Source organism: Spermophilus citellus (assembly GCF_964194105.1).
Source record: "Spermophilus citellus genome assembly, chromosome: 15".
NCBI classification, from domain to species: domain Eukaryota; kingdom Metazoa; phylum Chordata; class Mammalia; order Rodentia; family Sciuridae; genus Spermophilus; species Spermophilus citellus.
Genome location: NC_138195.1, coordinates 36,796,472 through 37,084,829, shown reverse-complemented (window position 1 = coordinate 37,084,829; position 288,358 = coordinate 36,796,472). Strand labels below are relative to the sequence as shown.

The 288,358-nt window shown below is 38.2% G+C and overlaps 1 protein-coding gene across 3 annotated transcripts; it reads right to left on the bottom strand.

Moving 5' to 3' along the window:
• Positions 1–64,546: 64,546 nt before the first annotated feature.
• Positions 64,547–244,165, bottom strand: ARID5B (AT-rich interaction domain 5B). 3 transcript variants are annotated; one of them, XM_081268668.1, is made up of 10 exons: positions 244,130–244,165; positions 243,428–243,682; positions 209,193–209,418; positions 154,517–154,747; positions 107,772–107,884; positions 101,546–101,750; positions 99,499–99,551; positions 89,660–89,757; positions 74,142–74,340; positions 64,547–70,692 (listed from the first exon to the last, which is right to left on the bottom strand). In XM_081268668.1, the coding sequence occupies exons 1-10, from the start codon at positions 244,148–244,150 to the stop codon at positions 68,506–68,508; spliced, it is 3,588 nt and encodes a 1,195-aa protein (XP_081124794.1). In that variant the 5' UTR covers positions 244,151–244,165; the 3' UTR covers positions 64,547–68,505. The 3 variants fall into 3 exon arrangements, with proteins under 3 accessions (XP_081124794.1, XP_081124795.1, XP_081124796.1); XM_081268669.1 differs by lacking the exons at positions 243,428–243,682; positions 244,130–244,165 and adding an exon at positions 242,172–242,415; XM_081268670.1 differs by lacking the exons at positions 154,517–154,747; positions 209,193–209,418; positions 243,428–243,682; positions 244,130–244,165 and adding an exon at positions 109,427–109,672.
• Between the last annotated feature and the right edge of the window lie 44,193 nt (positions 244,166–288,358).

The window sequence follows — 288,358 nt, the reverse complement described above, 5'->3', positions numbered from 1 at the left end:
CCCAAAATAGTATTTAAAATAATAATAATTCAGAGACTTCTAGAACTGATAAACAAATTCAAGAAAATAGTAGGATACAAAAGCAACATGCAAAAAATCAATTGCTTCTCTATATCCCAATAATGAATCTACTAGAAAGAAATCAAGAAAAAAATTTCATTTACAATAGCCTCAAAAGAAAAGGGGTGGGGTTTAATCTAACCAAAGAGGTGTGAAAGGCCTCTACAATAAAAAATATTGAATATTGAAGAAGACCTTAGAAAATGGAAGGACCTCCCATGTTCTAGGACAGGCAGAATTGATATCATCAAATGACCACATTACCTCAAGTGATATACAGATTCCATGTGATGTCCATCAAAATACAAATGACATTTTTGAATGACAGATACAAACTTTAATCTTGAAAATAAACTAATGGCATTCTTAACATTGTTATAGGTCTTTTATCCTTCCATATGAATAATTCCAAAATTCATATGGGAGAATAAAAGACCTACAACAGCCAAATTAATACTGAATCATACTGGCAGCATCACAATATCTGATCTCAAATTATACTGCAGAGCCATGGTTACAAAAACAGCATAGTATTGCCACAAAAACAGACATGAAGACCAATGGCAAAGAATAGAAGACAGAGATAAATTAACATTGATAGAGTCATCTGATCCTTGGCAAACCTTGTCAAAAACATCAGAGAAAAAAATAGCATTTTTAACAAATGTGATGGAGAAGCTAGATATCCATATGTAGAACAATGAAACTATATTCCTCTTGCCCTGCACAAAAATCAACTCAGTGAATCAAAGACCTAAGAATTAGACCAGAAAAACTGCAACTGCTAGAAGAAAACAGGGTCAACACTCCAATGCACTGGCACAGGCACCGACTTCTTTACTATGACTTCTAAAACTCAAGAAATAAAATCAAGAATCAATAAGCAAATGGCTTCAAGTTTAAAAGCTTCTGCAGAGTAAACAAAACTTAAGAGAGTGGATAGAATGGGCGAAAACCTTTGTCAGCTACTTTTCCAACAGGAAATTAAAACTAGAATATATATAAAGAGCTCAAACAATCTTACACCAAAAACAAGACCAAAATATATAAAACAAATAACCCAATTAATAAATGGGCAAATGAACTCCACAGACATTTCTCAAGAGAAGAAATGTAAACAGCCAATAAATATTTTTTAAAAATTTAACATCCTTAACCATCAGGAAAATGCAAATCAAAACTATACTGAACCTCACTCTAATTAGAGTGGCAATCATCAAAACATACAAATAAAAATAAATGCTGTAAAGATGTTGGAGGGAAATGGTATATTCAACATGGTTGGTAGGACTGCAAATTAGTACAACCACTTTAGAAAGAAGTATGATGATTCCTCAAAAGATTAGGAATGGAACTACCATATGGCCCAGCTATCCCACTCCTTGGTATTTATCCAAAAGAAATACAATCAGCACACTATATTGATAATTGCATACCAATGTTTGTAGCAGCACAATTCAAAATAACCAAGTTCTGGAACCATCCCAGGTGCACATCAACAGATGAATGCTTAAAGAAAATGTGTTATATGTATAATGGAGTTTTGCTTAGCCATAAAGAAGAATGAAATTATGGTATTTGGTGGCAAATGGATGAAACTGGAGAATACCATGCTAAGTGAAATAACCAATTGTCTTATTTGTGGAGGCTGGAGAGAAATAAGGAAATTTAAAAGGTGGGGTGTCTCATGAAAATAGAAGGGAAAACAACAGAATAGATGAAGGGCAGGGCAGAGTGTTGGGAAAAGGGTGGGAACAGTGGAATGGAATTAACTATGTTAGGTACATGTATGAACATATCACAACAAATTCCACTTTTATGTTTAACTATAATTAATACACCCAAGTTAAAAGAAAAGAAAGTAAGGCTATTGGAATCACTCAGAAGATTAAAGAATGCCTAGGAAGGGTTGTACAGGATAACTGGTTGGTCCAGCAACATAAAGAATAAAGTCTGTTCTTCACTTAGCTTGTTAGAAGAATCTTTAGGGTAGTGACTTGGGGATACAAAATTAGTCACAGAACTTAATTGTCTAGAGCTGTATAACTCAATCAGGAGTAATTTTTGCCCACACAGAACATTTGACAATCTCTGAAGAGATTTTTCATCGTAACTGAGGGTGGGAAATACTGCTTGCAACTGATGGGAAGAGACCAGGGACGGTGCTTAAGATCTTACAGTGTACAGGACAGGCCACCACAACAAAGAATTATCTAGACCAAAATGTAGTTCCAATGCTGACAAACCCTGGCTTGGAATACATGAATACTTATCCTTTAAGATTAAAGAGCAGTAAGTATAGTAAACCCAAAATAAAATAAAATGTAGAAATACAATGGGCATACAAAGAAAAGAAAGCTCTTCAGAGGCATTGAGAAGGCTTTTTGGAGGAAGTAACAGTTAAACTGGGTCTTGAAAGTTATGTGGAATTGGGCTCTGCTAATAAGGGAAGTGACCTGCTGAGCAGAAAGAATAGAATGAGCAAAGAGGTGGGAGCATTATGATGGTTTAAAATATTTCCACAAGAATTTTGATACTCTTCCTTCAAAGATGGAATCTGATTCCTTTACCCTTGAGCATGCACTGGACCATAGTAATTCTCATAGAATATAGTAAAGGTGATTCCATGTGACTTGTTAGGCTAGATTATAAAAAAAAAAAAAAAAAAAAAGACACCTTATACCTGTCTCCCTTGGATCATTCTCTGGGGGAAATGATTGCTATCTCCAAACAGACCCACGTGGAGAAGAACTGAGACCTCCTACCGGTCACCAGCATCAACTTTCTGGTTAGTCACCTCAGAAGTAGATGCTCAAGTCCGGACTTGACTGTGACCTCCTGAAGAATTCCAAGCCAGACCACATAGATAAGCTACTCCTAAATTCTTTTTGCACAGTAACTGTAGGATAATAATGTTTATTGTTTTAATCACAAGGTTTTAAAGCAATATATTTTCACACTAATAAATAACTTTAAAGACTTGAAAATATATATAGTGTATATCCAAGCGCTTAAGATGGCTTACTTGTTTATGGCTTTTACTTAGGGGAAATAAGGTTAAGGTTGACTAGGCAGGTGGGGTCAGCTCCTGGAAAGCCTTGAATTGTAAACTAAATAAAGTACATGGGTTTATTTAGAAAGCTGAAGAAATCTGCCACGTGGGCCTTCGTCTTTCCAGATCACATCTTTGACCGATTCTTTTTTAACGTAGTAAGGGCAAAGATGGCTACAAATAGTATTGGGAGCATTTTTATTCTTAAATTGTCTCTCATAGGAGAACATAGCTTTTAAATATCATCAGTACATGGTAAGTTCATGGAGGACTGGGCCATTTCTAAGGCATGCTTTGTCATTATGAAGATGCAGAGAGGACCTAGCAGCCTGTGACTTTATAAAGAGGAAACTTTTCGCATCTATCCAGATCACTAATGTTGCACTATTGATTTGATTTTTCTTACCTACCAGCATTTTTTTTTAACAAGGAGAGGATGACACATTAAATTGCATCCATCTGCAACATCTTAGCATGACTGAGTCTTATCAAATTCTCTTCTTTGTAGCAAGAGGGAAGGAGAGGCCTGAAGGGTTGTGAAGGGTGACCCAGAAAAGTGAACAGATTGAAAGGAGGAAACTCAGGGCCCTAGGGCAAACCTCAGTAATTGTGTCCAAGGGCTTTGAATGGAGTCCATGATTCCTACTGAGGGATACTCAACTTTGTTTTTTTCTTTGATCTTTTTTTTTTTTTTTTTTTTTTTTTTTTTGTAATTTGTGATGCCCAAAGTGTTGAAGTAGTTAGTTATGAGAACAAAGCTATCATCAGTCCCCAAGTCAGCCACTCCAGGTTTCTTTGGGAAATTACAATAGTGTGACTGGCATATACTTCAAAAGCCTTGCTGTGTTATGTGGTAATGTAGTCTAAGCAATTCAATAAAAGTTTGGAGATACAATTCAATTTTAGACCAATATCAACCAGTACAATAAAATGCTTGGAGGACTCAGAAAATGTAAGACTAAATGTACCACGAGTCTTAACCAACACCAGTGAAAATAATCTGTTTTTCCCCCCTGCCATGAACTGCCTGGGAAGAAATTTATAATGTGTACTATTAATTACATATTTGGAGGGAAAATGTTCTCAGCCAACACTTTCCTAGTCCCCATACAGGACTGTGGTGGCTTCCTGGGCCTAGTCTCTGTTCTCACAGAGACTGTACATTAGTTGGATTGATTCATGTGGTACAGTTCCAGTGTCAGTAAAATAATAATTTTATAGTGTTTGTTTGTTTGCCACAAAACTGCATTTCCAACCATCTTATATAGATCTTGACTACATAAGACAGATGTGGAACTACTCTGGAGAGGGAAGAGGTGAAGAGCACAAGCCATGCTTCTCTATCCACTCTCCAATGCTGTCAGAACCTTCTCCATAGGAACCTGACATTTCCCAGAATAGTATGAAAACTGTGGTTTTAATGAAACACTACTACTTGTCATTTGGTTTAGAAACTGATAAGCTTTAGATCAACTCTATTTGCTCTTTGTTGCAGTGAATTGGCCTTCTAGAACCTTACATTTTAACTGCTCAATACTGGGTTACTCAGTAGACAAAACTAACCAATGCTCAATTAAATAAAATACACCACACATACATGAGAGAGACCAGATTTTTTAATAGGAAAAAAGTATCTTCATTTCAACATGTGTATGATTTATATTTTATGAGTTGGTACTGTACTGTTTTTAATTATATGGGATGGAGGGAGGAGGGCATCAAATCTTCAATGCCTAGTCTCCCAAAGGCCTAATTCCTTACTATCCAGCCCTCAACTGATTCCTGGGACCATGAATCGTGGAGAGAACATATCTCCTTTGGCCTTACACCTCCTTCTCTTGTAGGGGCTAATAGCTCCTATCCCTGTAGCCCCAATCTCCTTCCCTGTTGACTGACGGAAGGCAAAGATGTTCAATGGGCTGTCTTCCTTGGTTGCACAGTCCACACTATTCTTCAAATCAAGGTTTTTTCATCAGTCCCATTTCTATAGAGGAACTTTTTTTAAAAAAAATTTCTCATTGTTTGAATACACTAAGTAGAAAATTTGGCTGAATTACAGAAAAATTCTGTAATATAAAAAAAAACAATCTGAAAAGGTGAGTGGAGGAACTTTGGGTGGGGAAATGGGGACAAGAAAGATGGTGGGATGAGGTGTTCATCATTATGATTGCACGAAAGGTGTGACCCTACTTTGGGTACAACCAGAGAAGTAAAAAATTCTGCTCCATTTGTGTACATTCTGCTGTCATATATAACTAATTAGAATAAATAAATAAATCAGTAGATGAGAGTCAGATCCCCATGGCAGGGAGTCAGACATGGGGAAGGGAGAGATGACTCAGGTCTGGCAACACAGCTCTTTACTGTTGTCAGCCCTACCTTACAGGATCCAGCTATTTTGCACAGAAAGCATCCACTTTGGGTTTTAGTCCCACTGTGCTATTTCACTGACTGACCTTCAGCCACTCAATGAAAGTCTTGTTAAAGCTCAGAGCCTATAAAATGGCAACAATAGGACCTTCCTCGGCAGGTCATTGCAAGGATTTATTGATTTGACTGTGCAAAAAACTATCTGGAAATTTCCAAGAAGTGCTTAATAAATGTTAGGTACTGTAGCTATTGATATTGTTCAGACATTGTTCTAGGTCTAAGAAACAGTAGATGTACTGTTTAGTAAGCTAATTTAGGATTGTTGCAAAATGAGGACTTAGGAGTCACATGTAACTGTACCATGAATTCGGATGATTACCCTATTCTCTCCTGAAAGAAACCAAACTAAGAACTTCTCTGAAGTCTCAACCCACTTTGAAAGTGAGTTTTAATGCTTCGCCAGAAACTTTCTTTGAATCAGAGCCAGAGAAACTGAAGCAACCAAATGCTCATTAATGTAGGCCTAACTCATTGTCCCAATCCAGTCAACTTGGAGGAGCTGTCAGTCAAAAATGTAAGGATTTTTGATTGTTGAGTGCTTGATTTTTATAAATCATAGAAATGAGGGAATAAAAATGAGATAAGAGTCATCTTAACTTTGCCAGTGGCAAATTAGATCAGGAAGGCAAAAGCAATTATTTCTGGGGAGTTAAGGATGGATATGGTGGCATCCACTATGGTAAGTAGAATGACAACTTACCAATTTAGTTACCTTTTTTTTGGTACTGGTGATTGAACCCAGGGACGCTTAACTACCGAGCCATATCTCCAGCCTGTTTTTATATTTTATTTTGAGACAAGGTCTCACTAATTTTCTTAGGGCAACACTAAGTTGTTGAGGCTGGCTTTGAACTTGTAATCCTCCTGCCTCAGCCTCCTGAACTTCTGGGATTACAGGTGTATGTCGCTGCACCTGACAGTGTCAATATTAAATTGGACAGACACTAAACCAGTGAATTGTAAGATTTCTAATTGAGCTTCAGGCAAAAGAGTATCTTGTACAAGATATTCTTTTTTTTTCTGTTCAATAATTAATAAGAACTGTTTGTTTTCTTTACTCATCTCTTGTTTGAGATCATTGTTAAATAATTATAAAATATAAATAGAACATTAGCATCTTGGGTGTATTTTGTTGTTGAGAAATCTCTCTCTAGAGAAAATACAATTTCGTAATTGCAGTGCTTATCATAAGCTCCTTAGATGAGAAAGGAACCTCAAAGGTAATCTACTTCAACTCTCCCACAGGCAGAGGCCATTCCTTCAACCCATAATATCCAGCAGTATGTAGCCTCTATTTATCACAATTGTTTTTAAGATTGTTTTTAGAAAGTTCAGCCCAATTTCTGGTAAGTTTCAGTTCTAAGAAAGTTTTTCTTATAATCGAGACAACTCATTTTTCCTGAAACTTGTAACCTTTTCCACTGACACCCATTTGTGATTCTGATCAATGGTGATTTTCTGGTTTTCTCCTCACTTTCGTGGGTCTACAGGTGATTTTTTCAAAACAATACTAATCCAATACATAATCTCCAGGAACCAATATTGCCAGCAATCTCCAAATTCCCCTTCACATAGTATCTTAGATGCCTCATTGAAGAGCCGATGCACCGTTTAAAATACAATGTGGCTTTGTTCTGGCAGAACCTAAGCTGCATGAGGGGAAAAACTTGTGTTTTCTTCCTTTATTCCTAGCCCCCAGTATAGTACCTGACACATTATAGTGGCTGTACAAGAATATTCAAAAGGCACCAAATGAGCATCTGTAGAACTGTCATTTGTTTTCCATTCAGTGTTTACAAATAACTTTCTTTTAAAGTTGTCTGCTATTCGGACAGTCACTTTATTGTTCATTAGTACGTGACTCTGGTAAGTATATTTCCTGTGGAGAGAAATATTGTAACAAACTATTATGAAATTCAACACTGATATTGCAGTTACTCAACTAATCCACCCCCTGATAGAGTGAACTTTGAATTAAATGCTTTGAAGACTAAAGTCAAGTAAATCTTGATAAAAATCAAAGGCTGCGGAAATCTTGTTTGACAGAAAGCATGAACAAAAATGCTAAAATTAATACTGTTTGGGGGGAAACACTCATTCCACAGCAGACTAAATGAAGAGCAATCGTTCAAGAGTATCAAAATGCCTATGTGATCAAAAGGCAGAAACAGCTTCTTTTTATGACAGCTTTTAATATTCCAGGACTCATCTTCTGCCTACACGAGCACCTGTCTTTGGGGTGACTAAGATCATTTGATCACCTTATCTCATCCAACCTCAAACTTCCTGTGAGGTAGGTAGGCGCTGAGATCTCTCGGTTCTGTTTTCAAGATGGGGCAAGTGAACTAGAGAGTCTGTTGACACACTCCACATTTCACAGAAGCCTGTGGAGGAAGTTGGGGTAAGAATTGACAGTTAACTCCTCGGCAAATCAGTGGCTGAACTTGAAAGGACATTGTAAGCCCCTAGACCATCATGGCTTTCATAGGATAACTTATTTGTGGTCACATGATTTCATCACCCACACAAATTTTAATCACAATAGTAATAAATACATGTATAAATGGTACAGAAGAATATTACACTTAAAAACAAATGTAAACATATATAATTATACCCTCTTCTCATCATGCCGTTGCCACTTTTCAGATTCCTATTGCTTAGAGTTATCCACTGTTTAGTGTATATTTCCAAAGTATTTTTGCAGTTATATCTTCCAGCTCCTTCTAAGTAACTACATATGCAAGTCTATTAGATTTCAAACTTTTCATGACTTTTTATTATCTTCCAATTTTGATATTCTCACAATTCTTAATCTAGTAGGTAGAAACTCCATCCTTCCAGTTGCTCAGATCAAAAACATTGAAGTCAGCCTGGTGCAATGGCACACGCCTGTAATCCCAGTGATCAGGAGGTTGAAGCAAGAGGATCCTGAGTTCAAAGCCAGCCTCAGCAACAGCTAAGCAACTCAGTGAGATCCTGTCTCTAAATATAAAATAGGGCTGGGGATGTTGCTCAGTGGTTGAGTGCCCTTAAGTTCAATTTCTGGTAGCCCCCAAAAAACTTAAAAGTTATCATCTTTGGCTCCTCTCTTCCCTTAATATCCTGTGTACAATTCATCAGCAAAATATAGTGGTTATCTGTTCAAACTGTATCCAAACTGCAAACATTTTATCTCCATCTATATTGCTTCCACCCTAATACAAGCTGACATCATCTCTTGCCTGAATTATTTGAATCGTCTTCTCATTGGTCTGCCTACCTTTACTAAGCTTGTTGCTATCTATGTTCGGGATGGCACCCATAGGAATCCTGTGAAAACTCAAATCAGATTGTATACCTCCCATACTCAAAATTCATCCAAAGGCTCCCCATTTAATTCATGATGCAAGCCCTAGTCCTTATAGTGACCTATCAGATTCCACATGATCTGCTGACCTCTTTACCTCTACAACTTAATAAATTGAATTTTGTTCCTGTTATTATATTTTGCAAGTCCTTTGACAGATACATGGTTTGTGAGTATTTTGTCCAAGACTGACTTCTCTGAACAGTGCTTTTAATTTTGGTAAAGGTAAGTTCATCTCTCTCTCTCTCTCTTATTTTTTTCTATTTCATGGATTAATGTTTTCAGTGTCATTGAAAAAAATTTTGTCAAGGTCATTAAGATTTCTCCTGAATCTTCTAAAATTTTCATAGTTTTTAGGTTTCATATTTCTTGGCCCATTTATTGATTGGGTTATTTGTTGTTGTTGTTGTTGTTGTTTTTGGTTTTTTGTTTTTGGGGGGTTTTTTTGGTGCTTAGCTTTTTGAGTTCTTTATATACCCTAGAGATTAGTGCTCTACCTGATGTGTGAGGGGTAAAGATTTGCTCCCAAGGTGTAGGCTCCCTATTAACCTCACAGATTGTTTCTTTTGCTGAGAAGAAACTTTTTAGTTTGAGTCCATCCCATTTATTGATTCTTGATTTTAATTCTTTTGCCAAAGGAATCTTATTAAGGAAGTTGGGGCCTAATCCCACATGATGGAGATTAAGACCTACTTTTTCTTCTGTTAGATGCAGGGTCTCTGGCTTTATTCCTAGGACCTTGATCCATTTTGAGTTGAGTTTTGTGCATGGTGAGAGATAGGGATTTAATTTCAATTTGTTGCATGTGGATTTCCAGTTTTCCCAGCACCATTTGTTGAAGAGGCTATCTTTTCTCCAATGCATGTTTTTGGCGCCTTTGTCTTGTATAAGATAATTGTAATTTTGTGGGTTAGTCTCTGTGTCCTCTATTCTGTACCATTGGTCTACCAGTCTGTTTTGGTGCCAATACCATGCTGTTTGGGTTACTATTGCTCTGTAGTATAGTTTAAGGTCTGGAATAATGATGTCACCTGCTTCACTTTTCTTGCTAAGGATTGCTTTAGCTCTTCTAGTTCTCTTATTTTTCCAGGTGAATTTTATGACTGCCTTTTCTATTTCTATGAGGAATGTTACTGGGATTTTGACCAGAATTGCATTAAATTTGTATAGTGATTTAATGCAATTTAAATCACTTTAGTCAGAATGGCAACTATTATGAATACAAACAAGTGTTGGCAAAGATGTGAGGAAAAAGGTACACTCATACACTGCTGGTGGGACTGCAAATTGGTGCAGCCAACATGGAAAGCAATATGGAGATTTGAAATTGATTTGTTTAAATTGTGCAGATTATCCTGATTCAATTTAGGCAAATTATATGACTCTAGTGATTTTGGTAGTATGGTCATTTTGATAATATTAATTCTGCCTATCCAAGAGCAAGGTAGATCTTTTCATCTTCTAAGGTCTCCTTTGATTTCTTTCTTTAGGGTTCTGTAATTTTCATTATATAGATCTTTCACCTCTTTCATTAAGCTGATTCCCAAATATTTTTTTTAGGCTATTGTAAATTGGGATAGTTTTCCTCATTTCCCTTTCTGAGGATTTGTCACTGATATACAGAAATGCCTTTGATTTATGGGTGTTGATTTTATATCCTGCTACTTTGCTGAATTCATTTACTAGGTCTAGAAGTTTTCTAGTGGAACTTTTAGGGTCTTCTAGGTATAGAATCACATCATCAGCAAATAGTGCCAATTTGAGTTCTTCTTTTTCCCTTTAATTTCTTTCATCTGTCTAATTGCTCTGGCCAGTGTTTCAAGAACTATATTAAATAGAAGTGGTGAAAGAGGGCATCCCTGTCTTGTTCCAGTTTTTAGAGGGAATGCCTTCAATTTTTCTCCATTTAGAATGATATTTGCCTGGGGCTTAGCATAGATAGCTTTTACAATGTTGAGATATGTTCCTGTTATCCCTAATTTTTCTAGTGTTTTGAACATGAAGGGGTGCTGTATTTTGTCAAATGCTTTTTCTGCATTTATTGAATTTATCATATGATTCTTATCTTTAAGTCTATTGATGTGATGAATTACATTTATTTAATTCCATATGTTGAACCAACCTTGCATCCTGGGATGTATCCCACTTGATCATGGTGCACGATCTTTTTTATATGTTTTTGTATTTGATTTGCCAGAATTTTATTGAGAATTTTTGCATCTATGTTCATTAGAGTTATTGGTCTGAAGTTTTTGTTGTTGTTGTTGTTGTTGTTGTTTGTTTGTTTGTTTATGTGTCTTTGCCTGGTTTTGGAATCAGGGTGACATTGGCCTCACAGAATGAGTTTGGAAGTGCTGCCTCTTTTTCTATTTCCTGAAATAAATTGAGAAGTATTGATATTAGTTCTTCTTTAAAGGTCTTGTAGAACTTGGCTGTGTATCCATCTGTTCCTGGGCTTTTCTTGTTTGGTAGACTTCTGATGGCATATTCTATTTCATTGCTTGAAATTGATTTGTTTAAATTGTGTATATCATCCTGATTCACTCTAAGCAAATTATATGACTCTAGAAATTTGTTGATGCTTTTGATATTTTCTATTTTATTGGAGTTCAAGTTTTCAAAATAATTTCTAATTATCTTCTGTATTTCTGTAGTGTCTGTTGTGATATTTCCTTTTTCATCACATATGTTAGTAATTTGAGTTTTCTCTCTCCATCTCTTTGTTAGCATGGCTAAGGTTCTGTCAAAGAACCAACTTTTTGTTCTGTCAATTTTTTAAATTCTTTCTTTTGTTTCAATTTCATTTATTTCAGCTCTGATTTTAATTATTTTTGCCTTGTATTGCTTTTGGTGTTGATTTGTTCTTCTTCTTCTAGGGCTTTGAGATGTAATGTTAAGTCATTTATTTGTTAACTTCTTCTTCTTTTAAGGAATGAACTCCATGCAATGAACTTTTCTCTTAGAACTGCTTTCATAGTATCCCAGAGATTTCAATATGTTGTGTCTGTGTTCTCATTAACCTCTAAAAATTTTTTAATCTCCTCCTTGATGTCTTCTGCAACCCATTTTTCATTCAGAAGCATATTATTTAGTCTCCAGGTGTTGGAGTAGCTTTTATTTCTTATTTTATCATTGATTTCTAATTTCATTCCATTATGATCTGATAGAATGCAAGGTAGTATTTCTACTTTTTTATATTTTCTAAGAGTTGCTCTATGGCATAAGATGTGGTCTATTTTAGAGAAGGATCCATGTGCTGCTGAGAAGAAAGTGTATTCTCTGGTTGAAGGATGAAATATTCTATATATGTCAGTTAAGTCTAAGTTATTGATTGTATTATTGAGTTCTACAGGGTTTTTTTTTTTTGTTCAGCTTTTGTTTGGAAGATTTATCTAGTAATGAAAGATGTGTGTTAAAGTCACCCAAAATTATTGTGTTGTGATCTATTTGACTCTTGAACTTGAGAAGAGTTTGTTTGATGAATGCAAATGCTCCATTGTTTGGGGCATATATATTTATAATTGTTAAGTCTTGTTGTTGTATGGTTCCCTTGAGCAGAATGTATTGTCATTCTTTCTTCTTTTTGATTGAGTTTAGCTTGAAGTCTAATTTATTTGATATGAGGTTGGAAACCCCTGCTTGCTTCCGCAGTCCATGTGAGCATGTGAGTGGTATGATTTTTCCCAGCCCTTCACCTTCAGTCTGTGGATGTCTTTTCCTATGAGATGAGTCTATTGGAGGCTGCATATTGTTGAGCTTTTGGTTTTTTTGATCCAATCTGCTAGTTTATGTCTTTTGATTGGTGAGTTTAGGCCATTAACATTCACGGTTATTATTGAGACATGATTTGTATTCCCAGTCATTTTTGTTTACTTTTGGTATTTAATGTGACTTGGTTTCTCCTCTGATTAGATTTTCCTTTAGTATAATACCTTCCTCTTCGGATTTTCATTGTTTTTTTATTTCCTCTTTGTGGTTTGCTGAGGATGTTCTGTAGTGCAGGCTTACTAGTTGTAAATTCTTTTAACTTTTGTTTATCATGGAAGGTTTTTATTTCATCATCAAATCTAAAGCTTAGTTTTGCTGGGTATAAGATTCTTGGTTGGCATTTTACTTTCAGAGCTTGGTATATGTTGTTCCATGATCTCCTGGCTTTGTGGGTCTGGGTTGAAAAATCTGCTGAGATACTAATTGGTCTCCCCCTATATGAGATCTGATTCCTCTCTCTTGTGCCTTTTAAGATTCTATCATTATTCTGTATGCTAAGCATTTTCATTATAATGTGCCTTTTTGTAGATCTGTTGTAATTTTGTACATTTGGTGTCCTGTTAGCCTCTTGTATTTGGTTTTTCAATTTGTTCTTTATGCTTGGGAAATTTTCTGATATTATCTCATTGAAGAGATTGTGCATTCCTTTGGTTTGAAACTCTGTGTCTTCCTCTATCCCAGTAACTCTTAGATTTGGTCTTTTGATGGTGTCCCAGAATTCTTGGATGTTCTGTTCATGGTTTGTTACTGTCTTCACTGTGTAATCAACTTTATTTTCCAGATTGTATACTTTGTCTTCATTATCTGACATTCTCTTCCAAGTGATCTAGTCTATTGGTTATGCTTTCTATTGAGTTTTTTATTTTGTTTATTGTATCCTTCATTTCAAGGATTTCTGACTAGTTTTTTTTTCAAAGTCTCTCTTTCTTGAATTAATTTTTTGCTACCTGTATTTGCTCTCTTATCTCTTTGTTGGAGTGATCAATTTTTGCCTGTATTTTCTCATTTAGATCATTCTTTAATTCACAGATCATTTTAATTATTAACCTTCTGAACTCATTTTCTGACATTTCATCAACTTTCCTATTCATGGGTTCTCTTATTGTATTATCCTGGTTTATTTGGAGCACTTTCCTCCCTTGTTTTTTCATATTATCTATGTGTCTTCCTTTCTTGCAGTGTGGATTTGAGATATTACAGTTTCTACCCTATATTTTTGTAGTACCTATGCAGATTGTCTGTACCTTACCTTGATGTTGGGCTTCCAGGCCCTGCTGGTGTCCCTCAATGTATGCTACTGCATCTTAGGGTGGTGGTGGCAATAGCCAAAGTAACTCAAGATACAGTTGAGGGGCCCTAAGATGGAAGCAATGTCTGACAGAGATGGGGCTGAAAGGGTGGGCCTCACATTCTCTTTGGGATGCCTGCTCTGAGATGCAGCTGCTTCTAGGCCCTGTCTATTGTCAGAAAGTTAGGGGCTATTGTATGGGGAAGGCTAGGGTGATGACTGCAGGGTCCCAAGATGGAATGGGTTAGGCTTAGGCTCCCAGGGCTCCCAGGTTGTAAAGTTGGGTACAGGGGGCAGGGCTCAGACCTTCCCTGAACCTGAGTCCTGTGCAAGTTGGTGTGGGTGGATCTGGGCCGGGCCTGGGCTCCCAGCGATAGTCTGCTGGTTGGAGGAGGAGGTCTTGTGCCAGAGGCTGGGCTCTGGCAGGTATCTGCTGGTGGAGGGGTCTAATTCTTGGATTTTGACAGAGTTAATTATGTTGTCTTTTGAATAAAGACAATTTTACTTGTTTCCTTCACAATCTTGATTTCTTTTATTTGTTTTCCTTACCTTATTGCACTGGCTGGAACCTCCAGTGCAGTGTTGAACAGAAGTGGTTGAGTGCAGGTGCCTTGCATTATTTCTGATCTTAAAGAGAAGAAATCCAAAAAAAAGGGGAAGACTTCATCATTAGTTATCTATACATCTTTCATAGATGCTTTTTATTTGATTAAGGAAGTTCTCTTACATGCCTATTTTGCAGTTTTTATCTGAAATGTTTTTGGATTTTATCAAAGACTTTTTCTGCATCTGTTGAGATAATATATGGGTTTTTTTGTCATGCTAATATGACAAATTACATTTGTGGTTACATGTGGTGATTTTCAAAATGTTAAACCAAATACATTCCTAGAATAAATGACCACTTGATTGTTGTCCTTTCAACATGTTGGTAGAATTGATTTGGTAAAATTTTGTTCAGGATTTTTGCATAGGCATTCTTTCCTTGTACATCTTCATCAGATTTTAGTATCAGACTAATGCTGGTCTCAAAGGATACTTGGGTAGTATTTCATCCTCCAGTTTTCTGTAACAGCTTGTGTAAAACTGGTGTTAGTCCTTCTTAAATATTTGGTAGAACTTACCAGTAAAAGCCCTCTGTGCCCAGATTTATCTTTTTTTTTTTTAAGTTTTAATTTCTTTAATAGGTAGAAGGCCATTCAGGTTATCTATTTCTTCTTGAGAGATCTGATAGTTTGTGCCTTTGATAAAATTTATATATTTCATCTAGGTTTTCAAATTTATTGGTTTAACCTTGGTTACCATTTCTTTATTTTTTATAATGTTTAATATAGATACTATATTATTTCTTTCATTTCTGATATTGTAAAATTTTCTCATATTTTTTCCTGATCTTATATTTTTCTAATAAACCAGAAGTTTATTGATTTTATTGATCTAGGAAACTTTTACTTTATTCCTTCTTTTTTTCAAGTTCACTGATTTCTACGTGGTCTCTGTTATTTCCCTTCTGCTTACTTTGAGTTTCATTTGTTCATTTCCTAGTTTGTTTGTTTCTCTCCCTCTCTCTACCTCTCCCCCACTTCTCTCTCTCTCTCTCTCTCTCTCTCTCTCTCTCTCTCTCTCTCTCTCGCCTTCTCTCTCTCTCTCTCTCTCAGTACTAAGGACCAAACCCAGGAACCCAAGGCCTTGAGAATGCCTGGCAAGCACTCTTGGCTGAGCTACATCTCCAGCCTGTATTTTCTTGTTTTTTAGAGGGGAAGCTGAAGTTGCTGATTTGACACTACTCTTCTTATCTTAGGCATTTATTGCATCAATTCCCCTCCAAATACAACTTTAGCAGCATCTTACAAAATTTTGGTATGTGTGTTTTCATTTTTATTCAGCTTAAAACACTTTCTTGTGATTAGTGTATGGTTTTATTAGTATGGTTTACCTCTTTTGATTGTTTCACATTTAACCCCATTGTTCTTTATATTTAAAGCAACTTTATTGCAGGCATTCTAGAATTAAGGTCTTGCTTTTTAATCCAATTTTAAACCTCTGCCTTTTATTCTATTTCTGCCATCTTTTAGATTAATTGAGTTTTAAAAATTATTCCATTAATCTCCTTTGTTGAATTTTTAAGCTATAGTTTTATTCTAATGGTTTATTTAAGGTATATAATAAGGCCAATTTATTAGATAAGCAACCAGATTTCTCTATACTATAGCCTCCTAAAACTTTTATAGCAATAAAACTTTTTAAATATCTACTATGTGTCAGGTACTTTTCAATACTTTAAATATATTGGCTCATGTAATATAATAGTACTGTCATATATGGATTATTACTCCCGTTTTGCATATGTGAAAACTGAGGCCTAATTAAGATTATACAGCTGATGCATGATTAAGTCTGGATTAAATCTTTCTTTCTATAGTCATGGCTCTGTGGGTCAGTAAATTCACAGTGGAGATCTTGAATCAATATTATATTGTAACTTCCTCCTTTGAAATTTTAGTTTTGTGTTATTTTTATTGTTCTTGTTTTAACTTACAAACCTATTTGTGGTAGTTTAAGCATTTAGGATTTCCTTGCATTTTTAATTTTATGTGATTTGGAAAATTGCCATACCACATGGCTCATTGCATGGCCTTCTCAGTTCCTGCAAGGTAATCCATCAAACAAAAACCACAGCATTTATTATTCTAAATACTCTTCCACTGGATGCTATGTTTAACCTTAACCAAGGTTCTTTTACAACTTTACCAGCCTGGGTTTTATTTGTTTGTTTGTTGGTTGGTACTAGGAATTGAACCCAGACACACTTAGCCACTGAGCCATATCTCAGTTTATGAGCCATATCTCATATTTTTCACTTTTTATTTTGAGACAGAGTCTTGCTGAGTTGCTTAGGGCCTTAGTAAGTTGCAGAGGGTGGCTTTGAACTTGGGATCTTCCTGCCTCAGCTTCCCCAGTCACTCAGATTATAGGCATGTGCCACTATGCCTAGTATCAGTCTGAGTTTTTAAATTCCCCCTAGAATTGATTATTAAAAAGTTATAATTTGCTTATGCTTTTATTTAATGTAGCACTTTCCTATTTAATATGGATGTACAATTTAATTGCTCAGTGGTTTCAGCTTATACAAATCTGTGTTTAGCAGGCTGATATATATCAGATCCCTGGCAGAGGCGGTGGTAGGTTCTCTTTGATACCACTTGATAGTATGAAAAGGCAAAACCATTATCATAATAACACTAAAATGATGTTTGCCTTCTTTACTACGTTGACTTTACCCTGATGGTAAAAAAGCTGATGGGTAAATCCAAAAGCAGCTTCAACAGCAACATCAGGCCCTGCTAATAGTGGTTGGTCATTGTATTCTTTGTGACAGTGCATGAAATAGGAGTGGGGGAGTTTCCTATAGCATATTTAATGGAACAGTTAATTATTATTATCATTAAACACTGATCCTTGATGATATGTTATTTTAATGTTTCATGTGATAACAAGTACCAGAATATGAGGATTGTCTCAAGGAAAAGCTCTTGAGTGGGCACTTCAGTTGTAAGCTTATCTAGCCTTCTTCTTCTTCTTCTTCTTCTTCTTCTTCTTCTTCTTCTTTTTTTTTTTTTTTTTTTTTTTGAAATAACAACTGCTTACAAATAATGGTTACTTAGGCTTGTGTATTTTTCAGGCATTTTATCAAAAGTAAACCAGGTCACTGTGTCTAAAAGATACAGAAATAACAACACTCTAAAATTTAAGCTTTCTAGAGAAAATTAGAACTTTGTGACGGCTTCTTACCACTTAAAAACTCCTGATGAATTAATTGGTGATAATAGTAGAAAATGTAGTTTTTATATTGCATAAGGAAATATCTCAACATTTGGAAAACATGTATAATTCAGTCAGTATTTTTCAAATGACTATTGTTTGATGTTACAAAATTGTGCATGAGTAAAAGTACTAGATGACCTGATAAAACTGTAACTGAGTACAAGATGTGCATTGATAAAGTTTCCTATTCTACATTGCAATTATCATTTGTCAGATTTTGATGGAGTACCAGAAAACAATATTTATGACTATATTAAGAGGCTACTAAAGTCTCCTTCTTTTCCCAGATACATATCTGTGGAAGGTGAATTTTCTGCATATACTTCAGCCCAGTAATATATCATAACAGATTAAGTGCAAAAAGAGATAATGAGAATCCAGCTACCTTTTATCAAGCCAGAGCTTTGCAAAAATGTAAAACAAGGCTACTTTTCTCGCTACTTTTCTTTTTATTTTGGAAAACACTGTCATTTTAATTAAAAATGTTATCAATATTAACATACAGTGGATTTGTTTTTTAATGAATTAAACATTAAATCATTTTAAATTTCTCAATTTTAGATTCTAATATAGTAAATTAAAAAAAAAAATTTAGTTGTAGATGGATGCAATACCTTTATTTTATTTTTATGTGATGCTAAGGATTGAACCCAGTACCTCCCATGTGCAAGGTGAGTGCTCTTCTACTGAACTACATCAGCCCCCATCTAATATGGTAAATTTTGATAGCTATAAACCATGTAAACAAATATTACTTGAGATCCTCAGTAATTTTTGAGACTATAAAGGGATTCTGAATCTAAAAAGTTTGAGAACTGAGTATAAATCTTCTAGCTGACACTGAGCCAGTTCTCTTCTTGGATAAATTCCCCTCCCTCTATCCATGATGGTTGTTGATTTTTCTGGGTTATGATCCTTCCTCTTTTCCCTGGATCAGCTGAAGGATAGAGGGGGGTCAATGGGTTGTAGGGGCTGTTCTTTGACTCCAACAAAACCTTTCCTATCCTTCCCTTACTGTTCAAGTAGGCTAAAAGAGCTTTGTCTTTCTCCAGCACCTGACCCCACAAGACAATATGTCTGTTACCATAAAGGGTCCAACTCTCCACCTACTGGAGAGAACAGGGAAAGAAATTGGTTTGCAGACTGAGAAAAGAATAAAGCAGATAATGTAAAACATGTAACACAAAAGACAGAAAGCAGCATAAAATTTCCCAGCGTTCCCACAGATCTCCCATCCTTGGTTCCAGTGTGTGCCTGAGCATGGGCTTGTATACTCTGAGAGAGCCCAGTACTAAATATTATCTTGTCCTTTTATCTGCTTGAGTGGACTTTTTTTTTTCCTTTAACTTGGCAACCACATTGAATCATTTATAGCTAATGAAGTAGGACACATGTGATCCATTATCAAACTTAACTTAAGTTTATGATGTGCTATATATTTTAAGGTCTGATTAGACTAGAAATACAAAGCCAAAGTTTCCTGGAAATGCAAAGATACTATTTCTATATTGAACTTAAAAAGAAGAATCACCATAGGGTACACATGGATTAATTACTATCTTCAAAGAATTAGAACTCTATTCTTACCACAAAATTATGCTGAACAAAATTTAATCTTTTATGCTGAACAAAATTTAATCTTTTCTCTGACTGTTCAAAGAATTTAGCATCTTGTAATGCTCCAGGGACATTATCATTTTGTAAATTGCACAAAAAATTCTCATTATTTCATCTTTCTGGTAGTTTGGATTTAGAATAAATGGGAATTTACTGTAATACTCTGAATTATTAAGTTCTGGGGAGCTCAAAGTGCTTCAAATATACATGCATTACATCACTTATCTTTCTCATGAAGTTGACAAATGGAAATAGTTAGTAATGGGTGGATTTAGGATACAAAGTCATGTTTCTTGATGTTTTAATGAATAATTCTTCCATTTGGCTATTCCAAACTGATGCTGGCTTACTTTTCTATTTAAAAATATTTCATATGTATAATATATAAATATATGCCATTATATATATATATATATATATATATATATATATATATATATACACACACACATACATACATATATATACACACAAACACACACACAAAGACTCCAACTATAGCTAAGACTAGAAGCAAAGAATTTGGGTCATAATTTTATTATAATATTAAGTATATAGTGATTAGATTATAGGTTTCAGCTCATAAATTTTAGATGAACTTAAATTGAAAAACTCAATGGTAAAAAATCAAATATATTTATGTATACTCATGAATTTCAACAAACTAAAAAATAGTGTTTAAAATCAACTAAATTGTATTAGATATATGGTTGCTGATTATGTTATTTATTCTTTTACTTTTTCTTAGGATTTTAGGGCCCTGAAGTCCCCAGTATAAATACAGACTATCAGTAAGAAAATAAATAAATAAATAAATAAATAAATAAATAAATAAATAAATAAATAAATAAAATGTACAGGGAAATAGTTGACATTAATTTTTGTCCCTTTAACCTTCCCTTTTGGACTTAGTATAGTAAAATTTGGCTTTCTACTCATGGACTATCTATGACCAAATTTATTTACTTTATAAATGACCATCTTGCCACCCAAGCTCCTTTCTAAATATCTCTTTCCCTTAAAATGTAATTAGTTTCTTTCTGCTACTAAAAAATTTAATGCTCTCAGAAGCCAATGCTTATTTCTGCATCTCCTGCTGTTTTAGAGTATCTGTACCTTTCCTCCTGCCAGTTAGCATGGATAATCAAAAGTGAACTGTAAGAAGAAATCTTCCATTTAGGAAACATCAATTTGTACTAAGTCTAATCTAAAAGATTAATATGGAGCATGTGGTACATTCAATAGGAAAATGGCATTTAAATATTAATACTAGATAAATACACTCTTGCTGCCGTCTTTGATAATTTATAAGTCATACACTTCTAGAAGGAAGTAAATCACTCGTTTTTATAGTGTTGCTCAGTAACATTATACAGCAACATGTAAAAACAAGGCGCCATTTTCCTAGTCAGTTCTGACAAGGGGAAATGAAAAATTTGGGCCCAATTTCAACTTCATTACCTTACAGCCTCAATTCGTGTCCTACCTGGTCCTTGATCCTAACTGGTGTTTTCCCAATTAAATGTATATTTTTCAAACCAATATCTTAAGTGGTAATGTTCCAACAGTCCAAATGTCGATTACCAAAACAAACATTTGTTTCTCTAGCAAGTGTTTTCACACAAAAGCATTTGATTCGCGCACTGCAGCAAACAAACATTTGCTTTAGGCAGTTAAGGCAGCCAAAAGTTCTTGCAGAAACATTTCACAGGCTGGCTGGCATCCCTCCCTGGAGCAGGGCTTGCTGATGTCCGAGAATGTCTGGGAAGCCATTTGCTGACCAAGAGAATCCTTTGCAAGACATTGGGGCCATTAAGATGCTGAAGTTTTTCAAAACATGTCTTTTAAGAAAATGTGCTTTTAGTTATGTTTCCATTAGAAAATGCCTCCATGTCTTCACAGTACTTCATTTACTAATATAAATTCAGCCTTTGATGTAATCACAGAACTAAATTCTTAGGAAAGTTCACAAAACCAGTTTTCACATAAAAACATTCACACAATTCAAAAGTCATTATTTATGCAGCAGCCCATGAGAGCTCATTGCATAAATAGTCCTATTACTACATTAAAGTCTATTTTCTGTCTTGAACAAGAGGTAGATTGTCTGTGTAAATATATTTTTCTTAAGTGTACATCTACTTCACTGTCAAGATACAGCTTCCACACAAAAATCCTCTTGATTATTTAAATTCTTTTGGAATGAATTGATATTTCTGAGGAAGTGATTTACTTAAATACATGTTCTTTAAGGAATGGGGGAAATTGATTCTTAACTTCTGCTCCAGAGACATAGTATCCTAGCAACTGGGTCAAGATTGATTCTTTGGCTAGTTCTAAACTGAGAATAGTTACTAGCCCACTTAAAAGCAAACAAAGAGGAACTCCTCTTAGAGGAATGAATGAATGAATGAATGAATGAAAACACTCAGATGCACATGCACACACTAAATTTCATGTGATAGAACACATGATAGTTTTGTCATCTACCTAATCTACTTGCAAAAAAAATTTGATTCCACAGGTTTGATTCTCTTTTGGCATTGATGGGGATTTGGGCAAGCATGAAAAGAGAGAGCAGATAAGTGGCTGGAATCATTCTGCTAACAGTAGATGTAGCATGTATATGGGCCAGTGCCTGCCAGTAAAATAACTTGAAACAGAAGATGGTAGATCAAGCCTTACCCTAGGTCTGATGTTAAGACTCTGTAAACTGTAGTGCTTTGACATGGAGTCACCTGAGAGAGTAGATATTGAAGTGCCAATAATATTAAAGTAACAAAAACTTGTGTTTATTGAGCCCTTACTTGTGTCAGGGACTATTAGAAACCTGGTATGATGGAGGAGATGGAAAATGGCTTTGGGCCTTGAAGCAGGTAGGGAATCAAGGAGGTTGTGTCCTTCATAAGATGCAACTGCATGAGCAGAAGCATAAGGAGGTGGGGAGGTGCTCTTTTTTGTGACCTGGCAGGCTTGGGGTGATGAGTTGCTGGGGTGTGGCACTGAATATGTAGGGGGTCCCCAGATTATGGAGGATTTTGCACTCCATGCTGAGATGCACAATTGATCCAGGAGGAAAATGTGAACCCACTCTAAGGTTCTTGAGCATTGGCAACATGATAATCCCCCTCTGTAATTTCTAGGACAAAGGGAATATGAATATTCTATTGAAATAGCTACAGCCAGTGTTCTCCAAAAAGTTTCAACATTTACAGTATCACCAATATGCCAACAGTGTCTTAAGAGTTTTCTTATCTGCTGCACTTGCAAACATTTTAATTTTTGCTAACTTTTTCTTTAAGTATGATATCCTCTGTTTTTTGATTTGCACAGTTTTGACTTTTGATATGATTATGTATATATTTATACATTCATTGTTCATTTGCATTTATTTTTCTATGAATCGCATGTTTTCCTCCCTTATTTTAATTGGCAGTTTGGCTTTTTTGTTAATTTATAGACTTAGATTCTGCCCCTTTATCATATCTTTTCAGTTTTTTTCAGAATATTGTCTTACAATTGGATTAAAGTGTTTTTTTTCCATATAGAAAATTTTTATACTTATGTAGCTAAAGGTACAAATCTTTTTTTTTTAAATTCCAGGCTTCATCTTCCTAGAAGAAAATGCCAAACTTATAAAAATATTCCAATATTTTCTCCTAGTACTTAAAATTTTTGATACATTTACATATACATACATTTGATCCATCTGGAATTTAATTTGAGTTAGGTGTGAAGTAGAAATTTATTTTCATTTTTGCTACTGATTTGAAATGCCTAATTATCATATGTTAATTTTCTATGTACGGGTCTATTTTCAGTCTCTATTCTGTTTCCTTAGCGTATGATAAAAAGGCACAAGGTTGTTGTAATCACTAACTTGTTATTTCAAAAAGTCCTGTTGTAGCATAGTTCTGTGGTTAAGAACATAGATGCAGTATAGTAAATAAGAGCATTAGACTTGGGAGCCAGGTGACACTTTACCACTTTCCAGCACTGAGATATGTTACTCAATCACTCTGCACCTTGGTTTTCCTGTCTTTAGAATGGGAATGATAATAGAGTGATTGTAAGAATTCAATAGATTTCTATATGCAGAACAGTTAAAAAAAGTACCTAGCACATAGTAAGCATTTATAAAGGTGTCAGCTATCATTGTCATAATTCCCCACCCCCCACATTTTCATGCTTTGCTCACTCATTCTCTGGGTGAATTTTATGAAAAGTCCCTAAGAGAGCTTATCAAGGGATTCCCCAATATAGTTCCCTTCTTGTGAAGATTTCTGATGTCAACAGTTAAGAGAGTTCATTTTTTTTTCCACCTGGCACAGAGTAAGCACTTGATAAATGGGAGTCAGTCTTACAGTTTTAATTATTATTTCAGAAGGAACAACAATCATGCAGCTAATAGTCCTCCTCAGATCTATCATTTTCCACTACTAAGGGAACCCCTTGGAGAAGGGAAGAAAGCTGGGGATAGAGCATGGAGGAGGATGGGGAAGGAACACCCTCTTAAATACCTTTGGGGGAATTTGTGACTCAGTCTCTTTCTTGCCCCTCAGAGCATTCTGCTCTGGTCCTTGCCTGTAAAGAGCTGTTGTGGGAATTAAAGGAAAGCCACCCATCTCTGTATTTCAGCCATGGCATTCAGAGATCTGGAGAAGATAATGCTTCCAAGAAATGCAACTCAAGATTGATGGAGGTATTCAGCTGTTTAGTGAAAGCCTAAAAGGGCCAGTAGACAAACACATCAGTGGTCATTGAACATTTTTGCTCATGAGCATCCTTAAATTTTTTTTTATAAACTATGTACCTCTTACCAAATTTTTAGGTTAACTCTTAAAGGTAATTAGAATTGCACATTAAATGGTAACATTTAAAAATAAAAGTTTACATCATTTAACAAAATGTAAACCCCATAGTAATTTGAAAGCACCATCAACCATTAAAAAAAAAAGAAAGCACAACTTTTTATTTGATACACAAAATTTTACTCTTTTACTCTGTGAATTAATATCTTAATTTATACCACAAAATTTTATTCTAATATTTGTTTTCATGTATTTTCTCATTGCCTTAACAGACTTCATACTGACATAAATAAAAATACAAATTGAAATTTTATTTCTTGTGACCAGAAGGTCATACAAGTGTTCACAAAATGTATCTTCTGGAAAAATTGATCAAAACAACCTACATATACTTTTAACATTTTTATGAATAATAGATAAACATAAAATTAGAATTTTACCTAAAAATGAATGCCTGTAGACGATGGATGGGGTTTTATTTTTTCCAGTTGGTTCATATATGGATGGATGAATCTTAATACTAGAATCAACAAGGTTAGCAACATCTCCATTTCTGTTTTTGGCATTTATAGATGTAAAGGCTAAAAAAACTGGTTTGCAAAAAAGAGTAAAGAGGGTTGGAATTGTGGCTCAACAGTAGAGCACTCGCCTGGCATGTGTGAGGCTCTGGGTTTGATCCTCAGCACCACATAAAAGTAAATAAAATAAAACATAAATAAAATAAAACATAAATATTAAAAAAAGAGTAAAGGAACCATTTTGTTACATCAACTTCAATATTCTGAATATCCTCAGTGTCAACAAAAAGTTGTAACCCCATATTAAGATGGCACCATAGTATGATTTGAGTTGGGCGAAGGGTGTCCATCTCCTTTGCATTGAGGGCTGGGTTTTTGGGAAGCAGAATGTAGGGAAAAATGTTTATTAGGCATCAAAATTAGAAAGAAAGAGGGGAGGTAGCAGGCCTGAGTAGAAAAGATATTGTTGTAGACTTAGCCAGCCCAGAGGCAAAGTTCTGGTGACAGGCTGTACTCCTACACTGTACCTCATACACCCAGCCAACAGGCTTCAGGCTGTCCTGGGAAGGGTGTGGCCTCAGATAGGGCTGGAAGCAACTGACCTTTGGTTTTCTGTCTACTGATCATTCCTGTGTTGGGCTTCATAGAGCTGTCACAACCAATTACTACATATTTGTAGCTTAAATTAACAGAAATTTATGCTGTCATGGTTCTGGATGCTAGAAGTCCAGTAATCAAGATGTGGACAGAGTTGGTTCCTTCTGACAGCACTGAGAGGGAATATATTTCATGCCTTTCTCAGATTCAGGTGGATCCTGGAAACCCTTGGCTTTTGGTGTGTAGATGCATTACTCCCATCCCTGCCTCTGTCTCCATATCTGTTCTCTTCTTTTCAATCTCTTATAAGGATATAACTGCATTTAGAATCCACTGTAATCCAGGATGATCTCATCTCAAGATCCTGACCTTAATTACAAAGACCCTTAATCCATTGAGATAACATTCTAAGATTCCAGGTGAACATATCTGTGCAGGATGGGCTCAGAATTTGACTCGGACAGACAGCAAGTCCTTTGTTGAAGGGGTAGCTGAGCCACAGATCTCTCTATCTACTATATCTAATAAAGTGGGAAAAGAGGGATTGTAAAGGCAAGCTGAGGGAAAAACAGGGCAGCTATGAGGCTCAGAAACCAGAAAGCAAGCTGGTTGCCAAGAAGATCAACTTTAGAAATGAGAACATATGGAAATTGAGTGTCTGGAAATTGCTATTCTTTGGAAAGCCATAGAGTACCCTAGGGTAACAGGTAAACCCAGTTTGAGGATATGGTTCGAGCTGATTATTTCCTTGTAGGAATACAGACCCTCCAGCTTGTTAGATCTCCAGTAATCTAAGAGGATTCGAAATTCAAACTTTAAATTATATCTTCTTGTTTTTAAATGTTGAAAACAAACTATACAGTTCTAAGAAATAAATATTTTGGAGCTGATTATAGCCACTGAAGTCAACTGTGTTTTATGTTTCTATGCTTACTCTTACCTGTTATCAAGTAGAAGATATGCATCTTCCTTTGATTGCCATAGTTTTACCGTCTTACCTGGAGAGCTGTCTGTCAGGGTTTTCCAGAGAAAAAGAAGCAACAACATGAATATGTACATAAGAAGATTTGTCTTAAGGAACTGGTTCACACAGTTGCGGGGATTGACAGGTCCCAAATCTGTAGGGTGGGCTAGCAAGCCAGAAACTGGCAGGAATAATTCTACAACCTTGAGGAAGAATTTTTCTTTTCTCCTGGAAACTCTAGTTTATGCTATTAAGAACTTTCAACTGATTAAGCAAGGTCTGCCCTCATTTTTTAGAGTGATTCATCTTATTTACTTGAAGTCAGCTGATTGTAGACATTAACTGCATCTGCAAAATAACCTTCACAACACCTAAATTAGTGTTTAATTAAATAACTGGGTACTGTAGCTAGCCACATTGATATGTTGTTGAAGAAATTGTGAAGTGGAAGGGACCATCCAGGCTACCTGGCTCAAGAGCCCCTCATAGTTCAGCAGAGGAAAGTGCAGTCCAGTGAGGTAAAGGCCACACAGTGGGAAAGAAAGAAAACTTGAAGCAATGTTCTCCCAGTGCAGAACTATTCACACTATCTTACCATCATGCAACTCAATGTCTCAAGAATAAAATCATAGCACTTGAGAGCACAGAAAGTCTCTCAAAGGTTAAATGGACCACCCCCATCATTTTACAATGAGCTTTGGAGAATTTAAGCCAGGAAAATTGTAACTTCCGGGAAAGAACATTTTCCATCACATGCATTGCCTTTCACACAAGATTGTGTGCAAAGTGGGTTATGTTCATTTTTCTTTTTCTTTTGAGACATCTTCTCTCAGGAGAATCATTGACTTCCCATGAGTGTGTAACAGTCAACAAAACAAAACCAATGTGATTAATTAAAAGTTGAATTAGTTGGGTGTTAAATCAATATCTTTCCTAAAATTTTTGTGGATATTTACCAATTATATTTCTAGAACAGCAAGACCAAGAATTGAACAGTTCCCTGATGGGAGAACTTTTAAACTCCCTCCATTCTGCTATGCTGGTTGTTTTCTCAGAAGACCATGGGAGTGGCCTCACTTTAGTAGATTTAACAAAGTGAATCCAACTCAAATCAGTTCTATGTCATATCACATCCATTCCTCAGGCTTATTCAGATGGCCTAAGTCAAATTTCCAAATCACCTTTTCCCATCATATGCCTCAAACTCAGTCCACACCATCCATAGATCAGAAGAAATGGCCCCTATAATTATATTTCTTCATTTTCCAAGTTTGGCTATAATTCAGCACAACTTGCATGTTTACAACCCCCAAATGATTAATGACAGGGGCATATTAGATGATAAAGGTATACCAGTATAAGGCTGGTGACGAGGGAAGGGCCAGAGTAGTTTTTGATTCTTATGGTCTACAAAAGGAGGGAACAGTTGTCTCAGTGTGTCCCTGAGAGGTATACAGATGAGCAAGATTTTGCTTTTCCTAAGAGCGCATCTGTGATGACGCTCTGACTTTCATTTCCAACAGGGTCTTGATATTTCTTATATGTTTTGCTTATTATTTGAGGAGAGTTTAAAATTAAACATTTTTCTGTTGGCAAGAATGTCAATTTTTATATATATATGCATATTTAATGAATAAATACTAAAATGTATATACATATATATATTCACAGGGCATAGATGAAGGAAATAAACATTTCTCAAGTTATATAATATCTTCTCCCTGGTTCTTTGCCACCCTTAATTAAAATTAACCCAACAAAAGGAGAGGGGATAAATATAATTTCACAGTAGCATGGAGTTCACTGTTTCTCTAGGCAGAAAGGGGAAAATCAAGTCCCTGGGTACCACATGTCCTCTGAAATAGCAGTGAAGGAAAAATAATTTAGCAAATTCTATTTATTTATTTTCACAACCAAAGTCATGATTCTCTTCCCACAGAATCAAGGCTTAAAATCCTGATATCAAATTTAACAATACCAAAATTCTTTATTTTCCAGGATAAATAGGTTTGGGAAATGGCCAGTGGAATTTTCCACTTCAGTTAGCCACAGTGGGGAGTTTACATTGTTACACAATTGCAATGAAGTTTAGTAATGAGCATCACAATGGAAAATTAATAAAAGCTCAGTGTAGCCCGGCTCATTCAAGTAATTGTCAATTAAGGCTACAATCAATACCGAGGTAATAGCTCATGAACAAGGATACTTGGGTACTTACTTCATTAACGTTGCAAATCGATGTCGACCATTTGGGAGTAAGTACAAAGAAATGAGCTCATATATTGGAGGTAATCATACTTGGGGAACTTGCAGGCTGAAAGGAAACATAGGAATCAGAGTCTGCATATAAACAAATGTCAGAGAATAGCTCAACCTGGTTCATAGAAGAATTTGGTTACTAGTAGGAAAAACTTTCTTTGTTCCAATGTTTGGTGCTGAAATCCTTTGAAAGTACTTTGGTTTCTTTTTTTAAATATGGAATATTGATCAATTGCATTTATTTACTCTTCCTGTTTGCTTTTAGTCCCCCTTAGATATTTGCATTTTTTTCTGTCATTGAAAAATGGCTATAAATATTTCTTCCATATTCCTCTGTAGCACCAGATAACCCTTCCTAAGCTGTGTCTGTTTATTCAGCAGATGGGCCTTCCAAAGGCATTTGCTCAGAGAATAGTCTATTGACTATTGATAGACAGAATGTCTTACTCCTTCTTTTCCCTTTATTCCCATTCTCCTTCTCCTCTCCCCAAAATAGCACCTAAATCAAATATGTGCATCATATGAAGTTGAAACCTGAATATAATTTTAACATTGTATACCTAATGGAAGGAACATGATCATATAGATTAAGCGGTATGTGTTGTTGACTTTCCTGTCAAAGCTGAAATCAGTGCAAACCTGGCACTATAATGGTAGTCATAAATTCCACCACTATCTTATTACCATTCAAAGAATTAATTTATTTGATTTTATTGTCTAACAATTTATAAACTTCTTTCTTGCCTCATATCCTTCACCAGAGTGTGCAACCTGTGGTTTGCTCATCGACTTCCATCCTCTTGCTATTCTTGTGGTTGCTCATGGCTTCATCCTATTTGATATTTCTCCTCATCCTTCAGTTCAGATATGAGCTTTTACAAAACGCTGTTATTGTTGGTAATGCTACTTGGAAAAGAGAGACATGGTAACAGATCTGAGGCCACAGAGTCAAAGACAAGGCTGAGTCTTAAGGCAAAGAGGGAATTCTAATGCCAGTCTTGCAAATCTTTCATTATCCTGGGTGGTTTCTGATATGCTGAATGAAGAGCATATGTTTAGAGCATTTTTAGTTAGGACTCATGGAAAGGCAGATACTGGGAAACGTAGAAGTAGAGGGTCAGACTATGGAAACAACTGCATCTTTATTCCCCAATCTAAGAGTATCCCATTAGTAGCAAAATGGAAAAGATAAAGCTAAGAGGTGTTGGATGTCAATGTCTTGGCTCCTGCTGGTCTAAGGCAACATCATCTCATGTAAAGGGCAATCAAGTAGGGGTTAAGAAATTGGGGATTCAGGAGCAAACGTGTGTGGTCTTGGAGTGAAGTCACTGAACTTTCAATGGGCTTCCATTTCCCAATCTACAAGCAATGTCAGGATCCAAAAAGACAATGCACTTGGCAAGAAATACAGCTCTCTCATCTAAAGTATTCAACATCATTAAAGCCTAGCACAGGCTATGTCCACAAACACAGATCTGGGTAGAAAATTCAAGGAATTTAAGCATTGCTCAAAATTATTCAATAATAACAATAATGAAAAAGAGATGTTACTTTTTTGTATTGAATTCATCATGATTTTCTTTTCCAAACCAAGTGTTCTCCATAAAGAAGCCATTGGGAGTCCATAATTATGCAATAGCAGTAGAGTCATCTGCCCTTGCGATTTCCAGAGGAGCTGTAAATTGGGACACACGCATGCAGCCAAAGGAAACCATTTCCTTGCCTGTCACCTCATATGTCAGCCATCAGTCAGGAGCAGGTTTTCATGTCGCTGCTGTAGAGCCAGGAAATGGGGCACCCCGATGGAGCCGCAGACAAGCACTGGATGACCCCACCACTAACTGCACACATTTTGTAAGCTTGCCTGCCAGGAGATGCTTTCTTCACAGATGTAAAATATGAAGTGTTTACTCTAGCACTTCATGAGGATTCCCCCTGCCTTTCTTCTTTCATGAAGAAATCCCTCCTCTGTTGAGGCCTCCAGCTCCCCTCACTGTGCTCCAGTAGGGCCTAAAGTTGGTCCATGCAGGGTGTGAGGAGAGGGTGCCTCCTGTGTTCTAAGTCACTTTTTTCCAAGGTGGGTGCAATGCATATATGCACCTGCCTCTACCACATTCAGAGAGCACTGGGCCCCTATCAACTCCATCCATACCAACATTCATCTCAGTCCTGCTATTCTATGTTGTGATCATCAGCAGACTGTTGGTCAGAGTTGTCACTCTACTTCCTCCTCCACGGCCCAGCCACCTTGAAGGAATTATGCTCAGATGTGCCTAGATAATGTTCCCATGGGGGTGTTTCAAGAAATAGCCATTTGAAACCCATAACTATATCTGTCTTAGGGATGTTGTTATATATACTGTCTCACAGAAAAATCCCTTTATGAGGACCATAAAAAACTTCTTTGATCCAGTACTGGAAAGAACTAGGCTTTTCCTGAGCCAATGACTTCTAGTTTTTTTGTTTGTTTGTTTGTTTGTTTTTTGTTTTTCCTATGAGTCTACCAAGGGACCTTTGCTCTCTTTTCAGTGGCTGCAGGAAATTCACCTCAACTCAAAAAACTATTAAGTATTTTCAACTACTAACTTTAATTCTGGATTTTATGGATTTTATTTATTTCCTTATCTTTTCATTCCCTTGATCTGATTTATCATTGTGTGTGTGTGTGTGTGTGCATGCATGTGTGCATTTTAATAATGTGTACAGCTCTGTGCACAATTTCAAAAATGTTTTGGAACTGGTTGGAGCATAAGTACCTAAAAATTCAATCACCTTTCCAACATTTGTTGAGCACATACTGTATGCAGAAGGCTGCGCTGGGGTGTCCACAGCCTGTACTTGTTTTATGTCCTGGGAGCCCTAAGATGAGAGCACCACTAGGCAAACCACACTTAGATGAAGCCCTGAAGACGTGGAAGCCAGAACAGTGACAGGGAAGGGCAGTTGGGCTGGCTGTGTGACTTCTAGGTTATTCATCCTTTCCTTCCCACACTTCCTGTGATACATGGGGATTGGCTTCTCCTTCTGCAGGCTGGCTTGTTTGTGTCTTTCCTATGCTAAATCTCCAGCCACAGTTCAACACACACATGCCGGGTAAGAGAGGGTTCTCAATTAATGTTTCTTGATTGGATGAATGGACGAAGGCCTATCACTTCCCTGCTTAAATCTTCCAGTTGTTAAAAATCATACTTAGCATAAAATCCAAATTCCTTATGTTGGGCTGTGGCATTCACCTACTCCTCATCTCTCTGACTTCCTTTTCTTTGCTTCCAAACTTCCTTCTTTTGTTAGTCCCAGTGCCTGGAAATCTTTGCTCCCAGGATATGGAAAGGGCTAAAGCTGAGGCTTTGGGTCTTTATTCAGATCTCAGCTCTCATTTTTGAGAAGCTTCCACCCAATCAGTAATACTACCACTGCCAGCCCCACCACCATCACTGTGGGATCCAGCAACCCTGCTTTCACTTCCTAGCACTCATATTGACTGCTAAATCCCACATAAGACTACTGAAATAACACTGATTGTACAAAGTCATGTTTGTTGCTTGGTGTGATAAGTGGTAACTACTTTGATGGAGTCCTAGAGGCCTATGGTGGGATGCTGGGGTTGCACTTGTAGCTCAGCGGTAGCACACCTGCCTAGCATGTGTATGGCACTGGGTTCAATCCTCAGCACCACATAAAAATAAATAGATAAACTAAAGGTATTGTGTCCATCTAAAACTAAAAAATAAATAAAATATAAAAGATTGGGATATTGATAAGGTTTTGAGAGTCTATGTTAAAGTGGGTCTTTCAATGTGAAGACAGATGGGAATTGCAAAGTCTGCATCAAATTACAAATTTGTGAGATAATAGTTTAGAACGGATGAAAACAGTGAGATGAGGGTTCCCAGGGGGCATTGAAGAATGTGTAGACCAGTTGGATTGTTCTGAGAAACAGCTGACTACCTGTTAAAGAGTCTGTTTTTCAGAAAAAATGGATTTTCAGAAAGTTCCTGAGACAAACATTATTTGCAACTTGGTCATTTTAGGGCTAGAATTTTGTGGAGTAGTGTAATCATGTTAGCATAGACAGTAGGCTGTGTGTCTGTAATGGCTTCAGTTCTTATTCATCACTGTATGAAATTATGATGTTTATTTATTTACTCCTTTATTATCTGCCATTACCTATTGTTATCTGTTATTACCACCAGCCCACACAAATGTAGTTTCTTATGTCTGTAATTCCTCAGTTCCTCTATCCTGTTCATTTCTATGTCCAGAGTGCCCACAATAGGGCCTGGTACCAGACAGATGCTGAATATTTATGAAATTTGAAGTGAAATAAGGGCTCTGCCTTTGTTCAACATCGGAGGCCAGAATGCTGTGTTATCAACTTCTTGCTTAAATTCAAACAGGAACTCTTCCATCCAACAGGAACCTATGTGATGGAAAATGGGCATTGTGTTTGGGCTCAGGGGCTCCCAGGTCCAGTAGGGTTTATTCTTTCATTTATTCACTTAATCAACAAGTCTTTCATAAATTCCTCCTCTGGGTCTGGCATGGTGCTAGGTATTTGCCATATCAGGAATCTGATAGTTAATCACCATCTGCCAAAATGGAGGTGTCTGTAGAGATCTGTCCTCTCACTACCCAGCATGCCTGAGATGGAGTACGTGAGTATTTTCAGCCATTAAAAGACCTTCTCATGGGCTGGGGTTGTGGCTCAGTGGTAGAACGCTTGCTTAGCACATGTGAGGCACTGGGTTCGATCCTCAGCACCACATAAAACATAAATAAACTAAAGGCATTGTGTCCATCTACAACTTAAATTTTTTTTTTAAAAAAAGAACTGCTCATGAAGGATATTAAAGATGTAAGAAAATATATAGCATTAAACATATATAAGGATAAGTAAAATAAAGATTAATATTATATGTTTAATGTTACATATTTCCTAAAATATAAAAATGTTTTCATATATATATGTGTAATACTATACAGAATAATATAAAACTACGTATTTTATATAATTATAATTTTATAAATAAACATGATTCACAGTAAATCAACCCCCATACACATACACACACGGACTGACAAGAATAGACCAAAATGTTAACAGTGGTTAACAACTCTGGGTGGCAAATTATGACTGGTTTTAATTTTTATTTTTCATACTTCTCTAAATTTTTGACAGTAAGTGTATTTTTTTAGAATGATATTTTAAAATGTCACTTTCCTGTTTGAGGGTGGGGACGGTAGAAGAGTTGCCAGATAAAATACACGGTGGCTGTTAAATTTGAATTGCAGATAAATAACATGTTTTTGAGTATAAGCATGCCCCAAGTATCACCTAGGACATACTTTGGCTAAAGAGTGTTCATTGTTATTTGAAATTCATTTTTAACTAAGGTATTGTGGTTTTATTGTTTTTTGGTTTTTGTGAAATCCAGCAACCCTAGAAGATGGGGATCAGCTCATGAGATACATTGGGGAGTTTTTGAAACATATCCTTCCTGCCCCCAATCAGACTCAGATATGTCTACCCACCTCCCTGCCAACATTCAGACTTTGAAATCTCCCAAAGTTATCCCAGACACCTAGGGCTGAGGATGGCATTGCAATGGAGTAGCACAGTGTGCTGGGGTCTGTCAGGAGTCCAAGGGAGCTTCCTTCCTGCGTGTCCCCCTGTTCTCCCTGGTGGAACTCACTGCACTTGACGTTGTGAGCTCAGTTCTCTAGGAGGTGGCTAGACTCTTCTGTGTTCTGATTAGCCTGTTTTCATAATTTTTGTTCCCAAGGGGCACTGGTGGACCCTCCCACACGTGTAAGTACAAGCAGAAACTGGCAACTTAGATGGAGTAGAGGCTTCTGGACTGGAAGATCCAACTCAGGATTTCTGACAGACCCTGGGCCTGAGACAGAGGGAAATCTGTCTTTAAAGAGTGTGGGAGTTCCCTGCCTCTGAGAGAGTACTCCAACCTCAAAAGAATGCAGTTCTGCCAGAGGACACAGGTGTCTAGAGGGCATGGCCTTCTCTCAGGAAGAAGGGATCTAGAACCCATGGCCAGTTCCAAGCACCAGTGTGGCACCTTTGGGGAGCTTGAGGAATTCACTGCATTGTTCTTTTGAAAGAACACTGTAAAAGATCTGAAATAACCCCATGTGGCAACACCAAATATATATTACTAGCGGTACAAATAATTAAACATCAGCCAGAATGTGTAAACATGGACTTCAAAAAAGAAGATAATAAATGAGATATAGGACAAGGAGCAATAAAGGAGAAACATCAGGCTTTGAACAAGGCCCCTTAATGTTCTAGATCTTCGTTTCATCATCTGCAAAATGGGTGGGCTGAACAAGGTTGTATGAAAAGTGCCTTGTAATTGTAATATTCTAGAATGTTAATTTGGGGAGTTAATTGAGTGGGGACTCAGTCTTCTGAACCAGAGAAGTAGATTGATGACTCACATAAACCCAGCATCATTTACCAAAACTTAGAGTATGGGGGAGAAGAAGGGATTCATATGCCTCAGGTACTACTTGGTGCCAGTAATTATACATGTCTAATCTCATTTCTCTGCTTTACCACTGCTCTTAGAGGTCAATATTATTATCTTCATTTTATATCCAGGGAAATGGAGCCACAGAGAGGTTAACTGTTTTTCTTAGGGAGACACAGCTAGCAAATGTAGAATTTGAACTAAGAATATCTTATGCTGAACTTGATGCCTTGACCACCATATTGTGTAGACCTCCCTTGGTCATCTCTGTGGTGAGCTCTCACCAGCACTAGGTGAGGTACAGAGATAGAGAGAGAGGGGGAGTTCCACCATGCGACCAGCACACTGGTTTCATTAAAGAGGTTCGTGGCATAAAAGTTAACTAGTGAGATCAAAATAAAACACACAGACTCAATTACCTTTTTCTATGACCAGGTCCGAGATGGCTCTCACCTCTCTGGCTCACACCTCAAACCACCCGGTAGGGCAGCAAGGCTTACTCAGGGCTAGCAGGAGAGAGAGAGAGAGAGCACGCCAGGGAGTGGCCTTTTATTGGGGAACAAGAAATTCAGGGGAAAATTCCATCCAATGAAGGTCGAGGGGGGCAGCACTCCAAGGTCAGGGTCAGTGATTGGCCTCAGGGTCAGTGGTCAGTCACACCCCCACACGGACAGGCTTTCGCACCAGGAGAGGGTGGGGAAAGCTCCGACTCAGTTTAGCCAGAGCGCCTCACACCCAATCTGGGAGGTGCCCAGTCACGTGCAAGAATGGCTTCCCACAAGGGAGGTCTATGCCCCTTTCACTATGATTAATCTGCAAGTTGTAAGAAAGAAGAAGCTACAACCAACTTCCATTTACCAGGGACAAATGCTAGAAGATGTCTTCAAGGGTCTGTGAGATCCAGAATTTTCCTCATACCTCCAATTATGGTCCCTGAAATACCTTGAGCAATACCCAAAGCATTTCATTATGTACCCCTGTCTTCCCTTCCCCATCTCTTATTGAGAAGAAACAGAAAATATATGTCAGCCACTTAATGGTTTAATAAATTTTTATGAATAGACTTTGTGCAAGAGGAGAGAGAGAATTATGTGCATCATTTTTGCCTGACAAGTCACTTGGGTATAAAAAGAGAGAAGTGAAAGGAGGGGAAGGCAGGGGATGTGGGGATAAGAAAAATAGTAGAATGAAACAGATATTATTACTGTATTATGTATGTGACTGTATGACCAATGTGATACTACAATATGTATACTCAGAAAACTGAGAAATTATATCCCATCTATGTATGATACATCAAAGTATATAAGTGCATTCTACTGTCATGTATAACTAATTAAAACAAATTTAAAAAATAAGAAGAGGGGCTGAGAAAGAGGAGTCAGAAAGTCTTGACAGTAAATTTTCAAGTAAATTTCCTTAAATTGCCAATCAGATGACTTATTTATTTGGCTACTATAAGTCATAGCCACTTTCAGGCTTCTGAGGGATAGTCATAAGAAAAGTGTTAAGTGAAAATATTGCAAATAATCACAGCACAGAATTTTGTTGGAGAGAAATTGAAATTTTACTTATTTGTATGAGCATCTGCCATTTAAATGGTGCTGGTCACTCCACTTGGAGGAATCAAATCTCTTTGGAGTAGACTGAGTTGTCTATGAAAATGGAAGACCAGAGGGCAACCACCACCTTGCCCCTTTTGGAAGGTGTCTTGAGTTGAGTTCTGCAGGAGCAGACTCTGAAATGAGGATCAGGAGGAAGCGATTGGTTAAGAAGTGCTCCCATGAAAGATGGGTAAGGGACTGGAGAAAGCAGAACAAGCAAAGAAATAGCAAGAATATGAGGTTGCTTCACCTGGTCCCACAGGAAATTTGGAGGGTTATTTGCATCCTATAGTTGTCTACCACAAGGCAAAGGAACTGGGTTTTCTGCATTGAGAAAGGGCCATTTTTGTTGTAGGGTGCTGTATGTAAATTAACAAATCACTTCTAGCTCTGTTTAAATGTAAGCAAAGTGGCTCCAGCCATAGGGCAGTTCTTTGAAGATCCATAGGCATCTTAACAGTGTTGCTTCTTTATAGTCTTTGGAACACAGAACTAGTTTCTGGACAGCAAGTGGGTAACTTCTGTATAACTAGCCTTAGTGATGTCCCCCCATTTTGAAGATCTGATGACCTGAGGTGACCCGGAGTGAAGCCTGCTTGCAGGAAGCCCAACTGAGAGAGAATTCACCTAAAAGATGGAAGAATTTGAGTTTGTAGATAGCCCTATTAACTTATCAATCTGGCCTGGTGCGTTCACTTTGGGACATGGACTGAATGTGTGAGGGGGCAGTTATAACCTCCTCAGGAGCCTGAGGAGTACACGTAGATGAGGTGACGCTGAGGTAATAGCATCCTCCTCATAAACTGACTGTCTGAACAGGGAGTGGTGTTATGGCAGCAGTGGGCAAAGATGGATCAGGCTGATAGCACCACAGCTTTCCATGGTAACAGAGTCTAATGTAGTCATTGTGGTAATGGAAGCAGCAAGGGATGAAAAGGAAGATCTGTTAGTGGACTCAGCGGATTCTGTAGTCCCTCACAGTAGGATATTTAAAAGTTTAACTGACTAGATTGAGTACGTTGTTGGGTTCTAGGATAATTCAGCCAGGGATTCCAAGATGGAGACATAATACTTCCTGCTTTTATGGACAAATGATGGCTCAGTGTGTGTGTGTGTGTGTGTGTGTGTGTCTATCTGTCTGTCTGTCTGATATGTCTTGTTGCTCAAGCTAACACCAAACTCATGGGCTGGGGTGATCCTCCTGCCCCAGCCTTCCTGGTAGCTGGGACCGCAGGGGCACACCATCACACCAGATATAAAACCTATGTTTTAATGTACAATCAATAAGCTAAGATGAGAGAAAATGTAATGATATAAAATGCTGAATTAAAAACAGAGAAAGCAGAAAAAGAGTGGAAAACAAATAAATGAAATAATGGCAATGCAGAAAACAGACACAAATATAGTAGATATTAATCCAACTGTATCATAATTGCCTTAAATGCCATTAGTCTAAATACAAAATTAAAAGTGAAAGATTCTCAGAGTGGATAAAAATTAAGACCCAACTAACTATAAATTGTCAATAAGAACCCCAGTTGTCATTTAAAAACATGGATAGATAAAATACTACTACTACTACTACTACTACTACTACTACTACTAATAATAATAATAATAATAAGAAGAAGAAGAAGAAGAAGAAGAAGAAGAAGAAGATTGGAGAAAGATATACTATGCTAACACTAATCACAGAAAAGCTAGAGTAGCTATATTCATTCCAGAGAAACCAGGCTTCAAAATAAGAAAAATTGTTGGGGGCAAAGGGACTAATTCTCAAGGAAAACCTTATAATCCTTCATGTGTGTTCTTGCAGTGTATTTCTGATGCTAACTGCCCAGAATTAACTAAGATTTCACAGGCTCTCCTTGTCAGACAACAACCTCCAATATTCTTAGGCTGCTCATACTTCTGACCAACTGACTACAAATTCAGGGGTTCCCTTAGGTACTATATTTCACTGGAATGACTTTGACATTTACTCTCTCTCTTTCATATTTTGCATATAAAGAAATGAATCTTAGTTGAATAGTTTGGCCGGAATAGTGAAGCTAAAACTCTAATCCATGTCTTTAACAGGTATCAGCTGTCAAGGTTCTACTCCTGTCTCTTCCGGTCTTTCCATTTTAATGCAAGCCTGCCCCACCTCACCAGCATTTTCCTCTCTTTGCTTGAGAGCTTCCTCTTACTACTGGAGGAGCTAACTCTCAACTAAGGAGACTAGTTTTGTAGTATAAATATCCCATTTTCTGGTCCCTGGGGTGAGGGTAACTCTGAAGTGTGTTTTCCCCTGGCTCACACAGAGTTCCCCAATGGATCAAGCTCCATTGCTCTCAAAGGTCACTTGCTTGGTAATACACACTTCATTGGCTGCCTTCCCTGCCCTGACTCACTTTCCTGCTCCATGCTGGTATTTCCTATACTCCCAAATAGTCTCCATTTGTACTGAAATGCTTGTCCTAGAGTCTGTTTCTGAGGGAACTCTAAGACAATTGAGTTCCATGGAAACAATGTTTCTTGAATTTCCTAGCACTCATAGCCATTGCTGGTTTAGTCACTGGGTGTGATCTTAATATTCGTTTTCTCTTGTCCACAAGGCATAATTAAAAAAGAAAAGAAACACTAGACAAATTTCTACTTTTTTCATTTTCTTTGATATTGAGTAGGAATTATTTTTATAACTGTCCTTTTTTTATTGAGGCATAATTCTCATATTGCAAACCTCATTATTTTAACTTATATAATAGTGGTCTTTTTCTCAGAGTTGGGCAACCTTTTCCACTATATAATTCTCAGATATTTTCATCACATTAAAAGAAAACTCATGCCACTTATCAGTTGCTCCCCTTTCCTCCTGTCTCCAGCCCCTGGCAACTACGAATCTAGTTTTTGTCTATATGGATTTGCCTACTCTACACATCTTGTTTAAATGAAATAAAATATGTGGATCTTTTGTGTCAGGCTTCTTTCACTTAGTGTAATGTTTTCAATTCTTAAAGGCTGTTAGCATGTTATCAGTACTTTATTACTCAATATTGCTAAATAATAGACCATGATATCTGTGTACTACATTATATATATCATTCTTCAGTTGATACACATTGGGCTACTTCTACCTTTAGGCTACTTGAATAATGTGAATATCATGAATAATGCTATAAATATGTACACATTTTTGTTTAAACATCTGTTTTCCTGGAGCATATATACCTAGGAGTGGAATTGTTGGGTCATTACAATAATAATAACTCTGATTAACTTTTTGAGGAACTAAGAGACTCTTTCTAAAATTGGCTACATACTTAGTCATTCCCACTGGCAATGTATGAGAGTTCCAAGTTTTTCATATCCTTACCAATGATTATATTATATTTATTTTTTTTAGAATTATAGCCTTTCTAGTGTATATGAAGTGGTATCTTGTGAACTTTATTTACATTTACCTAATGACTGATGATGTTAAGCATTTTTCAAGTGCTTATTGTTCATTTATCTTCTTTGAAGAATCTATTCCACTCCTCTGCTCACTTTAAAATTGATTTATTTGTCTGTTAATAAATCTGGTATCCTGGTCAAAATGAGTTATTTATAGATAGATATGAGTTTATTTCTTAATTCCCAATTCTATTCCATTGATTGATATGACTAACTTTATACCTGTACCACACTTTTGAATCTATAGCTTTGTGGTAAGTTTTGAAATTGGGAAGTGTGAGTTATCGAACTGTGTTCTTTTTTTTTTTCAAGATAGTTTCAGCCATTCTGAGTCCCTTGCCTGTCTCCCACAGCTGGGGTTTTCCTTAATTCCTACTGAAGGAGACTGGCATCTACTGTCCTAGCTGAGGAAGCCTGAAGCCATGCATCTTCTAGGAAAAAGTCTTCTAATTAGGGAAGAGTTGCATGGCCTCAGATACCTGCTCACTGCCAGAAACTTCTTTATTGTACTTTTGTGTCTTTAACTCAGAGAATTTTGAAGGATCTCATGAGTCAATCAGGCCAAGGCCTAGAGGGAATCCAGGCAAGAATCCTGTGAAGGAATAAGAGGCCAACTTGTTAGGGACACAGGCTTTGGAGGCCAACACACCTTCACCACATGCTTGCTGTGTGATGTGGTTAGATAATTAACTTCTTTGAGGTTATGTTTCTTCATTTGTATAATAGGGATAACAATATCTACCTGATAGCATTAGTAAGGTGATGAATAGGATCATGTATTTAAAGTACTTAGCAGGGGAGGACGGAGACTTTGAATTGTTTTTTAGACCCACTCACTCCCCTGTTCTAAGCCTGATAGGCTCAGGGATAAGAAGTGGGACCTGTGGGTGATCTAGGAGTCAAGGGCTACACAGATCTACTTAAGCTTACTTCTACACAGGACTGTTTATCCTGAGAGGCTTTCCCATTAAGTATGAAAGCCAGGGAGACTGCAGAACCAGAGATAGAGTTTGGCAAAGGGAAAAGGAGAGAGCTTCTTTCTAGAAGGGTCAGAGTTGGGAGAGAGGCAGTGAAGGGGCAAAGGGGTGTGGATTGTAGAAACAGATTGAATTTAGTAGCAATGAAGATGGAAGTCCCACAAGGCGACTTCCACCTTCTAAGTACTAACTCAAGAAAGATGTTAGCAAAGAAGACTCACATGATACACAGGAACTTTCTGGTTTTGTTTTTCTTTTACAAGTCCTGCAGTATATAATCTTATGCAAACTGCAGGGAGAAATTGGTTCATGTTGATTTTTATTTGCATCTTCATTTATTCATTGGCACTTACCTGGTACCTGAAACTCATTTGAAAATCTGACTCGAGGCTAAGCCTGGTTTTGTATTTTTGTAATGCTACACACCATCATTTACTCACAAAACACATGGGGTCAGGACTCACCCTTCTCCCTTCTGTAGGCCATAGCTCCTGATAGCAAAGCTGACCTGGGGTTTGCATGTGGTGCTGGCTGCTTGCAATCACAGAGAAATGTCCTTTACCCTTGGTGATGGCAAATTGTGTTTCAATTTTTGCAAATACACTTATGTACGATTACAGAGATGTGTCAAGAAAGATTCTGTGTCTGCATCTGGTCTCCATGGGGAAAATTTCTGATTGATGAGCAGTGTCTGCTTTGGTAATGGTAGTAAGGAGATATCAGTATAAGTCATGATTGGTCATCCCTGATAGGACTATGAAAGAAAAAAGCATATGTAAACATTTTGTCTCTTTCAGAATATGAGGATCACAGGTTTAAAAGATATTCTATCTTTGGGTTCCAAAACATGTGATGTGCCCATATAGACCCAACCAATGCCTGGGGTGAAAATTCCTCTCATCTTCTCTTTCATTTCTTTAAAACTTCATTGAGCCAGGTATAATGGCAAGTGCCTACAGTTCTAGCTGCTCAGGGGTCTGAGGTGGGAAGATAGCTTGAACCTGTAAGTATGAGGCAAACTGGCCCAACACAGCAAGACCCTGTCTCTAAAAAAAATAATTAAAATTTTAAAAACTTTAAAAATATTCATTGAAAGGCTGAATGTTCTCTCTGATAAGTGGATGCTGATCCACAATGGGGGAGGAGGTGAATAGGAAAAATGGAGGAGCTTTGATTGGACAAAGGGAGGGAGGAATAGGGATGGGGGAATGGGGACAGGAAAGATAGTGTAAATGAGATGGACATCATTACCCTATGTATATGTATGACTGCCTATGTGGTGTGAAGCTACATCATATACAACCAGAGAATTGAAAAGTTGTACTGTAATTGTGCACAATGAATCAAAATGCATTCTGCTGTGATATATACCTATTTAAAAATAAATAAATTAATTAATTTTAAATAGTCAGTAAAAAAAAGCCATTTCTCTGCAAATTCACTTTCTCTTTATTTGGTCTTTTTTTTTGTATGTGGCAAAATATATGTAACATAAAACTTATCACTTTGATCATTTTAAGTACAGTGCAGTGACATTTTCTGAACCATCACCACCATCCATTTCCAAAACTTTTTCACCTTCCATTACCATAATCCATTTGTAAAAAGTTGAACTTGAGCCTCCAATAAAATCACAAATCCACTTTAAAATGAACAAATGCTATACACGAAAGGTACACAGCATAATGGTTAACAGAAGTGACTTTATGGTTTTAGACTGTACTTCTGGATCTCTGCCACTCACAAACTGAAAAATCACTTGTGGGCGCATGTCTCTGTTCCTCCATCTTTAAAAGGGGATATGCATAATGTCAACATGTCATGAAAATCAAGTACTATTAAGTATTCACTATTATTGTTATCCCAACAACATATCATATCACATTTCTTATGAAGAATACCTCCCCCTAAAAAGTGAAAAAAAGTGAGATTTTAGAAAAATAGACAAGAGGTGTATTGTTTTCTCCATGCCTTTTTGGATTGGCTTACATGGCCCCTCAGTTTCTAAATACTCTCGTTTGGCCACTGCTAAGCTTGCGTATATACCTGCCTTGATGGTTCCGATGAGCCAGGAAGGTTCACAGGGTGGTACCATTAGAATGTCGCTATGAACTTTATCAGGATCCAAGAGAATATGTTGGCAGTGAGGGTGAGTCTAAATACCCAGTCAAAGGATCACACAGGATCCCTGCAGGAAGAGAGTGGCTGGCTTCTCTTTCAGGCCAAGCATAATGGTTCATCTCACTGGAGCTCTCCCCTGCTCCCTCACCTCAGACACACTCTATTTCTTACCTAGTTGGATTTTCTTCTTTACAACTCCTCTCATTTTCTAAAATTATCAATTCATTTTCTCATTCATTATCCATCTCCCTCATCATTTATGATATTTCATTTATGATATTTCCAGTGGTTAAACCCATGCCTAGTGTAGGGTAGGTGATCCACAGATATTTATGAACATTTCCTCCATGCCTTAGGGACTGCAAGAATCTAACTGAGGAAAAGGAACTCAAGAGCTTATTCTAGTAAATATTCCCTTGCATCCCACTTCCTCCCACACATTCCCATTTTATAGATGAGAAAATTAAAATTCAGAGAGATAGGAGACTATCAAGAGAACCAATAGGGCAAGAAATATGGCTTCTGAATTTCTGAACCCTCTTTTGGATTTACACTGATATTTTCTCCCTTTGGAAGGGAAAGGGAGAATGCAGAAATTTTCTTTGTGTGTTCAGTACATAAGAAGCTTGAAAAACCAGGTGCTATCAATCACCCACTATGAATTAGAACAAATTATATCTGCCTTACATGGGGTTTTTAAAATATATTTTAAAAATTCTTATTTTATTATAAACAAATTTTATTTGCATTTCTCATGAGAAAAACAGTAATTACCATCTAAGAAAAAACTTGTTGCACTGATTTTCAGAGTGAATAAATAAAAGGATTAACCAAGCTCATACAAATTCTATTGTAATAATAAATACTGATAACAGTTTGATAAGCAAACTGTTTTTCTGTTTAGTGCATTGTAGTTATACCTAATAGTGGGGTTCATTTTGACATATTTGGAAATGCATATAACATAGTTTTTCCCATATCTATCCCTAGGATCCCCTTCCCTCCCTTCCTCCTTTCCCTGATACCCTTCCTCTACTCAATTGGTCTTTCTTCTTTTTATTTATTTGTTTAATAAGTGTATTATACCTATATATAAAATTGGAATGCATTGTGATATATGCACATACTATAATTTGGTCAATGTTATTCCCCAGTTCTCCTTTACCTCCTACTCAGTCCCCTGCTTCAACTTTACTGCCTTCCCTTCTATTTTCCCAAGATCCTCTTTTTTAATTCCTTTTTTCTTACTAGCTTCTGCAAGTGAGAGAAAACATTTGACCTTTCACTTTTTGAGTCAGGCTTGTTTCACTTAGCATGATGTTCTCTGGTTCTTTCATTTACCAGGCATAATTTTATTTTTCTTTCTTTTTTTTTTTCCTGAAGGACCTTTGCATTTTATTTATTTTATTTTATTTTTTTATTGATTGTTCAAAACATTACAGAGCTCATGATATATCATCTTTCATACATTAGACTCAATTGGGTTTTTCTTTATGACTGAGAAGAACTCCGTTGTTTCTACACACCACATTTTTTTAATCTATTGATGGGCTCCTAGACTGCTTCCTTGTGCTGCTATAAATATTATTATGCATTTATCACTATAGGATGCTAATTTTAGTTCTTTTGAATAAATATCAAAGAGTGAGATAGTTGAGACATGGTGGTTCCATTTCTAGTCTTTTTGAGAAATCTCTATGCTGCTTTCCAGAGTGGATGTACTAATTCTCAGTCCCGCCAGCAATGTATAAGCATACCTTTCCCCCCATGTGCTTGCCAGCAATTATTATTATTTGTTTTCTTGATGATTGCCATTCTGACTGGTAAGATGAAATCTCGGTGTAGTTTTGATTTGAGTCTCCCTGAGTGCTAAGGATGTTGAATATTTTTTCATATATTTGTTGGTATTTGTATATCTTCTTTTGAGAAATGTTCCTTTAGATCTTTAGTCCATTTATTGACTCGGTGATTAGTTTTTTGATGTTGACTTTTTTTTTTTTGAGTTCTTTATATTCAGGTTATTAATCCCTGCTGGAAGAGTAGCCAATTAGAGATTTTCTCACATCCTGTCAGTTCTCTCTTCATACTCTTAAGTTTCCTATGCTGTGCATAAGCTTTTTAATTTGAAGCCATCCCACTTATTGATTCTTGATTTTATTTCTCAAGCTTTAGGAGTCTTTTTAAGAAATTTGGTGCCCACACCAGTTTGGAGTGTTGCCCTGTTTTCTTCTAGCAGATGCAGTGTTTCTGGTCTCATTCCTAAGTCTTTGATGTACTTTGAGTTGACTTTTTGTGCAGGGTGAGAGGTAGGGATCTAGTTTCATTCCTCTACACATGGATATCTAGTTTTCCCAGTATTATTTATTAAAGAGACTATCTTTTCTCCTACTTATGCTTTTGGTACCTTTGTCAAGAATCAGATGACTGTTTTTATCTAGGGATTAGCTCAGTGGCACAGCGGTTGCCTAGTATGTGTGAGGCTCTGAGTTGAATCTCTCTAGCACCATAAACAAAAGCCCTCAAACAGCAAAATGCAGGAACCAACACACTCCCTTCTCATGAGTCCCTACCTTTCCAGGTGCCCTCAGAAAGGCCGAAGGAAGTACCTGTGAAACTTCCAGGCTATCTTAGTGCCTGACAATAATGTCGAAAAAAAAAAAAAGTAGATTTGTTTCTGGGTCTTTTATTCTATTCCACTGGTCTTCACGTCTTTTTTTTTTTTTTTTAATGCCAATAACATGCTGTTTTTGTGACTATAGCTCTGTAGTATAATTTGAGGTCAGATAATGTGATTGATTCCCTTGTCTCACTTTTGTGGCTCAGGATTGCTTTGGGTATTCTGCGTCTTTTATTCTTACATATAAATTTTAACACTGTGTTTTCTAGTTCTATGAAGAATGTCATTGGTATTTTAATGGGGATGACATTGCCTTGAATTTGTAGATTGCTTTTTGACATTAATGGCCATTTTGATGATATTAATTTTATCTATTTATGAACACGGTAGATCTTTCTTATCTTCTAAGTCTTATTCAATTTCTTTCTTCAGTGTTTTATAATTTTCATTATAGAGGTCTTTCACCTCCTTAGTTAGATTTATTTCCCAAGTTTTGTTTTGTCTGTGAGGTTACTGTAAATTGAATAGTTTCTTGATATTTTCTCAATGGATTCATTATCAGAATACAGGAGAACTATTGATTTCTATGTATTCATATTGTATCCTGCAAATTCACTGAATTTGTTTATCAACTCTAGAAGTCTTCTGGAGGAGTTTTCAGGTTTTCTAAGCATAGGATCATGTCATAAGCAAAAAGAGGTAGTTTGATTTCTTCTTTTCTTGTTTATATCCCTTTAATTCCCTTTTCCTGCCTCATTGCTCTGTCTAGAATTTCAATAACTATATTGAATAGAAGAGTTGAGAGTAGACAATCTTGTTCCTTAGAAAAACTAAACAGATGATTTTAGATTTTATAGGAAATGCTTTTAGCTTTTCTCCATTAAGTTTAATGTTGGCTTTAGGTTTGTCATATATAGCTTTTATTTTATTCAGGTACTTATGTACCCAGTTTCTTCAAGTGTTTCGAACATGAATGGATGCAGAATTTTGTCAAAGGTTTTTCTGTATCTATTGAGATGATCATGTGATTTTTGTCCTTGCTTCTATTTATGTGATGAATTATATTTATTGATTTACATACATTGAATTAGCCTTGCATCTCTGGAATGAATCCAACTTGAACATATTGTAGAATCTTCTTAATATTTTTTGAATGTGGATTACTAATATTAAGGATTTTTGATAAGCAACCTTTTTCTTTTTAGTGCACTGTAAATGTTTATCATAGATAGTGATCTGTAATTTTCTTGATGTGTTATTATCTATTTTGGGTATCAAAATGATGCTGGCTTCATAGAATGAGTTTGAGAGCATTCTCTCACTTTCTGTTTCATAGAATAATTGGAGAAGGATTGGAATTAATTATTTTTAAAGGTCTGGTAGAACTCATCTGGTCCTGGACTTTTCTTTGTTAGAAGGCTTTTTATTACTACTTCAATCTTATTGTTTGATATTCATCTGTTTAGTTTTTATATATCATCTTTTTACAATTTGGATAAGTCTTAAGTGTTTAGAAATTTGTCATTATCTTTTAGGTTTTCCAACTTATTGGAATACAAGTTTTTAAAACAGTCCTTTATGATCTTTTGGATTTTAGCAATGGCTGTAGCGATACCTTTTTATCTCTAATTTTGTTGATTTGAATCTTCTCATTCTTTCTTTGGTTAGTTTAGCTAAGAATTTGTCAATCCTGTTTATCCTTTCAAAGAACAAACTCTTTGTTGCATTGATCCTTTGCATTTTTATTCTCATATTTTATTTATTTTGGCTCTAATCTTAATGTTTCCTGAATTGGTTTGTTCTTGTTTTTATAGGGCCTTGGAATGTAGCATTAGATTGTTTATTTGATATTTTTCTGATTTTTGTTTTTGGTTTTTGTTAATATAGGCACTTAGAATTGCCTTCATAGTGTCCCAGAGATTTGATATGTTGTATCACTATTCTCATTTGACTATAGGAATTTTTAAATTTCTCTTCTTAGTTATTCTCTGGTACATTCCTCTCTTAAAAGCATGTTATTCAATCTCCATGTTTAATGTGGTTTATATAATTTTTCTTTCTACTTATTTCTAATTTAATTCCATTATGATCTGATAGGATGCATGGAACTATATCTATTTTTTTTATTCAAAAGACTTACTTTGTGACCTAGAATCTGGGCTATTTGGGAAACAGTTCTATGAGCTGCTGGGAAGAAAATGAATTCTGCTGTTTTTGGATAAAATATCTATAGACATCTGTTAATCTCATTGGATTTATAGTATTTTTTAAGTCACAAAAGTCCTAATTAATTTATGTCTGGATGATATGTCTGTTGGTGAGGGGTTTTTTGAAATCACTCAGTACTATTGTATTGGGGTCTATCTAGGATTTAATGTCAAGAAATGTTTGTTTTATGAATTAGATGCACTGAAATTTGGAACATAATTTCAATCACTATATATTTTTGTTGGATCATTCCTTTTATGAATATGTTGTGATTTTTCTTTGTCTCTTACTAATTTTTACTTGATATCTGCTTTGTAAGATATGAGAATAGCTATCCCTGCTTGATCTTGGACTCCTTTTGCATGGAATATCTTTTCCCATCCTTTTACTTCCAGCCTGTGGATGTCTTTGCCTATGAGATGAATCTTTTGCAAGCAGAATGTAGTTGGATCTTGTTTTTTAACCTATTCTTCCAGTCTATGTCTTTTAATTGGAGAGTTGAGACTATTTACATTAAATTATTATTGATAGATGTTTGTTATTTCTTGCCATTTTGGTTTGTTTCCTATAATTTGGTCTTAAATTGGATTTACTTAATCACTCTTAAAAAGCTTCATCCATTTGAAGGCTCTGGAGTTTGTTGTTAAATTCTTCTGTGTGCAGCAGGTCTTTATATATTTCTTGTAGTGCTGGCTTAGTTGTCATGAATTCTTTTAATTTGTCTATATTACTTGAATTCTGAAAGAAGTTTTGCTGAATATAGCAATCTTGGCTGGAAATTATTTTGTTTTCTAATAGAGTTTGTAATACTCATAGGTGGTGTCTTTTAGCCTCATTATATCATTCAAAGCTCTACAAGCTTGATTTTAGAGTCTGAATTGAGAAGTCATAAGTAAGCCGTATTTGTTTACCTTATATTTTTCTCTGGTGGATTTTAATATTCTTTATTCTCTGTTAGTCATTTTTATTATGATATATTTTGGAGAGCTTCTTCTCTGATATTGTCTATTTGGGTTCCTATATGCCTCCTATATGTGAAGGTACATCTCATTTCTAAGGTTTGAACATTTTTTCTGTTATTATTTTACTAAAAAGTTTCTTAATGCCAGTATCCTGCATCTTCATGCTCACTTCTATCCCAGTGATGCTTAAGTTTGATCTCTTGATGTTGTTCCAAAGTTCTTGTATATTTTGATCATAGCCTTTTAGGGTTTTTTTTCCCTTTATTGTATACTGAGTTTCAAGTTCACATTCCCTGTCTTCAAGGCTTTAAGTTCTGTCTTTGAGACAAGAAGCTCTATTTTATATGTAATCTAATCTGTTGGTGATACTTTCAAGTGAATTTTTTATTTGACTCAATATGTCTTTCATTTCCAGGAGTTCTGATGGATTTTTTTTCAGAATCTCTGTCTCTTGGAATATCTTTTATTTATATTGAAATAATCTTTTATTTGATCTCTTAATTTGTTCCTTAGATCATCTTTTAGCTCATTGAACATTTGCACAATCAATTTCATATAGTCTTTCTCTGAATTTCATCCACTTCCATACCTGTGTGGTCCTTTTGTTGGGGACTGTGAATTTGACAAGGGAGACTTGTTACCTCATGTTTTCAGAGGTCTTGGACTTGTGTATATGTTGAGATGTATTCCTCCTTCTCTTTTATGTGTGTGTCCTTTATTGTGTAGTTATCTTTTTTTGTAGTGAACCCTATATTTTAGGTATATTTCAGCTGTAACACATAAGCTCAGCATAATCTGAGTATTAATTTCAACCACCAATGCTTCTCAGTTTACTGTTGTAGAACTGCTGATTTAATTCATTCTTGGTGAGCTGTTACAATACTTTGGATTCCTCTGAGCTCTCATCTTGAGACTTCTTTCTGCTTTCATTGTGGATAGATAGTATGTCCAGAAATGAGACCTCAAGTTCCTGTCTAGCTGATACTAGTTGGGGCCTAATCCTCAGTTGGTTTTTTTTGTCTCCTTTATTCTATCTGCTAAAGAATTGTTGGAGCTTGAGTAGGACTAGCTCATGCATGGAGTGAGGTTCATTGTCACTTGGCTGAGTTGTGGGATGTAGCTCAGCAGTATATTCTCTACCCTGTGAAAATATATTATTCTGATCATTTCTCAGTCCCTCTTAGAATGTGGGGGAGCAATAGAAATAATAGTAGCAATCAACATAAAGTCTTTTTTTTAAGAGAGAGTGAGAGAGAGAGAGAGAGAGAGAATTTTTAATATTTTATTTTATTTTTTTTTAGTTCTCGGCGGACACAACATCTTTGTGGGTATGTGGTGCTGAGGATCGAACCCGGGCCGCACGCATGCCAGGCAAGCGCGCTACCGCTTGAGCCACATCCCCAGCCCCCAACATAAAGTCTTAAAATAAATGTCCAGTGCCTACTATCACATATATAACACTAATTTCCAAACAAAGAGGAGAGATAGGGTCAGCTTTTAACATCAGTCTAAAAGCAAACAGCCACAAAGTAGATCTAGCATTAAATAGCAGGTATCAGCTACACCATATACAACATCATGAATGGTGGGGGGCAAGAATTATATAAATCAAGTAGTTCTAAAAGATAGTAAAATTACAGTTCTTTAAGTGGAAAGAAAATGAGATAGAATGGGAAGAGAATGTTTAATATATTTAAAAAGTGAACAGAGAGGAAGCAAGGAGGAGTAAAAAGATTACTAAAAGTAATAAAGAGAAAGGAAGAGGGAACAAAAGAATTTGGCTATTAGAGGAAACAAGAGAATTTGGCTATTAGAGGGAGAAGAATGGGAAGAAGGAGTAATAACAGGAACAAAAACAAAGATAAGAATTTTTAAAAATTAAACTAAAACAAACTCACGAAAATCCCTATCCCTCCAAAGTCAAAACAAGACTGAAAGCAAATGATAAAAATTAAAGAAAAATTACATATGTAATTATATAAAACTATATATATATATATTTTTCTTAGATCAAATAGCACAGCAAGAACACATACACACAAAAAAATGAAAAAAAAAAAACAGGAAAAAATTCTTCATGAAAAACAAAGGGCTTCTTGCCACTGAAGTGATCTAAACTGTCGATAAGGATGGATATTTACTGCCTATGCTGTTGTGCCCTTCTTTTCATTTCTTCTTGGGATATGAACCCCTTAGATCATGAGCTAAGGTTATCAAATCTGATCTCTTTGTGTTTCTCTCCAAGTTGCTGGTTGATGTGGCCTGGAATGGAAACTGGTCATAATAGCTGTCAGCTTCTCTTCACAGTATAAGGTAGGACAGACTAGGGAGTCCTGATATTTGGAGTTTTGTCTGGGCAAACTAGGTCAATGAACTCCCAGAGAAGAGATGATGCAGAGTTCTGAATGGGAAGTTCCAGTGGTCGGGGCTTAGCTCTGACCATCCTTTGGAAGTTTTTCAAGTAGTATTTACTCCAGAGGAAAAAAAAAAATGCCCTATTGCTAGGAAGATGTTCTTTGCTGGATATCTGTGTCTTAGGGACCTCCTGAAAATCCCTATGGTGGCATGGTGAGGTCCAGAGATCTCACATATTCCACTGTTGTGAATGTGAATTTCCCAATATCAGACCTGGAGAGCAGATGTGCCTCTCTGACTGGTTTCTGGACTCTTCCCAGTTGCTTGCATGGGCCGACAGCAACCATTAGAACCCAATCCTTTCTCCCCTTGGTATCCCAAGCCTCATACTCTGGATTCCATGGCAGGCATTTGCTGGGACAGATTGGCAATGCCCTTTATGAACTCCCAAGCTCCCACAACTGAAAGCTGGTGCATAGCCATCTGTAAATGGGCCCCTTCTCAACTCTCTGCTCACCAGCTGAAAGATTTGGAGCACTTTTCAATCTTCAGCTTGCCATCCTATGTGTACATCAGATGGATCTGCCTCCTTCTCTGTTCTACAGGTTCTCCTATGCCAACTGTATTTACAGTGATTTTATGTATTTTTGCCTGTTTTATCCCTCCACTCTGCAGTGAACCGGCAGTACTAACACCATGACTGCTTCTGGCAGCAAAGCTGGTGTGTCTCTATTATTTCTTGCTCTGTGTTCAAAGCTCCTGAATTTCTGTATCTCTATGATTATTTTACTTTCTACTGTTGAATGTCAGTGCATTCCCTTGCTCACCCATCTCACTGAGAAGCTGTCTCCTGATGCTGGACTCTCAAGCCTAGGAGCAATTGGAAACCGCAACTTTCCTCTAATCTTCCATCTTTGACCTGCCTGCCCTACAGAATTTTGAAGGAGTTTTATTCTTTGGAAGGAAAAGAATCAGGGAAAGTAAAAAAATAAAAAGACAAGAGAGGAGGAAAATGTTAACAAAGATTTTAATTCCTTCTTGGTGCTGGGACTTCTCTGGAAAGTCTTCGGTTCTGAGCTAAGGGATACCTTCTTCCAAGATTCTCTGAGACCTACATTCCAATTACCCTGAGCTTTCCCTGGAAGGCTAGATTTCAGGTCTATGTCAAGAGGCAAGAGGATTTGTTTATTGACCCCTTTCGTTGGCATTTCTTGGTTTTCCCATATGTACTTCTGGATTACATCCCACCTCTTGCTCTGTTTGTGTTCCAGTTAAGCCTCACTTACTTCATCAATGTCCTTCCACATTCTCAACAGGAAATTCATCAAATATTTATTGAGCTGAGACTTATTATGTACAGTTACTTTCACTTCCTATTTTTAGGGAGACCTTAAACATGTATGTGAGTAGCTTTTTTTTTTACCTCGTTTTTTACTTTTGTCAACAGAGAACCAGAAATGGTAAGTATAATTTATCATGGCAGATAAGCCACACGACTAGGATTTAAACCCCAAACTTTTGATTCCAAGGTCGTTGCCCTTTTCACTGTGTCAGAGCTACGTCCTCTTAAGACCAGGTGAATCGGTTAATAATGGATTTGGCTGCAACTAACCAAACACCCAATTCCTAACAACTTAAACAAATGGGAGGCTCGTTTTTCTCACATAATGAAAAATCTGGACATGTCTATCAGGGCTGGTGCAGTGGCCCAAACCTTTCAGTGGAGGTTCTTGCCATGTTTTTCACCCTGCCTGCCTCAGTGGGTTGACTTTGTTTTTATATATGTTGTAGAATGTGAGTTATGAGATGGCTACTTCACTCACAGTCTCTCAGTCATATCCCCAAAAGAAGAAAAAGGGAAAAGAGACAAAAATCTGAAGGAACATTCCAACTATATCTGTCCTTTAAAGCAAATCTTTCCTAGAAGCCTCACCTAGAGATTTCTCCTTTTATCTCTTTGCCTGAACCATGTTCCAGGGATGCTCCTTGCTGTATGAATGAAGAGAAAGTTTGTTGGAAGTTAGGTTAGCTAACTGATTGATATCTGTCCAGTCTCCATCTTTTGCACCCCACATGGTACACAGAGTGACCAGTATGGAATAAGTGAACAAAATTGCCTTTGTATGATGGACACGGAGGAGCAAGAGTCTCAGAAGCAGGTGGCAGAGGGGTGAAGACCCAGGCAGGATCTCAGGACATATTCCCTGCATCCTGGTCTCCAGCCAGAAGGCTGATGCGTGGTAGCACCACTGGAGCATACAGGGCCCATAAGAACACCAGATGGGTGTAAGCCATCTTAGTCTGCCCAGCTAAGGAGAGGGGAAAGAAAGGCAGGAGGTGAGCCTGTATCTGTTTTTGTCATCTCAATTTTATCTGCAGAGAGGAAATGCTTGCACAAATCATAACGACATTCTTTTAAGAATTTGATTTCCTTTCATTTATTTTAACTCTTTTGATGCTGAAGCCAGATGCCCTGCTGGTTATGTATAGGGCAAACACCCTTATGGGAGGCAAGTGGGGAAATCTCTGAGATGTTGGACCCTAGCCATGTTCTATGGGTTACTGTTTGAATTTTATTCTTGTTGGTCAAAACCTTCTTGGCATCTTTGTTACTCCCACTTTTAAAAAATATATAGACACTAAAGAAAGAAAAGTCCATCATTCTACCATCTATGTAATCCCTTTCCATGTTTTAATAAATAAAAGTAATTTATCTATATACTTAAAAACTTCCAATAGTAAGGCGCAGTATAAAATGAGATGTAAAAGCCTTCCTTCCCCAGCTCTGTGCCTCTGCTAAGAGATATAAGAGATATAAGTATATATCTTAGCTATGCATTTGGTTTGTTGTTTGGGCTTTTGGTTTGGGGTTTTGCTTTTGTTTTGGTACCTGGGATTGAACTCAGGAGTTCTTAACCAATGAGACATATCCCTGGCTCATTTTTAAGGCTGTTTTTATTTTTTTTATTTTGAGATAGTATCTCCTTAAGTTGCTTAGGGCCTCAGTAAGTTGCGTAGGCTAGCTTTGAACTTGTGATTCTCCTGCTTCAGCCTCCCAAGCTTCTGATGTTACAGGCATGTACCACCATGCCCCTGGCTAAGATATTTTAATTTGTCTTCAAAAAATTTATCTATGAGTATACCTGTGCAAATGTCTGTCTACTTATTTTTGTAAAATCCACACAAAAATGATGATTCTGTACTCATAGACATCTACCTGTTTTTTATTTACTTCATTCTTTCTTAAAAATTTCCCAATAATCTTTCAGATAAGAGCACCACACTTTATCAAGGTTCTTGGCAGGTTTCTTCTCCTTTTTTTCTTTTTTTTTGTTTTGTTTTTGTTGATTTCTGCTATTATAAACAGTGCCATAGGAACACACTCTTATATACCTGTTGACCAACATCTGTAGGTATAGTTATAATGGAAAATTCCTGGTAGGGTCATTACCACATAAAATTATATATACACCTTTAAAATTTGACAGTTTTTGCAAAGTTTCCTTACAACAGAGACATGGCCCACCACCCCCTGATTCTGCTCAGTGTCTTAATACCAATTGCTTCTCCATAGCCTTCTCAGAATTAGGCCTCATCGCTGCAGTTTCTCACAGTCTGAGTTAAAAAGAAAACAGTTTCTACCTGCTTTGTAATTTACATTTTTTTCCTTCTGAGTAACATTGAGCCTATTTTTATATTACTGAATTTTTATTTTCACTTTTTAGTAATTGACTACCCATATTGTTTGTCCTTTTTTTTTTTTTTTGCCTATAGGACTGTTCATCATTTCTGTTTTATTTGCATAAGTATTTGGAAAATGAAACAAATTATTTCTGCCTTATGAGTTATAAATAATTTCCCTACTTGTCACTTCCCTTTTCTCTTGGTTAATGGTATATATTTTTTTACCTCCCTCCTACAGCCCCAATCACAAGTTTTATATGGTCAAATGTATCAATCTTTTCCTTTGTGGCTTCTGTACTTTGGGTCCTTCTCAGGCCTTCCCTATGCCAGGAGCATAAACTCATCCACTTATTTCCCTAGAACTTTTATAGTTCCTAGTTTACATTAAATCTTTGACTTACCTGGAATTGATGTTAGTGTAGTAAGTGAAGTAAGTATTCAGCTTTATTTTTTCCCCTCCAATCAGCTATTTTTCTAACACCATTGCTTGACTGATCATCTCTTCCTCACTAGAAGTATCTCTGTTTCACCCATAATAAATTCAACCCACTTGATTCTAATGTATGAAATATGATTTGTCAAGAGCTTTGTAATGTTGTGAACATCCAATAAAAAAAAAAAGAAATGAGTAATGCTAAAATATGAAAAAAAAATAAATTCACACATGAATCTGGTTTCATTTTTAGACTCTCCATTTTTATTTATTGATCTGTTTTTTTCTAATGCCAAACGATTTTAATTATTGTAGCTTTAAAGTAGTTTTTGTAGCTGGTTGTGGTGGCATATCCCTGTAATCCCAGATATTTGGGAGGCCAAGGCAGGAGGGCCATAAATTTAAGGTCAGCCTTAAACACTTTGCTAAATCCTGTCTCAAAAAAAAAAAAAAGTAAAGGGGCTGTGGATGTAGTAGTGCAAAAACAAATAAATAAAAATTAAAACAAAATAGTTTTAGTATCAGAGTGGACTAGTTCTTACTGTTTCTCAATTCCAAGAGTTTTTCTGATTAATCTTCGTAATTAGTTTTATAAATGAACTTTAATATTCCCTTAGCTTATACTAATATGTTAAAATTCCTATTTCAATTGGGATTTTATTCAATTTATAAATTAATTTAGGAGGAAATGATATTTTCCCATCAAAGACCAGTTTGTATTTCAATTTAAGACATTTTGGGGTCTGTTCATAGATGATTAAAGTGTTTTTAATAAAGGCCATGCAAATTATTTGTTATATTTTTCCCTTGGATTCTTTTGGTTGCTACTTTTTTCTTTTTTTCCTGAGGCCCGAGGGATTGAACCCAGGTCCACTCTACCAGTAAACTCATCTCCAGCTCTTTTTTTTTTTTTTTTTTTTTTTAGTTTTGAGAATGGGTCTTGGTAAGTTGCTCAGCTGGCCTCCAACTCATCATCTTCTGGCCCCTACCTCCCAAGTTTCAGGTTCTCTGGGCTTGGCAATCTCTTTTAGAATGCAAATTAACAGCCAGTAATATCTGTCAAGTCATTTATTCAGCCAATATTGGCCGAGTGCTGTTTTGTGTGTGGCTGTGGTCCAGTACTAAGTCAGCCCAGTAAGTGAGTGATGTTCATACTTTCCCAACTCAGGTACTTCCCCCCAAAGTCCTATTTCCCCATCTCAACCACAACCCCTCTGCTCTCTCTCAGTTCCTAGAACACCCCGTGTGCTCTCTTGTTTGTTAAGTTTCATGTGTCTTATTTCTCTATTTATCACTTCCCAGATCTTTGCTTAAAATAACTTCCTTCAAAAGCCCTCCCTGAACCCCAGTTGCCGTTACTGCTCCTCCCTCTGTGCGCATGGTCTTGTCTTTTGTAGCACTCACACACTTAGAAAGACTGCTCTCTTCCTCAACCAGGGCTCCAGGAGAAACAGGACTGCTGCTCTCCTCAGTGCTGTAGCCAGAGCTTCACCCTACCCAGAACACAGGCAGTGACCAATGCATATTTGTCAATTTGCAGCTGTCACAAATAGAACGTTTTTTTGAAGTCTGTGATTTTATCTTAAAACACAGGGGAATTTTGTCTTCTATTACCTGTTATTTTTGTTATTTTTAATATAAAAATAATGTTTTTTCCCCCTTTTTGATGGTGGAGTAAATGAGGACAACAGTAGGTGGTCATGGTTTTTCTATGCCTCTGTGAACTGCTACAGATTTAAGCTCTCTGTCTTTAACTTAAAAGATTAATATTGGGTTGTGGCTCAGAGGTAAAGCACTTGCCTAGCATATGTGAGGCACTGGATTTGATCCTCAGCACCACATAAACAAACAAACAAAAATAAATAAATAAATAAAGAGATGTATTGTGTCCATCTACAGCTAAAAAAATTAAAAATAAAATAAAAATATAGAAAGATTAATGTTGACTTAATTTCTCATTGAAATTATATTATTGTTATGGACCAAATGTTTGTGTTCCCCTGAAATTTATGTGTTAAAATCTAATCTCCTAAATGGTATTTAGAGGGGCTCTTTGGGACATAATTAGACTATGGATATAAAAGCCTCATGAATGGGTTAATACCCTTATAAGAAGTGAGATAAGCTGTCTCTCTCCACTACATGAGGATACAACAAGAAAATGGTGAACCAGGAAGCGGGTGCTTACCAGACAGTGGATCAGATCATCTTGATCTTGGACTTCCCGGCCTCCAGAACTGTGAGAAATGTTTGCTATTTACATCATCCAGTCCATGGTATTTTTGTTATAGTATCTCAAATTAATGAAGATGATTTATGAATAAACATCTTTTTTTAAAAAAAAAAATGCTATGGGCTCCTCCCACTTTGCCAAGTTTGGAGGAACCTTGTCATTCACACTTTTCTGTGGATTCCAGGAATCTCTGGGTGGGTTACCGACTGGCAATATGACAAAAATGTTTGAGAGTGAGAAAAGAACTTCCCAAAGATGAACCTCCCAAAGTTTAGATAATAGATCCAGAGAAGCTGAGAAAGAACAGAGACCAAGAGGGATGGAGAAAGTCCAAGGGCATTGTGGCAAGGCTCACTCTCACTCATACCTAGAGTCTGGTAGGAAAGGTACAATTCCAAGGAGAGAATTTTTTGTTTCAGTTCAGGGTAGAAACAATGCAAGAATGCTGGAGCCTGATGTTCTATGTTTATAGTCAAAGCTGACATTGTTTAGGTGACTATGGGCAAGTTGCTCTAGCCCTAGTTTCCTTGTCTATTAGGAAAACATGAAGTACTGGGTATGAACAGTCCCTTACTTGCATTGCAATAAAGAATCAACAACTATTATTATTACAGTTCACTAAAGCAGAACATCCAAAACAGTCTGTTTTTTTTTTTTTCCACAGACATTGAATGTAGATGGCAGCTGGTTACTGATTTAAGAGGATACCCCATCTGTTGCAGACCATTGCCCACAAGCATAATTTGCCCTTTGATTTACTTCCTGAATACAACTTAGTCTACACACAGGAATGGAGCACCTTCCAAAAATTAGACATTATGTTAAAAGTGTGTGTGTATTGGGGGTGGGGGATCCCATTGATTAAGGATCAAAGGAGTCAACAGGACTTTTTTTTTTTATACAGCAAATCATCTTTCCTATTGGGGACTCTGTGAAATACAGATGATGAATTAAAACATGCCCTTAAAGGTAGAAATTCTGGACTTGAATTTCAACTTTGTCATAAATGCTTCAGATGACATTTTGCAAGTTATCTCTAGCTTCTCTAAACTCCAGTCTCCACATTTGTAAAGAAGAAATAAGATTAACCTCAAGAGTGTTGTTATAAGAACACTTAGCACAGTACCTGTGTGTGTGTGTGTGTGTATATATATATATGTATACACAAACACATGCACCTGCACACATCTTGATTTGAAGAAGGAACTGTAAGTGAACCCTCATGGCCCAAGGAAACCAGTCCCATTACTTTGCAGCCCCAGATCTAAAGCCCCTCACTTCCCCATCCTGATTCTCTCCTCTAGATAAGTCAGTGTCCCTCACAACCATGCAAGCAGCATCCTGCCCACACAGATATTAGAAGCCAATCTTGGAAATTGTTTCTGATATGTTCTTGAATTATGTAAAAATGTTACCACCAAAAAAAAAAAAAAACCAGAAACATACTCCTCTTCAATCTATGACACAGCTATAATAACTGCCTTCTATCCGCACCTGTTTTGAGAAAAGGGCCAGCCTGTGAAGACCATGAGCTGTGAGAGGTGGCAGATAGAGCAAAGATGGAAATAATGTGCTCTCTGAGGGATCTGTGCCCTTCTCATTGAATTCCAGGAACTGGATCTTGGGCCTCTCTGCATTAGGCAACCAGGAACAAGTTCCACCAGCGTTGAAGGTAGGTAGGAGGTAAGTAAGAAGAAGACATGAGGTGGGGAGAGTCCTGAAAACGCAGATCAGTGTTTGGAAGCATCTCAAGGTGCCTGGGCTGGGGAATAGCCATCTAGAGTTCAGGAGTGGAGGTTTTAGAATGAGATGCACCTGTGTCTAACTTTAAGCCTTCTGCTTACTTCCCCAGGACCTTGGGTCATGCACTTCCTACTGTATCTGTACCCAATGAGCTGTGAAGTGGGGATAATAATAGTGCAATACTTATCTGTTGAGGTTGTTGTAAGGATGGCATGGCTAAAGCATTTGAGGATCTCAGCAGGGCACTGATACATGGAAAGAATGTGAATGGTGTCTCCTGGAGCTGCACACTGCAGTGTCCCTCAACATCAGCATGAATACTGAGCTTAGCTGTATTGGACTTCACTGCTTATCACACATTTTTCTGCCAGCAACACTGAGAAGAGACCACATAGGGGTTATTTGTCCCCAATTTCCATTGAGTCAACTGGGGCTTGGAGGGTGTCAACTCATGTCTTTACCCCTTTTGCAGCATTATATGTCCGTTAGTTGGTTTTATACAGCAGGAGTGATTTCATGTATATGAAAATATGTCATAATGTGTCACCGTATTCTTCCCACTCAAATTCAGTAAATATTAACATTTTGCTTTTTTGCTCTAGACAATAAAAGAGATAAACTACTATAAAGGTCACCTTCTCCTCCATCAGCTCCTCCTTCCTTGATTATGACCTATTTATATTATTATATATTTGTTAAATATATCCATAAACAGTATTACCTTGTTTATGTTTTTGATTCTTACACTGTGTTGATAATGTGCAATGTGTTTTTTCACTGAACACTGTTTTTGATACTTATTTACATGGATACTTAGATATTTTAAATATTTTAACTATTGCATATTATTTTCGTATACAATAGTTATTTACCTATTCTTTTTAAATTTGCTTTTAGTGGTAGATGGATACGATACCTTTCTTTTGTTTATTTTTTGTGTGGTGCTGAGGATCGAACCCAGTGCCTCACACATGTTGACAGGTGCTCAACCACTGAGCTATAGCTCCAGCCCTACCCATTTTTCATTGACAAACTTTTATGTTGTTTTGTTTCTGTGTGTTTTCTGTGTGTGATGCAGAACCAATGTGGCAATGAACACCCCATACATACTCCTAACTTGAGTTTGCTCGGTGTTAACCCACAGTGTTCTTACTGAGTTTATAATAAGCAGTAAGCACATCTGCAGTTTAACTGAATTTTGCCAAATTGCTTTCCAACTTATTTTGTTAAATTCAATTCATAGGTGCATTTTCATTTTATTGCTATTGTGAATGGAAAAAATTTTTAAGTATCATTTCAGTTGTTTCTACAAAATAAAAATGTTAAAGACTTTGGCATTTTAATCTTATATTGAGCAAATGTGGAGAGCTCTCTCATTCATTATAATAACATACTTGTGGATTTTTGGGGGGAGTTCCTTGATGAATAATTATATTGTTTATGAAAAACATTAATTTTGTTTCTTCCTTTCCAAACTTTATACCTTTTAATACCTGGTACAGTCATATTATAACACTGCAAGAAATCTGCAGCACATTGTTAAATAAAAGCAATAATATGATAGTAAAATATCTTGTGTTCCCAGTTTTTAAAAGAATATTTAAAACAAGGAAGACAAACCTCTGATGATAGAAATCAAAACAGCAATTGTCTTCTTCTGGGTCAGAGTGGACTAATCATAGTGTCATGAGGAAACATTCTGCCAAAATGGAAGTGTACTAAAATTTGTTCTTGCTTATGAAGACAGTTGGCCCTCCATACTTGCAGGTTTTTCAATTGAAGGTTCAATCAACCATGTATTGACAATATTTAAAAAAAATCAGTTGCATCTGTACTGAATATATTTTTCGTTGTCATTACCACTTATGTAATACAGCATAACAATCATTTATAGAGCGTTTCATTGTATGAGGTGATCCAGAGATAATTTAAAGTATATAGGAGAATGTGTGTAGGTTCTACGCAAATACTGTGCCATTAATATGAGACTTGAGCATCTGGGAGCAAATGAATTAATAGCAAAAAATCATTTAAAACAGCACATATGGAGCTGTCAGTCAATATCATTAGTTATTATCATTAGGATTAAAAGAGAAATAGAGAAATAGAACCAGGCTTGAAAATGTAGAACCAGAGCACAACAAATTAATTTATCATAAATTCACCCACACTGGGTCCTCCTCTCTCCACTTGGTCCTGACCCTCACACTGAATGCCCATAGCTGACTGTTGAATTGCCCCACAATGAAGCCGTGTAGCTTGAATACGGCCATGTCTAATATTTCCCAGATTTTCTGAAAGTTGCCTTCAAGCCTCACACAGATTTAACACAAAAGGCAGGGCAAGATTACAAGATGTCATAATTGTAGACTTCTCTTCACACTTGTTCAATGACTTATTTGCTCATTTAGGAAGTATTTAAACACCTGTGATGTTTAAATCTTGAATGAAAAATAATATTGTATCCATTGTCACCCCTAATTAACAAAATTTTGGCAATAAGAGGCATGATGTCATCTGCTTTAGTGTTTATGTTAGATTTTATATGCAGATATTGGCCATGTGCGATCAAGTCTATCCATATGTGCATATTGGACAACCTTCAAAATCTGTTGTCTTATTCAGAAACCATTAGCTACATGTGGCTATTTAAGTTTAAATGACCAAACATTAAATAGAATTTTTAAAGACTCAGTTCCTCTGTCTACCTAGGCACATTTCAAAGGCCTGATAGCCACATTGGCTATGAGCTGCAACATTGGAAAACTGAATTCTGGAACATTTCCACCACACCAGGAAGGAAGACCGTGGTATAGAGAGAATTTTTACAATAATTAGAGTAGTGGTAGGGTCTGAGGGTATAGCTCAGAGATAGGGTGCTTGTCTAGTGTGCATGAAGCTTGGGTTCCCTCCCCAGCACTGCAAAAATAAAAACCAAAAACTCCTGTCAAGTAATTGCTGCTCTTCTATTGGTGGCTCAAGGAACAGACTACTTTGTTTGTCCCAGACTGGCTGAAGTCCCATGATTATGGCTAGCATGATTTAAAAGAGTTTATTCTATGAAGCAGGTTAATCAAATGCTTTCTCTATCTCGGGAATTTTCCTGGAGATTCCAAAATTCAGGAGTTCTGAATTGGTGAGACCCATTTGGGGCCTCATAATGTGATCCTTGTCCCTCCTGCTGTCTATTCAAATCATAATGTGATTTACTCTATGCTCTAGGTCCATCTTGAAAGCTATACTTTCTTTTACATAATTCCTGACCAGAGGTCACCTCCAACTCTATTCCTATCTTCTGCCTCTCGCATACTTGTTGATGTAAACCGTTGCCTATTTCCTGGTCACTATCAGCCCTAAAACATTTGTCCTCTTTGGCCTCTTTCCTGGAATATATGTTTGGGCATTTTCATTGCTTTTGCCCTATGAGTGACACCTTTAGCTAAGAGCACTGTGTCTGCCCAACAATATTTGCCAGCTAAGCCTGATAAAAATAGATAACTTATCATGATGCTTCCTGTTGGGTATGAATCAAGTATCAGGTCTACAAATGCTGAATGTGTCAGAGATAGAAGGACATTATTTTGATGTGCTCCGAGCAATTCACATGATAATGATGAAATACACATGAATCAGAGTGAGGGCCAGGAAACCGTGGGGCTGGGGACTCCTGCTGTGCTTGTTGGATTCTGGATTAGCAAAGGGATGCCAACCAGCAAGAAGAGGGTAAGGCTTCTTGTGTCTCTCTGCAGCTCCTGCTGACCTGACTTGAGAGGGCTGGGCAGGGGTCCTTTAGGGAGTTAACCACGATGAGAAAAGGATCCTGTGCCTTTTATCAAAATGTGTTTTTCTCCTCCTCCCAGAGTTGTGCTGACACACTTAATAACACTTTATTTTCTTTTGTCTGTTCCAAGCCATCCTGACCATGTGTGCTATGGTCTTAAGCCAAGGCTCTCACCAAAGCCCTCTTCCCATCCCTGTCCCCCATCTCTGGGGACCATTAGGAGGGAGCATCCAGCATGTGACTTTGTTAATGCCTATTCAAACAATATTAAGGTGAGAAAAGCCAGGGGGAAGCTGGGAGGCAGAGGATCAAAGGGAAGATTAGAAATCTTTGTCCATCATCACCAGGTGTATGAATAACAGATACAGACATTAAAATATAGAGTATTTTCTTAGATTTTCAATTCTGCCTGGTATACTGCCATCAATTGTCCCATTTAGTCCACCACCAAGTTTGTTCATCTTCCTTCTGTACCTGTGGAAGGGTCTGCTTTCCTATTCTACCACTCCAATTGAAAAGACCTGGGTCTTAATGTTACGCTGCTCTCAATCTGCCTGCACATAGTGGCTCTCTAGAGTGATGTTGGAAAAAAACAAATCTGAACCAGTCATTTCTTTGCTTAAACCTCTGTTCTGCTTAGGATAGACCTGGTCCCAGCTCTTCTCTACCCTCACCCAACCTCATTTTCTCAACATTATATATGTGGTGCAGAGGCTCCCCCCGCATCCCCCAATTCCTATCACAAGCCTCAGGGCCTTTGCATGTATGGTTCCCCCAGCCTGGTTCTCAATCCTCTCTTCTCCCAATTCCTCTTGCTCATCCTTACTGGGTTAGCTCATCCCCAATCATCCCTTAGTCATCACACTCCTCTCCCATAGAACTAGGTCAAGATTTGCATTTATAAGGCAACTCTTTGACTATTTCTCATAAGATTTATGAGTTACAGAAACAGTATTTATCTTTTACTTACCATCATATTACCAGCCGGCAATATAATGGTAACAGTATATCTGGCAATTGAGGCCTGAGTCAACCTCCATTGACTGAATAAACAGTAACTTTTATGATCTTCAAGGAAATGAGTGTACGGATTTAAGAATCCTGGGTTCAATTCTTAACTCTGCCACTTGTCAGTCATGTTATCTTGGGAAATTCAATGCACTGGGCTAAGCTTCAGTTTTCTCATGAGTAAACCATATCCACATGATTATGAAGATAAGAGATAACATATACTAATTGAACATCCAGTAGGCTCTCAACAAGAGCAGATATCACCATCATCACTATCTAACTTAGGGCCCAGGTGCAAGGTCCTCTAATGAAGCCACATGGCTTCTCAGAAAGAAGTGACAGACACCCAAAAAGGAAACAGATAGTAACATTTTTTATTAAATATTACAGTGGATCAAAAAGTACAAAATATCTCTTGCCTGCTATGTGATTGGGAAACTATTGGCACGTAATACAGTATCAAAAGCAGTAATAAGTACAATTTGGAAAACATACAAAATTGAGTGTTTATAGTTGGCTCAGCATTCTTCTGGTAGTGTTTAAACTAATGCAAAGGTTACTCAATAACCTCTCCATTGGGAAACTATATAATATCACTGGGCCACGTTGCTATATACAAATAATCACCTTACAGAGCATAGAGGTTACATAGCTGGAATCACCAAAAGTATACAATATTTACAACACAGGAAAGTTTAAAAAAGTATAAACAGCCAAGAGATTATGCTGCTATTCTTCAGACATATTTCAACCATGGGGAGACAAGCAGAATACCAAATACGTCAACAGCCCACACTGGACTTGAAGTGCTCAAGGTAATCACGGCAAGGGTGTGGGTCTCACCAGGGCGAAATCGTTCCCATTTCTCTTTAAAATCGGGACAAGAGTAAAACTAGACCAAATGGGACTTGGCTGACCACCACCAAATGTGACTTTGTGGGACAACAAGTGAAGAGAAATAAATGGTTCTCTTTGAAGGCACACTACATAAAATATTTTTGTGGGACCACCTTGAAATTTCCATCAGACACACCAACACAGTGAAATACAGTACTTGAGAATTCATGCACCAGGTCAGAAAGTTGTAAAGTCAGTATTGAGTTTTAACAAACCCTCCTGTATATGCCCTGATAAACAAGTGAACTTAAGAGCTTCTAGCTAGTAAATAAATAAGTCAGTCCTGTGGCAAATATTACAAGTGTGAATCACTTATTAGGAGAATACTTAGTTCTGAAACTCAGTTAGACTGGGCTTTTTTGTTGTTGTTGTTGTTTTTTTCTTTTCTTTTTTTTTTTTTTTTTAATGTTGAGTTGCCAAAAGTTAGACTAGAAGTTACATGGAAAGGTTTTTTAAAAAATATTATTTGGAATCTCCAAATCTCCAATAAATCACAGGCTTAGTGCATTTTGAATTGCAACATTTCTTGGAAGCCACACTCAGTAAATAGATTTATAACTCCATTACCAATTAGATTCCACAGTTTCCTTTACAGAACTACCAATAACAATGGTTTGATTGCACAAAGAAAGACTTGTGCAATTCCATTCAATAATAAGGCCCCTTGAACTCAAACAATGCAAACAAAGCCCTATTTAAGACTTTTTAAAATGTAGTTCTCAGCCAATGAAGAATTCAATGGTCTTCCTGAAAGATTTCCAAGATCTCTGTTTGGAGTTTTAAAACAAATAACACTCAGCTTCTGTTGGGAATGTATACCCCCATCTCTATATTTGTCCTGATGTTTTGCCGAGGGTATGAGCTTCCTCAGACAGAAACAGTGAGTCTCCTCTCGGAAGAGATGAGAAAAACAAAAGCTGGACTATGTTAACATTGTTTGAAAATGGTGTGATCAAATTCCAACAGGATGAAACCAGACTGAAATCATCATCGCAGTGGGGAAAACAAATGCCCCATATTCCAAATGGACAGGTGAGCTCTACTGGGGACAGATGGCCCCCATTTTCTTTGAGAAACAAACTCACAGAAACCATGTACAGTCTAGCCCACGTCTGCTGCAGAATCATCAGAGTTTCATTTTCTTCCATGTCCTTGATTCTGTGACCCATTCAATCTAGTGCAACTTTCTTATATGTGTCCTGGCCAGCATCTTGCCAGCTGAAATTAAGATTCTTTCCCCCTTATTCTTGTGCAATAGCAGGATAATCTGCACTCACACATTTATAATCTAAATTCTACTAGTCTACCTATGGTTCTATTAAATATATATATATATATATATATTATTCCACAGGAAGGTAAATAATTAATTGAAGCAAATGGAACTCTTAACACTGGATCTCTACATTCTTTTGTTTCCACCTTTGGATATTAAGTATGTTACATGGAATATTTGGCTTCATATCATGGAGACATTTCAATACAGATGCATGGCATGCATGGCTTTGTGTAAGAGCCGTAGTTTCATTGTTATCAGTTTTGATTATTTTGCAGTCGAGTTACCTATTTAGAAGTCAAAAATTGTCATCAATTTTCATAGACTTAAAATATCTCAGAGGTAAAAGACTTGGTTAACTATGGTCCTAAAGTCTACCGGTAGTGTTGGGGGCAGGGGAAGGGGGCTGGGGGTTCATCAAAACAGTCTGCAACAGGGCTGGATGGGAATGGGAAAGAAGATCCACTCTCTACCGATCAACTCTTCACACACTGCGAAAATGCATCCACCTTGATGTTGTATCTCAGGAGCCAATGGAACAAAGTGGCCAGAATGACAAGAGGCATTCTCCACACCTTTTGACTGCTTGAACAGCTCAACCACTAATTTCCAACAATAAAAGAAATGATCAAGTGGACTGGTATTGCCAGGCAGTTAAAAACATGGCACAGAGCATGTTAAGTGTGCACAAGCACACAAAACTCACATCCCATCCATCCAAAGAGCATGACTTTCTTTTGAAACAGGTAATCCAGCATGGCAAATATCCTCAAAGATAGACCCTGGGAGAATCTTCTTGGGGATGACAAGAAACCAACTGATGTAAAGCAGTGTGAGTTACTACCACTCCAGGGGCCAAGGCCAGGAGAAGCCATGTGGCGGCCGGCCAGGCCTTCCGCTGCTCCTCTGCTGAAGGCTCATGCTCCACCCTCTCCCCAACCCCCTTTCCCAGACCCTTTAAAGGGAGCAGTGCCAACACCGATATAAGTCATTCTGGCTTCTGTTTTAATTTTTGAAATTCCTAAAATATCTGTGCAGCCCACAAATATGTCCTCTAGATTCTGTTGTTATTCAGCAGCTTGCTGCCAGTGAGGTTTTTGTTTTTTATGATTCCTCTGGTATGTAGGACAGTTTCACAGCCTAGATAAGGTAAGTACAATGCTCAATATTTTCACATCACCCAATACTTCAAAGCAAAGCATTTGGCCAGGCAAGCAGTGTATAAGCTCTTTCAACTATGCCATTTATGAGGAACAAACTCCGTAAGTTGTGGATCTGCAAAGGAACGTTCTCTGCACTGTGGTGTGCTCGACTGGGTCTTTTTTCATTTGTTCCACTAGAATCAGTTGCTTCAATATGTAAACAATAACTTTACCACCCAAAGCTGCTCAAAATGATAAGATGTGGAAAAATTACAAACACACATCAACAACAAGGACAGTCAGTCAGCCTTAAAACAAAAACAAAAAAACAAAAGACCTGCAAACAAAAGCAAAACTGTTTAATTAAAAAATATATATATATATATAGGGACAAGAAGGAACTGGGAGAAAATGGAACTACCTGTATATAAATTAGGTGAGCAAACAGTGATACGGGTAGTTTTAAGAAGCAAATATATACAGTCAATTTAACAGTGTTTACTTCTCTGGATTGTTTAATAGTGTCAAAATGAAAGATCTACTGAAGTTTCACTATACATTGCATTGATTGAACGTTGGAGAGTTGTTTTGAAAAAAGGGGCATTCCTTGGCTATGTGTGCCAGTCTCTCTTGCCCCTTTCTTTGAAAAGCCTGCCCCCATTTTTGCCCAGATTGTTTCCCAACCATCCAAACTCAGATGGGGTCCTCTAAGTTCTTCCTGGATATACATCAATCCCTTCACAAGACCCATCAGCAAAGTGAATGATCTGGAGGCAACGGGGGCATGCTCATTGCAAGGGGATCAAGACCGACCAGCCAAGGCTGGAGTTGTCCCAGAAAAATCAGGCCTGTTCACCTCCCTCTCTCGGCCTCTATGGCTGGGACAAATCGTACCCCCATATTAGAAGGAATACTGACTTCTAACTCTATAAGCCATCACCCCTGGGTAGGGAGTGAACCTGATAGCCACGCCATTTGGGGATGCTAGGCAGAGCCGGGCTTACAGTTTTGTACTGGGGTGTACGGACGACAGCTGGGAAGATGGAAAGGCAGCTTGAGGATTTATAGCAGCTAAAGGGTAAATGCTGTTGTGCAAAAGGTCCCCGTACGAACTTCCTACAGGTGTGGCCGCAGCCAAGTGTCTGTACAGCTGCTGAGAATTTGTCGGTGATGTAAAAATTCCCCTCTGCATCACCAGCGAGTGGAAAGCCAAGGGCTGCATGAGTGGAGAAAGCACAGTTTGGTTTTTCAAGTACTGCAGAGAATGAGAATACCCAGCTGGGAGCCTGGAGTTGAGGCCCGAGTTACACAGGCTCCCCGAATACAAACCTGGGAAGATAGGGGAGGAGAGGGGAAGCTTGTGGCCCTCAGATCCGCCCCCGGAATGCCCACCACCACCATAGGCTGCCTTGCCTCCTTCACTCTCCTGCTCAGAGGCCTTCTCTTTCCCAGAGACCTCCTTGGACGGGTCCAGAGGAGACACTGCCCGGGCCTTTTTCCCAGCAATCACAAGGTCCAAATCCTCCAGGCTGCGCTTGATGGGACGTGCTGCACCAATGTTCTGGGGGCTCATTTTCCGGTGCAGGATAGGATGGACCATGCCTTCCATCTTTCTGAAATTCTCCAGTCTCACGTGGTGAGGTTTCCCCGATCTCGAAAGTGACTCTGGGTACTTTTTAGGGGCCGACATGGTCATGGGCGATACCCGACAGGCTTTGGGATGGCAGTCTCGACTCTGGCTGCTGACGACCTGGAACTGGGAGATTCCTTTGTTCTCCTGCGGCCCTGTGGCTGAGTGGGCCAGGCCCAGGACCTTGCCGGTTGGTTTATGTGGGTTCTTGGGAAGGCTCAGATCCGTTGGTTGATCATCCGTAGGGGCTTCTGCGGCAGCCAACTTTTCTGAGGCCAACTTTTTGTCTTGCAGATGCAAAGATGCGAGATAATTTACATGGAGCTTTTCTTGATGTTTGTGGGAAGGGAAAGAACTGTTTTCCGATTCCCTGTACATGTCTCTAGAAAGATACTTGGGTGTCTGTTCATTATGAAGATGGTGTTCGGTGTGTCGATAGAGACTATGGAGATGTGGGGACGAGTAGAAATCTGCCAGGAAGCTGGGCATGTGGGAATGGGGGAGTGCCCTCTTATCTAAGAGTTTATCCTTGCCCTCCTGAATTTCTTGCTTCAGGACATAGGAGTCAGCCAAGGAGTTCAGGTGATGCTTGGAGAAGCTGCAGCGGTGGGCATCTGATCGACTCAGCTTGTCATGCTTAAAAATGTCATTGATGCTCTTTCTGTCCTCCGAGGGTTTGCTTTTGAAACTCTGGACGTGCTGAATCACCGATGGCCGGCTGACCGCCATGTGGTCAGTGCTCTGACTGTGGTGGGCCTGGGACAAACCAGAACACAAATCATCCCTGGCTATCAATTTCTTTTTGCTGATCAAAGGGGGTGGGGAGCCATAGGGGTAGCTGCTGGAGAGGCTGGCCCCACTCACTTGGGACAAAAGCTTTTTCTTGGCCAGTGGGGACATGATGCCCGGGTTGCCCCTAGAGTAGAGCAGGGGTGTGTAATTAAGTCCATGGTTCTCATTCATGGGTCCAGTCAGGTCTTTGTCCTTGAACATGTCAAATGACTGGACCACAAGGACCTTGGGGGTCTGCTTTAGTGCATTGTGGATGTCGTCACTGCCCAGCTGGTCCACCTTCACAGTGCAGTTGGCGATGTAATCAGCCATGGCGGGTAGTTTGTCATCCTCGATGTCATTCTGGTTTGCCAGTGGTGGCTGAGTAGAGGGGAAGCTGGCAAAAGATGCTTCTTGGAGGTCACTGTCAGGGCTCTCTGTAAAACAGCAGGGTTTGGATTCTTGCTTGGAGTCCACCAGGACATTAGGAGAGGTGAGGGACTGCTTGCCAGCCCCAGGGATTGGGACTGGATCCCTTTCAGGAGCCACGGGTGTGCTCGGGAGCGGAGCTGCCGGTCCCTTCTCTCCCACCTCCTCCGCCTCTTTCTCACTGTTGGAACCCTGGTCCATTTCATTGTCGTTTTCTGGGTCTGTTCTGGATGCCAGGGACCTTGCTGTAAAATCCTGGTACCCTTCCGCTTTTTTCTTCAAGTCAGCTGCCGGGAGAGGCTCTGTGACGCTTTTCTGGTTTAAAGTCTCTTGTTCTTTCTCTTGCTCTGATGAAACCTGATAAAATATTTCAAAAGACAAGTCAGAAGAAAACCAAATACACTTGACACGTTTTGCTACGAAATAAAATGTTACACACAGCAGTTTTTCTTGAAAACAGGCTTGTCAATCAGCTCACCGCGTTTCGGTAAGGTTTTATTACTCCCCAATCATGGCTCTAAACAAAGAAATCTAAATTACAGAAACATTAGGGGAAATATGCATATTCACTTCATTCCCTCATGAGACACCTATCAAAATAGCAAAGTGTTATGTACTGATGGTATACAATCACATCACTCCTTGATTCTAATATATAGTTTAATTCTAAGGTTGTCTTCTTGTCAAATCAGTCAATTATCCAAATGGGTTTTAAATTACATGTTGTGTTTTATGACACTTCTGAGAAAAGATTTTTTAAGCATCTCTCTTTCAAATATCCAACCAACTCCACGTCAACAACAACAAACAGTACTCTTCGCCTTTCTTTGGAGAGCAAATCTCTTCCTAATGTGTTCACTATGATGCATTGGAAATTAGTGGGGCTCGAGTGTCCATGATTTCCACTCTGTGACATGTGGCAGGCAGACAATGCTAAAATATTGAAGAAGTATGCAGACACCAAGGTAGTCTGTCCACCTGAGGGACAGAGAATGTTCTAAGTCCTTCTGGGCTTGAGCAAACGATATTTCTATCACAGCCAAAAATGAAATTGCGGGAATTTATGCGCTGAGTGCCACCATACATATAGCTCTTTTGTTCACTACAATAAATTAAAGTCAATCCGATGGATGTTTTTTAATGTGTCTCTATTCACAGAAGTTGTGGGCACCGTTTAACCCATTTATTGTATTATATAGCTATGTAAGCTTTGACCTTAAAAGATCATTTTAACTTTTCATCAGTGGTCCAGCTGACTGACAAATCTTTTCAAAATCGCTGTCATTCTGCCCTTCCATGTCTTAATGAAGGAGTCACAAAACAGTGGTGTTGGTTGGTTCCCCCCTTCCCCTGCCCCAATCTCATCCCTAGAACTTTGCCCTTTCTTAAGGGAAGAAATGCCAACCACATTAGCATCTTTGAGTTAAGACTGAAAATTCCGGTACAGGGATACACAGGAACAAAAATTTTGAGGGATCACACCCATTTCATAGACATTTCTCCTCAAATCCACCAAAAAATATTTCTGCTTTCTAGGGTTGTGTTATATAACTAAGTGCCTTTGCTTATCCCCTCCCTTTCTTTCACTAATAGCTGCTTTTTTTTCAGTACAAATATCATTACTTGTTCTACATTAATAATCAGCATTGGTCTCTTGAGCTTATGCATTGCATGAAAATACAGAAAAATGAGTAAAGGCAAATGCAAAAGGCAAATTGCATTTAATTGTTACTTTCTGATGGGACTATAGTTTGAAGTGGGGCTCTGGGGGATACTCAGTCACACTGATTCTATAACCTAGGCAGGCCTTCAGTTCTATTGGAATCTCATCCCTCTGGCTAGAAAGGAGGTTTAGAGTGTGTGAAAGCTAGGCTGAAAAAAGCAGAAGGCCCTTTTCCTAAGATTTTATGATCTGCTTTAGTATGTTGAAGGCTAAATGATACCTTCCCTGAAGTAGCTTGCAATTCAATTACCTGAAGATAGGGGATCTCACTAGAAGAGGTTTATCACCCCTCCCATCTCCAAAGAATGTAGTGCTTTACACAAAAGAAAAAGAAAAAAAAACCCAAAATGTAAAAAAACAAACAAAACAAAACAAATAATTGAATCCAATTGAATTCAATGAGAAGAAATATAATTCAATAATGTGGGTTTATGTTAGAGGTGGGGAGTGATTCTGACTATAAGCCCAGTTTTGAAGAGGGTGGAAAATTCGGTGTTGTTCAGAGAACCTCACAGGACAACCCTGTGACACTCTAGACACAGATAAGTCCTGAAGAGCACAGGTGGGGCCTGTAGGAAACAAGGAGCCTAACAGCTTTCAGGGTTTCTTTGGACTCTAGGGAGAAGGCTGCGCTCTTGGGAATGATCATCTGCCCGGCTGACAGGCTCAGTGCAGCGGGGCTGAGGATCCTCCCACAACTCGCAAACCAACCGTTTCAAACTTCACCCCCAAAATGGAGCCATTCAAAGGTCAGCAGGCCCCTTGGTCCTCAGTTTGTCCCCTGGTGCTCTGGCAGCACTGTACATATGGTATCTAATAGAATTCACTGATCCGAAACCCTATAATAAATCACCAGGCCAACAGGATAAAGGAAGAATGGAATGTAAGCCTTAACTTGGAATTTCCTTGCTTTTGGCCATTTGTGTTGCAAATTTGCAGATGTTTAAAAGTCTGCATCATCTTTTTTTCCCCCTTCCTTTTAAAATTACTAGAGCTTAAGATAATTATGAAACTTAAAAAATAAGAACAAAACCAAAATTTCTCCTCTTGGTATTAATAGTTTCTTCATACAGAGGAATCAGTTGGATAAGTTAATATCATTATGAGGTTGAGAGAGAGAGAGAGAGAGAGAGAGAGAGAGCAAGCGAGCATGTTTTAAACTGGAGTTTAATTAGGGAGTCTCTTATGTGTTCATTATAAACCTGATTTTTAGAGGGTGTTTAATATCAGCATCAAAATTCCCTCAGGGGTTGAATTCTAGAACATGCTGTCTCCAAATGTGGCTGCTAAGTTTTGTTTTTTAATGGGCAGTGGATTTTTTTGTTATTATTATTATTCATGTTGAAACGGAGGCCAGACCAGCCTCCATGGCTGGCTGTATGCTGACAGTAATGGTTTCTACCAAAGAGCAACAGTTGGGGTCTGTGGGTAGCCAGGACTTGTTTTAAAAGGTTAAGAAACTACCTGTTAATATGAGAGATAATAATAGTTTCAGAGGAACCATTTCAAAAATTCCCCTATAAATAATAGGTACTTAAGATATTGCTAAATCGGTCCCCACCCAGGGCTGTTGCATAGAGGTCCATTACAATGGAGACTCACAGCTTCTAGAGTTTCAGCAGAGTCCTGTTGAGTCAGAGCAGTCATTTCACTGCCATCCTCCTTAGACTGACCCCCCCCCCAAAACAAAGCTGTACCCACCACCCAGATTAACTCTCTGTGAGATGGGGGAAGCACTGTTTCACTATGGAATCCCTGGGTTTCAGAAAGAGCTGCAGCCCTGACTCCTTCCATCTCAAAGTCTGAGCATTTGTTCCGTTTTCTACAGGATGTTCTCATCTTTCTAGATTCTCGACTTAGCATATCTCATTCCATACTGTGCACTGCATCTCATCTCCCCAACAAACAAAAGAGTCTTTAAGAACTGGACAACTATGGTGGGCAGGGAGGGGGACTGTGAAGCTCAGGTGTGAGATTTCTCAGTCCAGCTATGAACTCTGCAGGAACACAGCTATGGATTCAGGGTTCCAGAAGATGTCGGGTCAGGACATTGTCTTCACTCCTGTGGAGCACAGCAACTCACCTCCGCTGCATCCTGGGGCTTTGGGGCATTCTCTTTTTCTTTTTTGCTCTTAGGTATTTCATGTTTGATGCGCTTGGCTCCTGATACTTTTGTTTTATTTTCATTTTCCTGTGCACTGTTCTCCTGTTTTCGAGGTTTGATTGGAGGCAAGGGCTTATCTTCCTCTCCTTTAATAAACCTTTCATATGGCAGGATTAATCTACAAGAAGAGCAGAAGAGATGATAAATCAGCTGACCAACTCCAGCAGTCTCTATGCTGTGGGGGTTTGCTTTCTTTTCTCAGTACGGTAGTCCCTTTGCACAGGACTTGGTCTAAACCCCCACAGAAGCAAACCAACCTAATTTATGAACTAGGTACAGTAAGCAATTACCCATCATAACTAATAATACAATAGGACAATTATTATAATGATTACTGTAATAAAAGTTATATGAATATGGTCCCTCTCTCTTGAATGAGTCAAGACAAATATTATTTTTGGACTGTGGTTGACCTTGGGCAACTGAAACTACAGAAAGCAAAAGCACCACGGATAAGAGAGGACTACTGTACAAACAACTTGTTAAATTATTGCCAGCAACCCAAATGCGTTCTAGAAACTTCCAGAGCTGAGTGGTGAAAGTCTCTACCTGGATATTTAAATATTCCTCTGCAAGACAGACATCCTCCTTGGATTTTGTGAGTCTAGATATCAAAGATGCCAAACAGATACATTCAAGGTTGACAACATCCTCATTATAGCCCATGGCACTTGGCTACATGCCAATAACACCACAACAGTAATGATAGTTTCTGTTAATTTTTCAGTCCATCACTGTTCGTTGAGCACCTATTATGCCAGGCAGTGCTCTAGATGCTGAGATACAGCAGTGACTCAAATATCCAAAGCCTCTGACCTCATGAAGGGACTAGTATGTGCCAAGTACGTTATACAGATCATTTCACATACTCTTCCCCACATCCCTATTCTTCTTTTAAGCAAATGAGACAACTGAGATCCAAAATGGCTAAATAATTTGCATAAGACACTTGTTAGAGCTAGAATTTGAATCTGGCCATACCTATCTCCAAAGCTCTTATTTTTATCCACCTTAAAATGCAGACCTGACACCTAGGATGAAAAGGTCAAGGGCAAACAGGCTCAGTGTGGCTGAGATGCAGCCTTTTCCTGCAGCTCTGGGGAGGCAGGTGATGCCAACCTGAAGTGGTCTGTTTTAGGGTGCCAAGTCCAAGAGGGCCCCAGAGAGAAGTAACCAGACCAACCACTCGAGCCACAAAAATCAGAGGGCTGAAAAATTCAAGCATTTTAATTATATAACTTTTTAAACAAAGTGCATAAAATTGCTCTAAAAAGAGAAACATCAAACAGCTCTGGTTTTAATCTGTTTTCCCTTTGCGACGCAGCTCTTGATCTGAACGGGAAAAGAGCTGATGTAATTAAAAGGCACGGATTGCATTACAATCTCAGTTTCAACTTCAGTGATTAAAGTTTTTATAATGCATTTGGTATGATTAATGACTCACTGTGGGATTAATACAAGACCCAGCCTTAAAAATATGAACTTTAATACAGCAAACATAATTTGTTTTAAATAAGACAAGTTGACTCAATGAAGAAAATGTACTTGGCTTATAAACAACCAAAATCTGTTCAAATATTGGGAATCCTAATTATTTTTACACTAAGACACCCAGGCAAAAACTTCTTTGCTTTGGATATTTGTTTGCTATTCTAAAATTGCTTTCTAACTACATAATTTAGATCTCAGCTACTTAAACATACACAACTGTTCAGGTTTGAAATTAACAGGGCTGGTGGGGGGGTACATTTGGGAACATAATATATCATTCTTTAAAAGCAAACCAAGTAAATGGTGGGAAAATCAAATCCCAATTTATAATATATCTGAAACCAAATTCATTTACTGAGCATGCTCGGACAAGGTATGTGCAAGAAGGCGTGAATAATACCTCCGAGCCCTCCATCTGGCAGTGGGCCAGCCATGAAGATCAACACAGCCCATGGGGAATAGTTATCTTCAGATCCCATTACAAACTGAGTTTAAACATGTTACAGCTGCTAAAACTGGAAACTGCTCCCTCTATGTGGACTTACTAAAATAATATATGGCTGCCAAATACCTGCTTCCCACTGTAATATTACAGTTAATGTTTATATAATAAAAAGCATAACTAAGCAGACACGAGAAAAAAAGCAATCTTGTTCATACTTGAATTTATTCTGTCTCATCTGTGAAGTCCTCAACATCCCCCCCCCCCCCAATTCCTTTTATCTGAGTAATTCTGCCAGGGACTTTATCCCTTTCAGTATCAGCAGGTTAGGGATTGTCCGGGAACAAGATGAATTGAATATTTTAAATTGGAAAAATATTTTAAATTAATTTTAATAAAAACATATTTTATTGTGGGGACAGATAGGTTTGTTTTACTTTTGTTTTGTTGCCATGGGAACGCAAGGAGCTTGGAAGCCTGGGTATTCCATTTGCTGGTACTTCCCTTCCCCCAGCTTCATTCTCTAATTGAGATGGTGACACCATGAGGGACCCTCTTTCCTGAGAAGAATTACAGCATTACCTCTGAGTGTGGGGAGGGGGTTGAGGGATAGCAGAGACCTGGGGTGGGGGAGACACCCAGTGGGTCCCAAAGGACCCCTTGCCCTGAGTTCTGACAGTCTTGGGCCAACTCAGCTCTCTAGATGGGTGCTAAGGAGACTTTAATTTCCTTTTACAATTTTGCAAGTTCATGAAGCAGGGCAACATTTTCATTTCATTTCTTTTTTCTTTTTTTTTTCCTGTCTTCTTTTTTTTTTCCCCCTCTCCCCTTCACTCAACTCAGCAGCTGGCGGTTCGACAGCAGTAAAAAATACATTTCACTTTGCTGGTCAAAGGCCTAAAGCCAGAAGCAGGAAATCTGGAATTAAATGTTTCTTGTATCTGGAAAGAGGCATGACTAAGGTAAAACTGAATCCAAACACAAGCTCTGCCTGTTCAAGGCTTCCAAAGGAAAGTGTGTGTGTGTGTGTGTGTGTGTGTGTGTGTGTGTGTACACACAAAGGTCAATTGAATTTTTTTTCCCCTTCTAAATCACTGAAAGATAATTATAGTGGTGGGGAGGTGGGGGGTAAAAAGGCTCCCAGAATAAAACAAGAAAGGCAGCAGTTAAAAGGAAACAAGTAAAAATATGACTAGCTAAGCTCTGAAGAGCAGGGCATGTTCTCCCATAGCACAGAAACAATCGCTGCTTCATAGAGTGATTTCCGTTTGGTACGATTTTCACTGAATGTTTTTTCAGTTATCCTGTCATGGTACAACACAATTACCCCACAGGATATGATCTTATCATTTGATTATTAGAAGTTTTTACAGTACAAGAGGACGAAAGCTATTATAGGTTTCTGAACATTTAAACGTTCAACGTACATGGGGTAGTATTAAAAACAGGTTTGCCAATATAAGGTCAACATTGCCCAATGCAGGAAGCTGCGTAGGTTTGTATTATATAAAGAATTCAGCATAATGCAACCTGCCTGTGCCTTGAAGATTATTATTCCTCAAATATTTGTAGTACAACAAAGATTTAATCAGTTTCTAAACTGTGCAGATAAAAGCAAAAATGCACCCAGTCCCCAAGAATTCATTATACAGGAGAAATATTTTCAATGGGCTGCATCTCTTAAAAACGGGGGCTGGATTTTAGGTGGGTGTCAGTAATGGGGAAGAGAAGTAATATACTCATTAGTAAATCAGAAACACCCCCCTCCATCTAGTCTGGGGATTGAAAGCTGGGCACATAAATGGGTCTTTATTTTTATCCAGATTTCACATTTCAGATTAGTAAAATGCTTATTTATGATGCCATTAATGGATCTGAAATAGGTAAGCCATCATGTATTAAAAAATAACATCTTTTCATAGGCATAAGATTTGTAGCAGCATGAGATTTTATTTTTCCCTAGGAATAATACAAGAATAACATTTTCTACCCCAAAGCAGAAACAGTAGGGGAGCCTTTTGCTATCACAGAGATTCTTATTAAATTCAGTCACTGTGAAAAGCAAGATTTTTTTTTCTCCTTCTCATTCTTTCTCCTCCTCTTCTTTTTTATTTTAAATAAAGAAGACTTAAAATCAACCCAAGTTAAAATTAACAAATCAATGGCATTATAACCTTGATTTATTAGTGTCTGAGCCAGTAAATTATCATCATACAAGAAATTGCTGGTTTGAAAAGATTTCAGCTTTGCTAAATCTCAAGTTAAATAATGGTGCTCGGTATACTAGGGTTTTAGATTTGCCTCATCTGATATTATAAAAAATTCAATACATTTCTCTACAGCAGAAGTCAGGGGTCAGCAAATCTATTACTGTAATGTAAGTAATCTGGCAACCTGCCAACTCCTTCTCCCTTTTATTATTTTTTTAAACACCAAGGCAGATAATTTTATATTTACAAAGTCTAAAATCCTCCAGGGCCTTGCCTCTCTTTCTCAACAAAAAGTAGCAGCCTGACATTAGAGAAATGTATATCACACATGTCCTCATCATTTGCATTTCATACAAAAGAAGAAAAGACCCTTCATCTTTATTAGGCAACATTCCTCTCCCCTCCCCACAAACAGAGGAAAAATAATGTCAAATCTCATCTGAACGAGTAACCACTAATGTCTCCCGTATTGATTAATGCTTGCATGGAATGACTGAACTTTTGGGCCAAAACATTTAGCAAACAGTGCTTAAGAGAAGAAATGAGAATCCATCTATTTATAGAGCTCTGAAAAATGATATTATAATAATGTCTGGAACTGATTCAATTCAGAGAGTGGGGGAAAAGAAGTAGGAAATCTTGAGGGTTGTATTTGAATCTCAACTCACCCATTACTTCATAGGCACTTTCATGATATTAAATCAATGAAAAATTCTAGGTCTAGATATTTGCTAGTATTCTTGGAGCAGAATATTTAAGAGGTAGAAGGAAATGTAGTTGGTGTGCATGTCAGGTCAAAAATGTTACTACTATTCTTATATTATTAGGTGTTTTTTTTGTGTGTGTGGCAGTAGAAAAGAAATGACATATTGGTTCCACTGGGGCTTCGGACCTGATCTGATCCCAAATGGACTCATTACACCTCTGAGTTGATTTCAGGGTTGATAAATTCTAAGTCTTGGCCAGACGTTTCCCTTCGCAGCCAGAAATTGAAAATATAACTTCACAGTGAACTGAGGGAAGCAATTTTTCACCAAATATGGAGCCAATAGAAGGTATATTTTTCCTTTCTGAAGATGAAGTACATGCACTTGTTAAGGTTCCAAAGAGCATAGCTATCACCTCTCAAGGTGCTAGACCATGACTATAAAAATGGCAGAACATTTGGGGAGTAGGGAGCCCAACATACATAAATGAGCTACGTAGATATCCACAGGAATAAGAATGTTTTCTCAGCGGGCACAACACTAATGGAGGGGAACACAATAGCAATTGTGCCACTTTGTTCCTGTTTTTGATAAGGTAAGCTCCATTGAAGAAAGGTGGGGGCTCCTGATAAAGATCTCTATTTTATGGTGTGAATTTTGGTGGAGAAGATAAAAATTATGTGTGGTGTGTAAGGAATGCAATATCAGAAATCAAGAGAGCTATGAAAGAGGCCTCCAGTTGCACCTTTCGATAGACAAGAATGTGAACTGAAAGCTTTGCACATCAAACCATGGAATGAGAAGCCATCTTGACAGGCAGGATGCCAAGAATGAGCCTATGTCAGGACGCACCTGAGCCAAGAAAATGGTGGGAGAATGTAACATGGATTCTGTGGGAAGGACTTAGCTTGCCCAAAAGCTACCAAGAGCAAATCTTACTGTGCTTTTTAAAAATGAAGTAAGTATAAATGGTATCATTTGTATTCTATGCTAAGACACCAAAAAGGTATGGGGTCCATTATCACTAAGAATAAAACATGGCCACTTGTCAGAAAAACTCTCTTCCCTGGGAAAATAATCTGTTCACCAGGGGCTTCATTACCTACTCTATGGCAGAAATTGAACAAGAAAACTTTTGGAAGGTTTTAATACTCTCCACTTTCCCCTGGAAGTGATGAGTTTTTTCTTAAGCTCACTGTTAAAAATTTTGACACTCTCTTTATGGTCTTAGAGTGACTATGACCCTAAGTGAAGAGAAGAGTGAAAGGTACATGATGCTAGGACCCAGAAATATTGTGGCTTGCCTCCTATCAAGGTGTGTCAGCGTGGGAGAGAGAGCTCAAGGCTGAGCATTCTCCTGAACTGGAATTATGAACTGGAATGACTTTAGGGGAGTAGGTTAGAGGCAAGGTGGAAGGGTAGAGAGAGAAACCTCAGGTTATTCTTCTATACTAATTGGCATTATACTATTAATAGCACTCACCATATATTAAGTTCCTATTAATACCAGGCACTTTGTGTGTCTTTAATATTAATGCTTACAAAAAGAGATAACCTCAGGTATGTTATCTTCATTGTATGGGTGACAAAACTGAGGTTCAGAAACTAAATGGTGAAGTGCAGAGACAATGGCACACAGCCCTTAAGTCTCCAAGATTTTTCCAAGCACAGATCTGCCTGCCTCTGTTAGTGCATTCATCTCAGCAGTGGAGATGTGCATGTTCATACATTGCCTGAGAAGTTTCAACATAACATACAGGAGGTACTAAATGATCCATGCACAAGTTAAATGAATCCCAAGTTCCTAAAGATTGCCTAAGAAAGCAAGCAATTCCTTTTTCTCAGAGGCAAGAGACCTACAGAATACATGTGTAGCCATTCCACAAAAGGCCAACCTACTACATCAGAAGTAGCACATGGCTAGAGCACTGGGCACACTATGTCTCTAATAATGTATCACAATAACTCCTAAAGAGATACTACCTAGTTGGATCAGGTCCATATTTAATACTGAGTAAGAGAAACTCAAGAATCATATGCTCCACGAATTCTGGCCTCTAGGACTCAATCTTACCATGTCTGAGTTTCCCAAGATCTCCCCAGTAGAGCTCTTCAGGAGATTTGTTTCACTGAGGCCTCCTTTGCCACTTCTAAGGGTACCTAGATGCATGTTATCTCTGCCCCTCTGCCTTTCAAATGAAGGCCACATTGAAGAAAGCTGGGGTGGGCTTAAAGAAGCTGACTTTATGGCCCAGAGATTAAAATTCATGATTACAACAGAGAACATGGACCATAAACAGCACGCAGCCCTCCACGGTGCCAGCTAGCCAAGATGGCAGCAATTACTCTTCTCAATGAGAAAACAATGACTAATGCAGAACGGAGTTGCATGGATCCTTTCCAAGGGCAGATGAACAGTATTTTAAGAATAATAAATAAACATAACTATCATATTTTCAATGTCAAGCGTATCCCACAAATAAAGGCAGGCAGTGTCCATGTGTAAAAATAGGCAATCGATGACTACATTTAAGTCCCAAGGCATGTCAGAAACCACTGGTTCCAGAGCTTCTGAAATGTTCACCAATTCCCCACAACACTTAGGATTTTGGCCAAACTTTGTAATAACTTGTACAAAAACAAAATGTTCCAAGAGGTTTTCAGTGGATGAGTTAAAGATATATTTTAATGGTAAACAATTACATTCTTCTGTCATCTGATACTCCCCCCCCCCTTTTTTTTTTTTGGAAACATGCTTTCTGAATTTTCAATAGTTCCTTTGTGAAGGCATCTGTTACTCACATAATTGAAAAGATGTTTGTGCAGTGGCATGCTTGAGAGTACAGTTATTTAATCTTAATGATAAAGCCCCGAGGACAGAAAATCATAAGTAGAAACCTCTTGTTATTTATCAAAAAGAAAAGGGGCTAAGACACCTAATCTATTCTCAAATTTAAATTCATGCTTGATGAAAACTATCAATAAAACATAGGACCTGAAAAGTTTCTTAAGTACTATAGTTAGGTCCAAAGGCAGCAGGGAGGTAGGTTGAAAACAAAAATGAGACAATAAAGGAGCCTGACAAAGAAAAAACTGCTGTTTGGCAAGATTTTTTTTTTTTTTTAGGTCAAACAAAGAAACTTGCTGCAGTTTTACAGCATGACATACACACTTGATTAGTTTGTGCCTGAGGGTGTTTTTACACTCAACAGTGTAAACTCCAACTTCTATTAATTACAACTCGCATTTAGAGGCGAATTTTAAGAATTTTTAAATAGAGAATTTTTTTTTTTTTTCCAAAGGCTGTTGTTTATTTTTTTTTTAAACAGAAACCAGTTTTTCTACTCCAGGGTCTGGCTGGGGTTTTTTCTTTTTCAAAGTTTCTTGAAATATCCAGGCATTGGAAAGTTATCAGAGCATTTTAGGCATGCTGAGTGATATGGAGTGTGAGGCTCTTCTGTATGAAATTACCTGACTATCCTTTGGGGAGAAATTCTTTACAGATGATAAGAAAATGCTACTCAGTGGAGGGTATGTTGATCTGGTTCAGGTCCCCTGTGAGAAGCAGCTTGTTGGGGTATAGACAACAGCTGCACAGCCTGGGGCCACCTAACTCTGAGCCACTTCAATCTGACTTCCTGGGAGGCTGTCTATTGATAAGGGCCAGCAGGTTTTCTACTGGTTCAAGGAAAAGGAACGGAGCACCTGATGGTGTTGCAGAAGAGGAACAAGAGAGAGGCCACTGGCTAGGACTTCCCTCAACAAGACAGTTGGGAAGGAGGTATACAAGGCCATAGACAAGAGAGTTAACAACATCAAGAAGATAACCACACTGCCTGCCTTTAGAAGTTCAAGACTTAGAAATCTCCTGAGTGCCCCTCCCACTACCACATTTCCTACCTATTTACAAATATTTTCTAGTGGGAACCTCCCTTTTGGTTTAGATTTAATTTAGTTCATTCAGTCCCTCTCTCCTGATGTGTTTGTTCATGATGCTTCACTGGGTGCATTAGAGAAATTTCAAGGAAGGCCCTTCCCAGCTGCTTCTTTATGGTCCTTGAAATCTGCAACTGAGTTATTTTAGGCAACCTGTGATGATCTATCCTATTTTCTCATTCTATCTTTTTAAGATCCAGTTCAGATTATAGATCCTCCAGGAAGACTTTTCTTATTTCAGTTGTAAATTCTTTCTTCCTTCCTGGATCTCTATTGAACCTGTTATTTGTATCCATTATGTAACTGGTTTTTTAGACCTTAAATATTTAACTCTTGGATGCATATATGGTCTATAAGTCAGATCTTGTGATAAGTTAGAAAAATCAGGAGTCACAGTAACTTCGAATTCTAATGATCTGGCAGTGGGGATAGCTGGGAGTGCCATATTGAGGATGCTAAGGCTGAACCTGGGCTTATGGGAAGCAACATCATGTTCCCTTACCAATCTCTGCCATGAGTGCGGTAGCATGGGCATCTCCTCATTGTTTGCCAGTTCCATTCTCAACTCTCTGGTTCTTATATTCTCATTATCCCTGACTCTGCTTTTCATATGGTTGATGTTCAAAAAACACCAATTGGCTCTTGAGGACAGTAGCAAAGGAAAAAAAATGGCAGTTAAACAAATGGAAAAATCCATCCTACTCAAGAAAAAGAAAGAGGAGGCCAAAAGGAGAGGCTTCTTAACCAATTTCAAATCCAATCTTAGGCTTTGCTGATACACTGATACAGCTCCCATCCCAAGAAGTATTACGTCACATCTGGAGTAGCTTGGGGTATTCTGAGTGACACAAATTGGAGCCATCTATATGAGAGCAAGCCAAGCTGGGGAAGTACCATAAATTGTGCTCTGAGACTTGACTGAATGGAATAAGAACACTTGGAATGAGAAGAGGGCTTTGCCAAGCGTCTGGAAGCCCATCACTGAGAAAAGGGAGCACACAACAGATTGGCCCCAAAAGGCAAGGCAGGGTCAATGGGAAGCCACAGCAGGCTCCGTGTGTGGAAGAGTGGAAACAAAGCACCTTCCACTGTGCCACTTCCTCCTCAGTCTCCCACTGCAGGTGCTTAGCAGAGTCTGCAGAGCCTAGGGCCAAGCACAGTTCATTCCTATGCAGCTTAGCAAACTGTGGACTATATTCTGCCCAAGGGAATGGTTGGTTTATTTTATATAAAAAAAAAAAATTCAGGAATACTGGAGCCAATATTTGTAAAGTCACATGATTTCACCTACAAATGATCTTGAAAAGATGGACGGTCAGGAAGCACAGAGATTACATCTGACTATGGCAATGGTGTTGGCTTCTCCCACTGGGCCTCTCTGGCCCAGGCTGTGAAGGTGCTTTTCTTTCAAATAATCTTCTGCTATTCTACCTTGCCTCTGCTCACATCTATGTCCTTTGCCCTGGTAAGCATCTGAGTTTGTGACCATGGCGTGGAACAGTGCTTCTCCAATGATCAGAGAAGAATGATCTTCTAGATTTCCCATCTGATATTTTAAAAAATACCATAAAAATGAGTTACTAGAAGAATGAAATTTAAAATGAGACACTCGAGGCTCGGGAGGCTGAGACAGGAGGATCACAAGTTCAAAGCCAGCCTCAGCAAAAGTGAGGCACTAAGCAATTCAGTGAGACCATGTCTCTAAATAAAATACAAAGTAGGGCTTGGGGATGTAGCTCAGTGTCTGAGTGCCCCCAAGTTCAATCCCCAATAGCCATCGCTCCCAAAATAAAGCCACACAAAACACAAGCCCCGGTTTTTAATTACTTTCAACAGACATAAAATTATTCTGGCAAATTTCAGGAAAAGTGTTATCAAAGCTTATTTGCAGTTGTGCTTACTATTTTCTTTATGGACTAGTAGCAAGCAATTCATGGATGGGCTAGAAAACCTCATTTTAGTAGCAGTGGTCTTAGCAGGGTGGGTACTAAGGGAACTTTCAAATGTAAAATTCTGAGGTCCTGACTGGGACTTTCTCAATTGTGTATTTATTAGCTTCAAGGATGTCAAAATGAGCAAGAACTCATGAAATTGTGTCTTGAACATGAACGGAACTGTAACTCACCTTGACTTCCTTTGGCCTGCTGCCATGACATGATTAGCTGAGTTCCTTAGAAACTGACAGATTTTTGGTCTTTATTCTAAAGCACATGCTCATCTTACTCAGAGCATGAAGCCTCCCCTACCCTGCCTACCACCTTTAGCAAAAACAAGGCAGACCCTCCAGCTGTCTGTCACTTGGTTTCTGCCCAAGTGCATCTGGCTATGGCACAACTCACCCCAAGACACTAAGAAGGAAGCTGCGTCAGCCATGCAGAGTGACAGTCTTGTCCAAGAAATGCTTATGGGAAAAGCAGAAGGTTAGAATTTGAAATTGGGCATTACGTATGCAAGAAGATGAAGCGTAATTGCTCATTTCCCTCACAAACAAATACATTTGTTTATGATTTTGATTTTCTAAATACTCAGAAAAGCACATCACAGAGTACTTTTGCCTTAATGCTCCTTTTAAAATCCCTAATAACTACTTCATGTGCTGTACAGAAACAGACCATGTAATTTATTCAGGAAAATTAAAACCAGTAATCTGGTATTCTGTGTAAAGATTTTTTCCCCCTGCTTGTGCTTCAAAAACATTTAAAAGAAAAAGAGAGAGGGAGAGAAAGAAAGAAATCTGCATGTGAAAACAAAGCCTTTAAAGTGCATTACCATTCCAGAAAAATCAAGCTAAAATTCCATAAATGTAGCCATTTTCCTTTTGGTTTCCTTTACTGATAAAATGATTCGGGACGTCTTAGGTAAAGAGTTGGACAAAAAGAAAATGTTCCACTTAGAAGGGATCTGTGCGCCTAGGAGGATGTGGGCATTTTTCTTTGCGCTATAATCTATAGTAACTTTATCTATAAATCCTGAGCAAGAAATGTCCAGAATAACCACATTTCATAAGCTTTGCTGAGTTTGAGACATCTACATAGCAACAGCCTTTCGATGGGAACACATTAATGCTTTTTATATTGGTAATCATCTGTAACATGAGCAATTAAGTACAGTACTAATGGACTATGGCCAGGAGCCTGGTACTAATATTAAAAACTGACAGAGATGAATAGGTTTGGAAGCAAAACCAGGCTGACAAAGACATTTTTATGAAGTGCTTGGACCTATTTGATTTAAACCAATCAGAGGCAAGTTTGGACGAGTCGGACCTTCAGCGACAATGATGCATTCACAGGCATTGTACCATTTCTGCTGTGCCTTAAATAAAAACACCCATTGATTCTTTTCAACAGCCCGCACTTTCATTATTACACTCATTAATAAACCAAAAGTGCCCAACTAATATACAAGTAACATTTACTGAGGAACTGGCTACTTTTTTCTTGTAGTAAAATGAAAACATTTACTGGAATCATGAACCACACTGCATGAAAAATACATCAGTGGATAACGCATAGTAGATCACTCGCCCCTTTCTCATCTTCTAGGAAAGCAAAGCTGGTGGGAGGGGACTAGGTAAAGGAGCAAGTCTCCATAATAGGAAGGAAAAGAAGGAGAAACCAGCAGGTAGGGATTCCAATCATTCTGAAATGGTTTTGGAAGGCTGTAAGAATTTCAAAGGGCATCTCCAGATTAGACATGTGCCTGCAAAGTCCCGACCCTTCTCAAGGAGCCTTCATAAAAACAGTGGCCCTTCACCAATCTAGTCATCCCTGTTTCATCTGTGTTTGTGCAGCCTGTGACTAGCAAGAATGATGAAATCCACCCTCATCATGCAGCGTTTGCCATGAGTATAGTCACTTCTTGGATCTGTCTCTGCACAGATCTGAGTCTCCTCTGCCTTTCTCTGGTAGAATAAAATAAATAGAAGATGCCCCAGCTTCTTAGCCCCACCACAACATGTAGGATTATGGGTGATTGCTTAAAGATGGTGATTGGTTCAAGAATGAGCATGGTACTGCAAACGCAGTCTGAATTTTTGAAAAATAAACCAATGATCTTCAAATATTGGCGGTTGGCTATTATTAATTAGTAATTATTTATGGCACCCCTTGCATCTGATTACAAGATCACAAAAGAAACGTAGAAAAAAACACTAAGAGCTTGCTAATTGCCTGATGAGCTGTGCAGAGCTGTCCCTGTTGAGGTTTCAACTTGACAACTGGATTATTGTCTCTCAACTATAAGTTCACCGTGCTGTACGCTACTAGGTTATATTTGCCATCTCCCTTTTGTCAGCTGTCTTCCTGTGATAGTTCTGCAAATAGGGGGCTCTGGGATACATGAGGAAGGGATAAGGGACCCCTTTCTTTCTTTTTTGCTTGCTTTTCATATTAGCACCATACCAACAGTGTTTCACATCAACACCAGCTTAAGAAATTCCATATGGTAAGTTCTCCTTATTGAAAGTCTAGAGTGGTTTCCATTTTTCTTCCTGCACCCTGACTGATACACTGATCACACAAATTCTAGATTTGGAAAAATAACGTGGCTCTTCAAAAACTTTAATCCAGAGGGAAACAAACCTTTATGAATTATCCAGTCTGACCCCAAGAATAATGAAAAGAACTTTTTTTTAAACCCTGATAATGTTTGGTAAGGGTTGGAGTTTGTGGTATGTCTACTAGAATTTTCCAATTTGACTGATTGAAGGTTTTGGGAAATCTGCTACTTCAAGAAGAGGTAAATCATGAATCAAAGTGCATCACCTTCAAAAGAAAATATCTTGGCATTTCATTTAAGACTGGTGTTATTTTTAGACATAATTTCTCAAGTGAATTACACACACACACACACACATACACACACACACACCACTATTGGATTCAATCCTTCTCTCTATCCCAAACATTATGTACTTATTTTCCGACCATGTGATGTTTTGTAATTCATTGGATTAGTGTGTGCACTCTTCAACTACACTGAGCTAGCTCACAGCTTTTTCTAATTTCATTTGTTATTTGGTCCTTTAAGTTTAATGGTTCAGGTGTTAGGGACATTTGCACATGAAGGAAAGGGACATTCACTCTCAGAAGTGAAGCTATTTGAAAGCAGAGACAATATTTCTAACAAAAATGATATAATTAAAACCTTGATTCACAAGTCAAAAACCAAGTAGACTATGGTATCCTTGGATGTTATTTATAGAACAGACACCTGAGGAGATATGGTGCATTAGAGGTGTACCTTTTATGTACAATGAGGATGTGCAGGGCTTTTGTATTAAATACTGAGAAAAATAATATATTTTTTAAATCGATGCATTATATTGAAAAACAACACTATGAAGAGCAGCCATTTGAAAGTCTACTGTCAATTTTTAAAAATTCTTCTGGAGTCTAACATTGCCAAGGCAAGCTCTTGGAAATACTTTGTGGAAAATTTTCATGAGGTACTAAACCCAACTCAATTTACTTTGATTATTCCTACAAAAGCATTCTAACTTTTGTTGAATGGCCATACTAAAAGAGGCTCTAGGATAAATTCAGTACAGATGAAAGTACAACTGAACTTAAAGGAAACATGACTAAGAACTGGTGTGTTAAATGGCCATCACCTGAGAATGCCCATATATAATCCAAAAGTGAATATCACTGATATTCTATTCAAACTGGACTGAAGCGGGAATTGTAACCAACTCTAAGAAGAACATCCAGTAAATTTAGTAGCTGCTTTATCTTTCAAAATAGCAAGTGAACTGGTCTGTTTATTCAGATTAAGATTGCACGCATAGCCACTATTAAAACACACACACACACACACACACACACACACACACACACACACATCTACTTGATCTCCCAAGGTCTAAATTTGAAAGCAGGTTGTTCACTCCATCAATGCACTTCTTCTGGGAAGTGCCAATTTTAAGAAAGTTGGTACAAAATAAATCAATGGAGCTTGAAGCACAGAACAGGATAATGCACAAATTTGCAAACCCGCCATCAACATTGTAGGTAACCCAGTTCTAACACAAAGGGGAAAGACTCTTGCAGACACAACCTACAGGAGGCTACTAACTCCTGCATTGCTTCCTGGTTGCATTATCACCACCCTTCTGAAACAGGCAGAAATTGTTAGAAAACTAAGTTGCATGGAGTTTGGCAAGAAGATTTCTTGGGATAAAGACAAAGCCATAGAAGAAAAAAAAAATACTAAGATGGGAAAAAACAACAGACTTTCTCTGAGACCAGTGCAGTTATCCTAAGAACACTTACTTTTTAATGTTAATTTAGTTACATAGCAACATCATTGTAACATTGCAGATTTTTTTTTTCCCCAGAAGTGCAAATATTTCATGATAAATGACCCCACGGAAACATCTTGAGTAATCTATGCTTATAAAGAAAGAAGAAGGCATTGCCAGACAGGTAGTCACAGGACAAAACCAAACTAAAAGAATATCTAATTTTAACTCCAGAGAAAGCCATGTTCTCTAAAAATCACAGGGCAAGATGCAAAGAAAAGGCCATAGGGATATTTACGGTTTCCTAAAAGGTCCTTTAGACTTCCTCCGTCTTATCTTTGACCAGAGCTTCTTCCAATGAACACACTTTTAATTTCGCAAAGACTTTCCAAGAAATGGCTCCTTACCTTTCATAATGTCTGCGGGTGCAAGTGGCGGCGCTGGTACTCCCAGGATTACCACCTAATTCATCATAAATATGTTTCCACTGACGGCGGGCTGTTATCTGAAAAAATGGCAATGAGAGATTCAATCTAGCACCATCGGCGAGTCACAGTGCCAGGCTTCAATACATATGTAACAGTCAGAATAGAACAGACTGTTCTGGAAACCCAGAAACAGAGAAGTCCAAGTGAATATATGGGGAGACTTGTGGTTTTATAGCAAGATCTTACTTTACAATAAAAATGGCTCTATATTTCTGTCACCCACGTGCGTTTTCATCTAAGACATCTCCCTGGCTATGCATGTAGTTGCTTGTTCCCCTCCTGTGACAAATCATCAAAATAAAGTCACATTTCCACTAAACTTTATCTTAGTTCATCAGCCTAAATGAATCAAAATTAATACTGGTTGCCTAAGGCTGGTGAAGGCGGGTGGCCAGGTTCACAGGTTAAAAAAAGAAAGGATTTTTTTACTAAACATGCTTTTGTATCTTCTGATTTTTGAACCATGTGATATGCTACCTACTTTAAAATATAAATAAAATGACTACATAGATTAAATAAAATGATCAATATGGTTGAGGAATTTACAGTCATCTCAGGCTATATTTTTATGCCAGCTCTTCTAACCAACAAAACAAAACCAAAATCTGAAACTGTATATGTCACAAGCTGTTTATTTTTATTCACTTAGGTCAGGAGTATGGGATATTGATCAAATCCTATGTAAACTAACATATTCCAAAGTTAGAATGCTCACTATGTGTATTATTGAGTTGGGTGAATAAAACAGCTTGAAATATACTGATATACTGAACTACACACTGTGGTCTTGTGTTTTTTTTTTTTTTTTTGAATTTTACTTTTGTACATAAATTAAGATTTTAACAAAATAACAGATGCAAGATCTGGCAAATGATTATTTTGGGGAAACCATGTCACTTACTACATCCAAGCAAGTCTAGTGTTTCCTTGAAACTAGGAAGACAGGGCAAGTTTTTAGGTCCTAGTGAACATTTCAAAACAGGGTTACAGGAAAACTGTGCTACTGGAATATGCAGGGGACAGATGCAAAGGTGCCAGTGGCATTTAGTACAATCAGGGCAGGAGTTTTTTTTTTTTTTTTTTTTAAATACCCAAGGAGTTCTCAGCACCAGCAGAGTTCACCAAGGGGCAAAAGGCAGCAGTGGGGCTGGGGGGATCTCAATTTGCAACTGGGACTCTGTAATTGCAGTTGAAGGAGAAGAGTGGGGGAGATGTTACAGGGTAAATAGTACCTTTTCCATTTCAAATAAAAAAGAACCCTTTCATTTCCATAATCTCTTCTCAACAGATCCAAGCAGGATCTCAAAGACAAGGTTAGTTTTTCATTCTTCAATTTCCCAGAAAGCATTCTCAAACCAATGTGTTCCAACTGTTCTCATTAAACAGAACCATATCTTACATCTATTAGCACAGACAACTAAAAATAAAATCCTCCATATTATGGTTTAGTTAATTGTTTTCAAAACCCTCTTTAAAACACCTAATATATATATTTTGAAAATCATTATATACTGAATTATAATCTCCCTCCAATCTTTCAATGATACAATCTTGGGCTGATCTATTCTAGAGCCATCTATCAAGGAAGAAGATGATCTCCTCCCAGGTGTTTACACTATCCCTCAAAGCCCTTATAATACTGGGATCCCTTGAAATACACCTCCAGCATCTCATCCCTCACAAGAGGTACGAGGGCCAGGAAAGCACAGCAGGGCCAGAGAGCAACCTAGGTGTGTCTGTGTCCCTGCAATCACCTGAGAAGAAACCTTCACTTCATTCTTATATTTCTTATGTACAGCATTTTATATGGTGTAAAAGATTCTTGCTTTCTATCATTTAATCTTCTCTTAGCCTATGAGATAGGTTGTTGGAATCTCCTTCACAGATAAAGAAGATGAGACTCAGGGCTTGCATAACTTGCCCAAGGACACACAGCAGCATAGTGGCAAAATCTAGACTCATATGGTTGGTTGTCTCATAGTCCCTAGAGAAGACTCAAATTTATTTCTAAAACATCAAAGAAGCCTCACCAGAATGACCTGATGAACAGCCCACTCTTGTGGTAATGTGGTAACGCAGGACTCTGGGGCCTTTTCCATAAAATGCAGCAGATGACTAAGGAAAACACAACTTTTACTATCGGTTCTCAACATTTAGAGCTTTTGGTTTTCCTCTGTGGGGAAATACCGCTAACAGGTCAGCATGAGTCAAAAGGTGCACTGTCAACTATGAAGACAAACTATGGTTCCTTCTACTGTGACTAATTATGTCTCCAGTTAGGATAAGAGGGTCTGTATTATGATCACTGAGACCCAGAGAAGTTCCAATGATATGAGAATCTTTCCACTTGCCCATTCATTCATTCACCAACAATTTACCAAATATCTTCCATTTTTTAGGTCTTATGTTAGTAGTTGGGTGCAATAATGAAAAACAGACCCGACACTGGAGGTGACTACATTCTAGTTGGGGATACCAAAACACAAACTAAGGAATATACAAACAAAATAACACAGGTCGTGAAAAAGATGACAAACAAGAGAACCAACCCACTGCTAATAGGGACATTGAATGCATGCACACTGGCCTTGTCTCCCTCCCACAATATACCATTTAGACAAGGAATTACCCTACCAGACTCTTGCTATCATGAAAATGACAAGCCTGCTTTAAGAACATATAAAGAATTATCGAAAGGGAGAGAAGGAGACCTCACGCTAGGTTTGAAAACATGGCAGCTTGAAGCGGCACTGTGTGTTAATAAGCCATGTTCAGCCAGCTCGGGGTCTATGTTAGCCCCCTGGCTAACAGGTTCTGGTGTTTCGATACAGTTTTTAGGAGGGAGGCTTCATCTGGAGTGAAGACAGGGCTAAATCTTGGAGAAAGTGGTCTTTCTGCTCACTGAATTCCAGTGGACAGCCTGCGTGAATCAGACCATTTTGAGATATTTCCTTTCCACAGCAAAGTCATAAAATGTGCCCTTCCCAACAGCTAAATGCTTTTTAAGCACACAGTTCTCTTGAGCACACCGATCTTTTTTTTTTTTTTTTTTTTCCTTTTTGTGTCTCCCAGTGTACTCTCTATTCAAGCAATGACCATGGTCTCTAAAGTAAGAAATGTCTAAACTCCTTCCACTGTCCGAACCCACCAGGAATTTAAAAAAACAATAAGGAGAGGGGAAAGGGCAGGAGACTCTCCCGACCCATCCCTTAACCTCCCATAAATCTGCCATCGACCCTAATTATGAATTTGCTTGGGGTTTTTATTCTGTTGTCCAATGTCTTCTCTGGGGGTGCATTAGCTTTAAAAACCCGCCTGGGGTAAAACCAATGTCTGTCTCTTGCTATCTAGCCCCCAACCCCAGCCAGCTGGGAAATCTGATCGAGGCTAGTTTGATCAATTCTCTCACCAAACTTCAGGCCTCCTGGTTATTTTATGTTTCAATCTGATCTTTTATTATATTAAGTTCTTAAGAGAATGTCTAGCTTTTGATTTCCAAAAGAAAATGGCCAAATTCATCCAACCAGTTATTTCTCTTGGATTATGCTCCCCCCATCCCTCTTTCAAGGTCTTCACTTGGATGACAGGGATTCATGACATCACCATCTACTATTGCTTACGATTTTAGGGGACCCTGTTGGGTTACAGAGAGGTTACAAAGAGGTGTGGAGGAGGATGGAAGGTAGAGGGTGAGGATACCATGGAAAAAAGGGATGTTTCACTAGGTCCAGTGGCACACACATATAATCCCAGAGGCTTGGAGAGCTGAAGCAGGATTGCAAGTTCAAAGCCAGCCTCAGCAACTCAGCAAGGCCCTAAGGAACTAAGTGAGACCCTGTCTCTAAATAAAATATTAAAAAGGGCTGGGGATGTGGGTCAGTGGTTAAGTGCTTCTGGATTCAATCCCTGCTACCAAAAAAAAAAAAAAAAAAAAAGAATGTTACTGCTTTCAAGGGTTCATAATTTAGCAAGAAGCATAATTCCACACAATTAACCACAAGCAGGATGAAAAACTGAGCAGACCACGCCCAGGTAAAATAAACCAATCTGGGTTCACGTGACTCTAATCTCACTTTGAAGACACTTGAAAGTTACTTCTTTCCCTAGTGTAGGCAGGATCTAGGGAACTCTATGAAAAGCACTCCATGACTATTATGTTCATAAAATTTTCACTGCTTATAAATGTAGTGGTTTTCATACTGGTCTTTAGAACACAGGTGGTATTTTAAAGGTGGCCTGAAACTAACTCTCCACACTGCTGATCCTGGTCAAGAGCAGGTCTAATGAATGGGAAGAAGTTATGCCTTCCACAATTTTATTTGATGAAAATATTCTGTCACTTAAAAAAAAATTGTAGACAACTACTATGTTAACCCAAGACTCTTGGAGCCTTGATTTCTCTCTTTGAAGATTTGTGAAGGAAATAATGCTGATATTTTTGTGGCCCGGTGAGGAAACAGCAATCAGAAATCATTTGGACTCCAGCTCTTCTAATGGCTTGAGAATGCATAGGAAATATGAAGTCAAAGGAGCTTGCACACAGTGTTGCCCAGGCTGCTCTGAGAAACAGTCTCTTTCTCAGGACACCTTGAGAGCAAACTGAATTCAAGGAAGATGACTTTTTTTTCCTGGTAGTACTCCAGGAACTGGAGCCTTTCAAAACTACATGACATCATCTTTGGCCTCGAGAACTCTGAATTAAGCCAGAGGCTTTGTCTGTCCAGAAAACTAAGGTTAGATTCAGAGGATGTCTTGAAAATGATGTCAAAGCCAGAATTTGATGTCAAAGCCTAATCCTTCCAGCAAGAAGACAAGTGACTTCTTCCAGATGAAAAATCATGGTCCTGTCTCACTGGTGGGAAGCAAAGAGGCTGTTCACCAACACTCTAAGAAGGTACCACCAAGTGTCACCCCCCGCCTCCAGGGTAAGATTTCTTCAATACCCATTTCCCTACTCTATCTTCGCTCCAAATATTGTGTCTGGCTTGCCATCAAATGGTTAGCAAAATGGAAATTGCTTTAGCAAACCACTCTCCATATGCTGCATCCTGGTAATATCCCAAGCTACTCTTCCAGCATTAACTGCTTCCCCAGACACTGAGGTGAAGGTTTCTATAGCTCGCCAGTTCTGCCTCTTCAATTGTAGGTGATTCATTCTCTAATGTTTGGGAGGAAAAGGTGGATAGATGACTGCAGAGGAAGAATCCTCACTGCCAACCAATCAAATTGCCAGAATATTGTTTTTTAGAAAATCAAATCTGTTCAATGCATTTCTGATCTCTAAACCTAAAAATGAAGTGACACTTTATACATTTCCAGCAAAAGCAGAGGAGGCTAGGGGGTTGTATATAGTCATTAGTCAAATGCCATAAAGGCTTAAAATAAAACTTCTGCTCCTCTTTTTTTTTTTAATTCAATTTGTGAAGGACTGAAATGAAATAATCCATAATCCACAATTCAAACCAGAAGGTTTGGAATAGTTTATAACCACAAACAAAAACAAGCCAATTAAGATGGCCTCTTTTTATAACCAGAAGGAATTCCAGAAAGATGTCTTTATCCAATCACAAGTTAACAGCAGAAGTAATACATCTACAAATTTTAAACTTGCACTTTGTGATTATTACTGAATATTTACATTATCAAGATTTCTTGACCCATCTCCTAAATTCATATGCTTTCCCCAAGAATCAGACAAAAAAAAAATCTCAGCTAGTAACTCATCCATCTGGTAAAGCTCAAGTTTGAATGGACTGAAAGATGGTGTTAACAAAAGCAAGTTATTAGACCCTCTTTCCAAGACATGGCCCCAAACATGTAGAAAACATTTTAGATACATAAGGAATTGCTAGGAATGGAAGGCACAAGGAATGGTCATTTATGAATGTCTTTCCTCTCAGTGATGCTATGGAGGTTGTGACCATTGTGCTCAAAATTCTCAGCAAGTCAGAGACTGAAGAATGACACGATGACACCATGCAATTCATTTCATCTTCCTGTGCCCCAGTGTCGTCATTTATAAAATGAGGATATGAACTAGAACAGAGCAAGAAGCCTTTTTTGCACAATTGTCAGTTCAAGAAAGATACATAACATGAGAGTGCTACACCTTCCCTTATTCAGAGTGCAATGGCTCCAAGTTGAACTTTGACCACCACTTTACAGAATGGAAAAATACTCATCTGAAACTTGGTGCTGCTCCTGAGCGTGGAAATGTTAGTATTGTAGCATGTTTACATGTATAAAGTCAAATGTCTGATCTTTGATATTTAGCTTAGATTGGGGTCCCATTTTGAAGCTAGGTGCTGTGGAAGATTCTCAGACTCTGCATATTATTGTATATTTCCTAGACTGACTTCAAAATTAAGTTTTCTCAGATTTTTACTAGTCAAAACATGCCAATAGGTTGGGGTTGTGGCTCAGTGGTACAGTTCTTGCCTAGCATGTGTGAGGCACTGGGTTTGATCCCCAGCACCACATAAAAAAACTAAGTAAACAAAATAAAGTTATTGTGTCCACATACAACATAAAATATTAAAAAAATATATGCCAAGATGTCTGTAATCCGGGGCTGGGGATGTGGCTCAAGCGGTAGCGCGCAAGCGGTAGCGCGCTCGCCTGGCATGCGTGCAGCCCGGGTTCGATCCTCAGCACCACATACAAAGATGTTGTGTCCGCCGATAACTAAAAAATAAATATTAAAATTCTCTCTCTCTCTCTCCCTCTCTCTTAAAAAAAAAAAAAACCTAAAAAAAAAAAAAGATGTCTGTAATCCTGGTGGGTTGGGAGGCTGAGGCAGGAGGATCTCAAGTTCAAAGACAGCAAGGCCTTAAGCAACTTAGAGAGACCCTGGTCAAAAAATAAATAAATAAATAAATAAAATAAAAATGAAAAAGAAAGTAAAAAGGGCAGCAGATGTGGCTCAGTGGTTAAGCACTTCTGGGTTCAATCTGCAATAACAAAACAAATAAACAAAACAAAAGCCAACCAACCAAACAAAAAATGCCAAGAGAAAACTATATTCTATACATAGAAGTTATGGAAGTTTAGATGTAGGATGGCAGTGTTGAATTTACATGCCTATAGGGCTAACAGGTAGCATGAAGCATCAATGAAGGAAGGAAACTGGAAAGGAAATAGGGAGGAATTTCTTTAAAAATTTTGTTCATTGCTGGGCATGGCAGTGCTTGCCTGTAATCCCAGTGGCTCAGGAGGCTGAGGCAGGAGGATCACAGGTTCGAAGACAGCCCCAGCAATTTAGTGAGAACCTGAGCAACTTATTGAGACCCTGTCTCAAGATATAAAATTAAAAAGGGGCTGTGGATGTGGCTCAGTACCAAACAAACAAAACTGTTCATAACCAGCTAGAGGGAAGATACCAATCTGTAATCTGGACTTCTATCTTCTCCCACCTCAATCAAGGGGATCAGACTATGTCATCTCCCAATATGCAAATTGGCATAAGGATCATCTAAGATGAAGGCAACTGAGAATCAACAGATGCAAGAAGACCTCTCTGCCCTTCCTTTATCAGCCTAAAAGCAGCATAAATTTCCACTTGTGAAAGTGAGCTCCCCACCCCCCTGCTGCCCACAGAGAGAAGAGCTACTCTTATCACAAGAGATGGGAGGTGGCAACCTTCTATGCTCCCCACTTTCCACAGTCCACTGAGTAACTCTAGGGGTTGCCATTGCCACTATCATTTAATTCATTCTCACTTTTCTGGAAAGCCATGACTGTTTATCTCTAAATCTCTTTCATCCCCCCTCCACCACCACCAATCTGCTCAAATGTCATCAGAGCCATCAAGCCTTCCTTCTCCAGCCCCACAGGGGAACTGCTTTACCTCTACAGAGCACTGATCTTTTTCCGCCTCTTCTTTTATTTACTGTTTCTTATGAATGGTAACTTAAGGACGAGAACCATAGGCCTAGATATTTTGCTTTTCCCACAGTGTCTAATACAAGCCTTGTACACACCAAGTATTCTGTAAATATGTGATCAAGTGATCTGCTGATCCTACAGTCATTCATTCATTCAATGAAAGAATAAATATTATTTGTTGAAAAATTCCACAAATGCCCTGAAACTTATCAGAAGTTTCTTCTGTACATTCTACACCAACTTGCTGTCTCATGGGGAAAAAAAAATATATCTTTGTAAAGATACAGAAGATACAAAAGCAGGAAAAATTGATTCTGTGAAATGTGCTGGCACTCTTCCTATCAGTGAATAACAAAAAGTTCCTGAGTTTTCTTTTTAAAGACATTTCATAATGTTGTGCAATATCATGTAACTATGTGCAATCATGGTTCATAAAAATGTGTTCTCTTATTCTTAATATTTAGATTTAGACTTAAAAGTCTAGGCTGTGAGGTTGACTACTAAGTTATCATCATTTCCACATGGATGAAAGCTATAATTAAGATTTTGGAAAACTATGAGCTACAGTGACAAGGAATCTATATTCTGGTCCTATCAATAAACTCAATCAAGTGAAAATTATTGTATTTATTTTTATACAGGGTACTTGGTAAAACAAATATTTCAAGTAAATTCAAGTGTATGAAATCCACATTTTATATACAGTTCATGTGAGTATTGTATTTCCTTATAAACCACACATATACCCCATATATCAAATAAATATTTTATACATACATATAATCATATCAAAGAATTTCTAGTCAGGGTTCATAGCAGATATCTCTATAGTAAATACCAGGTTATCTGTATCACATAATGTTTGCCATCTTTTCCCATCCCAAGCCTCCAACATCAAAACATGATATTAGTTTATGGAACAATATGCTTTATCTGGCAAGAAACACTGGTTGTTGTGTTTGGGCTAAAATAAATTTCATTTTCTTGACTCTGTCTCTTACTGTCATTTTACTATGGTACAGAGATATTCCAGATTACTTCTTAAGGAAAGAAAAAATAATTTCTTACTCAATTGCAGAAGAAACGGCACAACTTAATCTAATCATTGTGTGGAGGAGAAAATATTTCCAGTGACGACATCTTCCTATGTCAACTGATTTTATTACAGATGTCATCTCTGTGTGCTATATTAATGCAGCTCTTTTTTCTTATTTCAAGATCTTAATCTTAGTTTGTTGCTCTAACATTTTATTGGTTCAGAATACATGCTGTAAAAATCCGTGGCCATCAAATTTTCCCGTGGGCTAAAAATAACCCATTCCTGTCAGTTGGAATTAGCTGATAAAGAGTGTCAGAGCCTGTTCTGAATAAGTTTGATAACTTCCTGTTTATGCAGCACTGACCCTTGTCTAATAAAGCTTCTTTGCCCTAGAACGAAAGGAGATTCTGCTGCATTCTATTCCTTAATGGCCAATCCTGATTACTTTTGAAAGCCTTTAATACATTTCCCATATTAGACATGAACAGATGTCAGGTATGTTGCCAAGGGAAATTTCTTTTATGCAATCTTGGCTTGTTGTACAATAATAGCCCTTTCTCAACATGGGAAAAAATTACAGACCCAACTAATTTCCCTGACAGGGGAGAGTTACATATGTTTTCCACTTGTAGTTTTTACGACAAGTTTACAATTTTGCCAAACCTGGAACTAATTGGGACTGTTTCCAAAAGCAGCCCAATAAACCCCCAAAAGTGTAGAGCCATTTGAAAAGGCAGTCAATGATGGTTTGCTTTTGCATTTTCTCCATTTTGGCCAAAGAGAGGGGGAAAGTTAGATTGCAAAATTATTTCATTTAAGTTGCTTAAACACTTACTGTTTCATATCCTCCCAGTTTTTGAGCAGCTTGAAACATAGTCCAAAGGTTAACTGTTAGAGGGACAATAAGTATTTAGATAAGCATTGCATTAACATAATTCCAAGAAATGTCAATTAAAACATTTTGTTTTGTTTTTCAATGAGAAAGAGAAAAAAAAAAAGAAATACTAAGGTACCCCAGAGAGCTAAATTCTTAGGAAATATTTTGCCAAAGGGCATTCAACAACAGAATCTATTATACCACTTAAAATATTTCTTAAGAAACAGTCAAAAAACTACAGAGAGGTTCTGGTTTCAGGATAAAGAACAACACAATTTTAGTTCTGATGCCATCAGTAGAGAAAAAAAAAAAAAGCTGAATTAGAGTGACCTTGGGAAAATGTGCCAGGATTTCAAAATTGGGGTTGGTCTTGCTTAGCCTTTAGAAAGAAGCCATTGACTAAACAGTAATAAGTAATGCTTCCCTCAGATAAGACCTTTCTGGGATCAATAAATTACAGCCACTTTAATATATGATTACCTTTCTAATATTAAGACTGTCTGATGGCAACACTATATTAAAGGCTCAGACCACATGTATTTCATAAGTATGTGGTCCCTTGCAATAAATGACAAAGAAAACCAGTAATTCATGTGGGAGGCAACCACCTTACCATAGGTCAAAGGGAAGGAAGATGTTCATTCACAGAACAACTGAGTCATGAGCTTACTTAATCCCCTAATTTGCCTGTGTGATGTTGCTAATATGTTTTTTTTTCCAGATTCTCTTTGTAGGATTTGTATACATTTATACTGTTAAACAATTATGCCCAACTGCCAGCAACCTTGTTTCACTTGTAGCAAATACCATGGAATGTGACTGCTACAGATTTGATTCTTTTATTTATAAGAGGGGAAAATTTGAACTTCTAGTTATTCTGTGGTAAGGGAAATGAATAAAATGAAAATTAAAAAAAAAAAAGGCTCTTTGACACAACGTGTTCGCAAAGCCTCATTGAACCTTGCACTATTTCAAAGCTATCAAGAGCCCTGCCTCGGCCTTGATTTAATCTGAACCAATGCATAATGCAACAAAGCTGTTCATAGTACATTAATTTTACTTCTATTTCAAGCAACCAGTTTTCAGACAAACATTGTAATCATTGGTAGTTATATAAGTTTATAATGGCTGTGAGTGTTCTCTTGCAATCAGTGCCAATTGCTATTAGGTATGTAAATTGTTATGTAAAACATACAGGTTTGACATTCTTCATCAAAATGACACATGGTTTTAATCTAGGAAGATGCGTTTAGAGAAAATACTATTTCAAGCCAGAGGCTCATTGCTTTGTGCACCACTAAATCCAGACAGAGGCAAAATATATATTCAGTGGTGAACTCAGGGCAACACCAGGATTTCTTCTCTTTTGATATGGAATTTTGCTAGGCTCTGAGTTCCCTGGTCTACTTGTACACAACAATGCTTAGATGTACATCTCGAAGTTATTCAAAACTGGGACCTCTGTTCAAATCTATATATTTCTTGTCTCCCCTGAAGTCCTGTTTTTATTATCTTTTAACAAACTGGGGGGCATAGGAAATGTGTTTTCTCTTTGTGGTTGTTTTGTCCATCTTTAAATGTCTTCCTTTCAAATGCTGTCTTTTTCACAGGCAACATCTGGCCTGATAAGGCTACGTCATATTATTATCTCACAAGAAAGGCGTTACAGGCACTCAAGATTGACAAAACAGAAAATGAGAAAACTTTCAACATGTCTATTTCCAGTCATAATCAGTGAATTCAAACCTATAAATATCTCACTGCAACTGTCCCAGAAGGGAACAATGTAGCGGAAAGAGGCAGGGAAAAAAATTCTTGGCTGGGACAATTTGGAGATTTAGTATAAACAGAGAACACCATCCCCAGATTTGGATTTCAACATAATTCCAAGTAAAGAAGAAAAAAAAAAATACCCCAAAAACAAAAAAAACAGAACTTCTTTTTCCCCCATTTCAAAGAATTTGAGCAATTTCGATGTTTCAGAAATGAAAACCAGTATACTTACTCTGTTTAAAACCTAAATAGGGTATTCGTTCTATTGGTGTTTTCCTTTCTTTCATGTACTTATAAAGTGCCACCAAGAAGGCCTGTTCATCTGCCCTGCACTCTTCACCAATGGCCAGCTTTGGTTTTTCTTCATTGGAGACTTTTTTACAATTATTATGGTTATTCTTCGGCTTGGTCAAGGCTGATCTGGCCTCACATTTCACCTGGAAAACAGAAAATACACCATATCAAATCAGGCACAGCACTTGAGGGTTTACAAAGACATGGCTGGTGACACTACCCTGAGTGGGAAGGACGAACCAGTAAATTACTCTTGCCCTGAAATGGCTTTTCAGAAGTATCATCACATGTGAACTATCCGAGAATCAGGGGATGGTCAATTTGTAAAGGGCCACATGTTAAATATCCTAGAGTTTGGGGCCCTGTGGTCTCTGTTGGAATGACTCTGTTCTAGGCTAAGAGCAACATGTAGATGAACGGGTGTGGCTATGTTCCAATAAAACTTAACTGACAGAAACAGGTGGCCAGTGGCCTGTAGTCTGCTTAACTACACCAGTTTCTTTTAGACTCTTTACAAGTATGCTGAAGCCAGAAATAGTGTTTGTATGAACCTTTTTGTCTGCTTCTTGACACATCTTTTTTCCCCCCTAAGGGATATTATCAGTGTCCTTGAACAAACTTTGCTTTTTAAATAAATTGTCCCAGTTTGTTACACTTTGTATCAAAATGAATGACAAGTTTGGTAAACTTATCTTGTTGCTATTCCTGCCAGCAACCTGGAAAAACAAGCCAATGCCAGCCCATACTGGTAACAAGAAAGCCAGCCAGGTCTCTTCTTTCTGTCACCTAAGGGTGACGCCTGAATACACCCTCAGTAGGAAACAAAAGACCCCACTCTTTAATGAGGACTTCTTGCTTTTCAGTCGGCTCTGAGACTATAATAGAAGATGTTCACTGGCCACAAAAGACAGAGTCGAGGTCAGCTAAAAACTCAAGAAGAGTGAGTGAAAAGCTCCATGATTAAGAAATAAATGGCGGTAAGCGCTCCAGATGTTCTTGCTTCCACACTACAGGCGGATATAGAGCTCGGCATGTGGAGCTGCTAACCTAATGTTCCCTCCTAGCTGCCATGTTCTACAAGAGGCCTTTGATGGTTGTTAAATATAACGCTAAGTTGCTGAGCTATTTTAATTGTAAAAGGGGGAAGTACAAAGGGTCAGACTTGGAGTTCAAGTGCGCCCATGGGGAATGTGTACATTCCAATATTCTTTACATCTCCATATCTAACATCGGGCAGGAAGAGGGCAAGTGCTGAGGAAATGTTATGAATAAAAATGCCCCACAGATTCTACAGTGTTCTCCATTTCAGATTTCTGAACCCTTTTTCTTTCCCTGCAGATTCTCCTTCCAAGCACTAAGAACATAAAAGACCAAGCTTATGTATTAAAGGGGAGCATCTTCTGCGAGGGTTTTCTTTATTGCTTATTCTCTCAAGTGAACACATTAGTTTGATGTTGTTAGACTGGTCCTGGAAAAATAAAACTTCATGCGCAACTCTTTCAGCGGGGCCTCTAGATAAGGTTTTAATTTTTAAGGGGCTGTGGAAATGAGATTAAAACAGTTTTTTTTTTTCCCCATGTAGAAGTTTTACTTATAATCTTCTCATACTTTGGTACTGTGTGGTATTATTTGAAGGCAAACACCCTGTGAAACTTTATGCCGTCATCATCTTTCACTGCCAAATTCTAGGTTGTTGGGTCCAAAGTTCTGATGAAATTTATTATTTGATGGCTCATAAAATCACTCTAGTTTTAATCTATATTGCCTTTCAGCCCTTTTGGAGTGTTTATTAGGTGGCCAGGGTCTATCATAAGAGGTGTTTAGATGTTAATTATTTCATTTCATGCTCACAGCCTCTGGTGAGGTAGGTTCTTATTCTCAAATTACGAAAGTGGAAACTGAGGTACAGATAGAATGAGTAACATGTACAAGTTTATATGAATATGCACAAATTCACAAGTGGTAAGTTTGGAACTGAACTCTGCCTTTAGGGTCGAACTCTAGGTTTTGTGGTTTTAATACACTATGCTTTACTGACACTCTTAACAAAAATGTTAAAATCTGCAGTCAAAATGAACTTTTTAACTAAAAAAGTAAATCTTATTACTAGGCATTACAAAACTTACCACTTAGAAATGCGATTTTTCAAGTGAGACATAAAATACAAGACTAGGTGGTTTTCAAATCATAAAAGAGCTTCATTCCTTCTATTGTACATAAAGCCAAGAGAAGGAAACCCTACATCAACTGAGCACCCACGATGAGCTAGATACAAGGCTATGGCTTCAGAGAGCCTACCCTTATGTCCATAAGAATTGAAAAAAAGAGATATCCAGCTCCATTTTACAGTGGAGAAAACTGAGACTAAGAGTGGTCATGGGTCTTGTCAAATGGCTGGTGCGGGGCAGATGAGTGGGCTTAGAGCTCTGGTATAGAGAGAGCTCCAAACTCGAGTCTGGTATAGTAAGAGTAGAACTAAGGACTGTGGGTAAAACAGGCTGAGGCTTAAATCTGCAGGGGTAACGAACAGATTATCTCTATTATTAGGTCAGAAGCACCACTGCTTAGGGACTATGAAGTTTGCTCTTCAATGTCTAGAGAGCTGTTTAACGTTGTGCCTCACCTGTGTAAAAACACCCAGAAACAGAAGGAAAACCCACCAGGGTGCAGTAACCAGGTCCAAAATAATTCCCACCCCTTGCTTCACAGCACAGGCTCCCAGTGAAGTCAGGGTGCTGCCTGGTGAACTGCATCCTGATCTCAGTGGGTGCCCCAGCATGCTGCACCCAAGGAGACCAGCTATCAGCAAGAAGCAAATAAGCAAACAGTGGCTTCCCGGCTGCCACTGGCTCGATACTTTTTATTTTTATTTATTTATTTTTAGTTTATATAAGTTTAAGGTATTATTCTGTTTCTGGGTAGGACCAAGTTCTTTTCTATACTTTTTTTTTCTACAATTATCCAACACATTCTCAGTATTTTAATCTACTGAATTATTGCAGTGCAGGTGGAATGGAAACATGAGCTAGTCTTCATTTTGACCTTGAGAAAGCCCAGCCTTTTGATAGTGACAGTTAATTACTAGATTTGTTTTTCCTGACCTGAACACTGTACACCTGTTGCGTTCACTAAGCGCTCTGGGGTTTCCAAAGTGATTGAGGAAGTACTAATTAGAGAATCAACATTTAATGTTTTCAATGAACCACCACCTATTTGATATTAACCACATCCTTCCACGGGATTGAGTTATAACTAATCTAGTCTTTAACTGGGGCAGCAAGATATGCTGAACTAGTAGTAAACAAGCTAGAGTTCTAATCTTGGTTTGGCCACTGATTTGCCGGGTGACTCTCAGTTTATTCCTTGGTGAAGCAAGGATAATCCCTGGGGATAGTTCTGAGATGCAAATGACTTGAAAAGTACTGAAAATAACGGAAGTATTGCATGTGTGAAATATCAGAGTATGTTTGTGATTGAAATAAAAGTAAATATTGCACACCATCGTGTCCTTCTCTGTGTTCCCTTTTGAATGTAAACCACCTGTTACACAGTTCTGGTCTTTGGAAAATGCTTGAAAGGTATAGGGAAATATTTGCCTTCTATCAATATAGATCTTTCATTAGCAACTTAGGCCAAGTTTTATCTAGAGCAGATTGCTCTAAGAACAAGACAGGGCTGCAGATCTGCTGCTTTAAAATGATCCCAGAAAAAAGGATTTAAACCGGATGTCTTCAGAGAACTGGTAGCTCTCTCCCCATGTGACTTTTGCTGTCTTTGAGAAGTCATAAAATTCTCTCTCCCTGGGAAAACAGGGTCTTGCAAAGCTGCCATCATGTACTCCTTGAAGAGACTGCAACCTTTTGATAGTGACAGGCAAATTACCAGACATGAACACAAACCCAGAGGGTCCCACTCTAGGAGCTTTGCTGTGTGGAGCTGCAGGAAGCTGGTACTTATCCATAGTTAGGAAAGGTCTGTTTGAGGCACTTTTTTAAAAAAAATAAAAATAAAGAAGAGTCACACAGCCCTTAAAGTCAAACAGCTCATGGTTGCCTAACATATTCCTTCCAGTTCAGCAAATGAAGAGATGGTCACAGCTTATACTCTCTACTATAGCATTTCATGGGAAAAGACCACTTTAAGAAACAACTGCCATTTTAATAGCTGTCCTGGTCCCAGATGTGGCTTGTTCACTCTGTAGGGTTTTTTAGACAGGTACTAACAGGCGAGCTCACCACACTTCACACCTATCAATCTTCCTCAGCAAGTTGAAGTGGTTTTGCAGACCCACTGGAAATGACCAAGGCAGGACTCTAATCCAAGACACCAAAAGGAGCCAAGCCATTTGACCAGTCCCCAGGAGCTGACTGCTGCATGACATTCACCCAGCACATGAACAACAGATGGGTTATGTGTCCCTTGTAAAAATTCTGAATGGCAGCACTGGTACAAGGTGGGGAGAAGGGGTCACTTAGAAAACTCAGGCTTGACTTCCATCCCTCCTAATGAGAATAAGTCAGTGGACATCTAATAGGACCCATCCTTAGAGCAGGCTCCTGTCTTCCTCAGTTTTGTGAGCCTGCGTGTGAGTCCAAGCTGCCTTCTGTAGAGAGAAACTTTGGAAGCAGTGTTCTTTCAGATCAATTGTATGAGTTTTAGAAAATCCCTAGAGGCATACTTGATAGTAACTCCAAAGCACTAGGGAAGTAGCTTCATCCTGTTGGATTCAGGCACAATATATGCTGGAGTAAACACATGATGTCACTCTTCAGGCGTGGACCAGCACCAACACGAGGCATGGGCAGTACCCACTCTGCTGAATGTGACAGATCTAAACCCTTCTTGTTCCACTATGCAGAATCTGCAGGAACTTGCAAACTATATCATGTTCATATCACAAGGATAAACTATTCCGGCTGATATCCTTCAAGACCATGAGAACTAAAGCCCTAGGTAGGGAGCTCTAGGGCCTTGACCAGCTCACAAGAAAATGCCCTTTGTGGTATCCTTGTGCACTCACTAACAGGTCAATTGGAAAAGGCACATTTCTACTTACTGGGCTCTTTTTAACCCTTTAGAATCATAAAAGCATGAAGAAATCCTACCCAAGAAGTCTTCAGAACTTCTTGATGAAACAATCATATGCGAAGATAAGATTTATGGAATGTGAATGTCTAGGACTTACTTCATTACACCCAGAAAGGGGTGGAGTACATGAGAGATAAATAGTAGAATGTCAACACAGAATTCATTTTTTTTTCCTACAGCAAAATCTTCCAAATTCACCAATAATCCAAATGCTCCCATTTTTAAAAGTTTAGTTCTTGCATCTGGAAATGTGCTGTCAGTTCAAATCTGGTATTCAATTCAGGTCGCAAATGGATTATTGCTGTCTTTGGCTCAGAAACAACACCCACACACAAACCAATGACTGGAACATGGAAATCTGACCCAATCCCACAAAAGTCAAAAAGATAAGCCTAAAAATATGACATGACTTTTTACCTTTCATGGTGCTAAATACTATGGGTGCACACTATAAAAATTCTAATTAATGCTTACACAAAATGGTCTGGGCCGCAGGGGCCTGGAATTGAGACTTTCTTCATTAACAGAGATTTTTAAAAACGTAAAAGTAGTTATATATGAGAATATGTATACATATAAATATTTTACTGTGTATCTTTAATTTTATTCTAATGTGAATTAGAGGTGACTTTGAAAAGTACATAACTAAAAAGATTAATTCTAGCCATTTCTAATTTCATCCTCTGCTAATCTCTGAAACATATTTAGATGAACACTTTCAGAGAAGAGGATGGTTCAGCTGGTCTATTTTTGATTCGAGCAGAGTAAACTATGTCATTGTGTCACCTACTATGAAATCTCAGCCTCAGTGACGTGGGTGCTTAATCATCTGTCCTTTATCCAATAGGCCAAACTGGGAGGTGGGAAGCCTTTCTGTTGACAAATCAAAATGCCTGCCTCCCACCACCCTCAGACACCAGGGAAGGGAGGTGGCAGGAACAGACATGCATAGTGCTTTCAAAAGCTCTGAATACCAAAGTCCGATTCTGAATTGAAAACTGCCACCAAGGCACAAGAGCAGAAAGATGAAGAGAAAAATGAAAAAATGCATCAAAGTGAATACCACGGCAACATACCTTGGCAACAGCTTTACCATCGGAATTATTGTTGGAATCCTTAGCTCCACTGAATGAATCTCTTCTTTGTGGGCACGGTTTCTTTTTGCGTGGTCTGCCTTTAAGATTTGGCGCTGAAAACAAATGGAGAATAATTGATATACATTTTCATTGGCATGGCTTTCCTCAGTAAAGACAATCTCATAGCAGTGATATCCTCTAATTGTTCAGAGAAATGTACATATCTGTGGCAGCCAACTCTCATTAGATACTTCTCTCTCTGGAGGGCTGCAGTTGGGTAGACTATCCCCCTCTGTACATTTCCCAAAGCTAAGTGATTATACTTGACGATGTCTAATTAATATAAATAAAATGAAGACTAAATGATGAGGATAAGCAAAATGCCCTTCCCCACGGTTAGAAAAGAAGCATTTGAGGCTGAAAGATAACCCTGAACTTGGCTTCAAGATCATTTTGTGTATTTGGTTTTGTGTCTTGTTTTCCGAAACCTAAGTGATAATGCCAGCACATTATGTATCATAGTAATCTAACACTTGAAAACATCTCTCTTCGAAAGTGTTTGGAGACATGAACATTTTCTCAAATTATCATACAGAGTAAGGAGAGAGAGAGAGAGAGAGAGAGAGAGAGAGAGAGAGAGAGAGAGAGAGAGAGAGAGAGAGAAGGAGAGAGCACAAGCTATGGAGTCTTTTACAATAACAAACTGGAAAGTATTTTTATGTGTATTAACTAATAATATCATGACCAGCATGTTTCAAATCTCAATAAATCTGGGAGATACATTTAAATCAGCATGTTCTCTTTTCTTTCTCAATATATATTTTTTTCATGAAGACCCAGAGAGTTATTTAAAATAAATCCCAAAGATTATGCTGGGGTTAACTTGATTCCACTGGGGTTACACTATTTAAAAGCCATAGACAAGATATAAATCAGTTCTATTTCATCCTTGATGTTGAGCTTGGTCCCTTTTAAGATCTGTACAAAAAGTAGTGGGGCGGGGGAGGCTGCTGTTTATGGAGTGCTACCACTGTCCGGCAGCAGCTTTCACATTTGATTTCATCAGTCACTCAAGTCCAGCAAAATTAAAACCAACCAACTAACCAAACTGCCCTTGAACAATTCCAAACTCATGAATTCAATCCCGGACACTTTTTTCAGACCTTTCAAGGTACCCGACACTTTCTGTTACTTCCAGAGATGATTATGACAATGTCCAATCTGAACAACGCGAAACCCTCTTCACTGTTGTTAAATCTCACTTAGGACAAGCAGTTTAACCCGTGGTTTTAGGATATTTTACATTGTACTCATTTTACAGACACGATTCATCCCTTTAATTTCATTTTTCTGCCGCGGTTATCAGTTTTTGCTGTGAAGCTCAGCAAGGCGAGAGAGAGAGAGAGAGAGAGAGAGAGAGAGAGAGAGAGAGAGAGAGAGAGAGAGAGAGAGCTAGCTGCCTTGTCAATCAAGAGAGAAAAACAAAACAAAAAGTTCCAAAAGTGGTTTCGGGGCTCAGGTCCCCTTTCCCAGTCCCTCTTGCATCTCATTCCTCCAAACATTGGTCTGAAAGTCCATCCCAGAAAGCCAGCCCGGAATTATCAAAGGTAAACAAGCTCCCAAACAAAATCAAGCAAAGAGAAAGTAGAGATTACCCATTCCAGTCGACAAACATCTGCCTGATTGATGTCTGTGTTCATGAAAGCTACAGCATGTGACTGCTCCCCGGCCACATCCCTGAAGTCTCTACTCCGTGTGTGTCAGCCTCCCTGTGAATGCTCCCCGAGAGGCTCGGTCTCTGCTTACAACTCCCCTCCCCCGGCAGCTCCATTACTCATGTAAACACTCTGCAGTGACTAGCACCGAGTGTGTGGGATGAGCTCTGAGCACTTTGCTGGAGCTGCCAGACTGGCAGGGAGGGCTCTGCTCTCTCCACCTCCCCGCTCTCGGGGCTGGTGATTTCATCCGGCCTGTTTTGTGGATCCTGACCTCTTGTTCCTCTGACTAGAGCATGATGCCACGTTCCATGAATCTGACACGGTCCACAGCCTGGAGCCAGGGTGGGGGCTATTTTGTTTAGAAGACTTTTGTGTAGCACAGAAGTGTTTCCACAAGTGACCCAAGTGTTAAGACTTTAATGACCCCCAGGAAAGGATGTACTTTCATGTCCCTTATCAAAATAATAGCCCAGCAGAAAAACTTGACAGAAACAAACAGAACTGGAAAGGAGGGGGGGGGGGTCGGCTGGGGGGAGCAGGTCTGAGACATTTCATCAGAAGTCCCAGAACAATATTGCCTCTGTTCTAAGACTTGTTACTATCATCTTCCCCTCCCAACATTTTGGTGAAAAGCACTTAAAACCTAAAAGGCATTTATTTCCAGAAAAGCTTTCAAATCCCAAAGGCCTTTTTGAAAAAGATAACTTGCATTGAACATGCCATTTTAAATACCAAAGGCAAAGGTTTCAGGAACCCACAAGAAGTCATCCCCTAACTGAGTCTATTTTCTCCATTCTTTGAGCTGTTTTCAGAACCCAGAGAAGCACCAAGTCCTTCCCCAGCAGATTCTGAGAATTACAAATTTAGAACAGACTAGCACCAAATATTCTGGTCACATAAACTGAAACTCTAAATGGAATTTGATCAAGAGCAAAAACCTTTGGTTCCTAATAGGACAAGTACTTGTGTATCTCAGGTACTATTAAGCAATTCTCACTAGTATCTCAAGGCTCGAACTCAACTCTGTCTTTAAGCCTCCCCTCTCTTTTGCTATCCTTCTCTTATGGAACATATCACTAAATTTCATGTGCTCGAGCTGTGCTTTTTGGCTTATAATTATAGTGGACTGGCCTTAAGGGCAGGATCGTGTCCATTCAGCTCTCATCTGCCCCAGCACAACACTCAGGGGGTGGCATTACGTAACAAATTTATGGAATGAACAAGTGACTAATGAAAATAAAGATGGCCACATATTCTTTGCAACCTCATGAACTGGGCTGGCCAACCTGACCATGTGGTATACTTGGGATTCTGGACACTGGTCAAACTGCATTCACCTTTATGACTTATGCTGATGCTCACAGAACATAAGCCAATGACTTGAGGTTGCACTGTGAATTGGGATAGGAGGCCTCAGGTCTGTGGCTCCTGATAACTGTTGAGCCATTGTGTTTGGCATCTTGGTAAGGTCATAACCTTGTCCTACATGCAATGAACAAATGAAGACCACAAATGTTCAATGTCCTAGGAGCAGAGGAGCAGTAAATATTAGGCAAGAATCCCCAAAATACAAAAGAAGACTTTTGGGATTCAAAAGACCCCAGCTGAAACTTTGGGATTGAGGGGCTGGCTTTTGAGGATAGAGGAATTTCTGGTTTCCAGACTTCATCTTTTTCTCTTTGGGAGCAGTAAAACAAATCATTTGCTAGGCCAGTGGTTCAAAGTCAATACACCATGATGTGATGGTGGCCAGGGGCAGGGTGGGCTCTGAATTTTTATTTATTTACTTAAGAAACAGCTCCACTCCTTCCAATCACCCTGGATGGACCCATATCTACCCTCTTCTTGAAAGCCAAGGACTATATACATATGAGAGAGCCAAGAGTCTAAGAGTCCAGAATTGTCGCAGATTTGGTGCTTTAGGTTGGACTAATCTCTATTCACAAAGTTCTGCAGAGCCAGTGGTACACTCCCTGGTACACACTTGGTTCCTGCCAGTTCTTTAAACAATTAACAGTGCAAAGCTATAAATGCACAGCTACTTGTGCTTCTGTGCATAAATAATCCCCTGCCCTGCCCTATCATAGAGTTCAGTAAGTGCTTTTTGTATGAATATTTTCAATATTACATACCCATAACCAAAGTAGCTAATACTTCATACTTGCTGTGTGCTTGTTACTGTTCAGGATGCTTTATGTGCAATAACTTATTCAAAATTTACAACAAACCAATGATGGAGGTGCAAATTCTTATCCCTGTGTTACAGATCAAGAAACTGAGGCAGAGATGAAATTACTTGTCTCAGGTCACCCAAATGGTTATTGATAGTGGAATTCCAACCCAGGCAACTGGACTTTATCCAGAGCCTCTGCTTTAAGCAGATTCTAATAGACACACATACTCACTCTGTCTCATAATGAGGTATTCATATTAACTTGAGGTGGCTGTCACCAGTAAGCTAAAAATACTCTCAAATACTGCACAATGCCCATCCCAGCAAGCACTCTGCATCCCATTGACTTGACAGAGAACAGGGTCCCCTCAGTCTAGTCTAGACTTAGCAGTGGGTGACAGGACTTCAGGAAAGCCACTAAAACTTTGCCAGAGTCCCATGCACACTACCCCTTTACAGTGGGCCTGTGACTCTTCTGCTTAATCAGTGAAAAGATCTCTGTGGTTTAAAAAGAATTATTTTCTCCAATTGCTCATCTCTTCCTCTTACTCAGAGATAAGAAATTCACAAGTATTCACCTTTGCGAAGTCAGGGGTGTTAATCCCCAGAGAACCAAACCACCTCCAGCCATCCAGACTACTCTGACATCTAATTCATTTTTTGTGCTGTTTTCTTTCTTCTTATTTATTTTTATTTTCAATATTTTCAAATATTAATGAATTATAGTTATTTTCTCAACGACAGAGCAAAACAAGTTCAGACAAGTTGTGTGTTCGGGCAGTGCAGGTGTGGGAAACTTTCATCTCACCCTCAACTCTTGTAACAATAATAATAATAAAACAAAGGAAATGTAACCAGTTACTGGCAAAGTAAATTGCTTTTGGCTTAAATGTTCCTGTTTTTTTCTGCTGTGTTCTTCCTGTCGTGGCCATCTCTCTCTTTCTCCCCCCACCCCTTCTCTTTTTATAGCATTTATGCTCTTGGAAATACCATGAAGATAAACTGCTATAAAAACTGGATTGACTCATCAGTTAGCAACTCTCTCTTCCCATTTTGCAGAGAGGATTTTTGTTGCCAATGCAGCTACATATTCTCTCGAGAAATTCTTTGTGAGACTGCGGGTTGGCCGGGACTGGGAACTGGGAATGGAAAACCAGGGGTAATTTTCCTAAGAGTTTGACCCCCAGGGTCAATGTCTACAGGAAGCTGACAGAGCGTTAACTCATTTAATTTGCAAGTTGTGCGTGTGTGCTTGCGCATGTGCACCTATGTGTATATTTTATACACAAGTCAAAAGAAAAAAAAAAACTCTACTGATTGAAGTATTAGATTCTGACAAACATTGGTCTATGTATAGTCTGTGTTTCTGATAATACTTTGCATTTCTGTAATGCCTTTCTGTTGAGGATCATAATTCTCTGGTAGATTTTCTTTATAGACAATAATCTTAAAATACTCTGGCAAGTTCCAGCATGGAGCATTGCCCTTTCTGGAAGAAGGAAAAAAAAAAAAAAAAACCTAATTTAGTTACCATTTACTTTGTTCTATTTTCAATGTTTCCCTTTTGACTATTTAGAAACTTCCTCTTTCACTACAACAAAAATAGGATGAATGTTTTTAAAGTTATTAACGTATGAGTAAAAGATTTAGAAACCAAGAATGGCAGAATGCTTGATCAAAGCCACTCCTAAAATTTATGGGTGTAATAAAAGAAAGGCATTTCACAGATAATCTCTTACAGAATTTCAGTTTTCAAATACTTGGGGGAAAAAAACAGAAACCAAAAACTCTCAGTCTTCATTTTGGCTTTTACTAAAGCCAATACTTTAACTTAAGAATTCATAAATGATATCTGAAAATTTTATTTCAAATTCACAGTTTTATTCTGTGGAGTGCCTGTCAGTACTCAATGTCCATTTAATTGGTTAAATCTTTCTGCAAATTCATAAAATACAAGTTTTACTTTTATTCAGTTTTCTTATAAACACTCTTCCACACCCAACAGAAATACTTAAGAAGCAGTTGTATTGTTTGAGATACAAACACACAGGGCCATTAACAAGAACAACTTGATCTTGTAGGACAACCAAACTTTAAATAATGAATTTCAAGCAATGGACATAGCAAAACAAGGCAGTCAGAGTGGTTATTTGGTAATTGTTCTGACAGTTTCCTTTATTCCTCCCCCCATCCCCAAATAAAGGCTTTGAAAAGATGTGTCTGGAGCTGTGAGCCAAGATGCTAGAGACAGATTTAAATGCCCTCACTTCCAAATGCCACCAAGACCACACAGCCCAGAACAACTACCAACCACTGATGGATGTTCTCCAGTTTATCAGGTAGATCACACTGGATGTCATGAGCTCTATGAAAATCTGGGCTTTGAGTTTCCAAGTTTGCTTTAGCCCAAACCATTACCCCACATTGCTTGAGTCGCTAACTACAATTTAGCATTTCCAATGAACTATGCTGTCACAGATTCTAGGTCCCAGTTTTACCTCCCCAAAGGGTGAACACTTAGGTTGTTAGAAAGAGGGTGGTGGTGGGGACTTTTATATAAAGTCCAGTCATTTTGGCTCTTGGTCAAAATCATTGAGATCCCCAAGAGCCACTAATAAGAGTGGAATGTATTACCACATTTGTCATACCTGGACTGCTTGGGCAGTTTAAGTCCAAAACAGCCATGGACTTCATTGACTGCTCAACAAACCATGTAAGTAAACACTCTTGTAATCTCTTCCAAAACATGCCCAGTCTTACTCACTCCTGTTTCATACTTGTGAATGCTGGAGCATTGTTAATGCCCCTGATCAAAGTTTTAGTAATTTCATTGGCATGTGATTTGCATAGCTATTTCCTGATCCGCCCTCTCTTTCTCTGCCCTGGAGGTCTTCATTTCTCAGAAACACTTAAAAACACGGATTATTTGACTTCTACCCTTCCCCCACCCCATAAATGGCACAGGACTTGCTAGCTCATCTGTATTGCTAATTGGTTTGAAAACAGGAGCTTTCTGCATGAGCTTCTGCATTAAAAGACAAGCAAAGCTCTTTTGTAGTCAGTTTTTATCAGCAGAGATAGGCAGATTTCTAACCTTGTTTCTCTCTGGGTCTTGAGGAAGGAGAGAAATTATCAAATATTATCTAGACATTATTTCAAAATCATAGAGTGGGTTCCAACATATTACAAAATGTTATGGAAGTCTAGGAGAGAGGTTTACAAGGACACTGGCCAAGAAGAAAGGGATTCTAGCAGTTTTTCATGACTACTTGAAGTAGGCCAGGTACTCCAGAGCCTGTGGTGGTGTGAAGAGAGATGATGGGTTTTCACAGGGTTGATGCTAAAGGGAGAATCCTGGAGAGAGGAAGGAGACTGATATCTGTTCCAGACCTCACAAATAGTCACCTTCTGGCCACCCACAGAATCCACCAGCGGAAACCATGGGGGGCGGGGTCCCCTTTATCACTTGTAAAGGGGTGGAGATGGTGACTCCTGGCTGTTTTGGAAAAAAAAAAATGCTTTCATCTTTGTGATAATAGGGTCCACATACCACAGCATGGATGGGAACATGGCCTTGGTTACCTGAGAGTCACAGCCTATGGGCAAACTCCTCTCTGCCTTAGAATGCCATCTACTCTGTTCAGAGACATTAGGGCAGGAAAGACACCTTCAGATTTAGTTGGGTCCTTATGGGTACAGTGGCAGCATTATCCGGTGTTTATTCATACTGCACACCTGCACACCAAGGCGCTGATTCCTACATCCTCATCTTATCACCCAGCCCCTCATTGCAAGGTCTTCTAATGAAGTCACAAACCAGAAAATACCAATGTGGTTCCTTTTTAGCCACAATGACTCAAACCTCCACTTTCCCCCTGGCAACTCATCTCGCCTCCTGTCCATCTCTCCGGATGCCAGGTATCCAAGAGTCACTTCCAGGTCTCAGCACTGGGCCTAGAGGCTCCTCTTTCAGTGGAGAAAGTCAAGTAGGCAACTTATTGTAATTAATGTGTCATTTCAATGCTACACTATATGCTTTTTCTAAGGGATTCGGAAACATTCCTGCTCCCATCTGTGGAAAACCAGGCCATGAATACAGATTTAGTTTTAATATGCTACTATGTAATCAGAATAGAATATTAACTTAATATAACTGTCTGTTTTTAAAGAATGTTTAAAGATCCACTCTGGAAATGCTTTTGTAGGACATTTTAGTCTCTACAATTCCTGAAGGTTATAAAGATAGGACCTCTTAAGTACAGAGAATTTTTTTGCCTCTTATCTTTCTCTCTTCCTTTTTCTTTTTGTTACAATCAATAAATGCTCTCATTCCAGTCTATGATTGATATGTTCTGTGTGTCACTATTGAACATGACAGCACAGAACTGAAAGCTACATTTTTTTTTTCAAATAGCCTTGTAAGAACAGTAAATATCAGAACAGCTCTTAAACTCATATATAAACAGAACATTCTTGTTCAGCTATTTTTCTAGGTTTGGAAATGAGATATTCCATTTTCAACATTGAGGATAATTGATTTGCTACATCTCTAAAGAAAACATTCCCCACTTGGAAATAAGTGAGAGTTTTTTTTTTTTTTTTTTTTTTGGTATGTGTGAATGTGGATTAACATGGAGATATTTAACTTATTACCGACTTGCAAGAATATATTATGAAAGACATTATAGTTTTTAAAACACATACATGTAAGAAAAAGTAAAAGGTCATCAAATAAATATAGGCTCCTAATTTATTTTTAAAAATCCAAATGTAACCAGTACTGAAAAGATATTTTTTTCACCCTCTTTCTGCTTTTCTGCCTTACAAGAAAAAATAATGTAAGAAGCAGGGACATGTTTTACTTAAAAGGAAAAAGATGACAATGTTTGTGTGTCTCAGATTCTGAGGCATTTTTCTTTGTTCAGGTCAATCCTCTCCCCTTCCTGAAAAATACCAGCACAGCCTCTGAGAGAGCACCTTCCTGGGCTCTGAGCTTCATCCATTCATGGAGGTACAGAAGCTACCACCCTGGAAAATGATTTTAAATCTCTTCTGTGGCACCATGGGACTCACAGACCATGTGGAAGAGTTTTGAACTGGAGCAGGGTAGAGTGAGGGTCCAAAATCAGAAGAGAAAGGAACCTGGTTGCAGGGGTTGGAGTGGAGAGCCAGCAACAAGTTCCATGACACCTGGTGGTATATTGACTATGGACAGATGATTATAACTCCACCCTGCAAGCTGGGGTGTTCCATTAATGGAATCAAGAGTTTGTTACATTGTAGAGGAACAACAGGCAGATACTATCAGCAACCCTAATGTAAATCTCACCAGGAACACAGGGGTTAGAACTTTTTGGCCTTCTTCTCTGCAAAATATAAACCATTTCTCCCACTATTTAAATTTTGTCCAATAGAGTTCCCACCAGCCACAGGTGTCCACTGAGCACTTGAAATATGTCAAGTCCAAATTGAGACATACTGCAAGTGTAAAATACACACTGGATTTCCAAAACTTGGTACAAAAAAAAGTCAAATAGCTCATTAATAACATTTTATATGGATTACATATTGAAATGATAATATTTTGGATATAGTGGATTAAATAAAATATATTATTGAAATTAATTCCACATGTTTCTTTTTACCTTTTAAAATGTGGTTTCTAGAATATTTTAAATTACATGTGGTTTGCATTATCTTTCTCTTGGGTGATGCTGGTTTAGTCAACAATTCAATGTTATGATTATAGATACGTCCTTGGAAATACGTGTTTAAGAGCAGACAGAACAAGATTAACATCTGAAGCTAGAAGAACCAGCAAAAAATCATGATTCAAAGTTTTGATACAATTTAGCATTTTATTCTGTGTTATATGGAGGACGGTTCTGTAGAAATGTTAGTATCTGAGAATTTTATCAAACTTGAGCTATCTCCTTTGTGAGATTCAAATCTGGTCATTGCTGACTCAAGGCTACGACATGGCCCTGAGGAGAATGTGATTTCATGACTTCCTTGACTAAGATGTCAAACCAAATGTTAAGCCTTAACAACAGACTGGGGGAGAGACAGAGATAAATGATAAAAAGAGACAGAGAGAAAGGCCAATTATTTATTTCACAACTTATTCTCTTCTGTTGCCAACATAAGTTGGGTATTATAATGTGACCCATTTTCATTCAGTGCAAACCGAATAAATGGAACTTGAACTTGAGCTGTTCTGGCTAGTCCTAAGCAGAGAATTCTTAACCACAAATTGTTGAATAAGTTCACAGTCTTTCTGTGTTGCCTTTTGGAGATTTTATTTGAAAGTAAGCAGAGAGGTCAGATACAGTCAGGCCCAGAGACAAGGGAATAGCCTAGTTGGCTTGGCCAAGCTGCCTTAGGTTCCATGGTTATATAGGATAGAAAGTGAGATTAGGCATTGAAGACAGGCAATCCAATGAGTCCAGAAAAAATTAGCAAAACAAATGGTTTGAGCTCTGGGGACAGAGAAGACATATCCACCTCTTGCCCCTTTTATTCCTAGCACTAGAAACACCATAAGCATCACCCTGAGAAGATGGCTACTGAATGCCCAGCTGACCCCATGTTCCATCCTCCCAAATAACTGGTCACAGGAGTTGAAATCAGATCCAATCAGATCCCATTTTTCCCGCCCCCTTCACCTTTAGATACCTGTGGCAGCAGCAACGCAGAAACATAACTAGACATTAACAGCCCTCCAAACACAATATGCAAATCAAAGTCCTACACAATCTCCTGGGTTGTCTCATGGACCCCCCCCCCCCCGTTTACTTCCCTTAAAATGTGTCTGATTGTAAAAATAAAAGAATAGCAATGTGGCACTGGAAATAAGCTTAGGAAATATTTTCTTTTCTTAGAAGGCAAAAGTTGCTGTAGCATTTAAGGCAGTAGCATGCAGAGAGATTAAGACAGAGACCTCTGCAACATCAACAAAAAGTGCAATGAATATTATGCATTCTACTGTTTAAAGTTTATAAGGTAATAATTTTTATGAAATTATTTGGTGGATTCAACCTACATCCCGTGAAGCAGTATGCACACCTCTGGTATGTTTCTGATATCTAACTATAGAAGTATTTGTCTTTGTCCTCCAGACTCTTTTATAGCACATGGTATGCATATTTCAGCATCCAACATTATTAACTCATGACCAACTGTCAGTTGATGGTTATCTAACACATGGGGTCTCCACAAAAGGGAACCTTATTTGGGCAAAAGCTCTTGTCTGCACCCGGCTGTCTATATTTTCCCTCAGAAGAACTTTATTTGGATTATTATTCGCTGTTAGTGGAAACTCAGAGGCTGCATGTGTGGCAATTGAAAGGCGGAGAAATAAATCCTTAGCAAGCTAAAACACTTAGCTGATATTAAAACCATTTCTAGCTTTGTTAGCTGTAAGCAAACTCTCCATCGCCCTCTGGTGGCAAATCTATGAAATATGGTGGGATGACCATAAAAACCCAGAAACCAACAAGAGTTTAATCAAATACAGGTAAGAACATTCATCTTGGATAGAAATAGCTGCAAATCACAACCGTATGCTGTTTTATATGTTTTAGAATTTACATTGAACAGCCCTCCTATGTGGTGATGGATGTTGTCGGGGGGGTGAGGGTGGGTGGGGCTTGTAATATGGAAATTAGAACTTTGTCTTTCTAGAATACAATGATTTCACTATATGTACAATCAGAGCTGTTATGTATGTGAAAAACTGATTTTTACGAGATTGAGAACCTTAAAAAATCATGCCCACATTTTTAAAGTTCCTTCATAACCAAAAATAGACTGATGTTCCAACTGGTTTGGAATTATAGGAACCAAGTAAAGAAGTCTGAATAATTTCCTAATATGGAAGAAAAGCCATTATTATTTTTTAAATTAGAACAGTTTATTTGTTTCTGACAATAGGCAACATATGGAAACTTGGAATTTATGAAACCAACTATAGGTATCACAACTTATCTTTCCATATCTTCTAAAAATAAAAACTATGAAATTCTGAACTCAAAATTTAATAATCAGTTACTCAATTGGCATTTAATTCTATTTTTTAGGAACACTATTTAAAATTTCTGCTGTATGCCTTTTGACAATTTCCTGCCTGACAGGCCCATCCCCAGAAAGCAAACAAACTTTGTATTAAAACAAACTGAGCAGCTTGAGAAGAAGCTGGGGGAGAATTTGCAGCAAAGTACACAAGAACATAAACTATTTTTCATGTTATTACCAGTAAATGTACCAGTTCTGTCTTTTATGTGTCTTCCCTTTAAAGAAAAGCCACTCCCCTACCCAGCCCAAACAAAACTGCTCTGTATTTTCAATATGATTTTTTGGGGCAGAGTCATCTGAGCTTCACTTTTCCACTTACACGTGGAAGTTCAGTTTTGCAACAATAGTTGTTTGGTTTGTCTTTGAATTAGCAAAGTTCTTAGAGTAATTTTACTATAAAATCAAACAGCTGTGAGTTCTTTAGCAAAACATGACGGATCTTGTTCTTCTTTGTACTATTGTGCAAGCTAAAATGCCCTTTCTTTCATGTCTTTTTATTCCAAAATGAATTCCCTAGTTAGTCTTGTTTAGCTTAAGAGGAAAAAAAAATAATAAAGAAGGGGGTGGTATTTGCTGACCTCTGAAATTCATCTGCCTTTAAGCACAGGCGTTTACACAAGGTACGTACTCAAAGGGCTTTTGTTTAATTCCTATTATGGAATGTAAAATGATATTCTGCCCTAATAAAATGCCAGTCCTGTGTAGAATAAAGCCGTCTGTATTTCTGTGAAGCGTGCTATCTTATGCCTATTTTGCAGATGGGAAAACTGAAACATGGCTAAATGGTGAGGAAGTACAGAACTAAGACGTTCATAGAGGCTTGAATTAAATTTAGAATTTGACTCCTAGCCCAGGACTCTAACCACGTGAGGGCCGGGACTCTTTGGAATCAACAGAAGAGCAATTTTAAAACATTCTTTTGACATGATTAACCACAGCCTCAGGGCTCAGGGAAGTGCGGGTGGGGGGCGGGGCCAGGAAACATAATACAGAGCTGTTGGGTGATAGCCTCTTGCAACACTGCTAATAATATGGATTATTTGATCCACGCTGCCATATATTCTAGGAACATTCAGAGGCTGAATGAGTCCCCTTGTATCTCAAAAAAATCAGAATCTAAAGTTGAGAGCTATTGTAGATGGTTTTCTAAAATATAGAGCCAGAGAGTCAAGACATGACATGAATTGCAGGAAGTGGCTCCTGACTGTTCAGATGGGCTAGAACCCAAGACCATTGTTAGGAACTGGTGAATCCAAGTTGGGATGACAGCAGGATTCTTCCTTTGAGTAACTGATAGAATGGTGGTAATCTACAGCTTAAAGGGAACCTCAGGCACAATCTAGTTCAAACTCTCATTGGACACATCAAGAAAAGGCAGGTCCAGAGAGTTTTTGACTGCTCCATAGTCACACAGCTTGCAGCAGAGTTGTGATAAGATTCCAGTTTCTGCTGGCTGCTTGGGACCAGCATCAGTGCCCTGGCAGCAGATGGCTTTTCCATGGGTCCCAAATACCTCCACTCGGGTATCTGCAGGGCCAGCTCCCTCATCCCAAGACCACGATACCGAAACACACTTTCCAAGGAACTGCGATTAATAAAGTCAACTGGGAGCTGACAAGGACATTCCCACTGTGTTCACATGCCAAAACATACAACTGAGAAAGCTCACTTGGAGCGTAAGGACCATGGGTCCTTCTGGCAGGACTTCTGCGCACCACACTCCCAGCTGTTCACTCAGCCCCAAGTGGGCGGGACTAAAAAGAAAAACCGCTTGCAAAGACATCAGGACAGTACTGGGGTATTTGGCTTCAATGTCTGCTGCCACCTGCTTGCTTTTGTTAGGCTGGAAAAAATGAAGTTCCTCCTGGGGTTGAAGAAAGGCTTTGAGAAATCAGGATCTCTGAGTGTAAGGATAACAGGCCCACAGCCTACCTGACATGGAGCACCTCCTGTGGCTTCCCCCTTGTGTACCTTTGTTCCCCAGATTCCTGTGGAAACTTTTTCAGATTTATTCCCTCTTGTCCCAACTCCTGCTTGTTCTAGACTGGCATTGGGCATACATCTCCTGAGAAGCTTCCTTACTGTCCCTCATCTCCAGTGGACACTTCGGTCTGTAGCTTCTGTGTCCTGTTTGCTTCTATCCTAGCACCTATTACTCTACATGCAAATAATGTCTCCCTGTGTCAGCAGATACTAAAGAGATTACATCTGCCTTGGTCCGAGTAGCATGTTCATAGTAGGTGCTCAGGAAACAGTGACTGAACAAATGACTGTATCACGTTTGGAAATAAGTATCTGGCACTTAATAAGAGTACAGCAAATATTTGTTAAACTACACTGACTGCTGTTCTCACAGAGACCTCTGAAGAGGGCAAGGTGATTTGGCGTGGTTCACCTTTACCTATAGCACCTTCCCTTGGTTGTGGTTACCATTAATAAGGGGAAGATGTGTACAACCACATGTTAATTTTCACCACATAACTCTGAGACCCAGCTATTGCCAACCACTTACTTAACTGAAATCTGTCTTGTCTGTGGACATACAGATCTGACCTGTTTTTTTAAGACCTTTTAAACCCACAGGAATGTGGGCTGCCCTAGAGCCCCTATACCAAAAAAAAAAAAAAAAAAAAAAAAAAAAAAAAAAAAAAGTCGGCAACATCTAAGAGAAAAAAGTTCCCTGGGGAGGATGACACCCTGCCTGCTGAGAATCGTTTTTAAGGAACCCACCTCTGCAAAGCTGCCTGAAAAATGTGCACATGAAAGTGGGAGAATCTATAATGTACAGATGAAATTTGAATTCCAAATAAAGATTTTTTTTTAAACAAGAATCAATAAAATAGAAGATTGATCTGCAGTTAAAAGTTCCCAGTAATGGGATAGTCTAGAAATTTCATAAATAATGCTTTTATCTTGATTGCAAAATAATCCCCTGCCACAAAAACAAGGCAAATCAAGGTAGGAAATTGTTCAGCGGGAATTAAAATGTCACACTTTACACAGAATAAAGCATTGCAATCACCAGGGAAACACACATTGCAAATGTGTTAACACAAAATTACATACATCACTTAATTATATAAGCACATAGCTCCTGAGCAACCCATTAGCTAAACATATTGGGCTGCGGTTGAATATATACATGCAATATTTTTAGCTCAGAGGGGATGTAACTATGTCAGGCCTGGCACCATAAAGACTGAGATGGCAAATGCTATTAAACTGAGATGCAATCATGTTGAAAAGGAAACAGTAACAAAACAGCAGACAATTGAGAAGAAAATACAGTGAGCTTGTGTTCTCCTACATGTGCTTCCAAAACCTTATATAACTACTCATTGTCTACTTCATCTGGCTCACATCCCAGGTTTGTCCTATGCTATACTAATTTTATAATAATAAACTGCTACACCAGTTTTATGAAATCACGCACATAGAGAGTTGCAGACGACATTACATCTGATTATTTTCACCAGCAAAGGACACTGTCCTGAAATTAAATATAGCCTCATGCAAAACCATCCACTTCATTTAAAATGGCCCCTGGAGTTTGCTTCTGAAAAAAGACATCTTTTCTTTCATCTCTGCAACACTGGTGAAATTGGTGAAACTGCTGCTGGCTACCTCAGTTCCACATGGGAGCAGAGAGCAGGTGACTCTGAACACATTTTATGTAGATCAGGCAACTATAGGATCCTGGGGAAGTCATCCTGTCTCTGGGGCTGAATTTACCCATTTATCCACAGGGGATTATGATGCTTTCTATAAAGATCATAATGTAGAAAGAATGCAAACAAGGTGACAGGCCTGGCACACTGTTCACACTGAAGACACTAATAAATAGTGGATGCAACAATGACCATTACTATATGCACAGACACGTGGAAGTAGTACATCACTTCAAGCATTTCAAGAAGCCAACAGTTGCCTGGTGGGAGAGTTATTGACACCCTGGAAACAGCTGAGCCCTTGACACACAGGTAAGTACCTTGGAGAATCTAGGAAGAAAGAATAGGTGCACAAAAACTATAGTATCGTTTGACACAAGCATCTGGCATGCCTTCCTATGGACCAAAATGGGGTCTACATTGGCATATCTTCTGATGCAGAGCACTTATGGGCTGGTAAAAGGGGAGAATGTGTTTTGGTGATAATGGATTCCATGTTTGGGACAACTTTAAATCACAAGATAAAAAGTGAAGAAAGGCAATGATCACACAGTAAAGTGTTGTCTAAATAAGACAGAAGGATATTGAGGTAGGGGTAGGGTGGGGGTGGGGAGGGGGTGTTGGGATGTCAAGAATCCTTATTGAAATAACTCATTGAATACTTCTGAAATATATTTGGAAAAATCACACTCAACGTGCAAACCCCCAATTTTATTTGAATTCCCTTGTGTCTAGGAATCACCATACTGAGGACTTACACTGTGGGTACTCACTAAATAGACAACAAATTTAATGGAATGGAATATGGAAGGCCAAGAAGAAAGGCAATCTGTTGGTTATAGAGTCTCCGGGATAGACAAAGTGTCCTTTCAGGAAGGTTGAGCTCCAATTAGGATTCAAGGCTCTTCTAAGATTTTCACTAGAACATTCCTATTAATCAAATCATACTTTACATAAGCCCCTACCTGGCAAAGAGAAGAGCAAATTCAACCTCTATAGAAGTTAGGGCAGTTCATGTGGGAGAAAAGAGAAAAAGGGAATAATTTACGAGGAAGCATTTATGGTCCTTATTTCTATTGGCTAAATCAAACCTTGATTTTGCCTCTAATTTCCACTATTCATTGATTCAGATAAATATTTATTGAATTGCCACGATATGTCTGACTCTGTGCTACTCCAGCTGGTGATAAAATAAAGAAACCAATAACATGGTTCCCAAAATTAAGGAGTTGGCATTTTTGTTGATTTAGAATAAGTATTCTTACTCACTGGGCCTCAGTTCCCTCATCTGTAAAATTAGGAGTTTATTAGACCAGAAAGGAGGTCATGAGCTGGCAGTCATTGGATCAATCTTGTGGAATAGTTTATTCAGCTTGCACAATTTTTTAAAGTTGTCATCAATGGGAAATCATGAGATTGTTTTTTAAAAAAGGGATGTCTGTCTTTTCTTAAACAGTTGAGAGATCTGACAATATTCAGCTTATATTCCTATAGCACAAGAATGGAGTGGGAAAAAAACTCTACCCCTTTAACAGTATGGGGGCTTCTCACTTCCTGATTTCTTTTCTTTTCTTCTTTCCTGTTAGAATTATTCCTTTAAATTTTTTTTTAATTTGCTCTTTTTAGCTATACATGAAAGTAGAGCATATTTTGACATATTATACATACATGGAGTATAATTTATCCTAATTAGGATCCATTCTTGTGGTTGTACAAGATATACTTCACAGAGGAAGAAATACAAATGGTCAACAAATATATTTTAAAAAGTTCAACATCTCTATCAATTAGAGAAATGCAAGTTAAAACTATACTGAAATTCCATCTCACCCCAGTCAGATTGGCAATTATCAAGAACACAAGTAACAATAAATGTTGATGAGGATGTAGTGGAAAAGGTACACTCATGTATTGCTGGTGGGACTGCAAATTGGTGCAACCACTCTGGAAAGCAGTATGGAGATTCCTCAGAAAACTTGGAATGGAACGACCATTTGCTCCTTGATTTCTTGTAGGATTTCTTACAGTCTCCATCTGCCCTTTCCCCTCAAGATTCTCTGCTGACATGTCTGGACAAACCTGAGCTTGTTACCTTTGCTCTGAAAGGTCTCTTAGATTCTTTTCATTTCAAAAAAGATATGCCTATGGGAGTCAACCAATATAAAGCAGTTACCTACAGGGATGATACTAAGTCTTTGATTAATCCACGTTTACCCAGTTGGCTAAGTATCTCAAGTGTGCAAGATCCTAAACTGGATTACCAGAGGAGGTGTGATAATCCTGCTTCTTAAGAGTTTACCAAAACTCCATTTCCTATACATCCATTTGGGATTTACAGGAAGCAATCCTGCTCCAAGGTGGAAAAGTGAACCAAGCTACATGGAGAGATCTATCTTACAGCTTCCATTTTCTCTATTTGCAAATGTCAAAGATGAACAGAACATTTCAGATTGTCTCCACTGAAGTCAGACCAGATTTCTTGAAGTTGCATGGCCCCTGCCTCGTTCCTGGGGGATATGTTTTGAAACTCATATCAGAAACTCGGTCATTTGAGCTGCAGCACGAACTCTATTTGCTCTTCATTCATTTTTAGACCCTTTGCACTTCAAAAATGCTTCCTGATGGGTTGCTAGGCAACTATTGTTGAATACATGCAAGAGGCATTAATTGTGTGAACACTTTCAAAAACAGGGGATAAATTGTTTAAAATCGAGGACCTTGATGTACTTAAAATATTTCCTCAGGCTGCTGTTCAGCATAGGGCCACTACAGCTTCTGTATGTCGCAAGGTAAGGTGATTCACCACAAATTATTCATCTATACTTCTTTGTCTTCTGTCTTCCTTCTTCAACACCCAACTCAAATATGTAAGTAGCCTCATTGTATAGCAAAACCTCACACACAGGGCACAGGGTAACTGAGACTCATCACATTAAGTCGTTTCTGTTTTTCCTGTAGTATGGTCCCTCACTACCCACATTTTCCCTGACATGTGTATTTCATACTTGCATATCCTCGGGGCAGGACAGCTTGTGGCTCGTCAATTATTACATCGAGCTTCAGAACCCACTAAACTTATCACAGAGAGATCATCTCTTTCTCTGACCCAAATGGAAACAACAAGAACTTTTCTATTTTCCACATCAAAGACTAAGCTTTCTGCTGATGCCAAATACTTTGTGCTTCTTACCAGTAAATGTACATTTCATTTTATAGTGTGTTTTCCCGGCACTTTTTTTTTTTTTTGACATTCCAATGTCATGATCAGCTACAAAGACAAAGGCTTTTATAAATTGAGTCAAACATCTAAACTAAGCAAGGGCACAATTTGTTGCAAGGTGATCTCCCTCTTTTGTTGAATATTAAGTGGAGAAAAATAAATTTCCACAAGGCTGAAGTCTTAACAAACCAGGCTAATCTTATATTCTTTCCACTATCTGGTTTACATCAGCAAAACCAGTTTCTTCATCTGTAAACTGGAGGAAGTGATTCAGGACTCAGATTAGTGCCAGGCATGTAGTAAATAGTATAAAGCACTGGTCATCATCATTATTATTACCATCACTATTATTATTACTTCTGGGCCTCAGATCCTAAATTTGTCTTCCCATTATTTCCTGGCTATCCAGTCTCAATTTTTTTAATACCTTTATTTATTTATTTATTTTTAATTTTTAATTTATTTTTAATTTATTTTTTATAAGTAGTTGGACATAATACCTTTATTCTATTTTTTAATTTTTATGTGGTGCTGAGGATTGAACCCAACGACTTGCACGTTCAAGGCAAATGCTCCACCGCTGAGCCACAACCCCAGCCTCTATCTAGTCTCATTTTGAGTTAATTCGAATCAAAGAATATATATGAAATAGAGTCCTGGTGAAGGCCATCTTCCTGGTTAATAGTAGTGACCTTCTCACTGTGTCCTCACTTGGTGGAGAGAGAGAGTGACCTTTGGTATTGATTCTTCCTCTTTTTATAAGGGCATAAACCCCCCTTGATGGTCATGACCTCCTCTCAACCTGATAGAAAAAAGATAATATGTATGAAATACATATTGAAGACATATTGAATATGTAGGTACAAAGAATATGTACCTATGAAATTAAGTTGAAAAAATACTGGGAATAACTGAAAGTGCCACAAAAAAGGGGTTAAAAAAAAAAAGGTTGCTAACAGAGATGAAAATACATTAAATAAATACAATTTCCAACTTCCAAGCTTATTTTCCTTTTGGAGATTGAGATCAAAGAGGGCATGGCATGCCTGGACCTGAGTACAGTCTGTGGGATGTGTCTGAGAGGTAGGGTGGCAGAGGGGAGGAGGAGAGTTAAAATGGAGGTGAGAACATCATGGCTCTGGAATCTTCTCTTTGGATAAATCCTAGACACACCTCCCCTGCCCCAGCCTACTGCCACCCCAAATGGTCCCACAAACAGTTCTGGAGAATGGTTGGAGACTAGCAAATCTCTTGGTCTGACTTAGTTGTGGTATATATTTTAAATCTCTTACAATGTTTTTTTGGCCAAGCACTGTCCTTATATAAAATCCCCCTGAGATGGGTAGCATCATTGTCACCAACCTACAAATGAGGAAACCGACACAGAGAAGTTGAATAATTGCCCGGAACACGCAGGTAGTGAGTAACAGTGATTGGACCCAGAGAGTAGGCCCACGTGTCTTCAGGGTTCATTTTCTTGGCTCTGTGCTTTCTACCTCTTCAGAGCAGCCTGCCTCACTCTATACCATATCAGCAAATAGGCTTTGTTGCCCGAGAGGAGGGGGCCAGAGAGAGAGGCTGCAAAGCAGGATGCATGACTGGCATGCACTTCACATAGGATTGCTCACTCAACACCATAAACTAGTATTTTAGTACCTTAGATCACTCCTTCAAACGAAGAACAAAACAAGCCCAAGCTCGTTCGTTTTTCTCCCTGTCCCCCACATCATTAAAGGAAACCCGTCTCAATTCCTGGCTAAGGTAAATGTAATAGCAGAGTTAGGTACTGTTTTCAGTGGTAGAGCTCCTGCCTAGCATGCTCAGACCCTGGGTTCAGTCCTCTGTTCTGAAAAAAAATATTTTTTTAAAAATTCTTGGGCATCAATTGGCCTTGTGACTAAAGGCCAATTTCTTGGGTCACCAAAGAAACATGAGATAGGGTTCCCACTTTTTAGGGATGTGGAGTTTGTCTGATAGGGGTCAGAGTTGACATAGCGTTTTTTAACATGTTACCTACAATGAGCAGGCTGCGCTGTTTTCCAAGGTCTCAAAGCTGAGGGTCTGGCGTGTGGCAAAGAGAGACAGTAGATGTGATAAAAGGGCAAGTGTAGGAGCTCTGGAAGCACCACAGGGATGTCATGGGAACCTCAGGGAAGATGTCTCTGAGGAAGTGCTGTTTAAGCGGAGATCTGCAGGAGGGAGTAAGTGGGCCAGGCTGAGGGGTAATAAAAGGATGAGAGGCTTTCTTCTCCAGGAAAGACATAGACAAAGTTTATGTTCAAAGGAGAGAAAAACGAGTTTAAAAACTAAAGTCTTCTAACTATAGTCCTTGGCTGTGCAGAACCCAAGGTAGGAACTATTATCCTCTTAGGGGATACTGTATGGTGAAGACCCTCCCAGAGACAGACTCCAGGGGGCTGGCACAGGACTTGGAGCAAGATGGCACTTGATGGATACATAAGACTAGAAAAGATGGAGGGAGAAAGAGAAGAAGTGCAGATTCTGTTTCCTTTCCTGTTTTCTTTCTGCATTATAGAGGGTGAAACTCACCCTGCTGCCCAGCCTGCCAAGAGCCTCCTTACCCCAGCACCTTGTCACCATGACATGACTCTTCATTTGTATGTGTCATCCTTGGTGATGAAAGGCTCACAATTACTCCTTCCATTCCCACTAGCCCCGGTTCAGCTCCTTTGCAGGCCGAAGTTGCCTATTTTAATATATGATTCTTCATTTTTTCATTTTCAGCCAGCAAACAATTTTTAATTAGCCTGCTCTTTATTAAGAACACAGAGCAGGTTATTAACTAGGTGTATCTTTGGGTCTTTTAAAAGAGTGCAAAAGACAGTGAGTCTGCATGTGACGTTTACGGGTTTAATTTGTATTAGTCAACACATTTAGAGCAAATCTCATCAAGCTCCATTTTTGAGCCCTGACTCAAACTGACAATCCCACAAGGCAGAAGGGTCGAGTGGCATTCATATATTACTCACTTACAAAATTTGCAGTTCCTCAATTACATTAGTTCTCACAAAATGTTCTAGGGAATAACCAAACTTTAAATACATCTGTGTGTATGTACATATGTATGTATATATATATATCTTCTCTCTGTCTACTAAACATGACATGAAGGATTCATTTAGCCTTATCAGATATTTATTTAACTGTTACAGTTGTTTAATTCAAAGCTTTCTGTGTCCTGAAAGGCTGGCACTGGGTTGTATTCCCTATTGTACTAGTCTTACTTCCTTATGTGAAGTTAGTCACCATTGTGTGGTTGGGTAATCAATAAAAGTCAGTTGGACACACAAATAAATGAACAAACTTATTGTCCCCACCACATATATCTCCTACTAGTAACACAGAAAACTGAGGGATCAAAAGAACCATACAAGCTATCTATGAAATTATGGAGAAGGTCTTCTGGTCACTCTGTTGGGTAATTCTTCCCTGGTCAGTTGTTCCAAAAGGTATCACTGGTGGTTGGATGTAGGTGATGAGCATGATTCTAATGCCATGCTTGGAACAGCCACTTGGAATGTGACCCTAGGTGAAGTGGTCAAGAGGTAAATGAGTGGTGTTACCACCTTATTAGAAAGCCAGTTCTTAGGAGTTACTCAGCTATTTTCTTATTATCCACTCCCAAATACATGTGAGAATGTACAAGGCAGGGTCTTTGGTGCATCTTTACCAGATACAAATACCTCGTGGATTTCCATTCAGTGAAAGCCATTGTGGGGGTATATTTATCAAAATATTTTAGAAATCCTTCTAATTTTACCAAAATTAAAAATGCAAATGAGCTTACAATTTGCTTCAGCTCCACTGGCCCTGGGTCAGACTGCATGGAATGGCTTACTTGATGATGCACATAAAACTTGAAGGACTTATATAAACAGAGCCACAATATGGTCACAAGTTATACCTGTACTTCTCAATGTGCAGTGACTTGATTAAGAATGATTTCTATCTGTGTTTTTCTAATTACACCTCTGTTGTAACACCCAGCAGCAAACACAGGTTTGCTGGAAATACACAAGCAAACACAGGTCATCTGGCTAATTTTGAGGCACTAGATGCCAACTATAGATGTAGGAGTAAGACTGTAACTTAAATTTAAGTGACCAGACTTGTTATAGGAAAGTTTACAGCCCCTCACACCGCCAAAAAAGGCAAACAGACAAATCCAAATCACTTTTTCAAAGAGCCATTAGACATGACCCAAATCTCCCCCCTCTCCAAACTCTCTTTGAAGATACCCATGTGAATCTGCTCAAAATAATGTCACTGAATTCTATTGCTCAGATAAAGAGGTTCCTTTATTGTGAGATTTGTTACAGTAAAAACAAGGCAGAAATGAATCACAAAGATGTGAGATAAGAACTGTGTGTGGAAAACACTGTGATAGATGACACATCTCATTAAATATAATTTTATGTGATCGGTAACTGTATTGCCCGTTTAATTGATTGATATACACTTTAGGAAGCTTTTTACTGTTCAGAATGTAATTAAATACTTTATAATTGAGTACATAGTTGATTAATTACAATGTTTATGGTCATTTCAATTGAAAGCTGAATACTGGGTCCTTGGATAGAAACCTACCCTCCCTACCTTTAAAACCTTGCTTCTACAAATAATGTTCTATGAATACAAATTATACTTAACCTATAAGACTTTCACTTACAGCAATTTCCAGTAAGGTATTTATATGTAGTAATCAAGTGGATGTCTCTTCTTAGATAATTGTCTATTCCTAAGTATCTTGGTACAGGGTCATTTTCAATATTTTGAAAGTTCTTTCTAAACAATCTTAGAACAGGGAAAGAATATCAATACAGAAGATAATTTGTATCCAGTGGGAATGTAGGCATTGTCCACCCATGAAAACTTTTCTGGATTTTCTTCAACTAAATAGTTTGGTAGTTTTTATACTTTTTAATAAGAACAATGGGAAGTTAATCTCCCTCTGAAAGAAAAAAAAGAATCAGAAAACATAATTTTGTCAAATCTCCTTCAAAGGAATTTCTCTCTTAGCTTCTTATCTGTTCAAAGCTGCTTAAGATATGGTAGTCAATATCAATCAGGAAACATTTGACCCAAAGAGATAAAAGTCCGGAGGTATGAGCGTTTGATGAATGCTTTGCCCTTATCAGCTTGTAATTGCTATTATAAACCCAACAGAAAGGTTCCCTTCCACTCTTTCTGAAATAAACTCCAAGGAGAAAGGAGTAGGACTATTACCATTAAACTTGTGGCACTGAGCATGTGCCATAGCCACTGGGTGCCACAAAGCCACAGGTGTTGCTTTAGTCAAAAATGGAGACCTTCTCATATATACGTATCTATATACATATTTACTTGCTTACTAGTCGCATCCCTAGTTTCTAGAATTCATGAAAGCAGGGCATTTATCTCTGATCATTGGGGCCTAATATAGTGCCTGGCATATAATTAGTTCTTCTTAAATACATGTTGCATTGATGAATAATGACCTGGGCAGAAAGAAGAATAGATGAATGGATAAATGAAGAAGATACTCTGTACAAGGATATTATCATCCCCATTTTAGAGCTAAGGCAATAGAGACTTATGCAGTCAGAGTTGGCGCTTAAATTGGTGTCTTCCATGTCTTTGTGCAGATGTTGCTGAAGATGCTAAGAAGCCTCTTTATCACTCAAAAGGGTAGAAGCAGGAGAAGGGACACTACCAGTTTCATCTGTGTGACTCTGATAATTAACTCCTACTTCTATTATTTCAAAACTACTCCATTGGGGACACAGTGCAAAACATTTCCCATACATAATCTCAACCAATCCTTACAATTACCATTGGTAACGAGGTTTTAGTATTCTTGTACATAAAGTGAGAAGACTCAGAAAAGTAAACTAACTTCTACAGTAACAGCAATGGAATGAGCAAGAAAGGGGACCAAGCATTAGGAAAACATACGATAAATTAAATACCTACTATCTCGTTCTAAAGGTGAGAAGACAACAACCATGGTAAAATGATGGCTTCATTTCTAAGGGCCACAGGAAGGCCCTAGCTCAGCATCCCATCCCTAGAACAAGGAGAGTGGCAGGATTCAAACAAGGGCTGGTTTATTCTAGACTCTTCCATTGATATATTTTATTTGATGAGTTCCAACAACAATTTTTGCATCTGTGCTAATGGGCTCTTATTATTTCCCTCTGGTCACTCAAAAGACTCTTGGAGGAACAAGGAGGACTTCATTTGCCAGCTAAATGCTACTGTGGTGATTTGAAAGGGAAGTGGAGCATTCGTGTGAAAAATTACCCATAAGGCCCTCATAATCTCCAACCAAAGGTTTCACCTCAGCAGATTAGTGGCTTTGTGTTCTGCAGACCGTTTCACCCACAGCTCCATTAATCCCAGCAGCCTCTACAGATCAACGGCACTGACAGCCCTCCCTGAGAGGTTCAGTGACCCCTCAAGTCTCATCGGGTTCAAAGCTACTGACAAAAAAGTGTGCCCAACAGTGTGGACACACCTCCGCTTTCTATATCATACTCAAAGTTAAAGATCCTCCAGAAACACCAGAATTATCTTTATTCATCTGCCTATAATCTTCATCACACAGCTATCTCCTTAGTCTTTTAGTCAAAATTTGTTTTTTGAATCATTTCAAATAGATTTACTTAAATCTCCCAAACAGGCTTCATTCTCTAATGTTTAGGGCATAGCAGAATAGTCACAATTCATTAAATATGTGGTTTGACTGGAATATGAGAAATAGCTTTCTTAATTTTTTCTGAAAAGTATCATTCTTATTAATTTTATAAGTAAGGCCTCCCTTTACTGAATTAATATTCCACATCACTATTTGTCTTCCTATTCAAGGCCACGGCTATCTAGCCTTCATTTTCTTTCTGTATCTGACCCAGTAGTAAGTTGTTTCTGATTTAACAACCTGCTCTAAATCCCTAGTCTGTTCCCCTTTACAAATCTACCTTAAACTCAACAATACTTTCAGCTTTGTGGTACTCTATTCCTCTGGTCTAAGAATGTGACTTAAAGTGTGGCAATGACCTGCCATGTATGAATAAACATGCCATCTGGTCAAGTTGGTGTTAGGAGACTGGAAAGGGCTCTGTGTCATATTTACATGCATGCACAGAACTCTGAAAGCAATGCTACTTCTTTCAGGGTTGGTCAATTATGTATGAAGAATGATGGCTGAAGGAAGCAATATAGGGAAAGCTCCCTAACCTAAATTCAAGGAGCAAACCTGTGGAAAGTCTGCATTGAAGGTTCTATTCAACATTTGGTTACTTTCCAAACATTTCACTATCCTCTAACAAAGCATGTCCAAAAAGAAGGGTTACTTTAGTGAACAGGTATGAACTGTCCATAGCAAGGGGTATGAGGCAGTTTTCTCTGACTGATCTTGCCCACTAGGTGGTTCTGCCATGTCTAGTAGGTGCTGGGAAAGGGGCAGGAGACTTGCCCCAGTGTGTGGAAAGTCTAGGCAGGGGTCCAGAGCAAAAGTCACAACTGAGTGATCAAGGAGCTCTGAGGCAAAATTAAAGGGGTGAGGTTTTCAAAGAACACCATGGCCCTAGTGAGTTTACATAGAACCGGACTGCCCCTAACACGAAACCCATGTGTCCCTTAGAGAGCCCCATCTATAGCAAGAGTTTTCGCATTTTATCAAAGCAGTGTCTAAAAGAGCTTAGAGTTCATTTAGTACAGACTGCTGGGTTACAGGCAAATTCAATTGTATAAACTCTGTCCATATTGCAAAGAACAAATTGTATTACAGTGTGTGTGTGTTGTGGGGTGGTAGTGGGGTGACTCTGGGGCGTAAAGCTACTAAAATGGCTACAAAACGTAAAATTTAGAAGAATCCAAAAGAGTTATGTGATGTCAGGTCTAATTTCTTCTCCCCCTACCCAAAAGAACATTTGCAAATCATTAATAACTCTCCTCCTCTGATTCCTCTATGTGTTGTGTCATCTCTTGCTGTGTTTGTGCTGATGGTGCCCGTTCCTTACAGGCCGAGCTATAAAATATATGGACTAATTGTTGAACAGAACCAGGGAGCTATTAACACCGCAGTGGTGTGGCCCTTCTGGTCACACTCGATTATATCTATGCAATCGGGTTTGTACAACTCCAACTAATGCCTTGAAATGCTGAAATAAATTAACTCCTTTATTTAGACATAAACATCACAGCACCCAGAAGGGGCCAGAATGGACTCTTCTGGCTCAGACATTTGTTCCAGGGCAAAGAGAGATACTTTTCAGTAAATATCATCACAAACCATAATCTGGATTCTCTAATTTCAGAAACCCATTCCTCTAACAGAGTAATATTTATAGAAAATGAAATTCGGGCTTTCAATTATGCCAACTTTCTCTTTCATATTAAAATGCTACATATATTCCAGAACATGTTTATAGAATTTTCCCATATTTCTAAATAAATACACCAAAGAAGTTCTGAAATATACACATTTTAAAGATGCCTTTGCGCGCACCAAGTCATTCCCAGATGTTTTACATTCCAAATTTCTCAATAAATGAATAACATGCTAGGAAAGCAAACACGAGCTGACAGTATTTAGTCTAAGTTTTTTAAATGGTATAACATGTGCTGCTAAAAACAATGTTCAATAACTGCATTTCACTATCAGCCATTATTAAAGAATCCAGAACGCGCGTCTATGGGATTTGGCACAGAGCTCTAGATAAATGTGGTCCTTAGTATGATAGCTTTGTGTTCCTTACGACCAGGCTGTAGCAGCAACTCTTGCCTTCCATCTTCTGATACATATATATCTCCATGTGACAAACCCATGATCCCCGTGCACTGCCACAAGCGCTCATTAACAACCATCGCAGTCCCGCAGTCAGTTCTGTGAGCTTTGAACCAGTTCCAGAACGAGGGCTACAGCAAATGGCAACTTGGCCTTTTCACTTCTTCTATTTTTTACACTTAAAAAAAAATGTAGAAAACTCACAATAACTGCTCCTTTCACACCTTTTATCTCCTTTATAAATTCATAATATTCACTCATTAAATCTCAAACTTTGCTGTGTTCTTATGTAATGCTTAATTCTCTTCTTCTCTGGTGTTGGCTTGTGAAATGTCTTTAATTAAAAAAGCTAAAAGCACTCTAAATCTGGATGGCAGACTCATTTCCAGGGCATTCAGGCATGTTGTCTAATTTTAAAACTCTGACAGGATACATGTAAATTTATGCAAGTTTCATAAAAGTCACAATTTCCTCCTTGAATTCAAGCTAAAGAAAATGCCCCTGAGCTCTTTTCAGAGCTGTTTGTTTTACTGGAGAGCTCGCTGTGCCCATTGTGTCCAAGGTGATTATTCTGAAGAATATCTCATGTCAGTGTCCCATCAATCCACTAAGAAGGAAGGAGTTAAATTTCTCGATTATTGATCAAACAGGCTCTTTGATCCCCATTATCCGGCTTCTAAACACAGATGGGAGAGGGCAGGGGGAAATATTATCATGCAAATTATTTTGGTTGACAGTAATTAAGAAATTATAGGTTAAGAAAATCAGTAATTGTTCACATGAGTCATTAATGTGTTTTCATTCTTTGTAAAACTTTCTGGCACGCCCTTCCTTTCTTGCTTTAAATAAGCAAGGACTGGAAAATATGCATAGTATTTGGAACCCAGGGGAGTGACATATTAATTCAAAGTTTGCTTGGAAGGGTAGCTTTGTGGAAACTCAAACATGTTCCCATCCTTTTTGCTTCTGCCACCCTTCGCCCAAGACCTTCTCTCCAGAAAGTTGGGGTAGCCTCGGAATAGATGAGGTAGGGTCTTCTGCGGGCTGGAACTGTCCTCCCTTCAGAGGGTCATAACTAGAGCACCCTCTATTTAGGAAATCTATAAGAAAAGCCACAGAATGGGGGAATCAAAACAGCCGGGCTGTGGGCAATTAACCAGTCAATGCTAATTCTGTGGCTCCCTAGAAGCAAATCTTCACTCTGAATTAAACCTTTGCCAAAGTTTGTTTTGGAAAGGTCTTAAATCCACAGGAAAGAGACTAAAAGTGTGTGACGGAAGACCGAGACAGGCTCCCAAACAGCTGGGACACCTTAGAATGAACTCAGGTTAGCTTACAAATCATCAATCCCTAAAAGAGCACAAACTAAAATTACATTTGTTTTTATTGAAAGACAGCCTCAAGTGCTGACATGTAGTGTGTGACATGTGATACATAATAATACTCTTAAACCAGTTCTGACATAATATCTCCGGCAGCCTAATAACCACAAATGATTGCTTTAGTTAAGAACTAGCCAGAAGCAAAATAGATCCATGTAAAAGTAGCTTGAACCATAAATACCTCAACAATATTTTATGTCACTTTGTAAAAGTTAAAGGAGTCCTATAATAATTAACAACAAAAACGCCATGTTCTTTACTATTGTATGGTGGTTGTGAAAGGTTATTTCATAGTCCCGGGGCTGCCAGTGCTGTAAATTATGCAGGCACCAAGAAACATTAAGGAGAAATAATAGCAATTTAAACGAAGGCTGACGTAATTCATGATAAACAGTCATTGGAAAATATTACAATGTTGTCTTTTTCGAGTGGGTTTAATCAGAAGAATGTGACCATATTCTAACATAAACCACTTCTCTTTTCCATTGTGCTCACACTTGGAATGTTGGCACTCACCCTAGCTGCAAGGTTCTTATTCACAATAATTGCTGAATCCAGAGCTCCAACACCTCCAGGGACCCTAACAATGTAAATTTGGTATTCTGATTGATGGAAGGAGCTTCCAAGACAAAGCTCCAAAGCTCTGAGTTGCATGGTGGTCCAAAAGGGGGACCGAAATTTGAGACTCATGTAGCCAGGATGCCTTAAAGAATACATATCAAAAAGATGGCTCAGTAACATAAACATTCAAGAGTTACTTTATTGTCATGTCTAAGAGAATCTAGAGATGGGGTATAAATCAAGCAGCTGTCCTGATGAAAGCAAACCTTTGTCACAGATTGTTCTGGGTGAACTGTAAATATAGCAACGCATTAAGAACCCCATATGACGAGGAAGACCAAACCTGCCAACTCTCATTAATGCAAAATATCACCAGGTCAGGATCATAACATAGGATCACATGATATGGTGGTCAAGCAGATGTTTATATCTGAATGCACATAAAAATGGTTACCTTCTGTGCTTAACTGCTGATTGGGGGAAGATGTGTATGTGGGGGAGTTCAGAAACACATCTCACGCTAACATTGAGACCAGGCAATATTTACTTCTCCAGCATCTACCCAGTCTTTGGGAATGTAAAGAGAATAAATGATATTGCTATTATAATGGCAAAGCTTTCTGATGCGGAGTTCATTTAAAACTCTTTAAGCCAGCTATTGATTATCTGTGCCGACGAAGGAAGGCCAGGAGAAAAGAAACACACACACACAAAAAAATCCGATAGCTTATTTTTCCCACTGGTTTCTATTTCATTCATGATCCATTCTTTCCAAGGGCCATTAAGAGCAGCAGAAGTGATTTCATTTTTTCTTTCTCTCCTTTTCTCTGCCAACCTTCGGGTGGAGGTGCTAATGAGCTGGAATAAACTCAAATGAAGGGAGAAGAGGCCTGCCCAGCAAGTCAGGGACTTGAATAATCTACATAGTGGGGCCTCTGTATCTGATAATCAAAAATTAATTGCCATCTTCCAAAGATCACTTAAAATATCCATTAAATAGCAAAGCAACCTATTTTTGACACTGGATCCTTTCTTCCAACTGAATCTATTTAAATCATTTCAGAGGTCAAAAATCTGGCCACTCCTTCAAAAAATATTCTTTCAAAATAAGACAAATGATTTTCTCTGGCATTTATACTAATAAAAATGTAATTTATCTCCTCTTACCACACAAAACTTACTTTCTCTAAATAGCCCACTGTGAACAGTATCAGTGAATTTTGCTCAGTGTACAAATATTTTACGTATTACAATGAGTCGCAGAACACAAAACTTGCAAATATTTATTTTTAGACATATGGGAAAAAAAGCAATTAGAGCTAAAAATGTGAAGAATGAAGAGCTCACTTAGAAGCAATTACATTGGACATGCAAACTGTTCTGCCATCAAACTTTTATTCAGATGCTGTAGAGCATATTAAGAAATATCACTTGCACACACAAAAAAGAAAATATTATTTCACAACTGAAAATATCCAATCACTATAAACAACATCTGGGGGTCATTAATAACTTACTCTGCAGCTGAATTAGGCAAGTAATATGTGGCCTGACTCAGAACTCCTAAATGTCTATTTTTGAAGAAGAAAAAAGAATGAGAGAACAAAACAAACTGTCACTCCATGACTTATTTTTGCAAATATGGATGCTCTCTGGGCAGTTTATGAGCATTTGGAAAATATGTGTACACAAAATGGACAATTTGTATACACTTAGGAGGCACATACTGTTTATGCATTAATCATGACTTCCCCTTACCATAGTGTCCTGTTTTTGTTTTCAGGAAGTTTAAAATTATAATATTGAGTTCACTCTTTCTGCTCAGAGACTTGTATATAATTAGCATATTTTTCAGACTGGTGAGAATCTGACCATAAGCAACATCTGAGAAGCTTCCCATTCCAATCTACTACAAAGCCTTTTGTATGCAGTCTTATAATGCATTTTAAGAACAGGCAGAGAGTTCAAATATTCCAGCACTAAGATAAAAGAACTAACAATTTTACTGCCACACAACCCACTGTATTGAAACACCCTAAATATTTATACTAACAGGAGTTGAAAATAGTATCAGAAGACAATGCCAAAATATTTCTTCCACACATTATTAGCAACAGGCTTTGGGAAGACAGATGCCAAAAAGTTAGCACTTTTCTAATTTATTGGGTCCCATCACGTGACCTGTTGTTATAGGTTTCATGGTGAGTCAACAGACCGGTGGCCCAGCTGGATAAAACTGTCTTTAAGACAATCTATATTTTACATTTTTTTTAATGCCTCTAAACCATCACCCTGAAAAAAATTTTTCAATTGTAAGACACGCCCCCAACACACACATTTCAGTGCCTCTAGAATCCCATGGTCTCCCAATTCATGGCTCTTTGTAAATCTAAATTACAGTGCTTTCCATTTGTCTTAGAAATCATGCTTCAGATTTGATGAGCTATAGTGACTAATTGGTCTATATGAGGGTCAAGAAATAACATTTTAATTTATTATTTTTGATGGTGCTGGGGATTAAGTCCAGGGCCTCAATGTGTAGGGCAAGTGTGCTAGCAATGAACCACATCCTCAGCCTAAGGAAAAAAAATTAAATATCAGAGAGTAAGTATTTTCAGCTCTGTGGACCACATTCATGTCTACCATCATAGCACAAAGGCAGCCACAGATAAGACTTGAGCCCACAAGTGGGCAGTGTTCCAGTAAATCTCCATAGCAGACAGTAGCTGCATGTGACCTGTAGTTTGCCCTGCGTAAGCCAGATCGCAGACAGCTAACTGACCTATAAGAACAGACCCAGCAATGCACAATGACTGAATCTCAGTCCTGCCATTGAACCCCTTAAAAGCAGAAACCTGTTCCACCTTCGCAGCTTTCTCGCACTTAACAACCTACCCACAGCAGGTGCTCCATGAGGTGAGGTGAGTGATCACTTTTACACTCACACTGTTCAGGGTTGGAGAAGCAAAGCCTATCCAGGTGAATTTGAGGAATGTATTTGGCTTCCCCTGCAGACGCTTTGCTTTATATTTTGAGTACAAATTAGGTTCTTGTAATCATTATTTAAATGAATAAGAATAGTTAACTGGCTACTAAAAAGAGCAGCACAGCACAATCTCTAAGAGCATTATCTGGAGGTTTACAGGGCAGAGCTTAAACTCCAGGTTCCCCCACTTAATGAGTCATGTTGGGTGACTTTCTCCAACAGCTCTGAGCTTTGATTTTCTCACCTGCAAAGCAGGGATAATGACATCTCCCTCAAACTATGATTGGGAGGATCAATGGGGATAATGTATATAGTAGGTGTTCAATAAATGTTAGATGAAGTTGGCTTTTTGAAGCCTTTCACCAAAGTGATTAATCATATTAAACATGCACAATTCAAAACAGATTTCACTTAGAGATGAAAACTGTCTTTATGCACCTAAGATAGCATCGGGAGCGCATGGTAAACACTCAGTAAAAGGTATGAGCTACTGTCATTATTGTTATACTTTAATTAACCAAAATCCTCAGGAAATGAGCCATCCTAGTTAATGAAGTGTGAAGTGCATGGTCAATTGTTAGAAATGCCTTTTTGTGTTTCACTGATAGCCTGCAAGTGTGTGAGAACAGAAAAGGATATTAAAGATCACCCGGTCAGGGGTTCTTAACCTAAGGTCTCATATACTCTGTAACTCCTGAAAAATATATGCAGAATACTCTATATTTGCTTGATATGCTAATTTTGCTAACAACATTGTTCAAAGGCATTTTTATAATAATTGTATTTGCATACACAGTTTTATGAGTAGATTCCCAGTTTTCATCAGTTTCTCAAAGGAACCAAAGATCCCAAAATGCTAAAAAATGTGGTCCAATGTTTCATATTGCATATAAAACACAGAAATTCAGAAAGATTAACTGAGTTGCTGAAGCTTCTTCTTTGGTATGAAGGTCGTATTCAGAACCCAGTTCTCCTGATATCCAGACAAGTGTCCTTTTTAATACATTGTACCTTTTCCTAATTTTTTGGTAACTAATACTATTGAGTATATCCCTCCAAAATCATGGCTATGCACTTTCATTTTGCAAAGTCTTTTACCTGAGCCTGTAATTGCCCAAGGAACTGACTCTTGACTTTCTGTGGCTACTTCTTACCACACTAACTGATGTCCACCTCCATTGCAGCTCAATAGTTCATCTGTATACATGAGCAGAAGCCAATAAAGAATGGGGGCTGGTGGTAGTACTTACCTTGTTAACTTCCACTCTTCATTACCCTTGCAATGGACGTCAACTCTAGGTGTTCCTACAACACTCTCAATCTTACATGCGCATAGAGTGGGATGAAAATATTGGTAACAAGGGAATGCAAATTTGTACAGACATTATGGAAAATAGTATGCAGTTTCCTAGAGAAATTATAAATAGAACTACCCTATGATCCAGCAATCCCACTACAAGGTATAAATCAAAAGATGTTGAAATCAGTACATTGAAGAGATACTGATTCTCCCAGGTTCATTCCTGCATTATTTATAAGATCCAAGATAGGGAAGCAACCTGTGTCCATCAACTGAGGAATGGATAAAGCATTGGTGGTTTATACACCACATACTATTCAGCTTTAAAAAAAGAAAGAAATCCTGTCATTTGCAACAATAAAGGATGAACCTGATGGATACTGTGTTAAGTGAAATAAACTTGATGCAGAAAGACAAGTACCACTTTATATCCCTTACAGGTGGAATCTGAAAAAAATTGTAATTTATAGAAATAGAAAGTAGAATAATGGTTACCAAGGATAAATACAGGAAGCAGTTGGGAGAGGTAGGTCAAAGTGTACAAAATTTTAGTCAGAAGGAATAAATTCCAAGAGATCTACTATACCCATGGTATAGTTTACAGACTATAGTTTATAATGGTATAGTTTATAGACTATAGTTTACAATGTATTATCATTTTGAAAATTACCAAGAGAGCAGATTTTATGTTATTATTGTGAAAAAATATGTATGTGAAGCAATGCATGTTAGTTTCAGTTAGTTATTCCACAATGTCCATGTATTTCCAAACAATATGTGTGTGTGTTTGTCTACTAAAATATTGGTAATTAAACACTACATATTCAAACTCTAGAAGAATCCAATCTGCAGTGAGATCTTCCAGATACTGACGCAAATAGGATAATCTCTGCTTAGTGGCAAGCTTACTTTCTTGCCAAAGCCCAGTCTTTGCCCCCAAAAAGCTATTTTCCTATTGGGCTTCAGAGCCATGGAGATCACAGATGTTCATTCTGAGTGCAGGTTCTCACTGTCCTCAACCATAGCTGTAGAAGGTTCAGTAGATACCTAAATCCATAGCAAGCTCTTATTATCTGATACCTCTGCTATTGCTTAGAAGAAAAAATAACTGGCAAAAAGAGATTCCTAGAATCTCTCCTAATTAAATCATTAAAGTGCTGATGCTTTTAATGTATGCAGATGTTCATAACAATGTTGACTAGTCATTATTTACAATAGCAACAAAACAAAACCATGAAGGTAAAGTTCTAACCTTCTAATAGAAAGGGATTATGTAAATTTTGATAAGGTCATTTTACACAATATTAGGCAACCAATAAAATGGTGTTCATAAAATGCTTATAATAATATGGGGAAGTGTATCTTTTATAGTAACTAATAATTTAAGGTATAAAATGGCAATCAAAAATGCTCTCAAGTAAATAAAAATGCCTTGGAAAAAGACTGGATAGAAATAGATAACATTGATGGGATTACTGCTCCTACTTAGTGAGGCAATATCAGAGTAGATAAGCATACCAACTTTGAAGCCGGACAGACCTGAACTAGGATCCAGTTTGACTACTTACCCCTGGTATGACTTTGGGCCTATTTAACCTTTCTCTGTGAAATGATGGTTAATGTGAGCTTCCTGATAGTGATGCTGTAAGGATTAAACAAGCAAATGTATGCAAAGAGCTTAGTGCAAAGAGCTTAGTACAAAGAGCATGGTACATGCTCAAAGAAGACTGGCAATTATTATCGTTATTCTACTTAGACTTTCCATAATGGAAATATTTTCATAATGAGAAAAATATTTTGAAAAATATTTTTTGAGCTATTTTTTTACTGTGCATTTTTTCTCCTCCTCAGAACATTTACCAAGCGGATGGGGGCCATATTTGGTTCATGGAAGATTCTGGTTAAATGGGGTTTGCAGGTGAGCAGCCATCTCCTTCAACACTGGCCACATTCAGGGGGATGGCAGTAAAAGGACAAGTTAAGAAGCTGGTGCCAGTGTCCCATTGTGGTCTGGGCACATCTGCACTACTTTCTAACCACTGAATCACCTGATTTGCCAACTGCCCGATGGGCTCAATGATACTTGCACTTCCAGTAACAGAGTTGTATAGAGACAAGACTGAGTGAAAGCCCTGTGCACAGTCTGAGGAGCCTCTTACACCCACAAGACCTTCCTCTCATAAATGATGAATGGCTGGGCTGAGGATGAGGTGAGCAGTTTCCAACCTCTGTGCCTCTTCCAGGCCATCTCCTCAGCTCCTTCAACTGAGGGACAAGATTTAACTTAATTGTGTGTGTGTGTGTGGGGTGGGGGATTTCCACCACAGTCTATTAGTTTGCTCTGGTCCTGAAGAATTTCAGCCATGGTACCTGCCATCTTGAGACCAGTCTCAAAAGAACCAACTGGTCCAATGTCTTCTCTCTTTCTAAAGGGGTGCGTTCTGAGAATGAGACATAAACCAACTACCTGATATAATGTTGTTTATGGTACTCTGGGTGTGTGGTGTGTGGTGTGTGTGTGTGTGTGTGTGTGTGTGTGAGAGAGAGAGAGAGAGAGAGAGAGAGAGAGAGAGAGAGGAGAGAGACCCCTTTGGTAACATATTTAATCTCTAATTTCAAAGACATAATGTTCATGCCTGGGACTGAGTGGAGAAAATGTGAACTGCTAAACCTCATATGCTTTGTGGATATATCTCAACCAGAATCTTCTACAGAACTCTCCTATGAGACAGAAGGTCTCATCCTTACCTATAAATAACATGGAGTGAGCCAGTGATTCAGAAAGTGTCTTTGGGGTCTCAGTGCCATCCACCAAGTGGACAAGAAACATTATACCAGCCAAGCCTTTCCTTTCTTAATACTTTTTGATACTATTCCAACATGTATTGACATCTATTATGTTTCTGACCCATAGAGCCCACACTTCAATTAGAACCTGAAAATTCCCTGATGCTAACAGATCAGCCACTGTTACTTGATTTTCAGAGTGAATTCTGATTATATGTGTGGTAGAGGCAGGTAAGGTCAGTGTGGTGACCTCTAGATACAGGTTACCATTAGTCCTAACTTAAGAATACCCCTCAACTTCCTTAGAAAGAACACCCTTCTATGTTGTGCAGATCATAAGGTTTTTAAAGCATCAGAACAAATGAACAAACTTTAACAAAAGACATTGATCAATTCATGAAGAATGCTCCTGGGGTTTGAAAAGCTATATAAACGCTGAGAAAAACCTGATCCCTTTGAGGTAGACACTTCCCTTTGAGAATTAAATTCACAATGAACTACAGCTGAAAGATTGAGGTCAAGAAATACTTGACTTATCTAAGAAAGGACATAAAGTGATGGAGGTTTGAAGCCCTCTGGAATCTAGCAAAGTTTTTATATCATTTCAACAAACATATATCATCACTAACATGGGTGAATCATGATTTACCTCCTCAAGGAGCTAGAAATAAGGGAAGAAAAGTTCAAGTGAAGCTGTTAATTTTAATACAAGGCAGAAGGTGAAAATATAAAACAAAACAAAACAAAACCCCTCAACTTGGAAAAGTACTGGGTAACAGAAAGGAGACAGAACAAAATGTTGAAGATGATCATTCTAAACCCATTTCTCCACTAGAATCTTCCCATTAAAGAAACCAAGGAAGCCCCTCACTCTTTACTTCCCACTGCCATGATGGTGCATCCTTTTTTTCTTTCTTAACAGCCCAAGGGAAAGATCCAATGTAATAGAAGACAAGTTGATTTTTTTTTCTTCCAAGAGGTTTCCCTTGGGTCCCAACCATAATGGGGTCTATGACAGAAGGACCCAGGAGCACATGCTCTCTCAGGGGAATTTAACATCTTCTAAGAAGGAAACGAGTTTTGCTTTGTGGAGGCTGCTTGTCGTCTATACTTCAAGCTAAAAATGACAGAGAAAACAACCTCTTATTTTAAGCTTCAAAGTCTAGAAAAGTTTCCACCTCCTCACCTGAAACAACTTCCTCTTCTTGAGTCCTTCAAGGTCCACCTGGAGATCCACTTCCTCTAAGAGGGTTCCCTTGACACTGGGGCCATCTTTCATGCACCTTTTAACTTCAATGTGCCCTCCTCTTCAGTGGACCCTCCCTTGGAAGGGCCATTATATGATAAAGCTGGTTTTCCTTGACAAAACTTTGAGAGATGCTATCTCCTTTCAACCTCAGCATTAATGGACTCAGCTCCATGCTCTTCTCATTTTGTGGGGTGAGCATACCTGAGTGTGTGTGTGTGGGGGGATGTGGAGGCAGGGGTAGGGCAGTCAACAAAGCTATTTCACCAGCATGCTAGGTCTGTCTGTGATCCAGTGAAAACTGCTTAACCTGAGGTCACCAATGGGTAAAATGCAGGACCATTAAGAGAACAACAAAAAATATTCACCGTGGACCATTGTTCCTTGTCTTATCTCAGACAATTCGATATTTAAGTGTTTCAAGAACAGAGACAAGGATCCCAACCATGCCTGGAGTTCTGTCTGAAACAGTCAGTGCTCAAAACAGTGAATGAACAAACACCCAAGGAGCATTAGAATGCACTAGATCTTTTCTGCCCAAATCCAGTGTGTTCTTTACTCCGCCAAGATGGCCTCTAGAGAGTCAAAAAGGACATTGAAAGAAGGGATTGTTAGTGAGAGAATTCCTAGGCAACTTCCAAAGGGAGAATGAACCCCAGATGATGGAATCAAGGCCCACGCCAGCCGGCAATGAGAAGACTTCCTGATCAGGCAGCAAGAGCTTGGCTACTCTGCCTCCTTTGAAAACCCATTACCAAATCATGGCAAGTGAAATTTAATTTTAAAAAGGGAAATGATTTATGTGCTACAGGAATAAAGAAGTGACAGAAGCAGGAAAGCTTGCATACATTTCATTTTTTGAAATTAGGCCTATAATTTTTTTTCATTAAAGAAGGATGCCAAGTTGGGAAAGCCAACGTGTTCTAAGCAGAAAATTATAGAGAGGTGTATAATGAAAGTCCTGTCCGCACTGAAGCTCTATGTCTTACAGAGTCCATGAGAACGCAGGCTGTTTACTATCTACCCCCTCCAACTTCTCACTAGTTCCAGGTCTTAAAGAGCCCGTTCCCCATGTCTGTTTCTTTGATGAGAGGAGAGCACAGGAGATCTGAGTAGGGATGGGATTACTCTGGCTGGGGTGGGGTGGGGTTGAAAAGAGATCCAGGATAGAGGGCCGGAGCAGAATGAGTGGGATAATAGAGATGAGACAGAGTTTCCATCATGCCAGCACCAAGGTTTCCTGAATCCAACCTGGTGGTTTTCACATAATAATCTTTAGAATTATTTCTTTCCCACATAAACCAATCTGTCCATTTAATGGCTACAGAACCTACTAAGCTATGCATTGTCTTGGAAAGCTGATCAGTTACCAGTTTCTAGTTAACCTGGTATCAGGCAGCCCAATTGCTCTTTCTGAGCAGGTATGAGCTACAGGCCTTCTGGGAAAGAGGGGTGGGGGTGGAAATCATGGGTGATAAGGTGAGCTTCCTTGATTAACACCCCAATTTGACAACTTGCTAGCTGTGTCACATTACTGAGTTGCAATGTCTTTATCCATAACACAGGAGACAGCAATGATCCTGAGCCACAGTACAAATGTATCCACTTGTTCACTTAACCAGTATTTATTACACACCTATTATGTGCCAAGTACAGTTCTGGTCCCAGGGCACATGATTGTGAACAAGACAGAAAAGTCACCGCTCACATTACCAAGAGCTTACAATGTAGAATGTGGGCAGACAGACTATAAACATATAAACAATTATGGGAGTTAATTTCAGATAATGATGAGTTAAAGGAAGATAATAACACACCGAGTGAAGGGATAGGGCTGGACTTGTGGAGGAGGGATGGTCCAAGATTTCTCTGCGGAGATGTTGGGTTGAGGCCTGAATAATGAAAAAGAGTTGGATCCATGGTATCTGGGGAAACACAGTCCATGCTGAGGGACAAACAAACAAGAATGTCTGGGCTGAACAGATGCATTATAAGTTTCAGTATCAACAAACCTCTCTTCTTCAGCGGTCAATGTAGGTATGAAACAATTTTGTAGGTGTGATTTTTTTGATGAATGGGTCCATATGTGATCCATGTTGTGTTGGGTGAGGTCAGAGGTACAGGAAGATGCAGTTAACAATGAGACTTCCACAGTACACACAAGGTACCATCTCAGCGCTTTTACCCTTTTCATCTTCACAACAATCTTGCAAGGTCTACTCCTGTGGTGTGTGGTCCACGGTGATCTTACATGTTGTCACTCTCCTTTCTAGATACTATCATGTAACTGCTTTAACAGAGAGGAAATTTCTATCTTGTTCACATCTGTTGTACACAGGGACCAGAATACCACTTGGCAAAAAAATAACAGGTGCCAAATAAGATACTGATTAGATCAACAAATGAATAAATAAATGAATGAATGAAGGTGTACTGTGTATCAGCCACTGTACTAGGCTTAAAGCTTCCCAGTCAACCTCACCTACAGTCCAAGGAACTTGAATTAGTCTAGTTCCCTTGACAAGATAGAATGAAGGGGATTAGAGAGCATTATCATTTATCAAGAGAATTTTAAACATTGAGCAAATATAGACTTATTCTGAACCTCATTCTGATATTCCTGACCCTAGACTAGCACATTTGTCTGTGATTTTTCAATGACCTGGTTCTTTCCTCTACAGTATATATGTTTTTAAATTGACAAAAATGTCTGTTTCGCCCTAGAGAGGAATATGTTGATCTTGCTAATATACCAGGATATAACTTTCTTGCTTTTATAAATGAAATGCTAAGTGGAATATTGGCCAACAGACACAAATCCTTTCTTCTGGGATGAATAAGAGTTTATTGTACCTGTGAGTCCAAATAGTGTTCAATAACCCATCCAGTCCACGAAGCTACAAAAGGAGTCCAGAGCTATTTTTAAATCTCCTTTCAAGTTCCCAAAATAGAAAAGGAATCTACTAATCTCACCTATTTCATATATCATGACTATAAATTAATTTATGGTTGCAACATAAAATTCTTTTCATTAATCTCCAAGAGAGGTGATCTCCCCACTTTCAACGCCTCTGTCCAAGGAGGTCTGCTCTCAAGCTTTCCCTGAGTCTTACTGTCTTGGAGCTGAGTCCATATGTTGATCATGATATGATCCCTGGAGCACAATCTGACACACCTCTACCAGCAGATTTATTTGGATTTGACTCATTATGCTGTTTGACCACCTCAACCTTCTCTTTGTCCCTACTTTGTCAGCAGAGGCAACAAGAAGCACAGAGGGTGACTTGCATAGATGTTTCTCCAGTGATAAAACCTCTAAAAACATCTAGGACAGAGCAGTGAGATCTCTGAAGGTTAAGGTCTTCTGCATCTACAGCAGTGTACTTTCCCACTGGCTTTCAATTACAGAAAAACGTCTGCTGTGATATCATTTGGGAGATCGGTGGGCACCGCAGGCAGGCAGTGCAAGCCTGAATATGGACAGGGGCCAGGAACAAAGCCATTTGATCATCGAAATCCACTGTGACCATGAAACCTACTTTGGCAAGGAAAAAAAAATGTTTACTCACTTACAAATTCCCAGGATCCTTAACAAAACAACTGTATTTCCTCTCATTTCCAGCAAAACATGTGATGTTTAGAAGGAAGAGGCAGAGTCCAGCTCATCCTTTATGCTTCAAAATAATTTTATATGTCCTGAGTTTTCTTTCATAAAATTTCAGGGTTTTGTCCCCTCATCTGTTTTGCTTTCTAACCTTTGCTTTTTCTTCTTTTGTCTAAAATATCATTATTTCAACCAACAGGAAAAACAGCAAGGGAAAGTTCAATGCAGAGTCAGAAAACCTTTGAAACATACTATAAAAAGTACAAAACTTTTCTTTTCCATTAAGATTCTAGTAAGACCCCAGGAGCCTCAGGGGATTGGGCTCCTTTATTATTCAAAGAACAATACCATTTCTGATGAATACAAGTTGTCTAAGACCTAAGACTCGAATAGAAACAGTAGAGAAGTTTCACTTATACAAAGATTTTTTTTTAATTACATTAACACAGACTTAACTCTAAGCTCAGCAAGTTGACTGTGATTACCTGATTTTACACAGGAGGCAAGTTAGGGACTTCATGTCACCTGCCCAGACACAGAAAGAATCAGATGTTTGAGCCCTGATTTAAACCTGGGCCATTTGCCCATGAGCTTAGAACTCTTTTCTCTAATCTGCTGTCCTCTGCCCTGACCCCACAGCAACATACATGTCTTAATAATGATATAGCTAACTTCTCCCTGAAGATCAGAGCTCACGGTATCTACACATGGGTCAAACACTTAACAACGATTCATCTCTTTTCTTTCCAGGCGAGAGACCACAGCCATCTTATGACCCCCAAACACTCACTGATGTCAAAGAACTTAGAAGCACAACTTTGACTTCTTACGTTTCTTTGCAATTCAAAACCCAGACCAAAACAGACTATTTCTTTAAGTCAATCATACCTTAAGCCATTTAGTCCCACTCACCTCTAAGAACTGACTTCATCTCACTTATGTCTATTGGGTTGCCTTACATCTCCCTGATGGGAGCCAGCATCTTAAACTTATCCATTTATCTACTATACTGCATGTGCCTCTGTTTGGATTTAGCTGTCAACACTTCACACATGTGAAATTAATCTGTGTGATATTAATGTAAACACTGTGCATTACAAAGTGGTGGACATTTTATTGTTCTAACAGCAAAAATAGACAAAATGTTTGCCTGTGTGAGTTTTCTCTATAGTATAGACAATAATACAATATAAATGACAGGATGCATTTTACAAGAGAGGAATCATCACCAAAAAGGAGGTAAAAGGAAGGTAGGGGGCTGGTGGGGAATGCATTATGTCAGGAGATTCTAATAGGACCGAGGGGACAGAATTATGCATAGTGTGAAGATTTTCATGAAGAAAAAAATTACCATTCATGTCACTTTCCCCTCATTGTTATTATAATCTCATTTCCTAATTGCATGTGCAATACAATGAGTTTTCATAACGTCTTAATGGGCAGTCCGGTTGCTTTAGTTTTAAAAATAGTCAAGTCTCTCATGCACATTGCCTGTAGAACAGCGTAACTGACAAGATGGAAGAATGCGGACAGGATGTTGAGGCTGAAGCGTTTCAATCACCTACCATTAATATGATTCAATTTATGCTTATGTCATAGGTTTAGACATTGCACAGTGCTGTAAGCAAGGAAGGGACTTGAATAAAATACAGTGAAGAAAGCAGATGGTATGCTATCAAAACCCTTCAAGCCTAAAATAACCTTTCCCAAGTAAGGAGGATAGTTAATTAAAACCAGGATATATTTACTCTTTTCTGAATATCTCAATGTAAATAAAAATCAAAATGACACTACTGTAATGTTGGATTAAATGATGAAATTTCATCTATTCTATTTTTCTTTAATAGTTTCTAATCAAACTTTTCATTAAACAGCTTCATAAAATTCCATGGAGAATTTATTTACAGGGACTCATTGCAGATTTAAAAGCTTTACTTTTATTGTTCAATTAAACTTGTTATTCAGTGGACAATATTAAAGAAGCAGGGAGGAGGTGCTGTCTTAGGCAGTTGAGCAAGGGTATCTCTTTTCAGAGATGAATACAGAGAATGCAGGTAAGCCATCTAGAGAGCACCCAGAGAAAATGTGGGGACATCTGTATCCAAGAAAAAAAAAAAGCTGTTCCAGTTCCAGAGATGTTCTGGGATCTTTCAGGGCTCATATTCATGTGCCCTGGTAAAGAGGGCATCAGGCCACTCTTACAACCCACCCAAAGATCAGGGGCTCAGAACAGAACTAACCTGAGAAAGACCAACATCAGACCCAGGTCAAGGGCAGCCTGTTTCTAAATATGGAGAGTCAAGGACATGAATTTTAAGCAATGGACACTTGCTAGCAGTTTTAGAATAACCTGATTCCTCTCTCTTAAAACCACATCAAATCCTACCTTTTCCATAAGGCCTTCCCTGACCCCCTCACCCTGACTGCCATATACAGCTGCCCCCGACCACTGCCAAATTCCTTCTGCACTTGTTTTCTGTGACACCCGAGAAATACTTAATCATTGACTTTCTCATAACATTAGTTAACCTTTTGGGCACGGTAATCCTGTCTTTTCCAATTAGATTTTAAATCCTCAAAACAAGCAAGGACCGTGTTTTATTTATTTTTTGGTCAAGCCCCTCCCACTCCCATTCCATAACCCCACTTAATAGAAGAAAGCAAAAAGTTTATTAGTTAATAAAATAAACATTATCCAATCATAGGAAAGCAGACACTGTCCTTTTGAGAAGGACTTTGGAGGCATTTTAGGGCAATTTATGAATTTCATGTGTCAAAGGTGTAGCTGGTAAATGCTATTAACTCTTTGCCATCAGCTCTACCATTCATCCACCTGGTGATATGGCTAATAAAATTTGATTTTTACAGCCTAGGCATACTGTTACCTAAATTACATTTGACCAATTACTGAAGTCACCAAACGTGTGGTACAGAATATATACTGTGTAGAAAATTCATCTGTGGGCCCCTTGGCACTCTCAGTAATCTGACAGAAGTGTTTCAGTCATCTGGCAGTGTTTAATATTAGGAACATTTGTTTAATGCTAGTCACTAATTAAATTTATGTTCTTCCACCAACTGTTAGCTGGTTGGAGAAACCTAACGCCATGTTTTAACAAACACGTTAGCCCATGCCGATTTAAAATACAACCAGTTGGGAGGTTTAAAAGGGTGTTCTCTGGAAATTAAGATTTGTGACGGAAAGGAGGAGGTGGGGGAGACATGTTAGTTAAGGTGTTCAAATTGGGTCAAAACAACCTTTTTTTGTTGACTTGTTCACACAAACTACTTTCAAAAGTAGAAACTATTTGAAGTACAAGCTTAAGTAAAAAAAAAAAAATTTAATACTCCAATTATTAAGAGAACCATCTAGAAGCTCTTTAAAGATACCTTTATTCCAAAAGAAAACTTCCCCTTTAAGAGGCTAAAGAAGAAAAACAGCATTGACATTAGCTATACCAGAAGAAAGTTCAGGAAAACATTCAAAAGTCAGATGCTTGTGTTTGTGAGAACATTTAAAACTAATTTAGGAACTCTTAACAGCCATTGTGATCGCTGTTGAATTGGAACTTCTTTCTATTACCAATTCTAGATGTAACAGCTTTGAAAGGCAATGACTAATAACTCTTAAATTAGCCAAAAAGGTTAAAACATTTTTTTTCATTATATTACATTGTGAAACTCTAATTTTGAATCATCTCAAATGAGAGAAAGCACTCTTACAGTTTCAGTGGGTGCCAGGAATTTAGAGACCACTTGAGTAACAAGTAGGATACAGGGTTTTGGAGCAGGGGATATGGAAGAAAAGTTCACCAATACTGAAAAGGGGAGGTCTGTACATGCTAATCTGATGATCAGATGGATGAAAAGAGGATATTGAAAAAAATGCACATTTATCTCCTTAAATAAGATTTTTTGAATATTAAAAATATGACAATAAATCCTTCTTTAAAGAAAGAAAATAGAACTCGTACAAACACTATTACACTCTCATAGATTGAGTCATCTTATAAGCCAGAGTTGTAAAAGACATCTGAGAAAACAATTTATAAGGAAAAAAAAAAGTAATGGCCTTTAGACTCCAATGAAGTTAGATCTTTCTATTCTCTTTTTTTCTCTTGTCCCTTCCTTCTTGAGTCATCCATCATTCCCATCCCCTCGCCCCCACATCTGCTTTACAAAATCCCTCTAAGCAGGAGCAACAGGGCTGCTGGAGTCACAAAGAATCCATTTTGAAAGGACTCCCCAGCCATGCTGAGGTCTGTAATGGTTAAGCAGGATAACCTGAAATTGAATAATCTGTAAACCAGGATTCTTTGGGGGGGGGGGACATAAACCAACAGCATCAGGGAATGTTCCAGATCAAAGGGATGCTATGCTCTTTCTAGATCAGGGGGTCTCAACTTCTTTTCCACCGAGGGACCCACGAGGGATTCAGCAGGGCTTCATCATCCCATCTACGGGGGTGATTCCCAGAGAAGGTGGAGGGTGGGGGTAGAGGGTGAGGGTGGAGGTGGTCATGCCTCTGTAAGTATAGGAATTCTGTCTGCAGAGAACCTCTAATGTGATCCAATCTGTTTGACAAACAGATGAGAGAGTGAAGATGTGAGACAACAACTGTCTGCATCCTCCAGTCTCTACACCATTCAAGACTTCCCAAACTGAAGATGTGGTGTCTTTTCCCCCAAATCCCTATTCCTACAGAGACTCGTGGACACTTAGCTACGCAGAGAAGCAGACAAATGGATGTGTACATGCCCATCTTGGGTGGACACTGTGTATGTGTGTGTATGAAGAAAAAATTTGGGAACATGGAATCTACTCTATATATCCATCCATCCATCTACCTATTCACTTTATAGTACTGAAGTACCTATAATTTGTGCATTTTACAGTACCTTACAAAAGGGAATGATTAACCAAATCTAAAAAGACAGTATTTGAATAGCCAAAGCCTTTTAAGAAAGAGCATGAAAGCTTCCTGTCCTGAAGTCCAATTTCAAGGTCAACCAACCAACTTCACTCTATATTGAACAACAAATATTAAATAATAATCTTTAAACGGTGGTAAACGAAGGCTGCCAAGAAGGGAATGACACTGTGGGGAATGGGAGGAGTGGGATGGCACACAGGCCTGTTCTCCCTCACCACCCCTCACAAGAACAACTATCGACACATGTTGAATTTCAGATAGAAAAACAAAAAAACAAAAACAAAAAACAAAAAAACAAAGACTCACCAAATTCATCACATATACTCTCATTTTCTATGAGAGTGGGGTGGTCAAAGGTGTCCCGGCAGTATAGGATCTGAGGGTTCCTGCTGACCACTGCGATGCCACCCAGGGCTAGCGCGAACTGGTCGGTTAGAATGGAAGATGGCTTATCCTGAATGCGTTTCAGCATGGAGCGGTAGCGGCAGTACTGAGGGTAGCTGAGAACGATCACATTGGTTTCTTCCTCGTCCTCCCCTAGACAAATGAGAAAATATTTGCATTACCTCCCTTTTTTTCCCCCAACAACGAAAATAAAACAAAAAACTTTCGTGGCTATGGCATAACTTCAATAATCACGTCTGGTTTTCTGTAAAGATGTCATCTTCAGCAAGGCTCTCAAACCAGTTCTCCTCATCTAGGGTGACAGTGCCAGAATCTTCTGGCTCCTCCTCATAATCCAGCCCTCCACCCCCCACCCCCATCTCAGGCTCCCTATGGAGTGTAACCTCTTGCAAAGAAAAGAGGAGCGGGGTGGCTCTGAGGACATATTAAACAATGTTGGTGTCACCAGTGAGCAGGAGAACCCAAAAACTCTTTTGAGAGTATTTGACATTTTAATCATCAAAGTCATCATGGAAATAAAAAAGCAGAAATATGTTGAGCTTCTTTATACACTGACTCCCACAGTTTAATATTGCTTTTATACTGGAGATATATATATATATTTTTTTTTTTAATGTTTGTGGCCTCCAAAAAGGTCATCTGGCATGGGAGAAATGTTCATGGGTCCAAATAGCATTGTTACCTTCTCTGGGAGTCATTATTGCTATACAGCCAATATTTCCTGTTCTCTTTATGGGCCTGAGGAAAGGCTGTGCTTTCTACCCTCTAGGGAGTCCAGTGGCCCTGTGACTTGTTTTGGCCAATGATATATGACAGAAGTGGTGGCTGTGCTAAGAGCCAGTGTGCACCGACCAGAGTCTCCCCGTGTCTTTGTTCTGGCCATCTGTAATGCTTCAGATAGCAGCTACTCTGCCAGTCTGGGTCTTGGAGTAAAAATAACATGGAGCAGAGCCCCTGGTTGATTCAAAATAGATGCATAACATAAGCAGAAAATAAACCCTTGTTCTTTTGAGCTACTATGATTTGGAGTCATTTGTTATTGCAGCATGATCTATCCCAACTTGACTGATATATCCTTCTTCTCCACCTTGCCTACACATACCCCCTATCTTGTAATGTTCCTCAAATCCATCTGGTAACTTGGCATATTTCAGAGAATCATGCTGAGAGGTCTCCCCAAGCATTCTTATGAGAGAGTTCCATCAGAACCAACTCAAGTCAGGAGAACATTTCAGCACATTTAATGAATCTTCCTCTTACAATGATCCTAATGCTTGCTTATTTACATGCCTGTGCTCATTTACAGAAACCAGATTTGGCATGGATGAATCCTTCCTTCATTTTATGCTTGAGATGTGGCAAACATCCCCCTTTGGTGACCTGTCACCTGAACAACCTCAAGTGGAATTTAGGTTCCATGACCCATTTTGCCATCACTCTCCACAACCACACCATTGGGGCAGTTGTAAGCAATTCCAAGACTTGTCATTTGCTTATCCAGAGGGAAAACACTCAATATTTTGAGCCCTTGCCATGCTGCAGGGAATTTCACAAGACAGTTGTTAAGGATTCTGACATTATCATGGCCATCTGGTAACCAGTAGGAGACGAGTGAGTAAGGACAGCACATAATGATGGAACGTAACCAGTACCAACGGAAGGTGTGCATATGACCTTTCAGATAGGAGGCCAATACCCAGATGTATTTCTAATTATGTTCACTTAGTTCCTCAGGCTGGAGGCTTCTCCATGAATAGAGATGTTCAGCTGCTTGCAAGATGACATCTTTTAATGGCTTACATTCCTTAGACTCCTGCCTGGATTCTCTGGGCAGCCACTTTATCAGCTGGCACACTTAATTAAGAGGAAATATGTTTACATTGAAGGCAAGCCCATAAAGGAAAATTAGTTTTGAAATGCTGATATATGTCCCTTGATATGCTAATCTGAGATTCTTTTAGCAGACCTAGACACTAGGTTCAAACTTTAGGATCAAATCTGGGCCCAACAACTTTTCACGGAACCACTCACCAAACACGACCAGAAGTCCAGTATCTAAGTGCTATTCAAGAAGTAGCCCTCAAATGTGTCATGATATCAGTATACCCTCTGTATATGACTATACTCTATTGGTCCAGCACATTGTGAATATGAGAGGAAGACAACCAGGAACTTCCCATAATTTACTCCTCTTAGCATCCTCAGTATCTAATACAAATGTTTGTATGTAGCAAATATTGTGCAAACACCTAATGATCCAAAATTCTGTTTTGGTCATGCCATTGGCTTTCTGTGAAGGAGAAAGTTGCATCAGTTTCTTTAGGTGCTCTTGAAATAAAATGGAGAAAGTTGCACTTTTCAAGTTGAATGACAGAGAAAGAACAGTCGCTTCAGAATTAGTTTCATGGAAGATGGCATTACCTGGACACTACGATCCTCATGACTTCCTTCCTATCATTTTGTTCTGCTTTTCTCTAGCCATTTTTTCATGATGAAGCCATCTCTAATCTCTCCCTTATTCTCTGTTCTATACAGAATCACCTCCCTGGAAATATTCTGTGCCTAGGCATGGCTGCTGCTTCTTTTGTTCTTTCTACCTCATCCTAGCCAAAATATGTCTTCTCCTTTCCTTCATGCAGTTGATAACTCACTAGCCAAGTCATGAATCCTTCCTTTCAGTTGGATGAGAAATAGCAACTTCCCTCCACTCCCAACTCATGGAAATGAATCTCACAACCATCTATTCATTCTGAAGTCAATGTTTCTAGGAGAGGTCCTGGGACTGCTTATCTCAGAAGTACACAGGATGCCTGCAAAAGAGCAGACTCTGTGTGCCATCAAGGATGACTGATTCAGAATCTCTAAGGTTGGGGCCCAAGACCTCACATTTTTAACAGACATCTCACATAACTCTTGCACACTCGACTTTGAAATCCATAATTCTGAATCTGAGTGTAGTTTTTTTTTTTTGCATAGAATTATAGTAACTTATTTAGCTTGGGTTTACACACACACACACACACACACACTTCAGATAAATCTGTCATGTATATGTATATGCATATGTATATCTATCTATACACATGCATACATACATAGTTGCCAGATACACACACACACACACACACACACACACACACACACATATATATATATATACACACACACACATTATATGCACACACACATATTTTGATTTCTCTTCTAAGTCTTCTAATACTTAGAACAAAATATAGGAAAAAAGTTCCCTTCTCCCTGCCACATTTTTTTCAGGATTATTGCAGATATCACGAAAGATAGCAAATGAAAAAAAAAGTCTTCTTAACTAAATATATGAGGTCCTGAGGGACTATTTTCCTGTTTAGAAAGCAGAGCAAATATTAATGCTATTTCCGGTACTGATAATAAAACACTAAAATTTGCAAAGGTCCTTCACATAACGTATTTCTTTTGTTTCTCACAGCAGCCTATGCACAGCATTATTACCTGTTAATATTACCCAATTTAGAGGTGAGAGAAGAGGTTAAGACATCTATGTGACTAGTCCAGAATCTAAAAGAGCTAGAAAATGAAGGAGGTGAGTGTATAACCCAGTCTTCTCACTCCAAGGGTGATGAACTTTTTATTATGACAAAATGCCTCAGATAATAATAGCAGTAGGAATAATAATAGCGATTGAACTAATTTACAATATTAGGAATGAGGATAGTGACCTATGATCAAGTAAAATAGGAGATTTCTGTTTCATGGAGAGTTTAGCTAGTTATAAGTCAGAATCATTTTACTTTGGCTAAATTAGCTTATTATTATTTCAGAGCATTGCAATTCTTACTGTAGTGATTTAATGTTATTGACAAACTCTTCATGGACACCAGCTCTCTCTTCAGGTGATAGGAAATCGCACCAACCCTATGTTTTGCAAGCCTATTGCCCCTGTGCCTCATTAAACTCTCTCCACACAAAGAGCCTAGAGGTACAGCTGGGATCTGGCCTAGTGTGGCAAAGCTTGATTGATGCCAAAACAAAAATTATGATAACTTTGTTGCTTATGAACAGAACCACCCATTCGGACCAGAATTCTGGTATTGTTTGGACAGAGGCAAATTTCCAACCTCATAATTAGACATCCCCAGGGAACTGACTTTCATATTTACAAAACCAGAGAAAGCCCATGAGACCCTCAGAACTCTATGGATGCTAACAAAGCACACTAAGGTGAGACGAAAGAGAAGATGCAGAGGTGAAGTGAGACCTGGAAGAATGAATCAGCTGGGTCAAGTTTTCACTAAGCAAAGATACCACAAGACCCCTCTTTGTAGTTTAGGAAGACATGTTTATTTTACTGGAGAGACATTTTTTTTTCTTCCTAGAGACAAAGTGTGGTCAGTTTAATAATATATTTTTTAAAAGGGTGTATAACAGAGTATAAAAGTATGAGTTTGAGAGAGCTTTCCAGATCTAAAATTCTATGATCCTATAACGGCCTCCTAAGCCTCTGCATTAAATTAACTTCCTCCTGATACAGCTACAAAAATATTAAATTGTTCAATGGCTGGCATGTTTTATTTTGCCCTAGTACACTGTGAAACAAAGTCAAAAGACCCTTTCAAGAATGCTTATTTAAATTCTTCAGATTCTCCTTTCCTCCTTATGCATTTCATACACACATAAACAAATACTCCTATGCAAAGTTACCCATGAAATAGGGCTGCCAATAAATGCTATGTAAGACAGTTCTCCCTTTCTAATTCATAAGAGGCAGAGTAGATAAAACTAAGAATGAATAAAGAATGGATACATTACACATTTGTTTGGCAAAAGACAAAGTATTCCTGGAACAAAGATTTTCTTTCAACCACACCCACATAGGAAAAAAAAATCAAAGTACTACCCTAAGGAGTAAGGAGTATCCTTCTAACACTCTAGTTGGTTGTATTTAGTTGGATTTTATATATATATATATATATATATATATATATATATATATATACACACACACACACACACACACACATATGTAATATATACACACACACACACACACACACACATATATATATATATATATATATATATATATATGTATATTACTTGATTCCAGTCAATAGAAAATGATCAGCAATAAATTGCTGGTAGCCAAGACTGAAATTAAAAACCACAATTATCATATTCTATTAAAATATCATCCTATTCCTCAATTCCCCCTCCCCACCCCCCTAAAAAATGTGAACATGCCCATTTTAAAATGAAGTATTCAAAGGGAATAAGAGACTCAAAATTACTAAACCTCATTTCAACTTCAATAAAAAGAACTTTGCCTATTAAAAAGTTAATACCTAAAGTACACTGCTTGTAATGCTCATCCAAAATTACTCTAATCCTGTGCTTATATCATAATTACACGTTTTGTTAACCTCTCTCAATGTCAATTTTTCACTTATTTATATATTTTCAAAGTCCAAAACAGAATTCCACAGAGAAACTGTAATTATAACAGACTCCACCCAGGCTTTTCAAACAGTAACTGTATACCATTGCTTTAATCCTCAAAGTGGGGCTGGGGGTGGGGAAGAGGTAGGGGGAGAGGGTAAGAGCAGGCATTCATTCTGAATAGCACGTTGCTCAAGTTGTCTTTGTACAAAAAGAGATGCATGAAATGGCAAACACAATGAATTAATGGAGCATTGACTTTCAAATATCCATAATGCTATTTTTTAAAAATAGTTAATGGTGGCCAAATGCACAGACGGCTGAAAACATAAATTCCGGAGGAGAAATTTGCTTTTATCTCTTACACAATTTAGAAATGTAACTTTCTTTTTGATTCTGCGGGGAGGAAGGGAGACTTGTTTCGGAAACATCACACTATTATGCTTACTGAAAACCACTATAATCTACTTCTAACATCAGTAAGCTTTTAAAAAAAAAATCTTAAAAAAAAAATCCCTACACACCAGGATTTTATAGAGCCTGGTGGAAAAAATATGCATGTTCCTTCCTGCACCTAATTACCTCAACTGAAAAATCTGCCAAGTATTTTGCCCTTTAGTTCCCTTAATCGTATTAGGGCAAATGCATTTGGATGCCAACAGAAACAAACATTTAAAGATTTTCACTTAAAAGATTCCAAATATGTATGAAGGCTAAGTTTGAAACACAATGTCCCTCGTGCTTCTGAGACAACAGTTTTCTTTTTCTTTTTTTTTTTCCCTCAAGCAAATATGAATTTTCTCATGTTATAAAACTTGATGTCTAGTTTTGAAACAATTTAAGTAAAATAATGTCAATACGAGAGGCTCTCACAATGATTTATGCTTCCTTCTGTTACTTTATTACATTAGACATTCCTTTCTCAAAGCTTTATACTTTTCTCTGTGCTCCTAGCAACCAACCAAAGGCAAAGCATCAACTTTATATACCTGGCACTGTTCCAATACTTACTGCTATTGACAATTATATTGAAGTTTCTATTTAATTGCTGCTCTGTTGTGACACTGCATATTCGTCATAATTAGGCATTTCCTATTTTCTGTCCATTTCTCTTTGATTATTACTGAAAATGATTTTTTTTAAATTTCAGAAAACCTGAGCATGAAAATTCTACAGATAAGAGTAGCTACAGCTGTTACTATCATTACCAACATTGTAACATTCAGAAAAAAAAAAGAATATAATTTCTCGGAAGGTAATTTTCCTTTCAGTCTAAGTGCTCTTATTCATCTTACAGTTACTCAATGATTTCCTGTTCTAATTACAGGACATTATACAGAGAGACATTTGTAAAAGGAAAATGCAGCAGGGTATATGACTAAATAGCTTGAATTGGTTGAAAGTGTTTAAAATTCCAAAGTTGTACATCAACTTTATCAGTTCGTGGTAACAGTTCTGTGTAAATGTGTAATGGGCCCCCACTGTATTTCCGAATCTCTCTTAAGACAGTCAACTTTGTACTCAAAGTTAGTACACATCAAAGGGGAAAATACATTTGCAGTTAAACTGATGTTAGAGAGTCGGGTGAGAGAAGATCAGTTGGTTTTTGTGTGTGTGTGTGTGTGTGTGTGTGTGTGTGTATGTGTGTGTGTGTGTGTGTGTGTCCCCCCATCAAAGCTGTTAAATTGGAGACATGCCAAGACATGGAGTGGAAAATATTAATAATAAAAATAAATTAAATGCCTGATTAAAAGGGAGAGAGAACAAGATTCCATCCGGAATAGAAATGAAAATGCCACAAACTATTTCATAAAAACATACTGTGACGTAAATGACACATCAGTATTGCACTGTTGTGGTTATTTTGAGAAATGGCTTGTACTGTAAGTCAGCTGGTGCTGCCCCACCCTTAATAATTTTGTAATTCTCTACACAGTAAGCAAGTGAGGCAGCCCTGAGATTGCTAAGACAGAAAACAGACCTAGCCAGACAGAACTGGCAATAAAAAGATAATGTACTTTTAACATAACAGAACAAGGAGATTGGCTTTATTAACTAAAAAAAAACCCCTCCTTTAAATGGTCCCTAGCTTGCCATTTGTTTTGATAAATGGAAACACAGATCTTCCCAGGACAGGCAACAAAAACATCACAGGAGAACTTAAAAAACAAACAAACAAACAAAATGTTGGAAAATATATCAGTGCATGGTTACAAATGGAACAAAGAATATTTCAAATACAAAACCAGGGGTTTTTAGTCAACCGTGTCCAAAAGCCAGGCACTTAAAAAAAAGAGGGACACACAAATATAAAATATGTATGAACATGTTAACATTGGCGTTTGCCCTTACTGTTGCTTCATCGCTCAAAAGAGAAAACATAAAACCAAACACTGCTATCACTCTGAGTAACCAATGAACCCACTGGGAAGGCAGCCAGAGCCACCTCCACCATTCTCCCCGATGGCCTCTGAATTACCAGCCACATTCAGAAGCCGCTCTGGATTTCAACTTGAGAATTTTGCATCTTATTTCCATATGGCTCATCTCAGCCAAAATTTAAATGTCACACAAGACAGGGATTATGCAATAAAAACACCTACTGGTGATACCTCATGATCTGACTGATGTATTTGTAGGTAGAGCTGTGACCACACACGAGGTATAATTGTAGGGTCCTGAACTACCTTAGCTTCCTCCTCTTTACAAGATTTAACCTTTAAGCTATAACCAGTCATTCATTTTTAGTATAAATGAATTTGAGTATCCGAAGAAGAAAATATAAGAAATCCATGGGACATCAGGGAGCCAGGGCCTAGACAAAATTTTTTCATGCTCCAAAGTCAAATGAAAAGTTTTCTCAGAGATTAATTTATGTATTATATAAATATTCTACCGGATTTTTGGATTTGAATTCCATTAAACTCAACCCTGTCCTGGCTTACTAGGAAATGCCACTAAGACTCCATCAGCCCCTATGGTTACCATGACTAAGTTGTTAAAAGAGGAATAAACTGAACCATCATTAGCAGAATGGGCCTTAAAAATTAAAACAACTTCTGGAATCTTTCCCCAGGGATTATCTACATGGCTTTTTATTTTTCAAGTTGTATTTTACATCTGCCGTCATTGTAAAGAATCGCAATTCTGTTAGTGCAGCAGCTGCACAAACCCTTGACATTTGAGATACTCTCCTGAACCCCAACTCATGAATAAACCTAATTAAGGTGCAGTACTGGACAGATCAATAGCTAAATGATTAACTTCCACACATCAGTCTCTCAGCATGTGAGATACAAATTTGTGCATTAACAAAATGACAAATCACTATTTGTCATGACTTTCATGGACACGATCATTTCACAAATAGTCAACACTAATTAGGCTAAATCTAATAATTGCCAACATAATTTATATCAGGAAAAAAAAACTGCATAGAGAGAACCAAATACCCATGTAGGAGTGACTAATATTGATGATCTAATGCCTAGCACTTCAAAGGCATTTCATACATAGATATGTATACACATACACCTGTGTCCATATGTGTGTGTGTGTGTGTGTTTGTTTGTGTGTATATATAATGATATTCTACTGGTATTAAAATTGTATAGCCATGAAAAATAATTAAGCTAAATAACATTTCAGATCCTGCAAAGAAGTTTCTGTTATATTAAGATTTTTTTTTTTTTTTAAAGAGAAGGTATGGGCTGGGGTTGTGGCTCAGCAATACAGCGCTCACCTAGCACATGCGAGGTCCTGGGTTGGATCCTCAGCACCACATAAAAATAAATAAAATAAAGGTATCAAAAAGGGGAAAGGTATGAAATAAGCCCAGACTTGTGTGTTTTGTTAATTGTTTTACTGAAGATACAATTCATTCATTTTAAGTGTACAAGATTTTAGCTTATTTGTGTTGTGCATCCCTCAAAACAATCAAATTTAGAATATTTTCATTACCCAAAAAGAAATCCTGAACTCTCTTGCTCTCACCAATCTTAAATAACCAGCAATTTTCTTTCAATCTCTATAGATTTCCTATTCTGGACATATATTGTAAATGAAATTGTACATTTATATCATATTTTGTGGCTGGCTTCATTCACTTGACATCATGTTTTCAAGGTCCATCCATGTTGTAGCACACATCAAAACTCCATTATTTTTTATGGCTGAATAATATTCCATTGTATGCATAAATCATATTTTATTTATCTTGTTTTGAATAGTACTGCTATCACCATTTGTTCAAATATTTTTGCGTGGATATTTGTCTTTACTCTTGTGTATACACTTAAGAGTAGAACTGTTGGGTGGTATGGTAATTCTAGTTTTACCTTTTTGAGGAACTGTCATACTACTATTTTCCGAGGTGACTACACCATTTTACATTTCCACTGTTAGTGTATGAGAGTTCCAATACCTCCACATCCTCACCAGCACTTCTGATTATTTGTCTTTTTTTGGTGGAGAAGGTACTAGGGATTGAACTCAGGGGCACTTGACCACTGAGCCACATCCCCAGCCTTATTCTGTATTTTATTTAGACACAGGGTCTCACCGAGTTGCTTAGTGTCTCATTTTTGCTGAGGCTGGCTTTGAACTCACTATCCTCCTGCCTCAGCCTCCCAAGCTGCTGAGATTAGAGGCATGGCCACCGTGCCTGGCTTATTTGTGTTTTTGATAGCTATATTACTGGGTGTGAAGTGGTATCCCATATTGTCTTGTTTAATATTTAGAAATAAGACAGTGGCTGACTCTAGGGTGTGATATTACCTATAATTCTATTTCTTCCTTTGGTTTTCTGCATTTTCAAATGTAGTTTTTAAAAAGAAGGGAACATCTGCCAAATCAATATGCATTTTTGAGGGGCCACTGAAAACAATCTTGAATAAAGAAAAACACTGGAGGACTTGCAATTCTGGATTTCAAAACTTCCTATGAAGTTACAGTATCAAGAGGTTATGGGGTTGGCATCTGGATCGACGCATATACTAATGGGAAAGAAGAGTCCAGAAATAAACCCTAACAGCTACAGTCAATGATCTGGGTGCCCAGATCATTCAATGAGGAAAGGGCAGTTTTTTCAATAAGTGGTAGTAAGAAGATTAAATATCCTCAGGCAAGAGAATACTATTAGACCCTTCTCTCAAATCATACATAGAAATCAACTAAAACTTGATCAAAAACCCAAATTTAAGAGCTAAAACTAAAATTCTTGGAAGAAACTCTTGGTAAACATTTTTGTGACCTTGGATTTCCCAATGACAATAAAAATGCAGGTAACAAGAAAAATAGATAATTGGGCTTCATAAAAATTAATTTTTTTTGCACCAAAGAATACTATCAAGAAAGTAGACAGACAGACACAAAATGGGAGAAAATCTGCAAATCATATACCTGATAAGGGATTCATATACAGAATCTATAATGAGGACCTACAACTCAGTAACAGATAAATGATCCATTTAAAAATGATGGAGGATTTAAACAGGTATTTCTCTAAATAATATGTACAAGTGGCATGTTAAAAATGGACAACATGATTAATCATTAGAAAAATGTGAATCAAAACTACAATGAGAAACCACTTCATACCCTCTTAGATAGCTATTATGAAACAAAAACAAAAATACCAAGTGCTGGTGAGGATGTGGAGAAATTGGGATCCTCTCTCACTGCTGGTTCAAATGTGAAATGGTGCAGCCATAGCAAAAAAGTCTGTCAGTCCCTTAAAAAGTTAAATTTAGAATTACTATATAAACCAGTAATACCATTCCTAGATATAAACCCAAAGGATCTGAGAACAAATACTTATATACTTCCACACCAATGTTGATAGGAGCATTATCACAATTGTCAAAAAGTGGAAAAAAACCTAAGTGTCCATCAATAGATGAACAGATAAATGTGGTATATCCATACAATGGAATACTATTCAGCCACTAAAAAGAATAAAGCTTTGATATATGATACAATATAGATGAACCTTAAAAGTATCATGGTAAATGAAATATGGCAAAGACAAAAGGGCAAATATTGTATGAACCTACTTCTATGAGGTATTTAAAACAGGCTGACTCATGGAGATTGAAAGAAGACTAGAGGTTGCCAGGTGTTGGTTGGGTAGAGGGGTACTGGAAGGAATAGAGAATTCTTGCTTAATGGGTTCAGAGTTTCTGTTTGGTGTGATGAAAAGTTCTGTAAACAGATAAGAGTGACAGTTACACAATATTGGGAATGCACTTAATGCCACTGAATTATATACTTAAAAATGTTATGTATACATTATACAACCAAAGAAGAGGGGTACAACTGGCAAGGGTTATATGCTAGAATATAAACTCCTGGAGGACACGGAATCAGTGTTCTAATTTCTTGGTATCTTTCCTAGACCTTTGAGAGTGTTAGCAAATGTAACTGCCTACAGACAGTGTCACAACAAACATCTGACCCTTTCATCACGATTTCCCCCCAGCCTCTGGATCAACCGCTCTTCCTACAAGACAGAATGACTCTGGAGAAAGATATCTGCCCAACAGCCCCGGAGGCATCGGTTGGCAAACCTTCTTAGATGAAGGGTCAGGAACTTAGGCAGTCCTTCCATTTTATGAAATCTCTCTCTCTATCACTGGAGATTCTGAATTTTACCCCCAAGCTCTGAGCCCTGTCCACAAAGCTGAACCAACTTCTGGAAGCTCATGCCCTAAGGCAACAAGAGAGTTGGAGGATTGCTTTGCTTTCTTGCATCTTATCATAGGGATCCTGGAGTGACTCAGCATAGAAGGAAGGGCAAAGGCTTTTTATTCTGTCAGTGTCTCATCTTTTTAAAAAAAATTTAGTTTTAATCAGGCTTTTATTTTTATTTTTTTTTTCTGGTTGTATAGAAAGTATATTCACACCAATTCGTGTCTTCATACATGTACTCTGGATAATGATGTCCATCACATTCCACCATCTTTTCTAACCCCCTGCCCCCTCCCTTCCCCTCCCACCCCTCTGCCCTATCTAGTGTTCATCTAATCCTCCCAGGCTTCCCCTCCCTACCCCACTAGGAATCAGCCTCCTTATATCAGAGAAAACATTTGGCCTTTGTATTTTGGGGATTGATTAACTTCACTTGGCATTATCTTCTCTAATTCCACCCATTTACCTGCAAATGCCATGATTTTACTCTCTTTTATTGCTGAGTAAAATTCCATTGTGTATTTATGCCACATTTTTTTTATCCATTCATCCACTGAAGGGCATCTAGGTTGGCTCCACAGTTTAGCTATTGTGAATTGTGCTGCTGTAAACATTGATGTGGCTGTGTCCTTGTAGTATGCTGTTTTTAAGTCCTTTGGGCCTCATCTTAAATCTGTATTTGAATTGGAGAATCCCTACTGAGTGCTCAGGAGGCTTTCTGAGAGGAAACTACATACAGATGGGGTAGATCCTCAACTTCTATCTCACACCTCCATTCATTTACCCAAGAAGGAGCCAGCATCCAGTACAGTCAACACCTTTACCCACCACCCATCCCTAGTCTTATTATGACCCATAAGGAGTCAAATCAAAATACTGGTTTTGGAGAAGCTTCCTTTATGTATATATCAAGACACCTCAAACCATATATTCTTGATTTTTCCCTTCTTGCCTATATTTCAGTTAAAACAAAGGCTTGGCCTGGCATGGTGATGCATACCTGTAATCCCAGTGGCTTGGGAGGCTAAGCCAGGAGGATCATGAGTTCAAAGTCAGCCTCAGCAATTTAGTGAGGCTCTAAGCAACTTAGTGAGGCCCTGTCCTAACATTTAAAAAATAAAATAAAAAGGGCTGGGAATGTAGCTCAGTTGTTAAGTGCCCCTGGGTTCTATCCCTGTTACACAAAACAAACAAACAACAACAACAACAAAAACCCTCAAAGGCTTTTCTACCTTGAATTCTGAAAAGCCAAGTAGTAAAGTTAATGATGCTGATCCCTCAAAATGTAGCTATAATGATTTGCAAGGCAACCAGATTTTTTGACACAAATTGGATAAACCCAAGGATAACAATTTTACATGATTTATTTTGAACTGCTATGCTTTATTAACTACAAATTTTAACATGTAAAATCTTATCAAATCATATATAAAGCTTCTTCTAATTATAGTTAATCACCATCTTATTTTATTCTCTAGCATGTTTAACATTTTATACTATTTAACAAAAACTTACTCAAAGTCATAGTTAAAAAAATTTTAGATGTCTACTTAAAATTTGGCAAAGGAATATATAGTTTTTTCCCCAAAATCTTTTAGAGCAGCACTATTCAATAAAATGTAATGTGAGTCAAGTATGTAATTAATATTAAAAAGGTAAAAAGAAAACCGGTGAAATGAGTATTATTATCTATTTTATTTGGCCTCAAATATCTAAAATATTATTCCTTTTGTTTTTTTCAGTACTGGGGATTGATCAAAATATCATTTCAACATGTGACCACCAAAAAGAATTGTTAATGATATTATTTTTACATACTATTTTAAAAATCTGGCATTTTACATTGATAGCATCTGTTGATTTTGGCAAGCCACACTGCAAGCACTTACCCACCATGTGACTGGTGGGTACCATATTGGACAGAGAAGCTTAAGAAGAGTCCACCAGAAAAGAAATTTGAGAACAACCTAGGATAAATGGGGCTGTTCTGGACACAGAGCATGGTCCCCAAGGGGCCTTTCCGTTTTAGATTCTAATAAAAAAAAAAATCAGAAGCACAATAGGAGAAGAAACAGAATCTGGAGAAGAAACCGAAACAGGAGGAAAAGAGACGCGAGTGGAATTTGATACCTAAGACTCCAACAAAGGCCAAGAGATGGAGAAAGTGTGTTACTATTTTAGTAGAGATCCTGCTTGGTACCTTTTGTTTTTGATGAATGATATAACAAAAAACAAAGCCAAAAAGCTTCCCACTATAAAAGCTGGCTGGAGTTCTCTCTTCTGGGTTATACCTTTTCTTCTGTGCTAACTAGCTGCAAGTTCACCTGGTGCCATTTCCACAAACCATCTGCTCTGTTTTCTGTCATGATGCCAGGAGAACATCAGTCTTTCAGAAGGGGTATTTTCTTTCTTTCTTTTTTTTTTTTTTCTGGTGTGTGCAATACTAAAATTAGTTTAACATCTGAAGGAGATACTTATAAAACCTACTGGAAACCGAAACCACTCTTCAATCTCACGGCTATGCAGTCATATAAAAACTCCAGCACCTTCTAATGTGCTCTCACAGGGCACCGTGGAAGAACATCATTGAAAGCGGACGATATGGATATGCTCTGTTTTACTTCCTTTTTGTACAGTGTCAGTACTGAATAAGCTGATGTAAGACAGGAGGAGGATGAGTCTATTTATTCACATTTCCCATCATCCTCTGAAAATGAGTTCCACTACAAATGTCCTCCTTGACTCAATCTCTATTATCCATATCTACTCACTTCTCTTTTCTCATAAAAGACACAATAAACAAATTGCTGGTGACTAATATATTAATTCCAGTCATAATTTTGTGATTTTATACCATGAGTTCCCTGGGTGTTGTTTATATTTCTGGGAGAAGGTTTACACTCACAAGGTTTGCAAACTATGAGCCAACTCTGGCCTGTTGCTGGTTTCTATCAATAAAGTTTTATTGCAAAATAGCCATGCTCATTCATTTACATATTATCAATGACTACTTTTGTACTCCGACCACACAGTTGTGTAGCTGTGACAGATACATCATGACCCACAAATCTAAAATGTTTACTCTCTGATTTGGCTGGTTCTTGCTCTAGAGATTATATTTTTGCTTCCAGAAAGCTGCTATTTGGATCATTGGCATCAGCTTAATTCCTAAGATACAGCTACTCTGCTAACACCCGACTGTACTTATTTATTCATGTTGGACTTTTCTTTGTAGGCGATGGGTTCTTTGAAGGGCAGGAGGTAGATCTTTAGAGGGTCTGAATCCCTAATGCTCTACAAACAACTGAAGCATGTGATACACTTTCAATTTATGTCGTTCTCTTTTTCTGATATTCACTCTTTGGTGTTCTCCTTTCCTCATAGTATCCCCTGATCTATTATCTATTTTCTTTACCTTGCTCTGTGACCTCTGAAGTTTAAGTCATTGGGCTCCTTCACAGCCTGGCTTCTGCTTAGTTCAGCCAACAAAATACCCAGCAGGAGATCAGATGTGGGAAGAAAGAAGTTGTGTTACAGTTATCTCTTTCCAACTTGCTTACAGCTCCCCAGGTCATGGCCACACCCAAGGGCAGTTCCTCCAGGATGCCAGTCTTCACCAGGTAGCACCATCTCCTCCACCTGCTTCCTGACCTCATGAGTCCCCTCTTGCCTCAGCTGCTGTCCTTAGTTCTTTTCGCCCTAACCCTCTAAGTCTTCGCTTTGTCAATGTCCTATCGGTTGAATGCTCCAAGAGGATATCTCTTTCATGCCTCCATCTTGACTAATACTCCTCTATGGTTCCCATCTAGCAAGTGGTAACTCAGTGGATGTCCCCACCTCAGAGGCTCAACAAAAACCGAGAGAGGACTTGTGTTCTGTGTACCATTAGCATCAGAATCACAGAGGGGCCTGTTTTAAATAGAGAATCCTGGGTCCCCATCCTGCTGTGAATAAGGATGTCTGATCTGGGTCTCTGGATACTTCATGACAAAAACCCCCCAGTTGTTTCCAATGCACCTAATCAGAACAGATGGTGAATTTCAGTTTGGGGAAGCAAGGTGAAATGAGAAACCAAAAACCAGTTTGAAGCAATTGCAGTGTCTTTAAGATCCTATAGTAAGATGTGTTAATCATGAATTTAATGAAAAAGGAGGCCAGAACTACCTGGAAGAGGGCCACAGGAAGTGCTGAAGCTAAAATCAGAAATTACCCATTTTTCTTGGTCATAGGGTGAAATCCGTTAAAGTAGGCTGTACGTTTAAAAATCACACAGTCCACAACATTGCCTTCCGTGGTCTAGCTACACATAAGTACCAGTATAATGATGAGCACGAAAATCAATTGCATTGACAGATGGAATGGCATGAGTCACACAGCCCAGGCATGTGCAGAAGGTAGCACATGTGAATGACAGAGGGCCAGGGCCTAGTGTTGGCCAACTACCAACTGTGTAATATGGGGAAAGACCATCTTAGAGAGTCTTGGATTTCCAATCTGTAAAATGACCAAAAAGATGACTTCCTAAGAAGATACCTGAGTTAAAAAATGAAAACTAGTTAGGTGTGGCATACTAACCACTCAGGAGGTATCCTGTGTTATAATTACTTTGCAGGCTCTTCCCCCAAATGTGTCAAGAACACTTAAAGCTCCTGGTGGGAGTGGGGAGCATGTTTCCAAGCATCATGTGGAAGAAGGGTGTCATAGTAGGGAAAGCAGAGTTTCACAAAAGGTCACACCGATGGAATTCTTGGAAACTTTAACATGCTAATAGACATTTTAATCTATAGGAGATGAATTGCTGCCCTTTCTGAACTTGACCATGAAATCCTCTCCTTCCCCTCCCTGATCCTGACCCCCTACCCTTTATCATTCATGCCTTACCTCCACTAGCTAGTATTTCTCTCATCACATTTTGGGGACAAAATACGTACCAACTATGTTGACTGCATCAACTGCCCGACTCCTTCCACACCCTTCCCTCAATACACACTCTACTTAATCAGCATTCTGGCTGATTCACCATATTCCCGGTTAACTCATACAGACCTTCCAACAGACATGGCTTTGAGAATCCTTGTGATTTTACTAATGATATGCAAACTTCTAGTTTCAGGAACCCTTTCAGTCTCATATTTAAAACAATCCCCTAAGGAAAACTTGTTTTGCCTTCTGTGGATCAATAATTTCAAATAGAGATGACCATTGCATAAAGACCCTTCGCTAGCAGAACTGTGTACCTTTGACCTCTTTGGTAGCACTTTTCAGGTTTAGTGAAGCCTGTGGTATTATTTCTATTGTTTTCGCTTTGGGTCCTGGGATGAACGCCCACCAACCACTTCTTATCCCATACACCGAGCTCAGAAAACTGCAACCTGTGTATCATCAAACAAACAGCACTCAAGGTCAAAATGGCCCACCATCCAGTGACTACTCAGACCACACAGTAAGACCCAAGACCTAAGACCCACCCCTTCAAAGATGTATAGCCTAGCAGAGAGGATGGGCATATGAACAAATAGACAAATAAGTGTCCTGAAAAAAGTCAAACAAAAGTGGCAGAATCTTGGTCCTTTCTCTTCATTGTGAAGATAAACTCAAGCTAAATTTTGAAAGACACATAAAAACTCCCAAGGCAAAGGAAAATACCAGCATTCACTAGATACCCAATATCTGTCAGGATGAGAGAGAAGGAGGACCATGCTCTAGGAGGTTACTACCACTAGCACCATTTTTCAGATAGAAAAACTGATGCCAAAAAGAGATTAATGACTTCCCAACAGTCACTCAGAAGAGATCTGAGCCAAGAACCTGTGTCTGTTGGCTGCTGCTGTCTCAAAGTAGAGCAGAGCGCCTCCAGACCCCAATATTGTAAGTGGCGGGGTCCAATGAGAAGGCTGGAATTAAAATGCTGTGGCTGCAGTACATGGCACTCCCTGAGGCAACAGGGGACCTTAGGGGCCATGCCATTGGGTAGGGTTTCCATTACATCCTGAAGGCACAGAGTGGAGGACAGAGGAGAGCTGGATCCTGACCCGGGTCTTCATGGTCTTCCTTCTGTCTAGTTGACAGAGGTCCTCCTGCCTCCCCCAACAGCATGAGATCATGGTCACTGTCCTGATCAGGTCTCTTCCAAGAGAATGAGGCCATTTCAGCCAGCATTTGAAGTCAGGATCCCAGGAAGGCAATGCAAATCTAATTAACTAGACATACAAGAATAATGTCTTATTCTTCACATGTTCATATAACACACTTCGTTCCCACTTAGGGCAGCACACTGCGTTCAGCTGTGGGTCCACACTGGTAAACGTAGCAGGGCCTGCCTTCAAGAAGCTCTGGCTTATAGACCATTGAGAGAGAAGAGAGTAAAGTAGTTTCCAGGTGATGGGAACATTGGTGGCTCTAAAGGGAATGACAGGGCCCATAGGATGATGAATTAAAATGCCACACATACCACAGAGCTCAGTGCTTTATGCGTAGCTTTGAAAAAAAAAAGTGCTTCAAAAAAATTCATCTTTGAGTTTGAAATTTTGAAAACTGTGGTACTGCAATAGTTAGAACAAAAGGGATTTTTTAAAAAACTGCCATCTGACTATGACCAGGTTCATGCAGAACGAGGCTGGATCCATCAATTGTGTCGCCTACAATTTAAATGCATCCTTTTTCATTCTTATTTCTGGCACTTGGCTTGCTACATCTTCAGAGGGGCAAGCACTTCATATCCAGTGCATGTAAGCAGCTCAGGTCTCTTTTAATGATGAAGGATATTACTAATATATTTTGCCTCAACTGAAATTCAAACCCAATTTGATTTTCTCCCTCAGGTGAGATGTGGACAGAGAACATGTAGATAATAGGTGTGATCATTCACAAGGCTGAGGCTGAACTGATACTTTGTAGCTAAATGTAATTCGTAAAGCACAATTTAACAGCTCCATTTAGCGACTCTTCACAATCAAGATGATTTCAACAGTCTCTGAACACCAGCCAAGATACCTCCAAAGTGTACTTAAATACCAGCAAATATTACATGTTATAAAAATTCCATGTTTATCTCTTTCTCTGACTTAAGAAAATCAGCCTTCTCTCTCATCCTTGTAAGGCAAAGCCATTGCAATTCTTCTTTTCTTAAATGGAGAAGGAAAGAAAGGGCTGGGACCAAGAGACTGAGCTCTGAGCTTTCCAAAAATTAGCATTCATTTTCCCCACCTTTCTTTTTATTGACTGTTAAGCTTTCAGGTCCTTATTTCAAGCCAAGTGGGACACCCAAACACCATTTCTTCCTCCAGTCACAAATCTTGAAACTCAGAGGACTTTCAACAGGAGTTATTCCAGGGATTCAGTCAGAGACACGCATGGGCAGTGTAGGAAGGAGCCTCAATACATGGTCTTAGGCAGCCAGGAAAGAAGCTCTGAGATCTACCATGTCCCCCCACCTTCCAATCAGTCTCCTTATTCATTGTCATCTACATATTGTTTATTTGGTTGGTTTTGGTGCTGTGGATTGAACCCGGGGCCTCACCCATGCTAGGCAAGGGTTCTACCACTGAGCCACATCCTCAGCCCAACAGTCCGACTATTTAAAGTTACCTTTGCTCTTTCTGTCTAAAGGGCCAGCTTCTAACTTAATAAGCAATATAATTTGCCACCTTGGGTGGTTCTTTCTTGTTATAACTGTGTTCATGTTTGAGATCTGGAAATAAAATCTTATCCTCTCGTGTGCAATTGGAGAACAAAAGCAGGAGCCTCTGAGCTGTCCTTTCTGGAGGTCACAGAACCTCTCACACTCCTCTAGTGGAGCGGAACTTCCGAGCTGAGACAAATGTTCTCACACGCAGGTCACTAGAAGAGACTTTTCCAATAAAACTCCCCCCTATGTGGTATCTTGGGTTAAAATGCTCTTTGTAAGTATCCCTGTTACTCGTACTCTGTGAGTAACCATGAAGAGGCCATGTTTCTTCTGCTAGAAGACATGAGATAGATTCCTCTATCTTTGCTCACATATTTTTTAAACCCATATTTTAGAAAAAACAATTCAGAACTAATTTGTAAATACACCCCTGTTGTAAAGGATAAAATGATGATGACCTATGACCCTTCATAATTTAAGGGAGACTTACATTTCCATCTCAACAGGAGCCTTCTTCACAACTCAAGAACAGTCTTTCTTGACAGGAGACTGAGAATAGTTGCTCTCAAAGGGACAGAATCAGTCCCTTGGTCTGAGGTTTCTGCTCCTTTCAAAAATCACCTTGAAATAACACTCTTCTTAACTCTTCTAAGTATAATTTACCTAGTGCAGACACAAAAACATGCCACATACACGGTACACTGTGACAAGTTGGAGGACACAGCCAGGATGCACGTTTGTGTGAAAATAACCAGCCAATGTAACCCCAACTCTCCAACCGTGATACTGCTTCTTCCAACACATGGAGAAGTGAGAATGATTACATTTTGTTCAAAGCGTCTCATTACATTGATTTAAATAAGATTTCTAAACCTGCAAAAAGAAAAGCAGTTTAAAATGCCACTTGTTTTGAACAAGACTCTATAAAAAGACAGGTAGTGAAACCCTTCATAAATTCAGGCGGGTGAGGACCAAAGTCTCTTCTGCTGTGGACATCCGACAGAAGGATAATGAAATTTAGTAACACCCAGGTCAGGTGTTTCTGTTCTGCTTAATGCCTCCTCGTATGCCCACCATAATGTAACAGACAGGTGTTAAGAGACCTGTATTGAGGGATACACATTACAGGTTTTGAGATCTTAAACTTGATGAACTTGCTTCATCTCTGACAACACTGCAGTCCAAGTCACATGGAAACAGATCTCACAGGACAGGTAAGATGTGGACCAGTTTGCAAAACGTCAAACATACTTCCTGATGTTTATTAACACTGCAGGCATCACAATGCTTAATGCCAAACTCACAACAACAACAAATGGAATTTCTCAGGCTGCTAGTCAGTATTCAGTTATTGAACACTGCCAGAATACAGTATCTGTTACAGAACGTACTGTAGATCAGCAAGCACTAAGCCTTTGATGTGTATTTAAGCACCACAGCAATCCAATGAGGGATACTTTTACTACTTCCATTTCATAGGTGAGAAAACTGAGGCTTAGGGCTGGGGATGTGGCTCAAGCGGTAGCGCGCTCGCCTGGTATGCATGCGGCCCGGGTTCGATCCTCAGCACCACATACCAACAAAGATGTTGTGTCCGCCGAGAACTAAAAAATAAATATTAAAAATTCTCTCTCTCTCTCTCTCTCTCTCTCTCTCTCTCTCTCTCTCTTCTCTCACTCTCTCTTAAAAAAAAAAAACAAAAACTGAGGCTTAGAGAGATGACACACCAGCTCAAGGTCACTCCGGAACCCAGCTGTGTGTCAGTCCAAAGACCATGATTCAGGGTCACTGCTTACAAGTTCTTAGAGAAGCGTACACCAAGACAGACTAATGACAGAAAGGTGAATTCACTGATGCAGGCTAAGAGTGGAGCTGCATGCTGAGCCGAGATCCCCAGATGAGCAACCTGTTAGCTGAGTGATGACACTGGGGGTCCAGGCATCATATGCAATGGGGATCCAGAGTCACTGTCCTGGGAAGCCATGTGCCTTTTTGTCCAGGATCAGCACAAAACTTTTGACCTGGGAGGAAGCAGGAGAGAGGCCATTCTAGTTTTGCAATTTTAATTCCCTCTCTGCTCTCTAAGTGAAGGCAGGTATCTTCTGAGCCCAGGAACACTTTATTATTTTAAGAGAGGCCTTTGGAACCAGGAAGCTCCATGAATTTATGAGATCAGCAGCTATTTTTCCAAGATGGTTATAATACAATTCATTTCATTTGCAGCTGGTTTAACCTGAAACATTGTTTAAGAGAGACAAATAAACAACAATTTACATTCTCTGGGCTTCTCTCCTCTCCACCCCTCCCAGTTCTTCCACAGGAAATTTTGTATTGATTAAAGTACAATTACATTATGGTTGGGAAAAATTGGCCCTGGAATAAATCGTTTTAAGAAGAAATTGTGGTGACATCCTACGAAGCAGCAGCCAACGAAAAGGAACTCTGAGTAGCACTGGGTTTGTGTCTGTGGGTTTCAGTCTCCTGATCTGTAAAGTGATTGATGGGGGGCCCTGCCTTCTAGGGAAGGTGGGATCAGGTAAATATGGTCATATTGTGACTTGCATGAGCCTCTAAGCACCTCTGCCACCTCCTGGGCCCCTTCTTCCATAGAAAGATATTGAAAATTACTTTTTAGGGTTGCCTTCGTAGAAAGTCAAATAAATACACCGAGTCAGGTATTTCATGGGGGACCTTTAGCAGAGGTGCTGGGAAATCCATGGAGGGCACAGGGCTCTTCTTTTCCCATCTGCCATCCCTTATGCACAGCTGCACCAAAATGCATATTTTTATGTAAACTTTCAGCGGGAGGACCACTACTCTGTAGGTTGAATCCTCAGATACAACAGAAAATGCCAAGGCCAAGATCCAGAAAATGAAGGAATTCTTCCTGATCAGCAAAGATTGGAACACAGATGCATTTTGACAACAACATTCAAAAGGAGCCCATGCTTCACCTTATATTGAGACCCCTATGGTGGTGTAAAGAAAAGGGAGAATTACACCATCCTAGAAAGAATAAGCATAAGAGAAAGGAGATCATGCTGGCTGTCGCCATGCAGTGTAAGGAGGATGAGAATGTCAAAATTGGTGGCTTCTCCTGTGAATGCCCTTCTGATGAATGTGGTACTGGAGTTTTTATGACCAGCCACTTCGACAGACATTATTGTGGCAAGTTGTCTTGACTTCCTACTTCAATAAATCAGAGGACAAGTAGTAGTGTAGGAGTTAATGAAAGACACAAACTAGCAACAATAAGCAAATATATAAATAGTATATAGTATAATATTTTCTTTGAAAAATCATTGTACTTTCTTCTGATTTTAATATACATAAAAGTCTTTTTGTGGGTCCCTAAAGTATTGTGGGCCCTAGGAATTATGCCTACATGGCTCCTGGATAAAGGGAGGGCCCTTTGTTTGCTGGGGGCCTGGGTCTGGAAAAGCAAGTTTGGAGGCGCTGAGCCCCCCAGCTCTGCAAAAGAAGAACTTTATGAGGGAGAAGACTACAGGGGAGACCTCCACTAGGGAGTCAGTTGAAGAGATGGGGAAGGAGAGAAGTGATAACATTCATCTAGGTATGGAGAATAGGATGTAAATCAACCTTCCCTCCATCTCTCCTGTCTACTCTTGAGAAATTCTCTCTGTAAGATCTACATTGCTCATCAGGAATGTGGAATTTAAAAAATAAAAACAAAATAAGGAGGCTGGATCCCAAGATGTCTAAAGTCCCTCTCTTCCCACTCTAATATTAGACTTTTCACCACAAGTATTTAAATAACTGTTCCATAATGCCAAAAGCTGCTTCCTCTCCCAGAGGAAACTCACTAATGTAGGAAGTAAGAAAGGCCTTTGAGGAACCCGATGGCTTACAGAGACGCATCACTGCCAAGTGCTGCAGATCTCTGGATATAGCATCTCCTGATGGTCTGTATGTCCAAGTCTTGGTTAGCTGTACTTCACACCTTGTACATTTGGAAGTCTCTGTCCCATCATTACAATTGAATTCAGATAACTTAAAATGAAAATGTGACGTGCTATCTAATTTACGATCCTATGAGACAAGAAGTTATTTAATCTGTAGTTCAATCTTTATCCTGCAAGTATATCAACTGGGCACTGATGCCCCCAAATCACTTCCCACTCACCAAATGAAAATACTCCAGATTGCTTGGTTGGGCCTTCCTCCCAGTCTGCCATGCTGTTTTATCAGGGCACCATCTTGCCTACTCACCAGGATTCAGGCATTGTTTAAGTGTTTTATTCATTGTCCCTATCAGTGTGTGCCAGTTCTGTTTCAACAACATACACACTAAAAAGCAACCCATTCTTCTTTCCACCATTGACCTTCTTCACACTAATTTTTTGAGTTTTGGCATTGTGCTACATTAAGGAGAACAGAGACATGGGTAATTTAGTTTCCATGTGTTCACGAAATACTCAGCTTCACCTTCCAATCTAGCAATTGTGGTAGCAAATCTTTACTCTGGAGTTGATGGCCAAAACAATAACTGTTAGCTGCATGTGGCTATTTAAAGTTATATTAATTAAAAGAAAACAAAAATCTAAACATATAAAAATTCAGTTTCTCAGTCATACTAGCTATATTTCAGTGGTCAATAGCCACATATAGTTGTGCCTTGCTGGAAAACACAAATACAGACATTTCCATAATTGAGAAAACTAAAGTCTTGGACATTTGCAAAACAAGGGCTACATACCTTTCACCACTATATTCCTGGTGACTAACATGTAGTAAAAGCTCCAATAAATGCTTAAGGAACTGAAAATTTCCATCTCTAAATATGGAAACAAAATATGATCCCCTAGAAATGTTGAGTTAGACAAGGAAGAGTAACAACTACAAAGAAGGGGCTATGTTGGGCAAATTGTTTCCATTAAGCAAACTAGAATTCTAGTGTTAGTACACAAAAATTATTTCTAGATGGCTCTCTATGAAAACAAAGAATTACTGAAGGAGACAGTTGCCTAAAATATGCATCCATGAGCCGTTCACAAAACCAATAGCTCAGCAAAGTTACCAAAGCCAGTATTATAACACAAGATCCACAGTAATAATGATGAGGTTAATGATGAAGGGGATATGTATGAAATATGGAGCATTTTATACTTAGAAAACCCTTCCACATCTTGTTTCACAATCTCAAAACAATTTTATGAAGTTGGAATTCTTATACCCATTTTATTGATGGGGAAAAAAGAGGTTTAGAGATTCAGTGCCCTGCCTAGGATGAATCAGCTGATAAGTCAAAGGCAGAGACTTCTGGCCTCGGGTTTTTCAATTCCAAGTCTTTCTGCTCTATCATAGCTGCTACATTTTGCCCAGAAACTTCCCATTGTGCTATTCCTACCTATCTGAGCCCTTCAGTGAAATTGACATCCTTTAGCAAAAGCGCAACTATACTTGCAATGCCTTGGAAGGCCAACTAATCAGTTGTCCTTTTTAATAATAATTTTTGGTTTCTGCAATACTGCGAGGCTAATCTTTGGTAACCGTAGGCTCCAGAAACATTATTAATTTATCACTGAAGAAACCATTTGTCCTGTGGATTACCCATCTCAAACGGTGGTTGTGAAGCCCAAGCGTGATATACTGTGCTCTGGGTTGCACAGCTGCTTTGCATTTTGAATTCTTTATTTATAGAACAAGTCAAATTAATAACTCAAAAATGTTGTTTCAGGCAAAGTAATGGACACACAATAAAACTATTCATTTCCTAAAAGGTCACTCCAGGAGATGCATACATTGTTTAAAAGCCTACCAACAATGCTATTATTCCTTCGAAAACTGAAAATGTATAATAAGCAGTTAGAGCACATATCTGCCCCTGAGACCCCAGGCTAATTTAAAGTACAATCACAAGGCAATCAATCATACTCCAAAATTACTTCATTTTCCAAACTGTTTACACTTTTTAAGTTACAAATCCACTTTCTGCTATTTCAACTCACGATTTACAACTACAGATTTAGACCTCTTGGCAAGCAGCCAAGCACTAGTCATGAGGGAACTAATGATATGAACAGATCAGTGTTTTATAAAGGAGAAAGGCGCATGTAAATTTCCAGTGTGTCTGCAAGTAATCAAGGCACTGCTGACTATAAATGAGACCGTCTCAAATTTATTTTAGGAGAAATATCTTAAAGCTGCACTTTTTATCCAGGCCAAAAAAAGCCTTTAAGAGGAACTCTGAGATTACTCAAATTATTGTAAATAAACGGTTATGTGAACAATATGGAAAGAATAGTGAAATACACGACTTATTTCAAAAGCGACTCATTTCAACATTTCTGTCCCACATGTCCTTATCGTGATTTCTGGAATGCTGGAGTTAATGGAAATGGAGGAAAAGATTTGCTATTCACACCCCCCCCTCCCTCCCTTCCTCCCTTCCTCCCTCCCTCCCTCCCTCTCTCCTTCCCTCCCTCTCTCCCTTTCTCTCTCTCTCTCTCTCTCTCTCTCTCTCTCTGTCTCCTTTAAAATGCTGTTGTTAACTGTAGCAGCAAATCAAGTTTGTTTTAGTAGCCAAAAATGCTCTGAATAAAAGGAAGACCCTGGGGATACTGTTTTAAATTAAATATGATCTTTATTGTTTCATTACAATAGCACAGCCAAATAATCACTTTGTGCTATTTGTACAAATAATGTAGGATGCTCATTTTCTTGCGGAAATAATTACTCTAGTCTATCATATCCTGCTCGTCATCAAAACCTCCCTTTTTGCTGTCACCAAGCATGTGCATTAGACTCAGGAGGCTAAATTTAGCCAAAGTTTCATGTGTTCTTACATGCTAAGGGGGAAAGCCAAGTAAGCATATTCAGATGTAAGGGTGCCTGGAAGAGAGAAGCTCGAAATAACCTCACAGTATATACATCGCAAAAGTCTATTTACCATGATTGATATTTTAGTTAGAGAATCATTACATGACTAAACTCAATTTTATAATTGGATAAGGCCAGATACAATAAACCGGCACTGCTCTGTTAAAGCATCCTACATCTTAAGACTATCTGTGATCATAAATCAACCTAATTATTTGAAATACTGTCATGAAGTGGAAAAGAAAAGAAATTAAAATAAACTAGCTGTCTGAATATCTCATTTTATTTTCTAAAGACCAACCAAAGCTTTTTATTGGACTTAAAGCCCAGCCCCACAATGGCTGATAAACCACACTTTTTAGATAAAACCATATACACAGAAAATCAATGGCAAAGATTAAAAGTATCCCCTTGCCCCCTGCATTTTTCACACTGGCATCTGGAGTGTGCGTGTACATGTGTGTGTGTCTGTGTGTTAATTTAACTGTGACTAAAAATAATGATATTCAGGAATCTAGAGCAAAAAAAAAATATAGCCCTGTTTTTATTAAAACTTCATTTTCCTAACCTTGCCTTTGTTACACTCAGAAAAGCCACTAAGATGGAATGAAAGCTTCCAGTTCTGAGTGATTTTTTCAGGAAGACCCAGGAGCCTTAGAAGTCATCATTGTGACGTCACTGAGATCCATGCTCATTGGCTGCAACAGCCTTTCTGGTTAACACATTCAGAGATGTCCTAACCTATTACTTTGCTGGCTCTCCAATGTGAGAGCCCTACATTTACCTGTGAATGCACAAAACACCCAGTCCCTACACATACACATAAAATTCTATAGAGCAGGGATGACCTCTTCTTCTGGAAGTCTTCATACAAATATAGGCCCTCTGAAGCACACTGTGGAAGGTTCTGGAAGGTGGAGAAGGGAAGGCCTAGGAGCTCTCCTGAAGGTGGGCTGTCCTTCCTCATAGTTTGAGGACTGGAGACAAAATTCTGGGTATCTGAGTATCTTTGTGTTCTCCACACATAGTACAAGGCTGCTCAAGATAGGCTATATCTAAGCTTGCTCAACTCCTTTCGAAACTCAATGACAAATTCACCCATTTTACATTGGCTTTAGCAATGCCGATCACCGAGGGAATTTCAGAATACACCATATGCTAATTGTACTGAAAATGTTCTTTACAATCTGACCAACAACTAACAAAGACCTCAGAATTCTGCTTTGACCTTTGACTTCAAAAGTTCCACTTCTAGGAATTTATCCTAAGGAAATAATCAAGAACACAAGCAATGATATAACTTCAAAGATGTTTCTGAGGTTTATATAATCAAAAGCTGGGAAAAAACCCAAAGCTCAACAATAAGGGAAAACTTAAATTATTTCACTTCTACATAATGGAATACAGTGAAGTTCATCTATAAAGGTAAAACCACAGACTAATATCTACTGTGTAAAAGAGCACATTTTTTAAGCATGATATAAAAGTGTATAATAAATAAAATATAACTCATATAGAATCAGGGAAAAAACAGGAATAATAGGGAATAATATCAACACTAGTTATTTCAGATTGATGGCATTATGGGAAAATTAAACTTTTTTGTGTCTTTGTATGTGTCTTACAGTGATAAGCACACATTACTTTTATTATAACACATAAGCACAATGAAAAAAGATTAAGGAAAAAATGTGGAAAGAAAGATAGAAAACAACTCCACATAACCTCCTCAGTGTTAGATGGGTCAAATATCTTTACCTATCTGCAGTAACATACCCATTTCTTTGTGTCTTTGTTATTGATTAAATCCCTCAACACACCTCCCTAGGGGATGACAACCCAATAAATATTTTCAATTAATAATATTGATAAAATAGTTGCATCAAGTTAAGGAGGAAAACTGGATTTAGGTTTACATGCCACTGACTTTGTGGGGGAGCGGGGGTGCTGGTATCTTTTTCAAAACATTTTAAAAAATAACCTCTTATTTTCATGTGGTACATTTGTTATAACTGGTAAAATAATATGCTACGTTACCCAGGGTTTTCATTAGAGCCCACGTACTAGGTTGTACAGTTTTATGGGTTTTACCAAATGCACAATGTCACATATTCATCATGACAGTATTATATAGAATACTTTCACTGCTTACCAATTTTTTTATACTGAAATTGAAAATTTCTTTCTAATAACACATACTGATTTTCCGCTATTAGAATAGTCACACATATAACAACCACCCTTAGTACAGTTCAAGGTACAAAAACAGCTACAAAGTTTCAGCAAAATTAAACAATCACTATATTTTTGGTGCCAGTTCAAAGGGTGGTTGTGAAAAGAGATAAAACTTTGAGATCAGCTAGTCCTTTTCTCTGAAACATAAGGAGGAGGAGGAGGACAGACTCAAATTTCCTTCTTCTCCATTCTAAATCCAGAATTACTATTCAATTACAAGACAGAATGTCAAGATATAATAAACTGAACTGAAAAAGGGAAAAGAAAACATGCTTTTTTTTTTTCCTACAAATGAAGTTCAGAGCTTTTGCCCATTAAAGTAAACCAAATATGTTTCTCTCTCCAAAATTCCAGCCAAAAGGCAGGATGCCAAACACACTTAACAGATAAATCACTGTTCCAGGGTCTCTATTTTACTTTTTCCTCTTTTCTTTCTTTTGTTTTACTTACACACATAAACACACACACACACACACACACACACACACACACGCACTTTAAAAGTAAAGCAACATTCCTCCCCCCCTTCTCAATCTCCTTGCAGAAAAATAAACCAAAGGAAACAATTACTTTTGTTGAAGAATCCATTGTTTAGGGGAAAAGTCACATAAAAATAAGTTCTACCTTCTTCATCAGAGATTAGCATTTCATATCTTGGGATCAAGCCATTGTCCTGAACACTATGTATAACTTATTGCAGTTAATTTATCACTAAGGTCATTGTAAACTAGGAGGGAGTTTGTAAACAAAAATGAATCACAGGTTTCATTTTTGTATCCTTTTCAAACTGGAAGACCTAACAGTTTCCTGTTCCAACATACAAAATAGTATTGCTTCTATCAACCTCCTCAGTGCTCTTGCCAGCAGTTTCCATTTAATTAAACTGACAGCAAAACAGGGCCTTTGCTAATGGGATCCAGACCATATTTCCTTCAATGTAAATTCTCAGGCATGAAATTACATCTGAAACAGACACAATAATCCTTCTCTATCTTCGACATACATTTAATCTATAATAACAATTCCTTTGTCTGTCTAAGAGCGTGTTTTAGATTGCAGTCAACTTTGTTTTCACTGGAATTCTCAAGTGTTATCCAATTTGAATTCACCTTAGCATCCCTCTGGGGCCTTGACTCTATCTAGCCATAGATTACCGTTAAAGACCAGATGCCAACGGCCAATGTCCACAGTAGGGAGGAACAATTATAAAATGAATGAATTATGTTTCTTTTTGCATCCTTGTTCTCAAAATCAATTTGTTTAAGTAAGAGCTTTTTCATCTATTGTGGATTCTAAATAAAAGATATTGGCATTTATAAGCATGTCTGAATTTCACATTATAAGTCCGTGTTTCAAGTATTTCGATAAGGCTAATCAAGGCAGAATATATTGATTAAATGCATCTTGCAGACCTGATCATATGAACATAATTAATGGACTGACTAAACTATCTTTCTCTGTTTTGATGTTGGTCACTTTCCTGGTAGCTTTAATATGCTTAAAAACTTGATTCTTTCCTGTGCTTTAAAGTGTAAGTATGAAAACAAAAATCTCTTTATTGAATTTATTGGTTAAAGAGAGAATCTTGTCAGGTTATTTAACATGGCAGTCAAGACCTCTAGGGGAAAAAATAAAATTCCTAAATAAATAAATAAATAAATCCATTCCTAAACAAAATTAAAGTATCTAGCAAACTGAGTGGGGGAAATACTAATTTATTCTGATCACTCTTGAGTGCAAATTAGTTTGGTCAAGTGTCCTTTAAAAAGAACAGTTCAGGGTACAACTCAGGGGTAAAGCACTTGACTAGAATGTGCAAGGCTCTGGGTTTGATCCCCAGTATTGAAAAAACAACCACAGTAAAAACTGAGCCTCTTTCCTACTCATGGCAGGTCTAGAGATCGGCAATGCAGGTGTATGAGAATATAAATAATTTGGAAATGCTAAGGCCAAGGTCAAGAAAGGCTGATTGGTAAACTCAACTCAGTCCTCCCTCAACACTGACGAAATGGCAGGTCCCTTGATATGGTCTGCCTAGCTGTCAAAAAGAACTATTTCAACAAAGAAAAGGAGTTTTGTTGCAGACACTCATGACCCTAAAGAAATATATTGGTGTGCATATTTTAGGTTCAATTCTTTCTCCATATTCAGAGAGCTACTGTCCTGCTTGGTCTTCCCACAAAACTGGCAACTCTTGTTAGAAAGTGAATCAAAAAAGATATTCCTGCAAGCAACTTCATGAAACAAAGAAACTGTGGGCAAATAAGCATTTTAAGACTTGCTGAAAATCATATCTTCCAATATAAGAACTAATGCCATTGTTCTCTTGGAAAATACAAAGCAAAGCATTTTATTTTTAAAGGGTTGGTGGGGGGGGGGACTGCAGAGCATTGAAGGAGCTGTCTTCAGAAAATCCTGACAGTCTCTTTGAAAATGAAAGATTTCATTTATACAGCAGAAGACAGTGGTGGCAAGATTAGAAATCATTTCGAATCTCCTAGGCAATCAAAATACAGTCTTTCCATGCGATGGAAGGTCTCCTGTTTTACAGAAAATGCTAAATAAACAATTCTATGGGCAGAAATGTGAAAGCAATTTATTATTGTTCTATTCACTTTGGTTAAAACTTTAGAAACCACATGAAGCCTATAAATAGAAGCTTTTCTTTGTCTTTGGGGTGTTGAAAGCAGTTTCTCTTAAGGTCCAGGACGAAGAGGCAGGAAATTATTGCTCTTTCTCCACTGAGGAGTAAAATACTGATTCAGACAATGCCTGAAGGATGGATTCCTTAAAAACATCGTGAGAACAGCGGCAAATCTGTCTATATATTTTGAAAAATCAAGAGCACTATCTTATAAATGGATTTGTGTTATAGGGTTTTCCTTCTATTTTAGACATTGGCAATTTAATTATATATGACAATATTTTACATTAGATTACCAAAAAGAGCATGGAACAGCACCAGTTATGGTGCTTTAGAAATAGGATACCTACAAAGGGTTCACTTTTAGATTTTGGAAAAGAAATGCAAATCCTACAGGGGTTGTTGAAGGGTTGGGAGAATCTAAGTGAAATTAGCCAAATTCAGATCTATAAACACTTAGTTAAGTTTGGAAACAGTGTGTGTAACCAGAAAGAAGGCATCATGAAAAATGATTACTTCTAGATCAGTGTTTTCCAAACTGAAGTTGGCAGCCCATTAGTAGGATTATAAAACCAATTAGGTGAGTTGCAACTAGAATTTTTTTTTTAAAGAAAAAGAATAGAAAATGTCAGGGTGCATTAACTGTAATGGATAAGTACTATTTGGATATAGATATACACACACGTATTCATATGCAAACATATATCCACTAATAGGTATGTGTGCGTGCATGTGCGCGCCCTGACTTACCATGTTAAATATATTATCTTCTGTGGAACATTATATTAGGTATATTTATGTACTTACAAATTCTTACCCAGGTAATTTTCACAAAATGAGCCATCCTCAATACCGCCATACAATAAAAATGTGAGCATTTTAAAGAATCTTTCTAAAAAGCTAGACTAGTGGAGCCTGGACTATAATAGGTCCTTAAGTTTTTACTGAATAAACCAATGAACAAATAAATAAAGATAAGGTACAGATGGGCTATGTGAATGCACCAAGCATATCCAAACACAAAGTTTACATGAACTACCATGGGCCTGGGCAACCCACCTTTATAACATCCAGCTACACTACCAACATTCCATTGGAATAAAATGCCAGCACTATTTTTTCTGTTGTAAATAGCACACACATTAACAAAGGCATTAACATTCTCAGGCCAGAAATGTATGTGTTAAGGCTGTGTCTATATTATAGCAAAACATCTGCTTGGAAAAGGAAAAATTGAGCTAAATGTTTGGGTAGTTTGGCTACACAGTATAAATCATCTAGCTTGAAAGATGAGCATTTATCCATCAACCAGCTCTGCTTGTCTTTCTGTAACAAAACACATGGATGCAAGAAAAGGACTTTTTTTGCTTTAAGGTTCACTGTGCATTTACAATTCCTCTTTGGGCATTTACAAAGAAATTGTGGCGATGGCAAAAGGTAAGGTAGATACATGATTCACTAATGGCCAATGGATCAATTAAAAATTTACTCTCAACTCAGGGCTCAGAATAATATAAATATTGACTGGTAAGATAAGCTTCTTCCCATAAGACATTGGAATCAAGTCAGGAGACATACCCTAAAAAGAAATTTGAATGGTAATATGGTAACATCCAAATGAGAAGAGTAGTTTGTGTTTCTTTGGTGGTTACTTGCTTTCATCAAGTTTACTTGAGTAAAGATACAGGACACTTCTCCATCTTGAAAACAACACAGAAGATAAACCCAAATGTAGGTGAGTCAAGAGCAAAAAGCTCTTAAAAGGCTGAAAGGCTGAAAAATGGCCCAAAGCTAATAATATCTAATAAGGGGAAATGGAGTCCTACATTTATTTTTTTGGGGGGAAAAAAGGCCTTATTCTTAACTAATCATAATTTCTATAAGAGCCAATAGAAAGTACTGCTAGCAAGTAACAATAAAATGTAGGCAGAATTTGTGGAAATACAGGTCCTAGATAAAGAATGTGACAGCTCTTATCATTTGCCACATTGGTTAGACAACATATGTTGTCTGCAGACAGAATTTTAAAGTGGGTATTAATTAACTGAAACACTGACAGAAAGGAAGTATAAGGAGTATTACACTTGAAAGCATCAGGAACATTTAACCTAGAAATCAGAAGTCATCAGAAGAACCAGAAAGATTTCCAGAACTCTGGAAAGCAACAGAGAACTGCCTTTAAAATATCTGAAAGACTTTCATGTGGAAAAAGAAGTTTATACCCAGGTGCCATAAGGAAATTGGTACCAGTGGGAAGATGTGGCAAAGTCACAATACAAAAAAAAAAAATTCTAAAATTCAGAGCATGTGGGGAAAAAAAATCACTAGTTGCATAAGGTAAGGAAGCTCAATGATACTAGAACAATGGAAAGATACTGATATGGATATAAGATGGAATCAGGTTGAATTGTTACATTTCCTTACCATCCCAAGAGTCAGATTAGGGAATGTGGGTACCCAGGAAGAACTATGCTCTCTGAGGAAGGAAGGCCAGAGGTGGCCTTTTAAAACAGGTGCCAAGGGCTGAAGATGTGACTCAATGGTAGAGCACTTGCCTGGCACATGCACCACCCTGGGTTCAACTTTCTACACCAATAAATAAAATAGATTTTAAAATGCACTCCCTGCCCCTTTTATAACTTTTTAATTATCTGAAATCAGTATCTTAAAATTATCCATATTATTAGAATGGAATAGTTTCCTGTACTTCAAAAGCTATTGTGAAATCAATGATGTCTCTTTACAACCACAGACACATGGGTATAAAAACAAAACAAAACAAAAAATAAGTTGGAATGAAATTGTTATTATTGGTAGCCCCTGGGAAGTGGGACTATTAATTATTTTTATTTCTTCTTCTTGTATATCTTTCCTTTCCACAATAAAAAAAATTATATTCGTAATGGAGAAAAACATTTTAAAAGGATGATTTAGAATGCGATTATATCTTTATCTAGAAAATCCCCACTGGTGAAAAATGAAAGTGATGTTCAAATTAAGACATTTCAATGTTTCCCAGAGAGGTCACATAACCTTAGTTCCGCCAAAGCATTTACTTCCATGGATGGTGGAAAACAACTCATAGCTTACCTCTTTGAGATGTTGGCTTCAAATCTAATTTTAACATCATTGCCTGAAAAGTTATCTTTATATTTCTGCTCCTCAAATACACCCATATGTTCACATTTTAGTGACCAATGATCCACTGACATTCTTTTATTAACTTAAGTAGTTAGTCTAAATTGTAAAACTAGAGCCCTTAGGGACCCTCCCCCCAATTTTTTGTTTTAAATACAAAAAAGGTGTTTTTGTGTGTGGTGGGGGGGTTGTTGTTGTTGGTGTGGTTTTTGTGAACTGCCAGCATGCACAAAAGCCATTCACTTCAGAGAGGGATATACCTTGACTAAGATGTGTAACAGTAATGTAATAAACACCAACCCACCTACCTGACAGTAATCCTGCTTCCCTAACATTTACTAATTTTCAGGATGATTGGAGCTGGAGGTTAAAGGTGTATTATTATATCCCACTTTGAGGATTTGCAAATTGGATTTTTTAAAGAAAAAATTCTGCGCCTCTTCTTTAATATAGTGTTAAAACCGGTATACATTTAAAAGTTTTCCTCTTCAATATAAAAAGGAACATGGAGAATATTTCCTATTATCTTTAAAGAACTGTGTTCAAAGGAGGTATAGGTTTGAAATATATAACTCTGAATATACAAGGCTCCTTCAATAAAGGCTGGGCAAGGGTCATAAAACTGTAAAAAAAAAAAAATACCCTGCCCCTTTGGACTGTAACAGCTAATCATTAGCCATCCATTCGTAATGTTTACCTTTTAGTGTGTTATTTTCACATTTTTCTTCATGGGGACTAACCATTAGTACCCCCCTAAGACTAACAAAAGTACATTCATTGCCTGCTGGCAAATGATTTCCGGCCCCAAAGCATTCGCTGGTAGAAAAAGTTAAAGTATATCTAGGCTTATATTTCTATTATTGTTGGGCATTAGCAGCAGCATAAATTTTTCGGCCCAAGAACTTAATTCTAACTGACTTCACATAAGACGGCACTCCAAATCCACTCGCACTGAGAGTTACATGTTTGTGAATCAAATTTAGGAAAATACAGCATTTTAAACAGTGGATGTCTTGGAAATACTTTACTAAATGGACAGATTTTAAATTCATTCTCTACTCAACTTCCCTTCTCCCACCCCCACCCAAAGACTACCCCAAAGCACTATTAACTCCCAAATCAATAGTCTTCTGCATTTTATAAAGGGAACTTGTTTGTATTTAAACATGGCTATGTAAACAAGGTGTTTGACTGGGGGAGATTTTCATCTCATAGTATTCCAGAGCTGGAGTGAAGCTATTTAAAGAATGGAGTATTCAATTCCTTAGGCCAGATGCTAGTGTAAATATGAAACTATGTTCACGCTGCTGATGAAACTATTTTTAGTGGTTGCGTTTTGAAGAGGACTATTCAGTTAAGTATTGTAGGGTGGGACTTCAGTAAGCTTCAAGCAGAATCCAGGGAACCAACCCCTGCGTTAACACACTGATACCAGGCCTGCAGGGAGCGCTGCAGGGAGCAGGGCCACACAACTAAGGCTTCACCAGGTATTTACCTTCTGTGTAGGAAAGTGAATAGCCATGGCCCCCATCCCCTCTGCCCAGTGCTCTCTCCCTGTCTCTTCCTAGATCTCCCTAGATCTTTCCTTGCGAGCCCAGGAGCATCTCACAGTCTAGGCACTGAAGGGTTAACTCCTGGAGTACACCAGGGGTCCCTAGTTGCTGTTCTAGCCCAGAGGTCTGTGTCCATTCTGACCTGTACCTGGCTGTAACCGCCAATTACTAATGTGCTGATTCCACACACATACTCCCATCTGATTATTCAGTAAGTTGGACTATGTATTTGACTCCAGATTTTAAAATCAGGAAAGGTGCAAATCTAAAAGGGATTTGAGGACCACAGAAGTGTGCAAAAATAAAATTACTCTCAGGCAGATGCTGGCAATGTTTTTCAAACCAGACACATGGCTCCCTGTGTGTAAGTTCCTTTAAGTGACTGTTGCTAATGCCGCCAAGACTATAGGTATGCTTGCCGCATGGGTGCTTTCTTTCCTATGCTAGGTACAATACAGTAAGTGCACACAGAAGGGGCCTATGAAATGCCAATAGTCGAAGGTGATGGAAGTCTCCATGCGCAAAAATCAAAAGAGTGAAGCAAAGATATAGCAAGTAGTTCCCAACATTCCTCCAATACTTGTCTTGGATCATTTTCTACAGGAATAATTAGCCTTACAAAGAATGATCTTGCTCCTAACTCAAACATATGATGTTCTACCAATCTGGTCCTGCAGGGACACTGGCCTGGAGATCAGCTGTCTGTCTGGTCTTCATCAGAGACAGGGCTGTGATGTCCTGAGACTGTGTTCTGGGCCTTGTCTTGCTCTTGCTGCCTCTCTGATTGGCTGCCCTTCCTGTGACTAAATCAAGCCGCCGGCCAGAGTGGGGTGGTACCCCTTTGTGTCTCCTCCATGAGCCCACCAGCAGGTAACAGGAGGGGAAACACAGTGCCAGCCTACAATCTTTAATGCTTTTATTTTAAGAATCAGAAACAGGAGACAAACCAGGAAAACTAAGGGTAAAAACCCGAGAGGCCCAGGCCATTCCATGTTGTTTTTTTCCAACTACAGAAAATTCATTCAAGGGAAAGAAACCAGAATAAGGAAATTAAGAGTGAGACAGGAAGAAATACTTTATTTGCTTAAGTGTGTTTTCTATTTGTTCTAAGAGTCATGCATTATACAAACTGAGGACCTGGTCTCAGAATGCTTCTGTTGGCCCCAATGGAAAAAAAATTGCACTTTTTTTTTTTTTTGATAAAACATCAGTCACACACCACCCCCACCCCCATCCAAAAACCAACTGTGGTTCTACAAACATGGTTTTAAATATTTCTTAAGGTTCTACCAACATTAGAAACCACTCAGCTTCTCTCGTGGTTTATTATGGTATCACCAAGCAAATCCCTTTCATGTATTTATAGCCTTGTAAGTCATAATTACCAATCATTTACTCTTAAGACCATAAATCATTTTTGTCCACTTAAATGGACAACTAATACTATTAGTCAATGAATTCAGGTACTGCTTGTGAATGGGAAAAATTACTCTAGTACAAACTTCAGGAGTTCATTTGACCAGTATGTTATGTTACCATTCTTTTTAATGATTCAGTTATCTTTATGATATTTGTATTCAGGACTATGGTGTTTCTAGCCAACAGTGGAATGTTTGGTTGAATTAATTTTTTCTTTCACAGTGTGACAGAGTAGAGCACAGTCAAATTGAAGATGGCCTTCAGAACACCGTTGGAATCAGATCATCAGGCAAATGCATCCAGACCCATTTCTAGAACCACATGCAATATTCTGACTACCAGTGTGCCCATCAAGTCATTAACAAGCATCCTAAAACATGTAATACCTATTGAAATGATGAGGAGAGTAGTATGGATGGTGAGGCTGCTTCAAGTGGGGCTTCAGCTTCTGTCAATTATGCAACACAACACAGATGCAAGCCTTCACCATTGTTTTTCGTGTGCAACTAAAGTACACTCTCTGACAGCAGTATTTATTTCCTTTTGCTCACCTTAAGCCCAGTGCATAAGCAAATGAGTTGTTCCAATCTAGCCAGTCTGAAAGATTCAAACTCAGCAAGTCACCTTTACCTAGGCAAGTTTCTAAAGAAACTAGTTTTATCCAGGACTCAGTTTTGCAAGATTATACAATTATCATTCCAAGTAGTCATAACAATTTTCTTTTCCTCACCCTAAGGAGACCCGTATTCATAAACTTCCCAGAATTAAAATTCTTAGAGTTCTCCAACCCCAATTAGGAGCTGAGTATTTAATCATCCATGAGTCCAGGCATGGTGAAAGTAAGGTTCATGTTTTTATTCTACTGTTTCTACAGCATGAAACCTACTGGTGCTCCATGAACAGTGACTGGCCCACAAAGGGGAGGTGCATGGGGGTATTATTTTCAGAATTCACAACTGTGTGGCAGTTATACTTCTGAGCCTACAGATCCATTCAGTGCAGCTGGGTCCAGCTTAGCCTGTTGCTGACAGAGGCTTGCATGGCCTGAGAAGGTCTCACTGCTGGCAATAATCTGGTTTGGGCTTTTGCCCAAGATAAAAACCTCAAAGGAAATGACTTAAGTGTGGTATATACTGGTGGCACCCACGTCAATGTTAGGTGGTGCGTGGATAAACATTTTTTCTTATTTTAAGAATTATGTACTTACCTTTACCATTATTTATTACAAATCATATAGGTTTTCCATTTACAGAAGTGCTATGAAATTTCCTCTTTAAAATAAAGATATTTAAGCAAAAACAGCCGTTAATTTAAGAAAAAATTGAGAAAATAATAAAATTGTCAGTTATCAACATGGTAAAAATTGCAAAGTTGGTTTATAAATGACTGAAGTCTAGGATATCCTAACTTAAGTCCTCAGACTTTAATAATGTTATCATTTATCCAATGCTGTATTTTATCTGACATTGTCCTAAGTACCTGGAATTCAATACGTTATAAATCCTACAATATTCTTGTGAAGTAGCAATTATTATACCCATTTTATAGTTGATAAAACAGACTCTGCAACTTACCCAAGGTTATAAAACTAGAAATCGGGGTTCCACATTTTATGTCCAGGTCTATCAGACTTCCGGGCCATTACCATTACATTATATTGCCCCACGTATAAGATTTAAGGTCTACTCATCCATCATACATCCAGCACACACAGTGAGAACCTACGCGTGCCAGACAATGACTTGGATTAAAAGATTCCCTTCCCCTCGAGTCCTTTAATCTAGTATGGGTCCTGATCAGGGAAAAAAAGGAAAAGGTTCTCATGTCAGGCTTCAAATCATGTTCCCAGGGAATAGGCCAAATTTAGGTCTAAAACAACAGGCAGAGCTCCCCACCCCACATAAAGACAACACGCCTTGTTTTATAAATATTTAGAATATTGAGTGTGAGATTGATTCACATAATAAACATATTGCTGTTAGAAGAGACAAAAGGCTTTCAAAGAATTCTTAAGCAGGCCTCATTTCGTGAAACCTGATATATAAAAATTAAGCTGTAGAAAATTTACTTCCATTATTTGCGCATTCCAGAGAGGAAGTAACTAAGGAAGATCTAACATCTACACAGCATCTTCACACCAGCCAGACAGTTCAGAACAAGTATTACCCATTGCCCATCCTTCTGTTAAATTTTATAATTTGAAAACAGAAAAGAAAAATATTCAAGATGAGACAGGCATGCCTTCCTTCCCTCCCATGTATGGGGGACCAGAAGTTCTCCTATCTGAAAGTGGACTCCCACCAGCCTTGTGAGTGGACATTACGTGATCCTTGTTGTTCTTCATAGCCTGATGGTTTCGTACAATCAACTCGTAGTCCTCAACCAAGAGTACATGGACCAATTACAGAAGGGTGCTCATGAACGTCCCCAAATGTCATTTAAATTTTGTGGGTGTAAGTGTTTTCTGGGTATAGAGTTTATAGGGTTTTCTAGCTCCTCAAAGCCTCCATATCACCCTCTAAAGGTGAACTCCTGCCAGGATAGGAAATCCAGCTGTCTGTCCTCCCGCCCACATGTGCCTGGACAAAGTTATACATTTTTGGGAGGTGCAGGAAAGATGACAACAATCAGTATGCCACCTGCCAAACCTTGACCTCACTATCTACGCTACAGATTATATACCATCCCTACCTTCAGTCCCAGAACAGAGATGTGACAGAAATTTTATTCAGCCAGAAAGTTCTGCCCAGGGTGAATTCTATGATTTGATGAGATCCTACCACTAACACTGCCTTGGGGAGAAATTGTTTTATATGAATTGATTTGATTAACCACACTAGTCCTATTTGCAACCATGAATAATGTAACTAGGCAGAAAGTTGACATTTTCATGGAAAAGTTCTATCATTTGTGATCTAAAATTGCTAACTTTTTTTCTTAGTAAGTTATACCCTTTGAATATGATATAAAAATGTCGCTGTGATGAATCAAGGACACACAATGAGAAGATAAAATACTTAATGTTTTGAGATTCAACTGATAGCCTTTCATTGCCAGAGTGCATATTGGCTGGCATGAAGAGTCTTCATTGTTTTGAGACATATGAAACTCAATACGCCCAGATAAATCAAGAAAGAACCTGAAGCTTCATTATCATCCCTTCAACATCTCAAAATACTTTCTGGATAGAAGTGCTAAAGCTTTGGTAGAATAATAGGAATTTCAACAAGGCATACACAATGTATGTTTTCTTCTGATGGACTGATAGCCTTGATATGAACTACTACATATTTATCAGAGGCAATGAAAGGTCAGTATTGAACACTGAACACAGCATTTCTAGCTAAAACGTCAAGTGTGAGTTAAGTTCAAGTACCTGGTGGAATGAATAGATCTAAGAGAGAGATGAGCGTGAGATGCTCCCTTTATTCAACAATCATGTATAAGACAACTGCCAAAGAAATGGGTCACAATTCCTGCTCTTCAAACAGTTCTGAGTTTGTTCACAGGCATGACAAGTTCTCCAGAACCTTCCTCCATGTTCCAGTACACATTGTTTATACCTTAATCCATGTACTGACAGAATTCTGCCTTATAACACAAGTAATGATATGGTAATTGCCCTACCATATCATGACCTCTTGAAGACAAGGACTGGACTCATCCCACAGCAAACATAATGACCTAGCCTCATTAAGTATCAGTGCATAACACAGTGATTCCACTTTAACATAAAAGATTGGGCTAAACATCATACCCATGTGAATTTCTATATATGATCAGCATTGTCCAATAAAGTGGGCTACCTATATAATTTGAAGTTTTATCATAACCATGAAAAAAATTTTAAAAGGAAAGGTCACACTAATTATGATAATATATTTTATTTGATCCAATATGTGAAAAATATTATTCCAACATGTGATCAATATAAAATTAGTAGTGAGATATAGATTTTTTTTAATGTTGTGTTTTTGACAGTAGGGTTAAATTTTGTACTGGCCATTGATCCAATTTGCATACTAAATATTCAATAGTTAAAGTGATATAGTCCTACCAAGATAAAAGTTTTAATAAAAATTTTTTACAGTGCTTCATTTTTAAATTTAAATTAGAATTAATTAAAATTAAATAAATTTAAAACTCAGACTCTCGGTCACAGTAACTACATTTCAAGTGCTCAACAGCTATTTGTGGCTAGTGGCTACTATCCTGGATAGGAGAGTGGTAGGCTACTGTTAAACACTGATAAAAGCAAGCTGCAAAATATGCACATAGTTGGGTACTGATGTCTTAGCAAAATAATTTATACACAAACACATACACACCCATAGACACACATTCAGATAAATGGAGAAATAATCACCAATTGTTAACAAGGTGTTTACTTCTGAGAGGAACCATTGAACTGACTTCCTGGAAGGAGGTAAAGAAGGATTTTTACTTCTATATGGCTTAAATTTTTACATGTACTAATAAAAAGTAAAATCAAGAGGAAAAAAACTTAAGTATCACATTTTCTTTAAATAGAGGCAAATATAGTTACATTTTAAGGGTGATAGGGTCAACTTAGGTTTTTTTGGTTTAGGGGCACCCAGAAGGTAAAGGAAATAGAAATCACTTTATATAAGGAATATGGCATCAGGCCATTGGTGTTTGCCCCAGAGATGGGAAAACTGGAAATGGAAACAAGTCCTCATGGAGTAAAAAGCCCTCGTGAATATTATCAAAAACAAGAAAAATTTGATTTGGCCTATATTGTTTTAAGAATAGAACTAGGAAAAATAATAGATAGTGAAAACATTGTTCATACTATAAACCATGCATTCAGATTTAATTTATCCAAAGTAAGAATTTTTAAGAACCCAACATATCAAAGATAGAATGGGGCTCTCATAAAGTACTCCCAGTCATTGAAAAATATTAAAAAGTAGACTGAGATTTCTGCACAGGGCATTTAAGATGTAGTAGATGCAGGAAAGAATGTCACAACTGTAATCTTGTAACTAGATGATCTGTAGTTCATTTTAACTCTGAGACTTTATGACCCTATGATATTCACCAGTATCCTGAATGCATTATGAAATACTATATATATATATATATATATATATATATTCAATTCCTCTCTCCTTCAAAAAATGCAGTAGAATTATATGTCCCAAACTCCTTGAAGTAAAACAAAGCCATGAAATTAGTAAACTAATAACTGAATAGTGTAAGTAGAAATGATACATGTTACCATGTGCTATTAATGAGTGTAAATATTTAATTGCTAGTCCTCAACCCTTCACTTGTTTTTTTCTTCCTATATGAGCATAGAAGCATGTTGACATAGAGGTCCAATGCAGTTACCATGGAGGAAAAACTCTGGACAGAGTTCTTTATAGCAGAGTTAACTGTATCTAAACAAGAAATAAGCCTTTGTGGTATTAAGCCATTAAGATTTTGAAGATTTTTTTACTGTAGCATAACATAAGCTATGCTAACCATACATTGAGCATTCTTGCTCATAACCTCCAAGAGAAAACAACACATAAAACCATGGCCATAACGGTGTGTTTTGGTTTCTTTTGGAATAATTAAGCACCTTTAGGACAAAAGAGATTTCCAGTTTGGATCATTCCACAAACACACAAGCATATTCATACACTTACCCATAAATGTTCGATAAACTGCAAGAACAGCAAGTTCACTGTCAGAGAAGCATCGGAGGAGACCAGTAATACACATGTTTTATGTGGGACCCTCCAAAGTACAATTCTGAATTCCTGGCATCAGAATTACTAACCAACTAGGATCAGCTATTAATTGCGCTCTATGAGTGATCAAAGGAAGTAAAAACAGATGGTTTGCAGAACAATACATATTTAGGTAGATTTCAGCATAGAAAATTTAAAATCACACTTAAAACTCATCAAAATAACCCCTAGGACCCCTAGGGGACTGAGATCATGGCTTATTTAACCCTGAATCCATTTCAATGCCTTACAGTAGATAACTCGAATGTTTGTGAAGCAAATTGAATGAGATCACATGCTACTGTTATCTATATCTTGGTATTCTTTTTATGTTTCTTGGGGGAAGAAAACAGCATTTCAGAAGGTTTGCTTTTCTAAGGGGAAGACAGAAGAAAACTGATGCTGTTGACTCAGTGCCCCCACTGTGCCTGGTGCCCCCTACACATGATTTAATCACATCTCCCCAGTTCTGTGAGACAAGTATTGTTAACCCTGTTTTCCAGATAAGTGATCAAAGCATAGATAAAACTTGAAGATCATACAGCTTATGGAGCAAGGATCTGATCCAGATCTGTTTTGTTTTAAAGTCCATGGACTTTCTACTACCGTATAATGACTACTACGACTTAGTGCCATTGTGAAACAGAAGCTACCCTAAAATGGTGGCTTCCATGGTTGCTCATTCTTCTAAATCTTTGATTGAAAACATTCATGCAAAACAATGGAAACTAAATGAACATTCAAAAGAAAGAAAGAAAGAAGACAGACAAGAAAAGAAACCCACACAGAAGCTGCACATGTGAAAGCCTATATTTATACACACAGCCGTCACGTGATGGGTAATTAGCCAGGTAACTATAGGTTTTTCTCTGGTAGAAAAGTATACGTTTCATCATGCTTTGAACTCTGCCTTATTATCAGCACTGCTATGAAAACAATGTTTTATTTCTTATTGAGAGAATAGGCCAGGCACGAAGTTTTGTTTTTGCAGGGCCTAACAGAATACTTTCTTTGTAAACCAAAGGAGTCAAATGGGTAGTTGGAAGGTGGAGAAAATCTTCTACCATGATTAGCAAGGCACCATTTTTAAGGGAGGTGAGGATTACAACAGGGCAATTGCCTAGAAAAAAAAAGAAGCATTAGATGTCGAGCTAAAACCATCTCCTTAATAACCTGCCACCTAAAAAAAAGACAGATTACAAACAAGAGATAATAAAAAAGATACGGCGGAACAAGTCCAGTCTGGATTTGTTTACTTCCCTGCACATTTTTGTCTCTGCTATAATCCTAAAACATGAAAAAAGATTCCCTTGAGGAAGGGAGACATTAATATGTGCCAGTATTAATATGTAAAATGTACAAACACATACCCCCATACCACCACCCCCAATCCTCAGACTGGCAGGCTAGATTCAAGCACATTCAAAAATCTCTTCCATAAAGATTTTTAGAATGAATGACAGATGCTTTTATACTAATTAGACCAAGAATAGTTAGCAACCAAATGCCCCAAGTATGTTGCTTCCTCTACCAGGTACTAATAAGACATCCCCTTCCAACTAGAGGGTGTCCTAGAAAGTATTGTAAAAGCAGTCAGATCAACCTTCAAATACACGTAAGTGTCTCCAGTAGACTAAGAACAGAGAATGTGAGAGATTCCAGAGAAGGCTGATCATAAAAGCCCTGTGTTTACTTAACTTACTGGAATAGCTTTGAAGTTAGACAGCCTACACCATAGAGCTAAGACTGTTACTGGGAAGATAAGACAAACACATGAACAAAAAAGGTACGGCATTATATTGGTAGTTATAGAGTAAGGTGCTCAATAAGGTGGTAGAAACACTGAATGTGATAAGATAAGAGCTCAATACAGCCGGACAAATCCCATGAGCAGGATAGCTAAGAATGGTTCAGCAGCCTAAACTGAGTCTTAAAGGAAAGGGAGAATTCCCAAAGGTTAAGAGTCCTGGAAGAGATAACCAAGTGCAGAAAGGCATGAGCCACTTAGAGTATATCAGAGAGTTTGGACGGCAGGGGAGCAGATACATGTGGTTACAGAGGAAGAAGACCAGGTGAGTAAACTAATAAGACTAAGACAGAAGATTCACAGGACAGACAGGAGGTAAGGAGGAAGGATGGACGGATGGTTTTAAAATTCTAAGCACATTAAGAGTTAGCAATGTCTCCCCTGCTTGGATATGTGAAGAAACAGTCATGGATATGTGCATAGCAGCAAGGGTTTCACAGTATGTGGGAATCAGAAGCAACTGAAAAGTCCAGCAATAATTAGTCAAAGTATGAAACATCTCAGTAATGAAACACTCTGGAGCCAGAAAAAGTGTTTCACAATAGAGAGGCACAGTCATCAGAATATATGTGTATGCAAAATACGTATGAAGGGCAGGTTCCCAAACAGTAGATTTTATTTTTATGGGGAAAAAAGTGTGTATATGAATTCTTGCCTATATACCAGTCATACACATTGGCACATATGTAAATGCCAATAGCACTTACATCTGTGTGGGAGGAAAAAACTTATATTCTTTTGCTTTGTGTTTATCTATATTGCCAGCACTTTCCAAAGTGAACATGAATGATATTGGTAGAAAAAAAAAGTAACCACAAGTATCTGGGAATGGTGGTGCATGCTTGAATCCCAGCGTCTTTGAAGCAGGAGGACTGCAAGTTCAAAGTCAGCCTCAGCAAGTTAGCAAGGCCCTAAGCAACTTAGCAAGACCCTGTCTCAAAATGAAAAATAAAAGGGGTTGGGGATGTGGCTCAGTGGCTCAGTGCCCCTGGATTCAATCCCCAGTAACCAAACACACACACACATACACACACACACACACACACTAACCATAATGAAAATTATTAATAAGGAATTTAAGACTGAGGAAACTGCTCACTAGATGTTTGCCTGTTTGTGTTTTATTCAGTAAACACAGAATTATTGAAAAAAGAAGCAGGGCACCCTAAGCTGAAAGCTAATATTTAGAGTAGGTCAGAAATATAAAAAAGTGTAGAAATGATTAAAAATTTTAAAAGCAATTGAGGAAGTCCAAAGGGAGAATGTTCTAGGCAAGGCACAGCTCTGGGATTTTAGGGAAGAAATAAGCAACATACCTTCGTCCCAGCGCACTAAAGCAAAACATACTGAGTTAGGCAACCAGGAAAACCCCAAATCAGTAGCACTATTTGCTCAGCCCCTATTGTGCATGAAGCACTTTGTAAAGCCTTTGAAAACCCACTATTATTCCAGTCTGTCCTAAATAAATATATTTACTAAAATGGGCTAAAAGTCCAAACCTCACCTTTCCTCTGCAGTGACCTGTACAAACTACAGACTTAAACACATAATGTTAGAGGAAAGCAGGGGAGTGAATCTTTGACATTTAGGGAAATTAATGTTTTGCAATAAAACCTCACATTTAAAGCACTCTAAAAGATAAATGAGCTGTTCAAAAGAATTGGTGTCAATACTAAAGAGTATTAAGACTAAATGCCCAAATCAAATACCTGTTCCTGAAACCCTCTGGAAAAGCTATATAAATTCACATGCAGGATGTATGTGCTTTGTATTCCAAGGTAATGTTATCACGACAATGGGCACAATAATGATCTATGGTCAGTCATCATGCAGGTAGGAGGTGAACAAAAACATTTTAGAGTTATAATAAAATGGAAAAGCTTCATGTACTCCAACCTCAAGGGGAACTCATTTTAAATGCACATCAGAAAAATAGTCAATGTTGCCCTTTTCAAGAAATAGTTAACAGACCATGGTGAGCCAACTGGATTTGTTCTTCACAATAGACCCATTCTTCCTACCTAGGGCAAATAGAATCATTGCTCCAATTCTGGCAATGAATGTAGGAAGCCCAGGTGTTTTTTACAGGAGACCCAAGGGACATAGCAAGAGACTATCACCCATGGGAGAAGAACTCCACCACAGCTGAATTCATCCTTTCTTCTCTGATTATCTTCCCATCACACAGTGATCATGACCATGATCATTGTGAAATTAACATTTATCACTAATGAAGCTAAAATAAAAGCATGAGTTGGGTGCCTTCTCCAACAGTCTTATCACAGAAACGGCCTTAAAGGACCTGATGAAGGACAAAGCACCAGGAAAAAAACCAAACCAAACCAGATCCCCAAAACCAAAACAACAACCATCAAAGAAAACAAACAGAAAAACAAATACAAGAACAGATGAAGTTCAGGAGGAGGGTCTGAATTAAACTACAACATTTGCTAGGGTAGGGAATTATTTGTCAATCTTCATCTTGTTTGGCTGAAGCACCTTGAAGAAATTGAACACCAAGCTGGTCTTCTACTCTGGATCTTAATTGGGGCAAAACCCATTTGGGTAAGTCATACCTTCAATGCGACAGTATACAACTAAAGGAACTACAGGAGTTTAAAAGGAACCAAGAGCCCTTATTGAGTCACAGTGGCTGCCATATTAACAATGATACTCATTAGAGAATATCTGTACTTAATAATACTGTCACTAAACTTCAGAGGGTTTAAAGGTGAAATAGCTTGATGGTCTAGTAAAGGTAAGGCCATACAGCTGTAAGGAAGAACCTAGTAGTTTTGCTAGTGTCAGGACATATCTGGAGGGTGTGTCAAGTCAGTTCCTTAGAGCTCTACTGGCCGTGAATGATGGATGTACCATGGCGTTTATTTCCCTATAAGCCTCCTACTATGTATGGTTCTAGGATTCTTAGCAAAACTGAACACCTACAATATAAATGAATAAACCAGTATTAAAAAAAATCCCCAAATGTATCCTGAGACGAGTAGCTAGAATAGTGAGAAATTTTGAAAAAATGTCCTGGGGAAGAATTGAAAACACTGGGGTAGTTTAGCCAGGTAACAAGGGGACTGAAGACTCTTTAGAGAAAAACATGGAGAAAACTGGACCCATGTCCCTGGTGGTCCCTTCCAGACTGATAATAGTATGAAGAGCTCCCCCAAAGCCTGAATTTCTTACTTTTTCATGCATTGTATTCTATAGGTGAATACTGGTAACCTAGATACCGAACGTAGCACTAGAAGTTCTAATCCCCCACCCCACCCCGCGCCAACATTTGCCCTGACATTTCCAAGTCTAAAAATAAGAATAAATTCCTAAATTCTACAAAATGCTCTTCAGTTGATTGTCAATCTGTAGTCCATCATCAAATGGAGAAATGAACCTGGAATTCTAAAAGCATTATGATTAGATTAGGTGGTCAAGCTGAATTTTAACTTTCAAATGAAGTGAGTCATCTTATTCCTTAAGTAACACGATTATCGGTTCCCAGGTTCTTAGAAAATGTCCTGCTACTAAACAGTTCTAAAACTTTGAATATTTTGTCAGGAAGCTGAAGCAGGAGGACCGTAAGTTTAAGGCCAGGCTGGTCTACATAGCAAGACTCTGTCTCAAAATAAAAAATAAAAAGGGTTGGGGATGTAGCTGAGGAGTAAGAGAACCCTTAGGTTCCATCCTCAGTACCAAAACAAAACAAAACAACATCAAAAGAAAATAAACTATTTTGAATGTTTTGGATGCAGATTCCTGGAAAAGTGAACTTACTCCTTTTACCCGTCCTCACTTTATAATAGCATAAAGCAATCTCTTGAAGGAAGAGCCATGGTGGTATGGGGACAGCATGCCTCACTCAGGATAACTGTGCTAGGGGTAGATTCTTTAAAGAATCATGGTAAACACAATATTATCAGAGGACCTTGTGAAAAGATCCTTTGGAAAGTATCTTTCTAAATTATTGATGAGTCCTACATGTAATTGATTTCTATTTTGAACTTAAGGATATTATAAAGGAGAAATTTGTTTTAGTGAGGAGTCTGTTCTTCAGGTCTTTCTTAAAATATTCATGAATAGAATAATAAAAATGTAAATCATCTAAGAAACATCTCAAATTTCAGTGTTAAAGAAAATGGGTTTACCTGGCCCAGCAATTGAAAGTGAAACATAAACAACAATACTTCAAAAGACTCTTTAACACACACACAAAATTTCCATTGACCAAGGAAGGAAGGATTGTTCTGGTATGAAGGATATTTCCAATCCTAATAAATTCAGATATCTCAGATTAAAAAAAAAACCCTTATTATAACAAATTGTCACCATCTTAACATACTTCTTATAAGAAACATTTATTTCTTCCAGGAAGAGTAAGAATCCTTCCCATGGCTACATCCAAGGAAGCCTCTTGATGTATCAAACTCAGAAGGAATCTGAAACTATCATTTGAAACACAAGGTCTCAAGAACTTCTAAGCAAAGACTATATTCAATTTTTTTTAAAAAGAGTACTTGAGAAGCCACTTAAACAACAGACCACTTACAATTCAGCTTATTTTGACAGAATTTTCAGAAGATGTAAAGTTTTAGAATATACATATATACTTACCTGTATAAATATATAAAACATTATGTATTATATAAGGTATATAAATATAACACTTTAAAATATATAAGTGGCCTATTTATTATATTTAGTACATACAGTTAAATAATTTCTAGAACATTATAAAATATATAAATAAATAAGTATATTATATATCTATATAACTGTATATCTACAGCTATATATAGTTTATATATATATATTTTATATATAGTTTATAAACTATATAGGTATCGTTTATAGATAAACTATAGATAAAAATACAGATATATATGTATATAACAACCTGAAGGACTTCCACTGAGGCAGACAGTATTGAGTAAATCAGGGTTTACTCTAGAATGGGTGTATGATTAGAGACCTTCAGCATGAACAAACAAGCTATCATTGTACCACACAGCTCTCTATCATATAATTTCCCTCTAAAAATAATATAATGAAAATACTACCTTTGGCTTCAGTATCACAAAAACTCTCATAGATACTAATTAATTTGTTCTCAGCTAATCTCCTCCAAATCCAATGAGATAAAACTAGGTACATATTATCACCCATTTCACACACAAAGGACCCAAAGTTATAAACATACAGTGCCTTTTTTCCAGGGAGTGACAAGCTTCTCCTGACATCCTGTCCACTGCCCTTTCAACACCACCATGCACAAGTACAGGGGAAGTCCCAGCCACAGAAGGGAGAGGGAAGCTAATCTTTCTCAATTTGATGGGACTTTAGAAACAGAAATTGGGCCGAGGGAACCTCCATCATTAAATTCATGCAAACACACACACACATACACACACACACATACACACACACACACACACATATACACACACACACACATACACACACACACACACACAGGGTCTCTTTTCTCAATTTCAGTTCTTATATTTCTTTTTCTAAAGGCACATTTGGAGATGAAACCATTCATAACTGCCCATCCACAGACAGTTTGTGGCAGCATAATTGACAATGAGTCTGCTGCAAAAAAAAAATGAAAATGCTGTTTTAATAACCTCGGCCTAAAATACATTTTGTTGTATGCCTCAAAGGGTTTCAATAAAAAGTCAACCTGTAGAGACATATTTTCTTGGCTTAAACAACAATCCAAAGCATATAAATGTAGTCCAACTATAATGACATATTTATAGGCCAATAAAGCTTACACTGCAGCTTTCATACTTCACTTAAAGGAACTCTGTAAGAAGCAGTGTTATATAAAATAATTTGATTTTTTTTCAAACTATAGCCCAAGAAATAAAAAAATGCAAGTTTGCTATGTTTAACTGATAGTATTTATATTCCTCAGTTGCTAAAAATTTTGTAAAATGAAGCAATTCTTCATTTGACTACTTCCAACTGCCATACCAAATATGGGTATCAAGTCCACTTTATTACAAAAGCTAAGTACTGTAATTCTAAAGACAAAAATAAATAACTAGAGGCTTGTGTAGTGAATGATTTAATCAACCCGATTCTTCTGGAAAAACAGGTTCTTGTGTTCGTTATGCTTATGAATAATACATTCCTTAACCCTTCTATTTTAACATAGTTATTTTTCTTCATTTTTAAAAATAAACTTCAGCATGAAATAGACTGAAAGAAGGTAAAACATCTTACCCAGTAAAGTCACAATTTGCACTGGTTTCATATGGAATTTTCTTTGAAAAGGACAAAGAAAAGGGAAGACGTGAAGCCACTTTACCATATTTCACAAGTGTTTTTTAAAGATGACTAGTTTTTCCACTACACTTCTCTGTAATTTTAGTCAACAGTCATTTAGAGTCTTAAATGAAAACTCCAGAGATTTTAAAGAAACAAATGGGTCATCCTCAAATATTGTCCAAATGTGCCCCTTCAAGAAGGAAGGGGTATAAAAAATGAAAGACTTGTGATTTGAATCACAGCAATTATTGGAAGCTGCCGTTTGAGGCAGAGTTTCTCTTTGTGGAGTATTAATTTGTTGGCAGACGCGCATTTGTGAGAACATTCTTGGTTTTTTTTACTATTCAGAGACAGGAAGTGACACAAACTGGGATTAAAGGGAACTTATTCTACCTTATTCTACCTAAACAGAGCAAGAAGAGTTCTTTAATTACCCTGGATATTTTAAAGTCCCTTCTTTAAAAATCAACCTAATTTCTTTCTTTATTATTAATTTTGTAACAGGATGAAATCACTCAGTTAAAAAAAATAACATGTTAAGAATTTTACTTTATTTATAGAAAGGTGAGATCTTTGCATTCTTTGTTTACTTTCACCAGGAAAAAAAAAAAAGAGGAGGGTCTTAGGTAATCTCAAAGTTCATCTTTCTTTGGTAAGAACAATGAGAAGTTGGAAGGGTTCTACAGAAGGAAAAACCTAATAAGTGTGTGAACTTCGATTAACAATGTGGTATTGGAGATGGTTTCAGTGTGGCCAAGAGAAAAAGAGATAAGAAAACCACTGTGTAGAAAGAAAAGTACAGACAACAAATATTTTGATGCTGCACACAGAGAAAGGAAGAGGCTAAAGAGAGAGTTGGTGGGACAGGATTGTGTACAGCAAACGACACCCCCTCTCTCCCCAGTATAATTCCTGACAATGTCGACTTACAAACCTTAGATCAGGCAGATAACGGAAACTCATTACATTAAGGAAAGTTTTTGTTTCTCTTTCCACATTATTACAACACAGTGTGCATTCCAATTACAAAAGCTATTTGTCTCAAATTCCCCACAGTTCATACCGACTGAGTAGAATTTCAAGGCCCTAAATTCTATCCTTAAAGGGGTAGTTTACATTAAAAAAAGAAAAGGTACATGGTGTTTCTTGCCCACCAAATCTCCTGTTGATTATTTTCCTGTCCTCAGCACTAATCTTGGAGATGTCTCTCAAGACTAGGGAAAAAAAAATTCTGAATCACCTAGCAAGACTTTTATCAGCACACATTCTTGGGCCTTGCCTCAGTCCAACCTGAAAGAATCTGAGGAAGCTGAACCCAGTAAACAGTATTGCTTTTTAAATTCCCCTAGTGAATCTGAAGAGTAACTAGATTTAAAAACCACTGATCTAGATTTTCCAGGCCAAACCACCTGCAAGTATTTTTAATATTGTCTATAAACCCACTTCTTCTGGAATCAATTTGTAAAAAAAGGTAGATTATGGATATTTTTTAGAATCCAAGAGATCAAAGTCTCTAAATCTTTTTGATGGAATTAAGAAATTGGTTTTCGTTTCATGCTCATTAATAAACTATCCACTTGAAACACAAAACAACCCTGCTATAAATACTCTTGTTTATATGTGTGACATCAAGCTTAACCATCTACACATCCTTTTGTCCCCCGTGGGTTTCCTGTTTAATTTTTTTTTATTAGTAACAGTATATTCCACAACTAAAAAAAAAAAATCAAACAAAGAAAGGTTTTAATGTTAAGGAAAACATAAGACAATGGCAATACATCTTAGATCCTACATTAGGAAAGCAACAGAACGGATATATTATTCAGCATTTTCACACGTCATGAGGGTAGTCATTGTGCGTTCACAAAATTGGGGCATGTGACAGTATATATAAGAAGACTATTAAAAAATTCTTTGGCTTTAGGAAAAAAAACCCTGGCTTCATACTTTTCTTTAATTGTGCACATGACAATCAGGCTGCCATGTCCCAAATATTACCCTCTGACATCAGTAAACTGTTGACTAGCAAACTGTAAGTCAATATTAATGCTGTTCCCAAAACACAGCACAGCTCGTCACAAACCAGAATCACATGAAAGACCCAGTCAGTTACTGGTGTTATTCAGTTTCTTTATGCCAGTTAAAATAAATCATCAAGGTTTCTTGTAATAGTTAAGTTCTAGGTTTAAAAAAAAAAAAACAGGAAGTAGGGCTGCGAAAATCAGCATTGTGTTAGAATGAAAGAAAAAGATCCCTTAATATGTTAAAAGTGAAGTTCCTCTTTGCCTAAAGAGGAAATAACTAGGCTAAATCAGAGGTCAACAACTTTTTGGTCTTGAGCAATGCTAAGAGAATAAGTCAGTGAAGGCAACAGAAGGATATAAACAAAAGGAAAAGAACAAAGAAAGAAATCATGGAGGGAGAAGAAAGTGTTACAGCAACAGAATCAATTATGCAGTCCCTTGTGTCTGTCATCACCAGGCTGGACTCTTTACACCTCTCTTCTCACAATGACGCTATTTTACACAAGGGGAAACTGAGGCTTTGGGGTTAAATTATTTGCCTAAAGCCACACAGCTAAGTAGGTGTCAGAATTAGTGTTCAAGCACTAGTCACACTCCAAAGCTCCTTTTCTCCTTTAAACTTATAGTAGAAGAGGGAAAGGAAAAAAAGAAAAGAACACAGTTGAATGCTTAGAGCTCAAGGAAATCCATACATAAACTGCCAAATCCATGGATCCCCTGCCTCCGGTAGTTCTCTCACTTCACATTAAGTAACTCATCTCTTTTCTTCACTTTGCCCTCTACCCATTGTAAAACACAAAATTCTGACATGGCATCAATAGATGGTGGCACTATCTACTTAACAGCAACTCTTCATCAATTCAATTTTAGGTGCCTGAATTTAAGTCTCATGTCTTGATGGTGCCCTATGAGTTGTTTAAGGACATCATTCAGCACAGGGCTCTGTGATCCCACAGGGAACACCCGTTCAACCATTCCTCACCCACCCCACTATCATCTCTCCATCCGTATTCTCAGTCCCTTTTGAGCATAAAGTGTGAATACACACAAATGGAGACACACTTCACTAGAAAAAAAAAAATCTACAACAAAAAAGGTAGGTTACGATCTATGCCCATGTATTGGATTTAGAAGCAAAAATCATATTTACCAAGGTCGGCCTTTTCCTTGAGAACATCTTTGAAATTGAGTCCGCTGTTGAGGGTTGACTGCCTATACTTCAGCAGAGCCTCTCGCTGTCCATTTCTTCCCAATGCCTCTGCTTTCACTGGCCCAGCTCGTAGGCCACATCTCCACTTGGAAAAATCAGAATGGACCCACTTGACCAGGTCTTCAAGCTTCACGATCACCTTTTCGGAAACAGCAATGACTTCATCCTACAAGACGTGAGATGGGCAAAAAATATTATTTATTGGTTAAAAATAAATGATACACCCTCCCACACAGCCCACCTGATATGCCATGTGAATGTTTAACTTTAGGCAAGCAGGCAGTGTGTTTTTCAATATCAGAGGATCTCCAATAACTCACTGGAGATTTATTGTTTTTTTCACTGCTAGTTATTTAAACAATAATTTAAATGATATATTTGTTACACAATTAGAAAGTATCCAAAAAAAAAAATAGGGCAGTAATCCTAATAGCCATTTTGAATGCTATTTGCAAAGCTCACTCTACCTTAATCTCACCACTTGGGCAAAAGCTGATTTTTAGGTGCAATTAATTGCAAATGTAAAAAGCAAGGGCTAGATGACTAATCGTTAGCCTGTCTCCATATAAATGGCCTAAGTAAATCTAGGATTCTTGGAACTCTGACTCACCCCAAAATTCCTATGTTTATGGTACATTTTCCCTTGGCTTATATACAAATATTGAATTTAACTTTTGTCCTAAAAATTAAATAAAACTGTGATGTAATCCCAAAAGAAATACTTCATAAATGTTATGTGCTTCCCACTGAAAGAAACTTACACATTCTCATGTTTCTTGAAAACTTTGTAAGTTGAGAAATGAACTGATTTTTTCTTTTAATACATATGGGGTAGGGGGTGAGAGGGTGGAGTGAGGAGAAAGTCTTTGAATCTAAGAGTAGAAGTTGAAACTTAAGTTCCTCCTATGGATCATAAATTTGAATTTTAAGCATCTCTAATTGCTTCCAGGAAACAACCAACTTTTCTGCTTCAGAATTAATCCAGCAAGATATTTAATAGATATCCATACATGGAACAAAGGGAAGGCTCCCTTGCCCAACAATTCTTTGAAAAAGGCTTATAAAGATTGTCTCACTGGGTTTTAAGTTAAATTATTTGAAGCATTTGACATTTCAACTTGCACTGACTCCTTTTATTTCTTTTACTTCACATTTCTGAAGAGGGCTTAGCTGTGAAAACCCCTAAGCTTACAAAACCTTCGAAATATTTTAGACAAAACAACAACAGGAAGATGTCTCTAAGCTATTAAAGACAAGGAATTCACAACTGATTTTGGCTAATTTTACTGTTAAACATAACTCTTTCCTCCTTCCCCCACCTACACATATGCACACACCCCCATACCCCCAACACACACACACACACACACACACACACACACACACACACCACTGCAAACACCACTTCAATTCAAACCAAAAGGGGTTTATTAAGATAAGCTTCACATAATAAGAAGCCCTGATTTGTTTCTAAAAAGTCTTAAGGTAGGATCTAAAATTTCACTTTTCCTCACCCAGTCCCAAGTTGCTCTTGAGAAGAAAGTTTACTAGGCATCAGAAAGTAACAAATACTCTATCAAAAATGAAAAGTAAAACTTTGGTAATGGAATCTTTTCCCTTATCATGATCAAATATGAACTTCCACTAAAGGAGAAACTAAGTGGAAAATGTGTTTTCATCTTCTGCTCAAGAAAAAAAATTTCAATACTTTATCAACAATGGGGCACATTACAAAGTACCATTTCAACGGGTGATTTCATCCAGACTCACCACACTATCCTCTTGAAATAAAAGATCTGTAGTTGTCATGCATTTTATAGCTATTACATGGTGATTATTAAATGTCAGAATAAAAACTCAGACTGGGTATTATTTCAAAGCATATGGGAATAGCTTCTGGACAGGACATACCAGCAATCAAATCTAGAATGTACTGGAAAATAATTAAGTTGCATGATATATCAGTCTCAACGTTAGTAAAAATGGAATTTGGCAACATTCTGACCAAATAAGGTTTCCTAGAATAGACAAGTTTGGAGATGAGTGTTATTTTCAAATAGCTCTGACTATGATCAAATGATTATCATTTCAATTACCAGTTGCTTCAGATCTTTTCCAAGAAATGGCATGACTAGCTCTGGCAGGCTTACAACACCCGCCAAACAAATAGTTTATTAACCAAGAGAAAATACAATCCTTCTGATGTCACTGATGAATCAACTCATCTTTCAAGATTCAGTCTATAGATTCTGTGCTTGTTCCTTTTCTCTAACACACACATAAAAAAAAAAACAAATGCAGGAATTCACATAAACATGCAAACCATAAACCCCAGTTTGTATTAATTGTGAAACAACCAGTATGTTTTACTGTGGATTCACAGAGAAACTGGCCCTGCAACATTGTTAAATGCCAGAATTTAAAAGGAAATCTGATAAGTGGAGGAGGGCGAAACAGCAAACCAATCTCCAAAAAACAAAACAGTCAACACACAAGTAGAAAATGTCTCAGGAAACATTGCTTTGAACACACAGTGGCATAAATCACATGCTCATATTTACTATTCTGAGCAAGTGCTGACTAAAGTTCCTAATATGTACCATTCTTGGGCAAGTCTCTATGTCTAAGAAAAGAATTTCAATAAGCTCATCTCATGATTACATTAGCTCTCTGCAAACTGAGAATTAGCACTGGATAAATATTGCTGATTTGCTCTAATACAACACAAAAGGAACACAAAGAAATACACTTTGTTATTCTATTAATGTACCTTGACTTTTCAATTAACCCAGCTCTTAATCAATATTTATGTAGGCTGTGTTAAGACACTTTTTAAGTCCTTATCCCCTTTCATCGTTGTTTAAAATTATTTCTGTAATTCGGATTTTGTTTCTACCACTGTACAAAAGCAGCCCATTTAATCATGAATCCTCTAAGTCAGAGGAGATAATCTAGTCAAGAAATCACAGACCAGCCAGCCGGTGTGTATGCCTGGTCCCACCAACTGTTTAAAGAATTGGAAATTTTACACAAAAATGTCCAGACTTCAACCTTCTCTTATAAAATAAAACAAAGAAAAAGAAAAAAAAAAAAAAAAAACCAAAACCAACAACAAAAAAACCACTTGAAACTAAGCTGCAGCAGATGCCTTCTTTAGACAAGACGTAAAATCCCCACCACTCATTATCACATTATATTTAGTCCACTCTTCCCTAACCTGCCTGGTACCATCAAAGGTACATTTTCACTTATACCCACAGATTCAGTCCATCTCATGTTATTGATGAGGACAATGAGCTTCAGTGGCATGTCCTGGTGTCAACTTATGGCAAGATTTAGATGAGGACCTGGGTTTCTTTTCCACCAACACAGTACCTTAGACTGCAGCCAGAATGCCTGGGTTCAAATCTCAGCCCTGGAATTTACTTCCAATGAAATATAGGGCAATTTCTTTACATTCCCTGTGTTTCATGTTTTTTTTTTTTTCATTGATGAAAAGAAAAAAAAAGGATTACACTGTCTACCTCTTATATTAATTGCCTGGATTCAATGGGTTGGCACAAATGAAGTAATGCCAGATTTAGCTATGTGTCATTACTTCTCTACATTGATGTTTTCCAAAGTGTAGCATGCCTAGATGAATTCAGGTCTTTCACAGGGAAACTTTACATAAAGTTATTCGTTGTTTATTTATTTTTGTGGTTTCTCTATTTATGGAAAAGTGGTACTGGTTTTCTACTTATAGGAGATACAGAAAGTTTCCTCTTTAAATAAATTTAAGCCAATAAGTGGATCACTTTTTACAAAGCCATTACAGAAATAATGGGGATATGTGGATATGGGGAGGGCAAGTTTTTGAAAAAATGAGTGAAATTTCGGATGACATGTCTTATTAGTGGTTCTTAAAGTAAAGTCCAGGAAGCCTTGGAAATCCCTGAGACCCTTTCAGGTGGTCCAGTGGGTGAAAACAGCAATTCTAATCATATCAAGACATAGGCTTTTTTTCTCACTCTCATTCTCTTTCAAGTGTGCAGTGGGGTTTTCCAGACCTGTGACATGTGATATCACAACTGTCTGAATGCAGAAACGCATACGTGAATCCAGCTCTCTATTAAGCCAGACAGTAAAGAGATTTACAAAAAACATAAAACCATGCCACTGTTGCCACTGATCTTTTTGTTTTTGAGAATATAGTTAATTTTCATTAAAATGTGTTACTTTTCCATAGTGGGTTTATATTGGTATTTTAATTTATTATTGTAATTAATTTAGAGTAAATTTTCCTTTTTTTGGTATACAGTGCTGTGAATTTTAACACAAGGACAGAATCATAAAACCAGTATCACCACAATCACTAGATATAGACCAGTCCATCACCCTCAAAAGCCCTTTGTATTATGTTGTATTTGTTACATTCCCCCCACTCCACACCAACTTTTGGCAACCACTGATCAGCTCTTGCTTTGGTTTTCTTTCTTAAAATGTCATGTAAATTGAATCATATGGTATAAAAACCTTTTAGATTGCTTCTTTCACTCAGCACAATACTTTTGGGATCCACCCATGTTGCTGCATGAGTCAACAGCTTATTACCTTGTATTGCTGAACAGAATTTGATGGTGTGGATGGCCACCAAACTTTGTTTATCCATTCACTGACTGAGGGACATCTGGGCAGGTTCAATTTTGGTGATTACAAACACAACTACTATAAACTTGCATGCACAGGTTTCTGTGTGAACACACATTTTCAATTCACTAGAGTAAACACCTAAGAGAGGGATTGCTACGCAATGTTTGAGAAACTGCCCAACCATTTTCTGGAGAGGCTGCGCCATTTTGCATTCTCACCAGCACCATATGAAAGTTCCAGTTGTCACTCATGCTTGCCAGCACTTGATACTGACCCTATAAATTAATTACTGCCATCCTAATATGTACATAGTAATTTCTCATCATCTTTTTAGTTTTCCTTTCCCTAATGACTAATGATATCATACATCTTTTCAGGTGCTAATTTGCTACCTGTATATCTTTTTTCAAAGAAGTTGATGTTAAATCTTTTGCCCACTTAAAAAATTGTGATGTTTGCTTTCTTACTATTGAGTTTTGAGAGTTCTTGAAACTTCTAGATTCAAGTCTTTTGACAAATATGTGGCTTGAAAATATGTTCTCCCTCTTTGTCGCATTCTTCTAACAGTTTCTTTAATAAAACAAAAGTTTTAAATCTGATTAAGTTCCATTGGTCAGCTTTTTGTTTTATGGATTGTGGTTTTGCTTTTTATATCTATGAACTGTTTGCCTAATCTGAGGTCACAAAGAATTTCTATGTTTTCATCCAAAAGTTTTTTACTTTGATGGGCTGAGAAAGTATCTCAGTGGTAGAGCATTTGCCCACCATGCTTGAGGACCTGGGTTCAATTCCCAGCACCATGCAAAACAACAACAAAAGCATCAAAAAATTTATACTTTAATGGTTTACATTTAGGATTTTGACCAATTTTGACTTAATTTGGTGTAAGCTATACAGTTCAGCTTGACATTTTTTTTTCATGTGAATGTCATATTATTATTTTTAAGTCAATTTAGCATTTTAAATTATTTCTCAGTTTTAATTTCCAAAACCATAAATACTGATATGTATCACTCACATACACAAAACTTATTGGGGTCCTCAGTAATTTGTGTGTAAAAATTCCTGAACCCCAAAAAGTTTGAGAACCATTGTATTAGTCACTAACTCAAGGCATTTTCTTTTTTTTTTTAACCTGAAAATTATTTTTTTTATTGGCTGTTCACAACATTACAAAGCTCTTGACATATCATATTTCATACATTAGATTGAAGTGGGTTATGAACTCCCAATTTTACCCCAAATGCAGATTGCAGAATCACGTCGGTTACACATCCACAATTTTACATAATGCCCTATTAGTAATTGTTGTATTCTGCTACCTTTCCTATCCCCTATTATCCCCCCTCCCCTTCCCTCACATCTTCTCTCTCTACCCCATCTACTGTCATTCATTTCTCTCCTTGTTTATTTTCCCATTCCCCTCACAACCTCTTATATGTAATGTTGTATAGCAATGAGGGTCTCCCTTCATTTCCATGCAATTTCCCTTTTCTCTCCCTTTCCCTCCCATCTCATGTCTCTGTTTAAAGTTAATCTTTTCTTCCTGCTCTTCCTCCCTACTCTGTTCATAGTTGCTCTCATTATATCAAAGAAGACATTTGGTATTTGTTTTTTAGGGATTGGCTAGCTTCACTAAGCATAATCTGCTCTAGTGCCATCCATTTCCCTGCAAATTCCATGATTTTGTCATTTTTTCGTGCTGCATAATATTCCATGGTGTATAGGCATTTTCTTATTCTTAATTTTCCTTGACCCCTTTGTATCATTTGATAATAAACAATGCTACTTCTGACTTGAACTTTTCCTCGTGTTAAGAACTGAGAAGGGTCTGTGATTTTACTATATAATATGAATTTTTCTCTTCCATTTCATTCCACTGGCCTTCATGTCTATTTTTATACCAATACCATGCTGTTTCTGTGGCCAAATTTTACTCAAATTTGCCTCCCACAGTTTCATGGATGCAGACAGTGCCTAAGAGACTCCTGGACACAAAGGATGGTTTATTGCTCATGGTGCTAGCAGTAATCAATGTCCCAGCATTTGTGTGGGCCTTATAATATCCAATTCCCCAAAAAAAGACACAAGGAGCGATAGATGAAAGGTGCTCACACATTGGGATGAGTCTTGAGTTTAGTGAATCTAAATCTTCACTTGTTTATATACTTCTATTAGTGCATTATATTATACGTAATAGTGGACTTCATTTTGACATAGTCATAGATGCAGATAACATAATTTGCTCAATTTCAATCCTCAGCAGTGACCTCTTCCCTCTCCTCCTCCCTCCCTCTGACCTTCTTCAGGACTTTATTCAATTTGTGTATGTTTTTAATGGGTTTATTATTGTTATACATGAAAGTGGAATTCATTGTGATATATTCATGTATGCACACAGCATAATTTGGTCAGTTCCATTCTGCAGTTCCTCCCCTTTCCCATTCCTCCTCTGTACTCCTTGATCCTCTTCCTGGACTCTACTGTTCTTTCTATTTTCATGACATTTACATTTTTTAAAAAGTCTTCATTTCTCTCCAGCTTCTGCAGACAAGAGAAAACATTTGACCTTTGACTTTCTGATTCTGGCTTATTTAGAATGATGTTCTCCAGTTCTGTCCATTTACTGGCAAACATTCTAATTTTATTTTTCTCTATGGCTGAATAAAATTCCACTGTGTATGCCACATTTTCTTTATTCATTCATCTAATGATGGACACGTAGGCTCCTTCCATAGCTTGGATATTGTGAATTGCACTGCTATAAAATTGATATGCATTAGTACTATAATGAGCTAAAGTTCTTTTGGAGAGATACCTAGGAGTAAGATATGTTGGTTCCATTCCCAGCATTTTGAGAAATCTCCATACTGCTTTTCAAATTGGTTGTACTAATTTTCAGTTCCACCAACAATGTATGAGTGTACCTTTCCCCGAACATCCTCACCAGCAATTATTGTTATTTGTATTCTTGGTGATTGCTATTTTAACTGGAGTTAGATGAAATCTCGGTATAGTTTTGAGTAGCATTTCTTTGATTGCTAATAATGATGAAAATTTTGTCATATATTTGATGGATGTCTGTATTTATTCTTTTGAGATATGTCTGTTTAGATCATTTGCCCATGTATTCACCGGTGGGTGTGTGTATGTGTGTGTGTGTGTGTGTGTGTGTGTGTGTGTGTGTGTGTTGAGTTCTTTATATATATTTCAGATATTAATTTTCTAAGAGTTGCTGGCAAAGACATTTTTCCCAGTGTTCAGGCTCTCCTTTCACACTTTTAATTGTTTTCTTTGCTGTGCAGAAGTTTTTAAAGCATCCTACTTGATTCTTGATTTTATTTTTTTATGAGTCTTATTAAGGAAGTTGGTGCCTGTACCAATATGTTGGGATGTTAACCCTGTTTTCTTCTAGCAGTTGCAGTGTTCCTGGTCTAACTCCTACCTCTTTGATCTGCTTTGAGTTGGGTTTTTGTGTAGAGTGAGATAGGGATCTAGTTTCCTTCTTCTACATATGGACATGTAGTTTTCCCAGCATCTTTTGTTTAAAAGGCTATTTTTCCTCCAATGTGTGCTTCTGGCACTTTGTTAAGGATCAAATGACTATACAATATGAATTTATTTCTTCTATTTCATTCCATTGGCCTTTGTGTCTATTTTTACACCAATACCATGCTGTTTTTGTGACCATAGCTCAGCAGCATAATTTGAGGTCTGGATACCTCTGACCTTACTCTTATTGCTTAGTATTATTGACTGCTTTGAGTCTATTATTCTTCCAATGGAAATTTAGGACATTTTTCCTCCTAGTTCTAGGAAGACTGTCACTGGTATTTTGGTGGGGGTCACACTGAATTTGTGATCACTTTTAGTAATATGGCCATTTTGCCAATATTAACACTGCCTACCCAAGAATATGGGAGGGCTTCCCATTTCCTGATATATATATATATATTTAATATTTATTATTATTTTTTAGTTGTAGTTAGACACAATACCTCTATTTTATTTACTTATTTATTTTTATGTGGTGCTGAGGATTGAACCAGGGCCTAGCACATGCTAGGCGAGCACTCTACCACTGAGCCACAACCCCAGCTCTCCTGATATCTTTTTCAATTTCTTTCTTCAGTGAATTTTTATTTGAGGCTATTGTGAATTCAATTGTTTGCCTGATATTGTTCCCAGAAAATTCATTATCAGAGTATAGGAAAGGTATTGATTTTTGTATGCTGACCTTGTATTTTGCAACTTTGCTCAATTTTTTATAAGTCTAGAATCTGCTGGTGGAAATTTTGGGGGTGTTCTAAGAATAGGATAATGTCATCAGTAAACAGAGATAGTTTGACTTCTTCCTTTCCTATTTCCTTTAATTTCTTTCTCTTGCCTAGTTTCTTCAGTGTTTTTAACATGAAAGGGTGCTGGATTTTCTCAAAGGCTGTTTTCTGCATCTATTGAGATGATTGTGTGATATTTTTTATCCTTAATTCTATCTATGTGATGAATACATTTATTGATTTGAGCATGCTGAAACAATCTTGCATCTGTGGGATGAAACCAATTTGATCACAGTGAATAATCTTCTCAATGTGCTTTTGAATAAAGATTGCTAATGTTTTATTAAGAATTTTTGCATCTATGTTCACCAGGGATATTGGCAGGTAGTTTTCTTTCCTTGATATGTCCTTATCTGATTTTGGTGTCAGGGTGATACTGCTTTCAAAGAATGGATTTGGGAGTGTTCTCTCTCATAGAATAATTTTAAGATTGGCATTAGTTCTCTTTAAAGGTCTGGTAGAACTCAACTAAGAATTCATCAGATCTAGGGCTTTTCTCTGTTGATATTGGTTAATTGATATTGGTCTATTTAGGTTTTCTATATCCTCATAGTTCAATTTGGGTAGGTAATATGTGTTTAGAAATCCCTAGATTTTCCAGTTTATTATTAGAGTATACATTTTCATAACAGTTTCTAATGATTCTCTGCATTTCCAAAATCTGTGGTGATATCTCCTTTTTCATTTCTTAATTTTGTTGATTTGGGTCTTCTCAAACTTTCATTAGTTTGGCTATGTGTTTATCAACCTTTATCTTTTGAAAGAACCAACTTTTTGTTGCTTTGATTCTTTGTATTTTTTTAATTTTTAATTTCATTAATTTCAGTTCTGATATTACTTCCTATCTTCTCCTGGTTTTGGAATTACTTTGTTCTTGTTTTTCTAGGCCTTAAGATGTTACATTAGACCATTTATTTGGAATCTCTGTTTTTTCAACGTATGATCTTTCTTCTTAAAACTGCCTTCATAGTGTCTTAGAGATTTTGATATGTTGTATCTCTGTCCTAACTGGTTTCTAAGAATTTTTAAATTTCTCCCCTGATCTCTTCTGTGACCCTTTCTTTATATTCAAAAGCACCATGTGTTAAAGTGGTTTCTATTTTTTATCTTGTTATGAATTTCTTATTTCATTTCATTAGGATCTGATAAAGCACAAGGAGTTACCATGTTTTTTTCTTGTTGTTGTTTGTTTTTGTGTTGTTGTTGTTGTTTTTGCATTTGCTAAAACCTGCTCTGCGTCCTAAAATATGGTCTGTTTTGGAGAAGGGGGAACCTAAATCTTTAATACTGAAAAATTAGCATACTAGCTCCTTATTCTAGAACAAGACACTATCTTTGTCTTCCCAAGATGTTCACTATATAAACAACTTTAAAAGATAGTCTAGGACAAAGATAGTCAGTGGCTTTGCTTATAAGATGCACAGATATGTAAGAGATTCATGGAGAACATCTACCCAATATCTACCACCTCTACTTTGTTTTGTTCAATTTCTCTTCTTCCTCATTCCATCTCCTAATTGGAAAAATGTAGGAAACAAATATGCATAGATGGAGTCTAGGTTCAGGTCTTCTTTCTCTGCATATCACTCCCTGAACATACCATTCTCCACTGGGATATCTGGACTCGCCTCTAAAGTTCATGACTATATTCTAGTTTGATTTCAAAAATTTATTGAGTTCCTTGTTATCAATTTAGATGTCTCAGAGTAACTTGAGTTCAGTGGAACTGTACATCCCCTTTGGCTTATTTGTAAGAAAATGTCTTACCTGACATAAGACAATTTGCACAGAGTAAAAGACACCATGTTTCTGCTTTTTTTTTACATCCAGGTGCAACCATGTGACCAAATTATAACCCATGCTATGCATTAGTGAAATTTCGTGTTCCAGGTCATGCACTCAAAGGGAGTGAATATATAGCTTTGGATCAGACAAATGAGACACAGAAGAAAACTTGACCCCTAACCACCATTCCAGCCCTGAACCATCCACCTGTAGGCTATGACAGGAGACAGATTTTGAACTTCCAACTTATTTGAACATCTGTAATTATAGTCTCTGTACACACAGCTGAACCTCTGTCTTTACTAATATATCATCTCTCAGGAGACAAACACGAATGGAACCTTTCCTATCATACCACATGATACACAACAGTATTGCTGAGAAGAGGTATAATAAGCTAAATTCCAAGGACAATAAACACATGACTGGTAATATCAGAAGGCTGGCAAAGGAGGGAAGGAATAAGAAAAGAAAAGCATGGCTTATTTACCTCAATCTTCCCTCAATGCTCAGATTTTTAGAATGTGCCTTGTAGCATTTGAAACCTGATAAATGTTGTGTGTTAGTCAGCTTTGTGTCACTGTGACCAAAATACCTGGCAAGAACAACTTAGAGGAGGGAGTTTATTTTGGCTCATGGTTTCAGAGATTTAGTCCTCGGTTGGCAGGGTCCACTGCTCTGGGCCTAGGGTGAGGCACCACATTATGTGGTGGAGGTTTGCTGCTCTGTTCATGGCAACCAGGAAGCCGGGGGAAGGGGTCACACCCCCAGTGATCCATCTCCTCTAGTCACTCCCAACCTGCTTACAGTTATCACTAGTCCATTCAAACTAGGATGGACTGATTAGGTTACAGCTCTCATAGTCTATTTCACCTCTGAACAGTCCTGCATTAACACAGGAGCTTTTAGGGGGACACCTCATATCTAAACCCTAACATATTGGGAACACAAAACCACAATAAATGATGATAGCTGAAGAAATTGTGAAACTAAAATACCAGATGGTTCCACGAGAGTGGAAAATTTTCATCAAGATGGAAACTAATAATGAAAAAAAACTGTTGTGTCAATTTTTAGAAAGACCAACTATAGCCACTTTAGATCATGCCCTAGGAAGGCATGGGTGCCTATGATGTGCACTGGGGAACTCAGGTAAGCAGGGGAACATGCCACCTTTGAGACTGGCTCTTCTGGCCACTCCCTTTATTTGAAACCTCACTCAGACATGTTGCAATGGGAGGAACTGACCAGTTTGCTCAACTGTGCTCCATTACACATTATTTTGCTTTGTTAATGGTACAGCCCCAGGGCAAGTAAAAAGGTTTCACTCTACAGGTAAGTGGTTGCCACTCAAAGATCCAAGAATGTCAGGAAAAACAGGATGGTAAAGATGAGGCTTTCATTGGTCAGTTGTGAAACAAAAAAAAAAAAAAAAAAAAAAGAGGACAGTGCAGCAAGGTTTTATAAAACCAGATTTACTAGATTTCAAGAACTATCTTTGTATCCGTCAGGATGCTAGCAGGAGATAGAGGGGATACTTGTATAATGATAATCTGAGGGGAGGATTTATAAAGAAACTGATGAGAAAGGTGTTGATGGGATGTAAAGAGGCATAAAGGATAGACAGTACAGGAACCTAGGCCAACAGCTGCTCAGCCAGCACCAGCCCAGGCTAATGGGCCAAAGAGGAGGTGGCAGTAGTTACTAGGATCAGAGAAGACCCTTTGAGCAGCAGCAACCCTTCCTTGGAAGTGACAACAACCAGCCTGGAGGGATCTCCCATGAAGGAGCAGAGAAGGAACACCTGCCTTACTCTCCTCTCTTACCCTCTCCTGGCAGAGAACCTGTATGGCTGAACCCCTCGAAAAACCAGAGGGCCCTGGGTTCTCACATATCAGCCTTCCATAGCAGAAAGAAGAAATGAGCAACACTGACACGTTGAAGACTTTCTGTTGAAGACTTTATTCTTCCTCATTTCATCTGGCATCATAATATCCTTTTTTTTTTTCTGAAATGAGGATGGCAATTTTTAAGGGGTAGTTGTTCTATAATATCTTTAATAGGCTAACTCTAATTCTCTGAACTAAAGATTACTAAACTTACTACCTGTGACATAATGTTAAATCTTAATTAGGCATCAGTATTTGATGCTGAATTGCATAATTCTTATCTTATACAATAAACACCGGGATTGCTAACACTTTATAGAGGCAGATACACTTGCTTAACTTCTGTTTCTCTTATAAGAGAAAGAACCAAGGATTGTGTTGGACGTAAAACACATGACTTTTAATGGTACACCATCTCTGGAGATTCCATGTTGGGAGAAACTAAAGGAGAACTAAGAAAGCATCAACTTTTTTTGAGGGGGTAATAGGAATTAAGCCCCAGGGTGCTTAACTACTTGAGCTACATCCCCAACCATTTTTTTAATATTTTATTTAGAGACAGGGTCTCAATAAATTGCTTAGGGCCTTGCTAAGTTCTAAGGCTGGCTTTGAACTAGTTATCCTCCTACCTCAGCCTCCTGAGCTGCTGACATTACAGATGTGTGCTTTAAGCCTTGCTGTGCCCAGCAAGCAACAGCCTTAGAGTCTTAATGACCAAGGTTCAAATGCAGTTGCACTGCATTATTGTGCATGTTAATCTTGGTCTAAAAAAAAAAAATGAGTCAAATGGAACAAAAGAATCCACCTAAGGCCTGGGGATGTGGCTCAAGCGGTAAACGCGCTCGCCTGGCATGCGTGCGGCCCAGGTTGGATCCTCAGCACCACATACCAACAAAGGTGTTGTGTCTGCCAAAAAATAAAAAATAAATATTAAAATTCTCTCTCTCTCTCTAAAAAAAAAAAAAAAGAAAGAATCCACCTCACAGCATAGTTAGGATGCTGCAGGTATTAGAGTTCAATGGTCGAAGCAGAGAAGGCATCCAAAAAACTGATGGCTATTCCTATTATTACATAACACTGAAATAAAAAATTAGAGAATGAGGCACAAATGTATTCTACAGTCCCTTCTGAGTACCTGCGTACATTCCTAACTCTTCTTAATTCTTTGTCTAGGAACAATAATGCTCTACAGCTCCTGCTAGATACCTTCAAGGAAAAGTTTGGCCAGAAGACCATTAAGAAGACCGGGATTACTCATTCTCCTCCACTCTAAAGTAGATAGCAGGAGAGAACCCTGAGATTTATTACTTGATCCAGATAGTAACCCGTGAATTAAATGACATTATCTCATCCAATACCTATAAATAAAGATTCCCTGAGATAAGTATTCTTAGGCCCATTTCAAAGATGAGAAAACTGAAGTAGAACCAGAAACCAGCTTGGTAATATCCTCTTCTTTCTGGAAAATTGGTCATTTAAGCCTTTTCTACAGTCATCTCCCACCCTGCTCCCATCCTGGGATGATTAAAGATTTCTCCATTTCTAGCCAATTCCACGGGGTGCATGACATTTAAAGTCACTTCACAGTAAAAACGGGTTTTAATTCTTATAGTGCTTTTGCCCCCAAAAGTAAGACTACAGATCTTGCTATTTACGTGCTAGTTAAAAATGTGAAGAATTTTCTGTTGACTGAGCAGTGAAGATAATGTCTCAAGTACATGCTAAGATTTAATTTGACTCCCTTAACACGATGGAATGGATTTGCCACGGAGGCTCCTTAGTGTATTGGATTCCCATTTCCCAAGCCGCCTTTCCTCTTCCAACCTTTTCCATCCCCCATCCCCCCTCAATGGAGTGAAGCTGGTGGCTCAATGAATTTTGGAAACCTAACTTGGCACAATTAGAGGGAGTAAGCAAACAGAAGACTGCTCTGAGGCACGATTTGTCAGAGGTAATGTGACTATCCTTCATGGTACAGCCAACGGCATTTGGTATCAAACAAGTAATTCAAGAATCCTAAATATTTTATGTTCCTAAATACATTTTTAATACACACTAATCTAAAACATGTTAGGTTGCAGCCTGCTTCCCTGACCAGGAGACCATTTCCAAAGAAAGTCCCAGAAATATCCTTTTGTTAATTCCCAGTTCCACTTCTTTCCTCTTCGACTTATCATGCCTAGACCATTTTTGTCCTCCCTAAACTTAAAAGACAATTTACACAGAGAGCCAGAAATTGCATCCTAGTGTCCTAGAGGTTTCCTCTTTAAGCAGCAAGCATTTTATAATGTACAGAAGATGCCTTAAGTTGGTGGTTAGGTTTTCCCACATTTCCTTTGGCCATATTAATAGGGTGTTAACTCCACAGTCCATTTTTTAACCACTTTCAGGTTGCCATAATGAAAACTAGCTTGGCACCCAAATACTTAGCTCTGGCCATTAAAACATTAACAAAAGAAGATAAATGAGCCCAATTCCAACGTTAAAGCTCAGTTGAATTACCTAGAAGAACACTCTATTAAAGACAATAAAAATAAAACCCGAATCCAACCACCACCCAATCTAGCTCTTCTATTGTACTGAAAGACTCCAAACCATTACTTTTTTACATCTCCTGTTTTTTTTTTAAACCCAGTTTTGAAAGCACATGACCCTCCAGTCAGGTATGCTGTTCTGCAAGGCCTATAGGCCATAAAGACTCTCAAAGGAAGAAAGAAAACCCTTTGCCCTGTTGGTATATGAAAATCACAGTGGAGGCTGTCTGCATTATTAAAACTTATTCGTCATCTGGCATGGAGTCTGGATATCCCATTGCCATTAATGAGAATAGTCTTCACAGAGAATCACCAAAAGCTTTGTGCCCATTTAGAACACTATAATGTAGAAACCCAGTCAATCTTCCTGTTTTGTGTAGCCTCTGTTTAAACGTAAACATATTATTCAGACATGCTCCCTCTTGTCACACATTTTTTTTGCTCAGCACAGTTCACATTATTATCCTCACATGTACAACAGCAGTAGAATAATTTGAGACCCACAGCTTTATTTAATAATGTAATTATCCTACATTGGATTACTTCAAGGGGCTTTGTATTTCTAAGTTCTAGTTTTTCCTATAGTAGTGATATGTTCTGCCACAGTAAATGACTCAGGCTTCAATCAAAAGCCCTAAATTCAGTTTGGAAAAATATTGAGTGTTTTTAAATTAGCCAAGATGAACATAAGGGCCAATTTGCAACCACGTTGGGGACCTTTCTACTCCTGTTCAAAGAGTGTGGCATAGAGGCCAACACTGAGGACATATTAAGCAACTACAGCCAACTGATTCTAACTCTTTGGAGGGAGGTTTCCTCAAAGTAAGATTCCTAGAGTTGGGACTGAAAACTTGGATTGTTTCCCATGTCCCATATACAATGCTCTCTGTACCGTCCAAGGGGAGCTTGGGAACGAATGAATGCATGCATGTATGCTACCAGGCATTCTGAAAAAAAAAAAAAAAAGCCACAGAGGGGAATCCAGAAGTTGCCATTCCTCCACCTTTAAGGAAGCATTCACAAGTTGAACTTTGTCTATTGTTGTCAGAAGAGATTTTGCACTAGCTTTTTCCCAACTCCATTCAATCTGATCCAATTAACTGTGTGGACTCTGCTTTGTGCCAGGCACTGGGCCACACATCCAACCAATGAGAGATAAAGATGAATAAGAGATGAGTATCATCCTTCAGAAGCACAGAGTGCCCAGGACCTCCTACTCCTCACCTAGATAGTGAATGTTATTGTTTTTCTTGTTCTATGTCAGAAGGTTCCTTCACTCTTCCATCCTCACTTTTCTGAGTATCTACCCTGAGCTCTGCTAGGTAAGGGGAAGGGCTTGGGAATAAGGTTTTGATTCAATGGGGGGATGGACAGTAAACAGTAAGCTGTCAGCTGAATGTGATTTATATAAATAGAAATGGCCACACATGATTTTTATGCATCCAGGAAATACTGAGTACCAACTGTCTGCCAGGCATTGGGGTTAAAACCAGGAATAAAAGAGATGAAATTCCCTGCTCTTCTGGAACTTACAGTCATGTGCATATGTAGGTAGAAGGAGTGGGGCAGAAAAGCCAGAGAGTAAACAAAATCTGAAACAAAACTGTTAAGAGAACAATAATGGGAGGCAAGGGACAGAACCAGAAATGTTTTAAGTTGAGTGGTCAGGGAAGGTTTGGGAAGGTCTCTGCAGAGGGAACAAAATACACAAAGATATGTGGTGCATTGCCAAATTCAAGGACAAAAAGAAAAAAAAAGAAAAAAAAAACACAACATGCCCCATGCATGTTTTATAGTTGTGGCATCTCCTCAGTGAATGCAGGCCCCTTTTTATTGAATTCTCACTAGGTTTAGCATGGCCACTACTCCTGAATCAATTTCCATTATTAAAAATCCACCAAAATCTATCTAGTTTCATCTTTTCCTCATACCTTCAATGCCTACATATGTATGTTTTGAGCACTATGTTGAAAACCAAGATACACCCTTCCTAGAAGAGAAATAGAGCAGTTTTCCTGTAAACAACTAATTTTCACAGAATTTAAAAGATGGCAGGTTAGCTGCTCTCTTGACATATGCACAAGATTGAAGGGCAGCTAGGAGATATCTCTTCTGTAGACATACTCATTAGAAACACAAATTGAAATAGTAATTCCTCTCATCTGGAGTTTTAGGTTTGCTTTAAAAACCAACTTGATTTAATGCCCCACCTCAACTACCGTGCATGAAACATTCCTAATTTCTTATGCATTAAGAAGCCTGTCTGTATGAGCAACAGGCTCCTCCTTCCCCTTCTCTCTGCAGATTTATCATCATACCAGACACAATGCCTTTTCCAGAAAAACTCTCCAAATTCATTGATCAAGACATTAGGTTTAAAAAAGACTCAATATGGCTTGTTGACATGCTGTAAGACTAACAAATCCTTAAAAGATTAAAGCAATCTGCTGTCTACTGTGCATGTCATCTATAATTATATGCCCAGAAGAGGGAGGAGGTGTTTGGGAAGCACTGCCCAAGGAGACTGCATAATAACAATAAAAGGAGAGAGAAAAGAGCAAGATGGAGTAAGAATATCTTTCAACCCTCATTAGATTAAGTGTCCACTGAAGTGATTAGTTCTGTTGCTGATCACGGTAGGGGGCCTCTAAGATGGCCCCCAAAGATCCCTACCTTCCTGTATTCACACTTTTATGTGATCTCCCACTCTTGAGTATGTGCCTAGATATGATGTCTCACTTCTAACAAACAGAATTAGGCAAAGTGATGGAATACCTCTGAGATTGGGTTACAAAAGGACTGTGGCTTTAATCATGTCAGCTGCCACTCATGAGCTGTCCCATGAAGGTGCCCATGTGGCCTGGCAAGGAACTGAGGGAAGCCAGGACAACAGCATAAAAGACCTGATATCTCTGATTGGCAAGCAGGTAGGCTTGGAAGTAGATTTTGCTCCAACAGAGATTTGCAATGACAATGTCCCAGGCTGACACCTGAATTCACAGCTTTAAGAGCCCTCACACAGAAGAACCCAGTTAAGCCACACTCAGACCCTTGACCCTTAGAAACTGTGAGGAATAAGATGCCAAATTTGAAATAATTTGTCATGTGACAATAGATAACAAATATACCGAACACATTGTACACTGTTCTGTGACAATGAAACAAAGTTTGCAAAATAAAGGTGCTAAACACCAGTTTCAATTACACTGGGGAAATAGATTATGTTCTGCTTAGAGAATGAAAAGCCAATGAAAAAATGCTTCATGCACCCGTCTAGATCTTGAATTGCCTGTACAAGAGAGTTTTTATTTTGGGAATATCCATAGGCATTTCCAAGAACTACCTAACAATGTGAGCACACTTTTCAGGATGGAAGGGGCCAAGTAAAATTTAATTTTGCCTAACTTGCATTAACTTGTATTTTATTTCCTCTAAAATACTAGAGAGAAAGAGGCTAATCTTACTTTTCTCTTTATCCATCCCATAGTACCCTGGTACATATCAAAAAATATTGAATTTAATTGAATGAAAGGTTATAGTCAAGAGGCCTATATTTTAAAATAGAAATATTTTTTAAAATAATTTTTAGTTTTTATAGTTGGACACAATACTTTTATTTTATTTATTTATTTTTATGTGGTGCTAAGGATCGAATGCAGTGCCTTGCATGTGCCAGGTGAGCGCTCTACCACTGAGCCACAACCCCAGCCCCTAAAAATAGAAATATTAAGTTTTTCAAGAACAGTATTATTTTATGCTCTTAGCCACAAAAGAAAAATTCCAAGCCTCATCTCTCTTTTTCCTCTTCCTGCCCTTTCAAAATTCATCTTTTAAGGACCCTTGGCACAGCTAACCAGCTAGAATTGTGTTGCCTATAAGCACAAACCTGTGTATACACAACTCTATAACACTTGGTACCAAAACTGAGGTGAGGTTTTTCTGTGCTAAGAAGAGGCACAAAAGAGCCTTTAAAAATGAAGTGAAAAAAAAATTAAGGCAACTGAGATATCTCAATATTCTGACATGCTGAGAATGTTTTCACTCCACTGCTTCGAGGGGTCATTTAAGGAATTCTGGGTGTCAGGAGTGATTTGAACACCTGCTTGGCTGTCTATTGAAATACTGATCTAACTAACATCAAAAATGTGGAATGAGAAATAGGACCTATACTGTAAAGACACACACAAAAAAGGGAGCAGAGTCTGTTGATAATTTTAAAAAGACACTATACCATTTATGTGACTCATAGAATTTGCATCAGAAAAACATCTTTAGTCTTTTTACCAGAACCTTCTTTTTTTGCCTGCCCAGATAGTCAAGGATGCATATTTTACAACAACTCAATGCATTGTTTCTGGATACATATTCCACCCCTTGGAGCACAAAACACAATCAGACTATTATGGAGAATATTCACAAGAATGGAACCGATTACTTCACTTAAGACATAGAAAATTCAATTATTTTCTGTATTTATAACCCATGTATTTTGGAATAATTCACTGAGGAGACTGAGTACTGCAGCAGTGTTTTCATCTGAATTCTAGTAATCTGATACACACTGTGGGATTAACCCAAAGCAAAAGGATTTTAATGGCCCAGCAGGCAGTCTCTATTTTGAAGATCCTTCTTCTAGGATCCCTCAACCATTTTGGCAGGGACCCTTCCCTTTACATCCTTTTGCTGATGCTTTTGGCATCTTTAAGAGTTGGACTGGAATATACCCCCTACCACCACCACCAAAAGAGAAGGGGAGGAGGAGGGGGTGGAAAAGGAGACAGCAAGGGGAGGAAACAAATTTTCAAATTAGGGGTGTTTTTTTTTTTTCCTTTAAGAATGGGAAATTGGAGAGATCTTTGTAAATGAAGCAAAAATGGGTATATTTAAAATAAATTCCATGTTTTGCACATTCAGCAGATCAGCACCAGATTTCCTGGGGGTTGCATCATGAAAGGGCAGGGGCTAGGAGACCTAGGAAGCACCAGGTTTGAACTTTGGCACACAAAGAGAGGACATTTGGAATTCAGGTTTTGTTTCTTGACTTCATTGTCCTCCCATCCCACTTTATTTTGCTATGGCTGATAGAAGACATGCCCCCTAATGCTCCTTTAACACCTAAATGGAGCAGAAAAGAATGGGTTCGAGTAAGTTCCCTTCACTGTCACTGGAAAACCCCAAACATAAAAACTTTAAACCTCACTCAAGAAAAGTTTCTGGGGATAAATGAAGAACCAGGAAGCTTAACACTATTTAAAATGATCGTTTTTTTTTTTTTTTTAGTTATTATTTTCCAAATGACTCAGCCAATAAATTACTTATTAGAGACTATTAACATGTGGTCTAGCATCATGATAGACTTCAAAAGTTAGGATTTGGTCGTTGACCAAGAAGAGCAAAGTAGATAACTAGCGTCTGCCAGAGGCCTGGGATAAGCCAGGTCATGGTTTGGTTCCCAACAGCCGTAAATATCTCATTCAATATTTTTGGTCTAGCAACCTTAACCCATTTCACAAATAAGAAACTAAGAAGCCAGAGAAACAAAACAGGTTAGCCAAAACGACACACAGCTACTAACTGGCAGAGTAAATATTCACACTTTGTTCTACCAGGCTTCAAGACAAAGGATTTATAACCAGAATGAGAAAACACAGATGCGAAATTATTAATCAGTACTGTCTTCAAATTCAAGTCCAAATGACAGGGGGTCTGGCCTTAGTCTACCTTCTATCCCACTAAACCCATGCTCTCTTACCAAACTCAGCCTATTTCTACCCTTTTCCTTTATGTCCCTATAGGACCAACAGGTTGCTTCTGCTTTAATTATAGAAAATGGGTCAAATATGAGACAGTTTCAAAACTTTTTAAAAGTTCAGAGCTTTGCTCTGGAGATTGCAAGGTGGCAGGACGTGGGCCATATATGGACTGAAGACATGTTTTGCTTGGCCCACAGAGAGTGTTTTAAAAATCAGACTGAACGGCCAACTCAAGTTATACAAAAATCTAAATTTATGGCTTTTCTTGTAAAATGGAGAGATCTGACAATTTCCGAGCACATCCCCGCATGCAGTGATTGGCAGGGCCTTAAAGACAACATTTTAGAGACATGCTTCACATAAGGCATGCAGTCCCCAAAGCCCCCCGACTCCACATCACATCCCAGATCTTCTCCCTGCTCATTTTGCCTGCCAGGCCCAGTGGACATCTTCATCTTCCACAGCTCCTTTTCCCCTGGAGTCCTTGGAAGGCCTCCCAGAGGAAGTGGCTTCTGAATGGGCCCTTGAAAGGCAGACACTGCTGTGTTGTAGCTTCACCTCATGGAGTAATTCCTCAGGTAATGTGACCACCTGCTTTCTGATACTACCTGTTTCCTCCACTTGTATACAGGATAGCACAAGCCTTCTACCATCTCCCTCATCTGTACAGCTTGGGTTCCCACTCAGTGTCTATCAATTACCTGATGAATAAAGTTGGAAACCTGAACAAGTTAGTCAACTGCTGAGATTACCCTTCTGCAACATGGAGATGACCCTTGAACCTACCTCACAGTATTATTGTCATGAGGAGTAAATAAAAGGTCATAAATAAAGCTGCTAACACCTAGTTTTACTACTAACTTTAATAAGATTATTTTAGACCAGGAGTCAGCAAACATTGTCTGAAAAGGGCCAGGTAGTAAATATTATAGTCTCTATGCATCAGCCAGTCTCTGCACAACGACTCTGCCACTATTGTATGAAAGCTGCAGGAGACTTTTGTCAACAATTGGGTATGGCTGGGTGCCAATAAAACTTTATTTACAAAAACAAGTAGCAGCCCAGATTTGGTCTATGGGTCTAGGGGTTTCCCTTATTTTCTACCATATCCACAGAAAAAATAATATAAAGCAGCTCTGAAGATGTTACGAAGGGGTCTGAATGATATCTGCAAAAATTGGTGTCTTCAGTGGGCCCTGGTGGGTATTTCTAAAGTGGTGCCTGGATTCACGAGGCCAGGCACAGCCCAGAAATCATCCTGCAGGGAGGATGCTCCCTCCACCATGTCTTGCCTAGAAATCTCTTCCCCATTTTCACCTCTGTAGACCTCAAACTCAAATGGGATTTCTTCCAAAATGCCTCCTCAGACCTTCCTGACATGGTCAGGCACAACTGTCACAGGTTCCTAAATGTTTCTTCATTCTCATCACACCACAAAACCACTCCTTGGTTGATGATACTTTGATTAACCATATATATGCTCCCCATGACTGTAACGTCCATGAGGACAGCTTCCCATCTCTGTCACTTCAGGACCCAGCACTAGGATGCTCACAAAATGTTCTCCAAGGAACTGAGACAGACTTCTCTTCTGAGAAATATGTAGAGTCTAAGGAGCCCTTTAATTTGCATAACACAAATGCATGGTACTACTAATGACTTGTCTGTGTTATCAGTCAACTGCCAAACTGACTGCAAGTTCCTAGAGGAATAGGTCAGTATATAATAAAAGTCCCAAAGTCCAGAATTCTCAATATATCCTGAAGTTATAGGGAGGTACAGAGAATCAGGGAGAACCCAGGTTTCAAATCTGGCTCTGAGTCTTTCGTATGTGTGACCTTAGGCAAGTGACTTAACTTCTCTTGGGCTGAGTTCCATCATCTGTAAGTATGGACTGTCAAAGCGCTACCAACCTTACAGAGAAATCTGTGAGAATTAAATGAGCTATTTTATTTAAGTCTGATTTATTTATTAATACATATGCAATGCCTGACACATAATAATTAGCGAATAAATGGAACATGTTATGACTTGGACTTCACTGAAAACATTGAGTGAAACTTTCACAGGTGGTTTTGGAATAGAGAAAGCTGGGCCATTTTCTCTGGCTTGTGAGTACACAGAGAAGAGAAAGGAAAGTATTCTAGAAGAAGGAAGCCTCAGTATGGTTCTAAGAGTTAGATGTACAGAGATGGCTTTCCCTTCATTTTGGAAAAACCAGTCAAGTTGCTTCTCTTACAATAGGAGAGTAAATAAGCCCTATGAGAATAGGATATCTTCACATATTAGCAAATTTGTTCACCAATACAACCCCAGCACAAAGAACTGACACCCAAACATTTCTGAATTAATGAAATCACCCATGAGTATCAGATGTTGGCAGGGATACCAATTCCATCTATTACTAAGATTCCTACCTTTTAGCAAAAATTTTTGTAAGCCAAAATAAATATCCCTCTCAGAGGGACCCCTGGCTTTGAGAGAAGATGGAAATAAAAGTGAGGTCCAGCTTGGAATCTGAATATCAAACACGATTTCTGTTTTATCACTGGCCCTCCGCTAACTAAGTATCTCGTCCTTCCAATAAAGTCTAAACTCTCCATTAGTGATTTTATAAAACATGATGTCCTGATAGGACAACTTCCAATGGGGTAAGACAGGTGCAGGACTGACCTGTCCCAAATACCATTATGGGAACCACTTGTCTACTTCCTCAGAGCATTACTGCAAGACAGTAGCCCTTCCCCAAACCAGCAGACAAGACTGCCATTCTGGAAGGCACTGGGTTCTAGCTCTACTTGCCACTTACTAGTTCTGAGCCTGTGCCTAGGATTTTTATGAGTCTTGGATTATTCAACTATTAAAGAAAGGGACCCGGACTCATTGTCTTCAATTTTGTACATCCTGTGACTCTGTTAAAATGTCCATGGCAAATTATTTATTCTTAAATAAAGAATTGGCAATTCTTCTTGATCATCTTTATCAACAATACCTAGGGACATTGGGCTAGTCACAACCCAAAACACAAATGTCTACCAAGGCAGAGGAAGAGGGACCATCTTTACCATTGGATATGCCAACATTCTGGGCAGGACAGAAACATTATAGGCAACTTCTCTTCATGACCTTCATTGGACTGACCTTTGTTTCTTATTAGCAGCCTTTTTTCCCCCACAATACAAATTTCTAATTCCAACTTTGCCAATATTGCCAAAGTTGGGTAGTCATACAAGGTGGAAAAACAAAACTAAACCTTTGCCTATCATTTAAAAAAAACTTGGAGATAAGGCAATGAGTAAGAATGTCTTCATTATTTGATATAATATGTAGCTAATTTGCTTTATTTCCAAGGGTACTCTGAGCTGAATTCCCACTGTATAATAGCAAGCAAAGACTCTTCTGTCAAAACTGCTTCCATCTAATACTCCAGAGGGAGCTTAGGTGAAGTCACTATATGGTAACTTGAACTATTATCTCTGAGGCAAGCAAGCTCTCCCTTGTAGGAGTAAAGAAGCCACACACACACACAGAGACACACACCTATGTGTGTGTGTGTATATGTGTGTGTGTGTATACACACACACACATACTTGATTTTTAATTTTTATTGCTTTTCAGCTTTGAGGTAAAATTGACAGAAATTATATATATTTAAGTTGTACAGTATGATGAATTGCTATTATGCATACACTGTGAAATGCTTACTACAATCAAGTTAACTAACATCCATCATCTTTCAGTTACCTTTTTTGGGGTGGTGAGAACACTTAAGATCTACTCTTTTAACGATTTTGAAATACACAAAATACAGTATTATAACTATAGTCACATGAGATCCCCAGACTGAAAGTTTGCACCCTTTGACGAACATCTCCTATTTCCCCCACTCTATACAAACATATTTTTTTAAAACATACTTCTCCCTTAAAAAGAACAGACAGAATTAGTAAGTTTAAATTATCTGCACTGAGTTCTTTGTCTCCCGTTATACTGTGTTCTTTTGTGCTGGTGAAACAACATGTACTTTAATTAGCAAATATCTGTAAATAATTTACTTGCTTTTCAAATATAACAGCACAATGGGGTCAGTTTTCATACATTTACCAAGCATGTATCCTGGATCTTAAGCCAGACTCTCCCATTGTTCAATAACTATATCAAGCTGTCACATTCTTGCTGCCCTTCTTGGTAGAGGTTGGGGGTATGGGGCTGGAAACCCAAGTTCCAGTGACAACATCCATTTTGTGAGACCCCCCAAGGCAAGTACACAGGGCTGTGCAGCCCAAGCTGAACAAACTCTCATAATCTCTAACCCTGGAACCTTCTTTAAGGAATAAGGAAGTGTGTCAAGGGTGAAGGCAGTGGAGAAATGGCTGCTAGACACAGGCACTCTTCTGACCCATTGCTCCCCAACCCTGACACCTCAATGGCACAAGCCAAAAAACATAAGATGCAATGTCTGAGGGCAATGAATCACAGAACCTCATCTAGGCTCTGCAGGGTTAAAACTGGGCGCGCGCATGCAGTGCAAAGAAAGATGTTAAATCAAATAAGAATGACTGCTCCAGGACTGGAGGCACTATTATTTTGAATAAGATTGAAAAGGCCAGAAAAAGCAATTCAAAAACATTTCAATTATGTATTTCCCAGAACTACATCTTTGAGCAACTAATGCAAATGTTACCACCACAATAAAACTTCTTCCCACATAAAAGCATATAAAACAGGTTGAACAGCATATACTTTATATATCATATGCATATTTTTGACTATTAATAAAAAATTCAAAATCTATGTATGCTTTACTCTCCTAAGCAATACAGTAATTATGATTAAGGGACAAGCAGCACAAAAAGAGCCAATTTATCTTACTCGTGCTCAGGAATACTATTGTGTAACTAAGCAACTAAAGACAAAATATGGTCTAATTAATTCACTCCTATGCTTATTTAAAAGACACAATTAGAACATTTTTATTTTCCAGCTTGCACAGTAGCTCAACATGCTTGAGGGTGTAGAAAGCAAAGCCTATTATTCTCAAAGACAAGAGTTTAATGTTTAGTGCCACTGATCAGGCCTGGAACTCAACTGTGGGGAGAAGGAGGTGTTTCATAGCCTGGATGTTCAGGGCATCATGAAAAAGAAAGAGGGGGGATGTTTATGGGGTCCCTAGATGGACTAACAATATGTGGCCTCTACTGCCTGCTTTCCTTAGTAGGGCACAAGGACGGAGATGGGACCATGAACTTGATGGTCATGTGTACAAGGACACATGCCACTGTGTCTACACACAGCCATAAAGATCCTAGAGAAAATTCACATATTTAAACCACCCGTCCTAGTCTGTGTGATAAATGTCAAATATCCATCTTTCATGCTGCTAACAGTGCATCTGATTTTAAAAGCAGAATTAATTTACGCAAGTATGTGCCGGAGACTGATGCCATTAGCATGATTCTAAAGCACCCTTTCAATAATCATCATCATCTGCAGGTTGCGAATGTGTTGCAATACTGATGCTCATAGTCCAGGAAGTGAGTGACATTCTCTTGAGGGCCAAGGCCTGGGTTCTAATCTCCAGCAAGACAGGAAGGCTCACAAGGTGGCCAGAAAAACCATCTTCCTGCAAGGGCACTTTCTCTTCAAGAAACTCGGGAATCCATGACCACAATTCTGAGAGGCAAATGAATCCTTAAGCCAACAATCGATAAATTTATTTTAAATTTCTTAAAAGCCAAGCCAACAAGTAATCACTAGCTACAATATTATTCTGAGTAAAAGATGGCAAATATCCAACCATGCTGGCTATAAAAAAATGACAAGTGAATGCATTTGATTTGAGCAATTATATTCTGGATATTGGTTAAAACTAGACTTTGATAAATGATCTTGAGTCATTTCTATCGTATATCTCTAGGTGCCACTAGGAACAATGGTATGCTTTATTAATAATTAATAACAAAGTATTTACATGTGTGGACTCTGGTACTTCATAAAAATAACATATCCTCAGAATGTGCCTGACAGTCTAAATGTCAAGAGAGGTTTTAATTGCTTACAATTTTGAGTCTCTTAAATATATGGCCTAGTTAAAACCATCAACCTGAAAAAAAAAACAAAAAACACATTGGCTCCTGTGAACTGCCAACCAACCCTCAGGTGAGGGGCTTCTAGAAGTCTAGGTTTCACCCGTTGCCACCTCAAAGCCCTGAATATTAATGAGCTGATTGCAGAAGATTGGAAAAGTTCCCAAAGAGATAAAGAGGCTAGCCCCAGCCTCATCATTCAGTCCTAAACATATGCCCATTTATTTGGTGAATGCTCCCCCACAAAAAATGTGATTCTTTTTACACCCTCTGGTATAAAATAATTGTGTGGAGCTTTTAAAAGGGAAAGAAAAAGTGTAAGATGGGGTGGGGGGGCTGGTCCACATATGAGTGACTGATCATGGCCTTCTGATGGAAAGAAATTTGGCCGAGCTTAAAGAAGGCAGACTGTGAGTAAAAAAGGCATTTGAATATTATGTCATTCAGTTATTTGGTACCTACTGAATAGCAATGAATATTGGGAGTGGAGTGGGACTGGGGACTGACCCAGAGGTGAACAGAACAAGGCAAAGGAAAAGAACTCAGATAACTATAAAGCAGGATGTATTAAGCACATGAAAAGTGAAAACCAACCACCAGACCACAGGCTCGCTCAGAGCAATCCTTGCTCAGAGCAAGGATTATGGTCTATCATGGCCGTGCTATATCCCCAGGACCTACAGCAGGCTCCGGCACACAGTAGGTGCTCTATAAATGTGTGTCTAGTGAATGAGAATTCAGAGTTGAAGACAGTACTTCTAGTTTCCAGAAAGATCATGAAAATTTACAAATAGTGATCTTAATCTCAGTTTTAAGGGATACAGATGGAAAGCCTGTTGGCTTTTCCAGGACTGGTGTCTGGCTATAGGGCTAGTTTGTGAGCTCCTTTAGAACAGGGACCTTCTACTTCATCTCTACAGTCAAGTGTTCAGAACACAGTAGGTCTTTAATCAATATCTGAGGAATTAGGTAGATTTTCCCCCAGAAACATGCTGCCCATGAGCCTTCCTCTGACCTATGTCACATGTACTGAAAGCAACATTTACTCCTGTGTTACACTGCATCTATAGCATGTGCTGATCTTATCTATTTAAGACTGATAAATATCTTTAGAAAAGGCCCAAATCACCAACTGTTTTACCTCCATGTCTTCACCTGGCAGAGTGCTGAGCACATGATTAACACTCAACAGGTAGTTTTCTTTTTTCAGAGAGTGTTTGTTTTTTTCCTTTTTTTATTGGTGCGTTATAATTACTATTATAAATAATAGTGGGATTTGTTGTTATGTATTTGTACAATAACAGTATAATTTGATCAGTTTCATTGTGGGCAATGAAATATTGGCTGGAGTTTGGATCTTAGTGATACAAAATATAGTTTAATATTTTACTCATTCTTAAATTTTTAACATGCTTGACTCAATGATGAGATGGAGGTTTGCATGTTTAAATGTTATTTTGATGAAATATTAATGTTAAATTATTTCTTATACTACTGGATTTGCTCCAAAACAAAGTGAGATATAGCTCAGTTGTAAAGCACAAACTTAACATATATAAGACTCTGGATTAAATCTAAAGCACAAAAGGGGTGTGGGGGGGGGGAGAGGGAAGGAGAAGAAGAAAGGAAAGAGGGGAAAAAAAGAAATGAGTACGTTATCAGGTACTTTCTTTCATATCAACCCTACAGTCCAGGGATCAGCAAACTTTTTCCATAAAGGACCAAGCCAGATAGTAAATATTTCCATTTTGTTGGTCATATGGTAACCATCAAAACTACTCAATTCTGCTGTTGTAGCCGAAGAGCTATAAACAATACATAAACAAATGAGTGTGGCTACATTCCAATAAAACTTTATTTACAAAAACAGGCAGTGGGCCAGATTTGGTCTTCAGACCTTAGTTGGCTGACCCTTAGTACAGTCCAGTAAATTCTCTCCGTCTAATTCTTTAGTTCTAATCTCAGTTGGACAGGGCCTGCCAGGTAGAGAGTAAAGATGTTCCCTCGAAGTTTAAATGATTACTACAAATAAATAATAATGACTATATCTACAACTATCACTTGTGCTCTTACAGGAACTACGCTAGATTCCAGGCCCTTTTCATTATTATCTCTAACTCTCCAAAGCAGAGTAGAGATCATTAAGTCCATTGTACAGATAAAGAAACTGAGGCTCAGAAAAGTTAAAAACATTGTCCAAGGCCAGTGACATCAGGAATATCAGAATCTCTAAAAAATCAGTTTATACATTCAGACCAAAGCTTAGGGACTATCCAAAAAGATCAAGACCAAGCCATCACTTTCTGGATTCCAAAATGTGTCTGCCTAACCCCATACATGATCAAATTATGCAATCTTTTAAAAAAATCTTGCCAATCCAGTTGACAGCATACTTCAATAGCAAAATGTAAATCCTTAAGAAGTCTTTTATTTTGAGGACACAACTAAATGCAATAAACAATGAAAGCCTGAGCTGAAGGGACATGTTCTAGCAAACATGGATGGCTACATGTTCTAGCAAACTAACCCAGGTACCAACCCCTCATACAGAAAAGATTTTTTCATTAAGATCCACTTTAGTGATCTCAAACTTCCATGAGAACAAAAATACTAATATTAATGGTAATGATAGCAATCAATCATTATCAAAGTATATACCATGGGTCAACTTTAATTGTACACACTTTACATGTATAAACTCATTTAATCCTTTAAAGATTCCTAAGAAATAAGTACTATATTTCCATTTTACAGATGGAAAAACTAAGGCACAGAGAGTTCAGAACTTGCCCAAGATAATCCAGCTAAGAGGAGCTGTTTAAGATGTTTAAAAGTTTGAATTTGAACCTAACTTCAAAGATTTTAATTGAATTAATTGCAATAGGGGCCCCAGAATATGTACTTTTGACATTTTTTAACTGGATGATGAGTCTTATGACAGCTAAATAGTGTTACAAATCCTGAATGCATGTTGGAATCCAAAACACCCAGGTCTGCTTGATCTTAACTGTCTGACATCAAGACTTCAGGCATCCATATTCACTGTTGCAAGTGATTAGCAGACCTGCATGCAAAACTCATGCCATGGATGGTCAGGCTCAAATCCAAGCCTGCACATCACCTATTTTAAAAGGGTACATTGCCAATAGATTAAGCACTTGGCAATTTGAAAATGAATGTAATCAGAAGTTACCCAGTAACAGAACCAATTACCCGCCTACTTTGCCATTTTCCTGCTCTGAAGAGCTACTGGCTGAATGTGGCAATTGTGGGTAATTACTAAAGACACTTAACTCCTTGCACATGGCCCTGCTATTCACTTTCATGGTAATTTAAGACAGTATCATGATTAGGTCCAAGGACCTCAACAGACTCAAGTTATTATGCTTTGCTATTGTTTTTAAAGGCAAGAATATCTAGAACAAAGGCCACTATAATTAGAACTCCTTTCTATTTATGTAAGCACTTTTCAATATATAAAGCATTTCTACCCATAGAATACCTCTTGGTCCTCACAATAATCCACAGTCATCCTTACTATATGTTCCCATTTTGTAGGTGGAAAATAAAGGCTCAAAGTACTTATGATTATTCAAGGTCAAACAAATAGTAAGTTACAGAATCAAAGTGTTTCTTTTTGGAACACTTCCCCCCACCCCCAGACCAGTTGCCAGCAATGGAAATGTATCAAGACAGCAGTGTATATAAGCATGCAGATCATCACTATCATTATTAAATAAATAACCAATTATTAATGCTTATAATAATAATTAAAATATAACTGTTCCTGTTATAAAACGCTGGCTAGAATTAGCTAAACATTATAGAATAAGAATGGTTTTACTACCTAAATATCTGGCGACCTCTGGCAAAGTTAATTGAGTTATCATAGTTCTAAAAGGTACGAGGGACTGAACACATAGGTTTCATTGGGGTAAAGCAACCATAAAGTTGGGCTCCAGACTAGCAACCTTTGACAAACCACATAATCTTTCTAAGTTTAAACCGCCATCTATAAAATGGGTATACAAAGTCCTGTCTTCCTCAGCCTCATACAATGATTGCAAGGATCAATGAGAAAATATTCCAAAAAAAGCCCTCTGCAAATCATAGCAAATCACACAGGGACGCTATTTCTAAACTTGCACAATGATCATTTTCCTGCTTTTAGAACTGACGTCTTTACATTTCAAGAAATCACATAAAGGCAGAATGATTCTCTTAAACCAAAAAAGCATGCTGAGTTCTGGACGTCCTTTTGAGATGGATGCTGATGTCAGCTCAATCAAGAAATTATTAACCTCCATTTGGTTACTTAAAATAAACTGTACTAGCTGATTAAATGTGCTGAACATTTTCTCCAAGTAAGAGTGCCTATCACCAAGAAACCTTTTTCTTTTAGTTACAGGCTGCAAATGGCAAACGCATCATTCAAAACTATTTAAAATCAATAATAAAAATCACTTCAATGTATATAAACAAGTAAATGGAGTAAGTGAAAACAAAGCAAATTTCTTAATGAGAGGGCCCTGTTGCCCCCTCTAGGTGCCAGCAGTAAATGCTGGTTTCTTTGACTCTCCTCCAGAGGAGACTGCTGCTGCTATTCTCCTAATGAATGACTAACTTAGGCCAGGGGGGAAATGACATCACCAGGGTGGAAAACCAATCTGCATTGGGAAACTTTCTACCTGCTTTACATTTGTCATAATTATTTTGCACAATGCAGTCGGCATTTGCATAATTTTGAGGCGTGTCATTATCTCAATTGAAAATTGTTTTAATATGGCTGAATAATTCACAATGACATCAGCCAAAGTCCTAATGAAATATACAAGTATAATCATACAGCTAATTACCAGCCGTGTTAGCATTAAAAAAACAAATCATGCATAATATTAGAGGATGTATATGAAGCTGAGAATTATAAATAGAGCCATCTCCCTCCACAAACCCCCTAGAGTTTACTTTTAAATGGTAAGATTAATTTTCTCAGGTATGGCTCATATAACAGAGACGAAATGCACAGATCATTACAATGGTTCGCTTTCAATTCCCCATAATGAACAATTAAAAAGAAATCGTGTATTTAAAAATATATCTATTCACCGACAAGAGTTCCAGCAGATGCACTTTGGCAAATGTGGCTTTTATTCTTAAATCAGAATTCGTATCTAATTATACCAACAGAAATTTAAAATGTACCAAGTGGGGTCAATTTGGGGTCTTTAAAAATATTCTAATTTCACGCCCCCCCCCAAAAAAAAAGGAAAAAAAATGAGTGGCCACAAAATATCCCATAAAACACTGAATAATTTCCTCCTGGGTTTAGTCAGAAGTCTATTAGGCACCAGCTCTTTTCTGGATATTTAATCCTTCCCTTTTCCAGATCACAGGCCATGTTGAAGTAATAAATTTGAAAAGCAAATAATAAGAAATCAGGAGGGGGAGGGGGAGGAAGACAGCTGCGCAGCAAAGTTGGGTCGGGGGAGGGGCCGAGCGAGACCTTGGGAGGGGGAAAGAGCTCAACCTGTTGGTAGGTTGCAGGATTTTTCACAGTATTTCCAAACAACACCTTTGTAAAATTGCAGGCGGACGTAGGGAAATATGAACGTTAAAACCCAAAGCTGCGGGGGGAGGGCGGGGGAGGAGTGTATGCGGGGGAGGAGGGAGGGGCTTATTTCGGAAAAGCAGATTTGAGTGCAAACGTTTTGACTAACTCAAGTAATTAACCGACATAGACCACTGTTGGGTAATTCGATCCTGAGGAGAGGGAGTGAGCTGGCGATACCAAAAGTACAATCAACTCTATCAGATCAAGAAATTCTGGAAGGATTGGCATCTTGGAGACCCGGGATGAGTTAAACGGGGCATCATTCATTTAACAAAAAGATCCTTAGACCTACCTCGAAAGCTCCACAGCCTGGCACAGAGCTAGCTGCCCTCAAAAGTCTCAGTTTGATTGCCCTCCTCTCGCTTTGGCAACACAAAGCCTTGCCAAGTGGCCGGGCGCCCTCCCTCCCCGCCGCGCCGTGGGCACAGACTCCCCAAAATAGTTCCCCGGTAGGTACCATGGCGCTAAGGTCGGCCAGCTGACTAGGGGAGTCCGCAGAACTGCGGTCACACATAAATGACAGAGCCGAAGGGAGGCGGCCGCCCCGGCTCCCGGTGACTGCGGGCTCACCTCCGGCGTCCTCCCGGGAGCGCGGCGAGCGCCCCCGCGGCCGCCCAGAAACGTGCCGGGAAGGCTCGGTCCCTCCCTGAGAGCGCTGTCTGGGCACGGAGGGCGCTGGACCCACAGGGCCAGTGGGCGAGTTCACACCCCTCTGCCCTCCCTCCTGCCCCCCGCCCGGTTCCACACACCCCCAAAGATCGCGCTGGAAGACGTCCACTTTGCGTGGAGTAATTGAAAACTAGAACATCAAATGGCTTGTCGGGGCGGGGGGGCGGCGGGGGGAGTGGGCGAGAGATAGTTGTTAATGCTTAACGTGTTTGTGCCGGTTACACGACCGCTTTGAAATCCGCCCGGGCAGATCTGCAAGTTATTTGAATGTATTATTCCAGTACCTGTCATTTATCACTTTATTCAACACGTCTTTGCCAACTCAATAGCTTTTGATCTCATTCTGCCTCCATTTCGTAATTTCCGCCCTCTTAAACATATCAAATACTTACTTAAAAAAAAAAACGTGAACAATATCGAAACCCACCGAAAGAAATCCACCCAGCCCCGACCAAGCTAGACACGAAGGTAAATTTTCAAAAGGCAAAAAATATAAAAAGCATGTGATGTTCAAGCGGCAGTTAGCAGAAGAGCGATCTCTCTCTCTCACTCTCTCTCTCTCTCTCTCTCTCTCACACACACACACACACACACACACACACACACACACTCACACACATCCTTGAACAAAACCCTTCTCGAACAAGTTATTTGATCTTGACTAAAATCAGCAGTTGGATCCTCTTTGTAAAGCTGACAGCCAAACTCTGACAATGGCAAAATACTCGAGCCCCAGCTAGTGGCGCTACCCCTTTAAAAAAGGAGTGGATCCTGCTCGCCTGCAGAAGTGAATACAGTATTTTCAAGCTTGCCCTGTAATAAGCATTACTAGGGGAAAAAATAATAAAGAAAGAAGAGAGGGAGAGATAGGTTTACCACCTCGCCATGGTCGCTATTTCTGCCCTGGGGTGTGTCTTCGGGGAGGAAATAAAGTTTAGAGCTGGATAAAAGTTGCCGGCTGGTCCTTTCTTCCCACAACAGCTGGAGCTCCGCTATGCAAATCGGATCCTTTGGCGTACATCTTACAAAGAAAAAGTCGCCAAGGGACAAAATTCTTGGTTTGCCTTCAAGGTGGAATTGAAAAGCCTTGTAGAAAATGTAAGGTCCGTGCAAACCACACGGTGAGCCGACCCACTGCAGGGGGGAAAAAAAGCACCAAATAAATAATGTAGCCATCAGAACACAAACATCTATTCCCAGACACATTTACACACAGACATCCCCACTCTTAATACAGACGAGCCCACAGATATAACGCTGGGTGGAAAAAAAATCATAGAGCCCACAAATTTTCTGCCTCCCTTAAAAAAAAAAAAAAAAAAAAAACCCTCCGCCACCCCCCTCCCGCCCGCCACCCCTTCCCACCTCCCCATCTGAGGCGGTAAAATCACATTATGTATGTATGATCAGTGCAGGGATTTTTTTTTTTAAACAATAAAAATGATTTGGGGGGATGCAGAGGGTAAAAGTTTGGTGAAAAGTTTGTGGGGGGTGTGGGTGGGTGCAGAGGTGTGGGTGAGCTGGAGGGCTGGGGGGTGCCGGGGGGTACCGGGATCGGAGGAGCGGAGGAGAGCGAAATACCTGGAGTGAGTTGGGCTCCATCTCGACGTTCTGAATTGATTGAACTCAACATTCTCTCCAAACTTGTTGGCGTGAATGGATTGCATCAGGTCCTGGCAGGGAAAAACATTCTCTGCCTTCAGCCGGCGTAATGTCTCAATATAAAATTGAGCTCTTGCCTCCCCTTGAGCACCAAAATAATTTAAAATATGTCCTAATATTTCTCTGACGACTCAATTTTCAGCTCCTGTCAAAACTATGTGGGTTTCCTTCCAAATATGGGTTGATCAAATTCATAATCGGGAGAAAGGCTCTGTCCGATCTCGGCGGGAAGCGAAGTGATCAAGGCAAAAAAACAGATGGGAAGATTTGTAAAAATAAAGTCCACGCTTAAACTGTGTGAAGACGAGATCTTTCTCATTCTAACCGTCACTGTCTAAGTGTATCGTCTGATGAAATTTTTGGAGGAGGTCAGAGCTCGAGAGCTCTGCTGTGTATCTGACAGGACCTGCTTGTATATGTCTAATATAAAGAACATTTCCTGCAGAGATTCCGGGGCGCTGCTCCTCTTTCTAATGCTCCTTAGCAGATTTGCTGTTATTAGACATGTAGATTTGTTTGATAGTTAAATTACGCTTCCTCACTGCCATGTTTTCGAGAACTAATCTGTTAAATTATCTTTTGATGCCTATTTACATGGAAGGGAAAAGTGGGTTATCGATTATATAAACATATAAATATTAATGCATTTGTTCGCTTCGCAAAAAAAAATACTCAGCCAAAAAAAAAAAAAAAACAGAAGAAGAACAGAAAGACAAGTGAGCAGTGCACACATATCTCGGGATTTTGCAAACAATATTGAACGGACAGCAACTGCATTTAGGGACTGGAACAATAAACGATGCATGATAAATCAATAAATGCAAGCAGTGAGTCTGCTCGGAATATGAATTCAGGCTCCCGGTTCTGCGTGTGCATTCTTTAATTTTGAAGTATATACACTAGTACGTGTTTACAATGCTGATGGACGCCAAGGGCGCTCTCAAATGATAATGTGTTTATATAACCCAGCGCTACAGGAATAATATACCGACTCCTACCCCACCCCCATCCCCTCCCCCGCCAAAAAAAGGGAGGGGAGCTTCCTCAATAATAGTTTGAAACTGAAAAAATCCATTTGCAAACTAGTTAAATACAACCAGAAATTAAGCTGTTGAAAACCGGGGGCACGAACCGTAAGACAATAAAGGCTTTAAATGTGTATATTTATTGTCCTGGAGCCCTGGAGCATTGCGAGGTTTGCATGCACGGCTATTATGCAAACACAGAGAAACTTAAGAGCGACAGAACAAGGAACAGGCAGAGACTGCAAAGCCCTCGCTCGCTCGGACCCAGCTGCCGGTCCTCCGCCAGGCTAGATTGCATTTTCGCAGTGTTGATGTAAAATGGTGTACTCGCTTCCCCCACGTTCCCCCACGTTCCCCCACCCCTTCTCCGCTCTCCTCCCACTCTTCCAGCACCACCCCCCCCCCTCCGCGATTTTATTATATTGGCACCAATCTTCCCAAAGTGGGTCTGGCATGCTAAAAAAGTAAACATGTACTATATGGGGAATAAGGTCTGTATAGTATGACAGTTGAAACTTGATCTGTGATAAAATTACAGGATGTTGAAATTACTAGTAAGCTATTTTTAACGCTTTCGCAACGTTTCACCTCTAGTCACAGCATCTAGTTGAAACAGGATTACTTTAATGAAAATTATATTCACATGGCTGAAGTTAATATACCCAGTAGAGCACAAATGCCTCATATTCAGTGACTTGAGGTGGAAAGACCCTCTGTGTATATTTTATGCCTTTTCATAATGTCTGCGTCCTCTGCAGTAAGAATTAGGGCACTTAACATTATCTAAACCACATTTTTGATTCAGAACATGGGGAAGTAATAAAAGGCAAGATCTATCTCGTTTCTATACACACAGAGATAAACGAAAGAAAATGGCAGATCCTCCAATTACAATAAGTAATAAAAGCCCATGCCAAAGAGCCAGTATTCTGAAAGCTGTTGAAAACTATTTTAATAATTTAAAGTAATATCACAACTCTGCACCATGGAGGACGACAATGTAACAATTCAGTCTCCCATCTTTTGCATTAGCCAAATTATGACTTGCACATCACTCTTTAATTATCTCCCTTTAAATTCCATCTGATCTTCCTATTTTATAAACATGGGTTACAAAGAGAAATTACAGCTCTCTAGCCCTCTCTCTCTCCCTCTTTAACTTTATGATGCATACTGCAGACATTTGATTAGAATAACCCATTTTGTTCATTTTTAACCTATGAGTGGACATGACTGAAAGGCATTTTACTTTTTTTTTTTTTTAAATACATGACATGCCTCAGGCTTCTGTTAATCTCTGTCCTGTTGGCATAAATATATACATCCAGTTCAAGAAATCCTATATTAAAAAACTTGAGTTGCAGTATTTTGACAAGATCTTATTTGAGATCGACTCTGAGTCAGTTTCCTGTATGACCAATGCAGCAGCATTTATGCAGGAAACCTCAACAGAATGCCTGAGGGTATCCCTCGATTGTATATTAGATCTCTCTCTCAAAAAATACACAGCTCTTTACAGCATCTAAGCAACTTCTGCTGTCACTAGTGCTTTAAGTCTTTAAATGTCTGTAACCAACTTAGTCTAATTAGAAACCCTGTTTCCATATCTCTTCAAGGTAGGCAGCGAACTAGCTGCATGCTGCTTAATCTCTCTGATAAGGTTTCTGAGATGTTAACAATTGCAGGGACCTGGGTCTGAATGTTTTTGAATATCTGCATTCTTGTAATCAGAAGAATGCTAAATTTCCCTGTTTTTTTTTTTTTTTACAGCACCATGAACATAAAAAAATCTAATAAATCAAACCTGGTCCCAATACTGTGAATGGCTTTTAAAATTACAGATCACAATAGTGGTAACCCCCCCCCCCCACAAAAAAAAGCCTCCTCTATTTTACCTCTTCTTTAATGCGATGCTTGATAGGCACCTGTAAATTATCTGTGTAGCAAATATCCATACAAAGAAAGTTTCAATTAAGATAAGGAGATTGTATTGAAACAGTTCTTTGAAGTAATGTAGTTAATAGCCTGTTTGATTTCTGCTTGTGAGAGAGTAATAACGTGGATTCAAGGCTCCATCAATCACAGAGCAGATGTAAGACTTGAGACACCGACACCCAGGGGAATAGAGGCAAACTCCTGCAGTGCAGGGTCCCTGGGCTAATGTAAAGTAAATACTCATAAACAGATTGAATGTTGTAAGAAGACAATCCATTCAGGACAGTTATAATCATGAAAGCAACTGCTTTATTTATCTATTAAAAAAGCTTATAGCTGGGACTTGCTGTGTATAAAAGAGGAGGTGGGGGGGGAACAGTATATATTTTATATGACTCACTATTTCTGGGATCTTTCTTGTACTGAAACACAGGAGCCTATCTATACCCACATATCTATATTCCTACTGTCTTATTAGCCAGAAATTTAACTCTGTTTTAAGTTATCTGATATATTTAAAAGATAAAAAATTAAAAATCATTCTCAGCCCTCATGGGGGTGAGGGAGCAGGGACACATTATTCAGTGTCTGTGAATCGTTTCATAAAAGATCAGGAGGATTAAGTTAGTTCCAAAACCCAGCAGTGACATAATTAGGCAGCTTGGACTATAATAAACAGGATCATTAAAAAAAAAAAAAAGTACAGTTTGAAGAAAGAAGGCAACCATTTCGAAAATGCAAATCTCTCTGCGAACCCCTGGGCCTCCCCTCCCCCAAATTGCAAAAGACAACTGAAGCATTTTTGACCTTGGCTACAATAATACTTCATGTTTTAGCACTTTAGTCAGCATTTTATCTACTAATTGCTACACACTACCGCATGTGGCTCGAATCTGCCACTGCAGCTTTCTTTCATTGGTGAGCGAATTGCTTGATAAAGACTGGGAATTCAACCTGGCTGTTTTCCTTTCTTGCTCCCCCTCTCCGCACCCTCCCCCCTTTTTTTCTTTCCTCTTCCAGCTAGAAGCCGCTAATTTTTCCAGAAAATACCACGCGGATCAAAACAGGGACGTTGAATGATTCCCTAATGTCCCTCCAACGAGCCACTTTATGATCCCTAGGCAAAAGGGAGGGCAGGGTGGGGACAGCGGGAATGAGTGGGAAGAAATGGGAGACATGGACTGTTGGGGGACCTTATGCTAGGTGATTCTGAACACTGGTCCCTTAGGAGGTTCGTCGCTGGTTCAAATCTGAGGGTCTCCGGGCTGCATACCTGGGAACCTTGGGTCTCTGGGTCGCTTTCCCCTCTTCCTTGGTCAAGAAGTGGGGTTCGAGGGGATAGCCCTAGATTGTGCAGATTGTTGCGTGGATTAAACAGCGAGCACTGTCTGAGGGTCAGCCACCTGGTCCCATCCCCCTCTAAGCCTGGCGCCATCGTAAGCAGTGGGGTGGGTGGAGATATTAATAAGGTGGCCTCCAGCAGAGCAGGCTCGTCAAGTCTTAGAGCAAAAAGTCTATTGGTTTGAAGGAGGATAAACCAGGTTATATGGGTCATTGCTTTCCAGGAGACATCTAGTGGTCAAAGGTTGAGCTACATCTTAAGTTTGGGGCTCAAATTTGTCCTCAGGCTCCAGGATTGTCTTGGGGGTGGGACTCTAACTCAGATCCTGACAGTAAAGGTTGGTAGCTTCACAAGGACAAGGATGGCGACAGATTTCTCATGGACTTGAAGCCAGACCCAAAACTGTCACAGGGAACTTAAAGAAAGGGATCCCAGGGGAAGGGGTCATGTGTGGCCTTTTGTGGGCCCTGGAAGCCCCAACTTCCTCTGCCCACAGTACAGATGGAAACTTCCTATCTTACCTTGATTTTCCTCTTGGTCTGAGATTAATCAAGTATTCAGGGAAGTTGGATTAAATTTGCCCAAGTCATTCCCAGTTACAATAGTAATGCTGAGTCTGTTTGTTTTTTTCTAATTTATTTGTAAATTAAAGCCAAGTCCCACTCTCTCACCTCAATCACAAACATACTTGAACACCCCTTACTTTCAACAATTCATTGCCTTTGAATGCCCTTGACATTTATGAGTTATTTAGTTTAGAACTAACTAAGCTTCTTTAAAAAAAATTGTGTGCATGGGCTGGGGATGTGGCTCAAGCGGTGGCGCGCTCACCTGGCATGCGTGCGGCCGGGGTTTGATCCTCAGCACCACATACCAACAAAAATGTTGTGTCCGCCGAGAACTAAAAAATAAATATTAAAAAATTCTCTCTCTCTCTCTCTCTCTCTCTCTCCCTCTATCACTCACTCTTTAAAAAAAAAAATTGTGTGCAGGACAGGGGTACACTGCAGGGGTACATATATGACTTTTGCTAAATTGTAAACTTGTCCCTCCTTCTGGAATATTGTACCGTTGCATATCAAATGGCAGGGTGCTGGCATAAAGGGTAGTGGTGACTCACAGTCTCCTTGTTCTTCAGACTCATTTGTGATCCTCATATTAATAAATAATTCCATCAAACTAACCCCCAGCCTGGTATTAAAGAAATTGCTGGTAACAACTATCGTAGGTCATACTCAAAACAGAGGTTCCAGCCATCTGAGATTATTAAAACATCTTGCCATACCTGATTTTTAAAAAAGAAGACAAGAAAATGTACAGACATACAGTCTTGGCTGCATTGGGGGACTGTATATTGCCTATTAAAATTTTCTCTGTGCAGTTTCAAATAGACGTTAATGATGCCTTGTATTTGGTGATTTACAACGTAAAATTGCTTGACAAACATTAAGTAACTCATTATTTAGGAGCAGAGTGGGTATGGTGGGTAAATCACCAGACTGAAAGTCAAGGGAGCCATTCTTCACTGATTTTCTATGTCTCTGTGTCCCTAGCTATAATTATCTACAAGACTCAAACCCTAATTCTGGCTTTGTTGGAATTTCTCACATAATTGTGGCAAAATTACCCAGACTGGTCATCTATATTGTGGCAGCCCCTTACACTGTTTCGTCAGCCAAACACATGGGAGCAGGAACCAGTCCCTTAGCTGACTCCACCTACATTTTGCCATGCCACAAACTGATCATTTTATGACTTATTATTGCAGGTTGAAATATATACATGTGGCAAGTCAGTAATGATGTAAAGAGATCAGTGTACTTCAGAAAAAAATAATACTAAGAAGAATAATGAGATTAATCCAGTACTCATTTTTGATAAGTTTTGACCAAAATAAAATTGGGTGGGATTTCCACAAAGGTGGTCAGGGACCAGAGGAATCTCTGCAGGGATTACACAAGACAATTCTAAGGATGTGTGGGGATTAGTTCTTTGGACTCCCCATAGCTGATTATTACATTTTTTAGGACTTTTTTAAGCCAGCTATTGAATACATCCATTATTAAATATTAAATTATATAAACTTACAATTAAATAAATTATGTTAAAAAGAAAAAGTAATACATACTAAAAACTCATCAATGTCTAATTATTTTACTATTATATACAATCTTAAGGTTATTTTTTATCTTTTGTATTTTTGTGTTCACAATATCATAAAATAACATGCTAACACTACTGCATATTTCCTCTGTGTTCATTGATATCACATAGGCATCTTTAAAATTGGCCGTGGTGACACCATTTCACTGTGGAATCAACAGATATTAAATGAGGATGTATGGCTTTGATAGTTTAGACTTAAGTGATAGAAAAATGTAAATAATAGATCTTCATGGATTTTAAAATCCTGATTTGACCGGGGCTTGGGAGGCATTCGTATTTAATTAAGCAATGTTGGGTGTGTCTATAAGGGTACTTCTGAATGAGACTAACATGTAATTAGCAGACTGAGTGAAGCAGATTCTTCTTCCTAATGTAGACGGGCCCCACCCAAACTGTTGAAGTTCTGTCCCAACTTGAGCTGGGACATTGGTTCTTTTTGGCCTTTAGAATCAAACTGAAGCCTTGGCTTTCCTCATTCTCAGGCCTTTGAATTTGTACTGGAAGTATACATCAGCTCTCCTCAGTTTCCAGATGGGCAAGTGACTATGTTGAGATGCCTCAGCCTCCATGATCAATCATGTGAGTAGATTCTTTATAATAGATCAGCTTCCTATGCACACACATACACACAAAGACATGTGTATGTATATGATTATTTTACTGGTTCTGTTTCTCTGGAGAATCCTGACTGATACACAGATTAAACATAAAAGTGTGTCAAAGTCTGTTGCCAAATTTGTTGTGAAAATCACAAAAAATTGAGGAAATATTTGACAGCTGTTATCTAATATTAGTGAAGAAGTTGCTCATGATATCGATGAAAGAGCGAAACTCTCGGACAATTTTTCACTTTCATCCTACTCCTTATTAGAAATAAAAATATAAGCCAACATTCAACCTGGGACCACACTCAGCTATGAATTGTGGTCATAGGTTAGTCATGAATACAATACAAAAGTTCAGCAAATATCACTGAAAGCATTTTATAAGAGCAAATTGGCTATATGGAACTCAATGAAGAGTGCTATATATTTTATCACTATTTGTACATTTATGCTATACTTCCTGTGTAACAATAAAATGTATAGTAACTGTATGAACACACTGTATATAAGTATTTAACTAGATCTAGATAGATATACACATAATTCTAAATATCTAGATCCAGATTTATGTACATATATAATCAAATAAATACATTCATAATTTTTTAAGGTGTGAGGAACTACTTATTTAATGTTTAGAAGTCCATCACTGGCTAGAGGTATCCTTGAGCATGACCTGCAATACCAACTTGTACAGCAGCAATCAGCAAACTACTTCCCACTACCTGCTTTTATATAACTCACAGGCTGGGAACATGTCTCACATTTTTAAATGGTTAAAGATTCACTAGAAGAATACTATTTTGTGACATGTAAAATTATATGAAATTCAAATTTCAGTGTCCATAGACACATTTTATTGGAAATGCAGTTCTACTCATTCATTTATGTATTCTCTATAGCTGTTTTTGCACTAAAATGGCAATAGTTGAGTAGTTGTGACAGAAACACAATGGCTCTGAAAGCCTAAAATATTTACTATCTTGCCCTTTTCAATAGAAATTTGCTGCTTCCTGTTCAAGAATACATAGGTACATTCCTTGACTAGTAGTAGTAGTAGGCTAGACCAAATGATCTTCTGGAGCAGAGATAATGGAATACTCAGAGTTATATGGGATTCAAATTTTTTACTCAATGTCAAGGAGAGAGACCATGCCATCACAAAAGCCAGAATGAAGCATCAGGTTGGTTTGTGTCCCAACCACTGGACGACCGTGCCTTTCTTTCATGCTGCTTGTCCTAAAGCACTGTATAATTTTGTTGAGTGTTGTTAAATATTTATGGAGTTTTCTTGTCCAATGTGGTTCATTTACTTCATGTCTGTGTGTGTGATGGGACCCTTCAGGATTAAAGGTGCTATATAAATAGAAGATTATTTTATGACTTGTTATCGCAGGTTGAAATATGTAAATGTGGTAATTCACTAATGCTTTATCTGTGCATATGTATAGGAAACTAGACTGCATTATTTTGCTATTTGAATCTAAAATCATTTATGCTTTTTTAAATGCCCAATCAAAAAATTTTTCAAATGAGGAAAAACAGTGGAGGAAAAAAAAAAAAAAACTCCTTTAATGCAATACTTCAGCTGAAAGTTTAATGACACAAAAGGCAGGCAATTCAAAGTTACAGTTCCCACAGCAACTGTAACTCTGCTATATAGCACACTTAGGCATAGATTTCACAGCATGTACTGCAATACAAAATACTCCACACTGGGCATGCAAGGGGGCAGAGTTATGGTTGCTATGGGTACCACGACTTTGAATTTTCAGATTTTTTTGAGAGTTTAAATTCTCAACCAGAACATCACATTAATAGTTCATTTTTTTGCACTGAAAATAATAAAGGTTGTATCACTGTTTCCACTGTCAAACCCATCTCCAGCTCAGTCCTCTGCTTAGTATAAATACCTACCCAAACATATTCACCCTACTTGCTAAAATTAAACACATGACCTCAGTCCAGGGAGTATTTTAGTTTGCAAATTTATATGCAATGACTTTGCCTGGATTAACTAAATTTACTCTCTCGTCCTTTCTCAAAATCACCAATAAATTCAAATTAACCCTCACAGCATTCTGGTGTATTTTATCTGTTATTCATAGGCTGAGAGAATACGATAATCACATTCATTGTATACGAATGTGTAATGTATATATTTATAATTTATACTCTGTCTACTTCCAAAAAAGAACTCGAGATAGTTAAACCACACGGATTCATTTATTCATTTATTCTTTGAACACACCATGCAATTTAATGTCTTTACACAAATGGTCTCAGAACCCCTTTTCACTTTTAAAAATTATGAAGGACCTCAGCTTTTGTTTATGGTGGGGATGCCTGTACCTATGAATACCAATATATAGGTATAGATCTCTCCATGTTAGAATTTAAAATTGAAGTATTTAAAATTATTTTTTTATTAACTCACTTTAAAACAATAACAAACCCATTACATGTTGAGAAAATTTTTATGGAAAAAAATCTGTCTTTTCCAAAATAATCAAACTTCATGAGAAGAGATACAATTTTACATTTTTACAAATCTTTTTAATGGAAGATAGCTAAATTCTCATAGCTACTTCTAAATTCAATCTGTTGTGTATTGCAGGCCACAAGATTTCTGAGAAACTCCACTATACTTTTGTGAGAGAATAAGAATTTAAAAAGCAAATAATGTCTTGGTATTATTGTGATCATTGTTTTGAAACTAAGGACCACCTAAAATTATCTCAGGGATTCCCACAGGTTCCCAGACCACACTTTGAGAACTAGTGTTGACGTATTGCTCATGTTATTATTCCGAGCATATGTTTTTACCTCATCTACAGGAAAACTCCTATCCATGCTCAAGGCACTAGGAAGAATTAATTGCTTCCTTACCTGTGTTCTTATAGTACTTTATACATATGCCAATTAGACTATTATGTGGCATTATGATTGTATGTTTAAATGTCTGTTGTTATTAGATTATGTGTTTTCTAAAGGGGAATTATTTCTTATACCTTTTTTTCTAATTTCCTAACAAGGCACCTGGCATTTTATATGTGTAGAATGTAAGAACTCAATTCAATGAGTAATAAGCATAACTCCCATTTGTTGAGTCCTTAATATGTTAGGAACTGTGTATAACTGTTTCAAATTTAATGCTGTGATAAATAATGTTGTGAAGTTGGCACTGTTATTTTCAATTAAAAAAAATTTTTTTTTTGGTACCCAGGGTTAAAACCAGGGTTGGTTAACCACTGAGCAACATCCCCAACCCTTTTTATAGTTTATTTGAGACAGGGTCTCATTAAATTGATGAGGCTCAAATTTGTAACCCTCCTGCTTCTGCCTCCTGAATTGCTAGGATTACAGGCATGTACCACTGTGCCTGGCTTATTTTCATATTTTTGGGAAAGGAACTAAGACTTGCCTAAGGTTCGATGACTAACATGTGACAGACCATGATGGATCTAGCACCATGCACCATGCTAATAATATAGGAAACAGTAAAAATTAAGAAGCAGAGTCTTTGTCTTAAAGACATTTATAATCTACTTTGGGAGACAAAACATACTGTACAGATAAAAGACAAGTAATCATATAAAAGTTAGCTAATAGTAGACTATGAAGATCATAATTAAAGCAGTGCCTACTTAGTAGAAATGGCTACTTACCCAGGGGATTATTTAGATTTAAAGTTTTGGAGAATATGTATCTCTGAGAAAACCCTTGTTTTAGAATGCACACCAAAAAATATGTATGTATTTACAACTTATAGATTTACTATTGCACTCTTACAAGTGTCCTAATATACTTAAAGATATTAATTATAAAGGAATTGAATAGAATGAGGTCATTTGTGTGTGTGTGTGTGTGTGTGTGTGTGTGTGTGTGTGTATTATTATTCAGAATGCTGGTAAATTATGAATCCCACTTTAGAAAAAATTCATCTTGATGAGTGGTGCACAATTTGGGCTGAAAATTAGCTAATCTGAGGAGTTTTTAAGATCTTATGCCAGAATTCCACCCTTCACCAGTCTAGCTAAGGACTGTGGCTCCATTCAAGGGGATTGGTGGGCTACAACCAGAAAAGCTGATATTAAAGGCTGCTTTGATATTTTTATGTAGAAATGTTGAAAAGTTTTGCTTGTGAAGTTGGGCGAGCTTATTTTTAGCATTCCCCCTCATCTAAGTCCATGCTGTATTTTGATGTTTTGAAGCAGTTCCCATCTTGGATATGCCTGGCTTGGCAAAGTCTGGGGATGAGAAGCCCTGAGTTGTACTCTGTTCCTGGCTGAGGACTTTTGCTGTCTTTGGGTAGTTTTCAATAATGGTAATCATGGAGGTGGGGATTTTCGTTAGTCACAAAATCTTTTGTTTCAGAAAAGTATATTCTTGGAGTCATTACATAGGCCCACAAAGGGAATCATGAAATATTTTGGTAGACATATTTTAGAATAGCATCCTCACTTTATATACGAGGAAACTGAGACCCATTGATCCTAAATGGAGCTAGATATTATATAGGAAAGAGTTCTGAGAAGAAAGGTTTTGTGATCCTGGTTGGTGGAGGAAGAGAATGTTGATTGTCATCAGATAAATGGTTCTTAAATATATGCTATGGAATTCATCTTAATAAATGCCTCAGGCCATTGTTGGACAGGTTATATGGGCAGAATAGGGTAGAATAGTGGTGGCTTTTCCATCTTTAGCTGATTGAATAAACACAGCACTGGGTTTGAACATCTTTAAACAGACTACATAGAGATTTCCAAATTCACTAAACTAGAAAGCCTCCTGAACTGTTTCACAGTCTTGAATCTGTGATCCAGAATCTTTTTTGTAAATGGGGAAGTTGAAATAGATCAGCTCTGAAGTTCTTTTTGGCCCTCTATGAAACTTCTGGGGATGTGTATATTTCTAGGTAATGTCATCCAAACCTGAGGACACCATCAGAGCACAAAATTGGGTTCTAATAATTTCCCGCTGTGCGGCATAATGGAGGAGAGAAGTATTCTTGCATAATTTGCATTTAAGAATAGAGCTTGGACCCACTGAACTCTGGGGAAAATGTAGACATACTTTACCATGCCTGCTCAACATGGATTATTATAGGTGAAAGAACAGAAGAATATGGGAGCTGCTGGACCCAAGGGAACATTGTCAGTAGTGGACCAAGAAAACATCACATTGATGCCTTGTCAAGGCTTAAATTGAGTTTCATGTAATGGAAGCAAAGCATGAAACCATGCCTGTCTCTCAGTCTTCAGAACACACGAAAATATTGGAAAGGTTCAAATATGGGTGCTACCATGATATTTCATACCCTTCTGTGTTTTGTTTATGCCAGTATTTTTTGTCTGGATATCTGTCTTGTTCTTTCACTGCATCCATGTAAAGATGTCTAATGCACCAAGTGAAAAATGGAAAATCAGAAACAGTAGTTCACCCTCCTAAGTGCTCATCTAACAATAAACATAACTATTGTCCCCATTTTAATGAAGATGCTGAGGCACAGAAAGGATGAGCCTGAATCCAGAGGCAGAGCCTAGATTCAGACAGGCAGTCAGTCTTAGAGTCTGAGCTCTTAACACCTTTTCCCGTCTCTTTGACCTCTTGTCAGGGATGTTACAGAAGAAAATATTCAAGTATTTGTTGAATGAATGTATTATAAATTTTCATGATTACTTTTGATAAAAAATTATACCAGAAATAAAATTATATTTTGACTTACCAACTTGGCAAGAATTTTAAATAGTAGTTAGTGTTGGGGTGGATGTGAGAAAATGGAATTTGCCCAGCTGGTGAAAGAGCCAATTCGTGCAGTCCCTCTGAAAGACAATTTGGCAGTACAGAATATAATAAGTCGTTTGATACAATGGACCTCGATAGGATCAGAATTTTTTTTTAATGAATTAATCCTAAGGAAAATTTTTATGAATTAATCCTAAGGAAAATTTTGGTTCACTACATATACACACAAAACAAGATGTATAAAACTTTTACCAGAATATTGTTTAAAATATCATAAGTTGGAAACAGCCTAAATAATTGACTATAGGGGGATTAGATAAATAAATCATGGCACAACTCTAATAAGGAAAATAGGCAGATATTAAGAATGTAATAGAATCATGTTTATTGACATAAAAAAGATGGTCAAAAAAGTGTTAAGATTAAAAAGGAAATATTTTTGTACTTAAAATATAAATTAATGTCAACTGTAGAATTAGGCAGTTACAAATTTCTTCATACTTTTTGGTAGTTTCCAATTTTCCTATAATATATTACTCATGATTTACATAAAAAGAAGAAGAAAAATGCTAGAACTTCCTTACTTTAGCCATTGGAGAATTTATGCATGTGTATGAATAATCACCAACCCTAACCAGAGCAAGTTCAAAATTAAATTAATAGCTAACATTTATGAGACACTCATTATGTGCTAGTAGAACTGCTAAATATTTTGAACAATTTCTTTTCATTCTTACAACTCTTAATGATGTGAGCACTCTCAGTCACCCCATTCACAGTTGAAGAAACTGAAACACAAAGAGATTGAGTAACTTGCCCACATTCACTGAGGTGGCAACTTCTAAGAGGATGTGAATAATTTGTAAGAGTCAGAAATAAGGAATAAACTTGCCCCTTGGGTGTTAAGGTACTACTCTTGGGGGTAGGAACATTAAGTAGCTAACTCAACACAGAAGATCAGTTTTTCTGGTTAAAAATAAAACCATCCATTATAGAGATTGAGCCCTGAGGGAACTGGGATGGGTAAATAACTACATTGTTTGATTTTTGACAGGGCAGTTAACTTTTCTGCCAAATAGAAAGAACTTTACTGCAAGATTTTTTTTTTTTAAATTGGGTGGGACTGCAGAAGGTATCCTATCTGACTATCTGAGGAAAAACCTGAAAATAAGTCAATTCTATGCAATTCACTTTTGGTAGTTTAGAGATTTTGCTTCTTTGGGAGGTGGCTAGGCACTCTCTTTAAGTTATGTTTGCATAGCAGTTAGCATAAGAATGAGAAAACATCAATTGTATAAATCAAAGAATGGGCCAGATAAGTGACTTAGCCCCAAGGACAGAGAAAAGATTCAGTGACTAGGCTACAAAGAAAATGTGCCTGGTGCCCTAACACCTGGATCTCTGCCTAACCTCAGGACACTTCTAGACACCAAGGAGTTGCTTTGCTTTTGTGCTTGATGATAACTCTATTACAGATGGCAGCAATCAGGATTTTGAAAGGATAGAAAAACCTTGATGACTGTCACTCTTCTTTTCATAACTTTTTATGTTCCTGGAATCCCTCTGCTTCTCCTTCCCACTCCCATTATGGAGACCCAACTCAAGGATCCCCTTTTCTATGAAGAAGTCTGTGGTGATACCAACTGAGAATGATCTCAATATGCCTGGAACTCCATAGAAAGCTTGTCTGTCTATTTTTGGCTGTGATATTTGAAATAAATTTATCATCATATTCCTCTTCCTTTGAGGGACAGGAATTCTATTAAATAATAACAATGACAAAACAATGGTAATCACTAGCCTGGCTTAAGCCTGTTTCTTTCAAGCCTAGTGGTTTGAGGTAGACTTCACCTACAAGACTTCACCTACAAAACCTTCAGTATATGATGATTTAAGTGGTTTGAAAAGTCCAGTGCATCAAGAACCTATTCTGTTCATGCAGTTGAATTAGCTTCTAGTTCAAGTCCAAAAGGCAAAAGATATTGGTTGTAGGCTTAGTTCAATCATCACTAGGACAAAGTTATATTCAGAGCCTCAGTTGCCTCATCTGTCAATAGGAAATGATACAAAGCCACTCATATCTGATAGAACTATTGTGAGAACAAAATTAATTAAGAGATACAAAAAGTCTTTAATAGATAAAGGCTCTAGGCAAAACCAAGGCATTATGTGACATTGTTGTAAAACTCAAACCCAATCTTGTGTTGCAGAAGAGATTGCAATGGTAAGGATGGGTGGTCAATACTGAGGATTTACATGTGATCGATGAGACCAACTGTCTGTGGAAATGACATTCACTAAGGAAAAGCCTGAGGGGCTGAGGGGGGTCACAGGGAGATGAAGACAACTCATATTTAATCAAGGAAGAATATTCATATTGTTGGCTAATGGAACTCTGGCAGTTCTTTCTAAAGTGCTACCTGAAGTTTGCTCTGTGAAACAGGTTTCTTAGGAAGAAAAATGGGTCAAATATACTTGGGTTAGACAAAATAAAATAGGATCTTTCACTCCCAGTCTTTAGAATGCTAACAGGATTCTTCAAAAGTGAGAGAGGCAAGAAGTCTTAATCATCTCAAGGGGCAGTAGCCTGGCCAAAGCTGAAACTCAACCCACTGTATTATATCAGACTGAATAGAGTAGGTGCTCATGATATCTGCTTGGAGTTTCTGAAATGAGAACCCAAAGAGGGAGATTGAGTGATATTTATCCAGCATTATAAAAACAAAGGGGACTTTGATTTGGGTAGTCTTGGGAACTTTGGTTCTAGGAAATTAGGACTTTGTTATGAGGGAGGAGATTAATCAGGTACTTTTAGGTCTGGGAGAAATTCCCCTTCAGACAACTGCTACCTTTGCCCTTCTGATTACCTGTCCTGGGGAGGAGTCTAAATGATGGGCAATAGCAGCCAGGGAAAAAAATCCCTACAAATTAAAAATGCTTATAGCAGTGTTCATTTTTATTTAATTAATAAAATAAATAATTCCAAAATTAATACATTTACTTTTAAATGGAAGAAATACAGAGTAGAAGAAAGTGGGTATTTCTTCTCCACCTATTCTCAAGCCATTTACTGGAATATAGTACAGACATACTGCATTTGAAAGAAGCCAGTTTATAATATCTATAGGTATTTAACCAGTACTCCGTGGCTGGACATTTAGGTAGTTTCAATTTTCCATCTTTATAATAGGTGTTACAATCAACTTGGACGTTTATTTTTGTGCAAGCACTTTCTGTGAGATAGATACATAGAAGTGAAATTGCCATGACAACATGTAAGTAAATTTACAATTTGGCTATGTACTGCCAAATTAGCCCAGAAAAGATGGTACCAATTTATACTTCCAACAGGAATATATGAGAGTTGCTTATGAGTTTGACCAGTTGCTAGAGACAGATCATGTCTGCAGAGGTGACAAAATTATTGATCTGTACTGCAAAGGCTCAGAATGTTGATGATGAAAGAGCTGCTCCCATGGAGAATCTGGTCTAGGTGGTCCACAGGTCACCCTAAACAACAGTGACCTCACATCTCTCTTTAACTGAAACTGGCTCTCAAAGTGTATTACATTGCACATCAATTTCCTTTGAAAACCCTTATTAATTGCCATGGGGAGGGGAATTAAAGACCTCAAAACATCCCCTCCTTTGTAACCCAAGATCTGAATCAGTTAGAACCAGGCAAGAGAGTAAGACAGAGAGATCAATATATAACTTTCTTTTTTATTGTTAAAGTGAATATTGAAGAATGTGAGTTATATCTGCTGCAAAGTGAACTTTCTCATTCATCACCTGACATTATAGGAAGCATAGCCAGTCCCAGGTAGCAATAGACTACTGCAGATCTCCCTGAAGGCCAAGGAGAAATGGTCGACGAACAGCTGTTTGAGAAGAATCAAGAGCACTTGTAGGACAGCGCACACTCGCCCAGCGAGACAGCCCAGCAACCCACAGCTAGCATTCCTTTCAAAGCTCACCAATCAGATTATATCTCTTTTCCTTCCCTCAGAAAGAACAAATGAGAGGAAGGAGAGACACAAGGAAACACCAAGAGTGTTCCTTCCACAGGAAGGAAGCATCAGGAATAGAAGAGATTCAGGCCCCTTCTGCTGCCCCTCCCATCCCAAAGGGAGTGTCTGCCTAGAACCTTTAGTAGAAAAGAGTTCCATGGTTGATTAGTAATGTCTTCCATGGGTGAGGGGGTTGAGGCTTAAGGCGCATTTGTCATACATTTTCAATCTTGCAATAATTATGCAATGAGTAAGATGCGATTAGTATAAAAGTTAAGTGCAATTGTGTCTTCTAAATTATAAAAGGGTTTCAGTACAAACAAACTAGCCTCACAGACTTTCTGTCTCTATTTTCTGAGTGTTCTGAGTCTCTCTTCTATAGCAGGGTGGAGAGATAGTCTGCTTCCAAATAATTCATAACAGTCTAGGTCTTTATACCTTTTGGTGCTATTCCCAGTACAGAGCTGATATTTTTATTGTAATGGATCATAATTAAGAACTCGTGTATCCAAATCTTTAGTTTTTGCAATGAGTTAACAGAGGCAGAAAAGAAGAAGAAAAAGAAGAACAAAAAGTCAATGTTTGCCAAGTAGCCAAGAATAAAATTAGTAGTGGAAACAATCATATTTTCAAGCTATTAAGAATTTATTATAAACACTGGAGCATTTAAATAAAACAAAACTAATTTTTGTCTTTCTAAACACTTGGCATTTTCTACTTTGTGTTCTTTTTGATGTTCTTTCTTAAATAAAATTTTATTTATTTTAAATTTTGCATGCACTTTCCATTTGCAGTACTGAGGAGACAATCATTTTTTTTTTATTTGATTGGGTGACTTTGGTGCTAAAGAACGGAGCCAGATATGACATTGTCCAATTAAGCTGGATTTAAAAAATGAAGGAGCTGCATAGTAGAAAAATAATACATGCTTGGAGGGGTGAAGTTAGGTAAGATGAGGAGAATGCATTGGGAAGATGAAGATTACCATATTTCCTTGTTGACACTTTATCATTTTTGTCCCTTTCCCATATTCAACCAATAAATGGCTGCTTCCTAGGGTGGGACTTAATTAACATGCAAGTGAAGTAAGCCCCTCCCTAGAAACCTAAGTCCCTTCCCCTTTAGATTGGTGTCTCTTGACCTCAGACTTTGGCATGTTTTTCTTCTAATTTTCACCTGATTAATTTGCTATTTGCATTTCTCCTTATATTATTTATTTGTATGACTCATTTTTGAAAGTATTTATGAATGAGTTAAAATCAGTATTCACTTGCCGTAAATAGAGGTAATCACAAAAGTAAGTACAATGAAACCAAAACATTATTAAACTTTATTTCAAAATAAAAAGTGAGAATCAATTAATAATAAGCATGATAATTTAACAAATGTCTATACCCACAATAAATTCCTGAGAAATGAGAAAAAATAGGAAATAGAGCCATATGTTCATAGTCAGTAATGGCAGGATATTTAAACTTATCATAGCTTGTTTTCACCTAAAATCATTTCATAGTCTATAGTTTGGGAAACAGACTTTTTCACAGAGGCAGTGAAGTGTGATAGGAAAAGCTTGGAATTTCCAGTCAGACTATACTGATTTTGATTTCTAGTTCCAGTTATAACTGGTCTCTTACAGTAAAAGTAGGTAGATACTAGCTACTTCATAGGGCTGCTGTGAGGCCAAACTGTAATTGTATTGGAAAGCATTTAGGACATACTTAGGTAATTCCAGTTTTATTCTTTTCTACCAATATGATATTTGTAGAATATCTCCAGTTTGAGTGTATTTTTGTCTTGGGTAGAGAAAGGCATAACAGAACATAGCATTACAGAATTTGAAGAAATAGAAGGCATTGCTCAGAAAAAATAAACAACATTTATGGGCTGCATTTATTTGCCATTCAAAGTAAAAATAGCTTTATTGAGTCCCTTGGGAAAAATGTACCATCTTACAACTTACATTATCTACTTCATTGACTAGAAGAATGTCAATGATAAAATTTTCACAGTTTATAGTCATTCAGTGTTAATATCTGGGTATATTTGAGAAGCAGCAACAGAAGTAGCGTTCTAATTCTTTTGCCTTAAATTCAAAGTGAGGCCAGTGAAATGCAGGGACCTCTGGGCCTCAGTCTTCCCTCATTTAGCAGCTCAATGCTTTCCTCACTGGGAGGAAACAGACCCAGAGTGTCAAGTATTCCCATGACATTTAAAAAAAAATCATGTATAGTGAGAACACAGAGATTTACCCAGTATACACCTCCACTAAATGCTTATTATTAGTTAACCGATATCAATTGGCACTATTTCATAGTATTTTAGAATAACAGCATGTTCTGTTCAGAAGGAAATGCAGAGTCAGGTAGTTGTAAGGAGTGATGTGGGTCTGGGGGCATTGGCAGAATCAGGGAAGATGAAGCTATCTGGAAAGCTGGCACCCCCTTATTGTTCCCATCCATGACTTTAGACTCAGTGTTAACAGATCTGGCTTCTAAAAAAAAAAAAAATAGAAATTCGGATTTTCGGATTTACCATGGTTTGGATGTGGTTTACCACCCAAAGTTGATGTGTTGGAAACTTACTCCTTGGGGTGGCAGTATTGAGAGGGGATAGAAACTTTAAGAAGTGGGACCTCATGAATGTCCTTAAGACGGTGAACCCTCAGAAGGGATTGTGGGACCCCAATATCTCCTTGGCTTCCTATTTACTGATGTGATACTTTCCCTTTTACACTCTCACCATGGCCATTCTCCATGAGGTAATACAGTCAATATGGTCCCTCACCAGAGCCTAGCACATGCTTTTTTGACTTTCAGCCTCCCAAACTATGAACTAAATAACTTCTTTTGTTTATAAAGTTAGTCTATGTCAGGTATTTTGTTATAGTAGGAAAATGAACTTATACAGGCTTTTTTGGTTGTTGTTGTTGTTGTTGAAAATGTCTTTATATGTTGGCTATGAAAACTCCTTTGCCCCTACCCCTCAAATCAACCCTCTCTATACCCACAAAGGAAATCAGAATCCTCTATGCACATTAAATAAAACATGTTATTGGTCTCTATCCACTCTCTTTTACCATACTGGTGCCTCTATCCATTCATTGTCTGTTTTATCTTAGATGAAAAATGAAGACTCAGAAAAAAAGAAATGACTTAGGCAATATCATATTGAAGTCTCTCTTCTAATACCTCCTATGAAAAACTAAAAGAGCATTCATTTTTAGAAAAGTATGATGGAATAAATCTGGAATCTGGATAATTTAAAGAGCAATAATTCTGAGCAGAGCTCTTTGTTTAATTGTCTATAACCTATATTATCCAAGTTGCTGAAAACAAAAAGTTAAGAAAGTGGACCACTGCAATCCTAAATTGGTAGGGAAGGGTTTGAAAATTAAGTGGAAGTGTTCATTGGTGCAGAATATTCTCAGAGATTAATTAACTCCTGGTCCAAGACCAAGACCAGCATATAATGTAATATGAAAAGATGTCAGTGATTTAGCCAAGATCCCGGAGATACAGTTGAATGATATAATGAAATTACCATTTGTAATTCCATGGAAGAAAGACCCAAGCATATTATCAGTAATCTTCCAGGATGAATGAATGGATGCATGGATGGTTCATTCACTCATTCATGCCACAAATAATGATTGACCTCTTACTACAAACTAGTCATGGTTCAGGCATTTGGGATTGAGCATGAACAAGAAAAAAAAATTCCTACCCTAATGTGACTTATATCTTAGTGATTTGCATGAACTTGTTAGGCCATTCTCAATTGACTAAATAATGTGTCAGCTCTTCCATTTCTTTCAGTCATGCCAATAAGAACAGGAAAGTCGATGGTGGTATGGGGAAGAGAAAGTTGACTCTCTTACTCCTCCTCCAATATTCTATTACCAGAAAGTATATTTATAGGCTATTAACAGGACAAGAAAGGGGGACTGATATTAATTTACTTCTTTGTTGCCCAGGCTTTCCTTAAAAAAATATCTGAGACCCAGCACAAACAAGGCATGTACCTAAATTAAGCCCGTGGTTAGCTTTGCTAGGGAGAGACACATTTCTGTAAACGATTCGTCTTCAACCCTGTTGGCTCTGGCAGATTTATAGGGTTCATATTTTCACACACAAATTGTCTTGAACAATTTCTCCATTACCTGAAACACTCCTCCCTCCTCCCAGCTCCTTGTCAGATGCGCTCATCTGCCATCTCCCACCCAGATTTTTTTTTCTTTAATAACAAAGTAATTGTTGACGTTGTAAGAAAAATCCAATTCTTGGTTGAAGTTTATGTTCTGAAGGGTCTCTGTTAGGGAGAAAATCAGCCACGGATAGAGTTGCACATTCTTGACATTGGGGCCAGCTCTGTCTAACGCCTGCATTACCGTGAAACAACTGCACTGCTCTTTCCAGCTGGCTCCCTTTTCTTTCTGGGGAGGGATTAAGAAGGACTAATGCTTTTTGTCCTTTATCCTTCCTCTAAATGCCAGGGCTGCTGCATGGAATGATGTCAATGGTGAGTCAAAAGGAAGATGGTAGACGCCTAATGGCTCTCTGAGTTAACCTTCTGAAGCCCACTTCCCATTTGCTAGGTGATTTTGTGAACTTACTCAGGTCACACAGGTCATTTACTAAACTTATAGTTCTCTGACATTGGAGGGAGCTTGGAAGTCATAATGAAATAGCAAACTCCCTGTGGCATCTACAGATGGTGGTACCCAGCCAGACTGAATGGACTTGTGATAAAGGTTGAGTTACAGGTGGCTACTGCCTTTTAGGAACATGCCAGATGATGGTGTGAAGAGCCACTTTTTTAGTATAGTTCATGGCAGCAAAATCTCCACTAAGTTGTGCTAGCAAGATAAAAGGATATCTTAAAACAGATGAAGTAGAAAAATGATTGGGAGAAAGGGCTTTACAATGAGATATTTTTTTTTTTGTTCCATATCCCTGCCAATCACTTTTTAGATTTAGGTCCCTGGATAAGTTACTTAAAGTCTCTATACCTGGCTTTCCTGTGGGTACAAAGAAATACTTGCCTCTGTAATACATCATGGAGTTGTCATATGATGTATTTGAACACGTTTAAAACAGTGGCCTGATACCCGCGAACACTCAATGAAAGGTCTTTTTTATTCATAATATAAAGTTATACAGTATTTTAAGCAAATGCATTTTTAATTAAGAAAACTCAGTTAAAATCTTCATGAATAGGCCCTTTTGGGACTTGCATAACAAAGAGGTAAGAATATTTCAGAATTGCTGTATTATCACTTATTTATAGGAGAAGAATTGCTTTGAAAATCTTTTTTTAAAGTTCTGAGCAAAATGCTTTGAAGACTTATTCAAAAGTAGGGTCAATGCTCCCCTTGAAGCTTTGTTTATATATCAAGTCCTTCTTTTCATAATTGATACAAAGGTACATTTCAGTTTAGCTCCCTCTAAGGAGTGATAAATTTTGAATTTGCAGGGTCTGGGTTACTGAGATTTTACTATTATTCAAGGCCTTCATTTCAAAGAGATCCTTAATATTTTAAATCTCAAATAATGTAGTCTTCACATCTAGTTTGAATGACCTAGAATACATTCTATTGATGATATGATTTTGACTTATAGTTTTTGGTGATTGTCTTCAGTAATAAAGTTATGAAGATGATGATGATGATGATGATGATTATGATAATAATAATAATAATAATAATAATATACCTTCTGCATCCACCCATGGTGGAAGTTCAATCCCCATATAGCAGGAAAAAAAACTATATTATTACTCACATTTTACAGTTGAGAAAATTGAGGTTTGTCACTTTCCTCATGATACTTATTTCGGAGGTTTACAAATCTGTATGTTATCATTTAGTTGTGGAACTGTTCCTGAAACTGAAATATCTTCTGGAAGAGAAAAGAATGAATCAGAAAACAGCCTTCCAGCCTCACCCTCCTCCTATCCTGTCCTGATACTCACTGATCCCCAGTCTGAGGTGGAATAGAGTGGTGGCTATCTTTGATAATGACCGGGATGGCATTGGCAGGTGGTCATGACAGCGTGAAGCCCTTTACCTTCAGGTTTCTCAAAGATGTTGAAAGCTAGAGAGAGTTAGAGAGATGAGGATCTGCCCACTTAATACTGATGAAGATTTTTGGTGACTGAAACACTCACTGACTTCGAAGGTGATTTGGTATAGCACTGCAATCTGGAAGCTCTGCTTCCTGCCCACTAATGTCGGAAATTCTGAATCTTGCCTATTGGATGTACCTGTGGTGGGCTGAGTCTGTAGAACAGGAAGAGACCTACTGTCAATGATGTGGGTACACATGAAGAAGGGGAGTGTAGGGACTAAAACTTGGCATTTCTATGTTGAGGAATTGGCCATGGAACTAATGGGACAGGGGAGCAATTTCTTGCAATTTCCAGGATAGCGTGGAGTCCTTTGAATAAAATGATACTGTATGTCTATACCTCTCAGAGTGGTTTCAAACACAGGTACACACTAGCAGGAACCTAGCCAGCCAGCCAGATACATAAACATCATCAACCCATATTGTCTTACAAAGCACCTCAAGATATAAATGCTCGTTTCATTATAGCATTGCAACCTAATTGGTGTCCCATTAATGTTGGTTGAGTGAATAAACACCATCTGCAAAGTAGGTATCTATAAATAGGTTCCTTATTTTACAAATGAGAAGACTGGGAGTTTAGGTGATGCTCCCTATGGTCACGCACTGCAATAAGGTCATCTGACTCTGGAGCTGGTAACCTTTTCATAACCAATGGCTACTTGCACTGACACCTCGGTCATGCACCACAGGACACACTCTTCATGCTACAAAGGGACTTGGCCCATATCTATTTCATGCTCTTCTTTATCTGTAAAGAAAACGGGACCCAGAGGAGTTTCAGTCAAACACCTACATGGAAGTACGAGCTCTTCCTCCAAAGAGACTTGGATTATATCTTATTAACAGCTGTTCTCCTGAGATTATACAATTTGCAATGTACAAAGATTAAAGATGTACAAGAAGTACAAATAAAAATGAAAGTTTTTCAAGAAATGGAAAAGTGAGATGTCTCTAATACAGAATGAGATCTATATTAGTTAGAATTTAACAGCTGCTCTAACAAATCCTAAAATATCAGAGGCTTAACACCATACATTTTTATTTCTTACTCATATAAAGTCCAATACAGGTGTTTCTTATTAGTAACGGTGGGGGAGTTATTCATACAGTCATTAAGGTATCCAGGTTAATGGAGCCTCTGTCACCATGGACATGTCACTTCTCAGTCCTCACCATGCTGGGCATCAGTGTATAGGAAGAGAGAGAAGAATGAGGGAATCACAAGGAGGAGTTTAGTTTTGGGGTGGGGCCTGGAATACATAATTTCCATCCATTTGGTCATTGTTAGAATTCAGTCACATGGTTGTCTCTGATGTAAAGGAGGCTGGGAAGTGGGGTTTGTATTTAGAAGAAGAGGAAAGAGATTTGACAGCTGGACAGCCATCTCTGCCACAGTTTCCAAGGGCAGAATGGACTTTATGGGGAAGTGGGAATTTCCTCAGGTTGAGAAGGTTCTCCGGTGCATGCTCCTCAGTTGGAGTTCATCAAAGATCACGATTCCAACCCTTAGTTTTAATGAGGAAGGGTGAAGGAAAGTAGGAAAGAATATTCAAACTATGTTCATCCTTTACTAGCAGGATCATGAAGTTTTTCTGGATTAACTCAGCCAGAAGTAATCGTTTCCTCCTTTTGATTCCCATATTTCTTCACCTTTCTTACCTTGCATCTCTTCAGCTTTAGCTTCTTACCTTCCATCTCTTCCCTGCCACCATCTGTGTTTCTTCCCTCCCTTTCCTTTGACCAGTTGATACTAGTGAGATCCTGATATAACCTCATTTACATGTTGAACTTCTACACATGATTTCCTTAACAAAATATTTGAAGTTTGAAAGTTGTGGGATAGGATCATCTCTAAAATTCCTTTGAGCTCCAACAGAACTACAATTCTGTTGACCTAACAACATGACCCAGATTTATAAGATAATTGCCAACTTCCTGCTTCACTTTGTACTAGGACCAGGCTTTTGAGCAAGAAGATTAAAAAAAAAAAAGTCTGAGTGTGGAGGAGGGAAAATTCAACTGAATTTATTGAAATCAACTCAACCCTTCTAGAAATACACTAAAGAACCAAGTGGCCAGTTTTAAATTACTGTTTCCCATAGTGAATTAGGAAATGGATTCCCTTTGGTGGGCCGTATCAATCTCTTGTAAATGACTCTAATTCAGTTGGTCACATGAGTATAAAACAGCATCCAAGGGCTGTTTTGAACAGCACCAAACTGAATTCTGTTATCTAACCCAACCCCTAATTTTCAACCTATCAGTATGTAAGTATATATTTTTTGCTTTCTCTGAATTTGCATAAACTCCAGTGATCTTTCTTCTTTTCTCCTTCTTCTTTTTCGGTTGATAACAGTGTTTGTGTTAAAATCACACCTCTTTTGATTTCTTGCATGCATGTAGACTTTTGTCGTATTTGTGGACATAAGTGCTTTTATCTTGCTCTGCAATCAGTCACAACCCAGGGTGGAGGCAGGGAATGTTTGGTACAATATTTCCTATATAAACAGTTTCACTGTAAAAGGAACAATATGGCTCTAATTTTGATGTATGATCAGTTTAGAAATATGCAAACACATTTGAATATACATCCTGTACATGACAACAGCAATGTGAAATTGGATACACAAAAGGGTTTTTTTTTCCTTCCCTCTAGTGATTTCCCCGGCCCTCCCCCAACCAGATAATATCAGCTTTATTTCCAAGCTTTTAAGTGAAAATGCCTGCTTTGATTGCGTTCCCAAATTGATAAAAATATATGTAGTCAAATAGAATTTTTTTTAATGGTCAAGTTGTCCCCTGGCACACACTCTATCTTAGTCTGAATACAAATAAAAGCAGCCTAAATTGAAGAGGGTTTAAAATTTTCCAATGTAGCTGTGAAGTAAAATTGGAAGTGGCAGTAGTAGACACATAGCCCAGGGATATTTAAGATGCATTTGTTCTGTGTGAGGAAAAAAAGCACTTGGATCATTAGGTCCTATTCGACTGTGCCAGATGGGAGGTGAACCTTTGTCCGGCTTGGGTCACAAGCTGCCCAGGTGTGGTTGGGCATTGATGGGGCAGTACAGCAGTGGTGGGTCCTTTGCTTTTTAATCTCTTTCCCACAGTACAATTTGGGGGTTAAATAACAGATATTCAGTGAATGTAGATTTAATTTTGTTCCTCACAGTTCTTTTAGTGAGCATGGAAAGATACTAAAAGGTGAAAGTATTACTCCTACCCCTACGACCCCCTAAATATTAGTACTACTTATTGCAAATTTGCTAAATGCCAGAGGCAGCAAAGGCAACCTATGAGGTGAACATCATTTTTAATATTCCCATGTTTTTGAAAAGGAAACTGAGGCTTAGAGAGATGATGTAATTTAGTTGTGATAATATGGTTAAGAAGTGGTCTAGCTGGGATTAAAGCCCAGCTCAATGAACTCAGGAATTAGTGCTCTTAATTTCTACTCCAAAACTACCTCTCAGTCCTAACACACTAAAAGTTTTACTTTTTCATGTTCTTTCCTGTTTGTCCACAAATACGCTTATTTTTTCTTATTTGAAATCAGCGTAAATATATACATACAGAAACAGAAAGTGAAAATGGAATATTGGAATATTTTAAAATTATCTGAAGGATATTTGGACATTATTTTTGTAGTTTTTCATTACAATGACTGTCATTTCTAATGGCTGCATCATTCATATTAAAAATACATTTACTGTGTGGCTTCAAATTATGTGCTAGACATTATGCTTTCAAAATGCAGAAAGCATTTTGTTTACCCCCCCAACTAAAAGAAAAATTTTATAAGATGATATTTCCATTTTAAAAATACAAAAGTTGAGAGTTTTAGGACTTCAATAACTTAATGAAAAATTGAATACCTAAAATCAGTAGACAGAAATGTCAAGATATATACATATATGGTACTGGGGAGAAAGCACACTAAACTACATTCCTAACCCTTTGTATGTTTTGAGACAGGATCCTGCTAAGTTTCCAAGTCTGGGCTCAACCTTGTGGTTTTCCTGCCTCACTTTCCCAGGTCACTGGCATTGCAGGCACGAACCACTGTGCTAGGCCAAGACAGACTTTTTGACCATACTTCATGGGCTATATTGCCATGCAACATCTTCAGAAAATTTGCAAATTTGCAATCCAAAATGTAATACTTGGGGCACAGACAAATATTGTATCCTTTGTGGATATTATGATCTCAATGTTGTGTTGCTCAAAATTCAATGAGATATCAGAATATGGGGGAGGACAGCAGAGTGTGAAGGCCCCAGGAGTGCAATTAGGGTATTTATTTATTTATTTTTCTGTACTCTATTACTGAGCCATACCCCCAGCCCCCCCCCCCTTTTTTTGAAATAGGTCTCACTAAGTTTTCTAGGCTGGCTGCAAACTTGTGGTCCTCCTTTCTCAGCCTCCCGAGGAGCTGGTGTTACAGATGTGTGCCCCCATGTGTGAATAGGCCCTTTATAAATAAGCCCATGGGAGATTGACATCCCTTCTACCATGAGATGATGCAAGGAGAAGGCACCATTGATGAACCAGAAAGCAGGCTTTCACTGAAAGGCACCTTGACCTTGAACTTTGCAGCCTTCATAACTATGAGAGATAAATTTCTATTATTTGCAAGCTATGCAATCTAATCTATTTTGTTACAGCAGCCCAAGTGGACCCAAAACATAGGCAATATGTTTATTATGTAGATACTAATTGAATGTATCAGTGAGCACTGACTTTTCCTCCCAGTGGAAGCTTTTCATATGGAAAATGAATAAAATGTATGTTTGCATGGGTGTCCAGTGATCATGATGACTTTGGGCAGATTTATTCAGACCTAGCCATCTGAGCTGGGGGGATGTATCTCAGTGAATGGCATTTGTTTAGTAAGCACTAGTCCTTGGGTTTGATCCCCAGTATTGCAAAGAACAAGAAAGAATGAAAGGAAGGAAGGGAGGGAGGGAAGCAAAGAAGGAATAAGATAAAAGAAAGGAAGAAAGGAGGAAAGGAAGGAAGGAAGGAAGGACTCAGACCTAGCAACCTATTAACAAACAGTATGAATTTGCAGGGTCTGAATCTTAGGTCTCCTGAGGGAGATTGCATCTGCTCTGGGAACAGGAAAATTATCAGATGGTTCCTCCCTTACCAATAACAGAGATTGGAAACTCTTTTCCCACAAGTACTGGTTCCTGGACTTTTTTTTTTTTTTCTGTTCCCTTCTGCCTTCTAGTTCCTTCTGTATCTTAAGGCAGCATCTCTCAAAGTGTGTTGTGGGAACAAGTGGGGAGATACCTGAGCTCATTTTTAGGGCTACCAGTGCACATTTCCTTATTGTAGCAGTTATGTACTTAGTTTAATATGTATTAAAGAAAAACACACAGCTGGTGTATTCAACAGTAACTTTCACCCATATCATTGCTTGGGATGAATCTAAATTAGAGTTAAAAAGTGAATGAAGCCAGGTGTGGTGGTGCATACCCACAATCCCAGCTACTCAGTAGGCTGAGGCAGAATGATCTCAAGTTCAAGACCAGCATCTGCAATTTAGTGAGATCCTGTGCCCCGCAAGAAGTGGGTGTGTGTGAAACTAGGGGTATAGCTCACTGATAGAGAGCCCCTGGATTAAATTCCTAGTAACACACACACACACACACACACACACACACACACTCACAGACACAAAAACACATGAGTCATCTAAAGAAGAATATTAAGTATATAATAATATAGGTGGTACTGTGACATGCAAAAATCCTGAAGATGTATCTCTTTCTCTTTCCTCTCCTCCTGCCAACCCCGAGCTCTTCCTTCAGCCCATGCATTCATAATCTTTCTGGCTGGAGCCCTGCCTCACTTGCCCTTTGAATGCACTACTTCTTCACCCAGCACTTGGCGCTGTGCCTAGCACATAGTAGGAAGTTTAGCTGGATCCTCAGCTTCTCTGCTTTTAAAATGGAGAAGAGGCCAACCTGCCACCTGCCTCAGGGCTCTGCTTTTCAGCACCAAGCCTTGTGGATCCAGGGTTCCCAAAGTCTGATCCTCAGCTAAGAGAAGGAAACAAGGGACAGAAATAGAACAAGAAATCTTGAACACAGATAAAAGGCTTTTTGATATTTGCATGAAATATGCTTCCTAAAAAGGAACTATTTTTATAGTATTATCTATAAGAGATTATAGGCAAAAATTAATTTTCTAAGTCTTTATAGTTAAAACAGTCTGTGCACAGAAGGAATTTAAATTCCTCTTTTAATAAAAAACCGTGCATTGTCCTGCAGGCAAAGGCTTGGTTTCTTTGTGTGATTATTTTGTGATTTCTGAGGCCAAGGAGAAATTTGTAAAATGCTATAAAGACTGCTATGCTTACTTCACTGCATTCCAAACTTGGTCTATGCTTCCTCATAAAGGATTATTAGGGGCTAGAGGTAGGGCAGAAATATTATAATATAGCAATTTAATAAAGTATTGTAAAGCCATAAAATATAGCAAGGATAGGAACTACAGCTTTCTAGGTGAGCAGACGTGAGTTGGTACTAACTGTCTGAACAAAATGAATTGGTGACTAATAATTGTGGGTAGAACAAACCTAGAGTTGAACCAAAAAGCATTTGAAGTGTTAATTTATTAAATAACCCTTTACTTTCAAGGCTTACAATAAAAAAAATATTTGTGGTCAGGAAAGTTAGGAGACAGGAAACTGAAGTCTTCTAAACCCATTTTTATGCTTGGAATGAAACCAAACCTTTATCCAATCATAAACCTTATGTGTTTATCTGCAAGGGAGTGGAGAGGGAGAGAGAGGGGAGCAGCATTTGATTTCTATTTAAAGTACCTCTCTTCACCCTGGGTTTTGGTCCTAACAGGGTGTCTTCATGTGGCGTAGAGGAGACTGCTGCCTCTCCTGCCTCTCTCCTGCCTTGATCCACAGCACCCACCCTCGGAGTTGATGGGCAAGCGTTGGCTCAGTTTCCCTGCTTTGGTGAAAATTCACAGGGGAGTGGGGAATGGTTTAATGATCAAAGCTGAACTTGATCTCTATCAAAGGAATCCTTTCCATCCTGGAAATCTGAGCCACTTGAAAATAGTTTAGATCCAAGAGGGAGACTACCCAACTGTCCACACAGACCAGCTTGGAAGGAGAAAAGGGGCACATCACCAAATAGGGCCCATCTTTATTGCAATTACCTAAGAACAGCGTGTTTGAGAGCAAGCTGCTGTCTTTATCCTTTTCAATGGTGCTGAATCCTGGTCTAGTCTCAGTGAAGATTTTTGATGAGAAAGATCCTCAAGGGTCAGCACAGAAATATGAATTTCTCATATGGCAAAATATTTCAGATATCTTTATTTGATGGATGAAGAAACTAAGACCCTGGGAAGTAAAGTGACTTGGAGTGGTGTGACAACTATGGAGAAATAGGAGTTCAGTTTGAGAATGATCGTGAACAAGTGATTTAGCCTCTTTAAACCTCATGGGATTAATGATAGTTTGTGCTTTCATGTTTGCTTATAAATGTCTAAATTCTTGGTTCCAGTTACAGGGTGCTTTCTGTTATACCACATTCAGTGATATATTTTTGCCTTCTTTACAAAGTGATACTTCTTACTTTCTTCCTAAAAACTTGGAGCAAGAATGCTTGTGGGCTTAGAATCATCTGCTCACTTTTCACCCAGTGGCATTCTGGACCAGGTTGGCTGGACATGGTTTTGTTATCAAACCAGGTCTTAAGGAACTTAAATTTACTGAGTGTTTACTGTGTATCAGGCATTTTACATACATCATCTCATTTAATTCCTGAAAAATGGAAATAATGTTTAGCAGTCCGAAGCTGGAGTTTTCAGTCACTTTACTCCATCATCTCCCAACATTCTCAGGGTGGAGGCTGTAGTGAGAAGGAGATGGCCCGGACCCCAGGAGGCCCATGCCACAAGTTTGTTCTTTCCTTAGAGGGAAACTGCGTTCATTGGTTACTGGCATTTTCTCCCTTTCATAGAAACATGCTATGGCAGCCATAGACCCAGGGACACTTGAGAGACTGAAGAGAGTTGGGCAGGACTTGGGTAGCCACCACTTCTGCTGAGTGGAATTTGGAATCAATCATTCCTGATTGAATTCTAGCTCTCTATCTAGCTATTTACAGGGGTGATTTATTGAATGGTTCTAAGCGGGTTTCCTTTATGGTAAAAGGCTAATCATAACAACAAGTACTTCATGGAGTTTTGAATTTCAAGAGAATATGTTGTAAAGAAGCAGCAAACTTGAGGGAAGATATAGCCTCTGGGTTGCCTACAAGGTGTTCTAAAATATTTAAGAAGTTCCTAACTTTTAAAGGTTATGAGATCCATTTGACTCTGCTATTGCCCTTCTCGGACTATTCCCTGAAGACCTTAAAAGAGCATGCTACAGGGATACTGCCACATCTATGTTCATAGCAGCACAATTCACAATAGCTAGACTGTGGAACCAACCCAGATGCCCTTCAATAGATGAATGGATAAAAAAAATGTGGCATCTATACACAATGGAGTACTATGCAGCAATAAAAAATGACAAAATCATAGAATTTGCAGGGAAATGGATGGCACTAGAGCAGATTATGCTTAGTGAAGCTAGCCAATCCCTAAAAAACAAATACCAAATGTCTTCTTTGATATAATGAGAGCAACTATGAACAGAGCAGGGAGGAAGAGCAGGAAGAAAAGATTAACATTAAACAGAGACATGAGGTGGGAGGGAAAGGGAGAGAAAAGGGAAATTGCAAGGAAATGAAGGGAGACCCTCATTGCTATACAACATTACATATAAGAGGTTGTGAGGGGAATGGGAAAATAAACAAGGAGAGAAATGAATTACAGTAGATGGGGTAGAGAGAGAAGTTGGGAGGGAAGGGGAGGGGGGATAGTAGGGGATAGGAAAGGTAGCAGAATAAACAATTACTAATAGGGCATTATGTAAAATTGTGGATGTGTAACCGACGTGATTCTGCAATCTGCATTTGGGGTAAAATTGGGGGTTCATAACCCACTTCAATCTAATGTATGAAATATGATATGTCAAGAGCTTTGTAATGTTGTGAACAACCAATAAAAAAAAATTTAAAAAAAGGTTATGAGATCACCACAATCAATCAGTCAATCAATCATCAATCTTCTTATCTTTATCTCTTTCTCAAAATTAAAATCCACCAGGTGAAGATTTTCTGTTGAATATTCAGTTTCAAGTTTATCATAGGTTCTTGTCCCTGTAAGGTAATAATCAAATAAAGATAAAGAGCATCCACTGCCTTAGAAAGTGCATGTGTGCTGCAGTCTATCCCAGTCCCCTTACTGTCTGCTGTGTTCATGTGGTCCTTTACACTCCACAGTGCTGTCCTTGGCATATGGTGACATGCAGAAAAGTAGCAGAATCAGGATTTGAACTGTCTCAGTCTGACTCCAGAGTTATAGGATGCAACACTCTACTCTCTGGCCTCACTACTCAAAGTCTGGTCTGCAGACCAGCATCCCCTGGTGCCTATTACACATGCAGAATCTCAGTCCCCATCCAGACTAACTGAATCAGAATCTGCATTTTAAGTCTCCTTAGGTGATTCATGTGCCCATTAAAATTTGAGGCACCTCTCTACAGCTGCTATTATTAATTGACATTTGGACCCTCAGTGATACAGATAAAGGCCTGCTCAGAAGATGGAAGACTGACATGGGAACTGAGAGTGAAATTCAAGTATATTTACTTTGTGACTTTGGTCAATTGTACTCTGGGCCTTAATATCTTTCTCTGTCAAATCAAAGAACTGAGCAATAGTTATACTTTGCATTCCACAAAAACACTTAATAGCCAAGTTACTTCTGAGTTAAGATATTCTACTTTATGCTAAGTGCTGAGGCTACAGAATCTGAGTACAGGCCGTCCATGCCAGTGCCCTGGGGTCTCTCTGTTCCATATGCCAGAGAGACCCACAGATTAACAGTTATGCATTTATGACAAACATGTGCCTAGATTGTACCCAGTGCTTACACTCTGTGATCCCCAAATAGCACCTTAGATGCCCTAAATGATCCCCAGTGTCCTGACCCAGGTAAAAGAGTCCATACTTGTGCCTGAAGATTTTCCCCAACACAAAATATGGCTCTAGGGAAGAAATGGACATGACTTATTTATAGCATGGCAGCAGGGTGCAGCCCCAGGGGAAAACAGGTTGGACCTACACATGGTAAAGAATTTAGATCTCACAGACCTTTGTTTATTAACATTTATCCTAGGGGAGAATGTTTTTTTTATTTCATTGTTTAAAAAAATAAAATAATGCCTTTAAGCTAGCACTGAATTATAGATAGTCTTAATTTGGTTCAATTATTTTGCTCATTATGGGCAGAAACACAAGTGACATTACAGACCCAGGACTGAGAAATCAAGTCCCAGCTTACTCATGTGCAAATACAAGTGGGATTTAAAAATGTATCAAATAACTAGCTGTCACACCTGATTAATACCACCCGATCTAAGAGAAGCAGCCGTTCTATCTTCTAAAATGTCATTAAAATATCAAAAATAAAGAGTTCACATAATTAAAGAAACATTATTTTGTTCACACAGCCTGAAAAAATGTGATTAGGCAGCAGTTCTGAAATGGCGATATTCAATCAGGTAGGCGTCTGTATACCAGCTCAGAGTAGATACTGCTGCTTATGTAAAACGTTGCTTCATTATGTGCTGCGTTAGGCCAGATGCCAGGAGAGAGAGAAATGGAGGTGAGGGCACATGGTTCATTCACTATGAAGTCACAAGAGTGAAGTCCTCCCCCCCCCCAAAGTCAAAATAGCCCTCTTTTATCAAATAACCTATCTGGGTTACATTTCCTGTCAGCAAAGAGACAGAATCCACGTTGATGCTTGGGTTCCAAATAAGACTGATTTAGTTATTCTGTCACTAAACACAAGCTAAATTTCCATTCAACAAAAACAAGAATAATTGGTTTAGTTTTTGAAAGACAAGCAATCATTTTTCATTAGTGTATGGGGGAATGAAGCACGCTGTTGCTTGTTAATATGTACACACAAGGATGCCAGGGTATGGGCATGAAAACTTCACTTAGCAATCATTTTCTGGGAAATAATTTTCTTAAAGTGGAAGCTCTGTATATAACTGACCCCCCCAAACACACACACACACACACACACACACACACACACACACACAGGTCAAACTGGATCATAGGATTGGCAAAATAAATAAATTGGCAAAATAAATTTCTATTTGTTATGTCTTCTTCATAGTAGGCACTTGATAAATATTGGTTACATTAATTTGCAGGAATATGAGTGGAAATTGATTTAAGGGAACACCATCCTTTTATAGTTTGTGGGCTGCACAATTTAGCCTTGAAAATAGAGAATGACAAGAATACTGATGTTTTCTAATTGAGGGCCTGGTTGGAGCGTGCAGCCAGGCTTGTCCAGGTAATGTGTTTCTGGAGAGAAGCCATTGGAGATTTTTCTTAGTCCTGGGTTTTTCAGTACTGGTCAATGAACCAGCTATTCTTGGTGTGTAAATAATATATTTTGTGAAGAATATTCACTCAAGTAGCCTGTCTAACCAGCGCCAAAGTAAACAGTTGAAAAGTAAAAACTCAACAAGTTGAACAAGTGATTTGAACAGGTTTACCCTGAATTCAAGAATGGTATTAAGTATCCACAAATCCACTGATCATAGGATTGATGATGATGGCCAGTCATTGGTAGATGGCACCCTGGGCAGGAATATGAGATAATCAGCTCTGCCCTACCCTCAGAGTCTAGGTTGATTCTTGACTATGGCCGAAGGGATTAAATTAGGTCAATGCTTGGACGTTGGAAAATCAGTCTACTAGACTGGTGTTATCCATAGAGGTGGAAAAAATATTAGAAATCTTTATATTATGTATATTTGAAAATAGTGAAAGTATAAAATTTATAAGTAAGTTAGTAAATATTCATCATGGATGTGTGCTCAAATATTTTTCTAATAATGTAGTGCAACAATCAAAAAGTTTGGACATATTGTGCTGGGTCCAAGTTTATGAGGAGGGTGATAGATAGTTTTATTTATTTCTGTATGCCCAGTTGCTAGCATGGCACACAGAAGGCATATTTTCTACTAAAATCTCCAAGAGAAAAGGCAATTTTTGTGTGTGTGTGTGTGTGTGTGTAAAGTCATATCCCAAGTACCTAGCACAGTCTATGGAATTTAGTAAGTACTTAATTTTTTAATTTTTTAAAAATGAACGGGTGCTGGATAAATCAATTGTTCCAATAGAAGATTTTACAAGTTTTCCTTACAAAATTGAGGATTTCCACTTTGTGAGGTCTTCAGATGTATTTTGGACATTTTGGATGAATCATTTATCTAAACATTTGAAACAGGGTAGGAAGTCTACTGCTTTCTCACCTGCCTCACAGTCTGACAGGATTCCTGTCCTTTAAAATTTAAACCAGATATATTTTAAGCAATTCTGATTGATGAGTGTCCAGATTTAAGTTAGGGCATCAATTTCATTTTTCTTTTTTTTTTAACGAGAGAGGAGAGGGAGAGAGAGAGAGAGAGAATTTATTTATTTATTTTAGTTCTCGGCGGACACAACATCTTTTTTTTTTTAGAGAGAGAGAGAATTTTTAATATTTATTTATTTTTTTTTAGTTCTCGGGGGACACAACATCTTTGTTTGTATGTGGTGCTGAGGATCGAACCCGGGCCGCACGCATGCCAGGCGAGCGCGCTACCGCTTGAGCCACATCCCCAGCCCTCAATTTCATTTTTCAACATTAAGAATTAAGATTCTTCACTTGGCAGAATGTTCACCAGAGCATCTCTTTAAATAAAGAATATTCCCATGGTATAAAGTTTAACCAATTAAAAGCAATTATAACTGTATTTTTATTTTTAGGAATACAATGATCCCCCCTTATTTATGGCTTTGTTTCCCACAGTTTCAGTTACCCACAGTCAACTGTAGTCTGAAATATAAAATGGAAATTTCCAGAAATAAATGAGTCGTATTTTTATAGTATGTTGTTATAATTGTTCTATTTTATTGTTGGTTATTTTTGTCAGTTTCATACTGTTCCTGATTTATAAATTAAACTTAATCATAGGTATGTGTGCAAAGGAAAAGCATAGTGTGTTTATAGGTAGGGTTTAGTACTGCTCACGGTGTTAGGCATCTGGGTCTTGGAAGGTATCCCCACAGATAAGAAGAGACTGCTGTAGTCTTCTGTACTGTGTGAGGCAGACTTTCAGAGTCGCCTCATAATAGTATATTTTGCCTGGAGAGAAGAGCAGAATGACCCACAGAGTTCTTTTAAACCCTCACAGAAAGATAACAGAGGTATTGTGTACATATGTATGTGTGTGTGTTTCTTTCCTTATCCACACTGTGCCGAGTTTTTAATTTCATGATTGAAAATAGCAGAGTTAGGAAATCTCAAATTTAAAACTTAGCTGCAAGCTTATTTATTAGCTATAATTTGTCTAAAGTAATGTTTTGGAGCTTTAATTTAAAATAATTATTTTCAGTGAAATTTCCAATTATAGGCATATAGATTAGGACTCTTGGTTTATAAGTTATATAAAACCTAAATCCAACAGAGATTTTTTAAAAAGAAGTTGATCTGCTCATATAAATGACAAATCTAGATTGTAGCAGTGGCTGTACGCCTGGCTTCTTATCCAACGTCATCCCCACTCACCATCTTTTTCTCTCTTGGGTCTGTCTACCCCTGCTTTGGCCTCATTCTGATGCTCGGGTAGGGCAAGATGACTGCAGCAGTTCCAGCAATACATTTTCTTTCTTAACTGCTGAACCACAGGTCTTTCTCTCTCTCATTGGTTCATTAGGTCATATGATCCTTCTGGAAGAAATGATTGTGGCCAAGGACTGTGACAAGCTATTTGACTTTAGTCTTGGTCATATGCTGACCAATATGTTCCCCTCCCTCCACCTAAATCCCTTGGTCATAGAGTAGGGCATAGATGACTCTGCAGAGAAAAGTTGGAGCAAGGTTATGAGAGAAAGGAAAGAAACAAAAATACCAGCCATTGATCACAGGTTGTGGTAAGATGAAAGGAGGTCATATGTGTGGAAGTGCACAGCACATGGATGATCAGTAAATGATAACAAGTTGATGAGATTAAGTAAGTCTCAAGAATTGAGACTGAGAGGTAATTTAGGACAAGTTTTGACATTAAGTACTCAAATAATCTTATTATTTGGAATAAGTTAATTAAGTTCATTGAACATTTCTTCAGCATCTATGATGTGCCAGATGTTTTGTATAGGGCTGGGGGTACCAAGATAAAGTATTGGACATTCTTATAATATAGCAAAGTGTGCAGGTGTGTGTGTCATCTCAACACAGTGTGTTGATGAATGTGTGCTCAGGGGTCTGTGTAGCACCAAGGACTGGTTCTTATCACGGCCTTTGGGTGTAGGGGAGGCATGAAGGGAAAGTTTCTTCCAGGTGAAACTCCTGATCAGAATTCTGAACAATGAATGAGAGATAGCCTGTTGAAGAAGTGTGGAGGGGAAAGGTCTTTTCTGGGCATCAGAACAGCTTGAGTAGAGATGGGAGAGTTAGAGAATTCATGGTGTGACAGGTGATGGCAGGGACAAGAGCTGGTGACTGTTTACAATCTTTGTTGTGCAAAGTTGGAGGCTGAGAGTGCCAGGGAAAGAGGCTGAAGACATGTTCATAGACCCTCCATCATCCACGGCTCTATTTAAGCTGGATGTAGGTTGTGGGAAACTTACTGGCTTAAAAGCAGGGGAGTGACATGTGCAGTTGGAGGCTTTGAAGATTACTCTGACTGTAGCTGGCCAATGGATGGGGGTGGGTCCAGCTGGACTTTGGGAATCCCAGGAAGATGCTATTGCTGGACTGAGGTAATGGTAGTAGGTATGGTGGGGAAGAGACATGTAGCAGGAAGGGAGGATTTAAGGTAGTGGGATTGATGATGGTCAGGTGGGTGGATTTAGGGAGAGGAGTCAAGTCAGGCATATGCCATATATTGGGGTAGGGATGAACCCATTCTTTTCTTGTAAAATGTAAAAACAAACAACTGAACTTGAATAGGTCCACTAGTAAATAAATGTTTGGATGCATAATATGCTTTGGTAGAGTAGGCTAAAATTTTTTACTTTTCAGAAGTAAAAAATAATATTTTTATCAAATGTTTAACATAAAATATACTCATTGTATGCAAAGTGGAAAAAAGTGGGCAATAGAATGGAATGATCCCAACATATGTGGGATTAGTTATAGAAACATTTGTACTTTATAATTCCAGGTGAGTTATGCCACAGGGTTAGTAACTTTTATCACTGAAATGGGGGAGCATTTCTGTATTTCCATTTTTAAGAACAATATACTTTTAATACCTCTAAAAAATTAGAAAAAAATAAATTGTACCCTAGTAAAGAAAACCAAAATGGCCGTTTCTGAGAGATTTCAATCTTCCAAGAGAGATTCTGAGGGAAGACAGACATGAGTTGTGGTCTTACGTTTAGACTAATGTATTGGTAGTGATACTCATGGCTCACATCATGGCTTTTGAAGAAAGGTACTGGGTAGATTTTGTTTGAAGTATCTACATGCTGTAGTTTGAATATGTTCTTTCCAAAATTCAGATGTTGTCCATGTGATGGTGTTAAGAGGCGAGGTCTTTAAGAGGCCATTAGGGCTGAGCACAGTGGCACACCCCTGTAATCCCAGCAGCTAGAGAGGCTGAGATGGGAGGATCACAAGTTCAAAGCCAGCCTCAGCAACAGTGAAGTGCTAAGCAACTCAGTGAGACCCATCTCTAAATAAAATACAAAAATAGGGTTGGGGATGTGGCTCAGTGGTTGGGCCATGAAGGCTTCTTCCTTTCTAGTGGGATTAAAGAGTTTACAAAAAGGACCTAACACAGCATGAAGCTAGATCACTAACTTCTTCTTCTGCTCTTTAGTCATGTGAGAACACAGGGTTCATCCCCTTTTGCTGTTCTGCTTTTTGCCAATCAGAATGCAATAACAAAGGCCCTCACCAAATGCCAGAGCCTTGTCCTTAAACTTTCCAGCTTTCAGAATGGTGAGAACTAAATTTCTGTTCTTTAAAAATTATCCATTCTCAAGTATTTTGTTATAGCAGCACAAGAAAGCTAAGTTTCAACTTCCCCATCGAAACCTGAAGTTCACCACTTACTATTCATTGAGCAAGAGACTTGCTCATACCCCAAGTCCTGGAGTCAGAAGACATGAATATGAAGTTTCACTTTGTGATTTATAAGCCACAGGATTGTGAGGAAGTCACCTTTTTTTTCTTCAAATTTCAGTTTTCTCATTTCTGAAATGGGGTTAATATTACCTGTGTGGCCTAACTCACAAGGATGCTGCAGAATTCTAGAAAGGAGGAAAAGGGTTTCACTGTGAATAGCATGTCACCTGCCTCTGAACTCCATCACCTTTCTCTTGTGATATTTTATAGCTTGGGACCTCTCCCCAAGACTGCCTCACCCATGATGGTCATTCAGTGCAAATAAGTTTACCAGTAGATCTGTAAGTGTCCTTACCCACATCACTCTCTCACTGCCCACATCAAATATGGTGTATTATATTTTCTGACTAAGAAGCCTGGAGAAGTGTGTTTGCCCTTTCTCCTTTCCCCCAGTGATATCTGTTACTCACATTTCTCATTTGTTCCTATGCACCAGAGATTGTAAAATCCAAAGGTCATGTGACATTGAACAATATGGGGGGAGGGAGGTCCCCTTCAGATGATCTGAGTGAAAGGCATTTCTTAAGGATATAGATAGATGAGTAATGATATTTCATGCTTGCAAAGCATACCACAGAAGTACAATTAAGGCAGGTGTTTCAGGAGACTCATTTGCAGGAAGAGGAGGTGCCGAGGGCTTGCTTGGCTGTGTAGACTAAAGCCACCATATATGCCTACACCTGGGTTACTTTTCCCTTGTCTTAAAGGGTTCTTCTGAGGAAATGAGATTTCTCTGGGAAGAACATAGACCATAGTGTGAATGGCACTGTGTAAACTTCCAAGAGGGCCCTGGAAAGGAGACCACATCAATAAGGAGAAGAGTGGCTGCTCTTGAATTTCATCAAATGTTAGTTATGTGGACTTGGTGATAGGCTGAAAATTCATTATACCCAAATATTTAGAAGACTCAACTAATTAGATGCAGAAAATGTGATTTTTTTTTTTTTTTTTTTTTTTTTTTTTTTGCTGGGGAGGGAGTACTGGGGATTGAACCTAGGGGGTGGTAAGCCACATCCCCAGCACACTGTCCCCCCTTTTATTTTGAGATAGGGTCTCACTAAATTGTTTAGGGCCTCACTCAATTGCTAAGGCTGGCCTTGAACTTGTAATTCTCTTGCCTCAGCCTCCTAAGTCTCTGGGATTATACAGTGTGCCACCATGTCTGGCTAGGAAATATAAATTTAAAAATAAAAAAAGACTCATTTTTAGTGGCTAAGTCATTTCTTTGAGTTTGAGATTATTAAGTCCTTTACAACTGTTTCAAATCTTCTGATGGATGCAGTTTAGGGGATTTTATTTCACTATGTTATTATCTAAGCCCCAAATAGTTCCTCCACAAGTTCTCCCCATCTCTGCAGGTGTTATCATCATCTACTCAGTTACTCATAAACATGGAGAACTTCTTGTCACCTCTTTTTCTTTTAACACCCATATTCATCCCATAAGCATGGGCTCTCCATCTCTACTCTGAATACTTTTTCTCCCTTCCACTGTTCCCACCCTGGTTCAAGTTGTAATTGTCTCTTTCCTAAAACCCTGGGTTATCCTACTTACAGCCCTCTCAGTTCTATTTTACTGTTCACATTACAGAAAGTGATGCTTAGAAAAACATCCAGAGACACTGTCATCCCCTCCAAAGACTGACAAACTGTATTTCAGGGTAACAGATATAGTTTGAGACTTCCAAGGATTGTATTTCAGGGTGAACAAGAGTGGATGAGAAAAACTTTCTCTTTATAAAGTATTTCTGTTAATACATAAAGAATTAGTGACAGAATTATGAAATCACTATTTAAACCTCCCCCATCATTTAGGGTAGAAAATGTATCTAGGCACCAATCTCAATGGCTGCTAAAATCACACACATACAAAGACAACCTGACATAATGTGTAGATGTATATATTACCATCCACAGAGGGTATTGTCTTTTCTTTCTTTCTTTCTTTCTTTGTTTGCCAAAATATTAAACCTGAATGTGATCTTGCCTTTGGGCAAGATATCAACTAATAACAAGTGCAAGGGATAGAGGTACATAATAAATGGCACAATGGAAATACACAGACTGTGGGAAATGCTACAGGACCAATAACTTGGATACTTCAAACAATAGATAGCAAGAGATGAGGAAGAAGGAGAGTCAACTTGCACTTGTTTTTCCAGGACATTCCTGGTTTTAGCACTGCAAATTCAGCATCCTGAAAACCAACCCACTTACATCTAAACAGGGACTGTTGCTCACTGTTGGGGGATAGAAAGGAGGACTCTATGGATTAAAAGAGGCTTAAAGAGACATATGGAGTTTATTTATATCCTAATTAAATTTTTTAAAAAGTGTGTGGGGGTAATGACTGAATGTTTCGTAATATTAAGAAATTATTTATCTTTTAGATATGATTAAGGTCTTAGGAATTTTTTCTTTTAGTGTTCTTATTTCCTAGAGATATAAGCTGAAGTGTTTATATTTAAAATGACATGATGCCTAGGATTTGTTTCTAAATAACCCAGGGTTTGAAGATTGGAGTTTAGATATAGTTAGGTTGTCTGAGTTCACAATTGTTGCAGTTGGGTGATAAAAGAATGAGGATTTTTACATCTGAGATTTTCTATGATAAGTAAACTTGTAAACCAACCAACCAAAATTTCCTTCCAATGACTTCAGAATACCTATCTTTCTAGCATGGCCTCCAGAGTTCTGCATGGTGTGGCTCCCACCTCCTCCCCATAGCTTGATCTACTCTGCCCACATTGACATTTTGCTACTCTGAAAGACCCCTGCTTGTTCTTCCTTAGGCTCTGGTGTGTGCTGTTCTCTTTGTGTGAGAAGGCGTGATCTCTGACTGATGGCATGTGAGGCAGGAATGAAGTTCTTTAACTCAAGAGATAGAAAACTTTGATTTAATATTTTGAATCCCAGTTTCTGTGCTTACCTGCATTGTCATGTGTTTTCAGGAAGCACACACCTCTTAGAACCTCAGGTTCTTTATATTTAAAGTGTAAAAAGAAATTGTGAATGATTGAATTAATGCAATTAAAAAAAAACAGGGCCTGATGTATTGTTAGTGCTAATTGATGGGGACTAGGATAGTAGCTACTGTCTTACCTGTTCTCCCCTTGGGTCAATAAAAAAGCAGGAAGGCTAATTCATGAAGGCAGGCCTAGGATACTCAATACTGGTCAAAACACAATGGTAGTCCTAAATCCATTTGTTAACATGGATCATGAAGGTGTCTACAGTCAGGCTTCTTGAATGGCAAGCAGTCCTGATACCTTGTTATGTGAGAGAATGTTTGAGGTGTTTAGACTGAAAAATAAGATCTCAAGGAGCTAGAAGAGATGATTTTCAGGAGATGATGTGTGACCACACGTAGATATGATGATGGGGAAAATAATGTTGCTAATGTCACAGGGTGAATGCCCTGAGGCTCTTTAAAAGGGGAGGTTCATTACTTACCTGAGGGAGAATTTTCTCCTCTTTGGTCCTGACACAAATGGGCTGTCCTGATACAGAATGGACTGCCTGCAGCAGACTGCAGCTTTCCAAGTCGGGGTCAAGTTTATTTGGACCTCCACTGCATCCCCTAGGGCTGGCATTAAGTCCCATCATAACAGGCATTTTTCACCCAACCTGCCAGCTTTAGAGAATACTTAGTTCTCTAGCTCTCAGTTAATTGCCTGTTTTAACTCATCATATATCTCTGGTAAAAGAATTCAATAAATATGACTTCTCTTACATAAATGTCATTAACAATGTCCTCTTATGTATTATCCTAAAACTATAAACACACAAAAACCTTCCAAATTATCTACTGACATTTGAGATTCATGAGACTTGTCTCATATAAAGTAATTTGATTTCCTAAGGAATAAATGGAACTCTAAGGCCCTCAGAATTGCAAGGGATTTAATGGTCATTTGGTTTAACTCCATAAGATACTTCAGTCCTTTCTATAATATCCCTGCCAAGTAGATGTATTTGAACAACTTCAGTGGTGTGAAACACACCTCCCTGGAAAAGAGGAATAGCATAAGTTTGGAGACCATAGCCTTGTGGGTAGGTTCAAATCCAAGTGTCACTAATTACTTTCCCTGTGCCCTTTGGAAGTTATGTGACATCTCTGAGCCTGGGTTCTGTCATCTATAAAATAGGGAAAATAAAGTTGCTAATGCCATAGGGTGATTGTGAGCCTTAAATAAGATATAAAGTGGTTGTAATATTGCCTAACACATAGTGAACTTCCAATACATGGACATTCTTTTGGCCTTTAAGGCAGAACTACTTATTAGTTGACTATTAGAAAAATCCCCCATTGACAGTTGAAGGTTGTCTTCCTGAAATTCAGCCCTTGCTCTGGAAGGTCATACAGTGGTACTCACTAATGTCACCTTTAGTCAACTAAAGTTTACTAGTTTACTAGTCCTGCCTCACTTTCCCCTGGGATGCTATAGAATGTGCCTGTTCCCTCATGTCCTCCCAATTCTTCTCATCTCATAAGCCCTGCAGCCAATACTTATTTAATATTTTTCCTGTTCTGTGGCTGACTGGCTGTTCTCACATCAATAATGCCCCTCTTACTTGGAGAGCAGGAATAAGCACTGAGCAGCTGTCAAAAAGCCCCTGCTTTTTAACCAATTCATCAAATTCAACAATGACTTATTGAAAGCACAATATGAATAAGGAGAGGCAGGTCTCACTTTATGATGCTAACAGAGTGACAATTAAATTTTGAATAAGGAAATATAAAGCTTCAAAATGAGACCCAAACACTAAAAACACAGAAATCTTAAGAGTCTTTTGGTGTTGAGGCCAACAACTCGACTTGCCTTAATAGCCCCCAAGGGCTTCATTATATGATATCAGAGTACAATAATTGGTGTGCACAAAATTGCCTAACTCATCAAGA

Excerpts from the sequence above, each read along its gene's own strand:
- ARID5B (XM_081268668.1), bottom strand. The coding sequence starts at position 244,150 with ATGGAGCCCAACTCACTCCAG. Across the intron at positions 209,419-243,427 it reads GAAATAGCGACCATGGCGAG|GATGAAGTCATTGCTGTTTC; the intron begins GTGGTAAACCTA and ends CACGTCTTGTAG. Across the intron at positions 154,748-209,192 it reads CAAGGAAAAGGCCGACCTTG|GGGAGGACGAGGAAGAAACC; the intron begins GTAAATATGATT and ends TCATTTGTCTAG.